Below are 286,129 nucleotides of genomic sequence, written 5' to 3' on the forward strand. Positions count from 1 at the left end.
TTTTCCTTGATAGTGTTTTGAATTTTATACCATTGGCTAAATTACCAGTAATATCAAAAGAACTGTTGTACCCCCATGGGGAGCTTGATAATGTCCTTCAATAAAATAATAATTCAGGAGTCTATAAGAGTCCAAAACGTTAAGTGCATGGCCACTAACTGAAAAATTGGATGTAACCTATGGTGCTTCCAAAGAAAGGCCAACAGCACAGTTACTGACAAGCAGTGTAGTGTAATTCTACTCTGAACCACCTGGAGTTCCCATGAGTCAAAATTATTCATCATCAACTGGTTGATACAACTGGTTCTACAACCCTATGTTTTAAATGGTTATAACACTCTATCGATGATTTAAAATATTAATTAATTCTTTGTGGTGTACACAGAACACAAAATATGTTCCACAGTATATTGTCAAGGGGATGACTAGTCATGGTAAAAAGGAAATAAATGCATTGCCACATTATTACATTTATAAGACAATTATTCCAGAGACTTAGCCTGCTGTTCCAGTTTACCGTCAGGAAATGTAACGGGATGTGCAATGGGCAGCTAAGGATCAGAGAACTAGGCGTCCTTGAAATAGCATTACTTCTGAGAGGCAGTTTGGATCTTGGCTTTTCACAGAACAACCATGATATTAGTGTTTTTCTCCTATTATTTTTTTCCTGTGGAAAATGTTCAGTGTTTTAGTGGTATGAATAATTCATTGTTGTTGTTTAGTGCCTTTGGACTCGTAGCAACTCTATGAACAATAGGAAGGTAAACAAACCAACAAACCAAAGGACTAGAGACAGGCCTGCTTATCCTGAGCATTTTTGTTATATTTGAACACCCTCCTGCAGCCACTATGCGTTCCAACTTGTTGAAGTTCTTACTCTTCTTGCTGATCCATTTATCCCCCTTCACATATTCCAGTCACAGGAGGTACTCGAGCAATTTGATATTCTTTGAAATCCCCTTTCCTGTGCCTTCTTCCTCTCATTTACAGCCATAGTTGTATGAGCCGAAGGTCGACTGATAGTCTCCATCATCCTGAGCTAATTCCATGATTTCCTGGAATTTGTTTCTACTCCTTCGTTAATGCCTTCCATGAAGAGTTGTGCAACCCGAATAAGGGCATACCGAGTGGTTTCAAATCAAGGAAGGCTTGTTCCCTCTAGCCCCAGGCAGCAAGCAATCCGAGAGGTCGGGTTATGTGAAGAAGAATGTGGAGTCAGATGGGAGGAAGTCATAGTAACAGGCTGCACTATGCAGATGGCCAGCCTTGCTTGCTGGAAATGAGGGAAATTGAAGCACTTACTGATGAAGATCAAAGATTGCGATCATTAGCATGGATTACAATTCCATGTAGAGAAGACCAATCATGTGACAGACACCTAATATCATTTGGAGGACAGCACTTGCAGTAACTTCCTAAAGTGTCACTCCCAAATGATAGATACAGAGATAGATGATGGATAGATAAATGAATAGATGATAGATCGATAGATGATAGACCAATAGATAGATAGATAGAGATAGATAGATGACTAGATAGATAGAGGATAGATAGATAGATAGATAGATAGATAGATAGATAGATAGATAGATAGATGGTAGATAGATCAATAGATAGATGATAGATACATAGATAGATAGATAGATAGATAGATAGATAGATAGATAGATAGATAGATAGATAGATAGATAGATAGATAGATAGATAGATAGATGCTACACCACCAAGGCCCCTCTGAAGAGTCACTAGGTGGCACAGATGCCTACGTGCTGCAAGCTAAAGGTTGGAATCGGAACCCACCTATGCGTACATCAGAAAATAGTCCCGGTGACTGAGCTCTGCTTTTGAACGACCACAGTCTTGAAAGTCCCCCTGCCTTGGTTGTCTAGTATTGCTATTACAGAAATTATACCAGTGGATGTTCCATTAAGGATGTCGCACGCCATCTGATCACATCATGATGGGTCATTACACAACTTCCAAACCACCGAGAAGCAGAGTCCAGCCAAGTTGATGCGTAGTTTGCGCAAACACAATTCAGTCCACGAATTGTACTCTATACCCATAAGGTCATGGTGAGTCAGAATTGCCTGGATGGCGATTGAATACACAGTTGCTGCCTGAGCAATGTTGCATGAGTAGTGAAAAATGTTAAATGTGGATTATTTATAACTGTCACTGGTAAATTTTTACATGGGCACATGATCTAGTTTAGAATTATTACTGTTTAGAATTTTTTAATGTTTATATTTTTTAATGCTTCCTAGAATTTTACATTTCAGTGTTGCATTTTCAAACAGGTTAATAACATACTTATTCCTGATACATTGCATGTGACCTCCTTCCATTTTTCATCTTCCCCCTGGAAGCTTTAAGGGACTTCTCTATGTGTCTAGACTTATAAGGTCTCAGAATCACATGCTCTGTTTTAGAGCTTTTTGAAGTTAGTGCGAAGAAATCTAAGTTTTTCACATCTAAAAGAGATTCTGATCATTTATCTGATTCTTTAATTCTGTCTATTGAGCTTTCTGAATGACCTGTTATTCATATTTGGGTTCTCAGGCTGATCTCACAGTTCCTTTCACTTTTTCTCTGATGTTATCTCTGTGGGCCTTACTGCTTACATTCTCATTTGTACCCGCCAATGTTCCTATTGGATTTTCCATGTACACTACCATATTTTAACATTTCCAACAGCACTGTTTGGTCTTTCGATATTCCATTTTCATAGTATTCTTTGTATATAATGATATATCTTTCATCTCATTGGGGACATTATATAAGTTTTCGTCTCTTTTAATTGTTTTGTTTTTACTTCTAGTTTACTGTTTATAATTTTTGTTTGTTTGAGTCTGTATTTCAAATGAGATACTTTTCTCAGAAATGAGTTAAGACCATACTGCTTTTCTATTCCTAATTAGGCACTATAATGCTATGGGAGATTATTTTCTTCAACAATGGATCTTATTGGTTAGGGGGACTTAAAATAGATTCTTATTTTTTTCCTGTCTTTCTCTTTTCATCTGCCAACCCACCTTGAATGGAAGAAATGCTGCACCATAGCTGTTTTTAAGAAAGGATGATCTGCCCGGGCCAGGTGTCTGGAGAAATTCATCTCCATCTGATGAGCATCCTGGAATTGCAGTTGCGTCTGCTCTCTGGAGGGGATGTCTTCTGAATTATGCTGCTCATTGGAAAAGCTTTAGAAGTTTTTGAGGCCATGGCCCACCGTTACTTCTTGGTGTGGTTCATCATTGTATTGGATTTGTTGAAGAAGAAGATCAGATGGCTTCAGTCATGAGGAGCTTCCCATAGGCCTTCTCAGTGAACCTAGCAATTTTATCCCAGAGAGTGCTGAACAGGCTATCAATGAAGAAGGTGTAGTAGCTCTCAGCAACTATGTTACCTTGGCCAGGAAGACCTTGTACCTGCCCTCCAATGGGTACAATTCAAGAGACACAGGGTCTTGATGTAAACCTTTTTCTGGATGGCCTTGGAAGACATCTGTTCCAATTCCTGTGACACTCCACTATCTGGTTCTGGAACAGCAGGAAGAGGACATTAGGTCCCAGGAGTTATAACACTTTGTTTTTGCTGGGTAGAAAATCTATCTCAAGAAGAGGTGCTTACAATAGGATTTTACTAGGTCACTGTTCTGTGGATCACATGGGGTCTGAACCAGTTATCTTTCAGGGTTAGCTCACACTTCTCTATGAGGTAAAAGTAGTTGAAAGCCTGTTACTATCCTGGAAAGTTTTTACTATCCAGGAAGTGTTTATTCTGGAAATTTTCACAATAATGTCTTTAAACATTGCTAAGCTATAAATTTTACTATTTTATCTCATTTCTATAATGGAATCCATTAATCCCAATTTTTTGGTGGTGTGAAAAATATTTATCTCCCTTAATAAGAGCATAGTAAAAAGTTTGGTTTTCCTAGGTGCATATAGTTTTCTGTATACCACCAGCCTGGTAGGCCAGAGAGTCAACAGAGAACTAGTTTCCTACTACTATGTGCTTAATAACCACTGGCTTACATAGCAGAAATTCATTGTCTGGTCATTTTGAAGTCAAAAGCCCAAAAGAGGCCTAAATAAGCAAAATTAAGGGGTCCCGAGACTGTAGCATTTCTGGAGGCTCTAGATAAAACTCCATTTCTATGACTTTTACAATTTCTAAAGGCCTATCACTTTCCTTTAACTCATAGCTTTTCTAAGTCAAAGTCATTCATCCAGCAGCATTCTGAAAACTTCCACTCACCCTTTGACCTGTTTCCCTTGTCACCTCTCCTGTATGACCTCCTGAATCTCTCCTATAAAAGTCCTGTAATTACATGGGATCAGCCCAGATAATCCAAGCTAAACCCCTATCCAGGTATCTTTAACATAATCCCATCTGCAAAGCCTCTTTTGCCTGCAAATTAATCTAGTCAAAGTTTCCAGAGATAGTGATGTGTTTAGGAGGTCATTATGCTGTATATCAGATAAAATAGAACTGATTTTAGAAAGGGTAATGTTTCTAGAGATTCAACTGAAGTAGAACTCTAACTTACCTCTCTTGGGGATGCCCTGTAAAAACCCTATTCGTTTATAATATATACAAGGTGAAATGAATAAGTGTGGGAGGCCATCCACGAAATGCCAATGGGGACAATTAACCAAGAACCGAAGTAACCCCCAGAGCAGCTGCTGTCAATATGTGCTGGCACCACATGTGCCAAGTAGAACCGCACTCCATGGGGTTGTCAGGGCTATGGTCTTTCAGATGAAGATGACAAGGCTTTCAGTCCAAAGTGTCTTTATGTGGCTTCTAACAATCTTTAGTTAGTAGCCAAATCTTTAACCATGGTGTCATGCAGGAATTACATATCGCATATACTCGATTACAAGCCGACCCAAAATATCTGCCAAGGCACTGCATTTTACCACAAAAACTTCATTAAAAATGTGCTGAAAAACCAGGCTTATTCAAGAGTATATATGGTATATTTTATTTATTTTTATTATTTAAAAAATCATTTTATTGGGGGCTTATACAACTCATCACAATCCATCCATCCATCCATTGTGCCAAGCACTTTTGTACATTTGTTTCCCTCATCATTCTCAAAACATTTGCTTTCTACTTGAGACCTTGGTATCAATTCCTATTTTTTCCCCTCCCTACCCGCTCCCTCCTCCCTCATGAACCCTTGATAATTTATAAATTATATTTATTTTGTCATATCTTACACCATCCGATGTCTCCCTTCACCCACTCTTCTGCTGTCCATCCCCTAGGGAGGAGGCTATATGTAGATCCTTGTAATCAGTTCCCCCTTTCTACCCCACTTTCCCTCCACCCTCCAGTATCACCACTCTCACCACTGGTCCTGAAGGGATCATCTGTCCTGGATTCCATGTGTTTCTAGTTCCTATCTGTACGAGGGTACATCCTGTATTCTAGCCAGATTTGTAAGGTCAAATTGGGATCATGATAGCGGGCAGGGGGGAAGCATTGAAGAACTAGAGAGAATTAGATGTTTCATCATTACCACACTGTACCCTTAATGGCTCATCTTCTCCCCGCAGCTGTTCTATAAGGGGATCTCCAATTGCCCACAGATGGGCCCTGGGTCCCCACTGTGCACTCACCCTCATTCGCAATGCTATGATTTTTTTGGTCTTTGATGCCTGATACCTGATCTCTTTGATGCCTTGTGATAACACAGGCTTATGTGCTTCTTCCATGTGGGCTTTGTTGTTTCTCAGTTAGATGGTTGCTTCTTTATCCTCAAGCCTTTAAGGAACCCAGACTCTATCTTTTGATAGCCAGGCACCATCAGCTTTCTTCACCACATTTGCTATGCACCGGCTTTGTCTTCAGCGATCATCTCAGGATAGGTTGGTGTGCTTCTTCCATGCAGGTTTTGTTGTTTCTCAGCTAGATGGCCGCTTGTTTATCTTCAAGCCTTTAAGACCCCAGACACTATGTCTTTTGATAGCCGGGCACCTTCAACTTTCTTCACCACATTTGCTGTGTACCCATTGTCTTCAGTGATCCTGTCAGGAAGGTGAGCGTTTCAGACTGCCCAAATTGTTAGAAAAAAGTGTTCTTGTGTTGAGGGAGTACTTGAGTAGGGGCCCACTGTCCATCTGTTTCCTTAATACTAAACCTATAAATATATGTACATAGATCTATTCCCCCCTTATCATATATAAATATTTTTACATCTGTATATGCCTGTATTTAGATCTCTATAAATACCCTTTGACCCTAGTTCTTTCCTCTATTTCTTTGTACTTTCCTCTTGTCCCACTATCATGTTCAGCCTTCATTTGGGTTTCAGGAATTCCTCTTGGTTACATTTTCCTTGATCCAGCCCTGCCAGGCCTCCTACACCCTCCTTGGCACTGATTTTGGATCACTTGTTGTTCCCTTGTCCCTCGTATTTTTTATATTCTGTAACTTTTTCATCTTTTAAAAATGATTACTTTACAGGGTTGCTTAATATCAATATGCAAAAATACATAGGATAATTACTGTAATGTAGTGTCCACTGACTTTATTTAAGGGATTATAAAATTCTAATATAATTTTACCTATTCAGAGAGGGTAGTGACTCCATAGATATTATTATGAAAAAATGTATTGCATTTAGGAAATTTGTTACCCAGAACCTCTTATAAGGATTAAAGGTCAAGGAGGTCATTTTGAAGACTAAGATGGGCCTTCCCCAAGCTATGTTATATTTCCCATTGCCTCTTCTGTGTATGAAAGTTGAAAAATGAATAAGAAAAACAGATTAAGAATTGATGCACTTGAATTTTGGTTTTGGTGACATATATTAAAAGAACCATGGACTGCCAGAAGAACAAACAAATCTGTCATGGAAGAAGTACAACCAGAAGGCTCCTTAGAAGCAAAGATGATGAGTCTTCATTTCATGTTCTTTGAACATATTATCAGGAGAGACCAGTCCCTAGCAAAGGACAGCATGGTTGGTAAAGTAGAAGCTTAGTAAAAAGAGGTAAAACCTTGATGAGATGAATTGACACAGAACACGTGCTGCAGCAGTGGGGTCAGGCTCAGCAATGTTGGTTAGGATGACACAGAACTGGGCAAGGTATACAGGGCTGCTATGATTTGGAATTTAACAACAATAACTACTTAATAGGATCATTCTAATGATAACTATTAGGTGTAATTAAAATTTCCTATCAATTTGGAATAGTATAAAGATTAAAAATTTATTATTAACTTGAAAACTGAAAGTGAAAATACAAGATTGACACATAAGAGGTTCACTGTTTTTAGTGTTTTAATATGTTCATTAATATTAGTATTATTTTATTTATGCATAAGTAGTATATAACTCTTGTCTAAATCAAATATCTCAATAATTAAAGACTCATTAATTAATAAAGTAATTTTAAAATTATACAATATAAACCTCTAAAGCTTGAGAAGCATAAAATCTAATTCCAGGTAGCCTAACAATATAAACTCAATATTGAGGCCTAAGATATAGCTTATCATATATGCTTGCCACATACTTTGACTAAGACAGGCAGGATTTTGTTTTGTTTCAAAATAACTTTGGAAGTTAAGAATGTGCATAGTTTTCCCCCATCAAACTAATTTATATGTAATATTTGTGTTCTGAAGAACTGACTTAGAGGCTCACATTTCAGGACTTCTTTGTAAGGAGGAAACTTGGCAAAAGTTCCTTGGGTAAAATCCTCACTGGTCTTATAGTTTGTAGTAACTGAACCAGCTCCCTTGCAATAATTTTCTCTAAATGCTTTCCTTTAAAAGAAGAAAAATATGTAACAATTTTACAAATGACTGTCTTCTCACCAAACTCACCTAATACCCCACAAACCCTATCTGTATGGGAATAAATGTTGACACAACTGATTTTTGTAAGCACTTATTGAATAAAATCAAGTTTTCATTAAATGCATTGACTTTCAAAACATCTAACTATTAAAGACGTGGAGGCCTGGCAATAACATGTACGTCCTCTGTTTAGTTTGCAACTAGTAAGTATACATAAAACTGTTTTGGTGGAGAAAGTATAACGTGCCAGAGCAATTGCTGATTTATAAAAGAAAATTTAGAGAATCATAAGCACTATATAGTTTTTTGTCTCTAATAGTCAAGAAAAATATTTTTCTAATAATGCTTGGACTAATGAGATTCAATAAAGGACTAAAATTAATAGTGAGTCATAGACCAGATATCAACTCATTCCTCAGGAGGGTTATCCATGATAACACAAGAGTGAGTACATTTGTGGTATGGACATTTTCTGTTCCCCAAATCATGAACTGGATGGATCAAATATAAAGACCACTGAGAAAAATTCAGTGTTCAAATTTTTTACATTTTTAGGTTTTGTGAATATCTGAGGGTTTAAACAATCCTTCTTCTCCCAAATTGAGGTATGGTATTTTCCCATCAGAAATTGATACTTTCTTGTAACAAGAACACCCCAGTAGCTCCATAATCCTTTATTAAGAACTAGATTTTGTTTATATGCTCTTGCTGCTAGATGTCATCAAGCCAGCTCCAACCCACTGTGACCCTGTGTGTAACAGAAGAAAACTCTGCACGGTCTTGCACCATCCTCACAGTTAATCCTATACTTGAGCCCATTGTTGCAGATTGTATCAATTCACCTCACTGTGGGCCTTTCTCTTTTTCACTGCCCCTACACTTTACCGATCATCATGTCCTTCCTCCAGGGCCTGGTCTGTCCTGACAACATGTCCAAAATATGCAAGTATAAATATTTGCCCTCCATGCCTCTAGGGAGCACTCTCTTCCTCCAAGACAGATTGGTTAGCGTTTAAGCAGTCCATGTTACTTTCAATATTCTCCTGCACAACAATTCAAATGAAACAATTCTTCAGTTTTCCTTATTAAGTGTTCCTCATTAATATGTATATGAAACAACACAGAATACCATGGTTTGGGTCAGGCCCACCTTAGTCTTCAAATAGCATTCTAGCTCTTGAATGCTCTAGAGAGGTCTTGTGTGGTTGATTTACCTAATGCAATATGTCTTTTGATCTCTTGCCTGATGCTTCCATGAGCATTGATTGTGGATAAAATCCTTAACAACTTCAACTTTTTCTCCATTTTTCATAATGCTACCTACTGGTACAGAGGTGAGGATTTCGGTCTTCCTTACTTATAATCTATACTGGAGGCTTCAATCCTTGCTATTTTCAGCAAGTACTTCAAGTCCTTCTCGTTTTCATCAAATAAGACTGTGTCATCTGACTATCGCAGGTTGTTTATAAGTCTTCCTCCAACAACCTGACCCATACTCCTCTTCATGTAATGCAGCTTCTCTTGTTTATTTGCTCAGCATACAGATTGAACAAGTATAGTGAGAGGGTACAACCCTGATGCACATCTTTCCTGATTTTAACCTATGCAACATTCCCTTGTTCTTTTCTAACAACTGCCTTTTGATCCACATACAAGTTTCCAATGAGCGCAATGAAATGTCCTGAAATTCCCATTCTTCGCAAAGTTATCCACAGTTTATTATGGCCCACACAGTCAAATGCCTTTGCGTAGTGAATGCAACATGAGTAAACATCTGTCTGGTAGTGTCAGCTTTGAGCCAACATCCATCTAACATCACCAATGATATCCCTTGTGCTACATCCTCTTCTGAATCTGAACTCCTGGAAGTCCCCTGTTAATGTGCTGCTGCAAAGCTTTACCTGAGTACAATATCAAGGATAAAGTTCTGTAGTTTGTAGGATCGTGTTGGGTCACCTTTCTTTGGCATGGCACAAATATCGATTTCTTGCAGTCAGTTGCCCACGTAGCTCTCTTCCAAAGTCCCAGGCATGGACAAGGGAGTGCTTCCAGTGCTTCTTCAACTTTCTGAAACATTCCAATGGGCATTCTACACATTCCTGGAGCCTTGTTTTTGGCTAATGCCTTCAATGTACTACGAACTTCTTCCTTCAACACGATTGGTTCTTGCTCAAATGCATCCTCCTGAAATGGTGGAATGCCCACCAGTTCTTTTTGATACAGCAACTTTTCTTTCTGTCTCTCTTGATGCTTTCTGAATCATTCTATATTTTGCCTATAGAATCTTTCTAAAGTTTCTATTCTTTCTATATGTTGTTGAAAATAAATTACAACTAAATAAACTTGAAGTAAAATTTAATGAAACAGCAAATAAATTAACAAATAGGAATCAATTAGGGACAATAAATCAATGTTCTTTTAGTTATGTCATTTCAGATATCAGTGTCTGCTTTCAGATTGGTGCAGATAGATAACAAGTTATGATAAATTAACTAGAAAATAGAAAGACTTAAGAATAAAAAATGAGGCCCAGCAATCCTTATACCTGGTATAAACCCTAAAGAAATAAAGAACAAAACAGGAGCAGATATATACATAGTCATGTATATATCACAGCACTGTTTAAAATATCAAGAATATGAAAACAACTTAAGTACCCATCAGTGGGAGCACTCGTAAACTCTGGTATGTATATATATATATATATATATATATATATATATATATATATATATATCTCAATAAGAATAAAGATGAAACAGCAAAACACATTATGACTTGCACGTATTTAGAAAACATTATGCTGAGTGAAGTTAGTCATATATATAAATATATGTAATATGAGACCACTGTTTTCAAAGAAAAAGCTGAGAAAAAGATTTTCATACTAAAAGAAGCAGATTTTGATGGTTGCCAGGGATGAGAGGGAAAAGAAGTGTAAGCAGACAGATGGTATCTTAGGCATAAGGGGAGATACTGTCCTACCAAAGGGAGAGGGAGGAAATAGGAATGGAGGGCAGGGCAAGCAATTAGAAGGCTAGATAAGTTGTTTCCATTATTAAACACAAAAATGACCTGAAATGTAAATTCCACCTAATTCATAAGTACATTTTTCATAAAGAATAGCAAGTGATAGAGTTTTAATATTCTTTCTTTGCTGCTATTGTTAGGTGTTATCAAGTCAATCCCAACATGCAGCGACCCTGTGTACAACAGGAGACATTTCCAGGTCCTCTGCCATCCTCACGAGTGTTCTTCTATTTGAGCTCATTGTTGCAGCCATTGTCCAGCCCTTCACATCCAGCGTCTTCCCCCTGTTTTGGCTGCCCCTCTACTTTCCCAAGCATGAGGTACTTCTCCAGAGACCTTTCTCTGCTAACTACATGTCCAAAGTACTTGAGATGAAGTCTCGCCATCCTTGTTTCTAAGGAGCATTCTGACTATGCATCTTCCAAGCCCGGTGTTTGCTTCTTCTTCCTTCCTTCCTTTCTTCCTTTCTTTCAAATTAATTAGGTTTTTAATTTGCAACTTTGGAAATGGGTATTCATTGCAGAACACAAAGACAAAACATAAGTCCTTCCATCATTATTTTCGTCCAACTTGTCAGGCTAGCCCAGAGCAGGTCAGATCTAGGACAGTTCCAGGCATATTGTAGTCTATATCCTCATCTAGTAACTGACTAGAAACTGGCTTCCCTGCTTCCAAAGTCTAGTTCAAGAGCATTCATGGCTTCCTCAAGTTTCAATATTCCTCATTCTTGACACTCCAATCTCTGGAGCATCCACTTGGCCTATAACGTGTACAAGTAGAAGCCATAGACTGCAACCTTGGTGAAGTTAGAGGACTCTAACTGTCACGCTGAGTCTCATCTGGCTCCTTTGCTTGAGGAATGGGGTTGGATATCCATTTGTGAAAAATATGGTTACCTGCAGCCATATCAGAACCTCAAACTCCTCAACATCTTTGAAGTGGGATATCTTTCTTTCTGGGCATGCTCCCATCTTGAGTTCTTTGAAAACAAACACAGTCTGGTGGAGAAAAGACCAAACTGCAGTTCATGGTTCTTTCAATATTCTTCCAGCACCACCATTCAAATGCATAGATTCTTCTTTGGTCTTCCTTAGTCAATGTCCAACTTGCATATGCATATGAAGTGAATGGAAACACAATGACTTGGTTCAGGAGCACCTCAGTCCTTGAAGGAAACTCCTTGCTTTTCTACACTCTAAGGAGTTCGTGAGCAGCAACTTCAGGAGCCCTGGTGGCATACTGGTTATGATGTGCTGCTAACTGCATGACCCACCAGCTGCTCCACAAGTCACAGTCTTAAAAACTCACAAGGGCAAGTTTCCCTTGCTCCCTAGGTTCATGATGAGTGGGCATCAACTTAAGGTCAGTGTGTTTGATTTTTTGGTTTTATGTAGCAGCTGCAATCCCTTATCTTCATTAGCAAGTACTTCAAGGCCTTCTCACTTTCAGTAAGGAAAGCTGTGCCATCTGCACTTCACAGGTTGTTAATAAACCCTCCTATCCTGATGCTGCGTTTGTCTTCATATCATGTGGTTCCACTGATTATTTGCTCATACATTTCCCCTAGTCCCTCTGTCTTGCCTTTCCAGATATACATTTTCCTAGTCCCTCTGTCTTGCCTTTATAGACCAGTAGTTCGCAAATTATGGTCCCTTGGTCAGTAGCATCATCCATATCTGGAAAACTGCTAAAAATTCAAATTCTCGGGTCTTAATGCAGAACATGCTCAGCATATTTTAAACTGAAAGAATTCAGGGGAAAAATCATGCTTTGAGTTGCAGCATTGAAATATTCTAGGACCAAAATATTGAATGACTCATGAAGTATTTTTTAAAAGGTCAAAATAATACACAGTCGCTGTACCCAAAAGAACTTGTCCACATTCTACCACTTCAGGAGATAGCAATGAGCAAGAAGCAAATGGTGCTGAAGGAAGAAGTTCAAGCTGCACTGAAACCATCAGCTCAGACAAGGTCCTAATAGTTAGAATACCAGTTGAAATATTGCAACGAGCTGATGAAAGCACTGCAAGTACTTATTTACATATGCCAGGAGATTTGGAAGACAGCTAACTGGATGAGACCCATATTTCTGCCAAGTGCAAAGAAAGGAAACCCAACAGAATCCTCATGTTATAGAATAATATCCTTGACATCACATGCAAGAAATTTTATTGAAGACCACCACACAGCAGTTGCAGTAGTCCATGGACAGGGAGCTGCCTCTGCTTCAGGCTGCATTCCGAAGAGGACACGGAACAAGGGATGTCATTGCGGACATCAGATGACTCTTGGCTCAATGCAAAGAATACAAGAAGGGTGTTTACTTGTGTTTATTGATGATGCCAAAGCATTTGACTGTGTGGAACATAGCAAAATGTGGATCACCTTGAGAAGAAGCAGAATTCTAGAACACTTTATGGTGCTCATGTGTAACTGGTCCATGGACCAAGAGGCAATCATTTGAACAGAACAAAATCATACTCCCTGGGTTAAAATCAGGAATGGTGTGATTCAGAGTTGTATCCTCTCAGCATACTTATCCAATGATAATGCTGAGCAGATAATCAGAGAAGGTGCATTAGATGAAGAAGAGTTTGGCATGAGGATTGAAGAAAGGCTATGAACGTGTTATATGTCGCAACACAGCCTTGTTTGCTGAAAAGAGAGGAGGACTTGCAGCACTTGCTGATGAGGATCAAGGCTTGTAGGCTTCAGGGCAGATTACAGCTAAACGTAAGGAAGATCCAAATCCCCTCACAACCAGACCAATAGGTAACATCATGATCAATGGAGCAAAGGTTGAAGTTGTCAAGGATTTTGTCTTGGTTGAATCCACCATCGATGCTCATGGAAGCATCAGTCAAGAGATCAAGAGACATGTCGGTTGCACCAGGTAAATCTGCTACTTAAGATCTCCTTAAAGTATTGAAGAGCTAGGATGGTATTTGAAGACTAAGGTGACCCTGCCCCAAACCATGATATTTTCAGTTGCGTCAAATCTGAAAAATGAATATGGAAGACCGAAGAAGAATTGATGCATTTGAATTGTTGCACTGTAGAATATTGACAGTACCATGACCTGCTAAAAGGATAAACCAATCTGTCTTGGAAAGAGAGAATGCCCCTTAGAGGCAGGGATGAAAAAATTTATTTTGACATATTTTGGACATGTAGTCAGGTGATACTGGTCCCTGGAGAAGGACATCATGTTTGGTAATGTGAAGCGACAGCGAAAAAGAGGAAGGCCGTCAAAGAGATGAATTAATACAATGGCTGATCATGGGAATAGTTGTGACGATGGTGCATGACCTGCAATGCTTCGTTCTGTTGTGCACTGAATTGCTATGGGTTGGAACCAACTCACTAGCATCTCTAAACAACAATGCAAACTTCATTAAAACTTTGTGGGTAAGGCCCATCAACTTGTGTTTTAAGAGGCCTTTTCCTCGTGTCTGTTATTCACTAAAGGTAGAGAGCCATTATCTTGGATAAGATCACATATTTTAAAAAGAGAATATTAATTCTATCAAATTATATGCGGAACACAACATTCATATGTTTGAGTTTCAAATTACAAACTTAACTGACTAGATATTTAACTAACATAAGTTAGTTATTTGTTTTCATCAGATGGTGATAGCAAAAGTTCACCTTCCTTAGGTTCATCTCATCTGTATGTTTGTTCAATTGCTTAATATAATTATTTTATTACATTTGCATACTTTGTCATATAAAGAATACAGAACAGAAAACTGCCAATGTTCAAAAACTACTTATTAAAACACAATGTTGGCCAATTTTACATAAGAGGAATAATACAGAAAACATTAATTATAGAAGACATTACAAATTCTTAATATAAATTGGATGATTATGGGATGTATTCTTAATGAATTTGTGTTTAATTGTGCAATAAATGGCAAAAAAAGATGAAATGCTGAAAACATATTGTGGCTTAAAAGAAAAATATAATTAGAGGCTGTGTAATATTTGGGGGTGCACTTGGTATGGAAACACTTTTATACTGAAAAATTATAGTTCTCCTATAGTTTTTGATACCAGTTTTAGTTGTGTGTGGACAAAGAGTAATCATTTTCAAACTCAAATTATTTCAAAGTCAAAATCAATCTAAAAAAACTTTTATGAAATTTATCCTAGTAACATCAAATATAGATCACCAGATCTAAACTTTATCTGAATAACGTCCTTTCTAATGATTACAAGGCTATTCTTTCATTATTGCCTTTGAATATTTCATTTAGCATGCCATTGATCGAGAACCAAAATTTAAAAATTTTAGAGACCTAGCACTAATATGTTTTCAGTAAGATATTATTTCTTATTTTAATATTATTTTAATATAGGGAAACCATCATAAAACTGTTAGAAAAATGTTAAGTCTCTGAAATAATGCAGACATAATTGCTTTAAAAATAAGAAAAATTGTTAAAATTAAATCACATACTTATGGTTAAATTATTTACATTTTAGAGATTTTATTATGTAAAATTCATATCATAAAACACAAAGAATTCTGGTTGAAATCAGTGAATAACAGTCAAGTTAATTGTCTTAAGTTCAATCAATGACAAAAAAATAATCTCATAATCAAGAAATGAACTGGTTTAACAAGAAAAACTTTGAGCTCAATTATTTAAGTCCTGTGTGGCAGAAATATTGCAAAAATGTCTATAATTATTTATAATTATTTACCTATTCCTACATCCATGCCCTTAGCAGTATGACCCAACAGAAATGAAGAGAGAAAGTCTATACCCCAATGTGGATTACTCTTGGAATTTAGTTACCGAATGCTGATGTAACAGAAACTTCACGAGTGTTTAAAAAACACAGACTTGACTGGAAAACACTCCTGAAGGTCAACAAACAGACCTTGAACTATTTACAGACTTTTCTTTTTGTCATTGTTTTTTTGTTTTATTTTGTCACTTTGTTTTGCTCGTTTTTGTGTGTGCATATTATTATTTCTGTGGGTCTATCTAGATAAGATTGGCTGGATAAACAATCTGGAGTAGAAAGCAATGGGACCAACGATTCTGGAGGGGACATGGAAGGGAGGGGAGGGAGGGGGAAGAAAATGGTGTTAACCAACCCAGGGACAAGGGAAAAACAAGTGATTCAAAATCTGTGGCAATACAGGAATAAGAGACCTGGAAGGGATTGATCAAGGGCAATGTAACCAAGGAATTACTGAAATCCAAATGAAGACTGAGCATGATATTGGGCAAGAGGAAAGGAAATTGAGGAAAGAACTATGAGGCAAAGGGCATCTATAGAGGTCTAAATACAGGCATATACATATGTAAATATATTTATATATATAATGATGGGGAAATAGATGGACATTGACCTCCACTCAAGTACTCCCTCAATGCAAGAACACTTTGTTCTATTAAACTGGCATTCCATGATGCTCACCTTCCCGACACGATAACTGAAGACAAATGGGTGCATAAGCACATGTGGTGAAGAAAGCTGATGGTACCCGGCTATCAAAAGATATAACATCTGGGATCTTAAAGGCTTGAAGGTAAACACATGGCTGTCTAGCTCAGAAGCAACAAAGCCCACATGGAAGAGCCACACCAGCCTGTGTGACCACGAGGTGTCGAAGGGGTCAGGTATCTGGCAGCAAAGAACAAAAAGTCAAATCATTGTGAATGAGGAGGAGTGCAGATTGGGGACCCAAGGCCCATCTGTACATCCCCTTATAGAAAGGTCGCAGGGATGAGATGAACCAGTGAGGGTGCTGTGTAGAAACGAAGCATACAACTTTCTGCTCTTAAATGCACTTCGCAACCCTCACCCTCCCCACCCACCCCCACTATCATGATCCTAATTCTACCTTACAAATCAGGCTAGACCAGAGGATGCACAGTAGTACAGATAGGAACTAGAAACACAGGAATCCAGGACAGATGATCCCTTCAGGATAGTGCTAAGAGTAACAATACTGGGAGGGTTGAGGGAATGTGGGGGTAGAAAGGGGGAACCAATTACAAGGCTCTACATGTAACCTCCTCCCTGGGGGATGGACAAAAGAAAAGTGGGTGAAGGGAGATTTCAGACAGTGTAAGACATGACAAATAATAATAATTTATAAATTATAAAGGGTTTGTGAGGGAGGGGGAGCGGGGAGGGAGGGGAAAATGAGGAGCTAATACCAAGGAATCAGTGGAAAGCGAATGTTTTGAGAATGATCAGGGAAACAAATGTGCCCATGTGCTTGACAGAATGGATGTGTGTATGGATTATGGTAAGAGTTGCACGACTCCCTAATAAAGCGATTTTAAAAAGGGGGACGGGAAGTCAAAATAAGAAAAGCCTGGTTTTGCTATGAACTATATTGGGTCAACATGAGTTGGAATGACTAGCAACTCTTTTGGATTTTGCTTTTGCTACTTATTTGAAGTTATCTCTAAATAGTTTTTATTTTCTCTTTTCTTTTTGAATATAAGAAATAAACAATTTTAATTATTCACTACTTTCCACCCATGGGTCTTCTCTCAGCCAAATGTGTAGGAAAAACCATAAAAGATGCCAGTATGTTTATTTTTAAGGTATGCTTTTCAGCTAGTCTTGCTGTTTAAGTGACTTAATTACCAATTGCTGGGGCAGGAAAGTGTTTCTGTATGTCAAACTGGCTGACAAAGTGGGGAATCTAGGATGTTCAGGACATCTTGTGGAAATCACAGGAGCCCGGTGGCACAGAGGGTTACAAGATGGGCTGTGAGCCACATGTCAGCAGTTGTAACCCCCAGCAGCTCCACGGGAGAATGATAGGCTTTCTTGCTCTCATAAAGATTTACAACCTCTGAAATCCACAGGGTAAGTGGTACTCCCACTAATAAGGTCGCTATGAGTTGGAATCCCTGGATGGTAGTGAGGTTTTTTGGTTTGGTTAAAGTCAATAGAAGATAAGAGTCAAAATCATTCAACACACTTTTCTTTACACCTGGAAACCGCAGCAGCACGGGATAATTGTCCCATCCATTTCCAGCAGAAAGAATGGACCTTTTTGTAATGTGTATTGGAGCACATCTAGTGTAGGAGATAAAGCTCGACTTTCACCGAGGATTCACAGTAACTCGCAAATCCTTAAGAAAGCATTTTCAACTTTCTCTTGCCAAGAGGGTGGTGGCTTTGAAGCCTGACTTTGAGATTAGCATTCCAGTGCTTAGTTCACAGCGCTATGAAGGTTCATGATAATTAAAATCAAATGTTTTATTGCCAACATTTGATTTTCATTATCATGCTGTATTTATAGTTTTGCCATATTAAAACAGTTTGGATATTCCTAATTTTATCAAGCCACTAAGACTGTTAAAAATGAGTTTAGTGGAAGATGGCTTAATTTTGTCATGCTGTGCCATTCATAATGATTAATATTTCTATTTTCTGTTCTTACAAACTGTTCCATTTTTAATCTTGCCTAGCGTATTAGCTAGAATTCATGTCTTAATCCTTGACTTTTGGAATGAATTACTCCATTTTACTATTGTCATTTGTAATAACTTTCCCTTATTCCTTAAAGATAATGGAAAAAGTGTAGTGCTTTGTTTCTTATTATTTATAGAAAACAGACATATCTTTTTCTGGGCAATGAGCCCTTTCCAACATCTTAATGTACCTTGTATTTGATTTCTCCCTTAATCAACTTCTGTATCTCCTTAAATCCCAGAAATGAAAAATTTGGAATTAATTCTTAAATCTGAACTACAGCTTTGGAAGAAGCTATGCTGATTAATTGATAGAGAGCAAATGTAAATCATATTAAGAATTTCACTTTAATTTTGCATTAGTACCCTTGTGATACAGGGATGCCTCACAGGGGTGTCCTAGTATGGACTTAATAACATCAAATCCAATATTATTCCCACAGATTTTTGAAAAAGATCTTTTTCTTTTTGTATAAGTCATTTTATTGGGGGCTTGTGAAACTCTTATCACACCCATACATCCATCCATTATGTCAAGCACATTTGTACATTTGTTGCCATCATCATTCTCAAAATATTGTCTTTTCTCTTGAGCCCTTGGGATCAGCTCCTCACTTTTTCTCCTCCCTGCCCTACTCTCCCTCTTTCAAGAACCCTTCATAATTTAGAAATTATTATTTTTCCATGTCTTACACTCTCTGATGTCTACCTGAAGAAGATTTCCTTAAAATAGTATATTCAGTTTATTGACATGATGTTTGGTAACAAAGGTCAAAATTCATAGCATTTTTTTCCTGTTCGGTTAAATCCTCAATAGAGCTTACATGAAGTTTAACATCTTGCTGTAAACAATTCTTGAAATAAAACTAAAATGAAATGTGATAAAGCATAGGAGACCCATGTTTCATCACTAGTTGACAAGAACATTTCATTGCACCTAAAATAGTTTATTTTTATACATGACTTCATATTTAAGTTTATTTTTATTCAACTAATAGTATGTAATTTAAATGATAAACTAACAACTGACATTGCTAATGGGCTCTCAATATTCCTGATCGATTTTTAATGTCTAAATAGTACATAATAGAGTTGCCAGGGTTGTTTGAAGTTGTAAATTATTAACTTGCCAAAAAATAGTTTAATGCAAAATTCATCATCTAGGGATGCATGCTTTATGGACTAATTGTTGATAAACTATTTTTTTGTGTGCAAATATACAGGTAGTCCTGGGCTTATGGTGATTTTGAGTTATGACAAACCACACATTGCCATTTACTTTTTACGACATACAATGTTAGAAAATGTAATTTGCTGACATTATCATTCTCAGATGTTTACTTGCAGATGTTTAATTTTACGACTTACTCTCAATACACTGCAGGTCTGACCAGGCAATGGTTTGGTCTGTAAAGAACGTGGTGCTGGTATGAGAAATCATAAAGGATGAAGAGTTCTGTAATGTAAAACTCTAGTGACATAAGACAATTGAAGTCCACACATACCCCATAGCTCTGATGACTCCAACTTCATTGTATAACACTGACAGGGAGTTCCTTGTAGATAAAATTTATATCATGATTTTTAAAAATCATTTTACTAGGGGCTCATACAACTCTTATCACAGCCAACACATACATCCATCGTCTCGAGCACATTTGTACATCTGTTATAGGATGATCTTATCCAGAGCTTTATACCAGAAGAAACATCAGGGAGTAATTTGAAGCTGAGTTGTTTCTGTAGTTATAACACCTGCCCTGTTGATATGCAAAACAATATGACTAGCAAAGAAGTCATGCATTTAAAAATTCTAGTGCAAAATAAGATGAGGAAAGGTCTCGGCATTGATATAATGATGAAGATCAGTCAAGCCTTTAATAGTGGAAAGAAAATCCACAAAAGATTTATGTGTTTTGCATGTACACATAGATCTATAAGGTTATATGTAATATTTCCAACCATCAAAGGTAAATAATGATTAAACTTGCAAAATACTGATAATAAAACTCTCCCTCACTGTCATCGAGTAGATGCTGACTCTTAACAACCGTATAGGACAGAGTAGTGCTGTCCCGGTGGGTGTCTGAGACTGTAACTTTCTATGGGAGTAGAAAGTTTCGTCTTTCTCCCTCAGATGCACAATACAAGGCAATAATCATGAAAATCCAAGAAAGAAAATGAGATATTCACTTTAAGTCAGAACCAGCTTATGAGAGAGTCATTGAATTAGAATCCAGGCTGAAGTCAGGGATGACACATATGCATATTTCTAAACATGAGAAAATGTTGAAAATCTTTGAAAGTATGACCCTATGAAGTTCCTAAATTTTCATACTAATGCTTTTATTCACAGTCTTGACAGAAATCTTTTGAGCTATGTCATGTTTATGAACTTCTTGACATCCAAAGCAAAAGTTGCATATAGCCTCTCATTAACAGTTCCAGTGACTATCAAATGAGCAATATACTGGACAGTGTGGGTCATTTTGAATCCGATAATCATGTGCTTTACTGTGCCAGGCATGAAAAACTCATGAGGAATGGCAACATATTCATAATCAAAATGGACATTTCAAGATTTATCTTGAAGTACAAACTATGTGCCATGAGATAATGTGTGAGATAATGCGGGAGAAAATCCAGTCAATACAACTATTATTCAAATTTATGAACCAACAACTAAAAGCTAATGCTTCTATGACTGTAAATATTTATGGAGCAAGGGTTGGGGGGCGGAGGAGGGAGGGGAAAAAAAGAGGAGCTGATCCCAAGGGCTCAATGGAAAGTAAATTTCTAGAAAAGAATGATGGGATATATGCACAGATGTTGGATACAATTGATATGTGGTTTGTAACAAAAGTTGTAAGAGCCCCAATAAAATGATTAAAAAGGAACTTCAGATACACACTGGCAGAACTTATCAAAACTACTAGACAAGGCCATTGATGTAAGGTGTGACTAAGCAACATTGTCTACCTCAATGTAAAAACCCTACAGGTGGCAGACCCAGAGAGGACACATTTGATGTATTCCTGAAGCGTGACGGTGTATGCCAAAATATTAAGTTAGGACATAGACTGACTATAAAATGTGCTGTCCCTTTGATGAATAAACGTGTGAATTCGGCATCAAAAAAAAATATGGAGCAACCAGCCCAATCTTTCTCTATACTTTTGGCCTGTTACTAGGAGAGATCAGTCCTTTGAAAAGCACACCATGCTTGGTAAAGTCTAAGGTCTATGGAAAAGAGAAAAGCCCTGGGCCAGATGGATTGAGATAGTGTTTTGCAACCATGAGTTCAAAGACAACAGTCATTGTGAAGATGGCACCGGACTGGGCAGTGTGCCATTATATTGTACACAGGGTCTCTATGAGCTGGAACTGACGTAAGGGCACCTAACCACAGCAGCAACGCAGAGCGATCACATCTCTCTTGCTCCGCAATGTCTGGAATTCATTAGGGAAAATTTAGGGATGATGGTGGCCTTAACTAGGAACTCTGGTGGGGTCGTGGGGTGGGTTTGGGTGCTCCAGGAGAAAGATGAGGCTGTCTGCTCCATCAATATTTACAGTCAGAGAAACATTATATAAGGTTGTTAGGAATAGGCTTAAAATTTATGGTAGTAAGTTTAGGATTTTGGTGACCTCCAAGAGCTAGGTGAGACTAACATAGCTATTTCAAAATGGCATTTTAATCACATTGATGCTTGTGGGCTGAGTTTGTTGACTAGGGTATAGACCTGTGGCATAAATCTGTACAAGAGTAGAGAACTTCATCTTTCTCCGTGAGACCTATGCTTTTAATCAGCCCAGCTTGTAAGCAACCTCCGATTACTCTCTTCTGGTGTTCATGTCTTTGTGAATTGACTTCTTTGTGACTGTGAGCAGAGTCTGCATCTAACTGATAGAATATGGCAAAATCAATGATATGTCTTGCTTGTGACTAAATTGCATTACATGAGATTGACTAGGTTGACTGGGGCTAGAGATTTCTTTGCTGCCTTGATGGAGGAGTGGCTGCGTATTCAAGGTCCATGTGTCAGGGACCTGTGTGTGGCTTCTAGAAGTAAGATCAGTGTCCAGAATCTGGCAACAAAAAAAAAAAAGTTGAGAACTGTAGTTATACATTCCCAGAGAGACGAATTATACCAACAAAGTGAATGAAATTGTAAGCAGAATCTTGAAAAGTGAAAGAAGTGGTTGTCTAAGTTAGAAATTTGGCTTCAAGATTTTTTTTTACCTTAATAAATCTTAGGTTCCCTAGAGTTGGTTCAAACTCATAACTCCTAATTGAGTGGACCATTCTTTGGTCCTGCACCAGCCTCACAATCATCGTGACGTTTGAGCTAATTGCCGCAGCCCAGGATTGATGGTGGCAGTCATTTCATGAGGGTCTTCCTCTTTTGTGCTAACCTAATACTTTACCAATTATAATGGCCTTTCCCAGGGGTTGATGTCTTCTGATAATAAGTCCAGAGTCGATGAGGTGAAATCTCACCGTCCTCATCTGAGACCCCTTCTCCCTGTGCTTCTCCCAAACAGAGTCATCTGTTCCGGAAGCCCAGGGTGCTTTCACGACTCTTTGCTAACATCCTATTTCAAATGCCTCGATGTTTCTGTGAGCTTCCTTATTTTTCTTTATTATCCAGTTTTCCTGTGCATATGAACCAATTGAAAATACCTTTGGTTCAGGTACATTTCGGTCCTAAAAGTGAAATGTTTGCTTGTCAAAGCTTTAAGGGTCTTCTGCAACAGATTTGTCCAATGAAAGGTGTCATTTGATACTACTGCTTCCATAAGCATTGGTTATTGATCCAAGTAAAATGAAATCCTTAATCATTTCAATTTTACTGTTTGTCCTGATATTGCCTATTTGCCTAGAGGTGAGAATTAAATTTTTTTTACTGGAGGCTCATATACCTCTTGTTACAATCCAAAAGCACATTTGTACATTTATTGCCATCATCATTCTCAAAACATTTTCTTTCTACTAGAGCCCTTGGTAAAGTTTCCTCATTTTTCCCTCTGCTCCGGTCTTCTGGTTTAGCCTGATTTGTAAGGTAGAATTGGGATCATGATAGTGGGGCAGGGGAGCATGGGGTGTGTGGGGGATATGGGGGGCGGAGGAAGCATTAAAGAACTAGAACAGAGGTTCTCAACCTGTGGGTCATGACCCCTTTGGGGTCGAATGACCCTTTCACAGGGGTTGTCTAAGACCGATGGAAAACACATATTTCTGATGGTCTTAGGAATCGAGACACTGCTCTTCTGTCTCCAGGTGGGTGCGTCCACAGGCAGATAACACCCACATACAAGTAACTGGCATGAAGACTGTTACCCATGCTACACCATGCTTCAAGACAAAATTTCATTTATTTGTAATTAGAAATAAATATTTCACAGTATACAATTACATATTTTTGTAATTAATCACTATGCTTTAATTATGCTCAATTTCTAACAATGAAAATACATTTTGCATATCAGATATTTACATTATGATTCATAACAGTAGCAAAATTATAGTTATGTAGTAGCAATGAAAATAATTTTATGGTTGGGGGCTTCACCACAACATGAGGAACTGTATTAAAGTGTCACAGCATTAGGAAGTTTGAAAACCACTGAATTAGAGAAAAGTTGTATGTTTCATTGGTGCTATACTGCACCCTGACTGGCTCATCTCTTCCCTGTGACCCTTCTGTAAGGGGATGTTCAGTTACCTATGGATTGGCTTTGTCTCTCCACTCTACATTCCCCCTCATTCACAATGATATGATTTTTTTGTTTTTTGATGCCTTATACCTGATCCTATCACACCTCATGATCATACAGGCTGGTGTGCTTCTACCATGTGGGTTTTGTTGCTTCTCAGCTAGATGGTTGCTTGTTTATTTTCAAACCTTTAAGACCCCAGACTATATCTTTTGATAGCCATGCACCATCAGTTTTATTCACCACATTTGCTTATGCCCCCACATTGTCTTCATTGATCATGTCAGGAAGCTAAGCATCAAGGAATGCCAGGTTACTAGAACAAAGTGTTCTTGCATTGAGGGAGTACTTGAGTAGAGGCCCAATGTTCATCTGCTACCTTAATATTTAACATATAAATATATATAGAGATCTATTCCCCTATCATTATATATAAATACATTTACAGATATACATCCTGTATTGAGACCTCTCAACAATGATCTAATATCGAAGGTGAGGAGGGCATAGGAGGCCTGGTAGGGATTGATCAAGGGCAATGTAACTGAGAGGAATGACTGAAACCCAAATGAAGGCCACACATGATAGTGGGACAAGAGGAAAGTAAAAGGAAACAGAGGAGAGAATCAGGAAGCAAATGGGCATTTATAGACTAATCTTGTTTTCTTTACATTGAATTATCATCCATAATTATGATTGTCGTCTTTGACTTTCAGAAGCAAGTGCTTCAAGTCCTCTTTGTCTCAGAAACCATGGTTATGTCATCTTCTTATTATAGTTTTTAATGTCTTTCTTCAATCCTCATGCTATGTTTTTTCCCCCCAAATTCCTTGTCATAGATTAATGAGTGGTTTCACTAATCACTGATCATACTGCATCAGCTTGTTGAAATATTTGAACAAATTCTTTTGGACACAGTGGTTCTTCGCATTCCTTCCATTTTAATTTTTTAAATGCTTCATGCATTGTTCAATAATGTGTCCTTAGGGTCCTTTAGTATTTCGACTCAAGATTTGAAATTTTTTTATTAGTCTTTCATCTTGAGATGCACTAAAGGTGCTTTCTACTTGGCCTTCCAACTCTAAGTTGGTCATTTCATTATAATACTCTATCTTTGCCAGCTTCCGTTTGACATGTGTGTTAAACTCTCTTGCTTAGCTAATTTTTTCATTCACTTTTGCTCCTATTCTATTTTCAAGAATAAGTTTCTAAGTCTCTTCTGAGATCCACTTTTATCTTTTCTTTCTTCCTGTCTTTAAAAACGACCTTTAGCCTTTCTTCCCCATGTTTTTAGTGTCATCCCAGAACTTGCCGGGTCATCTGTCATGAGTGTTTACTACCTCAAAGCTGAGCTTGAGCAAGTTCAGGGGAGAAGTGCTCAAGGTTTTATTTTAGTTCTTATCAACTTATTTTAATTTTATTCATCTTCATCCAGAACTTGGTGAAGATGTCCATGAGCAATTGGTTGTCTGACTGTTAGCGCTGGCCCTTTCTTTGGCTACTGTTATTGAGCTTCTCCATCATCATTCCACAGACATGGACAGTTTAATGCCTACATATTCCATCTGGTGAGGGCCATGTGTATAACCATCATTTATGTTGTTATGTATGTGTATTTTCTGTGAGGAGACATTGATCTTTCAAACATGTAGCACATGATCTTCAGCATTGTTTCAATTAGCAATGATCAATGTGTTTTGACAGCATGCTTGATCAATTTCTGAAGAAATCGGTAAAATTATTCAATTTGTTCATCACTAGCATTAGAGGTTGATGCCTGAATTTTAGTAATAGTTGTATTAACAGGACATCTTTATAAGAAATGTCTTTGTTTCAATATTTACAAAATGACAAGTTTACTGCCCTAAAAACGCTAATGGAGGACATTCTACTTTAAAATATGTGGGGTTTCCATGAAAATACAAAATAATGTACCTTCTTACCCAGCAAAACTTCCAGATGAGAATACAGCTCAATTAACACCGTGACTGAGTCCATGAAGACAGACCCTGAATCGACATTGCAAGGACCCATAGCCACAATTCCCCACAAACCGGAGCACAGAAACATCAGTGCAGGTTACTGTAACGGTTACACTACTGTCGATGTCTTAAACAGGGATTTTGAAAAGGCCAACCATCTAGTATGTGATTGCAAATGTCTATGTGTAGTGTGGCTTTGTCCATATAGAGCATGATTACATAATTTTGTGATCAGAATTGAGACCCTCTAAAATTAGAAAGTAATGTCAACCATAATAAACATTTTCAAATAATCATTCCTATCAGTAACTAGTTATGTTTACATACACATTAAATAATTGTTATCAGAAAATATTTAACAGAAAATCACACACATCTACATATATTAGAGTACATAATTATTAAAATTATCTGTATAACTTAACTATGTTGTTCATGAACCTCATCCATTATGGTCTTCTTTTTTTTTAATTAAATACCTTTTATTCCCTAATAGCATGTAACTGATAGTTACTACAAAATGTGTGTGTGAATACTTTTTCAATATGGTCTTGTTTTGAACATTTTATACAACATTGTGAACACTTTTTTTTCAAAATTACTATTTACCTGCTTCTATGTTTGTTTGTCAATTCAGGCCCTAAGCTATGAGTCAGGAGGAGCCTTCAGCTTAACATCTGACCCACAGAACTCAGACTGAACATGCCTGCTTCTAAAATCATGTGGGCCATTTCCTTGGTAATAAATTTCTCTCTCCCACCATAAATGCATCATCTGTTTTGTTTCTCTAGAGAACCCAGCCCAGCACAGTAGTTGCGTTGCATCTGGAAAAGATCAAACAAAGAGAGAGACCTGTTGTCTTCAGTCTTAGAGAATTCAGCAGGTCTAAAACTGAGACCTCCACTCTCTGAGCAAGTCGGGCACATTGCAAGACAAGAGGCTAGGGCAGAGTCTGGAGGTCAACCTACCATGTTTCAGCTTATTTTAATGTGACTATTAAACAAAATTTAGTTTAATCAAGAAACTCAAGATATGCTCACCATTACTGCACATCAGGTCAAATCTGAAAGAAGATTTGAATCAGGCAAGCAGATATGTCGTTCCACCAACACAGATGATGTGAAAAGGTGCAAAGGAATGATTGGAAATTTTGGCCACAAATCTAAGTGACAAGTTCTAGGTGGCATTTAAAACCACTGGATTCAAAACCACTCTCAATTTTAGGATACAATGCTGACTCTCTACTCTCAATCATCTTAGTACGTGTTTCAAGTTGTAAAATAGAACAAGCACATTTTCCTTCCATGTTAGAACAAGATATATCTCTCAAGTTAATGCATTCATCCTACTAAAATGATAGATACTATGGTATGTGGCAGTAATTTACCCACATTATGAAGGATAGTATACAAAATGAGAAGGACATATCTTTTGACATCAAATTGCTTGGATGTATCATTTATTAGGAGTCCTATAGGCCCTGTGAGTTAGGTGGTGAAGTGTTATCTACAAAATTAGCAGTTCACACCTGGCAGCCACCCCTAAGGACAAAGATGAGGCTGTCTGCTCTGGTAACATTTACAGTCTCAGAGACTTGATACCAGTGTATTTCATTGACAAGCTCTGCAATTCTTTCAAGTTATTTAATATCTATGTTTTTATTATTTATATGCAAAGAGAAGATATAGATGGTACTCATCTAAGATAGTTGTTATGAGGGTTAAATAAGTTAACATGAAAAAATTAAAACAACAATTCCTGGCACTCAGAACTGAATCAATAAATGTAAATTAAGCACATATTACTATTAATTAAATCAAATTTTCAAAAAGGGCAAGAGGGAATAAAACATGGATTGCAAATTATATAAATTATAAAAATTAACTGTTTGATTGGGTTAAAAATGTTTACTAGGTCATATTTCATTTAATAATTTATAGACAATCCAAAATAGTATTATAGAAAAAGAGAGAAATTACATCTCTTGATGATAAAATGCTTCTAAATGGAAGAAGTTTTCATAGGTTATACTGCCTTGTCATTTTTATTTAATTATTTTTCATGATAATATTTACTTTACCACAAAAAGCTAAGATAAAGATGTGGCAAAAAATGTCTTAGTTGATATTTTTGGCTCTTGGACGATAAGAGCATATTTTTAAATGTCTCAATTGTATGTAAAAAGGATATACTATAAATATTTATAGTTTTATTATGAAATAATGACTCATTTAAATAGAGATAATTTTAGTACTTTAAGGATGATTCTAATTGATGATAATAAAATATGTAAGCAACTTTGTTATTAATCAATGTTGTGTACTCATGAATATTGCTTTGGTAAGAGAAGGTCTCACAATTCAACTTCTTTATAGGAACTTTAATTCTATTGCCTATGGATTTTGGCTTTTGATGGTATTTTATGAGTCAATGAACAAGACTATAGGACTAAAGAGATGCATGTATTTGAAATTTAGATATTTACACCTTGAAAAACTTCTTTAATAGTTAAAGTTAATTAAGTCAGAAAAATGAAGAAAAAGCACCAGTCCTCCATCCATGCATATGACATGTAGACTTATATTCATGAGTATGCCATATCAAAGAGAAAAACAAACAAATCATGACATAAAAAGATACAAGAAATACGAACATCGTAATCCCTTTGCCTTAGGCTGTAGTGATATGTGTGTAGGCTACTAGAATCAAGGGCAACTGTTCAAAACCAACACCAAGCTCCATGAGAGAAAGATGAGACTTTCTACTCTCACAAAGTTTGGTAGTCTCAGAAACTCCCAGGGGTGGTCCTCCTATCAGGGCACTCTGAATCAGATGGACTAAATGGCAGTGAGTTTGTTTGTTTACTTTTAGCTCTCAGTTATATATATATATATATATATATATATATATATATATATATATATATATATATATATATAAAATGAAAGTGTCTAAGTGGACTGGTTTTAGAAAAAGAGACTCCTATCACCACCAACATATATGATTACCTATGAGAAATCCCCTGCCAATTTTCTTTGAAGCCATAAAGCTGACTTAAACATTCCAGTAAGAACACAACATACCTGCTGAGATTTCTAAGATAGCACTGTGAATGTTGTTAGGCTTTACTTTTCCCAGGTTTCTTATCTCAGCTCCTCCCGATTAGTTCCACTAGATAATGTAGATAGTGCACAAGATACTGACCCAGGAGGCCAAGTTCAATCTCAGCTCTATGGAACCTCCCTTGAAAAAAGACTTTGTCTCTCTGAGCACAAGTTCTTTAAAAGATGGAGATAATACATCCACTTCATAAGCTTGTTATGAGAAGAAAACGATTGTATTTGAAGCACATATATTTAATATTTATTCTGGAAAGTTATAAGAAAAAATGAAAGAAAAGGGAGTTCACAATATACAAACTCAAACATTTCCTGCTTGTTTGAAAGAAACTGCTCAATGTTTCTTAGCCTAAGAGTCTCCATCTGTTAAACGGGGATGATGAATCCTTATATATGTACAATATGTTGTTGTTAGGTGTCATCAAGTCACTTCTGACCCATGATGATCATATGAACAACAGAACAAAACACTGCCTGGGCTTGCGCCATCTTCACAATCATTCCTAATCTTGAGCCCATAGTTTCAGCAACTGGGTCAATCCATCTCATTAAGAGCCTTCCTTGTTTCTGCTGCCCCTCTACTTTATCCAGCATCCACTGGTCTCTCCTGACAGCATGTCCAATGTCCGTGATATGAAGTCTTGCCATCTTTGCCTGTAAGAAGCATTCTGGCCATACTTCTTCTGAGACAGATTTGTGGTACCTGGAAACCTGAGTCATCTTAAGTACCATCCCCAGAAAACACATGGCACACTGTAAAAAGATGTAAAGCCATGTATGGAGTCCATGGATAGCCCAGATGGTTAAGCACTCAGATACCAATTGAATGGTTGATTTATGAAGTGACCCTTCTGAAAGGTCACAGCTATAAAAACACAGTGGAATGCAGTTATGTTCTGTAATAGAGGAAGCTTAATAAGTTAGCATTGACTCTACAGTAAGTAGTGGCTAAAGCTATCTACAAAGGTTTGAATGAGAAAACATTGATATCTTAAAAGTTATCTGAATAATTGATGCATTAGAATTATAGAAATAGTAAAGAATATTAAACGTACGATGAATTGCTAGAAGGACAAACGTGGGCAAACGTGGAAGAAGCACAGACAGAACGCTCCTTGAAAGCAAAGATCATGAGACTTTGTCTCCTATCCTTTGGGACATATTTCCAGGAGAAAACAGTCCCTGGAGGACATTGTTTTGGTAAAATGATTGATTCTTGGAAAAATGAAAGACTTGATGATATGAGCCCATCTAGGGACTGCAACAATGGGTTTGAACATAACAATGGTTGTGAGAATCCCCTAGGACCTGGCAGGGCTTCCTTCTGTTGAATGCAGTAACTAGGCTCAGAAGCAACTCAATGGCCCCTAGCAAAAACAGTAGCAGAAATTTCAGTAATCAAAAACTGGTATGCTCATCCCTCACCTTCCACATAGATGCATAGTGTTCTATATTTACTATTGGATGTTCTATGGATATTTGATGCATACACAAATTACATGCTATGCTACAATTTGAAAAACACATGAAATTACCATATATATTTGAATATAAGGCAACCTGAGTATAATTCGGGGTACCTACTTATTCCCTGGAAAACCAGGAAAATTGATTGACTCGAGTATAAGCCTAGGGTGGAAAATGCAGAAGCTATTGGTGAGTTTCAATAAGCAAAACAAATGAAAATAAAATTACTAAAAATTGAGACATCAGTGGGGTAATGTATTTAAATATTTATTTTAAATAAAAACATAAATAAAAGGACAACACGTCATTTAACATTAGTAAACCAGCACAGTAAGTGGAAAATAGGTTCAACAAAAACAATAAGGTATCAACAATGATACCTTAAGAGTACTATTCCCTGAGCTCAATCAGCAACCAAGCTAAAATGTAAAGAGGTAAAATCCTTCAAAACTGGATTCCTCATCATCCTGCGTATCCCAATGTAGAGCTTCAACTGATGTGAAATCATCATAGATGCTGTCCTCACTGAGATCGCCGTCATCACCATCACTGCTGTCATTTTCATACAAAGCGCAGTCTTCACTGCCATCCATAGCATTGCTAATACTACATTTCTGGAAGGCACATTGCACCCTCTCTTCTGGAATGTCTTCCCATGCATCTCGAACCCACTTTGCTATTAACTCTATGTCAGGCTTCATGAGATTTCCTCCTTTTGTTAGTCGGGCTTGACCAGATGACATCCATTCATGGCACATCCTTCACACATGATCTTTAAAAGGTTTATTCAAAGATACATCCAGAGGCTGCAGTACAGATGTAAGCCCACCTGGAATAATGGCTAAAGTAACTTTACTAGATTTTGCCAATTTTTTTTATGTCATCCGATAGGTGGGCTCTGAACTTATCCCAAATAAGTAACGATGGCTTTTTCTTTAAGGCTGCTCCTTCCAGCCATATTTTTGTTCTGTCTTCATCCATCCAGGCTTTAACATGTGCACACACAATTCTTGGTGGTAAATTGATCTTTTTAGGCAAGGTCTTTCTTTTAAAAATAATGAGAGGACACAGCTTAGTTCCATTAACCAAACATGATAGAATAACTGTAAAGTTTTTTTTTTTTCATTTCCTGTGGTTTTGAGAAAAATGTTTTTTTCTCCTAAACTTGCCACAGTTCTGTTGCTTGGAAGATAAAAAGTCATGGCAGTTTCATCCATATTCCCAATATCTGCCAGGTCATAATTATAAATCCTTTGTTTTATAATAAATGACTGGAATGACATAATTTTTTCTTCAAGGCTTTGTGGTAATTTCTGGGAAATCTTTGTTCTTTGTCTCAAACATAGTAGGCCAAATCTATTCATGAAGCGGGTACAATGCCTGGTGCTTTATATTTGTCATCCTTAGCTATTTGTAGAGCACATATGTGTATTTCCATGCGTGTTGCGCAGTAACCATTTTGACGACACTCCATAACCCATATATGCAATTCACTCTCTAGAGCCCCATAAAAAGATGTTAAACCACGACGAGCTTTTTTAGCTTTTGGAATCTGTTCCAAGTCACTTTATTTTCTGCCACTCCCTCACTTGCTTTTCGTCAACACAGAATTCCCTACTTGCAATACTGTTATTGCTCTCTTCTGCTCTTGACACAACCTTCATTTTGAAACCAGTCTCATATGACTGGCATTTTTGTTTTGGTTCAAGATATCCATTTCTAATAGGATAAAAAAACAAGACTTTGAAAAAGAACTTTCACGGAATGCACCCCTCTGCCCCTCTGACGTTTTAGCTGGGAGGAAGGGGGGGAGGGTAGTCCAAGCGGGCGGGGGATGCAGGATGTGAATTAACAGAGAGACCAGAGGGGAGAGATGGAGCACAGCCACAGACACATCCTTACCAATTTAGCTGTTAGTTTAAGTGAATCACTATGGGTGAATTGGAGCTGTCCATGTCATAGGAAGGCTCTGATGGGGTAGATGTGAGTAAACAAACTTTCAAAGCCCTGCAGTGTCAGCAGGACTTTGAATGAACAGTGGAGAAACAGCAATCACCTGTGAGATAACAAATACTCATCCCGTTACCTCGGTGGGGGGATGGTTGGGGGGGGCAGCGAGATGTTACACCTCGCTGGGGTACCACTGACCCATGTATAAGCCAAACCCAAGTTTTTCAGCACATTTTTTGTGCTGAAAAACTTGGCTTATACATGAGTATATACGGTATAACCCATTTTAAGAATCATTCCTATTCCATATATGGATCCTACATTCAATAATGTTGTAGCTAACACACATTTTTCTAATTTAATAGAATTTATTGCTGAATAGAAGAAATGGCTGAAAACTATTCCTTTATAGTTATAATATTTTTAAAAAATCATTTTATTGGGGGCTCGTATAACTCTTAATCCATACATCCATCCATTGTGTCAAGCACTTTTGTACATTTGTTTCCCTCAACATTCTCAAAACACTTGCTTTCTACTTGAGCCCTTTCCCCCTCCCTCCCCGCTCTCCCCTCCCCCCTGAACCCTTGATATTTGATAAATAATTATTATTTTGTCATATCTTACACCGTCCGATGTCTCTCTTCACCCACTTCTCCACTGTCCGTCCCCCAGGGAGGAGGTCTTATGGAGATCCTTGTAATCTGTGCCTTCATTCTCCCTCCACCCTCCCAGTATCACTACTCTCACTAATGGTTGTAAAGGGATCATCCGCCCTGGAGTCCCTGTGTTTCCAGTTCCTATCTGTACTAGTGTACATCCTCTGGTCTAGCCCGATTTGTAAGGTATAATTGGGATCATGATAGTGGGGGAGGGGGAGAAGGAAGCATTTAAGAACTAGAGGAAAGTTGTATGTTTCATCATTGCTACACTGCCCCCTGACTGGCTCGTCTCCTCCCCACAGCCCTTCTGCAAAGGAATACCCAATTGCCCATAGATGGGTCTTGGGTCCACACTCCAAACTCCCCCTCATTCACACTGCTATGATTATGGGGGGTCTTTCTTGATGTATATGTAAACACTATCTGATGTAGATCTGCACTTGTTTTTCTTGTGACATCATCATTAGAATGTGATTTTAAAATGTAAGAATGCATGTCTTATTTATATTTATTTCTCTATTTGTTACTGGGTTCTTTAAATAAATAAAATGGAGCAATGTTGCAAATGTATTCTTAACAATAGGCTGATTTGATTCAATAAAAGAATATTGATGCTATTATTATGTCTGATCAAGTTTGTTCCAACTCATAACAACTTCACGCATGTTAGCATGAAACATAGCCTGGTTCTATATCATTCTCACAAATCGGTTATGCTTAAGTCTATTGTTGCAACCTCTGTGTCAAACATCTCATAGAAGCCTTCCTTTCTTCCCTCTAATTTTCTAAGCATATTGCTCTTCTTTAAGAACTGGTCCCTCCATATCCGATCAGAGCACATGGAAGCAGATGAAGGGGGAGGAGGAGAGAGTGGAGCACAGCCTGTCCCACCAGGTCGTGAGGATGATGTCCCTGATTAGAGCAGCCAGTCCACAGAGAGGACAAATAGCTGGCCCCACTATGAGACATGATGCCCCTCACTGACCCATGGCGCTACAGGGGACAGCACTGGAGACACAGTGTGGGAATTGTGCCTGACCTGATCCCACCACACCGAGGCAAAGCACTGGAGGAGTGCAGCAGAAAAGCAAGGGAATGGAGCGGCAAGGTCCCCAGGGAATGCTGAAAGTGGACTTTGGGTCCAGGGCATGTGCCCCAACAGACTGGACTGGAAAACACTCCTAAAGGCCAACAAATTATCCTTGAACTAACTACAAGTTTTTCTTTCTTGATGTGTTTTGTTTTGTTCTTTGTCAGTGGTTTGTTGTTGTTCTGTTGTATATTGTTGCTTTATTTTCCTCTGTCTTGTTTTTGTGCAAGTTATTATCTCCACAGGTCTGTCTAAATAAGATAGGCTGGATGAACTATCTGGAGGGAAAACAACAGGACCGACAGTTCCAGGGGGACTTGGGATAGGGGGAGGTGAGGGGTAAGGAAGTGGTGTTAACAAACCCAGGGATAAAGGAACACTTGGGATCCAAATTGGTGGTGAGGTGGGAGTGGCAGGCCTGGTAGGAAATAATCAAGGGTAAGGTACTTAACGAAGAGGTGTGGCTGTAACCCAGGTGGGGACGGAGCTTGATAGTAGGGCAGGAGGAAAGTCAAAGGAAATAGAGGAAAGAGCTAGGAGGCAAAGGGCATTTATAGAGGTCTAGACAAAGACATGTGCATGCAAATATATATATGAGGATGGAGAAATAGATCCATGTGCCTATATTTATAGGTTTAGTATTAAGGTGGTGGAAGGACTTTGGGCCTCTATTCAAGCACTCCCTCAATCCATTAATACTTTCTTCTATTAAATTGGCACTCTACGATGCTCACCCTCCCAACAAAACCGCTAAAGTCCAAGCGGGTGAACAAGCAAATGTGGTGAAGAAAGATGACGGTGCCCGGCTATCAAAAGAGATAGTGTCTGGGGTCTTAAAGGCTTGAAGATAAACAAGTAGCCATCTAGCTCAGAAGCAACAAAGCCCACATGGAAGAACACACCAGCCTGTGTGATCACGTGGTTCTGAAGGGGTCAGTTATCAGGCATCAAAGTACAAAAAATCATATCATTGGGTCCACACCTCCATGATACGATTGCTGAGGACAAACGCGTGCATAAGCAAATGTGGCGAAGAAAGCTGATGGTGCCTGGCTATCAAAAGAGATAGTGTCTGGGGTCTTAAAGGCATGAAGGTGAACAAGTGGCCATCTAGCTCTGAAGCAACAAAGCCCGCATGGAAGAAGCACACCAGCCTGTGCAATCATGAGGTGTTGAAGGGATCAGGTATAAGGCGTCATCCAAAAAAAAAAAATTTACCATAGTGAATGAAGGGGGAAGTGCAGAGTGGAGACCCAAAGCCCATTTGTCGGCCACTGGAGATCCCCTCACTGAGGGGTCTAGAGGAGGAGATGAGTCAGACAGGGTACGACGTAGCACCGATGAAGAATACAGCTTTCCTCCAGTTCCTAAATGCTTCCTCCACCCCCACCCCCCAACTATCATGATCTGAATTCTACCTTGCAAGTCTGGATAGAGCAGAGGCTGTACACTGGTGCAGAAAGGAGCTGGAGGCACAGGGAATCCAGGGTGGATGATACCAGGGGTGTGAAGGGCGATACTGGGAGGGTAGAGGATGAGTGGGTTGGAAAGGGGGAACCGATTACAAGGATCTACATGTGGTCTCCTCCCTGGGGGATGGACAACAGAAAAGGGGGTGAAGGGAGATGCTGGATAGGGTAAGATATGACAAAATAATAATTTATAAATTATCAAGGACTCATGAAGGAGGGGGGAGTGGGGAGGGAGGGGGAAAAAGAGGACTTGATGCAAAGGGTTAAGTGGAGAGCAAATGCTTTGAAAATGATTAGGGCAAAGAATGTACAGCTGAGCTTTATACAATTGATGTCTATATATGTATGGATTTTGATAAGAGCTGTATAAGTCCCTAATAAAATGCTAAAAAAAAAAAAAAAAGAACTGGTCCCTCATGATAACAGTCCAGAGTCTGTGAGACAAAGTCTAGCTATTTACATTGCCAACAAAAATTCTGAATATACTTCTTCCAAGACCAGTTTATTCATTCTATTGGCAGTCCATGGTATTTTAACATTCTTCACCAACATCATGTTTAAACATATAAAGTTTTTTCTTGTTTTTCTTAGGTCAAGTGTACCTTAGACTTCAAAGTGACATCTTTACTCGTTATCACTTCTCAAAGATATTTTTCGCAGCACATATTCTGGATGCAATGCATTGATTCATACTTAACACCTCTTTCCATGACCATTGATTGCACCTCCAAGTAAAAATAAAACCTTTTGCCACTTGAGTCTGTTCTCCTTTTATCAGGATTTTGTATATTGGCCCACTTGTGAGGAATGTTTCATCCTTAGATTGCTATGTATGCAATTCAGAGTGAAGGTGGTATCCGTTGATTTTCTGGGGAAAGTGCTTTCAATCTTCTGTGCCTTTGGCAAGTGATGTTGTGTTTTCAGAATATTGTAGACTGATAATAATAAATGTCCCTCCAATCTTGGTTTTGAGTTCTTTTTCCCTTACTGCAGCTTCTTGGATTATTTGCTCAGTATATATACCTCATTTTCTATGAATATGTTCCCACATGAGCACAATGAAGTATTCTGGAATGTCCATTCTTCACAATGGTACCCAACATTCCTTGTGATTCAGTATTTTCCATAGTCAATAAAACACAGGTAAGCATCTTTACAAGAAGAAAGAAAGCTAAAGTTGGTGGAGTATTTACTACATACCAGGGAAAATTCTATGTGCTTTCTGAAAACAAAAACAAAGTGCCGGTGGCATTGATTCCATTGTAACTCACAGAGATGCAAGTGACAGGGGAGAATTGCCCCCCAAAAGACTGTGTTTCTTTATGGAAGCAGTTGCCACATCTTTATCCTTGGAGTTTTGAACCACTGACCTTTTGGTTAGCAGTAGAGCTCTTTACCTCTGTGATAGTCCTTGGTAGACAATGATACAGTCTGTGAGGAAGAATTAATATTATTTACCAATTAAGGCAAACTTTTTCTATAACATTTCAAAATATATCAACTGAATGGTAAAAATATTTTTCAGATAATAGTTTGAGTTTTCAGATTTAATGAAAACATATTTTTTCATGCAATGGAAATAGTTACTTATGAATAATAAAAGTTATGAACAATCCTTGTTTGTATTTTTTATTCTGAAAAAAGTGGACACAGATGGATATGCTTTGTATCCTTCTGGAGGAGTGAAAGAATAAATAGACTTCTACATCTGGAAACGTGGTCTTGGTCTTTGTTTGAATTTCTGTATTTAATGCCAGGTATTCATCATTTGGGGTGGAGTGTTATTTTGGTAAAATTGATCACAATGCTTATTCTCAAAAGAATGCTCTATTTGAGAACAATGCTGTAGTTAATGGACCTTTGATTTTAGTGGTCAGATGCCAAGAATGTTTCTAAATATTCTCTTATCCCTCTCATCAATTTAGACCAGCCAGACATAACATATGAGGGAAGTTATCTAAATTTCTCAGCAATAAATGTAAGATGATGAAAGGTTTGCTTCCCCTTAGGTATCATCCAGTCTTGGTAACTAAGTTGTTATCTTTCTTTATTTTTTATTTTTCATAGCTGGAGCATATTACTTCTGTGATACTTGCCAAAGTTCTATGGCATTATCATTTGAGGATCACCATATGTGTCTTTGATCCAGCCTAGTAGGTATCTTGGCTTCCTGACAGTTTGGCACATATTACTTATATGAAATATGATTTGCTTACCTGCTTATGATTCTATCCATGTTGCCATCATGTAGACCTTTCAATGTGTATCTTTGGTACCAAGGAGACCCATAATATATCAACCTGTTTTGATTGAACCCTCCCCTCCACGGGCCGAGTCACTGGAGGGGACTGCTATAATTAGTGAACCTAGCTTTGGATTGACTCGTCTCTAGAACAATAGATATTCCTCAGTCTGTTTGGGGAGTCTGTGTTTCTGACAGGGGAAATACACACCCTGAATTTATCATGGTTATGTTATACCGGAAAAAGATAAGGAGGGGTGTGTGACTGGGTTTAGAGAATATGTTTAGAAGTCTGGTGGATTAGTTAAGATATCAGAACTATACTGTAAGATTTAAGATTTTTAGGCTCTTTGAGTTAAATTAAGTGTTCTTAGATCAGGGTCTCTTGGCCCTACCTTTACTTTGCTAGATGGAATGAGAACTGTAAAATGCAGTGGAAAACGTGAAGCAAACACAATAATGAACAAAACACTTTCCTATCAGAATTCTGATAGAGTGATCAAGCTATTTTAAGATTTCCCTTTTTTCTTCTGCCTACCTATACAAGAATACGCCAAGAAGCTAAGCACCACCATAAGATACCCCCACGCTGCCCTGCCAAAAAAAGGGAATCTGACTTGAAAGCCAGGAGCTTAATTATTAATTGGTAAGGAGCATCTAAACCAAGGATCTGTGTAGACAGGGAACTAGCTGAGATACTGGCTGAACTGCTTTTGCATAAATAAAAGGTGAAAGAACTTCAGTAGGAATTGAGGGTGAGAAACTAAAGCCTGAAAGAAAAATGAAGCCAGTAATAAATGAAACTCAGAATGCACCAAGTGTGAATCTAGGAAAACTGGAAGTTCCAAAGAATAGAATGAAGATTGATATTCTAGGTGTTGATGAGCTGAGCTGGTGGGATTGGCCATTTTGAATCAGAAAATCATATGGTTTATAAGGGGGGAATAATATATTTGATGACATTCCATTTAATGAAAGGAATCCAATCAATTGTCAATAAGGACATTTCAAGATACATCTTAAAGTACAGTGTTATCTGGGATAGGATAATCTCTTTCTGCATACAAGGAAATGAAGTACAATTATTTTCATATTTATGCACCAACCTTTAAAATAAGTGAAGCAGAAATTGAAGAATTCTATGACTATCTTCTATCTGAAATTGTTCAAACATAAATTCAAATGTGTTGATGATTACTGGTGATAGGAATGCAGAAGAAGGAAGCAAAAAGGAAGAAACAGTAGTTTGAAAATATGGCCTTTATGATAGAAATGACACTGGAAATCACATGATAGAATTTTGCAAGTCTCCAGAAACTTAGTCATAGCAAATAGCGTTTTTTAACAACACAGAAAGAGACTGTATGTGTGGGTTTTTCCAGGTGTAGTGTATGTAAATAAAATTGAATACCTCTGTGGGAAGAGCCAACAGTGAAAATCAACATCAACAGGTAAAACCAGGTAGGGTGGACTGTGGAACAGACCATCAATTGTTCTTATGTTCAGGTTGAAGCTGAAAAAAATTAACACAAGTCCACGAGAGCCCCAAAACAACCATGATTACTTCTCATGTGAATTTTGAGAGAATCTCAAGGACAGACTTGATGCATTTGCAATAACAACATAAGATATGATGAACTCTGTGATGACTTCAAGATTCAAGATCATCATAAATGGAGAAAGCAAAAGACCATTGAAAAGACAGGAAAGAAAGAAAAAATCAAAGTGGATGTCCAAAGAGACTGAAACTCGCTCTTCATCATAGAATTGCTAAGACAGGTAAAAGGAATGATGAAGTTAAAATTGCTGAATAGAAAATTTCAAAGGTAGGCTTGAGAAGACAAAGTCAAATATTATAATTAGATGCGGAAAGACCTAGAGTTGGAAAACCAAAAGGGAAGAACACGCTCAGGGTATCTTAAATTAAGAGAACTCAAAAAATATATATAAGCTTCAAGTTGTAATAGTGAAAGATTCTATGGGTAAATTAGTGAGTGATGCGGTCAGCACCAAAGAAGACAGAAAAAGTACAGTCATTGTATCAAAAAGAACTTGTCAGCAGTAAGCCGCTTTAAGAGATAGCATATAAGCAAGGACCAATAGGGCTAAAGGAAGAAGTTCAAGTTGTGCTATAGGCATGAGTCCAAAAGTAGGTTGCAGAAATTGATGGAATATTGATTAAGGTGTTTCAGGAACCTGATGAAGCATTGAAAGCACTCAATAGTCTCTTCCAAGAGATTTGGAAGACAGCTACTTGTCCAATTGACTGGAAGAGATCCATATTTGTGCCCATTCCAAAGAAAGTTGACCCAACAGAATGCCCAAATTTTAGAGTAATATCATTATTGTCACTTGCCAATAAAATTTTGCTGAAAGTCATCCAATAAGAGTACATTCACAGGGAGCTACCAGAGGTTCAGGGCAGATTCAGAAGAGGCTGTTGTCAGGTGGATCTTAAAGAATACCAGAAAGATGCTTCCTTGTGCTTCATTGACAATACAGATGCATTCGATTGAGTGGATCATAGTGAAATATGGATAATTTTGAGAATGTGAATTCCAGAACACTTTTTCCCCAGAACACTTTATTGTGCGCATGTGGAACTTGTACATGGGTTAAGAGGCAGTTGCACAAGTAGAACAAGGGAATACTGCATGGTTCAAAATCAGGAAAGTTGTGCAACATGGTTGTGTACACAGAGCAAATAATCAGAGAAACTGGACAACATGAAGAAGAATGAAGCATCAGGATTAGGGGAAGGCTTATTAACAACCTGCGGTGTGCAGATGACACATCCTCATTTTCTGAAAGTAAGGAGGACTTGAAGTACTTGCTGATGAAAATCAAGGATTTTAGCCGTTAGCATGGATTATAAATTAATTAAAATACTCATACTGGACCAATAGGATATCCTCATAACTGGACCAATATCAGGATAAGTGGAGAAAAGACTGAAGTTGTCAAGGATTTTATATTGCTTGGATCCACAATCAATGTGCATGAAAACAGCAGTTAAGAGATCAAATGATATATTGCATTGGATAAATCTGCTGCACAAGACCTCTTTAGAGTATTTGAGGATTAAGATGGGCCAGACTGAAACCATGGAATTTTCGATTGCCTCATATACATGTGAAATTTGAAAATCGAACAGGGAAGACTGAGGAAGAATGGATGCGCTTGAGGTGTGGTGCTGGTGGAAAATGTTGAAAGGACCATGGGAGGACAAACAAATCTGTCTCGGAAGATGAATGGCCAGAGTGCTCCTTAGAGGCCAGGATGGCAAGACTTTGGACATGTTTGTTTTAAGGAGAGACAAGTCCCTGGAGGAAGACATCACGCTTAGTAAAGTATTGCGGCGCCGGCAAAGATGAACGATGCAAGGAGATGAACTGACGCAGAGAATGCGCCTGCTCAAAGTTTAGAACCACTGTGAGAGGGCGCAAATTTGGGCAGTGTTTCATTCGTTTATGCCACGACGACGTGGAACCAACTGGATGGCATGGGACAACAGTGTCATTTAAAATTAGCAGCAAATATTTCAATATTACAAAAAGTAGATTACTAAAGTCAACAAATTCATATACACAGTCTTTTGAGGACTTCTGATTTAGGGAACCATTATGCAGTAGATATTTTTTAATGTCTATTTTTCTCCATATCAGGATATCAACCTCTAAGTGGCTTACATTTGAAGCTATGTTTTCCACAACTTAAGACTTTGTTTCCATATTGTTGTCAAAATTATTGATGTTTTAATGATTGACTCCATTATTAAGGTTTCTGTGCAAATTGATTTTTGTTCCTGATGGATCCCTTTGACATCTTTCAAATGTTATATTTTCTGTTATATAATTGTGCTATAGTTTTCCCAATCATATATTATGTTGCATTTTGTCAATGATGGAAAGACAATAATAAGCTAGCCTTGTCAAAAGCAATACATAAGAGAGGTTTAGTTCTATGAGTTGGTTTTCATGTTTAGGGAAATAGGACCCGGAATTTTGGTGCCGTGAGACATTGTGATGGCAAGGCTTCACTTTGGCCGCTCAGAGCAGACACTCCAGAACAGCCCCCCTACTTTACAGCTTTGTGAGCACTATGATCTCATCTTCTTGCTCTGCCCAGTGACCGCTTGAAAGAATATGCATGTGACCTCTTCAAATTTGGGCCATTTTTCTTTAACCTTCATTTTGCTTAACTAGTGGAAGCTTCGCTCCACACAGGGGTAAGGGTGGTTTGTTTGTCATTTCTGGCTATGAAATGCCTTCCATCTAACACATTGTGTTTCTTTATTTGTTTTTTTTAATCATTTTATTGGGGGCTCACACAACTCTTATCACAAATGTTACAAAGTTGTCTTTGGATGCTGTCATCCATTATGCAACTGTGTGATAGTAACCCACTCCAGATTTACAATTGCTGTAGTAGCCAGAAGGGTCAACCGGTCAAGGACACCTGGCTGGGCCTCTGGGAGATCTTGAACAAGGTTATTCTTGGTGATTATGTATATTCAGGATACTAAAGGCATGCTGAGTTTTACAGTGGGACATAACAAGCGTGATAGGTCTGCTTTAAGATTCCTTTCCTAAAGCATGCCCTCTGAAGTTTCCTCTTAAGGACTTGTTTACCATTTGATGTGTGAACGACATAACCTTGAGGGGTTCCACCATTTTGTTCACTGCGTCTGTTTTATAGCTCAATTTCACTGCCGTCCCAATTTGCGTCAGGTACCTGCGACATCTTCCTGCAAATATACCCTCCTGTCTTTTCTTTAATTTTCCTATTTTACATGTATTTTAAATAGTTTCAACTAAATATATATTAAACATTTACATATATTTAATATTTATACATATTGTCATCAGTATAAACTCAACTGAGCTCACAGCTAGACACATTTACACTAAAGGTGTAGCTGTGAATGAAAAAACTCAACCACACATTACACACGTGCCCCCTTCTCTTGCATTAGACCCAGTTCCTTGCACACAGACGGCACCAGTAGGCAATGCAGATGCAGGCAGCTCTGTGTGCCTATGGGAGTGCGATTGGTTCTTCTCCACGGGTTCCCAGCATCCTGTGCAGGTGGCCCCGGTACTCTTCATCCTGCAGCGCGGCCGCCGCCCAGCTTCCCTCCCCGCCCCTTGGCGCCGCCGCAGTGCGCAGAGCTGGGCCGGTGCTCATCGCCCTCACCGGAGGCGCATTCGGTGGCTGCACAGTCCCCAGCGCTGTGCCCGCGCCGCAAGCCGCGCTGCCGCCGCAGCCCCAGGCCCTGCCATGGGGAATGTGCCCTCCGCGGTGAAACACTGCCTCAGCTACCAACAGCTGCTCCGAGAGCATCTCTGGATCGGGGATTCCGTGGCAGCGTCGCCCGACCCCGCGCAGGTACCAGCTTTTGGCTCCAGATGTCCCCGCCCTCTTGGCCACAGCTGCCAGCCAGCTTCTCCCCTATCGTCCTCTTGGTACCCTCTTTCCGTGCACCGCCCCTCTAGCCCCAGGGCTCTCCCTGCTGCAGTTGTGTCTGGTTAGGCCACACCTCTTAAAATTAGCTTTCCCATCCTCGTTTCTGTGAGTCCCACTGGCCTTTTGAGATAATGCGCAGCAAAATCCCCACAGATGGCCATGTGCAGGTCTCCTGTAGGAAATTGTGCCGTCTTCTTACTTATTCCTCACAACCAACACATCGGATTTGTGTCCTTGGGCAATCCGCCAAGGAAAGCCCCTTTATTCTCAGTTGCCGCCTAGTGCTGGGTATGCAAGACCAGTTTGTCAGGAGACAGAAAAATGAATGAAGCCAACAAGTATGGCGGCAGGAAGTTATCCAGCAGATCATTAATTCATCCCCGACGAGCTTATGTTTTAATAAATTGCTTGAATGGATTGTGAATAACAACAATTTCAAACAAAAATTTAGTACCACTTGATTCCTGAAAATTCGTACTAAGACAACAGACAACTTGGTGTCAGCCTCCTTAGACTCTCATACCAGCAAACAAAAGAGCCAGGCAAAGGAAAGGATCATTTCTGTGAAACAATTTCTTTTTCTTTTCAAAACACTTCAAATAAAAAAAAATAACTGATAATGTTTACATAAAAGTTAAACTATTAAAATGGAAATATAATATAAGAGATTGAATGCTACTTTATAATTACTGGTGCTACCTGTAAAATGTCTACTCTTGGGTAGTTTTGTTAACAAAACAGTAACCAGTATTACTTGTTATAGCATCTCAGTTCACTATGGCTGTAGCAGTGAATCCACCGTCCGATGTCAGATACTTATTTTCCTGTAGTTTTGCATTTTGTGTATTCTCAGTTCAGCATATCAGTGTATGCTATTGTAACCGCAGTTTTACAGATTGAAATTCAGCGTTTGATGATTTGAAAATGAATAGTTGGCTCCTCTTTACTTAGAAGATGGCCTCAGTCATCTTACTCAGAAACAGCCTGAATGTGTTAACAAGAGTAGAGGAGACAATAACCCCTGTCTTTTAACATGCCCGTGTCTTTCTATTTCATGTCTGTACACTAAATTTGAATTTTTCCATAATTTTTTAAGGTTCCTAACTTCTGTTTCCAATCTATCCTACACAATTGGGAATCCTTTATCTTTATTCCCTAAAACAGAGACTTTGTTGCTGGGTGAATATTAGTTTCTCTTTTGAGCCCTATGTTCTGATTTATGTATTTTGTGGACTTTGGGGCAGTGATTGAAGGTCGGCTGCTGGGGAGGATGTCTACCTTGTCCTTTTGAGGCATGTCCTTTTGAGTAGGCACTGCAAACTGAAATGACTAGGCTCGGTGATTAAGGAATGCAAGCTATAATATTTGGGGCCTTAATCAGGTCAGTGAAGACCTTTTGCTCCTTTTTGTTGAGAAAACAGAATCCCTCTTTTAAAATACTTTTAAAAAATCACTAACTGCTTGGACTGGGAATTCCCATGCATCCTTCAACCTAGCTTAAAATCTTTCCTTTAGTCCTATTTTTTCCCTTCAGAGTCAATGCCCAATTCTATGTGTTCTCACTGTGATTTATGCACAATTCTGATTTAATTCCTATTTTGTTTAACTGTCATAACTTGAGTTTTCATCATACTTGTCCTCTTCACAGCAGGAACACCTGTCACTTGACTGACCAGAGCTCCTTCTTTGACTGCTAACAATGCTTTCCTCCTGTCACGCCCGGTCTCCTTGGCAGGCTCAATGGCCTTTATCTGGCTGCTAAATCAGGTATACATGGCTGTTGATGCTCCTCCTAGGGCTTCTTATCCACACTCACAGTTTCAGTTATCATATATATATCAATGTCTTCCAGATTTATATTCCCATCTCTCCCCAAGCTCCAGTCCTCACATCCAGCTGTTCACTTGGCATCATCACTTGGATGTCTCAAAAGCAATTCAAAAAATTCAACATTTAAAAAATTGAATTCATATTCTCCATCCTGAATCCCTGGCCTTTCTCCAATATTTCCTACTACAGGGAACACATCCATTCATTTAATTATACAGGACACGGACCAAGAACTCCTTCCTTTAATTTTGCAATTTCAGCTCTTGAATTTCTCTCAAATTCCTCTATTCTTTGAACTTCATGTTACCACCAGCTTCAAAACGGGATGATCCCGCTATGAATTCCCGCTTGGACTGGTGCCCTCGTCTCCTTACTGCCCTCCCTGCATGCGTGCATTCTCCTCCTTCTTCAAGTCCCGGTCTATGAAACTAGCCAGAAGATGTTTTCTGCTTCAAACAGAAATAGCCTTCCATGGATCCTGTTACCCTTGAGAATGAACACAACCCGTATAGTTGCCGAAGGCCTAAATGATCTGCCCATTACGTCTCCGCAGCACCATCTCAAGTTATTCCATTGATTCTCACTGCTTCTCCCTAGTGGCTTTCTTTGAATTCTCCAGTACATCACGTTCCCTGTGGAAGTGTATGTTTCCCCTTCCCCTCACCTGCTAGGAAGAAGCCCTTCAGTTCATTTTATCTGATGCCTTCTTCAACGCAAATGATATCCCCTAAGAAAACTTTCCCACATTCTGAGGTAAGCAGCTCTTGCTGGACTTTCAATTGCAGAGCACATTATCCAATCTATATACAGTGAATTATATATTAATTTTTGTTTCATTTTAGTATTTCATACATTACCAGACTCTAAGCATAATAATATATATGTGCATGCACACACACATACACACACAATTTATCATAGAACTCTCAGAATCTAACAGAATGCCTAGATTGTTTCAGGTGGCCAGTTTATACTTGTTGAATGAATGTGTGGGCGCTTATATTGCTAGGCCTTAAGTATTTCATGGTTACGGATCATGATATCATTCTTAGAATTCTTCAGAACCAAAACAATGAGTGACACATGCAGGGCCATGGCCGAGACTTGTTAACTGGACCGTAGAGTGATGAGAATGAGGACTGGTGGTGACAGTTTGAGTTTAGTACTGAAAATGGAGAGACTGTTACTCTTGGTGAGTCCTTTCTTCATCTCATAAAACCCCCTTCCAATTGAGGGGGGAAGAGTTGAAAGGGGATTCTAGAAACGTGAAGAGACAGGATGCAAGTCAGCCAGTTGTTCACCATGAAACCTGACAAGCAGCATCGTGAGCAGCTGGTGATTTGGGATACTTTGATTGCAGGAGGGGTAGACACGATGTGCGGTGTTTTGAACGTCCCGTTGTATGCACTAGGAAATCAGAAGCCTAGCCCTTGTTCTGCCAACTTATTCTGTTACTTTTTGCAGGAAATGACCTTGGTCAACCTCACATTTTCAGTATGAACATTAGAGAAAACATTTCCCTGATAACTTATCGGTATGAAATTAAATGCATCCACAAAGGTTTGGAGCCTTACAAAACTTGGGGAACAGTTCTACTCCGATCTTTAGGGCCACTATAAGTTGGAATTGAATAGACGGCTTTAAAAACATTTGAACAGTTAATATTAATTCATATTTCAGCATCTCTGTTCTATTTTCTCTGTTATTCTTACTTCCTTTATCTCCATTTGTTCATCTGGTAATGTTTTTGTTCAACCAGGGAATGATTTCAATGTATGTACAAGTCAAGGTCTAGTGGTGATACCTTTTTTCACTTTTTCTTTGAAATTATTTTTGGTGTTCAGTGTTTAAATATATGTACATCATATGCAATAATGTGAATGAATATTGACTTCACACATGTATTCTGTATGATGAATTAAAAATGTAACAAAATACAAAACCACATACATCTCAAGAGATAAGTAGAAGCCAGAAAACAATGAAATCTGGTATTAGTATTATTTTGAATCCTTTGACAATAATGTATATCTTTTTTTAAAGATCATTTTATTGGGGGCTCTTATAGCTTTTATAATAATACAGGCATCAATTGTATTAAGCATATTTGTACATATGTTGCCATCATTATTTTCTAAGCATTTACATTCTATTTGAGTCCTTGGTATCAGCTCCTCTTTTTACCCTCCCTCCCCGACCCCCATCCTCATGACCCCTTGTTAAATTATACGCAATTATTATTTTCATATTTTACACTGACCACTGTCTCCCTTCCCCTGTGGTTTCTTCCCCCTCTTCTCCCCACTTTCCCTCTACCCTCTGATATCACTACTCCCATTTCTGTGCCTGAAGGGTTTATGTGACCTGGATTCTGTGTGTCCTGAGCTCCTATCTGCACCTGTGGACATGCTCCAACCTAGCCCCAGTGAAAACCCCTAAACAGAACCGGAGTCATGATAGTGGAGGGTGAGTGTGTTAGTTTGTGTACTTCAGAGAAAAAAATCCATAGATACTCATGTATAAGAGAGAGTTTTGTATAAAGGTTAAGTGCACATCAAGAAAAAAATCCCAACCAAGTGCTACCCAAGCCCACAAGTACAATATTAACCCTTTAACCCATATGTCTAACACCAATCCACAAAGTCCTCCTCCATCTCATAAAGCAGTCGCAATGATGCTGACTGCAGGAGTAAAGCTGAGTCAGTGAATGTATAAGCATCTCCATGCTGGCAGGGGTCTCCACATGGCTGCTCCAGCACCCAGGGCTGCATCACGGTAGGTCCATGTGGCTTTTCCTCAAGGATGTCTTCTTGCAGGAAGTGAGCCTTGCCAGTGAAAGGAGGGAGCTGGCTAAGGCAGCTGCACCCTGGTCCAACCATCAGAAAGCAAGAGACCCGAGAACTCAAAAGGCAAGGCTTACTGAGCCATTTATCCCTTTGCCTTTCAATTAATCCCACATGTGTTTATCAACCAGGTTGGCACAATAAACTAACTAGTTCAGTGAGGAAGCCTCAAGGAACCAGAGGAATATACTTCAAACTGGTTGACTCATCCCTTCCCTGTGACCCTTCTGTGAGGGTGTGTCATCAGTTACCAAAGTTAATTAAAATTTTATATATGGCAACTCCAATATTTAGATCTCTAATGGGTTATGTATCTTCTGATTTGTTAAGTCTAACAATATTTTGTTATATGTTAGATCTGTTATGAGAATGAGACTCACTGTATTTGAGTTGATATCAACTCATAATGACTCTTTAGGACAGGGTACAACTGAGTTTCCCTTTATTGGAGTAGAAAGCCTTGTCTTTCTCCCTAGGAGCAGCTGGTGGTTTTGAACTGTGCACATTTCAATGAGCAGTCCTATGTGTAACCTCTACGCTCCAAAGGCTGCTCTGAGAGCAATGATATCTATCATTTCAAGCTTAGAATTATAATATTCTTTTCCAGAAAATATATCATTGCTTCTGGAACAGTTTCAAAACCAGAGCAAATTTACTGCCAGTCGATTCTGATGCACAGTAACGCTATAGGACTGGGTGGAGTTGGTCCTATAGGTTTCTAAGACAGAAGCTGTTTACAGGAGTAGAAAATGTCATCTTTCTCCCGCGAGCAGTTGGTCTGTGGTTGGTCAACTGCTGGTCTGTGGTTATCAGTCCAAGTCTTAACCACAACACCATCAGCTGAAGTCCATTAGTGACTTAGGCTAATTTGAATCTGGGACAAATGTGAGAGCTCATTTTTTCTCCATTTTCATTCTTTTAGTTTATAACCCTTCATGGGTTCTAATTACATCTCTAGGTATTTTCCAGAGTCTGACTTTCTGGTTGTGACCTGAGTTCAAAATTTGTCCTCCTTAGATCAAACTTACTAATTATTCTCATAGCCTGTCACACGTTGGAGTGAAATTGGAAATTTTTCAGACACTTAATTCTATTCATCTGTGTTGGCCCCTGGATTCCACACTCTTTTCAGATCTCTAAGGCTATCAACCAGTGACTTTGTTGTTGTTAATGTTTTATCCAAATTGTATAGTTGTTTTCAGTGAGAGGTAAGTTCAGTGCATGCTCATCTGCCATTGTTGGGATAAAAATGCCAATTTTTAAATTTCATTAAAATAACATATACTAAGCATATTACAAAAAGTGCATCATCTGGTTACACCCTAAATAATGCACAAAGATTTATAGTATTAATTCAAATATCAAAGAAGGAATAAAAATGTTTGCTTAGTCCATTAAAGAGCATTGATTTTATGTAAAATCAAACTATTATATTAGTTTTATTATGAATTAGTAAAATCAAACTATTATGTTAGTTTTATTATGAATAAGTATTGTGAAAAATTAAGTGAGATACTTTTAAACATTATAAAAAGTATTATTATACCCGACTTTACAATCTGAATTTAGTTTAGGAAGGAGCCATATCTGACCTCTTCTGACTTCCCTTTTGCCAAGAGTCAGGGGTCACATACGCCTCTACTATTCATCCTTCATCACCTTGTTCTAACACCAACCTGTTCTCCCATGGGACTCGACCTTTGTGCTGGGTTTGAGAATTCATTGCAATGGCCGCATAAAGCTCAGGCACGACTCACAGTTTGGGGGTGGGGGGTATTAGAGAGTAAATGGGCCATCACAAGGCGGGAGTAGTAAGCAGTAAGGATGTAGGTGGAACCATTTATCCACAGAACACTTTTCCTCAGTCAGTAACTAACTCGCTCTTCAGTTCTTAGTCTCTTAGCCCTGTGATTCGTTGGTCTCTGCCTCCTTGGGTCTCCAGGAAGCCAGCCTACTGCCCTGCCTCACAGTCTCTTAGTCTCAGCATAGCACTTCTGTTCTGTGTCATGATCTCCAGGCCTCAGGGTCAGATGCCTCTGGTCTCTTCTTTTGCAGGTCCAAATAGAGATCTCCAATGGGTTCCACTTCCCATGGCTGTGGGACTTCTCTCTGCTTCTGAAATCACTCCTGTATGCAAATGAATGGCTTAGAGGAGTTTTGTTTAATCTTTCAGCATACCATGCCCCCAGGAAAACAAATTTTTTGACTTGATTCCCATGCTCTACTAAAGTTGAGTCATAATTGAACCTTAATTCTATTAAAACAGCAGAGAACTCTCTTTAAAATAGGATTATGGTCACAGGCCTACAATCTAGAAGGGCCATATTGACTACATAATTGACTATCTCTTAGTAAGTGTTGAATAAAATTTTCCAGATGAGTGAATCAATGAGTGATTAGATGTGTAACTCCTTTATGATATTTCATTTATACTGATATACATTTATTTCAGCTCTTTCCATCTTGTGGTTATAAAGCTAGTAAAGTATTTTTGTACTCTCAATCTTTTCTTTTGCTTTGATTTCTCTCATTTTCGGCTGTCCGCTCTTCACGCTTCATCTTAGAGCTCCGTAAGCCTTTATAGAAGTTTATTGTGTATTTTATGAGTTTATTAAAAACATATATTAAGTTATTTTATTAATTATTCTTTGAGATCTTACAGATATTATAACAACCCATAATTCAGTTAGATCAAGTACAAACGCTATGACCATCAGTTTAAAAATATTTTCTTTCTCCTTGAACTTTTTGATATCAGTTCCCATTTATCCCCTCCCTCTTCAACCCTACCCCCAGAAACCCTTATTATGATATTATATATACTAATTATTATTTTTGCTGTATTTTACACCATCCATTGTATCTGTTCACCTACAATTCTGTTATTTGTTCCCCTCAAAGGGAGTCATCGCTGCTGTCAGCTCCTCCTTCCCACTCTTCTTCCCACCTCTCTTCCCATTACCCTCAGAAAATCATTACTCCCATGACTGCTTCTGAAGTGGTATCTATCTTGGATCTCATGCATCAAATGATACTAACTAGACAAATGAACATATGAAGGTCTAACAAGATTATTGAGGTGAAACAAAAGCCATAATAGTAAGGGGAGGAAATATTAAAGAACTAGAGGATAGTTATATGTTTCATCAATACAATACACACCTTAGATTTATCATCCCTTTTATGTGGCCTTTCTGTGAGGGCCTACCCAATTACCTTACAGGTGGATTTTGGGTCTCCACTTTGTCCACACTCATCCACATCAATTTGATTGCTTGTTATTTAACTTCTGATACATATTTCTGTTGACACCTCATGATCACACAGGCTGGTGTACTTCTTTCATGTGGGCTTGTTGCTTCTCTGCTAGATGACCATGTATTTAACTTCAAGCCTTTAAGACCCCAGATGCTATATCTTTTGATAGCCGGGCACCATCAGCTTTCTTCACCACATTTTGTTGTGCACCCATTTTGTTTCCAGTGATTATGCCAGGAAGGTGAGTATCATACAGTGCCACATTATTAGAACAAACTGTTCTTGTACTGAGATAAGATTTAAGTAGAGTTCCAGGGTACATTTATTTCCTGGTTGTAGTTATATCTATATACATACATGGACAAATACACCCATCTTTATTTATATGTATTTATATCTATCTTTATACCTATATCCATATTTTTTACCTTCTTCTTCTTTCCACTTTTTCTTTTTACTCTCCTCCTGCCTCACTATCATGTTTACCAATCATTCAACTCTCCGTAATTCCTCTCAGATACATTTCAATTGATCAAACATGACCAGGAATGTAACACCCTTCTCACCACTAATTCTGTAACCCTTGCTATTGGCTCACTTCTCCCCACCTCCTCCTCTCCCATGCTCCACCCCCTGCCCCCAGAACCATTGGTCTCATCACTGTCTCCGTGGGATTGCTTAGCCTGACTCTCCTATATAGATAAGCACCAAAAGAAAAGGAGAGAGAGAGAGAGATACAAATAGTTCCAAGTTTACCTGGTATCCTGATCCAGAATAGATGTATCTCTCTGTTAAGTAGTGACCAGGACCTGTTGTGATCCATCAGTTCAATCGCCTTTTCTTTCGGAATTTCATATCCCAAGACCTACTTACCTAACAGCGTTTATAACCCTTTCGTCCTCCATTCATGTCTGAAAGGCATGCATCATACAAAACCCCATTGCTCTCCCTGCAGTCAGGTATGGAATGATCTAGTGCCCCGCTACTACCCTGTTACACCAATGTGCCCCCCTTGTGAATTACCAACAACCAATTCAGATGAGGTGCTAAGCACTGCCCCCAGAGTCAAAAATCTACAATCGGAATTCCACAGGGACTTTGTGGCTTTGCTCCCACTGCTGGTCGGTCTATTTGATTCCCTGTTGGTTTGCCCTCATGTGGGTGGGTCAGACCAACTGCCCCCCCCCCCCGATCTTCAGTGCCATCCTCTATAGCACTGTCATCTAGTGATATCATGTTTTGTACTGAGTCGGACCCTGCAGCCCACTCATTGAATGAGCTATGTCATCCTGGAGGATTGGCGCACCAGCATGAGGTCTATTCTCTCTCCCTTTCCTGTGGAGACAAAAACAATACCTCCCCTTGGATGGATTAGTGCCCTGGACCCCATTGCTGTCTATTCTCTTACCCCACCCCTCTGTATGTCTTAAAGGCATATGGGGGGAGGGGCACACATCTGTCAGCACAGGTGCTATCTGCATCTTTTATATATTTTTTATTGTTGATGTATGCATAATTGGGTTGGACTGACTCTTACCAGAGTATCTGGCTCTCAGCCTGGGAACTGTGCTTTATGTGCATTTTTCCCTACGCCCGTTCTGGTGGTTGAACTTACCTCAGTGGACTCATGTTGTACTTGTTCTTCTGTACTTTGTTAACTTCACTCACCCTAATATCCTCAAACCCTTTTCATGAGAAGAGGTGTGCACCTTTTCATCACTATTTTTTAGAGATGCACAGTACTCATTGTGTGTATATACCAGAGATTTTTACCAGAGATTTTTAATCCATTTGTCTATTTATGGAAATTTAGGCTGTTTCCAATTATTTGCGATTGTGAACTGAGCAGTGATGAACATTGGAGTGCAGATGTCTAGGCTTGGTATGTTTCTTATTTCTTCTGGGTATATGCCCAGTACCAGAATTGCTGGGTGATAAGGTAACACAATTTCCATATGTTTTGGGTATCGCCAAATTGTTTCCACTGTGACTGTATGTATCTACAAGACCACCAGCAATGAATGAGAGTTCCTATCTCACCACACCTCCTCCAACTGTTGTTCCTCTCTGTTTTTCTTCAATTGCTCTGTCTTTTTGGGTGTTAGGTGGTATTTCATAGTTGTTTTAATTTGGCTAATGATCAGGAACATTTTCTCATATATTTATTGGTCATTCAGGATTGCTCCCTTGTGAATCTTCTGTTTATAACTTTTTTCCATCTCCTCAGTGGGCTATTCATTTTTTTCTTCTTGTAAGCTTGCAGGATTCTATAGATTTTAGTAATAAGCCCTTTGATATGTCATTGCTAAATATATTTTCATTCTGTAGGATCTCTTATTAAACTCTTGATGAAGTCTTTCAATGTACACAAGTGTTTTATCTTTAATATGTCCCACTCATCTATTTTATCTTCCTCTAGGTATTTAGCCTTCCTTGTCACTGACAGACTATGTATACCCTGTACTAAGGTTCTTAGCTTTGTCCCAATTTCTCATTGTTCCTGATAGTTTGAGGTTTTCCTTCAAGGTCTGTGATCCACCTTGAATTCTTGTGTATGGGGTGAAATAAGGGTCTCAATTTTTCTGCAGGTCGATATCCATTTAAGCACCATTTGTTAAAAAGGGCAGCTTCTCATTTAATATTTTTGAGTCCTTATCAAAGATAATTTTTCTGGATGCTGCTGTTTTTATTTCTGGATTTTCTGTTCCTTTCCATTGGTCTATGTATCTATCATTATGTCAATCCCATGCTTTATTGGCAATGGTGGCTGTATAATTTGTTTTAAAGTCAGGTAATTCAAGCCCCCCACTTTATTCTTTTCTTGAGAGTATTTTAGCCAATTCTGGACTTCTTTCCTTTCCATATGAAGTTTTCCATTTCTTTGAAAAAAGGTGCTGATATTAGTATCGGGATTGCATTGAATTTATATAGTGCCTTCAGTGGGATTGACATCTTTACAATATTGAGTCTTCCAATCCACAAGCTGGAGATATTCTCCCAGTTGTGAAGGTCCCTTGTGGTTCCTTGTAATAATGTCCTGTACTTTTCCTCATACAGATCTTTTGTCTTTTAGGTTTAGTGTATCTCTAGATATTTCAATTTATGGTTGAATATTGTGAAGGTTACTACCTTCTTGATCTCTTTAACTCTAATCTCATTCATTGTATATAGCAATCCAACTGACTTCTGCTTGTTGATCGTGTATACTGCTACTCTACCATATTCCTCTATTACTACCTGGACTCCTACAGTGGAGCCTTTATATGATATATAAAATCATATCATCTGAAACAATGATAGTTACATTTCTCTCCCCAGATGAGTACCTTTGATATCCTACCATTGGCTTGTCATTATTTAGGACATCCAGGAAAATGCTGAATACAATTGGGGACCAGGGACATCGTTGTCTGGTCCCCTTTATCAGTGGGAATGATTTCATCTTTACTCTATTGATTGTACCTCTGGCTGTTGGTTTTTCATAGATAGCATTATTATATTGAGATAATTTCCTTCCAGTTCTATCTTTTTGAGTGTCTTAATTAGGAGTGGGTGTTGAATATTGTCAAATGTTTTTTCTGCATCTATTGATATTATCATTTGGTTCTTGTCCTTTTCCTTATCAAGGTAATGGATACTGTTGGTGGATTTTGAATGCTGAACCATTCCTGTATTCCCTGTATAAATCTCACTTAGTCATAATGAATTATTTGTTTTATATACTTATGTATTCTATTGGCCAAATATTTGTTAAGGATTTTTACATCAATGTTCATTAGAGATATTGGCTCATAGTTCTCTAATCTTATGGAACCCATTCTCGGTTTTACTATCACTATTATACTAGCTTCAAAATATGTTTTGGGCATTGACTGTCCTTTTCCATGATCTGGAAGAGCTTGTGTAGAATTAATGTTTTTCTTTCTTTAATGCTTGGGAGAATCCTCCCATGAAGCCATGTGGGCTGGACCAATTTTAGTTAGTAGTTCCTTGGTAACCATATCTATTTCTACTTTTGCTATGGGTCTGGTCAGGTCCTTGATGTCTATATGAGATAATCTGGGCAGGGTTTCTTTTTCTAGGTGTTTGTCCATGTGCTCCAACTGGTTGTATTCTTTGGAGTACAGACCTTTCTTGTTCTGTGTAATTAGTCTTTCATTTCATTAGGGCCAGTTGGAATTTCCCCTATTTCATCTCTCATCCTGGATATTGACATCTGCTCCTTCCTATCTTTTGTTAGATGTGCTAATGGTTTGTAGATTCTGTTAATACTTTCGAAGAACCAGCTTTTTACTGCATTGATTTTTCCCATTCGTTTTGTTTTCTCACTTATTTATCTCCACCAGGATTTTTATCATTCAACTCCTGAAGGTTTTCTGATGAGTCTCTCTTCTACTTCATATGTGCATTTATCACTATCAAACATCCACAGATAACTGCCTTTGCTATACCACATAGGTTTGGGTATGTTGTATTCTCTTTCTTATTAGTTTCTGGAAACTTGCTAGTTTGGACCAGTACTGACTCCTTTTAAAGATGAGAGTTGTTTAATTCCAAATATTTGCCCTTGTTTTATTTTTTTAATCTTTCTTTTGTTCATTCCCAGCTTATGGTGTAGTGGTCAAAGAAGGATGTCTGAGTGACCTTTATGTTTGAATTTACTCAAGCTTGACTTGTGCTCCAGCATGGGATTGATTTTCAAATATGTACCATATGCACTTAAAAAAGAATGTGATTTTTTTTGCAGTTGGGTGGAGAGCACTGAATGTGTCTATCATAGGAAGTGGTTAAAGGGAAAGGATTTTGAAATTAGGTGGGTTACCAATCAAATAAATCTCAATAGTTTGGTAGTAAATGTGAGTCTCATTGAGTAGTTTCAAACCCACCTGCTATCAAGTTAGTTCTGACTCCTCATGACCCTTGGTAGAGTTTCCAGGACTATAAATATTTCTGGGTGAAGACAGCCTCATTTCTGGTAGGCATTATGGCTAGTGGGTTTGATCCACTGACTTTGCTGTTAGCAACCCAACATCAGACAAACCATGGAATAATTACATTTTATGTTTCAAGTTTGGGATTTTAGGGTGTGGGGTATACTTTAATTTGGTGTCACTGTATATCCTTTCATATACAAAGCTTTAGGTATAGATAGCCTATTTATAGGCTGGCTCACAGAAAGTGAAACACCTGTCTTTTCATACGGATGGCAAGGGGTCCTGGTGATTTTTAAAGAGATGGAGCCATTTTATAGCCTCTTCCTACTTTAATCAATTAAAATATGTTATCTCAAAGGAGTTTCATGTTCAAAGGACTCTTATAGCAATAAGTCTACCATTATTGAGTTATCCATATGTAATAGGTAATGTTTAACTAATTAACATAGAACAACTCATTTCATGCTCACAACAACTGAGATGCAAAAAATTAAACATTTTTCAAAATATCACAAAGTCAACAGCTAGTGAATAGCAGAGATAGGATTTGAGCTCAGGTGTTTCTATTTCCACTGCCCACAATTTTCACCACTGCGCTAGTGTTTCTCAAAATGTTTACTGATTGCCCATGTTCACCACAGCATTGCTCACAATAGCAAGAAGATGGACACAATCTAAATGCCCATGTGTGGAAGGATGGAAAAATAAACTCTGGTTCATATACCCAGTGGAATACTACACAACATTAAAGAACACTGATAACATTGTGAAACAGCTCATGACATGGATGAGCTTGGAGGACATTATCCTGAGTGAAGTTAATCAACCACAAAAGAACAAATATTGTAATAAAAGGAAATGTTATAAAAGGAAAGCAAGATAATGTTTTTGTACCCACAGAAATGGACTTTGATGATTATCAGTGTTGCAAAGGACAGACAGGGAAGGGGAGGCCATGGATTATAGGGCAGACAGCTGTGAACGTGGGTGAAGGAGAGGAAAATGTTCTGCAAGTGAAAGAAAAGCAAAAAAAATCAGAGGGGGTAGGGCAAGCTATTGTGAGGTTTGAACTGCCATCTGATTCACTATATATATATATATAGTTAACTATATATATATATTAGCTGTAGTGATTGATAGAAATCACCTGAGGTGCTTATTGTATGTGCTGCAAATTCTGATTTAGTAGCTCCAAATGGGTGCCCAAATATTTTTGTTTTTATTTTGCATAAATTTGGAAAGCATTTGATGCTTCCTCCCCCAACTATCATGATCTCAGTTCTACCTTATAAATCTGGCTAAATCAGAGCATGGGCACAGGTACGGGTAAGGGCTCTTGACACAAAGAATCCACGACATATAAACCTCTCAGGAACAATAATGGGAGAATCAATACCATGAGGATAAGGGGGAAGATGAGGGAAAAAGGGAGAGTTGATCTCAATGATCAATGTATATTTTCTCCCATGGTGACAAGCAGCAGAAACATGAGTGAAGGGAGACAGCAGACAGTGTGAGGTGTGAAAATAATAATAATTTATAATTTATCAAGTGTTCATGAGGGTGGGAGGATTGGGGAAGAAGGAAAAAATGAGATGATCCCAAGGACTCAAGTGGAAACAAATGTTTTAAAAAGGATGATGGCAATATGTACAAATGTGCTTGACACAATGGATGTATGGGTTGTTATAAGAGCTGAAAGAGTCCCCAATAAAAATATTTTTAAAAAATTACAATCTAGAAAACCCTAAGGAGTATATCTACAACAATATCTGCAAATACGTCATAAATCATATAAATATAATCACTTCTCCAAATATGAATCGTAATTGCTTATCTGACAAAATTAGAGAAGCCCAGTGATGTGGTGGGTTACACATCATGTTGCTGACCATAAGGTCAGTTATTCAAAACCACAAGGCACTCCACAGGAGAAAGATGAGGCTTTCAACTCCCGTAAAGAATTGCAGTCTCAAAAACCCAAAGAGGAAAAAAAGTGGGAAGAAGGAGCCTTGTTTGGACAGCAGATTGTGCATTGAACTGCTAAACGCAAGGTCAGCAAGTAGAGTTCATTAGCAGTCCACAGGAGAAAGATGAGGCTTTCTGCCCATCATAAGCCAGGGAAATTTAAAGGGCCAGTTCTCCTCTGTCCTATAGAATCGCTGTGAGTCACAGTCGACTGGATGGCAGTGAGCCTTTTGAAGTTTGGAAAACATTGTGCTGCAGGTGACACTGCTCCCCTTCCATCCCTGTAGCTACTGTCCTTGGATTTGATGTCATATCATGCTTCCCCTACTCCTGTCTTTCTACAGGCCTGGCTGGCTGTGCCCAGCACATGAAAGACTCCTATGAGCTTCAAACTCTTTTCCATCTTCTTTGGGTTTAGGACTATTGCCCTGCCTGAAATAGAATTGCATTGAATACAAACGGAAAAACAACTTGGTTTCCAATAAATTTCCTGCTTCTTTCAATCTCTGATACTTTCTGTCCTTGGATTTCTGTTTGTTTCTGATTTCCTTGCTTTCTGTGATTCCAGCTGGCTTGTCCATCCTTCCCCGCCCCCTTCCCCCTTCAGTGTCCTTGTTTTTTCATCAGCTCTGAGCTCCTGCAAGACTTCTGGCTTCCTCTATGCCTATTCAGTCTGTGCTGCAGCTCTCCTGACCCTTCCCTGCTGGTCTGCTCCCTCCCACCCCCCAAGCTTAGCTTTCATTGTTGTTTCTCTTTTTCCCAAATCAATAAGAGGGCTAGACTCATGCAGACCCAAACCTTTATGCATCACTTTCATCTAGCAGATGGTCTTTCAGAGATAAAGCAAACTCATCTAATTGGAGGATATTATTTTAACAAAAATTCTGATTACGAAATCAGTGTCCTACTTGTGTAAAGCCAGAGGAGTAAAAGTCATCTCCCGGATTGTTCACTTTTCTCCTGCTTTTGTGTGTAGCTTTGACTCAAGTAGGACACACACATTGGCAGTGCAACTGAGCTAAGTTCACTTCTGGAAAAATTTTGTTTGGTCAAGATTATGCTTACGAAATTTAAGTGTCATTAGACAAGACTTGCCTTCTCTTTATTTCCTATACACCTGACTGCTTCTGATATGTAGGTCATTTATCCTTGCTTAAGGATATTTGATTTGTAGACAATTACATGAGGGTACTTTTCAGACACCCTCAGGACACTTTGGGATATTACCATTTTTATAGTTATTATTACATAAAGCCTAATCATAATCTCTCAGCAAGCAAAAAGTCATTTTATAATCACTGAATGAATATTTGCCATCTTCCCTTCTAAACTTAGGTATACATATTTATGTGAGCAATCCAAATTTATTCCTCGGTGGGCACATAGCATTAAAAATGATTTCTCCAGTTTCTACAATATCTATTTGCTGGTTTTCACTTTGTTTCTGGTAGGAATACTGTTAATCAAGTTCCTGAAACAGTATTTTGGAATCCGGCCTTCTATAAAAAGTATTGTATGAAAAGATAAACACCCTAAAATATATTTAGGGTTGTTGTTAGGTACTGTAGAATCTGTCCAGACTCATAGCAACTCTATGCCCAATAGAACAGACAAGACTGCTCTGTCTGTCCCGCTCCATGGGTTGGTATATGAGGCCCATTGTTGCAGCTGCTGTCAGTCCATCTTGTCTAGGGCCTTCCTCTCTTTTGCTGCCCCTCTCCTTTAGCAACCATGATGTTTTTTCCCAGGGCCTGGTCTCTCCTGATAACATATCCAATGTATGTGAGATGAAGTCTTTCCATCCTCACTTTTAAGGATCATTTTGGTTGTACTTTTTCCAAGACTAATATATTTGTTCTTTGTACAATCTATGGTACTTTTAATATTCTTCACTGGTGCCATAGTTGAAATGAATTGTTTTTTCTTTGATCTTCCTATTCAGTGTCCAACCATTTAAGTTTAGAGAGGTTTGAATTTTTAGTTATTCATTAAAGGGCACAGGACAAGGCCCTTAAATACTGGTTACTCTAAATGAAATGGCTTATTTTTTCTCTTATCTATATTTAAACTCTGATCTACCCTGGGTTCACAATCACAATAATATGCTGGAATAACAGTAGTTTAATAAGAAGTATACACCAATGTAGTTAGGGAAGAAGCCGCAATGTATGTAATCCAATGAAAACACAGGTCTGCATATGTGTTCTCATTTTGTGCTTAGGTGTTAATGACAAGTGGGATTTGAACTGGTTGAAGATACTTCTAGCAGAAAGAATATGGATAAAGATTTATGGGAAAAACTACTATCATGAATATAGATATATTCATATGTACATATGTGTATATGCATGTGTGTGAGTATACATTTCCAACTTATCTATCTGTCTTACAGGAAATAAAATATACAGATTAAAAGGTTCTATAATATTAATAAATATTAATTTTTTTCTAATTTGGTTTGATCACTTTCTTATACAAGTATAAAAAACTGCACATCTCTTATATCCTTTGCCTCTTAATGACCACACACTAATTCTCATCTTGGATTTATGAATTGAAGCAGAAAACAAAAACAGATTCACTGCCATCAAGTCCATTCTAAGTCCCAGGGACCCGTCAGACAGAGGGGGCTGCCCTATGGTTTTCCATGACTGTAAATCTTGAAGGGAGCTGAGAGTCTCCCCTCTCTCCCTCAGAGAAACTGGTGGTTTCAAACTCCTGGCCTTTTGGTTAGGAGCCCAAAGGCCTTACCAAGTATGGTTGAATAGATTGCAATGGCCGCTTCCTATGTAATATTTATACGGTTTTATTGAAATCTTCTCAATGAATGCAGTCTTGGTGGTCTAGAAGTTATGAGATGGGTTGCGATTCACAAGGCCAGCAGTTCAAAACCACCAGCCTCTCCCCGGGAGCAATCACCACCCTTTAAAGTATTGATTCTCGTGTAGGTTTTGAAATTTTCGAAGGCAGCCTCATGTTTCTTTCTTTTTATAATCAATCCTGAATATAAATCAACACTGATATAGAGAAACACTAAATTATTGAAGTTTTCAAGGATTTGCCTTGCTTAGGTCCACAATCAATTCTTATGAAAGCAGTAGTCAATAGAGGAAATGACATCCTGAATTGGGTAAATCCATGGCACAAAACTGCTTTAAAGTGTTGGAAAGCAAGGAGGTGACTTTTAGGACAAAGGTGTGCCTCACACAACCTGGAGTGTTTTCAGTTGCCTCCTGTGCATGTGAGAGTTGGACAATGAATAAGAAGGACCCAAGAAAATCAATGCCTTTGAACTGTGGTGTTCACAAAGACTATAAAAGTACCATGACTGCCAGAGATGGACAGATCTCTCTTGCAATAAATAAGTAGAGGCAGAATGCTCCTTAGAGGCGATGAGGGTGAGACTCTGTCCCATGTCCTTTGGACACGCTATCAGGAAAGACCGTCCTGCTAGGGAAGGACAGCACGCCTGGCTCAGTGGAGGGGCACTCACAAAGAGGAAGGACCTCACAGAGCTGGACGGACAGAGGGGCTGCAGCGATGGGCTCCAACACAACAGGAGGAGGATGAGGCCTTGGGGTGCTCCATTCTTTTGCACCTGGCATCCCTATGCATTGGCACGGACTGGCGGGCACCTAACAATGACAGTAACAGCGACAACACGCTTAGTACTTTTCTCTCTTATCTGTTATTTTTTTTATAGTTGAAAATATGTTGACCCCTCTTGGCACGGAGAGGAGCCAGAAGTGACTCCTGGGAGGTTAGGGGTGGGATCCTGGGTTGTTGTTCTATTGCCAAGAGCAGGAACTCACTGCTGAAGTCCTGGGCAGAACACACCAGCTTCCAGTCTACTTATTGACACCACTCAGATAGTTTTCTATTGGATTTCATAGATTCCCAGGTTCTACATAGACATTTGGCTTCATGTTGACTTTTTTTTTTAATCATATTATTAGTGGCACATTCATACAACTCTTATCATAATGAATACATACATAAATAGTGTAAGGCCCATCTGTACATTCATTGCCCACATCATTCTCAAAACATTTGCTCTCCACTTAAGCCCCTGGCATCAGCTCCTATTTAGGCCCCCTTCCCTCCCCGCTCCCCTCTCCTGCATGAACCCTTGATAATAAAAATAAAGAAAAGAAAATATGTCTGTTTTTAAATCCTGGTGATCATTTCAGGAAGTGTTCAAATCTAATCCCCCACCACCACCCTTTTTTCCTTTCTGACTACTGTTTGAAAAGTTAAAGAACGCTGAATTGAGCTTTCCATTCATTTACCTTGAGTTTCTGCTAAGTAAGTTCACTCAGTGTGCAAGATGGATCTTCACATGGCTCGGTTTTATGGGAGAAGGAGTAGAAACACTGAGGGGTGTCATGAGACCCACAGGCTTAGGCAGTTTCGCCGTTGCGGCATCTGAACTGTGATCTAGGATTGGGCTCGGTCTCCCACCGACAGTAAGTGCATCGATGGCACCGTGTGCTTGTCACTTTCCAAGTCATGCTCCCTTGGATTTGTGAAGTAGGAACACGCAGATGCAGGAAACTCCAAGCACATAAAGCCGCCTGTACTATACATTTCGCTCTATGAAATCAGCATTTTATAAAGTCTTTTTGGTGAGCTTTATTATAAGCAGTGGGGTCTAGGAAGCTTGGCAAAGAATGAGACCGGAAACCCCAAGGAGAGCATGTCTGTCCCACGTCTTCCCTTCTGGGTTTTCCTTCCAAATGTTTTCGGGTTTTGAAGGAAGTAGAGTGGCTCTCTGCCACCACTTTCATAATCTGTAACCCACTGGGTGTACAGAGTCCGGTATTCACTTTTTAATGTTTTTGGCTTAAAAAAAACAAAACTAAAAAACTAAATCTGTATTCACTTCACTGTGAAATAGTAGCTGATTATAGGTTACTTCTGAAGTCAAAATATGAGTCTTATTTTAGCTAGACACAATTTCTGCTTTTTGAGAATTTTGATTTAAGGGCCGAGAATTTCCTGATTTTGAAAATGTTACAGGGCTGCTCAAGCCTTCCATTTCACAGAGAGCTGTGAACCTGGTCAGAACGCAAAAGCTGAGGGTAATTTGTGGCCCCGCTTGCATAGCTTTTAGAACTGTTTTTAAAAGACTTGCAAGATCTGTGGAGAAACAGATGTAGTTATTCAGGGTTTCACCCATGAATGTCTGCTATCACTTAGTCCCTATTCCTTTATACAAATTTCAATATTTAATTTAATATTATTCTGCAGAATATATGCGCTAAGATGTCTTGAAATAAAAAGCAAACAAACAAAAACCCTTGAGCTAGAAGGAATAGAAAATAAGCTTGCACGTGATGGTCAGAACACTGGATCTTTCTGAGGGAGCTTTAATCTGTCTTTTAAATCTATTCGTTCTTTAAAGATTGTATGTAGATGTTGACCAATTGTTTTGAAATGTATAATTATTTTTTAAAATGTTTAATCAGAGAAGCATTATTTTGTTATGGTGTTAAGAACGACTTCAAAAAGTTTGTGGAAATCGTCAATTATCTTTCAGTTCCATCCCCGCCCCACCCCCCTTGAGCTTTTTGAAGCTCCTTTGTGTTATTTTGCTACAACTACTATATTCTTGTAACTTGTTTAGTGCATGGAAAAAATAAAGACTGTATCCAATACAAAAGACCAAATAGCTCTATCTCTTAATGGAATTATATGAATAGGTCTTTAGGAGTGGCTATAACAATGATTATTATAGTAATATCAACTACAGATTTCAGGGGGTGGCATTCCATTGACTGTATTAAATGTCACAGGATGACTTACTATTTGCGTTTACATAATAATAGAACTTCCCTTCATGAGGCTTGGCCATCTTTCCATGTCTTCTTAGTGTTTCTGAACATTTTCGTCAAGGCCCTGGATGGTGAGGTGGCCCTGAGTTTCCCTGTGGCTGCTGCAGTAGCACATCCGATCTTCTTTGTACCCTGTGCTAGCAAGCCACAGAGGGCCAAGGGTGGCTTCATTTCATGGGAGCACAAGGCTCTCAGGACTTCACAGCCTCCAAATATCTCATACCACGTCGGCTCTTCTTTTTAAGGCAAGAGAATCTCAGGCGCTTTGTCTCAGCTTGGTGGGAAATGAAAATGAAATAACATCCTTTAAAACATTCGGATCAACTCTTACAGAGCTAGTTTTGGTAATGTCATGTGTAATTACTGGTAATATTTGATGTAATTTAATGACTCAAAATATATGTGTGTTAGGCCAGATTGATTTGAGAAACGAAATCCAGTGACACTCATCTATGGACAAGAAGGAGGTTTATATTTTAATATCAAGAAGTACTTATCTATCAAGAAGGCATTCCAGTCCAGTCCAGCTCTAGTCCTTAAGTCTGAGAATAATTATATTTTGTCTTTGGGATGTGTGTTAGCTTTCCTGTTTGGGGTTTAACATATCTCCCCTCCCCCAGCACATATCAAAAGCTGTTGAAAACACTAATTTATGATTCATTAACTATCAGCCTAAACAAGCATACAAACAATGTCCAAATCTTTGAGTGTCTTCCAAGTATTTATAAATAGTATTAATTATTATGAACACAAGCATTTATTGGCCTTGAACATTCTGAATAAATTTTAAGTGATTTACAACATGTACATGCATGTTTACCTACATTTGAAATGGTGCCTTCTTTATCCCTTATCTCTGTAAGTGCATGATTGTCTTTATGCATGTCTATGGATAGGAATATATGTACACTTATTTTAATCGTTGCTTTGGGTGCCATCAATTTAGCTGTGACTCAGAGCAGCCTGTACAACAGATCAAAATTCTGCATCTCCCCACCATTGTCGTTATGCTTGATCACCTGCTGCAGCTATTGTTGGAGGCTTTTTTTGGACCTTCAACTTTATGAAGCATGACGTCCCTTCCTAGGGACTAGTTTCCCTGGACAGATGATATGTCCAAAGAAAGGAGGCTTCATCTTGGCATCCTTGCCTGTAAGGGACATTCTGACTGAGCTTTCTCCAAGGTAGCTGTGTATATATTTGGGAAATCCACAGTACTTTCAATTTTCTTTGTCAAGACTAAAACTCAATACATCAAATTCCTCCTGTCTTCCAGATTCAGTGTCCAGCTATCATACGCACCTGAGGCAGCTGAAATTACCATGACTTGGATCATGCACACCTTAGCCTTCAATGTGACATATTTGCTCTGTGACACTTTTAAGAGGTCTTGAGACCTAGTGACACTGTCAGGGTAAATGTTAGGTTACTAACAGCAAAGTTAGTGGTTCAAACTAACCAGTTGCTCCTAGGGACAAAGGAGAAGCCCTTTATTCCTGTAAAGATTTGGGTAACATCTAGGACAGCCGAGAGCTGAAATTCACTCAAGGGCAGTTAGCTTATGCAGCAGATTTGCCCAGTGCACTATATCATTTGCTCTCTTACTCCTTCGTTAATATATATATATATACACATACACACGTTTATATATATAAACATATATATAGACATACACACATTTATATATAATATATAAAGTATATATACTTTAATATATTTTATACTTTATATATATATATATCTTCTTTAAGGCTGCTTGTAGATCCAAGTAAAATGGAATTCTTGACAACTTCAATCTTTCTTCAGTTTATTATGTTGTTTTCACTTGGTCCAGTGGTGAGGATTTTGCTTTCCTTTGCCTTTAACTATAACCCATACTGAAGACGGTAGTCCTTGATTTTCAGCAGTAAGTGTTTCAAGTCCTCTTTGCTTTTAGAAAGCAAAGTTGCATCATACGAGCTTTCATGTTTGGGGTTTAGTATATCTCCCCTCCCCCAGCATATATAAATAGCTGCTTAAAACACTCTTTTATCTTGCATATTGTTCATTATTTTTCTCCAATCCTATGTTCTGCACTTCTTCATTTAGTTCATTTTCTCAAATTATTTTATCGTCATACAGATTGAATAAATATGGAAGAAAGAACAACAATTCTGACACACACCTTTTGTGGTTTTAATCCATGAAGTATCACCTTGTTATACCTCTTGGGTTTATATATATGTTCCACCTGAGCACAATGAGATATTCTTGATTCCCATTTTTGAAATAATAGTTGGAATAAAATAATAGTTGTGTTTTGCATAGTTGATAACCTTTATCTAGTCAATAAATTACAAGTGTGCCAATATCCATCTGACGTCAGAAATGGTGTCTTTCATTTCTTGTCCTCTTTCTATTGTGGGCTGAGTTTCTGGCTGCTCCCTGCTGATGTACCGCTGCAACCATTTTTTAATTACGTGATAAAATTTTAGGTTTAGCTCGTAGTAATGATATGATCAATCATTTCCACATGCTTTTGAGCCACCTTCCTTTGAAATAGGCACAAGAATATGCTTCTTTCATTTCGGGGGCTAGACAGTTGTCTTCCAAATGTTCAGGCATAGTTTTTGAAATATTTCCATTGCTATCTTATCAATTCTTGTTTTTTCCTAATGCCTTCAGTGTAGCCTGGACTTTTCCCTTCGGTTCTATTGGTTCTTGATCATATGATCTCTTTTTCTTTGTTAATTCAACATTTATTTCATACGAAGTATATTCCACAGACTGGACTTTTCTCTATGTGCTGAGGACAAATTGGCAAACAAGAACATTTATTGAGCGATTATTTTTGGTGCAGAAACTATATATTTCTTTCATCTTCTTTTGATGCCTCCTACGTCAGTCAATATTTTCACATAGGACCTTTCAATATTGTATCTTGAGGCTTGAATTATATTCAATAATATTGGTTTAATGTTTTTAGGAGCCCCTAGATGCTACTAAGTGTTAAACATTTTACTACTAGCCAATATGTTGATGTTTGAACCCACAATAAGACACTTCGGGAGGCAGGTCTTGTGATCTGCCTCTTATTCTCACATGGGATCACCCTAAATTGTACTCGACTGGATGACAACAAGAATAGCAATAAGTTGTGGTACGTCTTACATCAATGCACCATTTTCAATGTTAGAAATTTGAGAAGAGATTATTAGTTAACCAAAGTACACAGAGACATCATCACATGAAGTAATTGAGCATATTTGGGTATAAAAGTGAAATAATCAGAACTGAGGGAACTACTAAAAAATGGAGTTGTTGAGAATAGAGCAACCTGTTTAATCCACTGGACACACTTTCACTGATTCTGTTGTAGCTGTCCTGCTTGCTCAGTACTTGATTGCTTAGTATGTTCTTTGTGCACATTGAGTGTTTTTGTTGGCATTGTGAGATCGGCATTGGACTATTATCCACAAGGTCGACAGTTCTAACCCACTGGTACTCTCTTGGAGAAAGATGAGACTATATGTGTGTATAAAGTTTCGAATCTCAGAAACTCTCGATAGAGTTGATATGAGGCAGATGGACTCATATCTTGATAACTTGATAACAGATTTTTATTTGGGATGGGGACCTCAATATATTATTGAATTAAAGTTTCAAATCACTGTTTTAAGGTGAATTTGGGAAGCAAGCCCTCCCAAGAGAGAATTCGTCAAATCTTGATTAATTTGCTGAGGGATGAGCTGAAGCCGGCGCCCTACAGTGGCAGAAGATGTACAGGAGCTTAGCAAATCCTGAGGCCATTCCTGGACAACCCCCAGGCATTCCTTCAAACTATGCAGTATTAAAATAGTGTGCCTGTGTGTTTGTGTCCTTCAGTATACTTTATGTAGGTATTCCTAGTATTTGTAGTTCAGTATCAAGAAATATGTTTAAAGAATGATAAATTAACAGAGAATTCAGGGCTGTGATTTACAAATGTGTATATTGTTAGTTTAGTGTATACTTAGAAGATCTATTTATAATGGTCCAAGTGAAGGAAGATAGAACTTTTAATTTAAAAATAAAGTAGTATGTGAATGGAAGCTATTAGAACATTTTATTTAATGGACAGAACTGTATAAAATTGAAGTTTTCATTTCCTTATTTTTCTGTATCTACTTAGCCTTATATTTATAGTGATTTTATCCTGGCTATAATTGATATCCATGGACTTTTATTTAAGTGTAAGCATATTGAGTATTTAAAAGTTGACTGGTTAGAGATCACCAACTCAACTTAAAGAATCTGGAGTCTGTCCCAGGAATCTATATTTTAACAAGAACTAGAGAATATTTTTATGTAAAATAAAGATTCATAATGACTTATCTAAAGGGATAGCCCATGACTAACAGCTTCTATAGTCTATGTGGAAAACAGCCAAATGAGGTGGTTTGGAATTCATCTCACTCTAATATTGTAATGGCCTTAGTTTATAATTTATGACTAGGAACCTAAAATAGGTGAAATTGTGGAACAAATAAGATCAAAGGATTTCAAGTGATTTTTTGAAGATAAGAGGGCTTAATTATAGTCAAAATTATTAATTGCATGAGAATCTTCTAGGTATAGATCATTTTGATAAACATTATATGCTTTAATTTTAGAATATGATATTTGTTTTATATTAGTTTAGTGACCAAATTTGATAATGCTAAAAAAGTGAAGCTGATACCAAGGGCTCCAGTAGAAAGAAAATGATGATAGCAACAAATATACAAATGTACTGGATACAATTGATGTATGGATTGTTATAAGATCTGTAAGAGTCCCCAATAAAATTATTAATAAAAAATAAATTAAATAAATCAGGAACAATTTGATAATGTTGCTAAAATTAATTACTTTTATGAAGAATAAAATTACATTTATGCACCAGTCTGGTGGATTTTGGTAGAGACTGACTTTTCAAGTAGAGATTGAGTTCACTTAGCTAGGAGGCACAAAGCCTAATTAGTCATAGCCTATAACTTGTTTGTTGACCATTTCTCTGAGGAGAAGTTGAAACTTCACCATCAGGGTTCATTTTTTCAATAGAAATTAAAATAAAGAACATTGATTTATTGCCCAAAATGGCTGCTAAAACTTGCATCCAACTTTAGTGGAGCTGTGCAAATTTCCCCCCTTTGTTTTGCTGTTTCAGTCTGCAGATGTTAGCTGTTTTGTGGGGAAATAAATGGTGTTAGCTGTGGGCTTTCTTGGAAAGAAGGAGCTTAAAAGCTTTGGAGTGCTGGAATCCCAGTCTGCACAGCCCACTGAACAGGATAGGATGTTAGGGGGCGCCCGTGGGGAGTCATTCAACAGCAGCATCTGGAAGGAAACAACAAGTGACCGGAGGGGTCACTGTGCAGACAAATGATTAAGAGGCGATTGAATGGAGGTGTTAGGATGTGAGGGAGCGCAGGAAGCACCAGAGGTGTGTATCTAATACGGAATGGCGGGGCTGTGGAAAAGACTTAACAGAAGGAACCAGAGATCACAGCTGAATTTATAACAAACAAATTGGAATTTGGACAGAACGGCTTTTGTGTATCACATGAAACAGAATCTGAGATTCACATAATACAGAACATACTGGGAAGTAATTTTTGGAACAGTATCGGACAGTTGATGATGTCTAGTTATCCAGAGCCACTAGAAATCATTCGTAGTGTTGGGAAGACAGCCCTCTGTGACACCTTTATAGTCTCACTCTGATTATATTGGCTGTACTTCAAAGTCCTAAAAGAATTCTCAGTTTTTGGAAACAGAAATCCAAGTCTTTGATCAAGTGAATGTTTTAGCAATTCTATACAAAACATTCATAATGCAGAAACAATTCTGCTTGAAAAATTACCTTTAGCAAAAATTTATTCATCCTCTTTTTCAGTGAACATCTATGACTTTGTGTGTATTCATTCGCCCACTGACAATATCCCACCTCTGGCTTGTAAAGAATTATAAGATTTAAGTAAATAAATAAACACAACCTTGTGCTTTGTTTATATAATATGGCATGAGGACCAGTTTATTTTCCCCAAAGCACTCAAGTGCATCCTAAAAAAAAAGAAAAAAGATGTGTACTGGAGCGTGCATGTTTTACCTCTTGGTGTCAGGTGTTTGGGAATTGACCAAAGGTAGATATCACAGAGAAAAGTTAGACAGCATTAGAGAAGCTACTGCCCTTTCTGTGTGTCTTCGTAACCTTGTCAGTAGCAATTTAAAAGTGCTTTTTTCTTTATGCATGGATACTCCAAAAACATACATCTCATTATCCCCATGTGTAAGAATGGGATTTGATTGTAGGATAGCCATTTCCCACCAGTGGTCTGTCAGTGTGTTGTACTGTGACGACTTAAGTGTGATTGTATTACTGGAAGCTGTGCCACCATTGTTTCAAATACCAGTGGGGCCACTCATGTTGAACAGGTTTTACCTTAGCTTCCAGACTAAAACTAAGAAGAAAGATTCAGAGCTCTCTTGTGAAAATTAGCCATTGAAAACCTTAGGGATTAAAAATAGAACACCGTCTAACTCACTTGCTTCGGGCACATTCTCAGAGGAGATTAGTCACTGGAGAAAGGCGTCATGGTTGATGAAGTAGAGGGAGAAACTGAGTGAATTAGACTGACACGGTAGCTACTGCAATGGACTGTAGCATGCAATCAACAGTGAGAATAGTGCAAGACCAAACTGTTTCATTCTGCTGCATTCAAAGTCACCCTGAAGAGCAATTGAATCCATGGACGCTATGACCATCTGTCTGTCCATTCAATCCATCCATCCATCCATCCATCCATCGTTTGGATCTCCAGTTACATTCTCACCTAATCTCAGGGGATATATGCAATCATTTTCCCCCCAGAAAGTGACACATTTTTGTTTACATTCAATTGAAGGGTGTCAGGAGGCTAAGGCCTACCATGTATGTATATTTGTCTCTGATGTATAGATTTAACTTTCCTCAACATGTCTAGGTTTCTATTTTTCTTAATAATAAGACACTGTAAAATTAAGTGGGCATATTAAGGGGCAAAGAAATTGGAAAAAGCTAAACAGAAATCTATGTCAGTTATATTTCCTCTCCAGTAAACTGTGTGCTAGCTTCTCCTCTTCTCCAGCCTTCATCGATAGCTACCCAGGTCTTTTACCCGGCTGTCTCCTTAGCAGGGTCATTTCATTAGCTGGTTCAGAGAGGCCGAAATGTAAGGGGTTCCAGACTGCTCATTCTTTGTTTAAGGGCTGGTTCCATCAATAAATGAACAGTGTGGAAATGCCTACTTTCCCAAAAGTTTCTCTGCACTGTCTCTGGGTGAAAGGGTCATTTATTACAGCCAATATCATAGTTCTAATAGAATTTAAACCAGCCCAGCTACATTTTGATATCCTATGGGAAGAAGCAGCAGTTTGGAGACTTTGGAATAAGATACACACAGTGCCAAAAAAGATGCAAAGAGCCGCACTGAAAGGAACAGGACCGAAAAATAATTCACATTTGGAAGGGGCCCTGGTGACGCTGTCTGGGCAGGTTGGCAGTTTGAAGCCAACAACCTCTCCCCGTGGGAAAAAACGGTGGCAGTCTGCTTCTGTAAAGGTTTACAGCCTTGGAAATCCCTCGATGCAGCTCGACCTGCCTTGGAAATCCCTTGATGCAGCTCGACCTGCCCGACAGGAGGGTATAAGTTGCAATAGGTTTGGAATTTGTTTATCTTTTTCATGTTTGCCCACTAGTAGGCAGTCGTTTGTTTGGTTTTGCATGTTTAGGGTAGAGTTTAACCCTTTATCAGCTTTTCAGTGAAATGAAAATCTCAAGTACTAGGGCTGCCGATCTACTGGGATTCTGAGTTCTTAGAGGCAAGCTGCTTGCCGTCAGGTGCAGTGTCAGCTTACCACGGTTGGCAACATCCGATAGTCGATAAAACAAAACGCTGTCTGGTCCAGTACCATTTTCATGGTTCCTGTAGGTCAGCCCACTGGGTCGCCCTCGTGCCCCTCTGTCTTGTGGAGGATCTCCCTCTTTCACACTATCCACTAGTTTGTCAAGCATGATCAACTAAGGATTGGTCCCCAGTTCACATTTCCAAAACATGTGAGAGGAAGGCTCGCCTCCTTTCTTTATAAGGAACATTTTCCTAGTCCTTCTTCCAAGAGGGATTTGTTTGCTCTTTTGACAGTGCATTGAAATTCTCCACCAAGCCGAACCATCATTCAAAGACATCGGTTCTTCATATGTGCTCCCATGCCTCCTCATATACATGAAGAAATTGAAAACATGATGGCTTGGGATAGGCACACCTTAATCGTCAAGGTGACAGCTTTGTCTTTTAATATTTTAACAGTTTAAAGATAATTATTGTGGCAGATCCACCCCATGTAATACACTATTTGTTGCCCTGATTACTATTTTCTTGGTGCTTGGTCCAAATTCAAACAGATCTGTTACTAATTCACCTCTTTCCTGTTTATCCTGATATATCTTATCGGTCTAGTTCTGAGAAATACGATTTTCTTTACAGGAAGGTGTATTCTCTCTTCAGGCCTGTACTATTTGATCTTAGTCAATATGTACTTTGTCTTCTTCACTTTTAGCAAACAAAGTTGTATCTCCTGCATGGTGTAGGCTGATGATAAGTCCTTTAATTCTGATTCCACATTCTTCTTCAAATAGCCCAGGTTTTTGGAATATTTACTTAGTGTAGGTTAGATGAAGTATGATGGAAGGATAGAATTTTAATGCATACTTTTCCTGATTTTAAAACACACAGTATCCGCTAATGTTCTAGCGTGATGGTTGTATATTTGTATATATATATATATCCCACAAAATAATTAAATCTTCTATAATTTCAATTCTTTGCAATGACAGCCATAATTTTTCATGATCCAATAACCGGTTATTTTTGCATGATCAGTAAAATTTTTACAATTTCTGATCCCGGCCAAGAATCATCTGGTTCAGTCGTGATATCCCTGGTTCCATGACCTTTGAACCAGCTAGAATTTCTGATGACTGTTGGTGTAACGTGGCAGATGTTTTAAATTGCCTTCAGAAAATGTAGTATGTGTTGTGGGGAGCCAGCCCCCCACCACTAATCATGGGTTCAGTAAGCACAATTGTAAGGTTGAGATATGTAAATATTACATTAAAGTCATCGAGATCATAAGTGATAGAAGAGACCTTACAATAATGCAGTCAGACACATTACCTTGCAGCATTGCTCACCTCAGCCCCGCTTGGTGGTCCACGTGGAGAGAGGGGGAAGGAAAGGAGGGCAAGGGAACAAGGGAATGAGGATGGGAGAGGAGAGGGGGAAGAGAGGTGAGGTAGAGCCAGAGGAGGAGGGGGCGAGAGAGGAAGGGAGATCGCTATTGCTAATCCAGGCCTATATACCTTTTGGGGGGCATGCAAGCCCACTAATTACAGGTAGACCTGGCGCACAGGAATGGGTCTCACTATAGGTTATACAGAAATGAGAGGGGGTGGTCTAGGGACATACAGGCAATAGGAAGAAGAGGGATTGGGGAAGATGGGCGGATCCTAGATTTAGGATGGCAGCTTAATTTTGACTGTTCTCTGGATCTCCATAGGAACCATTAGCAATAGGGTGTAAACCCCACCAAGCTAATGGTTGCAAGCTTCATGGAGAAATAGTCCATTGTCCCCAGCAGCAGGGAGCAGGTCCACCCCTGTGGTGGGGCAAGACAGCAGTCTGGCAGCAATTGCCTTCAGGGAGGATGCCTGTAAGCATCTGACATCCCCCACAAGAAAATAATTTACTTATGTATTCTATTAATGATGTTCCTTTTCTTGAAGCTTGATCAGTACTCTGTCAGTTCCTAGAGTCTTGTGTTTGCCAATGATGTAATGCAGCTCGGACCTCTGCCTTCGATACCAGTGGTTCCTGATCATGCAGTCACTCCCGAAATAGGTGCATATTGACCAGTTAATTTTGGTACAATGATACTGTGTGTTCCTTGAATCTTCTTTGATTCTTCCTGCATGGTTCAAATTTTGGTCCATAGAAACCTATGTTTCAACTTGAAACTTGACTTTTTTCAAATTTGATTTTGCAGTTGTTTTATATGGATGTAGCCCTGGTGGTATAATGGTTATATATTGGGCTGCTAACTGCAAGGTCAGTAGTTCAAAACCACCAGCCACTCCAGGGGAGAAAGACAGGGTTTTCTACTCCCATAAAGAGTTACAGTCTTGGAATAGAGGTATTTCTACCCTGTCCTTCAGGATTGCCATGAGTCAGCATCCCCTCAATGGCAGTGAGTTTGGTTTTTGTTTTGTTTTGGCTTGGGAGATGCTGAAGCTTACTGCTTTTCTGTTTTCTATGTTGAGGTATTTCCATATTTCATTACAATACTTCACCTGGTCTTCCCAAGTCACTCTGAAATAGGTTGTTAAGCTCTAAGACATTGTTGGTTCTTCTTTTGACTTTAATTTTTCAGAAATCAGTTTCAGAGCCCCTCCTGGCATCAATTTTTGTTTTTTAAATTATGTTTTACTTCTTTAACATATGATATCTTTGACATCATCCCACAATTTTTCTTATTTTTCCTCATTAGTGTTAAATGCATCAAATCTACTCTTCAGTGGTTTCCAAATTCAAATGAGAAATACCTAAGATTGTATTTTCCCTCTTATGGAATGTTTAAATTTTCTTCAGCTTCAACTTCAACTTGCACAGGAGGAATTGATAGCTTGTTCCATCGTCAGAGCCTGACCTTTTATTGACCAAAAATATTGGTCTTCTTCATTATCTCTTTCCACAGAGGTAACCCGTTTGACTCCTGTGTATTCTGTATGGCAAGGTGTACTTGTGTAGTCACCAATTATGGTATTGGAAAAAAAGTATTTTAAAAAATAAGTCATTGGTTATGTAATATTGTATCATGTGATCTCTGAGGTTGTTTTCACCACCAGTGCCATATTTTTCCTTTGCTGCATCGATTACTTTATTTCCAACTCTCACATTCTAATCACCAGTAACTACCAATGCATCTTGATTGCAGGCTTGATCAAATACGTATTGTAGAGATTAGTAAAAATCCTATCATTTCCTCATCCTTGGCATTAGTGGTGCATGAACACATTTGAATAATAATATAATAATATTAACTAACCTTCCTTGTTGGTATACGAGGGTGTACCCCTCCCACACCCTCCCCCCACAAAAACACAGGAAAAAGCTCCACTAGATATGGCTTTTGTAGTATGTCCTCCTCCCGCCCCCCCCCCCCCCCAACCAGGAGCACATTTAGCAACTCAGACTCTGAATTAGTGCACCCAGTGTTGTCACCTGGAAAGATTCTCTTTGGTCACAGTGAATTTTTTTTGTTTTGTTTTTTGTAAAAGCAGTTTCTCTTGAACCTTGTTTTTTGTGATGGCTATTTAAAAAGAACAGCATGTGGCTGTGAAATATTGTTTCTTCCTCTGGAAAAATTCCGGAGAAATTGTTGTGATTTTGAACACGGCTTACAAGGACAGTGCTATGAGAAAAACTCAAGTGTCTGAGCGCTTTTTTCGTTTGAAAAGGGTGAACTGTCGATTGATGACAAATCTCATTCTGGACATCCCTCAACTTCCCGTGGATGAAAATGTCTACTCATAGTGTATTTGGAGTTAGTTTCACCAGGTCAGACTGTCAATCAAACTTTCTATTTAGATGTTCTGAAAAGAATGCATGACAGCGTGTGACCAAAACAACCTGATTTGTGGCAGACGGGGGACTGGTTGTGCCAACATGACAATGCACCTGTTCAGGCAGCCACCTCAGTGTGCCAGTTTTGGGCAAAAACAGCATGCCTCTCTTGTCCACACACATCACTCACCTGACCTCACTTCGTGGGACTTGTTTTTGTTTTTATGAATAGAGAAACATGAAAGGACAGCAAGTTGACGACCTAGAAGAGGTGAAGAGGAAAATGGGGGAGGTGCTGTCAGCCATCCAAACGGATGAGTTTAAGTAATGTTTTCAAGCATGGACTCGCTAATTTGACAAATTCATCAAGTGTAATGGAGAGTACTTTGAAGGAGATAAGGCTGTTTTGTTAAAAAATATCAAATACAGAGCTTTGGGGGAAAATATGCAATTTTTGGGGGGCTACCCCCTCATATGGATATTATCTTATTGCTACCAGCAATTTACTTTAGGATAGATCTTTAAATGCTCAATCTGTCATCCCTGCAAAGTAGATGTTACTATTAGTGTCTGATTTAAAATGACTAATACAAATCCATTTCAGCTAATAAGTATCAAGCTCTATGTGTTCAATTTCATTTCATTTCAACTTCAAATTTTATAAGATTTACACTTCATGCTTTCCACATTTTGATTGCTAATAGTTGTGTGTAGCTGTTTATTCTGATTCTGAGTCATGCCACATCAACGAATGAGGTCCCAAAGCACCTAACGAAAACAACAGAGCTTTACTCGATCCGCATCAGTAAGGTGGACTCTAGTCTGAGGAAGCAACACTGCCCCATTGTGTTTTGAGTAATTTCCAACCCCAGGGTCTCACATCTTACACACTGTCTGACAATGCATCTCTCTCTCCTCCTTGGAAGGTTTTCAGTGGTGACTTTTTCATAAGTATCCCATCTCTTCCATCCTCTAATCTGCCTTCATTTGGAAGTTCTGCTGAATGCTGTCCTCTGTAAGTTATTCTGCTGTTCTTTGGCATCGCTATCGGCATCTCAGCCATCTGCAAGTCATCACAATACTACAAACTTGCAGATGAGTGGCAGTCTTAGATTTCTATCATCGTTTATTTGTGACTATCTGCATCGTCTTACTTATATGGTAGTACTCTGAGAACAGTAACCGTAGTCAGAGAGAGCAACCTAATTCTGTCCCTCTGAAAACTTAAAGGCAAAGGGCAGGCCTCAGAATATGAGCCTGTATTCTTTCAAATGAAGTTTATATAGATCATCTAAGTCACATGAACATATAATTCCGACTGCATATTAGGGCACTCTGATGAAAGGGGGGAATATTACCAATTACTCTAGGACAACAGGCTTGAGCAGAAGAGGATGTGTGATCGTTTTACTACCGCTTGCTTAATTCTATGGAAATGACCACCTATTCCTGTGTGCATTAAAACTGTCCAGTCTCCTGTGCCCAAATGTGTTCAGATGATTTTTATCACCTGTCACTCTTAGTATAATTTTCTACTTCAATCACTTTGACAATATAAGTTTGCTTTGTCGTTTTAAATAGACTGGGAAAGTACTAAGTTCTTCAGTTAGGTTCTAACTGAATCTAGAGTAAGGTGGAAGTATTTTAGATCCTCTTCTATTGACCAAACTTTTTTATAAGTACTCTGTCGCTGGATTACTTAGATTTAGGAGAGACAGTTGCAGAATGAATGACGCCCAGTCTTCAAGCATATGAAGCACTTTTAAGTACCATATAAGTACCAACTGCACTTGATTCAGGAAACATAATTTATTTAGTATCTCCTAATCCTATATGGAGAACATTTAATCAAGGTTAGATTTAGATTTATATGAAATTAACAAATTCCTGTGTGATGTGATTGAAGAAGGATCAGAAATTCTAAGGCCCTAAAATACCCTCCATCCACCTGCTCACATTCCCAACATTATAGATAATCCTGAGGTTCTAAAGAGGGTGTATCCCAAAGGAAATATACTACCTGGAAAGGATAATGTACTAAACCTAATAGCAACATCAGAAGCAGAATGGAAGCTTTAATTAGAATTGGAGGTGATAATGGCGACTCAGGAAAGATCTTTGTGTTAAAAGCTAAGACAGGAGAGGAATTATTCTAGAAGTCATTTAACAAATAGCTGGGGATCAGGTACTACCTGGCAAACTACCTTTAGGTTACCAGCCTTTGCACCACCAAACACCCATTCAAGGATGGTACAAAACCTATGGAGGAGATATCATTTGCACACATGAAGTTACCACGAATTAGAATCACCTCTACTGCAATTAATCATCTACAAGACAAATAAACAAAACACCAAGCACATTTTTTTCTAGACTTCATAAAAAAGTAGTTGTTCAGTTGTTCGTTTAACCTTACACCAGTTGAAGCTTTCTGTTGACATGAAGTTTCTCATGCAGGTTTTGAAGGCTTTTCTTAGACTATTATTATGAATAATTATTACTGATGTTCTTCAGATTATGAAGAGTTTGCGTGTTTCATGAATTTGATTTTAAAGCCACAACATGAATGTGAATGTCATTAATTATGTGACCAGCTAATGGGAGATTAATAAAGAGCACTCCTTGGCGAAGTAGAAGGGCACTGAAGCAGAGGAAGTCCACCAACAAGAGGGACGGACACAGTGGCTACAACAGTGGGCTCAGCACAGGAACAATGGTGGGGACGGTGCAGGACCAGGCAGGGCTTTGCTCTGTTGTGCGGAGGGTCGCTGTAGGTCAGAACCAACTCAATGGCACCCAACAACAACAATAATAGGAACACTGATGAAAGGATAACCATCGTAGTTGTTCTACATGTGTAGACTACTCTGCATGTTGTACTACATATGCTAGACTCAGGTCTAGGGGTTGGGATAAAGAAGTGAACCAAAGTGTAGCCCCTCAGGGAACTGATAGTCTAATGGGAAGAGAGGAGCAAGAGATAAATCTATATCTATGTCTCTCTATCTGTATCAATTTATAGAAATCACAAGTAAGTTGTTGTTGAGTGCTAGAAGAATAAACAAGACCCATTATGGTATAGAATAGAGACAACATTTTGTTTAGTTTTTTAAAATGTGTAATTTATACAGGTGTTTAGGGAAATATTTCTTAGGTAACATTGAAGCAGAGATCTGAAGGAAGTAAGGGAGCAAGCCATTGAGATATCTGAGAGAATCTTGCATCTGACCAAAGCCCAAACCAAATCCACTGTCTTCAAACCGTGACTGAATAGGACAGAGTACAACCACTCTATACTGGTTTCAACACTGTAAATCTGGGTGGAAGCAGACTCCTTCATCTTTTTCCCATTGGGCATTTGGCAAGTGATTTTTCATTAACAACCCAGCACTTTAGCCACTGTACCGCCAGGGCTGTGCACTCCAGCAGAGGGCAGTGCACTATCGTGAGGTCCAAGTCTGCCTGCCATCCAAGAATCAAACTAAAACCAAACTCGTTGCCATTAAATGGATTTTGATGGACAGCAACCCTACCAGACAAAGTAGAACTGACCTCGTGATTTTCTGAGACTGCAACTGTGCTGTTGTTAGGTGCCAGTTATGAGTTGGTTGTAACACATAACCATCCTATATACAATAGACAAAAACACTGCTGGTTCCACACCTTCTGCATCCTTGTTCTTATGTTCCAGCCCATTGTTGCTATTATTGTGTGAAGCCACAAGATGAATTGCATCTTGTGGAGGACCTTCCTTTAATTCTATGCCTCCCTACTTGACCGAGCATGATTTCCTTCTCCAGGGACTGGTCTTTCCTGACAACAGGAGGCCTGCTGGCATAATGGGCTATGCACTGAGCTGCGAGCTAGAAGGTCAGTGGTTCTAGCCCAATCCATATTCCTTGGGAGAAAGATGAGACTGACTACTCCCATAACATATTTAAAGTCTTGGAAGATCCACAGGGCAGTTCTGTCCTTTTATGCAGGGCCACTGCTATGAAATGTAACTTCTTACAGGAATAGAAAGCTTCAACGTTCTTTGGTGGAGCAGCTGGTAACTTTGAACTGCTGACCTTGTGCTTAGCAGTCTAATGCATAAAGACACACACAAATAAGAAGTAAGTCAGAGTGCTGGAGTGGAAGATACCAGGGCAGGAGAGAATGCTAAAGAAAGGTAACAACAAGTGCAATGTCTTAGAGGTCTTTGAAACCTATTACAAAGACTCCTGGCTTTTCAATAAGGGGAAGGAAAATCATGCTGGCTTTTCAGTTGAGAAGAAATGGGATCTGTCTTAAGTTCTGAATCGCACTACTCTGGAGTGGATGGTGGCGTGAGTGAAACCAGAAATCCAGTTACAGACCTACTGAGAAACTCCAGGCAAGAGATGATTATTTTGAAGCTCAATTAGAATTGATTTAGAGTGCATGAGAAAGAAAAGGGTCGGAGATGAGTCTACATGTAGGTTTGAGCAGTTCTAAAGAGAAACATGCCATTTATGAGATGGAGAAACTTGAGATGATGAAGACACTTGACAAAGGATAGATTTTCAGAGCTGAACACCATGATCACTTTTAGACACGAACACCATTAAAACCCCCAAACCAAACCCACTGACGTCAAGTAGATCCTGACTCATAACCACCCTGTAGGAAGGGGTGGGACATCCCCTTTGGGTTCCTGAGGTTGTAAATATTGACAGGAGCAGAAAGTAGAGTGGGGTGATGATTGTCACCTGCTGACTTGGGGGTTAGCAGCCCAAGACTTCATGCGCTATGCCACCTGGCTCCTTCGTATCACTGTTAGAGCTGAGCAAATGTGGCTCATGCCTGTGCTCTGTCTCTTTAGGAGAAGCGTGCTTTTGTATAACTTTCTCAAAGTCCTAAGCTCTCTTCTCTGGCTTGGATTATTATCTGTATATTCCCTTGCCCTGCTAGTTGTAATGTCCTAAATAATGTGGTTTCTAGGGGGAATTCTGATAGATTTCGAAGGGCATAACTTCTCCATTCCATAACCCAAAGTGGCAATTCAGCCCTTAGTGTACCCCCAAATTATGACAAAATGAGTATTAGGGCTATTTAAACTCTATTTGAACAAGTCTCTTTTGCTCAAGGGTGGGATGGGTCAATTCAAACTTTATACTGATATGTTGATATCTAAGCATCCATCTGCCGCTTGATATTCCCCCCAAAGTTCACTCCTTTCTTCCTTCCTCTTTTTCTTCCTAACTTCGTCCTTTCTACCCTTCTTCTCTATCTCCCTTTACTTTTCATCTCCTATATCCAAAGACTGCTAAAGAAACCCTTTGGGTTGAGAGAAGAAATTAAAATTTAACTTTGAAGGGGTTATAAGATTTATTTGATACCCTTACCTCTGAGCATATGATGCCAATCAGAATTATTAATGTAGTTCATTTGCCTTTTAAATCAGTATTTTTCCATGAAAACATTTTCCAGCCAGTAAATAGCTGTGACTCCCGTGTTCATTTATAGCATTATTCTGCCAGGGTTTGAATATGAGCTCTCATTTATCCTCATGTTGAAGTGAGTACCCCTCTGTTGCCTCTCAAAGGTCCACACGGAGGTTGACATTGCCAAGTGGAACAGGATGGGTGGAGTTGACAGTGTCAGCACTGGAGGTGGATAAAATTGTTGGCAGGCACCAGAATGGGATAATGTCCACAACGTGTTTGGAGCTCTTTGCTGGAAGACTTTGAATAATTTCCATGTATTATTTTGATTGTGGCAAGATCTCTATAAGGTAATCCACTCTGCAATCAACAATGATTCCTTTCATTGCAAATTTTAAGCAAGTACGCATCGTCTAACCTGATATATGATAAATGTTTCCAGCGGTTTGAGATGACAGGGTACAAAATACGAGATAAAACGTTTCACATCTCCAGCTTAACTTTAATGAGAACAAATTATTAGCACTGAATCAGGATTAACTCTTTACCAAGTGACCAGTCTTTCATTTCCCTTCTCGTTTAATCTTTACCACAAACTTATGAGGCAAGTCCCATCGTTATTCCTACTTTGAATGGCGGAGGGTGAGGAATTGTAATTAAAGATTACATCACATGTGCCTATGAGGTCGTGGTAGATCCAGGTTGTGGGTTTCCTGGATTTTTCACCACTGTGCTAGAAAGCATACTCCCAAGCAGTTCCTTAAATAAATAGCAGTAGATTCCATAGGTGGTAACTTAGATCATCATGATATATAGTTGACATATTATTGCAGGATCCTCTTAATGGGGATCTGGTTTCTCTGTTAGACATTTTTGTTTTCTCTGCAAACATGCTCAGAGCTATACACCCCGGGAAGGGATCACAACTCATGTTGGGCAGATTGCCTCAACTGACACGATCAACTATATCTTTGATTTATTTTGTTATATACAGCACAGTGTCTCAACCTCGATATTGCTAACTTATTAGGGTATATCCTAGACAGGGTCCTCCAGAAACACGAAAGCAGGGAATCTCAGATGTGCACATACATTGAGAGATTCGTCTTCCCGAAATGTTTCATAAGTTGTAGAAGGAGGACACGTTCCAGTTTCATCACAGATGTTGGAGTTGAGGCTTCTCCCTCTTCATGCAGCCACAGGGGTGAATAGACTCAGATAAACATGTTAGGGGACAGGCTTCTGGCTTCACAGGTGGATGGATCCAAGGTTGGCAGGTAAGACATGGGATGCTGATGACTCACAGAATCAGGAGACAAAATGACAGGCCTCTTGCTCAATCCACAAAATTCCATGTCAGACGCAGGATCCAGAGCCAACAAACATCAAACAAGTTTTCTCCAGCTGTCTTTCAATTGAGTGGCTCTTCTTGTTGTGACTGTGATTATATTACAAGAGATTTCCTCATTGGGGATAGGTATATCTTAACTGCCTAAGCACTGAAGATCCAGAAGCAGCCAAATGGACACACAAACTTACCTGTCACAGGAGGGATGAGTCTTTTACTTATTTTAATTTTTGTGGTGCGTGTTCCATGTATTATAATGTGCCCAGCAGTCCTGTTTCTCTCCAGCAATTATAACAAACAAAATTCTCTTTAGGCATTATCAAATGTCCCCTGAAAAGCAAAATTGTCTCTGATTGAGAACCACTGGCACAGATTGAGTCACTGTCTTATTGGTTGCCTGATTCTATTATCCCCAAAGTGCCCTCGTACATCATGGCTTTCTATGGATCCTGCCAACCGGGCAACTTTTCTGACTTTTTCGCCTATTTTACTCACTAATCATACTTATCTTGCTTGTGATGGTTAACCATCACAATTTGGCCTCGTGTTTTCTGGGATGACCCAGTCATTTGCTATTGCTACCATGGCACCTAGTATCTGTTACCATCATCCCTGACCTGACTCACACCCTCAAACCCCTCACCAAAAACAAAAACAAAACCTTATGAACTTCAATTTCTTTCTAACATTTCTTAGTGTCGGGGTAAATATCTTATCCTTTATCTAGCAGTTTCAAAATTCAATCACATTCATGCTCTACTAAGGCCTACATCCAACAGTACTTATGGGCCAGATCAGGATTTCTTTTCACATTTAGTCTCTTTTCTTCATGTACAGCACCGGTTTATGCTAGGAATTGATCCTCATTAGTGATTTGATGGCAAGGGGAAGGAATGAGAAAATACAAATAGAAGTGTGCTGTGTGGCAAGGGGAGAGTGCACATGTTTTTAATACTGGGGGTAGCAGAAGCATTCGCCTTTGCTGATGTGTGATTGTGTGACACTTCTGCCATCCCACAGGATCAGGAGAATCTGGAGTTTAAGATTTTCTCATTTGTTGACCCAGCTACATTCATCCCAGGAGCTCTGGTGGTCTAGTTGGTTATGACTTGGGCTGCCAAAACAAGGGCCACAGTGCGAAACCACCAGCTGCTTAAGAGGCGTTCTACTCCCATAGAGAGTTACAGTCTGGGAAACCAAGAGGGACCGCAGGTTCTCCCCTGTCCCACAGTGTCGGCATCAGCTCGATGGCAGTGAGTTCTTGTAATTGCTTTTATATACATCTCAAGTAGGATCCTACTTCTTCCCCTAAATTACTCTGACCTTGGTACACCACGTTTGCTTGAGTGGAGAATGAAACTTCTGTAGCATACTATTCATCCACAAGTATGAGTTTAATCTTCCGTCATTTCTGCCTTCTGGCTGAAGGAGCTGAAAGTCCCTTTATAAGATGTCAAAGAGGCTCTGTTGTTTTCATATTCTTGTATTGTTAATTAATCAACTTAAACTTCTCATTGTCTTTCTCAAATGTTTAGATGGATGTGTAAAGATCCCAAAGAATGCCCAGCTCCATTATTCTTATAATGAGAACTTCATTGACACCTGGACAAAATCTGAGATAGCGCACCCACCAAGATATTTGTTTCCAGGGAATGCTTTAACCATCGCATTGCCACGGGTTACCAGGGGCCACTAGCGAAGCCCCTACTCCCAAGGAGGAGTGCTTACAGTTAAACAGACAGTGATGTAGTAGCCGGGTCCCATTATTGATACCATTTGCTCTGTCTCCTTTCTAGCACTGATTTTCCTCTGTCTGACTCTCTAGCAACCGCTTTCTGAGCCTACTGTTTGATTACAGGAGCCTCTTGCCCTTGGTGAAATGCCCTTGAGGGAATGAAGGAAGCCGGAGTAGGCAGATCAAGAGGGTGAGCTATGGTGGAGTCATAACCAGGGTTATGTTTTCATCCAGATCCGGAGCTACAAAGACCCTGATGGTGTGCACTACCTTGACACCCAACAGGGGTAGATCCTTGCGCCTCAACGTCAATCATTCATTGGGTGCTCACAGAGGTGTTTGTGAGGTGGGGTATGCAATTTGGCATAGGGCATTTTATTTTTTAATGGAAGGCAACTCCTGAAAAGACTAAATGAAATGCGATCAGCTCCCAGAACTCCAGCTTCTAGGACAGTGGTTCTCAACCTTCCTAATGCCATAATCCTTTGATACAGTTCCTCATGTGGTGGTGACTCCCAACCCTAAAGTTATGCTTGTTGCTCCTTCATAACTGTAATTTTGCTACTGTTAGGAATCGGGTGACCTCTGTGAAAGGGTCGTTCGACGCCCCAAAGGGTCGTAACCCACATGTTGAGGACCGCTGTTCTAGGAATTCTCAGTCCTGAAAAGGATCTGATTAGTGCCTGACAATGCCTTCCTTAGTGGTGTCAACCATTAACCACAGAAATCAAATAATTCAAATGTCTAACTTCTTACACTTATGAGCCCTTTCTTTTTTCTTTTGTTTTCCATTGGCTGAGGGCACAGAATGCCACTCATTTTATTTTACTGAATGAAGAATCAGCACCAATGGGTCAAAGATTCAGGAGGCACACATGGCTTTTCATATTCTTCTTCAGCACCGTAATATTCAAATCCATCAATTCTTCTTCAGCTTTCCTAACCCAGTGTCCAATTTAACATGCACGCAAAGCAATGGAAAATACAATGGCAAAAAAGAAAAAGAAGAAGAAAGAAAATACAATGGCTTTGGTCAGGCACACCCTCGTCCTCAATGTAACCTCCCTGCTTTTACTTTAGTATATTATCATTATTTTTTATTTTATTATATTATTATGTTTTTCAAGATCATTTTATTGGGGGCTCTTACAATTCTGGTTACAATCCACACATCATTTGTACTTATATTCCATCTTTCTTTTCTAGACATTTACTTTCCATTGAGCCCCTTGGATCAGCTCCTCTTCCCCTGCCCCAACCCTCGTGACTGCTTATAACCCCTTTCAACCCCCAAAATTTACAACATGGGGAAGCACTTCTAGAAGGACCTCAAATGAATTCTGTGTTTGAATTTAAATTAATTTTTGGATGTTTTGGGGTCAGAAACCTTTCACTGTTGATCATTTTTTTTCATAACCTCAACATATCAGTTACACATCCCTGTATGGGGTCATGGCCTACAATTTAAGAAAGTTTTCATATGCTAGTTTCAATGGGTTCTAGAGAAGGCCGAATAGTCTTCAATTACTTAATGAAATATTTCAAAAAGCTGTAAACTCTCCCCATATCTCTGGTGTGATTTCCAATCTGTCAATGTTATAAATCACCCTCAAGTAATTTTTGTCAATGAGCATCAAATTGTAACTAACTTTTTAGAATGATGAGTCTGAAGTTTAAGCCAATAACATGTCATATTTCCTCAATCAAAGTGCTACTCTTAACAGTTTCGGAATCGTAATACTGCAACTCAAAAAACAAAACAAAACTACTTCCCTCAATAAAAAACAAACAAGCTCAGGGCCAATGAGTTAATTCAGACTCAGAATGGCCCTGTAGGACCGAGTAAACTGCCCCGGTGGGTTTCTGAAAGTTTCTGTTTTTATAGGAGGGGAGAGCTTGATATTTCTCCTGAGACGCTACTTTTGTCACCTTGGACTTAGTAGCTCAACTCACACGGCCACGCCACGAGGTGTCCTGCTTGTATCACTAAATACAAATGAGGGTCATGTCGTACTTGTGTTTTCTAACATAAACCAGTATTTTCCGAAAGGTATCACTTCAGAAAATATTTCTATATGATAGATCCTATTTTGACACCGTTTATTTTAAGATGGACTCTTCAACGTCTTATATACTTGCAATTTCAAAAGATAAAACAGTCATAGAAGACAATAAAAGAAATGTTGGCAAGCTCACTGAGGAAAAAAAATCTTCCAGAATTAAAATATCTTCACTGAGACATTCCCTTTAAAATTTCCAATTAACATATTCCAAAATCTCCATCTTATCATGTAATACATCAATAATAACACGACAGGGAAACTTGTGAGAGGTGGATGTCAACAAGGCCCTAATTGACCTGGGTCTCACAAGCTTTCTGCACTGACAGAGTGCAGTTAACACCTTCCTTTTACTCTCTGCTTATTGCAAAAGTTTTGAGTGTTTCGTCTGTGACGAGTTTCCACCTTACACTGATTCTGGTTTTAGCAGATTTTCGGTAGTAATGAAAAATAGATTATGTTGGCAAATTTCTCATCTTTTATTTTGTTGTTGAACTTCCATAAAAGCTAGAGTAATTTAGTTTATTTATCGAAGCCAAATACAATAAATAAAGGCTGCCATTGAAAGCAGGACAACTGAAAGTGTAGGGCTACATCTTCTAACACTAGGGTTTTTTAATTCCTTCCAGTTAATTTCATACATTTATTAGACTGTATTTGAATTCCTGTATTAACAATGACTATTCCTAATGATTTGTTCTGATTGTTTCTTTAGCTTGTTTTCCCCTCTATAATTTTAATGCATAAACTCTTCATAAAATACATTTTAATTTTTCTTTAGTTTAACTTTCATATCCCATTTTATTCATATCTCAATGTAGTTTTATATTTAAAAAGAATTAACTGATGGATATTAATTATATATGTGTGTATTTATTTCTCAAACCCCTTTTTAAAATGTTATTTACTCCCTGGGAATTGAACTTACCTAGTGCAGATGTTAAGAGCGTGCTTTTTTTTTTTTTTTAATAAATCATTATATTTTGGGCTCTTGCTGCTCTTATAACAATCCACACAGCAATTGTATGAAACACATTTGTACATATGTTGCCATCATTATTTTCACAATATTTCCCTTCTGTTTGAGCCCTTGGTATCAGCTCCTCTTTTCTCCCTCCCTCCCCCACCCTTCACCCACATGGACACCTGATAAATGACAAATTATTATTATTTTCATATCTTACACTGCCCACTGTCTCCCTTTGCCCACGTTACTGTTGTTCACCCCCCGGGAAGGGGGGAATTATCCGCCAGTCATTGTAGTCAGTTCCCTGTCTTCCCTCTTCTCCCTGCACCTTCGTCTTTCCCTGATGGTATTGCTACTCCTATTGCTGCTCCTGAGGGCTTTATCTGTCCTGCATTCCGGGTGTCGAGAGCTCTTATCTGTACCAGGATACATGCTCCTGTCTAGCAGGATGTGTAGGGTAGAACTGGGGTCATGATCATGGTGGTGGAGGTGGGGCAGGAAGTAGCATGAAAGCACTAGAGGAATGTCATGTGTTCCGTCGGCGCTGTGCTGCACCCTGTCTGTCTTGTTCTTTCCCTGTGACCCTTCTGTGAGGGAACGTCCAATTATCTATAGATAGGCTTTGGGTCTCCACTTCGACCCCTATCATTTATATTGATATATTTGTTTGTTTGGGAGTCTTCTGATGCCTTATACCTTATCCTGTCTACACCTTGTGATCACACAGGCTGGTGTGCTTCTTCCGTGTGGGCTTTGTTGTTTCTCTGCTAGATGGCCACTTGTTTAATTTCAAGCCTGTAAAATTCCAAAGCTATATCTTTTAATAGCTAGGCATCATCAGATTTCTTCACCGCTGTGTTAGACAGTGTTCTCTAGAGAAACAAAACCAGAACACTAATAATTATATATATATATTTATGCTGATAGATATATAAGATAAGAAATAGTTAATTAAATTATAAAGCAGTGCAAATGGTTCAGCGCAACTCACTCTTGTGAGACACTTATGAGACACTGGCAGTCCTTCAAGTCTTGAGGGCCACCAGGTAGCAATTCAGGGTATCCGGCCACAGGCAACAAACAGCAACGCAGGTCACCAACAGTCAGCCAGATGACAGGGTCCGACAGTCCCCCCTCAAGAGATGTAAATTCCAATGATGTGGTGAAGCAAGTCTTGAAGGAACCTCAAATTACAGTGACACAGTTCATGAGTTAGGTGTCCCACAGGTAGTGCAGCTTTCAAATTGAGGCACAGAACAAGCAAGGCAGCCACACACTGGCCCGATGATCAAAGAGCAAGAGACCCGAGAACTAGAAAGGTGACGCTCACCAAACCATTTATCTCTCTGTCCTTCAATTAACCCCACATATGTATATCAGCCAGGCTGGCACAATAAAATTTAAATATATCAACCACATTTGTGTATGCACCCATTTGACTTCAGTGATCCTGTTGGGAAGGTGAGCATCACAGAATGCTGGGTTATCAGAACAAAGTGTTCTTGCATTGAGGGAGGACTTTAGTAGGCCCCCAATGCCTGTTGGCTACCTTAATACTTACCATTTAAATATATCTACATAGACTTATATCCTTATTGTTATGTATTAATGTATTTACAAATATGCATGCCTATATTTATACCTCTATAAATATATTTTGCCTCCTAGTTCTTTCCTCTATTTGTTTTTACTTTCTTCCTGTCCCACTTTCATGTTCGACCTTCATTCGACTCTCAGTACTTTCTCTAGACTGAATTGCACGTATTCAAACCCCATCAGGCATTCTATGCCCTCCTCACCATTAATTGTAGGTCTCTTATTATTCCCTTGTCCCTGGGTTTGTTGCCTACCCCTTTCCTTTATCCCACCTCCTCCTCTGGCATGTCCCCCCAGAGCCATCGGCCACTTTGTTTTCTCCTCAAGATCAGTTACCCTGCCTATCCTGTATGGATGGACATGAGGGAAAATGAAGGAGAGGTAAAAGAAAGAAAAAAAAAGTGGGGGGAGGGGGAGAAGAGAAAGGAAATAAAACAAAACAAAACCCAACCCTATAAATACTTCCAGGTCTGTCTGCTGACACTTCTGAATGTCTGCTCTGGTGAAGTACCGAGCCCTGCTTACTGATTCCAAAGTTTATTTTCAAGATGCCTCGAGTACTTCACTATTTTGCTCTCCTTGCTGTTCTGCTGCACTCCCTTCGTGTTTTGCTTCATTTTGTGTGTGGGGTGGGGGGTGGGGTGGGTCAGACAGGACATAATTTCCACTCTGTCTCCAGTGCTGTCCCCCTTAGCCCTGTGAGTCAGTGAGGGGGCATCATGTCTCCTGGTGGGGTCAGCCCCACAGTCCTCTCTGTGCCTTAGCTGCTCTGAACAGGAATGTCGTCCTTGAAGCTTGGTGGGCCAGGTTGGAGCCTACTTTTGCTTGCTCTCTTTCCTTTTACTTTACTCCTGTGTGATCTGGGCAAACCCGCCCTTCTCCTCGGGATGTATCTTCAGTGCTGTCCTCTGTAGTGCATTCTTCTGGAGAGGGGTTGATGTAGCTCATACTGGAGCTGGCCCCACAGACCTTTCTGTTTATGAACTATTTCATGCTGGTATGTTGCCCTTGAGGTCTAGTCCTTTCTTGCTATCCTTTGGAGACATGAAAAATACCCTCCCCTGTATGTTAGTGGCCTTCCCCCCCAATATCCATGTTCTCACCACCACCCGCCTCCCCTGCTTTCCTCTTCTTTTTAGCTGGCTACCATATGCATCCCTGGGTTGGGCCCATCCCTGCTGGAGTGCCTGAACCTCACTCCAGGAATTTATGCACTTGATAGCTTATCCCCTGCACCCCTTGTGCTTTTAAGCTTACCTCAGTGGACTCGTGTTGTACTTGTCCTTTTATACTTGACTTACTTCGCTTTTGCTAATTTCATCCTACTCTTCCCATGTGTAGATGTGCTTCATCCATTCTTCACTGCTTTTTAGAGATGCACAGTACTCCACTGTATGTATATACCACTTTTTAAATTCATTCATCAGTTGATGGAAATTTAGGCTGTTTCCAATTTTTTGAGATTATGAACTTTGCTGCAATAAACGTTGGAGCACAGCTGTGTGGTTGTGGACAGTTTCTTGCTTCTTCTGGGTCTATGCCCAGTAGGGGGATTTCTGGGTCATATGGCAGCTCAATTTCCATTTGTTTTAGGTATCATCATATCGATTTCCATAGTGGCTACACATACCTACAGGACCACCAGCGGTGGATTAGAGTTCCTATCTCACCACATCCCCTCCAAAACTTGTTGCTTTATGATTTTTTTTCTTGAATTGGGCTATTTTTCAGGGTGGTAGGTTGTATCTCATAGTTGTTTTAACTTGCATTTCCCTTATAGCTAATGATCAGGAAAATGTTTTCATGTTTGTTGGCCATCTGGATTTCTATGCTTATAAAACTTCTGTTCAGGTCTTTTGCCCATCTTCTCAATGGGTTATTTGTTTTTGTTTTTTTTAGCATTTTATTAGGGGCTCATAAAACTCTTATCACAATCCATACATATACATACATCAATTGTATAAAGCACATCTGTACATCCCTTTCCCTAATCATTTTCAAAGCATTTGCTCTCCACTTAAGTCCTGTGCATCAGGTCCTCTTTTTTTTCCCCCTCCCTCCCCTCTGCCCCTTCCCTCATGAGCCCTTGATAATTTATAGGTTATTATTTTGTCATATCTTGCCCTATCTGGCATCACCCTTCACCCCCTTCTCTGTTGTCTGTCCCCCAGGGACACGGTCACATGTAGATCCTTGTAATCAGTTCCCCCTTTCCAAACCACTCACCCTCTACTCTCCCACTATCGCCCATCACCCCATGGTTCTGAAGGTATCATCCACCCTGGATTCCCTGTGCCTCCAGCTCTTAGATGCACCAGTGTACATCCTCTGCTCTATCCAGACTTACAAGGTAGAATTCGGATCATGGTAGTGGGGGGGAGGAAGCATCCAGGATCTGGGGGAAAGCTGTATTCTTCATCGGTGCTACATCGCACCCGGACTGACCCATCTCCTCCCCTAGACCCCTCTGTGAGAGGGTCTCCAGTGGCTGACAAATGGGTTTTGGGTCTCCACTCTGCACTTCCCCCTTCATTCACTATGGTAAGATTTTTTTTTTATGATGCCTTATCTCTGATCCCTTTGGCACCTCGGGATCGCACAGGCTGGTGTACTTCTTCCATGTGGGCTTTGTTGCTTCTGAGCAAGATGGCCTCTTGTTCACCTTCAAGCCTTTAAGACACCAGACACTATCTCTTTTGATAGCCGGGCACCATCATCTTTCTTCACCACATTTATTTGTTCACCCGCTTTGGCTTCAGCAGTTGTGTCAGGAGGGTGAGCATCATAGAATGCCAATTTAATAGAAGAAAGTATTCATGCATTGAGGGAGTGCTTGAGTAGAGGCCCAAGGTCCTTCCGTCACCTTAATACTAAACCTATAAATATGGACACATAGATCTATTTCCCCATCCTCATATATATATATATATATTTGCATGTACCTGTCTTTGTCTAGACCTCTATAAATGCCCTTTGCCTCCTAGCTCTTTCCTCTATTTCCCTTGACTTTCCTCACCACCTAGGTTATAGCTATACCTCTTCTTTACGTAACCTTACCCTTGATCATTCCCTACCAGGCCTGCCACTACCCCGTCACCACCAATTTGGATCCCATGTTGTTCCCTTGTCCCTGGGTTTGTCAACACCACTTCCTTACCCCCCCTACCTCCCCCTATCCCAAGTCCCCCCAGAACTGTCAGTCCCGTTGTTTTTCCTCCAGTTAGTTCATCAAGCCTGTCTTATTTAGACAGACCTGTGGAGATAATATCATGCACAAAAACAAGACAGAGGAAAACAAAGCAACAGTATACAACCAGACAACAAAACAGCAACACCAAACCAATGACAAGGAACAAAACACATCAAGAAAGAAAACCTTGTAGTTAGTTCAAGGATCGTTTTTTGGCCTTTAGGAGTGTTTTCCAGTCCAGTCTGTTGGGGCACCACACCCTGACCCCAAAGTCCACTTTCAGCATTCCCTGGGGACCTTATTATAAGCTAGCAGAGTATTGTAGATTTTAGTAATGAGGTCTTTGTCTGATGTGTCATTGCTAAAGATGTTTTCCCAGACCGTGAGTTCCTTATTACTCTCTTGGTGAAATCTTTTGATGTACGCAGGTGTTTTATGTTCACTACATCCCTCTTGTCTATTTGTGACTCCTCTGTGTTTGTGTCCTTCCCTATTTCCTATATATTTTCTGAGCCAAAGTTCTTAGGTTGGTCCCAATTCCCTCACTGATGGCCCTAACGGTTTGGGGTTTTACCTCAAGGTCTGTGATACACCTTGAATTTATTCTTGTGCACGGAGTGGGGTAAGAATCTTGCTTCAATTTTCTGCAGGTAGACATTCATCTTTTCTAGCATGACTTATTGAAGAGAGCATGTGCTTTCCATTTGATATTTTGGGGGCCTTTATCAAAGCTCAGTTGTCTGAATGCTGATGGTTTCATTTCTCGGTTTTCATTTCTTTTCCACTGGTCTGGATATCTATCATTATACCAATACCATGCTGTGTGGACCATTGTGGCTGTATAGTAGGAGTCAAAGTCAGGTAAAGCAAACCCTCTGACTTTGTCCTTTTTGAGACACTCTCTACTAATTGTGGGCTTCTTCCCTCTCCGTGTGAAGTTGGTAGTCAATTTTTCCCATTCTTTGAAGAAGGACATTGGTATTTGTATCGGGATAGTATTAAACTTGTATAATGCCTTGGGAAGGACTGACATCTTAACTGTATGAAGTCTTCTGATCCATGAGTATGGGATAGTCTTCCATTTTGGGGGGTCACTCTTGGTTTCTTATAATAGTCTTCTGTAGTTCTCCTCGTACAAATCATTTGGGGTTTTTAGTTAGGTATGTCCCTAGATATTTCACTTTGTACTTGGCTATTCTGAAGGGTATACTACCTTTTTGATCTCCTCTTCTGTGGACTCATCCAATATATGTAGTACTTCAAAATACTTCGGTTTTTTGATCTTGTATCCTGCCACTCTGCCATATTTCTCTATCACTTCTAGTACTCATCTTGTGGAACTGTTGGGGTTTTCCATATATAAAATCATATCTTCTACTATAATGATAATTTCTTTCCCCGCCAGATAAATAACGTTGATGTTTTTCCTTTGCCTTATATTGTTATCTTGGACCTCCAGTTAAATAGATGTGAGGACAAGGGGCATCATTTGTCCCCTTTTTCAGTGGGGTTGTTTTCATTTTTACCCCATTGGCTACCACATCGGCTGTTGGATTTCCATATATAGCTTGTACTTTATTGAGGGATTTTTCCTTCCATTACTATCTTCTTGAGTGTTTTAACAGTAATTGATGCTGGATGTTGTAGAATGTTTTTCCTGCGTCTATTGAAATTATCTGTGGTTTTCATTCTCTTTCTTATCAATGAGCCAAATAATGCGGATGGACTTTCAGATGTTGAACCATCTCTGCATCCCTTGAATAAATCCTACTTGGTCATGGTGAATTATTCCTTTTATAAACTTTTGAATTCTATTGGACAATCTTTTGTAAAGGATTTTTGCATTGATGTTCATTAGACATATCAGTTTATAGTTCTCAATACTTGTGGGATCCTTGCCTCCATTAGGTATCAGTATTATGCTAGCTTCATAGAAAGAGTGTGGGAGTTTGCCATCTTTTGCTATGTTCTGAAGGAGTTTGTGTAGCATTGATTTGTGTCAGATCTCCCCTAAATGCTTCACAGAATTCTCCTGTGATGCCATCTGGCCTGGAGAATTTTTTAGCTGGTGTTTCCTTGATAAACTTGTGTATTTCTTTCATTGCTCTGGGTCTGTTGAGTTGCTTGACATCCATCTGAAATAGTCTAGATAGAGATTGTATTTCCATGTATTTGTCTATGTCTTCCAAGTTGTTGAATTCATTGGATTACAGGCCTTCACAGTATTGTATATTTAGCCTTTTAATTTCATTAGGGTCCATTGTAATTTCCCCAGTTTCATCCTGACTACTGATATTTGTCCCCCCCCCCCCCCCTTTGGTTAGGTTTGCCAGCAGTCTATCAATTCTGTTAGTCCTTACAAAGAACCAACTCTTTGCTGCATAGATTTTTTGCATTCTTTTCTTATTGTCCCACTTGTTTATTTCTGCCTTCATTTTTATTATTAGTTATTTTCTTTTGCTATTCTTAACATTTTCCTGTTGACTCTGTTCTAATTGCTGGAGGTTTTGTGTCAGCATATCAATTATAAATCTCTCCTTTTTCATGTGTGCATTTATCATTATCAAACTTCCTCAGATAACTGAAGTTGCTTTATCTCAAAGGCTTTGGTACATGGTATTCTCATTCTAGTTGGTTTCTAGAAATTTTCTGGTTTCATGTCTGATCTGCGTCAATACCCATTCATTTTGCAGTAGAGAGCTATTCATCCTACAATTGTTTGCCTTTGTCTTATTAATCCTCCTTTTGTTGATTTTCAGCCCTATGACATAGTGGTCCAAGAGGGAAGTGTATGTGAACTCTATGTGCTTGAATTTAGATAGGCTTGACTTGTGTCTCAGCATATGGTCTATCTTTGAATATGTGACAGGTGTACTTTAAAAAATGTGAATATTTTTGCATTTGAGTGGAAAGTTCTGAAAATGTCTATCAGGTCAAGTTGCCTAATTGTCGAGGTTAGTTCTGTAGCTTCTTTATTGAAGTTCTTTCCCTGTGGTCTATCTTTCTCTGAAAGCATTGTATTAAAGTCACTTACTATTATTGTTGAGCCTGTGATATTTTTCATCTTTTAGAGTGGGTGATTGATGAAATTCACAGGTCTCTCATTGGGTGCACAAATGTTTATTTTGCTCGCTGGTTCTTGGTCTACTGATGCTTTGAGCATTATAAAATGCCCTCCTTATCTCTTGTTATGGCTTGCACTTTGAGTTCGATTTTGTCAGAGATAGGATTGCAACCCCGCTTTTTTTTTAATTGCCATTTGCTTGGTATATATTTTTTCCAGCCTTAGATTCTCAGCCTATTTCTGTCTTCAAGGTTGAGATGTGTAGCTTGTAACCAGCAGATTTCTTTTAAGCAGTAGAGCGATCGGTTGTGTTTTTGAAGCCAGTCAGGTAGTTTCTGTCTTTTAATGGGTGAATTCAGTCAATTGATTTTCAGAGTTCTAACATCCATCAGTGGGCTATATGATGGCATCGGTACTTTTTGTGTTGGGTATTTTCCTACCTCCTTTCTTATCGGTGCATTGTGCGAATAAGCGTGTGGTTCATTCTAGCCTTCTTTTCACCATTGAGGTCATGGGGGCTGTTTTCAATGTGTTGACCTCTGGGTGGTGGTCACGTCACCTATTTGTGGTTGGTGGGTGTTCCTCTGACTACATTGTGTCAGAAAAGTTTTTTGTAGAGCTGGGTTTCTTTTAGCATATTCTTTGAGTTTCCCCTTGTCTGGGAAGACTCTTACAGAGTCGTCTCCCTTGATAGATAATTTGGCTGGATAGAGTATACTTGGGTTTGCATTGTTTTCATTCAACTTTCAGAAAATGTTACTCCACATTTTCTTCTTCATGGGGTCTACTGATAAGTCTGAGCCTATTCTTATTTGGGTGCCTTTATAAGTCACTGCATTCCCCCTCCCCCCCCCCAACCGAGCTGCTTTCATGGTTTTCTCCTTTTCCTCAAAGTTGGATAGTTTAATTATTATAGGTCTTGGCAAATTCTTACTTGGGTTCAGTCTAGCTGATGTCCTCTCTACCTCCTGGATGGTTGCCTGATTCTCATTCACTAAGTTGGGGGGTTTTTCCACTAGGAATTCCCTTGCTATTTTTGCTGTTCACTTCATTGTTGGGTCTTCTTATGGTAGCCAAATTACTCTAATGTTGTTCATTTTTGTAGCACCCAGCATTGTTCTCAGGTGTTCTTTGATTATATTGTTTCACTGTCTTTCCCATTTGTTGGAGTCTGCTGGTTATCCTCAAGGTCACTGATACAATTCTCAGCTTGTTCCAACTGTTGTTGAAGCCTGTTAACTTATTTGCTCTTGTTATCTCTTTCCCTTGCATTTCCCTTTGATGCATGGCCTTTATCTCCTCTCTCATCCCATTATTTTTCTATAATGCTTCCCTCATGTCTTCTAGGGTTCCAAATAGCATTCTGGACATTTCTTTCTGGGGTAGCTCAACTTCTGCTTGTTCTATGCACATTGCTAGATTCAAGCCTTCCTCTGACAATGTGTTGTGTTTCTCCTGTTTTTTCATTGAAGTTATTGTAGGTAATTTCAGTTTGCCTGTAGTTTTGGAGGAACTTGACACCATTTTCCAGGGATTCAAAGAGCCCTAAATCTCACTTTTTGGGACTGGTAGGAATCCTCTGTGGGCTGCCTAAAGCCATCTGTTGGTGGGTTGGGCTACTTCTTTATCTCATTAGGGTTTTACTCACCTTAGACAGCTGGGATTCACTCTTTAGAGGTCAGATCTGATGGACTTCTCAGAGCACAAAAGCCAGGAGGTTGCAGGCAACAGTGTAGCACTGTGTGGCGGGGTGCCAGACTACGGTGGGGGAAGCCTCACTGCCATCGCAGGGAGTGCCAAAAGAAGGCAGAGGAAGCCCCATCGGCGCTGGTGGAGGTGCCAAGTTACCACGGGAAAGTCGGGTTGCTGCAGTGGAATTACTGGGAAAATGCGAGGATTGGCCTGTTGCCATAGGAGGGGATGCTGGGCGATAGTAGGAAAAGCCCCACTGGCACAGGGTGTGGGCGGTTAACATTGGTGGGGCAATTGACAGAGCTGTAGGTGGGGACATCTCGTGGGTACAGGAAAAATCATGCCGCTATAGGTGGGGATGACACGTGGGTGCAGGAAAGTCCACGAAGAAGGCTGCCTTTGTTGTGGTTGGTGGACGTGCAGTGGGGCCGAAGACACAGTTGCCATAGGTGGTGGAGGATGTCAGGCAATAGTATAGAAAGACCCCGCAGCTGCAGGAGACCAAACTTACTACAGGCAGACTGCAGTCCGGCCATTGGGACCCTGGGTGGGTGGTGGTAGGGACCCGAGCTCAGTGGTGGGTTCATACCCATCTGGGGAGATGGGAGCCTTGGGAGGAGGGGGCAGCTCACAGTGGAGAGTGTCACAGGCAGACAATCACTGTGTAGTCCAGCCTGTACTGTGGGGGACCTAGTCGGGCAGCTGGCCAGCTCCTGGCACAGGGATCAGGTTAGTGGGGAGATTAGCGGGTGGCGACCAAACGGTGTCCAAAGTAGCTTGGCCAACATATGCCGGTGGATCCTTGGGCCCAGGTCTCAGATTCCTGGGGTGGCCAACATATGCCGGTGGATCCTTGGGCCCAGGTCTCAGATTCCTGGGGTGGCCAACATATGCCGGTGGATCCTTGGGCCCAAGTCTCAGATCCCTGGGGCTCTGAAGCAGTGCTAGATGTGCGGGAAGGTCACTTCCCAGACTGAGGAAGTACTCTGGGTTGTCATGGGGGTCTGTCTTTTCACTTACCAGAATCCCCTCACTCATCTTCCTGGACCCTAGGTTCACAGATCGCCATGTGGGCTGCTCACCTGGGTGCCATATTGCTAGAGTCCTATTTATTTTTTAATAAAAAACTTGTCTGTATTTGTATAAAGATTGGACTAAATTGAACGCTGAATTCCAAAAATTCATCTCAGGATCCCAGTACAATTATGTGGTAGTTACATAATCTGGTGCCAATTTGAGGATTGAGAGTAGGGGTAGAGTCTAGCCATCAATCAGGATTTAGCCAATGAGGTCCCTGTGTGGGCGTGGTCTTCTCCTGAGGATTCTGGGAACTCCGGTGTTTTCTCATTGGAGGCTAGACACACACACACTCTCTCTCTCTCTGTCCTTACTCCCTGGGAGATGCTCTACTGACAAGACACATGGCACTACACTGATAATGCCCTGGGAACTGGAGGAGCCATGTAGAGACCTCTACCAGTGCTGAGATGCTTACAGTGCCACTGGATCCATAAGACTTCCCACCCACTGCCCTGTGCTCTTCCTGCATTTGGTGTTATTGCATGTATTTTGTGAGTCTGAAGAGGACTCAATAGATTGGCTTCAAACATATGGGCTAATCTAGGGCTTATGGTCTTGATCTGCAATGGGCTGGGATATTTTCTCAACATTCAAGTGCTTTTGTATACAAAGCTCTTTCATATATACACATGAGTATCTATGAATTTGTTTCTCTAGTCTACCTGGGCTAACACAAGTTATTTCTTCATTCACATTTTTTAAATAAATGAATTTTACATTGTGAATCCAATCATTTAAACTACCCAACACTTCTTTTCCCCCCATATTCCACCTGGGAACATGGATCATCTTACAGGAAGGACTCAAATAGCAGTTGTGTAGATTCAGCCTTTCATCCTAGGGAGACATCTAGTGAAAGATACTTCACTTGAGGTCCAAGGTTCCCAATGGGTATTCTTCTGTATCAGTGAAAATGCTTTATGTATTTCTGTGTGTATTGGCATATGAGAAAACTTAAGGATATGAGAAATAATAGGTAGCAGTTAATAGTGGTAGAGGGTTTACCACTACCATGAAATGAAGAATGTACATATTTTGGATAAGTTGATAAAAATGGATTCTGTTGAAGAAATTGACATGTAATGTCCCTTTAAAAAGACCAGTATGCACAATAAAAAAATCATAGTTTCTTCATTCAGACTTCTAATTTGTGCAGTGGGAGCATTTGATTTGGCCCTGGTAGCCCTTTACCTTGGGTCCACTGGCAATCGAACAGGATATTTCAATCTCCATAAAGACTTTATTTACATATATCTTTACTCTTTATGAAATTAAGTAAGTGGAACATGTAAAAAATCTATCTAGAAATGTCTAATGTGAATGGTGTCAGTTTCCTAGGGAAAAAGCAATACAAGCAGTATTTGTAGGGGTAGTAAAGTGGAAAGGGATTAAGGGACCATGTCTATACCATCAAAACAGATCTATTGACCTCAAGTTGATTCCCACTGATGGCAGTCTATAGGACAGGGTAGAACTTCCCATGTGGTATTTAAGAGTGTAAAACATTACGGAAACAAAATTCCACATTTTTTTCCAAAGGTGCCACTGCTGGGAGCAAACCCAGACCTTTTGGTAAGTAGCCAAGTACTTTGACCACTTCACCACAAATTCTTCTATCAGCATCAGGGGGAATGATTTTATATATGTGTATCTTGTTTCATTCTGACATATGGTGCATACTTTGTGCATACAAAAATAACTATCAAAAATGCCTCAGGCAATTCTGAATAAGATAGAAAACCACCTCTTATCTGTCAGATTGTCATAGTGTGGTGGCTTGTGTGTTGCTGTGATATTAAAAGCGATACCACTATTATTTCAAATACTAGCAGACTCACTCAAACGGAACAGGTTTCAGCTGAGCTTCTAGACCAGCAGTTGTCAACCTGTGGGTTGCAAAACTTTGGGGATTCGAAGGACCCTTTCACAGGGGTTGCCCAATTCATAACAGTAGCAAAATTATAGTTATGAAGTAGCAACAAAAATAATTTTATGGTTGGGGGGGTTACCCCAACATGAGGAACTGTATTACAAGGTCACGGCATTAGAAAGGTTGAGAACCACTGTTCTAGACCAAGAACGGACTATAAAGGCTGTTCAATTTGGAGGAACTAGCCAATGAAAACCCTATGGATATTATCAAAGCATTGTCATTTAATGAAAACCTAATGAATAGAGGAAGAGCATTGTCGGAGATATTGCCAGAATATGAGTCACTCAGGTCAAAACTCAAATAAAACTAAGGAAGAGCTGCGTTCTTCAAATAGATTCGGCCCTACTGACACAGGTGGGGTAAAGCCTTTGGGCCCTCCATTTGTGACAGGACACAACTTAGAAAGAGAAGAAATAGCTTAAAACTCCCAAATTTGGAAGTCATTACAAATGAAATGGAATACATCAATATTCCAGGCATTACTGAGCTGAAATGGATGGATAGCTATTGGCTATTCTGAATCATAAAATCATATGGTTGATCTTGTGTACAAAGACACAGTCATGAGGAGTGGCATTTCATTCATGTAAAAAGAACATTTCAAGGTATATCTTGAAGTACAATGCTTATAGGATTAGTACAATGCTTATCTGTATACAAAGAAACCCAAGCAACGGAACCACTATGGAAATTTATACATCAACCTCCAAAACTAGTGATGTAGGACATCTTCAGTCTGAAATCGATCAAACATGCAATGAAGATGCCTTGATATTAATGGCATTAAGAAAATAAAAGAGTAAGAAACAGCAGTTAGAAAATATGGTCTTACTAATAGAAATGAGCTGGAAATCCCAAGGCCAATGACATTTTCATCACAAATACCTTTTTCAAATACACATAACTTGACTGTACACATGGACTTTCCAATGGAATACACATAAATCAAATGGACTCTATCTGTCAAAAGATATCATGGAGAAGCCCAAACCAAGCAAGAGGCCAACCATGGAAGAGATCATCAATTTTTCATATGTAATTTCCAGTTGAAATATAAGAAAACGAAAATAAGTTCATGGGAGCCAAATTACAAATAGAGTTTATCCCACCTGAATTTCAAAAACATCTTAAGAACAGATTTGATTCATTAAATACTAATAGCAAAAGCCTATTGAGCTGTAGGATTAACATGAATAATATCACACATGAAGTAAGTAAAAGATTATAAAATGAAAGAAAAGATCAAAGTAGATCTGACTCATAGAAAAGTTGTTGAAACTTGCCCTTAATCATAAAATCATTATAAATGGAAGAAAGATGAAGTCCAAGAACTGAAAAGAAAATTTTGAAGAGCAGATAAAAAGACAAAGTAAAATATTAAAATGAAACATGCAAAGACAGAGCTAGCAAAGCAAAAGGGAAGAAAATGCTCAGCATGCCTTAAACTTAAAGAGTTAAAGTAATAATAATAATCCTTGAGATACAAGATCAAAAGTTTTTATGGTCAAAATATGATATAGGAAGTATCAAAAGAAGAATACAGAATCACTGTTCAGAAAAAAAAGTCAACATTTCACTATTTCAAATGGTAGCATATGAGGAAGAACCAAAATTTCAAGCCACATTCAAGGCATAAACTAAAAAGAAGTCTCCAGGAATCGATGGACTAGCACTTGAAATATTTCAACAAGCTGATGAAACACTGGACTCACTTATCTATGCCATGTAATTTGGATGACAACTACTTGGCCAACTGATGGGAAGAGATCCATATTTGTACCCATTCCAAAGAAAGGTGACTCAACAGAATGCTCAAATGATAGAACAATATCATTAATAACACATGCAAGTAAAATTTTGCTGAAGGTCATTCAGGGTCCTGCCAGAGTTTTAGGCCAGTTTCAGAAAGGACATGGAATAAGGGACCTTTGCTGATGTCAGAGGGATCTTGGCTGAAAGCAGAGAAACCAAGAAAGATGTTTACTTTTGCAATATTGACTGTGCAAAGGCATTTGACTGTGTGAATACAACAAACTATGGATAATCTTAGGACGGGTGGGAATTTCAGAAAACATAATTGTTCTCAGACAGAGCATCTACGGGGATCACAAAGCAGTTGTGTGAACAGAACAAGGGAATGGTCAATGGTTTAAAATCAGGATGGTATTTGTCAGAGTTGTATCTTCTACCATGCTTACCCAAACTGTTTGCTGAACAAATAATTTGAGAAGCTGGATTATACAAAAGATGATTTTGGTATCAGTATGTGACTCATAGCAACTTTTTAAGGGCAGGATTTCTAAGACTGTAACTCTTTATGGAATTAGAAAGATTTGTTTTTCTTCCTAAATCATATGTGGAAGAAGACTTACTAGTAGATAACGCCATCTTGCTTGCTGAAAGTGAGGAGGACTTGAAATACTTGCTGATGAAGATCAAAGATTGTAGCCTTCTAATGTGGATTACAAATTCACATAAAACAAATATCCTTCAAACTGGACTGATGACTAGTGAGTTAGTTTATCGTGCCCACCTGGCTGATAAACACATGTTGGGTTAATTGACGGGCAGAGGGATAAACGGCTCAGTGAGCCTCGCCTTTCTAGTTCCCAGGTCTCTTGTTTCTATGGTCTGATGAGGGTGCAGCTGCCTTAGGCAGTTCCCTGCTTTAGCTGGCAAGGATCACTTCCTGCAAGACATTCCTGAGGAGAAGCCACACAGACCTACCCCAATGCAGCCCTGGATGCTGGCGCAGCCATGTGGAGAGCCCTGCCAGCGCTGAGATCCTTGCACATTATTTCTTGTTTTTGGCTTTCCCCCTGAAGTTGCGTCATGATGTGTGTTTTGTGAGATGCAGGAGGATTTTGTGGATTGGTGTCGGACATATGGGTTAATGTTGGACTTGTGAGCTTGGGCAGCACTGGGTTGGGATATTTTTTTGATGCACACTTAACCTTTATATAAAACTCTCTCTTATACATGAGTTTCTGTGGATTTGTTTCTCTAAAGTGCCCAATCACCTCATGTGTATGTGGAAGTTGGACATTGACTAAGGAAGACTGAAGGAAAATTTATGCATTTGAGTTATGGTGTTAACAAAGAATATTCAAAGTAGCATGGACTGCAAAACAAACAAACAAAAACAAAACCCCCCAAACATATCTGTCTTGGAAGAAACACAGCCAGAATGCTCCTTAAATGTAAGGATGGCAAGACTTTGGCCATATTAACTGAAGATACTTTCCTTGAAGAAGCACATCATCCTCAATATAGATGGATTGATACAGGGGCTGCAACAATGGGCTCAAATGTAAGAGAAATTGTGCAGATGGCGCAGCAGGGGGCTGAGTCTCAGTCTGCTGTTCTAAGAGTGAGGTTGCCGTTCTGTGAGTAGATGGCCGCTAACAGCTACAACAAGATTGGAAAATGAGCAAAGTAGATCATTTATATCTGGCATAAAGCATATTTTTTCAACCCCAAATTGTGATAAATTTAATCTAGCCCTAAAGGATAAAACCAAACTTCCTGCCATGGAGTTGATGCCTCCTCATAGCCACCCGATAGGGCACATTAGAATTTCCCCATGAGTTTCTGACACCATTAACTCTTAGTAGGAGTAGAAAGCCTCATCTTTCTCCCTGGCAGCCCAACAAGTAACCACTATGGCACCAAGGTTCCTTGTCTCAACGAATACCAGAATATAATTCAAGAAACTTAGCTAAGTAGTCTTAGAAAGCAATTTTACTTTTCTTTCATTTCTACTGACCTTACAGCATAGGTTCATAGAAAAGTACTTCTGAATAAACAAGAAATAATTGCAAGATAGTATTGCTTTTATTGCTCTTGGAAAGTGAACCATTAGAAATTTGATGCCAACTGTGTATATATACTTTGTCACAAAACAAAGCTTTTTTAACTCTGACTCTGAATAATACATTGTTTGTTTTTCGTTAGTATCATATTGTACCCCTGTTAAACAGTATACACTGAGCTTAGCAGAATAGGTCTTTTAAGGCTCTGAAAGTAACTGCAGACTCTGGACCTCTCATTTCTGACGATGATCTATCTACCTTTCTCGCTCTCCTCCTTTTCAAGTGATTCCTTTGAATTCAGAAGTCACTCATGAGCTCTGAAATACTCAATAAATAAGAAAGGAGACTTTTCCATCCCCAGCAATGTGGCAGATCCCTGGACCACTAGTTTGTAAGCTTCTTAGAGTAAGGAAGTTTTGTTTATTTGATTCATTGTCCTATACTTAGTATATATAATAATACTGGTTAAGATGTTTGCTGAATGAAAGGTGACTGTCTTCACCTGTCCCATCCCGCGGGACATCAACAACGTGGACCTGAAAGAGGGACTGGGAATGAAGATGGACAAGGGCGCGAGAAATGAAGGCAAGACAGGAATCTGATCAAGCCTCATTTATTGAGTTGAGAGCAGAGGTTTAAATAGCCAGCGAGGGGCAGGCACCATTACGTCACATGTAAAATAAGGTACAGCTGAGGTAGCCAATAGTCGTGCATCTCTAAATAAGGAAGAAATGGTGGGCAACTGATCAAACAGGTAAGTATGCTAATGAAGCATTCCTGGTGAGCCTGGGGGGAGATGCCATCAGGCATGTATTGACCAATGAGCATAGCAGCTGCTAGTGAAAGAGCACCAATCCTAGCAAGGGTCCAGGCAGCCACCTCTGGCGGGAATTGAGACAAAGGGCAGTAAAACCTCATGGTAGTTTGTATGGCAGGAAACTGAGAGTAAATCCATGGCTTAAATCCAGGGTAGGGAGACACGCAGTTCCCTACATGTACCCCTTCTTTACCAAGACAATTACAGGCAAGAGTATGATTTTAATATGGAGTATCCCTTCGGGGGCTGCACCTAGCTTAGGTTGTCGGGCTACTGACTCATCCTTACCTGTCATTGGTCTCAAGGAATGCGCATTTTTCAAAAGCAAACCTTCCTGGCTTAGGTTGGTATGAGCCATGCCCAATCGTACCCGTCATTGGCTGTCCAGCCCAGTGCACAAGGGAAGGGGGTCTTATCACTCGGATGAGTCCGAGAGTGGGCCACCCTTGTCCATCATCTCTAGCCGAGGATAATGCACCTGGATAGGTTTAGCCTGGATTGCCTCAATTTGTTGTTTTACAAACGCCATGAGTTTGTTGAACAATACAGGGCCCAGAGAAATAATGATCAGAATTACAATGAAAGGTCCAACCAAGGGAACAACTGTATGCTTAGTGAAAGTACAATTGCTGCAGTAATAGAAGTAGCAACTAAACAATATAGTTAAAAATACTTGCTATAAGCAAACCTACAAAACGCTTAGGTCTGGTTAATGCTCTCTCAATTTCTTCTAATATCTGTAACCATTTTTTTAAATACCAAGGCTCAGTAATATTCACTGTTAACATAATAAAAGAAGATTGATGCAAAATAGCAATGACAATATCTTCAGGGGTGTAGGCAAAACAATTAGATGAATTACAATTATTACAAAACATGTCAAACTTATAATCATCATGATCTATAATAATATTCCCTGCCAAAAGTACATAAGACGATGTTACACAGGCAGTAACGTTCCTTTGCGGTTTGGAAGAAGTGTCCATAAGCTTCACATTTCCAAAGTAGTCTCTATTTTCCATTTGGCAATATTTTTTTTATTATTGTCCTGGTTGCTGGACCAATCGTTGATATAGCTCTCTTTTGTGATGTTATACTGGATGGGCTTGTCCATGAGATACGATCTCCACAATATGGTCTTATTATTCTTTTGAGTCTCTAGTCCACAAAAAGAAGAAGACTGCGGAGTGGTTGAGATTACATTTCCTTCACCTTGTACAGGGAAGGCGTGAGTCATAAACCCACACTGTGATTTCCAGACTTTCCAGACAACAGTATGTTAGAGTGGTGGATCAGGAGCATAAGCCTAGTACTGCTCACTGTGTGAAGTTTCCAGAAGCACTTGCAGGCAAATTACCATCTGCATAGTTTGCAAACTGCACCAACTTCTCTGGCAGTCACCTTGCTCCATCAGCATCCTTAGGGAAAAAATACAAACATGCCCTCGCCCCCAAATTAGGAGGGGAGCTGGCTCTTGCCATTAAGTGGATCTTTCCATTTTTACATATGCTTTGTCTTTATATTTGGCAATCTTTTTTCAAAGGCAGTCAGCAGCAGACTGACCATGTAATTCCAAATTCCAAAATGTTAAAATAAAGTATGATTAATTAAATTGTGAGGAGTAGAAGGGTATATCTCCCCCCTTTTTATTTTATCTAAATGTCGCTTAATAATCCCATTAGCAGGTTCCACAATACATTGGCCTTGAGGATTATAAGAGATTCCAGTTATGTGTTTAGTTCGAAAAGTGACACAAAATTGAGTAAGTGATTCACTAATATAAGCAGATCCATTATCTCTCTTTAAGCATTTAGGTACACCAATTACAGCAAAACAACGTAACATGTGTTGAATAACTAAAGACGTTTTTTCACCAATCATAGGAGTGGCCACAATAAATCCAGAGAAAGTGTCCACCATAACATACAAATATCTCGATTTACCAAATGAAGGAATGTGAGTAACATCCATTTGCCAAAGATGTCCCAGGAGCAGTCCTCTGGGATTGGCACCTGAATGAGAAACTGGTGAATGGAGAACACAATGTGGACAAGTTTTTGCTATGTCCCTTGCTGCTTCTTTAGATATGTTAAATTGATGTTTTAAAGCTTGGCTATTTTGGTGATGTAGTTGATTGGAACGCTGGGTTAAAGTAATTTGACCTTCAGATAAACTGGCAAATGCTGCTGCAGCTTGAGTTGCACAATCAGCTAAATTGTCGCCTTCAGCCAAAGCCCCTCGTAGGGAAGAATGAGCTCTGATATGTGTCGCAAAGTAAGGATACTTGCGGTTCCAAATTAATTGTTGCAATTCACCAAATAAAGCCAAAATAGGTTCATTTTGTGATTGAATACAAGCAACAGTTTCTAAATTATTTAATACAAAAACAACTTATAGGCTGTCTGAATAATTGTTAGTGCAGATTGAGCTGGAAATTCTTTTATCCATTGTATGTAGCTGCAGTTCCATTAGAGGAACCATCAGTAATTACTGTAAGGGTATGAGCTAAGGGTTTATTTTTACAAATACTTGGGAAAATAAATAAATGTTTTTTAGAAAATTGTAACAATTTATCTGGAGGATAAATATTTTTCACCAATCCATAAAACTCAGCAAATACTAATTCGCATGAATCACAACTGTCCCATAACCAAGTAGTTTGGAGTCTGTCATAAGGTATGACTATAGAATTAGGGTCTTTTCCAAAATATTTAACAGACTCGGATTTAGCTTTCATCACTAATTCAGCTTATTTTAAAAATAAGGTTTTAGAACTCTTTTTCCTGAAGAAACTAAATATACCCCAAATAATGGTCTTTTCTGCCATAACACACCAGATGTAAAAGTACCAAGGTTTACCATAATTAATGTACTTAATTTGTTGTTCTTGAGTACATAAATTTACTAAATTTAAGATTTGTTCTGCTAAAGGGGAAATTTCCCGAGTCAAATTTGGATCAGGATCTCCTTTTAAAATATCAACAACAACAACAAAAAAGGCTAAAGCTCTCTAGTACTTATTTTTAAATATGGTCTAAGCCAATTAATATCTCCTAATAATTTTTGAAAATCATTTAAAGTTTGTAAGTGATCTTTTCTTATTTCTGTCTTCTGGGGTTTAACAAAACCTTTCTGTAAAATATGTCCTAAATATTTGTAAGGTTCAATAACTTGTACTTTTTCTTCTGCTATAACTAAAGCCTATTTAATGCTTCTCATAATAAGTCAAAAATAAAGAGAACCACCTTTTGGTCCCTATGAGTTATTAAAATATCATCCATGTAGTGAATGATAAACACTGATATTTCAGAAGTTCTTACTGACTTTATAGCTGTAGTTACAAACTTTTGACATAAGGTGACACTATTAGACATTCCCTGACGTAAGACTCTTCACTGATAACACTCCATAGGTTCTTTAAAATTAACACTAGGAACACTAAAAGCACATCTATTATAATCTTTGGAATCCAAGGGAATGGTATAAAAAATCTTTTAAATCTAAAATGATTTTATATGCATTGGCTGAAATAGCAGAGGGGCAAGGGAGCCCAGGCTGCAGGGCTTTCATAAATTCCAAAGTATTATTAACCTTCCTTTACTGTTGTCCTTGCAAAGCAACTGCTATAGCAAGCCGAGTAAAGAAAGGTTTAATGTTTAAACATAGTTTGATATAATCAGACAAGTTGCCCTTGTTTCTTAAAGGTTTCAGTATTAGCTAGCAGGCAGTATTTGCATTTTTAAAAAACCAACTGTTTAATTTTTTAATAAAATTCCTGATTTGAATTAGACGAAGGGACAAAAAATTAGCACATACTTGAAGGTTACATATTCTACAAATGATGGCAATATTTTTCTTGAGAGAGTAGTATCATTGGTATAATTATTTTTTAAATATTCAAAAAAGACTCAACTTTAAGCAGTAATAAACATGAGCAAAAGTGATTTTATCCTTAAAATAAACATTCAGAAAAACCTCTTTGTACATACAAAGTGAAAGAGTATGTAATACTTATACACACACACAAACATACACGTGCATGTGCGCACACACAAACATTGTTCACACAAACTTTATTCACACAAAACAGCTTATATCTGCTGTATTTTGAAAACTCTCAAGAAACTCTGAATTTCACAACAAGTAGTCTTTTCCTGACAAACACGTTTGAGCCAGCTATTACCAGTCTTCTGCCCAAAACACATTCTCTCCTATCCTGGCTTCTACTAACTTCCTAGTATAAGGAGCCACAGAACCATATTGAGAACACTCAGATTTTAAATCTTTTATCGTTTTGAATGGAATGGGGGGAACATTCGCCTGTGCTTGAGCATCTGTCCTCTAACTGGATAACATCCTGGAATTCCTAAATCTACTCCCTGTTATGTTGCTAATGAATCTTGCTCCCAGGCTACAGCCTTTCCCATAGTTTCATCCCAGCAGGACTTCTGAGTTTCTGGCACCAGGTTTCAAAGTCCTAGATCCTTATCATGATAATGTATTGATGTGCCCTCTAACTGCTTCTGCCCGCTTTAAAGCCCTCAGTGGCTTCACTTTCCAGCGGCTTCAGCAGGAGAGGGAACTTTTCTGAGCTACAAAATCTGAAAACTTCTCTAATCTTTAGTAACTTATTTTGTTCCTTTAGCTTATAACATATTTTGAAACTTATTTACATACATACATTTATTAGAAATCTGTCCCATAATTTATTACTTCCAACTTTTCACCACTCTTTTTTTTAATTTATAAATATTCACGGCCGTGCTTCTCAGTGGTGTCTGTTATGGGATTCTGTTTTTAATCACAACTTTTAACCTTTACTCCCCGTGCCTTAAAAGCATCACGTAATTGTCCTACAAATAATTGATGCTGACTAATTTCTTGACTATCATCAGAAAAAAACTCACCCGGTTATTCGTCGTTGCAGGTTACAATGATGGTGTGGTGGGCTTGATAAGTTGATCGGCTGATCCTTTATGACTTGTCTGCGTCCTCAGAGGGGACCCTCATGTTCAAGCTGCTTGAACAAAGAGCACCTCAAAGCTTCCAAGCGACAAAGGCATGGGGGGATGTTGCAGAGTATCACTGCAAATCGGCGCTTTTGGAGTCAAGCGGGCTCAGCGGGCACTGGCAAGAGCCTGCGCGCTTGTGGCGCACCTAGAGCCGGCGGGCGCACCGGCGCATGGCGTGAGCCGGTGGGCTTGCTGCGCAGCGGGCTCACGGCTGCGCAGCCCGCGCTTTATGGCCCACGCTTTACGGCAGTGTTGGGCTCGCGCCTAGTGTTTGATGACTGTGGGCCCCGCCCCGTGCTCCATGACTGCGAGCCCTGCTCTCGGCGACTGTGCTAGCAGCTCTGCAAATGCTAACAGCTCAACGCGACTTAGCAGCTCAGCAATAAAAGTGCCAGCTCAGAGGGTCAGCTCAGCGATAGTGCCAGCTCAGTGTCAGCAGCTCAGAGCGTCAGCTCAGTTGCGGCGCTGCGTTAGCATTGGGGCGCCAGTGGCACTGTTTTGTTTCAGCGTTTCAGCTCAGTGATACAGCTCAGAAATACGTGCAGATGCCAGCATCGCAGGAGCTGAAGCTTCTTCTAGTTCTCACGGCACGTTGGGGCGCCAAAATGTCCCGTCCCATGGGACATCAACAACGTGGATACCTGAAAGAGGGACTGGGAATGAAGATGGGCTAGGGCGCGAGAAATGGAGGCAAGACAGGAATCTGATCAAGCCTCATTTATTGAGCTGAGAGCAGAGGCTTAAATAGCCAGCAAAGGGCAGGCACCATTACATCACATGTAAAATAAGGTACAGCTGAGGTAACCAATAGTCGTGCATCTCTAAATAAGGAAGAAATGGTGGGCAACTGATCAAACAGGTAAGTATGCTAATGAAGCATTCCTGGTGAGCCTGGGGGGGATGCCATCAGGCATGTATTGACCAATGAGCATAGCAGCTGCTAGTGAAAGAGCACCAATCCTAGCAAGGGTCCAGGCAGCCACCCTCTGGCTGGAATTGAGACAAAGGGCAGTAAAACCTCATGGCAGTTTGTATGGCAGGAAACTGAGAGTAAACCCATGGCTTAAATCCAGGGTAGGGAGACATGCAGTTCCCTACATTCACCCTATGGTTGACATGCACATGTATGTCATTAGAGACCACCTCAGTTCTAGTTTTCCTCCTGTTTTAGCCACTCAGACCATCCTTTAGACTGGAGGAGTATAGAATCGGAAGAAAATTCCAGTCTGTGACCATTCACTCACCTGTGTGTGTGTGTGTGTGTGTGTGTGTGTGTTGGTTTTCGCAGAAGCATATCCCATGTAGTTGCACGCCCCATCCCACCACATAAAATCAATAATAATATTGCATGGACCCCCCCATAAATGTAGCTATATTTGACTTTTTCCCATTCATTCATCATCCCTTCCTTTATAACTTCCTTTTTCACCTCTCTCCCTGTCCTTGTCCCTAACTATGGTCTCTTTGTAGTCTTGAATATGATCTTTTGTTGTGAAATTCACTTTCTTTGTTTTTTCTTTTTACTTGTAATAATAGTATCATTAAATATTTATAGTTATAAGATTGACTAACTTTACTAGTCATCATGTTCTCTGTTTTTCCCCCAAGTGTTGTGGTGTTTAAATTAGTCATCATTATTTTTATTCATACAATATTCCATTGTATGAATATACTAGTTTGCTTATTCATCCCTCTAAAATTGAGGTTTTTTATTATTTCTATGTTTTTGCTACTATGGACATTGCTGCAATATATATATATAATCTTTATATATAATATATATAAATATATTATAATAATTATATATTGTAGTATATTATCAATATATTATATAGCTGCTATATATATATAATCTTTATACACATACATTTAGCATATATACCCAGTAAAGGGATTTTAGGATCAAAAGGTAGTTGTAACTGCATTTGTCTAAAGAAATGCCATCTAGATTCCCATATTGGTTGTACTGTTTTACAGTCCTGCCAGATCTTGTGTTTATACTCTTGATCACTGTTACTAGAGTGAATAATAAAGCTCTTGGTATCTCATTAGGGGTCTCATGTTTTCTGCCAGAACCCTTGACACTATTAGCATTCTTTTGATAGAAAATCTCAGCCCTGCCTTCACAGTGTTGAAACTTGTGTCGATGCCGATGAGCTGATGGATGCAGACACAGCTTTCTGAAAGCAGGGGCATGAGTGCTCCCGGGGCTTTGGAGAGAAATCAAGGGAATTAGTAACAAATGTGATGACCAGTTTTTGCAGTCACATAGGCAACTAATACACCGCCCTCTATTTTATGGCCTGTTAATAATGAGCATCTGGAAGACCATTGAAGACTGAGTGCTCAGAAGTAGCTCAAAGTTAGCAGCTTGAGGGTGGTGCTGACTTCACTCAGGTAGGAAACGTTCCTTGGTCACCTAGTGGTCAGTGTCAAGCCCCCCTCCTCCCCTATTGTAACAGCGATTTGAGATGAGTCCTGTGAGAGCAGAAGACGTGGCCACCTCTTTTCAACAATACTGAGAATGTAGAAGAAAAACTAAAGTGCTCATCATTGTGGCGAAATATCAATTGAATCCTAAGAACGTTGATGGGGTTACTTTGAAGTGGGATAGTGTAATGCTTACTATGGAAGAATAACATACTTCGGCCTTCTTATATTTGAACCATGTCAGGTCAATCTTAGATCCAATTGGAAATTATAGTAAAAGGTTTTAACATTTTGTTGCCATTGGTTCTTCCCTCCCCCCCCCCAAAGTTTATATGGTGTTTATATATAGTTTATATATAGTGTTACCACACGTACGAAAAGCCACGTCCTTTCTAACTACTTTACCTCCATCTGTCCATGTCCAGTTCATGGCACTGAACTCTTGAAATTGATGCTGGTGATATTTAATGCCGTTTTAACAGTTTTTTTGTTTTGTTTTTTGGTTTTTTGTACATTTTATTAGGGGCTCATACAACTCTTATCACAATCCATACAGATACATACAGCAATTGTATAAAGCACATCCATACATTCTTTGCCCTAATCATTTTCAAAGCATTTTCTCTCCATTTAAGCCCTTTGCATCAGGTCCTCTTCCCCCACTCCCAACCATTCCCATTAGTTCTTTTGATTGAACCATCTAGAGCCCACACGGATGAATTAAAACTACCAATCATACTTCTATCATTCCAAATTGACCATTATTTTGTCCTGAATCCATTATCATAATGCAAATGAAAACAGATCCATACCATTGACTAGGTACCAATGAAGCAACCCTTTTGCACACAAGGGCAATGTAAACACTACACAAGGTGTGCTCAGTTAGTTGGATCCAGGATCTTAGGGTAGGGAATTGGTGGGTCAATACCCCAGGTTAGCCTATCTATGCTGTTGAAAGTAGCCTTAGTTAAATGATGTTTATGGGATACATTCAGCATCTTTTGCTCCAACCTTTCTTTGTTAGATTGATCAGAGTGGCAAATAGAATGGCTTAGCCATGGGGGATTTTTTAGCAGCTGCATTGGAAACAAATGAAGGGTGGGTATTCCTAGGAAATAATTCTCTGGATTATTTACATTGATTTACAAGTTTTGGAAGCAACTAATTGCCTTTATTGTAGGCTATCATTTTAAAGAACTTTTGTTTGGGAAACAGATGTGAATGATAGAAGTATTATCTCCTGAAAGTCAAGGGAAATAAAGGAAAGAGCTGGCAGGCAAAGGGCATTTATAGAGGTCTAGATAAAGACATGTATATATGCAAATATATTTATGTCTGAGGATGGGGAAATAGATCTATGTGCATATATTTACACGTTTGTATTAAGGTAGCAGAAGGATATTAGACCTCCACTCAAGTACTCCCTCAATGCAAGAATACTTTCTTCTATTAAATTGGCATTCTATGATGCTCACCTTCCCGACACAACCACTGAAGGCAAAGTAGATGAATAAGCAAATGTGGGGAAGAAAGCTGATGGTGCCCAGGTATCAAAAGATATAGCATCTGGGGTCTTAAAGGTTTGAAGATAAACAAGCGTCTATCTAGCTCAGAAGCAGCAAACCCCACATAGAAGAAGCACATCACCCTGTGCGATCACAAAGGGATCAAGTATCAGGCATCATCAGGACAAAAAAACTTACCATAGTGAATGAGAAGGGGAGTACGAGTGAAGTCCCAAAGCCCATTTGTAGGCCACTGGACTTCCCTTCCAGAAGGGTCTCAGGGAGGAGACGAGCCAGTCAGGGTGTGAAGTAGCAACGATTAAAAATACAACGTTCCTCTAGTTCCTAAATGCTTTCTCCCCTCCACTATCATGATCCCAATTCTACCTTGCAAGTCTGACTAGACCAGAAGATGCACACTGGTACAGAGAGGAACTGGAAACACAGGGAATCCAGGGCGGATGATCCCCTCAGGACCCGTGATGTGAGTGGCGATACTGGGAGCATAGAGGGAGGGTGGGTTGGAAATGGGGAACTGATTACAAGGATCTACATGTGACCTCCTCCCTGGGGGATGGACAGTAGAAAAGTGGGTGAAGTGAGATGTCGGACAGTGCAAGATATGACAAAATAATAATTTATAAATTTATCAAGGGTTCATGAGGTAGTGGGGAGCAGGGAGGGAGGGGAAAAATGAGGAGCTGATGCCAGGGGCTTAGGTGGAGGGCAAATGTTTTGAGAATGATGAGGGCAACGAATGTACAAGTGTGCTTTACATAATTTATGTATGTATAGATTGTGATAAGAGTTGTATTAGCCCCTAATAAATGATTTTAAAAAAGTATCTCCTCCTGGAGCAAATTATAGATTTCCTTACAGTCTTGGGGGTCGAAATAAAGTCTCCCTTATCATCTGAAGTCAAAAGTGGCTCATTATCAAAACCCAAATTGGGAGAATCCACTATTTAGAAGGGGGTGGAAGACAGTTGGAGCCCAAGATTCATTTGTGGAATCACATAGGAAATAAGCTTCCAGAGAAGAGAACGCCCCATCCTGAATGAGTGAATGGAGGAAAGTAGACCCTAGGCAGAGTGCTTGGGAGAGAGGAGTACAGAAGATCAAAGGCATGCATCTGACCTGAACAGTTAAAACTTTGTCAGTAGATTCGTTCCCCCATCCTCCCTAGGATGCAGGCTGGACCTGGGCTGGTTTCCAAATTTTTCTGTATTTTTGGTTTTGATTGTTTTCTTTGGTTTCTGTTTTGTTCATATTAAGGTGTATCACAGAGGTGTATGTCAATGGAGGTCACCCTTTTGAAGCTGTGTTATATGCTATTGTGTGTTTTGGTATATGAAACCTAGGATCGATGAACCTAGAGAGATAGCACGTAGCATAAGGGGTTTGGGAGGATGGGAATTCAGAGATGAGGTGGAGTAAAAGGGAGACACTGTCAAGGAGTTCAAGTAGAAAAAGAATGGTTGGAAACTGATTGTGGTAGCAATTGTACATTCTACTTGGCATGATTGAAATTGGGAATGGTATGCTCTATGTAATAAATCCTAATTAAAATAAAAAGTAAAGGGGGCAGCATACGTATCGTTAAGTATCATCAAAATCATGACTGGCTCCAGAATGAAGAGTTGTTGTGCAGTGTCAATGCCCTGCGTGCAGCAGAAGGAAGTCCTGCGCATTCATTTGCCATCCTCACAATTGTTGCCATACTTTATTTCATTATGGCAGCCATGGTCTTTAACCCCTGTTGAGGGACTTATTTATTTAGTTGTCTGTTTATTGTGATCCTTTAGTATGATGTATTTTCTGTATGGACAGGTCCCTTTCTTAACATGTCCAAAGTGTACGAGATGCAGTTCTTGCCATTCTTGCTTTTAAGGAGTATTCCAACTGTACTTCCTCCAAGACAGATTTGTACAGACTTCTGGCACTCCATTGTACATTGCACCTTCTTTGCCAATACTGTAATTCAAATGTGAAATTCATCCTTAGTTTTCTTTATTTATTGGCTAGCCTTTTCACGCACATGAGGCATGACTTGGGTCACGTCTAGGCAAAGGGTAGATGCCTTAGTGTCCTTTCTAAGAGATGAAGATTCTCTGAGTGTACGGTCCTTTCTCTTATACTGCAACTTCCTTTGGGACCTGTGGCTGGGAAAGGGAAACCGTTTCTTATACTTGGGCTTCTGCTAATGCTATGGATGATACCCCCTTCTTTATCTCTGACCCAGACAGGAGTCTTGTGTTTCCTACTGGGCTGTATGGCAGGCTTATGTGTTACCTTCTAAGTAGAGTACAGCTGTAGACCCTTCACTGTGCTTAACAATTATTATTTATAAAATATAAACTTCTAACGAGGATATTTGAATTTTTGGTTAGCAACCCCATGCATAATCGTGGTGGCATAGTGGGGATATGTTGGCTTGATAACCACGAGTTTGTAGGTCAAAAGCACCAGCCTCTCCGCAAGAGAAAGATGAGGCTTTCTACTCTTCCAGAGTTTAGTTTCAGAAACCCATTAGGGAAGTTCTACCTTATCCTACAGGGTTTCTGTGAGTCAGAATCAACTTGATGGCAATAAGAATCTTAATAATGTCTAAAAGTGTTGAAATTTATTTCTTGATCCTGTAAAGTCTGACCTGATTGCATCTCATTGACAGGCAATTCTTTTTTTTTTTTTAATTTTAACAATTTATTGGGGCTCATACAATTCTTTTCACAGTTCATATATATACATACATCAATTGTATAAAGCACATCTGTACAGTCTTTGCCCTAATCATTTTTTTCTCTTTTCTTCTTTTACATTTTATTAGGGACTCATACAACTCTTACCACAATCCATACATATACATACATCAATTGTATAAAGCACAGCATTCTTATTCAAGCTATGACTCAGAGGTGAAGGATTTTTCCAGTTTTTGTCTTTATCATCTTTATCATTTTATTTTCAGTTATGCCATTCTCATCTTTGTCAAGATGGCTGAAGGGAAGATTCCCATTCATTTTGCATTTGCTGCAACTTGTTCAAACAATTCCTAAAGAAGGTGAAAATGGACTACGTCCATGCCCATGGCTATCTATGTCAGGAAACAGTGGAATCAAGATGATGGATGACTTTCCATACAGATGGAAACATTTTTCGAACTAACAGAAACATCATGTAATCAGACATGGAAATGAGGAAAACATAATTTGTCTAAACCATCCTATGTATGAAGGACAATGATGATAGGAGAGGAAAGGTCAGTTCCTGAAGTTCTTTGCCCTGCGGCTGACAGTTCTCTCTGACTGTGACATATTCAGGGCTCTCAGGGAGAATATCTTGGAAGGTCTCACTGTGGATTTGTTATGCTTATGTGACCTTTAGTTGGATCTTCCCATTAGGCTTTGTTTATGGTAACATAAAACTCTATAATTAAGTCAACACAGACACTGTAATGCCCAAGAAGAGACTACAGTTCCCAAGGCAGGCCTCTCACATCACACACATCCAAGTATTAGTTTCACATTGATTTTGTATTTGCATATTTGCTTAATTACTTATTTTGTTCTTTTCCCCCTTTTGAAGTATCTTACTGTTATACTGAATGCATTTTAACTTTCTACTGATTTCTGAGGGGTTTTACCTATGTATAGCTAGAAAGACAAAATGTTAGCATTACATCCAGGCATAAGTGTAAACTAATACCTTGTGAACACATATTCTGGGTTGACTTAATGTTCACAGTTGCTGGCATTTTAAAATTTCTTCACATTTGCCTGTTAATTACACCATATTCAACAAACTGATGTAAAGGACAATCCTAAGTTCTTAATTATACTCAGCCTGTTGTTATCACCTTCATGTTTCTTTTAGGTAAACATTGCTACTAAACAAACAAGTGCTCTTCATTATGTGTCAAGGTAATTGCAGTTGAAAATGCAGTTTCAAAAAATAATCATTGATAATGTGACCCGATGTCCTAAGACAGTGCAGGTTTAATTTTATTTGTTCCCTGAAAATGAACCGGCCAAAAGAAGAAAAAGGAGGGACCTTCTCTCCTCTACTCCACTTTCCTCCAATATCACCCCAGTTCTTTTGCCTCATTGAACTTATGACCATTCTGTAAATAAGGCATTAAACCATGACTCCCACACAAACTGAGCCTGATGCTAAGGTTCACATCTCTCCTTGTGATTCCCTAAGGAAACTACCTCCGTCACAGTATGCTCAGAAGCTATAGTAACGACAGCTATTTTTCTTATTGGTTAATCTTAGCTTATTGATTTGCACAGAGTTATAGTTGTGGAGGTGACATGAAAACACCATAAAAAGGGCAATCTTGGTTTTCTTACTTTAGTTAACACAGAGAGCTCAAAAAGCCAGATAAGGACATTCTCAAAAAGAGCCAATAAGCTGCAGCTGCTTCTACTTCTTCTTCTTATCTTTGCCATAGACACAAACTAGGTCTTACATCCCAAACAACCACCTTACCAGTGCATATCCATGCAGATTAAAAATGACAAATTGAGAAAACATGAATTAACTAAGTAAAAAACTTATTATAGAGCCTACTCTGACCAATTATAGTGACCTCACAAGACAGAGTAGAACTCCATAAGCTTTCTAATGCAACATATATTTATGGAAGAAGGTCTGTCATGTCTTTTTCCCAGGGAAGTGTTAGTGGGTTCAAAACACCCTCAGGTTGGCCAGTGGTTGAACACCTAAACCACTGATCTACCTAGTGATTTGGCCTAAATTCATTCTCCCTGAAGATGTATGATACAAAATATCAGATCCTGCAGATTTGGATTGATATCACCAAGTATTCATTTGAAGAACTTAATGAATGTGACACCCACATGTTCCTTGACTTGAAATGTTCAAGGGATTATATTGGTCTGAGATGTATAGTAGGTTACACTTAGGCTTGCTAATTGTGTCGTCAGGAATTGGAGATGAGGATTTCTGAACCCATTACGATTCACAGTTTGGAAATTCTAGGGGCTGTTCTAGCCTGCCCTATGTGGTCACTATGAGTTGGAAATGACTGGTTAACAGGGAGCTTTGTTTTGGGAAACTTGGAAAGATTGCCTTACTTCCGACTTTTAACTGCAGTTTAGAAAGGCCGTTCTTATTGCCCAGACTTTGAACTAGTGGCATCAAAACATAACATGTCACTAGGAGCCAGTTGAGTTACACTAGTTCCAGAATACATATGTCCTCTGTGACCCCAAATAGGATTCATTGTCACATTGAGCTTGGGCTAGTCTTTCCCAAGAGAATATTAAGGATGGAATTCTCCGGGACGCACCCTTAAGGAAGTAGCATTTAGATAGTAGATGTGCTATTGACACAAAGAACCAAATATATCACACATTTTGGGCTAGTTTCAACTTTCTGAGCACAAGCCAGATCCCAAATCTATACTCTTTAGGTTCACAACATACAGGATAGCAAATTGTATGACTGGAGTTGATAAATATCTATTCATACAAAGAACATTAATAAGTTCAAATAATGCTAATTATATCATTGCATATATATTTGCCCAGTAGATTTTCTCTTTAGATGATGGGTAAACCTTTTACTCCAGATTTATATTTAAATATTTAACTTTTTGAATTTTAATTACATCTAGACTATTACACAATGGCAAGGCAAAAAAATGGCTTTCTCCTGCTAATAATACAAACTTGGTATGTGCTTTGTATTCTTGTATTGGGTTTCTTACTGTTTTAATTTTCAGAGGCGTGAATGTAATGAAACAACGTGGATTTGTTTAGAACAGAAACCAGTGTTGCGATCTAAAAATGGTCTGTTTTCTCTCTCTTGGGTTTTCCATTTCAGGCATCACCCCTACTTTCTGGCCTGCCTGAGGATGTGAAAATAGTGGAAGTTGGGCCCAGGGACGGATTACAGAATGAAAAGGTAGTTGGGTGCTAATTGTGTGTGTGTGTGTGTGTGTGTGTGTATATATTCTAAGTCTAAATATTAATATTTCTTAAAATTTGTAAGGTTTAAGAGATGGGGTTCATGTTATATTATTTTGTGTACTTTCAATTGCTGTATGAATTTATAAATCATCAAGTAGCATTGGATTTCAGTTAGAAGTTAACTTTCTGATTTGCTTCAGTAGGTCCTATAGAATTTACTTAGAAAATCATTTTTCAAATGTTTTCATAGGTTATAGTTCCAACAGATGTAAAAATTGAATTCATCAATCAACTTTCCCAAACTGGCTTGTCTGTGATAGAAGTGACCAGCTTTGTGTCTTCCAGATGGGTGCCCCAGGTATGCAAATACATCGTTCCCTAGTTACAGCCTTAAGTCAACTCTGACAAGAATTATTTAGTACTCTGTATTATTTGCTATGCTCATTTTCTTCCTCCATATTACTCCTTGTGCTGAGATGTGGATTAAGGAAAAATATTTTGATAGAAATATTTTAATTAATATTTTAAATTAAGGTCTTGCAATTTGTTTAGAACTCCATGCTGAACTTCAGTGCGTGTGCTGTGGTTGTCAGGTGCTGTCCGGTTGGTTCTGACAAAATAAAGCAGCAACCAACCCTGCACCATCCTCCCTCTTGTTCCATGTGAATCCACTGTGACAGCCTATGTGTCAATCCATCTCATCAAGAGTCTTCCTTTTGTTCACTGCCTTTTTACACCGTACTTTGTGAGTTGCAGTGTTCAGTTTTATGGACAATAAGCCTCTTAAATAACACTTTATGGACATGTCCTCTGTTTACCATTTCATTGACTTTGCAAATGATCTTTATGTCCCCAGGCAAGTTGCTCTTCTAAAAAGAATTCTTGAAGATCTGATAATTCTCTATGGAATTTTATATTAAACCAAACCTATTGCTACTGAGTTGGTTCCAAATTACAGGGACATTATGCAGGTTTCCAAAAACTGTAAATCTTTATAGGAGCAGGCAGTCTTCTCTTTGTCCCCAAAGTGGCTGGTTTATTTGAACTGCTGATCTTGTGACTATAAAGCCAGTGCTTATCTGACAGCACCACCAGGACTGTTGTTAGAGCCACATATTACTGAGAAATAGTGATATTCATTCTCTTTATTTATATGATTTTGCCTTTATGTATATGCTGCATTAATACATGTGATAATGTGTTAGTATTCATGTAGACAATGCACAAAGCTCATTTAGAAATTTTTTTTACCCTGAAGATGACAGAGTCTCCGTATCATCCAGAGTTAGCAGGCAGGTGGGAACACTCATCACTTCTGAGCCTTTGAAATATAATTGACAATTAAAAAAGAAACCTCACTGCCATGGAGTAATGCTGACCCATAGCTACCCCTATGGGTAATTGAAACTGTAACTGTTGATGAGAGTAGAAAGTTCAGTTTTTTTCCCTGAGGATCTGCTGCAGGAGAAAGACTAGGCTTTCTACTCCCATAAACAGCTACAGTCTCAGCAACCTATGAGTCAGCATTGACTTGATGGCAGTAAGAGTTGAGTAGAGAATTCTATTCATTGATATGGACAAGAGACTCTTACTTTTGTTATCTATGCAGTCTTAGTGAATGAAGGCACTGGAGGCACAATTGTTAGACTTCAGGCTGCTAATCAAAGGTTAGTGGTTCAAGACTACTGATCTGTCAGCAGAGGAAAGATGGACGTGATAGTTGATTTCTAAAATAATTACAGCATTGAGCATCCTATGGGACAGTGGATGTTGTCCTAAGGGCCACTATGATTGAGAATGGGCTTAATGACAATGGCTTTCAATGAAAGTCAAAGATATTTTCCTTGTGAAGCTATAGCTTGATGAGAGTTGACATACTTGCTTGAAATTGTCATATTATGCCACCGATTAATATTTTATAGATTTCTATTAATTTTAAGGATGAGTCAGAGACCATTCTATTCCTCTTTGAGAATAAGTAGTAGGGGCATGGTCAATTGTTTGATTACATCATCAACTGATGTAAGGCAATCTAATCTAAGATCAATGAGATAGGATATACATAGTGAAATTTAAAGGATGGGATTGAAAAGTTTTTAAGGTCCAACCAACTTCTTACCCAGCTGGCTGGGAAGCAAAGATGGACAAAACAAAATGGAAGGCAGTCGTCTGTGAGCAGGAAGAAGGAAATGCCCCCCTGGCCTCAAGTTAAGTGGATGCATGTGATAGGACCATAAAATTATATGATTTATTCTCTGCTTGGTCCTGAATTGAACTCAGGACTTAACCCATTGAGATTTAATGAATTCTTCCTAAACTCAAAGGATTACCAAATAAATGACTTAATTCACTGACAGGCCTCCGGAGGAAGGCTGGGTTTAGGTGGAAGTGCCTTTAGAACTGCATTCCTGGTCCACAGTGCCCCTGGGGCTGAAGCAAGTGACTCAATCTCTCTGAAACTTGGAAATCCCAGTAGTGATGCCCGAGGCACGGGCGGGTGGAGGTAGAAGGCATGTGAATGGGTCCCTGTGTGTGAATGCCCAGAGTTTGAGCACCTGGCCCTGAACCACCGTTCAATGGTGTTATTGAAGTGAATGCTTGACTGACAGGCAGACTGGCCTACTAATCCTGAGCTCCACACAACTGAACTTTCTTCTCTTCGATAAACCATATTTTCCCTAAGATGAAAGTCTGTGTTCAGTTGGATCAGGCCCAATCTGAATAAGTAAAGATGCATTGTCCTGTAACTCCTAAGCTATATGTGACGGGTTTCAGCTTTCCTGCTAATCCATGTACCTGTCCAAAAAATAAAAATCGTTTAGGTAAATTGCATATGTGACGAAAAACAGTGTGTCTGGATCAAAGATAACAAGGGACTCATCTTGCAAAGTTCTTCCCGTCATTTCCCTCACAATTTATCTCGGTGTTTTTCAAAGGACACTGGAGAAGAGACTCCTGGCTTTGCAGTTCACTTTCCCATCATCTGATGGGTGTTTTCGACATCAACCAGCTTGCCTGCATCGAGCATTTTTAAAAAACTGTTGTAGCTGGAGGGTATGCCATCTTCTAAGTTTAATGATTTCATTGTTTTTAGGCTAACAACATGGGCCGTCAGTCAGCAAGAAAGTACAGAATGATACATTTTTCTCTAAAAGTAATAAATCATTCTCACTCATTTTAGGAGGAAATCCTATGACGTCTATTTATCTATGATAAATGTGAAACAAGTCTGAACAAAACACTGAATTTGCCGTTAACCAATTTTAATGCAATATACGTATATATGCATATATATACACACATATATATTAAAGTAACTTCTACTTCTTGAGAAAAACTGTGTGCTTGTAAAGTGATATTGTTTTCAAACTTTGAATCATCCTCTTATTATTTTTTCCCAACCATAGGTCATGGGAATCATCTTCTGGTTTATGTTTAGATTGCTGCTTATTCGCTTATATCTTTTTTTAAAGCATTTTCAAGCTTTTTTACAGCTTCCCTCCTGCTGTTTTGTTTGGCAGGGACTCTCTAACGAAAACAGCTCAAAGAGCAATTCCACGGTAGCAGGGTGCCATATAAAACAGTATCCCATACCTATAATCTAAAGGGCCAGAAATGATAAAATGCTTGCCACTAGAAATTACTTGTTCTTTACAACTTATCTGGAAAAAGCTTTCCTTACACTGATGTGTAATGTAAGAACATCTGGAATGAGTCCAAGAGCCCTTCACTTAGACGAAAGGATCAACCCACAGAGAGAAAGAAAACATATTTATGAAAATAGACAAGCTTAGTGCAACTTTGAAATATGATTTTTAATATTAAGCTTTTTAAACTATTATGCATATGCAAAGAAGGTATTTAAAAAATGAAATAGAGTTTTATATTCATCCTTAAGGTAGCCATATGGTGTTTTACCATTTTCACCAATGTAAGTGATTAAAATGAATATTATTTATTTTAAAGCAAGAATTCATTATGCATACATAATATATGCTTCTTTGTGTCATATACCCAGTCCCTGATTTACGTGTTTGCTCTCTAATAACCCTTTTATTGTTCAAATGGTTATTTATAAGTCAAACTAACACTTAAATACTAAAGTAAGTAAAACAGGATTCCCACTAGAGTTCCAGGTCTCACACGCACAGGTTTATTCTAAACAGAGTATGTTTAAGTATGTCTCTGTTGGCTGCAAACAAGCTCTCTCAGTAATACATCTGTTTTGGTGTCATTAGGATGTCTTTTTTAAAAAGTCCTGTCAAAACAGTGGTTTCCAGGGGGATCTGTTGGGTGTGTTAAATGCAAGGAGGAGAGAGGTCAGCTCACAGTGTTACACGGAAAACAAAACCAACCCACAACTCACTGCCTTGAGTCCATTCTGAATCACAACCACCCTATCAGAACTGTCCCGCTGTCCCATGGGGCTTCTGAGACTTTAAAACCTGTAAGGGATCAGGCGTTCTAAGATGTCTCCTGAGGAACCACTGGAGGGTTTTCAACCATTGACCTTGCAGTTAGCAGTACATTGTGCCCCAATGTGCTTTCTTGGAATTCAAAAGGTATACCCCCCCCAAAAAAAAAGTTAATAATGTAACCAGTTTCACTGACGTACCATTCCAATGTCATGCATTTTGGTGGTTCATTCACATTCATAAGAGTTGTGCGACCATCACCACTATCACTTCCAAGATATGATTTCTTCCTTGTACTCATTGTTGATAACTCTCCACTTTCCTCCCATTTCTCCCGCCATGTCCCTTTGAATCGACGAATCTAGTTGTTGTCTCTGTAGACTTACCTGTCCTGGGTTTCATGAACAAAAAACACATCAAATTCAAAACAAAGCTCAAACAAAAAGCCCAACAATGACAAAAAGAAAGAGAAACTTCAATAGAAGACAAAGTCGAAAATACTGAAAACTAGAACAATGAAACATTGCATGACAAGGAAGCTCAAATGACAAGCTACAGCAGATTTTAACTTCACTGCCAGTGCGGTAATCCAGCATGCAACATAGTCTATCTGGTAACAAGGCCCCTTCCACTCCGGCCTGGTCCATAATCAGAACGGATTCACCTGAGACAGTCTACATGGGGAACCCTGGCAATGAGGAGTTTGGGGCATTCATTTTCTGGGTGTTCCAGATTTATTGAATCACATAGTCCTTTGTGCTTCTTCCTTTGGACTTTGCTGATGCTTCATTTAGATAACTTTTTGTTTTAACAGAAGCATAAGGAGTAAACTTTATAGAATTTTTTGAAGAAAACAGACACTTCTGGGGCCTTAAAATGAAGAAATTTTAAGAAAATTGAAAACTGCATTAGTGAGAGCAAGACAGGAAACTCATGTTGCTGAATTGTTTTCCATCTCAGCAATGCACTTGCTCACATTTCAAGAGTATACACTGAAAATATTGCTGGGAACCTTACCCCGTTCAGCCTATTGCTCTATTCCTGCCCTGGGAGTTTGATTTCTCCCCCTCATCCCCCAAGCTCAGTATTTAAAAGGAATGCTGTTTGAGTCCCTTAAGGACGCGAAGACATCTGATTTGACAAGTCTTCAGGGAAAGGTTAGAGATGGAAACACCAGCTTCACACGCTTATAGACCTAGATAGCAATAGCTTCACAGTGTGATATTTTTGTTTCATGAAAGTTTCTATGATTGAATAGCAATGCTTTGTTGACTTGCCTAAACAAGGTGGAATATGTGACCCTACCCTAGCATTAGTCGGGGGTGAAATAAAATTAGTTTCTACTGGTAATGGAAACACACTTACTGGATTGAAGTTTAAAATGCATATGTTGATAAGACATAGGAGACACTTCAGAGTACTGCCCTAGTTTCTCATCGTGTTTCTACTTTTTTTTAATGGGAATAGATTTGTCTGGAAGGGCTAAGGAAATAGGTGCTTTAGTGGAGGTGTTAGTAGAGAGAGCAAGAAAAAAGAGAGAGTGAGCGAGCAAGAGAGATATGGAGAGAATCCCTAAATTATCTTAAGAGTCCAATGTACCTGAAAGGGACAACTGAATGTCCAGAGAGTATTTTAAGAGCAAGGCTTGTCCATCTATCATTCTCCAGGGGAGTTGGGATCTATCTATCATCTTCCCAAAGAAAATCCCCATTTAATTAATCAGGACTAAAGTTACTATCTCTTGGGGGCTCCAGGAAGTCCTTTACACAGATAGTTGGGGGAGGGACACCCAATTTAACACAAATTGTTTCCTAAAGTGACTGATTGAGATGTTCATTTCTATGTTTACCACTCTAAGATGCTGGTTTGAAGGCCACAGCCCAATTGTGAACTGTTAGTTACATCTCAGTAACTGGTCTACTCGGTACATTTAGACTTCTGCATCTGTTTTCGTATAGTGAGTATAATGAAGGTTGATTTTCATTAACTATCACAATCAACTCCAGAAGCTAGCCATTTCACCTCATCTAGAATATTAAGTAATGCAATTTCTGTTTTTCCTTTTCATCTGAATTGGTAATCCAGGGTCAACTCTTCTGGAAAGACTTGTTCTTACAGTGTTTAGGGATCCATTGCATTTAGTATTGGGTTCTTAAATGCACTAGACTTGTTTTGTTTCCAATTTACTTGGAAATACTGTTATTACTTGTCAAACAATAATGACTGCTTCTTCATTTGGTCTCAGAGAAGGAAGACACCATACTTTCCAGTAAATGACCTAAGGAGGTTAGTGAAAGTTAATGGGGATAAATGTTTGCTGTAAGATCTACACCACATTCATAAAACATGCTGGCTCAGCAAGAAGGTTCAATACCAATTTACAGTGTTTTCCACCTTACTTAATGACACGGACAATACACCCTTAAGGTTGATCCATTACATTTCATCGTTGTTTTCATTGACTATGCAGCTTGTGAGGCACCCTGGTGGTGGAGTGGGTCATGAGTTTGTATGCTAGCTTTGAAGCTAGCCACGCCACAGGAGAAAGACAGGCCTTTCTACTCCCATGAAGTGTTCAGTCTTATTAAATCCAAGACAGATAAACCTGCCAAAAATAGGAACAGGAGCATTGGTTCCCTGAGGGTGTGGGAAGGGGTAGCGGGGAAGAGAGGGAAGGAGGCACTGTTAGCAGTGATGTCTGTATAAAGCCCCTCGAGGAGAACGAATAACAGGATTGTAGGTGATGGATATATTTCCTGGAATAATAATAATAATTATAAACTATAATAATGATTCCTGGGGAACAGTGTGAGGGGAGTGATAAAGGGGAGCTGATCTCAAAGAGTTCAAGAAGAAAGAAAATTATTTGAAAGTGATGATGATTTCGATTGTACAATTATGCTTGATCTAATTGAATTGTGGATGGCTATAATATCTGTTAGAAATCCCAATAAAATGATTTAAAAAAAAAAAAGGTGTTCCCATCTCAGAAACCCACAGAGCCAGTCCCAGCCTGTCCTGTAGGGTTGCTAGGAGTCATAACTGACTTCATAACACTGAGTGCTGCAGTTTGTGACAAGTATTTTGACATTTTTATATGTTTATGTGAATGTGTGTATACTGTGTATTCACATATGATCAATGACTCCCATCCCTGATTTCCTACCAAACAATTCCAAAATGTAGTAGTTTTAAACTACAGCCGTATTGATTTTCTCTTAGGGTTTTTGTGAATTAACAATGTAGGAATGCCTTCACTGGACACTGGCTTGAGTTATCTCAGGCATTAGTCAGATGGTAAGGCGCCCTCGTGGCGCGTGGTTAACTCATTGGCCCGCTGACTACAAGGTCTGCTGGTTAACACCAGCAGCAGCTCTGCCGAAGAAAGATGGTGCTTTCTCCGCCAGTGAAGAGTACAGTCTCAGACACTCCCAGGAGTGGTTCTAGCCTGTCCTATAGGGGCACTATGGGTTGGCATCGACTTAGTGGTAGTTTTTATGATTATTATTTTGGGAATCAGAAGGCAGCAATGGCCTGGCTGGCCACCTCTCACTCGCTAGCGAGCTCAGAGCCCCTTCTGACCTCTACGTGAACTAGTTCAGCATTCTCCGGGCATGACGACACTGGGCGTTAACTGGGTGAGGACCTTAAGATAGTGGCAAAAGTGGCATAACTTTTATGACCAAAGCTCATACATTTTATAGCATTTCTTTGCCATACTATATACATTGAGGCCGTGTCAATCATTAAGGCCCTATTTTATAAGTTCTCAGATGTGTGTTTAGAAAAACAGTATGCTAACTAATTTTATTGTATGGTTTACTTTATTGATATGCAAAGAACAAATGCAGTTAATAATCCAGTTCTCTATATTCTCAATCCCGAAACTTTAAATATATTTATAGGGACTTCAAAACGTTTGGAGAAAACTCCATTCTATTTGAACATCATCATTCGTTTTGAATATCATTTTTCCACAAACTTTTTGAAGCTCCTTCATATACTTGTCTGTTCATAGACACGTGCATTAACACACACACACACACACACACACACACACACATACACACACACATCTCGCCATGGTTAGTAGTGATTGCCTTCCTCTCCCCCTCTCCTTTGAAATTGGTTGTTTCTTAAATTAGATTCAAGCTAAATCTATTTGAGGAGTGACAGACTGCCGGGATCAATAGGGACAGCAGTCTCTGCAGTGCCCATCCTAGTTTCCTCAGCCCCACTAGTGCTTAGGGCAGGGCTAGGACCATGTCAGGAGAGTAAACGGTAGGCATTTACCTTCATCATGCTTGCCCACCATCCTGTGGCCTTGGGGCCCTTTAAACGCTCTCCATTTCAATGGAAATATTCACATCTATTCTGATACAGCACCAGGCAGGGAATTTGATTTCTAGTTATCCAAGTGTTGCTTATAGTACAGTGGGTATCTTCACAGATCATGGTGATTTAAACTCCTGCATTTCTCTGACCGGTCTTTGTCCTGCCAGATTCCAGGACCCCGTAACTTGCTTCTTATAACCACGTCTCACCTGTAATGGAAACAGTTTTATTCTGTTAGGCCTATTTAGAAAAATGTAGGCCAGATTAGGATTAAGGCCTGAGCGTGCCGCTCTCCTGTCTGAAGACATGGCTGAAAAGAGCAGGGAAGGGCCAGAAAATAAAGCTTAAAAATGAGAGTTTCCAGTTTCCCCAGATTTCTGTCTAATCTGTTTGAGAATGGGGAGCACTCGTGGCCTCAGGAAGCACTGCCTTCTCTGCAGAATGTCACCTTTCCTCGGAGTCCCCAAGCTGTGCCTTCCCTGACAGGCCCGCTCAGCAGCCTTCCCACTTCTGGACTGACACCTTTCCCAGAGCCCGTGGCCCTCCCTTGGCATGCCTGGCCTGCGCTGAGATCCCGTTCAATGTGGACATTGTTTAGGGGAAGTCTGCTTTCTCTCAGTAACTCTATTCTTTGTAGCACAGTGTCAGTGTACTTCAGAAATGCAAAGCAGCAATTCTATGATTTCTTTTGTTTCATTTTTTGTCAGCCTTATCTTAAATGGCTATCCAAAACGTTTCTCTAAACTTGAAGTTTAAGTTTTCTCATTTTAAATGACAATATTCACATATGTTCTGAGTACTAAACTAGGTGGGAAGGAGCCCAGGTGGTGTAGTGGCTACATGCTGGGCTGAGATCTGCATGGTCACCAGTTCTAAACCACCTGCAGCTCCGTGGGAGAAAGCCTGGGCTTTCTACTCCCAGAATCAGTTACAGTCTCGGAAACCCACAGGGGGCTCACTGCGAGTCAGCATCCATTCAATGGTAATGACAGAGACGAGGCAGTGCATTTGATTTATATTTTATACAAGTGTTTTATCCTGGAGTGGGTAGTAACTATTGTATATTTACAAATAACTGATTTATATTCCACATACCTCTGATAAAATGGAGTGATAGGTGCCTCATCGTTTTCCATATTCACCAGCAGTGATCAACTCCAAATGTGGCGTTTCAAAATTGTTCAGGTGTGTTGTCACTAAATAATTGCACCATTGCTCTGGTTCCCCTTGGAAAAGCTAACTGCCTAAAGCATTTTCGCAATTGTTTCTTTTCTATATTCCTATGTATCCATGCTCAGGTAGTTTGTTACCATCGCTAAGGCAAGATTGTGTTTGAACTAGAATTTACTATTTTTGTTTGTAATTCTTTTCTCAAAAATTTAAATGCTTATGTCTTACTCAGCAAAGAACATTGGAATATGAAAATTAATATTATTATTATGGTTAGAATGGTAGGCACTCTTTTTATTCTGTTTGATCTTATTATAAGATTATGCCCTGCAATAAATCTGGAAAGGACTTGAGTTTCTAACATTGTACATTTTTATTTTATTTATCTTTAAAAGATCATTTTATTGGCGGCTCTTATAACTCTTAATTAGTACAATCCATACATCAATTGTATCAGGAATATTTGAACATATGTTACCATCATTCTTTTCTAGACATTTACTTTCTATTGAACCCTTGGTATCAGCTCCTCTTTTATTTCCTACTCCCCCACCCCCGCCTCGTGACTCCTTGATAGATTATAAATTATAAATATTTTCATTTCTCACACTGACCACTGTCTCCTTTCCCCCATGGTTTCTGTTGTTCTTCCCCCTGGAGGGGTGTGTGTGGTTATTGCGATTGGTTCCCCCTTCCTCCCTTCCTCTCTCTACCTTCCCTCCACTCATTCCTGTTCCTGGATTCTGTGTGTAGTGAGTTCTTGTCTTTTATCTGTACCTGTGTGTCTAACATTGTACATTTTACTAAGTATTTAACAGCCACCTGTTTTGTAACTAAGATGTAATTTTATTACTATGGCCAGTGAAAAATCAATTACATGTGACCTACTCCATGGGGGACGGACAACAGAAAACTGGGTGAAGCGAGACATCGGACAGGGAAAGATATGACAAAATAATAATCTATAAATTATCAAGGGCTCATGATGGAAGGGGGAGCCAGGAGGGAGGACTTGATGCCAAGGGCTTAAGTGGAGAGCAAATGCTTTGAAAATGATGAGGGCAATGAATGTATAAATGTGCTTTACACAATTAATGTATTATGGATTGTGAAAATGAACCCCTTATAAAACATTTTAAAAAAAGAAAAATCAAAAACAAAATTTTAATAGCTCTAACACCATGTATATTTTTAAAGCCAAGGCATAATTTGATGTTTTGAGGTTTGCTTTCTTTCTTTTTTTCTCTCCATTTCAAAATGATAATTGCCTTCAAATATTTAATGTTCTGCCTAATAGGAGGATGAAAAAGATCAATTACATTTTAGCTAATAAATGGATATTTTGTTATTCTTAGATTTATAAGGTTACCAAAACAAAGATATCACAAAATATTTTACTCAATTTTATTGACTTTGTTCATAAAAATTTCTGAAGTTTTCTTATGAAAGACATCTTCAAAAGTCATCTTGGTTATATTAAAATTACTCTTTTGGAATTGATTAAAATGATCTAAAATTCAGTTTTGGCAAACCACCTGTGTGCATTGAGAATGGAAATATTTGTGTATCATTGTGTGAAAACAAAAAAGCCCATTTATCTCAGAAAGAAAACTTGAGTTTTAATTTTTAATGGTCCTTTACACATTGTTCTGGCCCCTTTGTGTGACGAACATTGTTAAAGTCTTCTTTTCAGGTCAACTCATTCCGTGGATCTGATCCCTGAAGGAAGCGATCCAAACCCTCAGGATGTGCTCTCTAGGCTAGCTCTTGCATCCATGTGTGACACACAGGGAGCCCCTCGGCAGAGGAGATACTGCCCCGTGCCCCTAACATGTAGCCTGTTCAGGCGCATATCACCAGCTTGGACTTGGACAGTACATAACCATTCCACTGCCAGTGAAAGTTCGGTCTTGCTGCTGTGGAAGAATCACAGTATTTTAAAGCGAGGCTTAACATTGAAAGCATTGAGATATCGAAAATGGAATGGTTTACTCACCAGTTTGGGTGTTAAAATAGCACTTGGTTTTAAGAATCTTATAGATTCTTATAGACTGAACACTGGAAATTAAACAATATGCTAGGTATATTTTAAATAAAATATGATTTTAAAAACACATTTTATTGTGAGTAAAGAATTGTGCTTCCTAATATTTAATTAAGAATAAAAGAAAGAAACTTTCTTTATTTTTAGGGGCATATGTATTGACCTAAAATTGCCTTGTTAAATTGCTGGGAAGTTCTTGAAGTAATGAGTAGAGAATCAAAAAGACTAAGCTGAATGTAAAAGTAACATTATAGTCCAAAAGCACATTCAAGTACATATACATCTTTTATCTTAAAAGCTATACCCAAGTGAAATTGTATAAATATATCCAAGGGGACTTCAAGTTTGTGGCAATACAGAAGGGATGAAAACACAATGTGATTTTCCACTAATCCTTTGAAGACTCTTCTGTATATATTTATTTGTATATGTATTTTTTATATGAATTATATTTGATAAAATTAAAAGGTATATATATGTATATATATTATTTAGCTTATGCCTTAAGTAGAAGGGTTATTTATAAAGCAGTTCATTTTATCTTACTCTTTGAATTAAATCCAAATTAACATATCTTGAATATACAGTTTTATGAATCAGACTAATTAGAGTTGAATGTGTATTTTGAATATTAGAATGTTAGCTAGCATCTATAGATTTCCAATATTTGGAGTTATTCATATGTAGCACATTGTTTTTAAAGAATGAAATTAATTTTAGAAATATCTAGGACAATTTTCAGAATTGTGATTGTAAAAATTTCTGGGCTATATCTATAATTAGCTCCTTTTTGATACTGAATTTGCCTTCTAAGCTGCATATTTAAGATTGTACTCTTTATAATAACATGTAGAAGCGAAGTCAGGACAGTGACTTTACAGTGCTCATACTACATAGAATATTCCTGTCCTGCTATACTATGGAACGTGTGATACATTCTAACACTATTCTTAGGTGATATGATTGTATCTTGCACTGAACTCTAATTATTGTCTATAGGAAGATATGCAATTCTTTGTAACCCAGAAATAATCACTCCCCCACCCCCATGTTTGTGAGGTTACAGGTTTCCTGTTTGTTGGCGACTTCATTTTATTTGTTGTTTAAATTTCCTTTTGTGGTGGTGTAGAGGGATCTGTGGGACCTGGCTCTCACTCACGTATATGGTCTGGAGAAATATTTCCATCTCTGTAGATCTTATTAAATTAGAAGGGCAGCGAAAAAGAAGAAGACCATCTATGAGATGGATTGACACCCTAAGTAGTTGCAACAATGGACTCAAACAAGTGACCAGGTAAAGCATCAGCTGTCAGCAGGTTCTGTTTTTTTTCTGCTGTCTCTAGGGTTGGAACCTACCCAACGGCCCCTATCAATAATAACACAACCTCACCTTGAATTCTTTCCACTCATTCATTCATACACTCGTCCCTCTTATATATTTGTACCTCTATTAAAAATTGCACTTAGTTGCTAATGATAATTATAATATGTCTATAAAAAGATAATTATATGGTTAGGATGAATATGACTTAAAAACTGAAAAAATGAAATGCATATAGTGTCATTTCAGAATGGATTTTCTGTTCTATATTACTTTTAATACAATATAGCCCAGTAGCTAAAATATGTGAAGCAATGTGCCTTCAGACACTTGGGCCAATCTTTTAAACTCTTTCCTCTGTATTCTTCCAAGACAGAACTCTTTGAATGCAGTTGATGGTCTAATTATTTTACTTTAGCCGTGCAAGCTAATCCTGTGATGACTTTGCTTAGTGCAGTAACATGACCCCTTTGCCACATCTTTCTGCCAATGCTCTGAGTTTCTTTCTCTCAAACTACACAGGCATGCTCAGTGGGCAGCGCTGGCTCCTACCAGGCACTGTAAGAGGGCAGGGCAGATGCACCCCCACTCTGGATACAATGGGTCTGACTTTATAGTATTTTAAAAATAACGTCTGCCTCCATGCATGGGAAATAATGATGTAGACAGTATTCATATCAAACACAAAGACGTGATACACGAGAAGCTGCACAGTTGAGTGGCAAGACAATTATACTGCGAGCTTTGAGACGTCTTGCTTTGAGACGACATTACTTTGGAGTAATGTTGGGAACAGGATTGTTTTAACATAGAGAGGCTAGAAGGATGGCCACACAAAGCCCTGACCTGAACACAAAATAACTAAAGCATATGTGTTCTGTTTATCTTAGGAAACCAGGAAATGTTATTGAGTAAAATGACATTGATTTCTGTCTGGAGCATTGGTCTCCCAGCTCATAATTTACAAGTCTATTTGGGTCGGATGTAATTTAACACCGAATGTTTGTAGACCTTAGTGGTGTGTGACCAAAATGCCGCACACACAATTTGCCTACATTCACAACTGATACAGACCTTCTGTTACATCCTTGGGTCAGTCTTGAGAAAAACGGACATTCCATCCTGTAGAGGGCAGTGCAGAGGTCCTCAGAACACAAAGGTAAGGTTAAATAAGGAAAGTACAGGAAATTCTCTATCAAACCACATTCATTTGAAGACTTCTGGACTTTTTAGAAGTTTTGTGAGTCTGGTGTTAGACCATGTTAGCAGAGGCAGCCAGCCAAGACAGGGTATGGGTGGGTAGAAAACACAACAAAACAAAACACAAAAAGCAAAACACAAAAGATAGAAAGAAAACACCCCCAAAACTGGATGCTCAATTTTCCAGAGATTTCCTGTGTTTATTATTGTAAAACTGTGATTTATTATTGTAAAACTGTCTTACTTTTTCAAGCCGAGCAAGATTTCCTCTGTGCCTCTGAGGCGAAGCTACGTGGGTTTGTGTAGAGGGCGTTTGAGTGCCGCCGGCTGTGGCACTGAGTCTGCAGGGCTGTTCATGCGTGGGCAGCGCAGGGTTGGCAGGAGGGCACTGTGCTCCTGGCTTCTCATTCTTAGCCTTACAAACACATTACCTTTACATATAGGTGAGGCTCAAATTGAGCTTTGAGTTCTAGGGTCTGAAAGCTCATTATTTACATTTTTATAGTCATCGATAACATGTGTGGGAGAGGCTGGGCATTCTCTCCGCATCTTTCCTACTGCACTCGTATGTAAAGACTAAAGCCATGAGCCTGTGATAGCCAGCAAAGATAGTGGGCACACCACATCGGAAATTGTCCACTTATTTTGAAGGAAATCCAAAAGTGTATGGAAAAACGGAATTAAAAGCTAATGGAATTTTTCCACGGACTTTTTGAAGCCCCCCCATGGTAGGAATTTTGTCCTGGATGGTGGTGTTGATGGTGGAATAAATGGAAACAAATGATCTTCCAAAAATATACATTAAAAAATAGACAAGCCATACTAAAGACCAGGGGCAAAAAGAGAGTTATAGGTCCACACATTTACATTTGTTTCCCGGCCAAATGCAGTCTGTTTAGCAGGGGGAATGGTGGCTCAGTGCTCGGCTGCTGTCTGAAAGGATGACAGTGTAGATCCACCCCAACATGTCTTGGGGGGGTTTGCGGGGGGAAGCCAGGCAGTCATCCATGTTTTGTAGAGCCGCAAGCCACCAGAAACCACAGGTGCAGTTCCACTCGGAACCAGAGGGAGTCGCTGTGAGTCTGTATCAGTGGAATGGAAACGGTGGTGGTAGTGGTAGCAAGCAAAGATCTTATGAACATAGATATTCCAAAATTATGAACATACCAAATAAGGCATGGGGAATCAGTCTCCTTTGTTTGTTGGTAGTGTTTTGAGAGAAGTAAGAAAAGGTCCCTACGGACAGCTTGAATCTGTACTTCACCAAGACCTTGGACGCTTCTAGGAGCTAGAGCTCTCAGCAAGATTGGCATTTTCCCAATGTTATTCTTCTATTTGTGGCACGCTATTTTTTAACATGGAGCAAGCCTTGCGTGGAACTTAAATTTCCGCCACAGAAAAGAAAACAAACGTAAAACATTTGCTTCTCTTAGTGCTGTGGGAGGGGCCCATTGTGTTCCCATGGCTACGTGCTTAGTACAATTTATCACGGCGACTCCGTCTTTCTTAAAGAGCTTCCCTTTAAAACGGCAATCACTTCAGGCCCACAAAACCCGAAATCTACTCAAAAAAAAGAGAAGATGAAACTTCCTTGATTGAAGCAGAGATGGGAGCCTAAAAGGCATTGCTTGGTTTTCCTCAAGGCCAGGCAGCAGCCTTGGTGCTGAAATCCACGTGACGTCCAACCTTCCTGCAGCGGCTGCTGCTGCTTCTGAGATGAACTTGTTTGTCACTAAAGACTCCAAATCCATTTTAAATATTACCTGCCCTTACCCTCCTTTTAAGCCACCTGAACCACTATATATGTATATATATGTATATGTGTGTATATATATATATATATATATATATATATATATATATATATATATATATATATATAGAGAGAGAGAGAGAGAGAGAGAGAGAGAGAGAGAGAGAGAGAGAGAGAGATTGATTATATATACTATATATGTAGTTTTTCAAGGAGCATACGATACATACAGCCCATCTCAAGAAATTAAATCAACACTCTCCTACAACATCCTGTGATGCCCAGCCTTGTTGATTTTTACCATCGTTGGGGAAACTCGGACAACTACAGGCTTCTGCATCCTATAGTATAACAGAATTAAAATCTTTGCCTATAGATCTGAAAAAAGCTGTATAAAAAAGATAGCCCAAATGGCCCTGATGATGAACCCCAATTGGGAAACACTGAGTTTGGTAATGAAATGCTCTCAGAGGGCTCAGCCTGAAGATGAATGCTCTGTTCTTTCTAGGGACTCTGCCCTTCAAACACCCGATCTTTAGCAATGACTAAAGGTAAAAGGTATGTACCTGTTCCTCATTCCACAACTATCTCATGTTTGAATTTACGGGATTAGTAAAAGGTCTGCTGACTAGTGTATTGTGTTGGACAACTAACAGTAATGAATGCTGAAGTGTGAGGTAATAACACTGGCTGTAATGGGTAAGGGTATGTGTCTACTTGCCTGCGCCATGATTCCCAGGGTTTCGGTAGTTCTGCAATGATACACTTGGACAGTTATGCAATGACATTATGATCTGAGATGGCCATCCTCCATTTTCACATAGTGCTGACTTTGCTTAGAGATCTGGTTTGGGGGACCTACCTGTGTTGATAAGTGCAGGGCGAAGGTACATGGCATGTTCAGTAAGGAAGTATTATAGTCAAATAGCCTTAGGTCCCTCCAAGATGTCCCATTTACTAGCTGTATGATCTTCGTTGTAAGTATCTTGCAATGTGGTTCCTTTCCAAAGGAAACCATCTCTCACTCTTTGGTGATGAAAGAAGCCCGTGACAAACTCAGCATATGTAAATGTAACACAGAGCCCAGCACAAGGTACATGCTCTCACTGTTATCAGCCTTGTTGATAACAATAAAATATTAGGCAAGTTAATTGAGAAAAAAATCATGAATCAAAGTGAATTGAATTTAATATATTTTCTAATGAGAACTAAGGATTGAAAAGGAAGAACCAATTCAACCTAATTCAGCCCTCCTAAATGCCCTCCTATGCTATATCTTCATGAAGTAATTATTTAGCCAGCGTGAGTGACTTGTAAATCAACATACTACACACAGTTTGATAAGAGCAGCGATCAATACACATTCAGCGAGCTAGAGAAGCGCAGGGAAACTTAAATCAGGCTGGTGGTGGAGGCCATGCTATAAGAGGACTGTGTTTGGAATTGAATACTGAAGGAGGGAATGAATTAGCCAGATGAACAAGGAAGGGGAGGTTTCAGACGCAGAACGATGGATGCAAAGGAGCAGAGAAACAACACAGCGTGTTGCACTATTGCAAACATTTCCTTGTAGCTAGAGGTAACACTTCTAGAAATAGGCTCAGTTTAGAGAGAAATAAAAGTTTGGGGCTCTTACCACATTCCAGAGCTTAGGTGCACAGAGTTGAAGAATGGCTCATCTTTATATTAGGCTGCCTGTCCTTGGATAAATGCTCATAGGTGTCCGATCTAAGCTGTTTCTAATTTTCTAATGTTGAGGGTGCTGTAACCTTGTTACGTCATTCTGGACAGTCATGCTGCTCATAATAAAGTATGAAAACGCTTATTCCCACGGGTATATGTGGAATGAAAGAGAAATCCATTCCCAAACTCATTTTGTACTCCTAAATCACACTGTAGAAAATGCATAAAAACACCCAAAGAGCTTATTGAATATGCATATTTCTAGTTACTAGTATCCAAAATTTTGATTAATTGAGTCTACTGTGGATTAGATAAATCATGCATATTGTAAATCATCCTAGGTTATTCTGAGCCAGGCAGTACTCAGACCACAGATTTTGGGGGAGCACATTCCTAAGCATACTGAAGACTACCGATACCTCTTTGTGGGGATGAGTGTTTGAAATTTGTCAGGCTTGATGCTTGGTAGCCTGTGTTCTACATAGACCTTAACCAGCAAACGGAACGTCCTTTATATGTTCAATTAGATGTAATCACAGTAAAAGTTGACACAGAAGGATCCAGACTGGGCAATGACTTGCATATTTGAAGATAATCTGAAAACAGGTAAAAAGCAATGCAGATCTTCCATTGTACTTCAAATACAACATTAAAGAGGGTCCTGTTTCTGTCGTCTCCCAATGCCTCATACCACTCATCCACTTCAGAGCCTTTCATTCTCTAAATACCACTTTCCTTCATTTTCCGTGCTTCTGAAATCCTTTATCTAGTCAAAATGAATGCCCAGTGTGGACCATCAGAGACAAAATGAAAGCTCTATGCTGACGTATGCAGAGCTTTCTCTGAATGAGAGGAGATTCCTGGAAAGTGGGGATGCCCTGGGGTGCCCTCAAATACGATGCCAAAACTCTTACTAAGTTGATATTTGTATAGTTCTATGAAAGATATCAATGATAATCGTGCTACTGAAACCCTCAGTCTATTTTAGCATGTTCGTCTTTCCTGATTTTGATGGCTGTACTTCCTGCTTGATGCTTTTGGAAGTGCTGACAAGTGTGGCTTTGTTTCCCTTGTGTTAAACTGGGTGGTCAAGAGGAACAACTCAAATGACACATATCTGTATCAGAAAGAGCATTCTTTTTTTATTACACCCCAAATTTTAAAAATCATTTTATTAGGGGCTCATACAACTCTTATCACAATACATCAATTGTGTAAAGCAAATTTGTACTTTCATTGCCCTCATCATTCTCAAAACATTTGCTCTCCACCTAAGCCCCTGGAATCAGCTCCTCATTTTTCCCCTTCCTCCCTGCTCCCCCATCCCTCATGAACCCTTGATTATTTATAAATTATTATTTTGTCATATCTTTCTCTGTCCAACGTCCCCCTTCACCCACTTTTCTGTTGTCTGTCCCCCAGGGAGGAGGTCACATGTAGATCCCTGTAATCGGTTCCCCCTTTCCAACCCACTCTCCCTCTATGCTCCCAGTATCGCCACTCATACTTCGGGTCCTGAAGGGATCATCTACCCTGGGTTCCCTGTGTTTCCAGTTCCTATCTGTACCAGTGTACATCCTCTGGTCTAGCCAAAGATGCAAGGTAGGATTCGGCTCATGATAGTGGGGGGAGGGGGGCAGAAGGAAGCATTTAGGAACTAGAAGAAAGTTGTATTTTTCATGGTTGCTACATCACACCCTTACTGGCTCATCTCCTCGCCTAAGACCCCTCTGCAAGGGTATGTCCAGTGGCCTACAAATGGGCTTTGGGTCTCTACTCTGCACTCCCTTGCCCCCCCCCCCCATATTCGCATGTTGTTATCTCGGCAGGTCTGTCTATATAAGATAGGCTGGATGAACAATCTGGAGGAGAAAAAAACAGAACTGACAGTTCCGGGGGTACATGGAAGATGGGGAGGTGGGGGAGAAACGAAGTGGTGTTAACAAACCCAGGGACAAAGGAACAACAAGTGAACCAATTAGGTGGAGGAGGGTGTGGGAGGCATGGTAGGGCGTGATCAAGGGTAATGTAACAAAGAGGAATTGCTGAAACCCTGGTGGGAACTGAGCATGAGAGTGGGACAGGAGGAAAGTCAAGAGAAATAGAGGAAAGAGCTGGGAGACAGAGGGCATCTACAAAGGTCTAGATAAAGACATGTACATACGCAACTATATATATGAGGTGGGGAAATAGATCTATGTGCCTCTATAGGTTTAGTATTAAGGTAGCAGAAGGACATTGGGACTCTACTCAACTCCCTCAATGCAAAAATACGTTCTTCTATTAAATTGGCACTCTATGATGCTCACCTTCCTGACACAACCACTGAAGACAAAACGGGTGAATAAGCAAATGTGGTGAAGAAAGCTGATGGTGCCCAGCTATCAAAAGATATAGCATCTGGGGTCTTAAAAGCTTGAAGGTAAGCAAGCAGCCATCTAGCTCAGAAGCAACAAAGCCCACATGGAAGAAGCACACCAGCCTGTGTGATCACGAGGTGCCAAAGGGATCAGTTATCAGGCATCAAAGAACAAAAAATCATATCATTTTGTGCTCACCTCCATGATGCGATCACTGAAGACAAATGGGTGCCTAAGTAAATGTGGTGAAGAAGGCTGATGGTCCCCAGATATCAAAAGATACAGCATCTAGGGTCTTAAAGGCTTGAAGGTAAACAAGCAGCCATCTAGCTGAGAAGCAACAAAGCCCACATGGAAGAAGCACACCAGCCTGTACAATCACGAGGTGTCAAAGGGATCAGGTATCAGGCATCATCAGAACAGAAAGAGCATTCTATCAAGAATTATGGATCATGAAGACATCCCGGCCTAGTCCAACTGAAATCTATAAATCAGAAACTAATCCATAAATCTTTCTTCAGCCTCACATGCTGGTGACACAGGAAGGTGCAATGGGAAGCAGGAGGATCACAGGTGGAATCACAGGGATCCAATGTTGGTGGGAACCTGGCAGGCCACCCTTCCAGCAAGCAGGAAGGCAGGGGTGGGGCGGGGGGAGGAGAAAGAGAGAGAGAGAGAGAGAGAGAGAGAGAGAGAGAGAGAGAGAGAGAGAGAGAGAGATCTCAGAGTTCCACACTTTTATACAAAAGGTCACACTTCCAAGCCAAGCTACCACCTGACTGATAGTTTGAATCCACCCTTAGCCATTCGAATCTAGTTGACATGAAATCATCTAACTACCACATCATCTATCAAGAGCACACCACCCAAACCTGGGAACTAAAGAATAGGAAATTTGCCAATGAGTAAAACGAGTTATAGTTCATCTTCCTCTTCAAGGGATGCATCTCTGATAAGTGCCAAGTATTGTCTACTCTCTGACATCTTTGGATCCTGAGCATAATTGGCTACCATTTTGGTACTCAGTCCAACGAATAACTGCTGGGATCAAACTGGTTTGTTTTGACAGGTTAGCATGATCTCCTTCAGGCTGAGAACGACTAGAGGGCATGTGTCCAAATAAAAGTAAATCTCAGTTTCTGAGTGTTTTTAATGTTTAGGATCTCCTTTAAGAAGAAGGGGCCCTGATGGTGTAGTGGTTACGCATTGAGCTGTAATTTTAAAGATTTGGAGTTCGATACCACCAGCAGCTCTGTGGGAGAAAGACTGGGCTCTCTACTCCCATAGACAGATAGTCTCAGAAACCCACAGGTTGCTAAGCGTCAGAATTGACTCTATGGCAGTGAGTTTGGTTAGTGTGGGTCTTTAAGAAAAAGAAAAATATTATACCAAATAGGAAAATAAATAATAATTCATGAGACTAATAAATTGTTGAAAGTCAACAAATATCAAATGTATAACAAAATTTGGGGAACGATACATTTAACAATGTAAATATCTTGAGTTTACTTTGGAATACTTTTCCTCACTGTACTTTATGACTGCTTAGTTAGCATACCTGTCTGCATGTATTTCACACACAGCCAGGCTGTGTTTCAAACTTCCAGATAGCCGTATACATTTTAGGAATAGGAGACCTTCCTCCACTGGAATATTCTGTTTCACAGGTGCTACATTTAGTGGTTATCTAGCTGGACATAAAAGACACTTACCCAGCATTCAAAATGAAAACCTAATGACAAAAGTAAATGTTATAAAGCTTCTTAGTAGCAGGGAAACATTCCACATGGCAACATCCAACTCTCTCTGTAGAGTGGCCAGCTTATTGTCTCTCTATTTTCAGTGTCCGCTAATCTCTTCAGGGTATAGGATATTCTCAGTGAAGAAATTCAGGGTTCAATGTTTTAAATTTGCTCCATATTCTTTTGGAAAATAGTGAGGTTCCTCTGAATATCTAGGGCACCATCCCTTATAAGAGTGTAAATCTGCCAGGATAGCAAAAATGAGTAATCCTCTAATTGGTCCACGGGTTCTTGAAACTATTAGGTGGATTTTCAAGTCACTATTTGCATGGTAAATCAACTACCCCTTGCAAGATCATAGCCCAGCCAACTCTTTTGTGGCGGTTACAATTGCATAACTAGTAAGGCCATATGAAAGTAATCCATTGCACCAAAGTGAATTACTAGGAAACACATGGCCAATTACTCATAGAAAAACTCAAGGTCTGAATATTTTAGATCTTAGTATCCACAGTGACATAATGCCAGGTATGAAAAATGAATATTCATTGAAATGAAGAAATACTAGATCAAAAAACAAATCAATATATAGCAAAATCACTGAAAATTTGAGAAAAAGATACTATTGAACAATTTAATGGAGTTTATTTTATAATACATTTCTGGGAAGCCTATTAACTGCTTGTTTCTTCTATAAGCCAACATGTGTTCTATAAAGACATATACGTATGAGTCAGTCTTTTCTCTAGCACTGATAAAATGTTTTAATTATAATTTAGAAAAGTGAATATCCATTTAGTTATAGATGATTGATAGATCCAATTTAATAGCCGTCAATGTGTGACTGATAAACAGTGCTGTGTCCTTTTCACCATAGAATTTTGATACATTCTAATTATCTGTGATTTTCATTAGAAAGAAAGACAAAATTAAGGCACATGAATCTAAGTTGCATATTAAATATATTCTTAGTGTGAGACCACTGTTTTAATTTTCTGTGATGGGGTTCCCTCCAAAACCAGAATTGCTCTGGGTAGAGTGGAACTTTCCGAGTAAGCATTTTTCCTGCTAGGCAAGCATTAAGCAACTTATTCTGAGTTAGTGCACCCTGTGGCATTGCCTGGGAAGGTTCTCTCTGGTCACCGTGAATGTTTTCATAACAGCAGTTTTGCTCAAACCCCATACATATATATGTATGTGTATACTTCCCATTAACCAATATAATATTTTAGGATAGAAATTGCTTGTATTTCTTTTATCACTTAAAATAACTATGGAGCAAGTCACTAACATTTTAAAATAGATCAATATTCAAATTTTAAAAATATAAAAATACATTTCCAAATTCTAATTATATTTAAATATTTTGATAAATTACATAATCCTAACTGTAAATATATTTTCTTCATTGAAATGAATAAATAATCAAAACTTTTAGTTTTGATCCTTCTATCAGTTGAAAATCCTACTTTTAAAAAATTGTGGTGTTTATTGTCAATTATCCTGGTTTATTAGTGAGTTTAAGAAAAACTATTTTCTCCTACTTTGTGTATTATGCTTTATCATTGTTTCTTACTGCATTCCCTTACAAATTTACTGTAAAATTCAAATAAACTTAGATAAAATGGATGGAGACAAGGAATGTAAAGCCTCTAGTTATATTTGAGCCACAACCTTGTCTGAAGAAAATATTCAAATTGTGCACACACATATACACAAGGAGACTTTCAAAAGTTCATGGAAAATTTCCATTTTCTTTCCATTTTACTTTTTTATGAACTTTTGGAAAACTCTTTGTATATGTAACAGGAAACATTATAGTGTCTAGAAAATGATAAAATATTATCTGAGAAAATATTCTGCAAGCTGAAAAATATTTGAATATTTAAATGTATGTCACTATGATCATGGTAGAAAATGAAATCTCAGTATGATATGTTTATTCATTCTAATGCATGCGACCCTTCCCATACATTTTAAATTCTTGCATAATGTTGCAAAAATATTGTGGTTATTGGAATCCATATCAAAATGTGAATTCCTGAGAAATTGATTACCCATGGGCTGTCCTGTTTTGGTGGCTGATGGACACAGGTATCACTATTTCAAACTGTAGCCAGATGGTGAAAAAATATGTTATCAACCAAATCATGGGGTTTTTTATCATCTTAAATGAAAAGTCACAGTAAAATCTCAAAAATATGGTAAATCAAACCATATGTAGAAAGCTTTTGTTAAAATACCAAAACAAAGAATTGTAAAGGAGTAGTCCCAGTATAGTTTGAATAATAAACTGAATACATTGAAATAACACCAATATTGAAGTATAACAAACTCTGCCAAGAGAAAAAAATTAAGGAAGAATTATATCTTTAATTGAAATCTGATCTATTCATCGTAATCAAATCATATCTAATCTGGGTTTCATAAAGTTCTTTATTGTCCAAACTATGCAGAATAATATTATTATCTATTTGGTCTCATTATAATGTAGCTAATTTTTAAAAGTAACACTATTGATTAATACATTTATCATAATTTTCTAAGAGTATGCTCTATGATTATCCATATTTACAATCTAGGAATTTAGTTACTATGTTCTCTGTTCATTTTCTAGGTCTACTGATTGAATTATCTCTTGAGCAAAATAACGTGCTTTATTATATACATGTCTTCATATTGATTCAATATATTAAGTTATATGTAGAATAAAATAATTGATCACAGCCCCATATGTCATGTGTTTGTTATAGGTTAACTGTTCTCTTTGCCTTCTCAGCTCTTTATGGTGTACATTCCCAGAAATCACAGAAGCAGTTCTATCCTATCCTACCAAGCCCCAATATAGTTGCTCTCTCAACCTTTATCCTGAGTTTATACTGAGTGAATCCTACTTTATCCAAATCCGTATATTGGTAAAAGAAGTGCTGCTTTTCATTTCTATTAATATGCCAAATGTATTAGTCTGGGTACTGGAGAGAAACAAATCCACAGAAACTCATGTATAAGAGAGGGTTTTATATAAAGGGTAAGTGCTCATCAAGTAAATATCCCAACCCCGTGCTGCCCAAGCTCACAAGTCCAACCTTAACCCATTTAACCCATATGTCCAACATCAATACACAAAGTCCTCCTCCATCTCACAAAACACACACTATGATGCCAACTACAGGGGGAAAGCCGAGTTAGTGAATGTGTAAGCATCTCAGCGCTGGCAGGGGTCTCCACATGGCTGTTCCAGCACCAGGACTACATCAGGGTAGGTCCATGTGGCTTCTCCTCAGGGATGTCTTGCAGGAAGTGAGCCTTGTCTGTTGAAGCAGGGAACTGGCTAAGGCAGCTGCATCCTAGTCTGACCATCACAAAGCAAGAGACCCGAGAACTAGAAAGGCGAGACTCACAGAGCCATTATCCCTCCGCTCTTCAATTAACCCCACATGTGTTTATCAGCCAGGTTGGCACAATAACTAACTCACCAAATAAAAGTGTCTAAAATTTAAACATCTATTTAAGAAAGACTCAAAATGTTTGTAGAAAATTCCATCATCTTACAATTTCATTTGCTCCTGAACTTTTGGTTTTGTTCCTAGTTAGACTTAAACATTAATATTATTGTTTAAGATTTTTCTCTATTAAGAGAGTGTTGTTTTAGGTTTCACTACAATGTTCTAAGATGCTCGATTACTTTGGTTATTTTTATGCTTGAAATTAGGATTGGGTGACTTAATTTGCCGGTTGTAATTTGTGTGTCCATATGTGCTTGTGCATATGGGTTTGTGTGTAAGCTGGAGAGAGATTTCAGCCTGCCAGAAAAATTACATAAGTCAACATGTTAGAAGACAAGAGTGTAACTTGCATCACCCATAAAAGTAAAGCTAAGTGCTGTGGTTAACTCAATTAACATTGCACGTGTGGACATGTTAAATATTTCCATAAGGATCCCATGAAATAGTGGGGATTACATTTTTGCATAAAATCTATTATTCTTGTACTACTAGACACTCCTTCCTACTGGAAGAGTGATTTTTGGTGGAAGGGTGATTTTTGGTGGACTTTTGAGTGTTATTTCTATACCGTTCTCTTTCACAAACTGGATTCTCACAATTGCCTAAACTATTTTCATTCTTCTTAGAGTACATTTTGCATAGCCCAGATTAATCTTCATAAAATATTTAGCCAAATCGTCTGCTAATTCAACATCCATTTCCCATGACTTTCCATTGTCTTCAAGATTTAGACCAACCTGAATCTAACTCAAAGACTCTATCACTCTTCACTTATAGCCTGATTCTTCTTAATTCACCAATAAATTTCCAGATAATGTATTAGTACTTTTTCAACTGTGTCTCCTTTCTTTCAAAGCCTACCCATTTTTCAAGGTCCCAGTTTTTATGATTGGATAATGAATGACCTCATAGCTTCTCACACTTAAAGTCTTCAAGTTGATTCCAAATCACAGGGGCCCTACAAAGGCAGAATAGGACTATCCCCTTGGGGTCTGAGGCTGTACATTTTTATGGGAGCCCTTAGAGCTCAGTGGTGTAAATAACCACTTGTTATGCTCATAGAGTCTTTGGTCAGAAATGTGAACAGTTCACAAGAGGACGGTGTGTGTATGATCCGTAATATTTGGGACCTTGGCTGTGTTGCTTGAATTCGGAAGGCTAAAGTCATCTGAATGTAGCCCTGACGGCACAAAGATGAAGCACGCAGATGCTACCCCACAAGCTGTCACCTCAAACCCACCAGGCAATCCATTCCCCCAGACATGAAGGCACAGCAAAGCAGATGGTGCTTCTACTCTGTCCGCGGGATCCCTGTTGGTAGGAACGGAACCAGTGGCATGGAACAACAGCGATACAGGCTGTTATAGGCCACGTCAACCCTTCTATAGTCTGGCGTTTTATAGACTATGCTCTCACTGAAGAACAATGCACCATTTGTTTCTTATTTATTGACCTGGTCAGTTTTGAAAGACCGTTCCAGGAAAGGTGACATTACGTGAAATGGAGTCTGAGCTCATCAGATCACAAACTGAAATAGATCTCATCACCAGCGAACTGCCCAACTGCATCATTGATGAACAGCTGAATCTTATTTTGTTTGTTTTTAATTAAAAGATAATTTTAGTGAGGGCTCTTACAGTTCTTAAAACACTCCATACATCAGTTTTATCAAGCATATGTGTATATATTTTGCCAACATCATTTTCTAGATATTTACTTTCTATTGAACCCTTGATATCAGCTCCTCTTTTTTCCCTCCCTCCCACTCTCCACCCTTGTGACCCCTTAATAAATCATAAATTATTTTTATTTTCATATCTTATACCAACTGCTGGCTCCCTTTCCCCACAGTTTCTGTTGTTTATCCCCCTGGAGGAGGGGTGGGGGTGGTTATATGTTGATTGCGATCAGTTCCCCTTTCCTCTCCTCCCTCCCCTCCCCTTCTGGTATCACTACTTACATTCCTGTTCCTGGATGCCAAGTGTCTTGAGCTCTTATCTCTTACCTGTACCTCTGCAGATGCTCCCGTCTAGCGCAGTGAAAGGCAGGACTGGGGTCATGATAGTTCGGGGTGAGGAAGTCTCAAGGAACCAGCGGAGTACTGTGTTTCATGGGTGCATCATGTTTTAAACAACTCCCAAACTCCTGCTTCGCACCTTCACACTCGTCACCACCACTTATGTGCACATTTGAGGATTTTGTTTCGGTGTATTCTTTTCCCATGCTTATGTGTACATTTCTTAATTATTATTTCTGTCTTTACAATGTCTGCCATACTTTATTGTTTATAAATACATAATAGTTTCATGTGTATGCCATTAAAAATTGTTCTATGTGACTTGATTAGGAATTTTCAGTTTAAGAGGCTGATTTCTAGACTTTCTGGGAATCTGGTAAACTTCATATTTTAATTCCTAGTTTTACTTTGGATTCTTATAAATAGATGGTCAAAATAAAGACGACAGGTAGTTTGCATATTTTGGTGCTTGTTCATGTGCATTATGAGACTAGATGGCAAGGGCTCCTGTGGTAGCTGTATCGAAAGCTAAATATTCTAAAAATTTGTACTTGACATATAGCATGCTAAAATCTCAGACTTGTTAAATCATTAAGTGGAAGAATGTAATATGTATTTTTCTAAGAATTATAAATTTTCATATACTCAAAATTATTGGTAGCCTAATTTAGATATAGCAATTTTATGTGGAAATAAAATAGTATATTGACTTTTGAACTTTTGCTGATTTCAGAAATATTCAAGGCTTGGGTCACAAAATGAGGATAAGAGAATGAATATTTGTCAATTAAAATAATATTGTTTTAATCTTCCTTCTTTCTAGAATTCCTTGTTTAATTACATCCTGTTATATGTATAAATTAAATTCAAATCTAATTATGGTATTTCTATGACAGTGAGTCAATGGCCCCTAACATTGACACTGAGAATTACTTTTCCTTCTGCTATATTGGTATAGTTTTATTGCAAACATTAATTTATAGAATGAAAGTGTGCATTTAATTTAGCATAAATGGAAATTAAAAATAATTATTGATAGTTACATATTTATATGTAAACAGCTTATGTATATCTATTATGCATTTAAGATGGCAGATCACACTGAAGTGATGAGAGGCATTCGTCAATATCCAGGAGTTCGGTACCCTGTCCTGACTCCTAATCTTCAGGGTTTTCACCGTGCTGTAAGTCTGTATGAGTTTTTTCTAAAATATATATTCCTCTGACTATTTTGAGAATATGCAAAAAGTTACAAAAGTGCTGTATGTAGCTCATTTGTTGTCCCACACAACTCCTATGCTAATATGCTATCATAGACATGGGGATACATCACCCTGTGCCCCAAACTTGGGGACAAATATATTTCACATAAATGCCTTATCCAGTTTATATTGTCCAGGATTCAAAACTTAAAAATAATTATTTCTGTTGATAAAATTCTTTAGAATGTGTGCTTCCCTGATAATTCTGGAATGCTGATGGTAAATCAAACCCCTTTCAATAGGATGCTATAATTATTATCACTGAGCTGGATAATTATTTCTGTCAACTTTTTCCCTGTTAATTTTTGTCTTGTTATTTTCTCCTTCTTTGTGAGGCTAATCACTGGTATTGTATCCAATGCAATATTTTCCAATTTTTCTCCTGGCATATTTCTTTCCAATATAATGCGTACACACCTTTACAAAAGGAATCCGTGCAATTTTGAGAACACGCTTGTCTCATGCTTGTATAGTTTTACTATAGTTGTTCAATGAAAGGTATTTCTGGTATTGATGGATTTCACTTTTCCACTTCTGGATATGAAACTGGGTTTCAAATAGTTGAATCTTGTGGGAGCTAGATGGTATATATTACTTCTTAATAAGTCTTATGAAAATTCTTTCCAGTTTTTTTCTTTTGTTCAACTTTATATCATTTTTTATTGCTTCAGAAAGAATGTTAATATTAAAAGATGTTAATCTTTCATTCATTTCATTCCCAACAAAGTAGAGAATATTTCCACCTTTGGAAAGATCCTGGCTGAGAAAGCACCTTCAGAATAAGTTAGAAGGATAAGATATGAAATAGAACAAAGGTTGTCTTGGGATCAGAGAAGCGTGTGCTCTGAACATGGCACCAAAACTTTTGTTTAGCTATGTGACATGGGACCACATATTTAGTCTCTTATAGTCACTAAAATGTGCATAATAATGTATGGTTTACAAGATCGTCAGTTTGAAATAATACAGTAGTATCGGCACATAGCAGCTGTTGAATAATTTAGCTTTTTGTTGTTTTAGTGATTGAAATTTAATTTGAACAGAGGAGCAAAACGCAATATTTCTAACTGTTCAAGGGAAGATAATAGAATAACTTTTTTTACCTTTAGTTAATTACGAAGAAGGACAACAGAGAGAGGATGGAACCTTGGCAGAGTAGTGGAGACAAATTAACAGGAACAGAAGGTCCTAATCTGCATCTGGAAAACTAAGAAGGGTGACCGTGGAGAAGCTCGTGGGAAGGAGTATAGAAGGCAAGGGGAACAAAAGAGAATGTGGATCAGGTTTATATTGGGAATCTAAAGACAGACAGTGGTGTTATAGAGAGACTCACAGGAGCATGGCTCCAGCAACCAAGCTATGGCACGACATAAGTTGGGCTGAGACACAGAAAACATTGGACAAAAGCTGAATGAAAACTGGGAGAAACTTTTGTTGAGTGGTGAGAGTGGAAAAAAAGGCAGGAAAAATTCACAATCCTCTGTTTCAATAACTGCTTAGAAAATAATGCTTTTCATAAAATTTAAGAGGTTTTATTGGGTATTTCCCATAATTAGGATAAAAGTATTTATGAAGTGAGCGTGCAATTTAGGAAAGGCAAAATGAAACTGGAACAGCATCAATGGATTTTCCATGCCTGATAGATGTATGAGGATTGAAATTTGTGGAATCATTCTGTTATGGTAAAACATTTTACAATTCAAAAGGCTGCATGTGGGGGGATGCAAGGAACCTCACTGTAAATCCTACAGCAAATGATAAAGAATTCAAATATTATTTATGTTTTAAAACAATGATTTGTTTTTCAATTCTATTTTTCCAGGTTGCTGCAGGAGCCACAGAGATAGCCGTGTTTGGTGCTGCATCTGAATCCTTTAGTAAGAGGAATATTAACTGTTCCATCGAAGAAAGCATGGAGAAGTTTGAGGAGGTCGTCAAGTCTGCAAAGCATATGGGTCTCCCAGCACGAGGGTACCTCAGACATCCAACACATGATTTCTATTTTTTTTACAGATATTGTTAAAAATTGATTGCTAAATAGTGACACAGTCTTTCTCCAGTAACAATGAGACAAGACCGCACGGGTTTGCTGGGCTCAAACATAACCGTTGTGAGGCTGGCATAGACTGGCATGAGGCTGGCATGTTTCCTGTTGCTGTCCATAGAGTCACTATGAGTTGAACTGACTCATGGGCGGCAAACCACAACCATCTTTTTTGATCAGGGCCATTTGCATTTTCACATCCTATTAATCAATTAATGATTGTTAGAGTGTCTCGGACTTGTCCCATGCACAATGTAGTTGAGGTAAGAGAAGTTAGAATGCAGCATTGACATTATTAACTATTTCATTAACTCCCAAGGATCCAAATGCAGTTTCTTTTTATCTCAGCCTTACTGTAAGCCTATGGGAGCTTTCCGTTGAATGTTGCCTGTCATCGTTTTCAAGGTTTTTTATTTATTATTTTTAAGAAGGGTAACTTTTTATTCCATGAATATTTCATGCAGATTCTCAACAGACAATATAACACATGAAAGTGTGCTCTTGATTTGCATGGGATGTTAGACCGATCGATTCTCCCCAACCCTGACCCATAGAACTGTAGAGAACACTGAGGAGAAATCCATCCAAATGCTCTGGAAGAGATATGAAAATTGCTGTGCGTGTCTTCACCCTGTCTATTTGTGTTACACTATTTGCGTAAGCGCAGGTGTGTTTGCGATGCCCGGCCCGGCCTCTTGTCCAAATTGCACTGCGCTGGTCTGAACTGTCACTTCTTTAGCGTAGAACGCTCACATTGCAGGACATGGCAGAAAACAAGTCGATTGGCTCCTAATCCACACACCCAGTAGTCCCCCGACACCAGAGTAGAAAGGGGACGTCAGCCTGGGGGCCTGCAGGTGGCGATCTTGTGATTCTGCTTCCCAGCTCATTCTTTTGGGCTTTTCTGGGGGTGCTTCGGTTGCGGTTGCGCTTTGTTGTCAAATTGGCTTCAACTGATTGGACACCTTGTGCAACAAAACAAAACGCGCCGGGCCCGGGGCCATTTTCACAACTGTTGTTATGATCGAGCCCCCTGTGGCAACCGCTGGGAATTTGAGTACCGTCTAACCTTCCAGTAGTGCTTGTGTGTTGGTCCGCTAGCAGCGAGGACGCGGTTCAGTCCACTAGCCACTCCGTAGGAGACAGACAAGGCGCTCTACTTCCGTAAAGCAGTCGGGTCTCGGAAACCCATGTCCTGTCAGGTCACTATGAGTCACAATCAATTGACCAGCAGTGAGTTCCATTTGGATTTCTAATGTCAGAGTTCCGTCTTCTAAAACAGTGTTGGGCCTTATTCTGCTGTGGTCTATGGGGGTGTTCATTGATTGGTCCTTGGAGAAAATCACCAGGCCTTTTTTCCTAGTGTGCTTTAGGCTAGAAGCTCCAATGCAAGTTGTCCACTATGGTGACCTGATGCAGGTTTCTAGCTTCCATAGCACATCATAGCACATATAAACTTTCACCGGAGGTGAGAGTCGTAGGAGGCAATCACATGAAAATCAATGAAAAGTCAGAGTAGTGGTGAGTAGAAGTGGAAAAACATTGATGGTTCTTATCAGCATTGAGAGACATGAAGGAGTTTCAAAATCTGCAATGGAAGGAATCCCACGATCTTTTAATTCTAATTTTTCCATGAATTTTGAGACACTCCTTGTGTAGAGGGAGGGTGAAGACAGAAATCCCACTTTGGTTTTTGCCTGCCTGCAGTACTATTGGTCACAGCACCCTTGAATGATTTGGTGTCAGGAAACCATTTTATCTTATTATAAAATATGAAGATGTGATAAACATCCTTTGTCTTTTTAATAAGTTAAAATGCAGAATGTTAATAAGAGAAGGTTGAGTACTGGAAATAAAGCTAGAAGCAGTTGGTCATTGTTTTGGTTAAGGCAAGCAAAGTTCAGAGGGACTGAACAAAATGCATCGGTTGCTTAGAAAGGCACACAGGTGCGATTTTGAGAATGAGCATTAGGATAGGCTTGAAATGGGTTGACTAGAGGATGTGCAGAGTCAGAGCTAGACATATGAAGCTGACTTTTTACGATTTTAAAATTCCATATGGCGTTTTCCTCTGCTTTTAGTTACTTTCTAACATGATTTTAACAAAAGATGCATCTCACATAAAGAACTTTCAAGAATATAAAAACCAAAACAGTGTGTTCTCAAAGACAGAAAAAAGAGGATTTTCAATTAGTACGCAACATGTCTAGTACATAAAAAAGGCAGCTCACTGCCAGTGAGTCCTTGCCAACTCATAACACCTCTATAATACACACCGCCTCTCAAAAACGAACGATGCACTTCAGGTTTCCAAATCCCAGCTATTTGAAGGAGAATTGTCCTTTAAAAGACAGGGGAAATGGAAATATATTTTAACACAAGTTTCCATGTGGGCTGTAGATTTTTAAGCAATTCTCACCGACATATTGAGGAGCTAAGTAAGTGTCCTGAGCACCTGACCCTTCAAATCAGACAGTGTTTGCTTTGGGGGTTTGTTTCCCTGCTCCAAGACAGACCTAAAGATCAATCAGAGGAAGGCAGCTTTGATCATCTTTTTGTGGTTAAGTACCTTTGAGTTTTGGCACTCAAGAGAGACTGTGAACCTGCAGAACGCCCCCCAGAAGGTTTGCCCCTTTCTCTCAATGCCAGGCTTTCGTGGACGCAAATTGGCAGCCCTTTCTTCTGCGCAGCCAGCGGGGTAGATGCCGTAGTGTCCGAGCACCTTTCCCTTGTGCCACCACGCTCTCTTAACGCAGCCCTCTCTATGAAGCAGAGGAGTGGATTGAGCACATCCAATTAACCGAACTGTTTTCTTTTCCACCAAGTCTTCCTCATGGTGATCTAACGTGTTTAGGTCTGTGCTCTTTGGGCTTTCAACGGTGGCATTTTGGGGAGTAGGTCACTAGACCTTTCTTCCTAGGTGGTCTGAGAGTGGACTCAAACCTCCAACCTATAGGCCCGCAGTTCCGCCTATTAACAGTTTGTACCTTTCCACTCAAACATTCTCATTAGAGTTAATTAGAAATTCTAAATTCCTCTTTAAGATCTATGGCTGAGCCCATCATTGTAATGATAGGACACAATTTCTAGGCATGTCACCTGTTAAAAAGCCAGATGTGGGTCAGCAGGTTGTCATGTCTAAGTACATAGCGGACAAGACGTCACCCATAGGAAAACCAAATCTTCAAAGTACAGTGGGGTCCTTAAGTTATACTGTGTGCACTTGTCATTTTTAAGTTTATCTTTGCTGCTGATTTTATTTACTTGGAGTACATTTCCCAATTTTCTGAAGTATGATTCCATATATATGAATTTATCACATTTGAAAACTATTCTTGTCCTCTCGTACAATCTTACAGAGGTTTCACTTCATTTTTATTTTACTAGCAATTTAGATTTTAGGTTCTCATTATTATAAGTCATAGACTTTGGGTGCTTGTATCAGAAAAAGTCCATGCTCAATTACTGGGAACCGCAGCAGATGCCTCGTCATGGCTTACTATGGCAACAGCTGCATCAACATATACTTTATCATCATCCAGCAAATTTATGTTGTCAGCTGTAAGATTTAAAGGCCGTAAGGCATTATCGTTTATACCTTATGCCCACTAAAATCATTATAAAATGTAAACATTCATATCATCTAAATAGTTGCTTTTATTACACCATAAAAATTATGATTTGCTTCCTCCCTCTTATCCAGTGTAGACATGCAGGCACACAGTCACATACACATACCCACATGCATGTGTATTTTTGTATTTACTCTGTACTTTTACATAACATCTGGGACACATTCTGGAAAGATACTATGCCAAATCAATGACATAAAATGCAGAGTCAGCTAACTATTCCTGTTTATACACTGTATGTGAATGAGTAATGCAATGTCTACATTTTGGACTTAGTTACTTAAAATGCACATCACATGACCTTTGGGGGGGAAATCTAGGTTATTTTTTATAACATCTCTATATTAGAACAGTTAAGAAGACGAAGAAAAATAAAAAGCATATGATAAATCTAAGTATTCCCTATTCTGTTATCAATGCCCTTTTGGTTTAAAAGAAATTCTTCTTGGATTTTTGAGAATTTTTCAGAATTTAAATGCTTTCAGATAGGCAGTAGTTCTCTATTGTGTCAAATAATAAATCCAGGCTATAAAGGCTATCTGAGTATCAACTTCTCTATCATGAAGTCACATGAATCACATACCCACTTTTTTGTGTGGTGATTAATTTTAGATAAAAGCTCTCACTAAGATTTTGTTAAGAAACTTATACATGGTAAGGCATCATGCAAAAAAAAAAGATATAAGTGTGTGTATGTATGTGTATATATGTGTATATGTATATATGTATGTATATATGTATATATATATCATATTAAATGAAGGGGGAAGTGCAGAGTGGAGACCCAAGGCCCAAGTGTCGACCAACGGAGATCCCCTCATAGAGGGGTTTAGGAGAGGAGATGGGTTAATTAGGGTGTGAGGTAGTATCGATGAAGAACACAGCTTTCCTCCGGATCCTGGATGCTTCCTCCCCCCAACTACCATGATCCGAATTCTACCTTGCAGGGCTGGATAGGACAGAGGCTGTACACTGGTGCATATGAGGGTTGGAGGTACAGGGAATCCAGGGTGGATGATACCTTCAGGACCAAGGTGTGAGGGACGATGCTGGGAGAGTGGAGGGCGAGTGGGTTGGAAAGGGGGAACTGATTACAAGGATCCACATGTGACCTCTTCCCTGGGAGAGGGACAGCAGAGAAGGGGGGAAGGGAGACTCCGGATAGGGCAAGATATGACAAAACAACGATGTATAAATTACCAAGGGCATATGAGGGAGGGGGGAATGGGGAGGGAGAGGGAAAAAAAAAAGAGGACCTGATGCAAGGGGCTTAAGTGGAGAGCAAATGCCTTGAGAATGATTGGGGCAGGGAATGTATGGATGTGCTTTATACAGTTGATGTATGTATATGTGTGGATTGTGGTAAGAGTTGTATGAGTCCCTAATAAAATATAAAAGAAAAAAAGAGAAAAAAATGATTAGGGCAAAGACTGTACAGATGTGCTTTATACAATTGATGTATGTATATATATGAACTGTGAAAAGAATTGTATGAGCCCCAATAAATTGTTAAAATTAAAAATAAATAAATAAATAAATAAAAAAAAAAAAAAAAAAAAAGAAACTTATACATGGATAGTAAAAATTTATAAAATTAAGAGGTATAAACCATGAAAACCTAGTTAGAAAACATTAAGGGTTTTGGTTCACATTTAAATAAATTTTCACTATATATATTTTATAAAAATGAATAACTAATTTTGGAGGCTAATTATGCATCAAATGATACTAGGGTTAAAAGTTTAAACCTTGACATAATTAAGCAAAAGTAACTTCCATGATTTATACTTGCTGACCTTGTGAATTTATAATATTCAGTTACAAATAAATATCTAACAATAAAACTCCCAGAAAAAAGGAGTAAAGATGCAAAGTAACTAGAATCCCAAATAAAAGGTACATTCACATGAAACTCATTTGAGAAGCATGGGTTACTGTCAGAATCAGAGAGACAGATAAATGAAGTCTACGATTATGTTTCACTTTACTCATAACTTTTGAAATAAAGTTTGATGAATATTTATTTATATTTAGGGGATTTTAGAGGTCAGAGAGAAAATGTTTTCATAGAGATGTTTTCATAGAGAAAAACATTAACATTCCCATTTTACCCACTTCTTTATTTACTAACACTCTCACCATTTGCTTTTTTCTTATTTAAAACCAGTGAAAATCTAACGTGGCTTCAAATTCTTCCAAGAACATTGTCTCATATATTCATGAACATTTTCTTTGAATAAAGGCTCTAAACATCTAAAAGAAAAGAAAACTCAACTCGGTGCCACCTAGTGGATTCTGACTCATAGGTGCCCTTTAGGAAGAGGTAGAGCTCCGGCAAGGTTTCACACCTGTACCTTTTTACAAGCGTAGAAAACCTCTTTTCCTCCTGGTTTGAGGAGTTCATCCAGTGCGTAATGACTTTGGGTCTGGCATCTTCATCGTTTTAAGTCTTTACAATGGCAGTCTTCTTCACTGCCATGAAGTAAGGGCACCTTCGTCCCCTCCTAATGGTCATCTTTCCCTTGAGAAATGATTTTCCCTTGGAGACAAGATTTACAATGCAACCTATTTATTCAACCTGCTTGGTAAGTTAATCAACTATCTTGGTCACGTTGCGCTTATTTATTGCTTGTGAACGTCATGCAAATTGCCGTCATTGATGCTGCTTCCTTTAGAAAATAGGGGGCTAATTAAGAGAGGTAGAAACACCTCCTAATTTAGGCTTCTGATTGTTAATACACAGTGGTTAGCAGGTGGTGTTTCTTATGTTGGAAATATCAAGTGATTTATTTTGATTACCTGTCCCTATGGAATCTATTTGCAGATATGGGACCATCTTCTTATAAATAGGTAACTTCCTAAGCACCTTTCTGAGTCATATTATTAAACTGAGGCATGTACATTAGCCTCGGAGAGCAATTCAAGTCATCATTTACCAAAATGTGGTACATAATACTCTAAAACTGAGACATCTGTTAAAGCTATTTTCTTTCCATATGGTTTGTTTGGGGGTCATACTTTTTAAACCTCACATATTATTCTAGCAATGCTATGTGCCAGAATAGCATACACCCCAAATGGTTAATATGTGTCAGTGATGTGTAGTCATCTAAATAGCATTCACGTAAGAGCTTTGAGGGAGGGAATGTGTTTTGTCAATTCCCGAGAAATTAGCAAGAAGACTGCTTTAAGATGGAGCGTTTCCCTGCTCTGGCCTCCCGTGGCAGGTCAATAGTATTATTTTAATTTATAGATGGAATTTCAATACATTTAAAGTGTTCCTATTTGTGAATTCAGGACAGCATTTGCTTGAAAAGTATATGATCTTTGTACATCTAGACATTTATAATAATGATTTTTCTTATAGCACATCTTTTACACACTTCCAGAGTAAAACAAGCATTGCATGGCAAAGGATGGACGGGGGGGAAATAGTTCAGAAATCCTGAAGTAGTGTGTGAAATTATGTTTTAACTGACTTGATTTTTTCCATGATACTTCAATGTATAGAATACTGAGTTTTGGATACTCATAAATGACATCAGCATTGCATCAAAAATGAATTCAAAAAAAGATGTAAGCATTGAGATAGCCGGGCTTTCAGCTTTACCTTAAATCATAGCTACCCAGAACTTCTCGAAGTGTTATTCCACATGTCCAGTGATATTAGATTCAAATAAAGGCACCGTGGTGAGAGAGGAGAGCGCACATTTGGAAAGTTTCAGACATGGACTAAACAAGACTGAGCAGGTACTCTAAATATAAAACTTCTTCGAGCTAGGCCAGGAGGAAAGCCACGTTAGGCCAGTTTTCCAAAATTACTTGTGTGTTAGTGAAGTGAATGGCAATGGAAGTGGCTATATGTGACCTCCTTTGGCCTCTCTATTGCCAGGAGTCAGGGGTCAAATAAGCCTCCTTGGCCCCTCCTCTTTCACTTACAGGTGCCAGGAATTTAAATCAATCCATAACAGCATGTTTCAAAAACAGATCAATAGAAATGAGACATAGGTAAAGATAATTTGAAAACCTATCTGTAACCTGTCTCCATCTAGGTTGATGCTTCTCCCTGTATCCCATCTGGCATTTGGAGTGGATGTCTCAGGTTGACAGTGATACTGTATTAGAAAGTTTGGATCACAGATTTAGTGATTTTGTTTTTGGACCAGTTCAGTAATTTATTTGTGTTCCAAAAAAAAATTTTATTTGTGTTCTGTAAACTTTTAATTTTCTGATGCTCAGGCTTCTCATTTGTAACATACATTCATTGTACAGATAAGAGGTGAAGGTCTAGCATGACACGTTAATAAATATTTTATGTGCTACCTTCTCCTAGGAGGGTCTGCTAAAGAGGGCTATGAAATTTCCATTCCAAAAGCCCTAGTCTATTCTAACCTGAGTAGAAAGCTTAATATTTAATATTTTCAGTAACCAAGCAGATTGATCAGATGACAACTCCAGTGATAAGGTGTGCTTTAGATAAACCTGCAGAGCAGATGTCTAATGCACATCAAGGATCATTTGGAATGAAGTTTCTAACTTTGTTTTGCACAAATTATTTGCAACGTTTTCTATCTGACAAATTTTCTTATAACATTTCGAGCTACAGTAATTTTTTATCACCCCACAAACATGTGTAGCTTTTATAAAAATACTACCCTGTAAAACCAGGTATCTCTCTCCTACATGAAATTATTTTCTATATTTGGGCACTATCTGTATATAGCTCACAACTTTAATAGACAGTAAAGTAATAGACTTCTGAGGAATGAAAGCAGGTGGGCAATCTAGAGTCAAGGGAGAAGCCGAGTAGAACTGCACTTAGCGATTAAAATAAAAGTTTTTGGTTTTGTATCACTCAAAGTGATAAGTGCAATCCAGAATTTCAAAAATTATTTTTCATTATCTTAGTAATAAGTGTCTGCTATCTCGTGTTGCTTACAGGTTTATATACTCAGCAGAAGTACACGTGGGGGTGGGAGTTTATACACAGCAGGATGACATCCTGGAAATCCAGTCTATGATTTCTCACAGGAGAATCTTCCCAGCTTCTTCCCCCACCTGCTTACTAGACCCATGGAGGGAACGGCTGTTTGGTGGGAGTTACATGGTGCAATTAAACTTCACCCATACACGATAATCTGTTCTCCATCTCTGGCCTGTATCTTATTTATCCATCTGTGTCCTGGGGACTCTGGCAAGATGCTTCCAGTAGGCATTGGCTTCCTAGTAATCTTACTAATTTTGCAAGAGAGATTGGGGAAAACTGTGATGGAATAATAGTGGTAATTTAGACCTTGACATGTTAGGGTGTGTTTTTTCCTCCCTGATTCTATTTTTACTAGGTACGATTGACAATATTTAAGTTGTTAGTATTTTTTTGTTGTTTTGCAAAAGATTGATAAATGGCTTCAAAGAACAGAGGTAAAAATGAAGCAGTCTGCAGATCTCTGTATGGTTTCTTGTCGCATGGCCCTTTTCTTTGACCTCTGGGACAGCACGGGGTTTCTACAAAGCATAAATAGGAGAGGTCTAAAGATAGGTTTCTGTAGTAAAAAGAAGTGTACTTTGATTACTTGAGATTTTCTGCAATTGTGCAGTGGAGAAGGGGGATCCAAGTGGTGGGTGGTTCAAGTGTTAAAGATGCTTGGATGCTAAAAGAGTATAACATTTAGAGTCGCCACCCAGAGGTACCACAGAAGAAATGTCTGGCAAGCTCCTTCTGAAAAATCAGTCACCAGAAATGATATGGGACATTAATCTATTCTAATACCAAACATAGGGTCATTATGATTCAGTATCCTCTTGAGAGCAATTGGCTAGTTCGATGGGTGTTTCACAACTTAGAAAACTTTAAAACCAATTTATTCCAAAGACATTGAGAAGCCAAGAAGGAATTTTCAAGTGGAAAGGATGTTATCAAATCAGAGTTCTTATAGAGACCATTTTGACCTAAATTGGAGCATGATGTGAGATTAGAATTAGCATGCAAGCTGGTAACAGGCATCTGACACTGTCACATGGAGAGAACTCTGTACATTCGACTGTACATGTACTGGCAGACAGTGCATGCCACAGAGACTACAGGCAGAGAATCAGCCAACCTGGGCTGCTCAATAGCATCTCGTAGTCACCTTCAAGTGTTTTATCAGGATTGACTCTGGAATAATGCTAGCATCCAAAAAGACAAACACAGGGGAAACAGGTTTGCCCCAGAAAAAAGATGAGCACTATTGTGAACATATAGGATAAACTACCTTGAGAATGTGTGTGCCAAGGAACGGAATTGTAATGTCCGTGAAGAGGTTAGACATTTATCCTGTAGCTCAGTAATGAGGGAGACCAATAAGGGACTAGCTGCCTATTACAAGCACACAAATACAACAATTTAAAATATATGCATAGCTAAGCTCAGGAAAGACATCTCCGGAGGCCACTTTAAAAAGAGTGGTCAGAAAAAGAGTAAATCCAGAGTGGCACAGGGGTTCTCTCACCCAGATCGATTCCCTAGTGGCCTGGACATGGGATTTTACTGTCCACACGGGAAGAGGTACATGCTCGGGTAAGGCATGGGCTGGGAACCAACTATTTCCTGAAGTCTGAAATACCTTCCTGCCAAGGTAAGGTCGTTGGATCTGGTCCAAGCATAGTTCTGGGTTGTGGATTTATGACGCACAAGTATTGTGCAAATCCAAGAGGAGAAGTTAAGGAGAAATTTGTCAAAAAAATTGGTAAACCCCCAGCACCAGGACAAAAGGAAGTTAGATCACCTTTCTCGAAGCATTTAAATAATCCGGGACGCTCCTAGAATTTCTACAGAAACTAAAACCACCATGTAAAAGAACACATAGTATAAATTCTAAACCACATTTGAAGAAAAACTACCTTAAAAGATAAACTGCAAAAAAATAAAAAACCTTACTTCCCCAAAACAGTTTTGACTTATTTTTAACACATTATTGTGAGTTATATGAAGGTTTCTGAAGCAGATCAGTTTTCTATTTAACAATTCATACACATTTTGTTTCATGCCATTAAGTGAAACTCACACAACGTAACATCACATACTGCCTTTACTTTATTTCCTTCTTGCCTAACGCTATTGAAATGTGTCTGTGGGTGAATGCTCTGCCCTTTTTTATGGTAAATGATTGATTGTTCTAAGGTGTATGTCCATCCTTGGTGTTATGGTTTCCGTTATAGGAAATTGGACCAGAGAGGTAAATTCATTTCCAGACCTTAAGGGTGGATAACAGCTTTAATCTCAGGAGTCCCATCTTCCTCTATTTGAACAGTAAGCCTGGTCCTTTTGTATGATTTTGAGCTTTTTCCATTTCTCCCTCATTTCACTTAGTTTTATGAATTTCAGAGCAATACCCAAACAACTTTAGCCCAACAAATCTGACAAATAAATTACAAAATTAGTACTTAAAATGTTTTGGAAGACAAAAGACCATAATAAAAGAGTGAGCCTTGTATAAAAGATTGGGGATTCTAAAGCATGTTTGGAGGCATAAGAATATATTAATTAGAACGAACAGTTATCAATACATTGTTTAATATATTATTTAAGAGAGGAAGTATTGGAGGGGTTACAAGAATGCAAATGATTAAGTACCAGAACATTTGAAAGTGAGATTAAAAGAGAACGCCGATGGGGATTTCCAGAGGGAATTTCGGCTTTCCAAGGAGAAATGCATGAATGCTGGAATGCCGTCTAATGAGTCCTGAGATACCTCATGGTAAAACGTAGAGTATTGAAGTTAAACCTTACTAAACACAAATAGATGCAACCTATAATTAGACTAACAGCAACATATGCGTCAGCAACAACTTGACTTAAAGACAGTAATTAGCATGTCCCGAAAGGCTGAGACAAAATCACTAATAACCCACCATTGTCTACCTTGCCAAACAGTCATTCACAACTAAATGGGAGAGAAAACCGTTTACTAACAAAATAGTTTGCAAAATTGACTCTTTTTATTAGCAACTACTAAAGGATGGAGTTTGCTAAAGAGAACAAAGAACTTTGAGCCAGAAGTAAAGAGTTAGTGGCGTGCAAAAAGAAATCAAGAGATTGGGGAGGGAATTAAAAATAATTTAGCCTAAGTTTGTAAAAAACTTAACTAACAGCCAATCTAAGATGAATACAAATATTGTGAATATAAGTTAGTTGATTCCTGAGGTTACTTATTATTAGGTATGTGTAATGTCACGTTTTACACAGACAATGGAATTTAAATTTTTCTTATTACTATTGATGATTGATGTAGTTTCTGATCTGGGACATACTCTAATCATACAGGGTTTTGGTGGTGTTGTTATTGTTTAAGTTTTCATGTGATTCTGCACAGTGAAAATGGAGAACTATTATAATAGATTGTTAAAAAACGGAAAAAGTTGAGAAGACTGATTTTTGCCACTTGTCAAAGTGCCGGTGTCACCTTTCCAATGAAAATGTAGATCTTTCATTCACAAGAACGGGATCAGTACTTTTAAGCCAGAGGCTTCTTCTATAAGGGCCAGATAGATAGTCAATATGTTAGGTTGTACAGACCAGATGATATCTGCTAAACTACTCATCTCTGTCATTATAGATCTGCAGCTTCCAATAGGCAATATGTAAGCAAAGGCTCAGGCTGTATTCCACGTGTTCCAATAAAGCCCAATTTACAAAAGCAGGTGATGGGCTGGATTTGCCTACCCGCCTTAGTTTGCCTATCTGTCCTTGATGGCCCTAAAGTAAAGTTACTAGTGCCATTGATTCACTTTCAACCCAGAGCAACTCTATAGAGGTTTTCTGAGATTGGAAATATGTCCAGGAGCAGGGAGACTCAATTTTCACCTTTGCAGTGGCTGAAGGGCTAGCATCACCAGCCGGGTGGTCGGCAGCTCAGACCCTCGTCCACAGCACGTCAGGCCTCCTGAGAGGACAGGGAGGGAAACTTGTTTGAAGAGCATCACATATGTTTAAAGAAAGTAGATCCTTGAAGAACGAGTCCACATGAGACTGTAGAATATAATATGAAGATGAAAAGTAAAATAATATAATGACCTAAGAGGCCACAGATCCAGAGTACAAACTCGATTAACTGAAAATTCAAGAGTGAAGCTCATCACAATAGGGAGTAGCTACGTCAAGAAAGCAGTTGAAAAGCAGAAGAGGTCCTTTTACTCTCAGGTTGAGTTTTGTTTTCACATTTAGAGAATCATGAATGGGTGGCTGGGAATTTCTATTTATTCTCATCTACTTTATGCTCATGACAAATATATTTGATCAGTATTAGAAATACGTTCCCTTTCCTATTCTTACTCAAGTGATAGAATAGCACAAACACTTTTCTTTTCTTTTCATTGCTAGATTAAATTGACATAGGTTATCCTAAAGACAAATGCCATTGTAAAATGAACCACAAAGTAAGCTTAGAATAATAGGAAAAGCAGGTGATATGGATTATTTTATTCGGCATAAACATAAAATATTTCTTGAATTTGTTCTTGTTACTTAGGCCCTATAATACTATACTTTTAAAGAGTTTGCCTGATTTACAGAATTGCATATTGCTTTTGATCTGAAAGTAGAAGTTTTATTCTTCTGAAATTAGTTTACCTTCTAGAAGCAATTGATATATAAACATATTTTATTCTAAATTCTTTTATGAACTTCATAATGTACTTCAAAATCCATTGCATCTTAGAATCATGGAACTTGCTCATATCTTCCCTCCCATTCTGCTTTATCTTGCTTCTGGCAACCACTTCCCGAGTCCAACGGTGATTGTTTCTGGGAAACAGATTTGCTCTTGTCGCGACCTTATCTGTGAATTGAGTCCCCCCGAAATTAAATGAAGTCTCAAATCTCAAACTCCTTGGCACGGCGTTCAAGGGCCTTGAGAGCTGAAGTCTTTGTGTGCTGGCCCACGGAGCTGGACGCTGGCCTTGTTCCTCGCCACTCCTGGCTTCCTCGAGTGGACTGCCTCTTTCTGACAACGTCAGAGCCATGATGCATTATTTTAATACAAGTATTGCAAAATCTCTGAGGAAAGTTTCATAAAATTGGATTGGTGTTGAGCTGACGATAGCTAAAACAGGTTTTTCCTAAAGCTTAATAATTTAAGATGGCAATGGATCATTGTTTTTGCTGAAAAGCCTTGACTCTTTACATTGGTGCGAATTGCTGAAGAAGCTTATAGAATATCTTTATTTGGAGCCTTTTGAATACAGACTGGACACTTGTCTGTCTGGGATGACTTAGATAAACCCAGGAGAGAGAGAAGATGAACTCAGAGGTTGTGGCCAGTTCTAAGAGATTTTTTGGCTTTTTTTTGAGCGGGGGAGCCTGGGGCTGTGGGTAGGTGATTAATAATTGTACCCAAATGAAGCCAAAATGTCCAGATGGGAGAAGAGAGAGAGACTCACTTGCTTATCTCTATGTCCTCTCGAAGTCGTTCCAAAGACCCGGATGCTCAGTGATTGGATGGATATGATTGGTTGAATACCTTATACGTTCCACTGTTGTTTGCCATGTTGCTGTAGTATAAGTGAAGCGATCACGATGCCACAATGGTGAAAATTCTTGGCTGCAACCGAAAAGTTGGTACGTCCAGCCCGCTGGCCTCGCTCCCACTGCAGAAAGAGATGGCGCTCTGCTTCCAGGAAGTGTACGAGCTCGGTGACCCTCCGGGGCGGGTCTCTGCCTTCCTGCAGCGTTGCTATCAGTCAAAATCAATGCAAAGGCAACGCGTTAGCATAGCCAGGCTCATAATTTAAAAACGCCTACTATCTTATTCTTACGTCCCTTCACATGAAGAGGTCAACATTTAATTTGAGCGATAATAAAATATGGGATCAATTAAAAATAATTTAGGCCTCTAGGAGGATGAAAACAAGAGTGAAAAATAGCATAAAAAGAGCACATGCTTGATGATCTTGAAGCTATTTGCTCATCTAAAATAAGGATGGAATTAAGAATGACCTATCCAGTGGATGCATATTGATGCGTGTGTATGTTTTGAATTTAGATATGTGTCATGTGCCCTGGGCTGTCCCTACGAAGGAAACATTACACCGCAAAAAGTGACGGAAGTAAGTATTTCAGGGCTTTCCAGCTCATGGAGAAATGATGTTCGGTATTTTTTAAAGTGGGTTGGTTTCCTCACCTTTATTGCATCATTTTAACAAAGACTAAGGGAGACTATCCTGAAAGCGATGAGTGAGAGCTAATGCTTTCATTTTAAAGGGTGCCCCAAATTAAATCAGAGTTGAGTCTTAATGTTTGGGTACTAAAAATCAGACTGAGAAAACATCAATTGTTGTTTGGCTTTGTTTATTCTTTTAATGTGGAAAGAACCTAAATTGTTGGAATATTGTGTATGAACAGGCAAACTTTATTTTGGTTGTTTATGTAACATATCCTCATTTTTTTTCCCCTGCAAAATACCACACTGATACTAGAAGACATGCTGATTCAGGGTTTTTGTTACCTTGGAATGGATGGTGCTTCTAGGGTCTATGTTCCCCGAAAAGTAGTATAGCAATAGAGGATCGTTGCCAAGTCCTCCTTACAGAGGTGCTAGCATTCATTTTCTATTCTCATTGATTAATTAATAGTAATGAACACAGATACGAAGTGTGTTAATTTACACTTCCTCTTGAAAAGGTGGTTGAATGTATTAATATAGTATTGATGGTGCTGAAGCAGAAAGATGACGCCATTAGAAATCAACATTTAGGAAAGATGAAGTTTACCATGGTCCTTGTCATTGCTCTTTTGAAATGCATTGCACCATTTGAAAATGAGGGATAGTTCATGCTTATTCGTCAATTAAGACTCTTATCTGCAGTGAAATAATAATGCTTATATTTTATAGTTCTTTACATTCAGGAGCCCCTTCTAAGAGGCTGTCTTTAATTTCTATTTAGAATTACATATTCTTTTCTTTAAAAACACTTGTTTTGTAAAACAGTAAAAAGAATAAATATATGTAACATGATCAACAACAATAAAAAAAAACACTTCCCAAATTGTGTTAGTTCTGGCTGTCCAGAATTTGGATCCATCTCTACCTGTACAACAGAACACGTGCTTTCCTTATGCCTCCTGCCATCCTTAGAGAAGTCACACCCCTCCAAGATCTGTTCCCCCCCAGGATGTCTGAGGTGCTACTGAAGAGAGTCATGTGGCAGGCAGATTGTAAGCATTCTATGTTCATGATCCCCATGGGTCTTCTCTGCTATTCTACTCTATTTTATGCTCAGCTCCTACTCACTGAAATGAGCAACTACCACTTGGTTCACCTTGTTCAAACCTCTACTCCTTTAATTTTCTCTCCTTTATGTATACCTGCTCCATCGGAACAGAATTCGTTCTTTTGGCCCTTGAACATGTTTTCATCCAATGGGAAAATGTTTTCATTTAGGAGATACTGAGACAGTTAACTGGTACCATCTTCCATTCCCTAAACAACTCCATCAAAGAGCTGCTACCGTGCTGGTTTCCATTGTTCTCATGTGCCACCAGCGCTTTCTCACACCCCAAGAGGATTTCTAGGGCATTCACGCCATTGAAATCCATCTTCATAAGATGACAAGTCATCACTTGTGTCAAAAATGACACAACGAAGATCATGTCCAGTCCTTATCTTGTTTGGATTCTTAGCAGATGGAGGGACTGATGACCACTTCCTCCTAAGAGTTAGTACCTAGCTGAAACCCTGGGTCTATCATTTGTATCCACTTGACCTCACACATATGATTTCTTCCCATGCACTGTGTTGCTCATCAGTTTTTCTCCACGACCATTAAATATACAAATTAATAGGCACTTATGTGTGTAAGAAAGAGCTTTATATACAAGAGCAAGTGACTTTTGAGAAAACATCCCAGGTAAGTCCAGATCAAGACCATAAGTCTGATATTAGTCCATATGTCTGATACCAAGCTATAAATTCCTCTGCAGACTCATGCAACACATGCGATGATGCCAAATGCAGGATGATCTCAGGCTAGTGGGTGGAAAGTTATGTGGATCCAGTGGCAGTGTAAACATCGCAGAGCTGGCAGGGGTCTCCACTTGGCTCCTCCAACTCCAGAGCTCTAGTGTAGCTCCATGTGTCTTCTCAACAGAAATGTTTCACAGGGAGTGAGCATGTGTCCTGCCTCCAGAGAGCTATTTATCTCCTTAGGGGTTCCAAATGAGGTCATCAAGCTGTGACCTGATGGACAGGCTAAACTCCACCCCTTCACTCTTAATACTCAAATTGGCCACAGATTATGTAATTATCACACCTGCACTACCTCATCATTTCTGAGTATTCTGCATTCATATTTTGATATTGCACATAAAGGAGCCCCATAAATCATAAATGTGATTATAGTACCACCACCTCCTCTTCTATAAGAATTTCCCATTACTCTCATGATAAAATCTTTAATTAAAATATTAACCTTGGTTTGTGAGATTCTTCAAAGTCTGCCATGTGTTTATTTACCTTTATATCTCTCTCTGTCTTCACTGTCCCCTTTAAAATTTTTATCTATTTATCTATTTATCCCTCCCCCCCAATTACACTATCCTTTGCATCTGATGAATTTTTTAATTCCTGGACATTGTTTGTATTTTATTCTTTAATTGTTTTTTATATTTCAATACATACACATAACCCTTTGCATTTGATATTTCACCTGGCACATTTTTCTCACATCCTTCTGTATCACATTCTTTGCCCTTAGTTGTCCTTTAGGCCTTTCCCACATGATAGATCTAGGTAGATTTCCTTTGTTTGTTTGTTTTTTTTTGCTCTTATAATCCTATTTCTTTCTGTAAAAATTTTTGGTTTATTCTGACACATTCTTGCGTAGGACTGACTAAAGAATATTCCCCTTTAGCACCTGACTTGTGATGGTATGAACATCGCCATGATTTGTTCCCCCATTGCCCAGCCCAGTGCCTGGCATAAAACAGGCTAAAAAATACAGTATGATAAACTGATAAGTGAATAACAGTGTTCTAACCTGTGCTGTTATACATTCTTACTTAATGCTCACAAAAAGCAAATGCCATTATTAATATCATAGTTATTTTCCAAGGTTATTTTGGTTGATGGAATTAAAGCTTAGAAATATGTTAAATGTGAGTATTGTGTCAGACATATTAGGCAATGAGACATGGATAGAAAAGTTGATCTTCAGCCCACTGTCACATAGCTCGCATGACTGTAAATAAAATTTAAAGCTAGAGCCCATGTCATGGTCAGTGTATCATACTGTATCATACTGCCTTCACACAAGGTCACAAGCCTCTTTGAAAGTAATGCTAATAACTGAACGTTAACGGACCCTAAAATGTGTCTAGCGTAACTTCAGCTAGCTATGAGTTTGAAAAAATTAGGCTGAGACCTGCAAGCATAAGGTTGACACCCTTGACCCCTAACCTGGTCCTTCAATAGATACTGTTTATAAAGCAAATCTGCCGTGTTTCTTTTGGAGTAAGTCTTGACAAAGTAAGCCTCCCATGATTGAGATTGTAGTTGCTAATTTTATATTGAATAGATATAGAAAATGGGCATGAATGGCCCAAAGAAATCTCAATATTGTGAAAAGTTAACCACAGTAATGTCATTTAAAATTGCATATAATGGTTAGGATTTAACGTGGAAGGAAAAAAAAGTGTGTTTTCCACATATGGAAGTTTTATGCATCTGATATTATTTGTCAACATTACCTCTAGATGATGTTGGCTGAGAACTGACAGCTCTTGAGTCTGTTCATTCCCACTGTTTTACCAGCACCCCACCTTTCTCAACAGGTGTCTAAGAGACTCTATGGCATGGGCTGCTATGAGATCTCCCTGGGAGACACAATCGGAGTGGGAACTCCGGGAAACATGAGAAGAATGTTGGACAGTGTCATGAAAGAAATCCCGTCGGGTGCTCTTGCTGTTCATTGTCATGACACGTATGGACAAGCCTTAGCAAATATCCTCACAGCACTTCAGGTATCTTCCATTCTGTGTGTGTTTCTGATTATTAATATCCCATCGTAGAATAAGAATGTTTATGGGATGTTACAAAAGTGATGCATAAAGAGTACCTGTCATATGACAGGCAGTTTGGAAATATTTGTAGCAGGCATGTTTGTTAGGGCACCATGGTCTCTTATTACTGTTCATTTGATATGAAAATATCTCTAAACTTGTTACTTTTAGAGTATTAACACCATCAAAGCTACGTTTACTTGGCTCAACGTCCATATGCTCTAAACCACGAAGCTTGAGAGACTGAAATATGATAACACTTTGAAGAATGCAGAGCACAAAGATAGTATGGGGTTCCATCATAACCATGTAACTAATTCTCCTTTTGATAATTTGCCATTCTATGAGGAGAAGATACAGAACTGAAATGTAGAATCTTTTGGTCCAGATGTTTTCCGAATGTTGGCAAGTTGACCTAGCCTCTGTTTCTGATCAGGGTGTGTTCCATTTAAGTTTGTAACCTTAAAAGGTGTAGAAAGTTGGTAGGTTAATAATTACTTATTGAATCTTAATGACTACCATTAGTTTATATATTTATAAAAATAGAGTTCTTTTTCCTTTTTTATATTTATAAGAATTCAACTTTATATGTTTAAGAATAGAACTCAACGCATTTTAAAAGGATTATTTTAAAGTTAATGTTAGATTTTCAAACTCATCCACAAAGATTTGACAACTAAAGATAAGACTTTATGAACACATTTTGCTAGGACAGAGAATCAATATGTAAAGCTTAACACTACAGTCCTAATGCGTACAACTACTTGGCAGATGTTTAAAAAGATGTCAAGAGCAAGCACCACAAGGGTTTTATTTTGACTTTATAACATATGTGCACAAATCCTTATTTATCCTCTGGAAGCAGACAAGAAGCATTGTATTGAATCAAAGAAAATGAGCAAACATTCTCTCGTGGTCTTTTGAATGTGGGTAGTTGTACAGTTTTTCTTTACCAAGTATTCTAGTTTCTAAAACAATAGAGAACAAGGCAGCACTCCTGAAGTTTATGTTCTAAGTTTTAAAAGTCTACTTTTTAACATGATTTCAGGAAACATTTATAGAACAAATTGGCTGTGCATTCATCCATGCACATTTGTTTCATGTCACTTTTCTTGCTTCTGTCCTGTTTACCATTATTGTTCTTCTTTCATATCAATTTCTGGCTTCTGAACTTTATTTTGTTCATAAGCTGGCCTTCTGGTCTCCGATGGGCATTGTTCTAATGAGTGTGTACCTCACTGGTCTTATGGTTTTCTCTTTGGACCTGTCTATTGTCTGACTGCAGGTTAAGTGACGGGGAGAGTAAATAAGGGCCACCTTAGTCTGCAGACATTCTGTGCTCATCAGCCCTGTGAACCTGGCATTTATATAATTGTGACCTGGAGTTCGGTTCAATTTTCCCCGTCTGATCGGTCGAGGGCCCTGTCCTGTAGCTCCTTTCAGCAACCTTAACTCACATGCAATATTCAGATGACACCCCCTTGCTTATTGGAATTCAGGAGGACTTGAAGCACTTGCTGATGAAGATCAAGGTTGTAGCCTTCAGAACGGATTGAAACTCCATGTAGACAAAACCACAACATAGATAAGATCATAATCAATAAACAAATTGCAGTTGTCATGGATTTCATCTTGCCCAGATCCACAATCAATGCTTATGGAAGCAGCAGTTAAGGAATCAAACTATGTATCGTTTTGGAAAAATCTGCGGCGTAAGACCTCTTTCTTAAGTATTGGAGAGCAAGGAGATCCCTTTGAGGACAAAGCAGCACTGGCCCGAGCCATGGCATTTTCAGTCACTTCATATGCATGTGAAAATTGGAAGTTGAATATGGAAGACTGGAGTACAGATGCCTTTGGATTGTATTTCTGGTGAAGAATACAGAAGTGCCCTGGACCGCTAGAAGAACAAACAAACCTGTCTTGGAAGAAGTACAGCCAGAACGTCCTGTGAAGAAGTGAGGACAGCAAGATGTCATCTCTGAGACTTAGGACGTCCTATCTCAAAAGACCTGGCACTGGAAAAGGCCATTACACTTGGTAAAGAGCAAAAGGAGGTCCACAAAGAGGAGCCAGGGTAGCGCAGTGGATCCAACCAGGAGCTCACCGTAAGCTCACACGTAGGCGGTGGCGTAAGGCTCAGCCCCACTTCTTTCAGGTGTCCATGGGCTGCTAGGAGTCGGAGCTGACTAGACAGCTCCTAACAGCAGCATGAACAACTTCTTCAGTAGTATGGAGAAAGTTCCTGAATACCTGGTGTTTTCTCTCTCTCCTTTCTGTGTGAATATATCTCCTATATCGTATCAATCGAGGAGTGTAATATTTTAGCATAGTGTATTTTTATTTTGCAATGCTAGTCAATTTACTTTGTGATCATGGACTGTCTGTATACAGTTTGGAAACGCAGAACTTCTGCTCTAGGGTGCTCTCTGGCTGCGTCTTGAAAGTGCCCATGTGTAAACCCTGAGGTAATGCTGAAAATCAGATCCAAAGAACAAGAGGCACTAACTCCACTAACTGTCTGTGTGGGCAGCTGGGGGCGGGGGTGGGTGGGGGCGGGGTGGGAGATGGAAAATGCTTCAAGCAGATGAAACAATATTTTGGCAAAGGGAGTTTGGGGGAAAGAAGGACCATATTATAGGAACTGACAAATGACTACATTATCATGTATTGAGGGAGGAATAGATAATCTACTTGTTGGCAGAGTCCATGGCAGGCAGCAGGAAATCGGTCTGTAAACCTCTGTATGTGGGGTTTCTGGGTGCACAAAAGACTGGGGTTTCCTGCGTGGATGCGGGAGGGGAGGGTTGAGACTGCCGTGGTATATTCTTCAGCTTTGTGCTGTACTCCCCAGAGCTGACTTTCTTAACCACAATGTCAAAGGTGGATATGCGTTTAAAAGGGGCTGAATCATAAATAAGACGACAGAAGGCCAGAGAGGCTAATGTAAACGAGCTATTGTAGAAGAGCTCCGGAAACATGGACGGGCCAGGAAACGAAAACCAGGGCCGGGATGTGGAGCTGTCCATCTTCTCTGCTGCCCACGGCCGCGCACTTGATTCACGGAGACCTCAATCCATGGTCGACGGAAAACAGAAACACAGCTAGTGGTCCCTTGAAAACTCTGCGCAGCACCGTGAGAATCCTTAATGGTTGCAGCACGTTGAGATGGAGAAATAGAACTAGGCACAGGGAAGGGATTTCCAAAGCTGAGGGAGCCCACAAGTGTCCTCCTCTCGTCCTGGACCCCTCATCCCCACAGCGGGGCGACAGCACACCCAGGTTTCACTCTAGTGGAGGAGAAAACGTGTCCTGGAAAAAAGCTGACTGGGTTTCAACAGACAGGAAATCAGAGAAAATGCAGCTTCATTATGAACATGGCTAACCTTGGCGTCAGGAAACGGTGGTCATACTTCATTACTTAAAATAGAACCTTTGAAGTGCCTTCTAATAAAATTGATGGTGGACATGGAGTGGATAGCGTTTGCTTTAATTTGGGGGTGGGGAAATAGTTTACAATGCTCCAAATTGGAAGTGAATATTAAAGCAGGGAGACATGTAATAAATGGAAACTTGGCTACAAAGATGGGAAACAAACGAGAGTTATAAATGGAACGACCCTTATTCCGTCTGGAAATCACATACTAATCGTGTAGTAGAAAAATCTTTCCTGGGCTCCCAGGCTTTATTGTATTCTTTTATTACTTAAACATATGACTTGTAGGATTGTAGAAGGTGTGTGGGAGGCAAATTTCATAATAATCAGTTATTGTTGACTAGAGAAATTTTTTCTAGACTATAGACTTTATTGCAGAGTATTTAGAACCACAGAAAAGTGAAAGAAAATGAAAATGAGGTGACAAAATGAACAAAATTCTAGTATTGGGAACAAACTTACATGGTTCCATATACTTGTCTTATTATTTTTTAAATGTGAAAATTGAGCTTCAGTCTCCTGTATATTCCCAAGTGCCTAAAACACCAGTTAACAAAATGCTTAATGTACTTACTGTCCAGCAACTATTCAATTTCTATTTTTCTCTGCAAGAATGATTCGAATTTTTATAAAAGAGGAAAAAACAGAATAAACAAATAAAATACAATATCACAAATAACACTCACCTGGACTTGGTATCATAGAGACAGAACAGGCAATATTTAGCCTGAAGAACTATATGCCTTTTGTTCCCCCTTAAACCTAGGACACTTTTTTGATAATATGCCTTTCCTCATAATGTTTTCCATATGTTCATTATTTCCTTGAAGGAAGACAAAGTTGTTTTCCTAATTTTAACATCAAAAACATTTTAGTTTCATATGGATTCTAAATCCTGTTTAAATACCTAAAATAGTCTATCTTTCTTCATGCATTTTGTTCTGAAGATCTCAAAATTGTTTCCAAAAATCGCTAATAATCAGATGAGCCTGTTTATCACAATGTGAAAAATGAAAATGAACTTGTTGATGCCTGCCTCCCTGGATTTTGTAAACGTGGCGTGAAATACCAAGTATCTAGAACAATGCGCCAATAATGTCCTTGATTAATCCTGACCGCTGATTAGTGCCAAATGTATTGCAATCAATTAGAGTCCAAGTCCAGGGAGCTTGGAAGACAGAGTAGGACTAGTCGTGTAGGTTTCAGAGACTTCAGAATGTTAAAGGAACAGACGGCCCAGGTTTTCTCCCTCAGAGCAATAGGTGGGTTTGAACTGTTGACCCATCGGTAGTTCAGTGCCTAAGCCACAGTGCCTCTAGATCCTTGGATGTGCTGTTCAGTCATTGTTGGACTTGTCACTGAAAGGTCTAGTGGTCGAATACACCAGTCCCAGACAGTGCGATCAATTCCGGTAAAGAGGTGTTGTTGTTCTTGTTGTTAGGTGCCCGCTAGACAGTTCTAACGCATAGTAAACCTGTGCACCAGAGTAAACCCCTGCCTCGTCCGACGCTCTCCTCACTTTTGTTCCAGTGCTGCATCCCATTGTTGCAGCCACTGTTGTCAAGCCATCATGTTAAGGATTTTCCTCTTTGTCACTTCTCTGAAATTTTATGAGGCAGGGTGTCCTTCCCCAGGGCTGATTTCTTCTAACAGCATGTCCATAGTACGTAAGACGGAGTTTCGCCATCCTTGCCTCTAAGAATACTCGGGCTGTCCTTCTTCCCAGACAAATTCACCTGTCCCCTGGGTAGCCCTGTGTTGATCCAGCTGCAGACTCGAGAAACAAATCCATAGAAACTCATATGTGTGTAAGAGCGAGTTTTATATAACGGGTAATCGGACATTAAGGAAGCATCCCACCAGACAGTGTAAGATATGACAAAATAGTAGTAATTTATAAATTATCAAGGGTTCATGATGGATGTGGGAGCGGCAAGGGAGGAGGAAAATGAGGAACTAATACCAAAGGCTCAAATAGAAAGCAAATTGACAATGATGATGGCAACAAATGAACAAATGTGCTTGACATAATGGATGTATGTTTGTATCGTGAGCATGAGCCCCCAAGAAAATGATTAAATTAAAAAAAAAAGAGAAATCATCCCAAGCCAGTCCAGTCCAAGCCCATAAGTCCAATATTAGCCCATATGTCTGATACCAATCTATAAAGTTCTCGTCAAACAAATGAAACACATACAATGATGCCAAATGCAGGATGAACGCAGGCCAGTGGGTAGAAAGTCTTTGGATCAGTAAGCATCTCAGACCTGGCAGAGGTCTTTTTGTGGCTTCTCTGGCCCCAGAGGTCTGGTTGCATCAGAGTAGGCTTCTCTATGGGGATGTCTTACAGGAAGTCAGCAGAGAGACAGAAGTGTCTCTTGCCTCCAAGGAGAAAATCAGATTTCCCAGAATCCTTAGGGGAAGGCTGTGCCCACACAGAAACCTCATTGGCTATGACCCAATTAATAGTCCAGACTCCAGTCCTTCACTCATAATCTCTCAAATTGACAAATGATTATATAACTACCACACCCATTATATTTTCTTTTTTTTTTAATCGTTTTATTAGGGGCTCATACAACTCTTATCGCCATCAATTGTATAAAGCACATTTGTACATTCATTGCTTTCATCATTCTTAAAACATTTACTCTCCACTTAAGCCTCTGGCATCAGGTCCTCATTTTTTCTCCTCTCTTCCCCCTCCCTACTCCCTCATGAACCCTTAATAATTTATAAATTATTATTTTGTCATGTCTTGTGCTGTCCGACGTCTCCCTTCACCCAATTTTCTGTTGTCCATCTCCCAGGGAGGAGGACACATGTAGATCCTTATAATCGATTCCCCCTTTCCAAACCACCCTCCCTCTACCCTCCCAGTATTGCCACTCATACCACTGGTCCTGAAGGGATCGCCTGTTCTGATTCCCTATGTTTCCAGTTCCTATCTGTACCAGTGTACATCCTTTGGTCTAGCCAGACTTGCAAGGTAGAACTGGGATCATGATAGTGGGGAAGGAGGAAGCATTAAGGAACTAGAGGAAAGTTGTATTTTTAATTGTTCCTACATAACACTCTGACTGGATCGTCTCCTCCCTGAGTCACCTCTTCAAGGGGATCTCCAGTGGCCTATAAATGGGCTTTGGGTCTCCACTCCCCCGCCCCCTCATTCACTATGGTATTTTTTTTGTTCTGATGATGCCTGATACCTGATCCCTTTGACACCTCGTGATCACACAGGCTGGTGTGCTTCTTCCATGTGGGATTTGTTGCTTCTGAGCTAGATGGCCGCTTGTTTACCTTCAAGCCTTTAAGACCCCAGACGCTATCTCTTTTGATAGCTGGGCATCATCAGCTTTCTTCGCCAGATTTGCTTATGCACCCGTTTTTCTTCAGCGGTTGTGTTGGGAAGATTAGCATTATAGAATGCCAATTTGATAGAAGAAAATATTCTTGCATTGAGGGAGTACTTGAGTGGAGGCCAAATGTCCTTCTGCTACCTTAATAGTAAACCTATAAATATATGCACATAGATCTATTTCCTCATCTTCATATATAAATATATTTGCATATGTACATGTCTTTATCTAGACCTCTATAAATGCCTTTTGCCTCATATCTCTTACCTCTATTTCCCTTGACTTTCCACCTGCCCCACTATCATGCTCAGTCCCCACCAGGGTTTCAGCAATTCCTCTTGATTACACTAACCTTGATCATGCACTACAAGGCCTCCCACAACAACCTCATCACCAATTTGGATCCCTTGTTGTTCCCTTGTCCCTGGGTTTGTTAACACCATTACATTTCCCCACACCTGCCCCTCTCCCATTTCCCCCGAGAACTGTCAGTCCCGCTGTTTTCTCCTCCAGATTGTTCACCCAGCCTATCTTATTTAAACAGACCTACATAGATAATAACATGCACAAAAACAAGACAGAGCAAAACCAAGCAACAGTATACAACAAAAACATATCAATGATAAAAACAAAAAAACAAAACAAGAAAGAATAGCTTGTAGTTAGTTCAAGGATTCTTTGTTGGCCTTTAGGAATGTTTTCCAGTCCAGTCTGTTGGGGCACCACACCCAGGCCCCAAAGTCCATCTTCAGCATTCCCTGGGGACCTCATCGCTCCATTCCCTTGCTGTTCTGTAGCACGCTCTTAGTGTTTTGCCTTGGTGTGGTGGGATCACATCAGATGCAAGGCCCAAACTGTGTCTCTTGTGTTTTCCTTGTGGGGCCATGAGTCAGTGAGGGGTGTCATGTCTCATAGTGAGGCTGTCCATGTGGTCCTGTCTGTGGACTGGCTGCTCTATTGGGAACAACGTCCTCACAGCCTGGTGGGCCAGGATGTGCTCCACTCTCTCCTCCTCACCCTTCATCTGCTTCCATGTGCTCCAATCAGATATACCCCTCTCCCAGAGCTGTAGATTCAATGTTGTCCTTTGAAATAAATTCTTCTGGGGGGAGGGGCAGGTGTCCACTTAGTAGTTGGGATTGTGGCCGGCTCCCTAGATCTCTCCACTGGTTCCCTCCTCCACACCAGCATGTCGCATTAACATTTTGAAGCACTGGGTTGAAATCTGGTCTCTTTTTACCTGTGGAGATATCAACAATACCCTCTCTTTGGGTGGGTTAGTGCCCTGTGCCCGCACTACCCATTTCTTTATTATTATTATTTTTTCCTTTCTCCACCTCCTTTATAGTTGTCTGCCATGTGTATCCCTGTATTTGATCTGGTCCCTGCCATGTTGCCTGGTTCTCACCCCAGGAATGTTTGTATATAGTAACTTTTTTCCTATGCCCTTTTGAATTTTTTCTTAAAAGCTTACCTCAGCGGGCTCGTGTTGTACTTGTCCTTTTCTGCTTGGCTTTTTTCACTTGGCACGATTTCCTCCAGTTCTTCCCATGCAGCGATGTGCTTCATACGCCCATCACTGCTTTTTAGCGATGCGTAGTACTCCATTGTATGTATATACCACAGCTTTTTAATCCAATTGTCAATTGAATTTGGGTTATATCCAACTCCTTGCAATTGTGAACTGTGCCACAATGAACATTGGAGCACAGATGTCTGGCCTTGGTTTGTTTCATGCCTCTTCTGGATATATGCCCAGTAGGGGATTGCTGGGTTGCTTGGTAACTCAATTTCCATCTGTTTTAGATATCACCAAACCAATTTCCATAGTGGCTGTACATATTTACAGGTCCACCAGCAGTGGATGAGTTCCTATCTCACCACAGCCCCTCCAACATCTGTTGCTTTCTGATTTTTTGAATTGGGCTACCTTTGAGGGTGTTAGGTGATACGTCGTTGCTTTTTAAATTGCATTTCTCTTATGGCTAAAGAGCAGGAACATTTTCTCATATGTTTGTTGGCCATTCAGATTTCCGCCCCTGTGAAACTTCTGTTCAGGTCCTTTGCTCACCTTCTCATTGGGCAATTAGGTTTTTTTTTTCTTTTTGGAAAGTAAGAGAGCATTGTAGATTTTAGTAATAAGGCCTTTATCTGATGTGTCATTGCTAAAGATGTTTACCCAGTGTGTGGACTGTCTTATTACTCTCTTGGTGAATTCTTTCGATGTACACGGGTGTTTTATATTCAGTATATCCCACTTGTCATTTTTTACCACATCTGTGTTTGTGTCCTTCCCTATTCCCTGTGGCAAAGTTCTCAAATTGTTCCTAATTCCCTCATTGATGGCCCTAATAGTTTGGGGTTTAACTTCAAGGTCTGTGATGCACCTTGAGTTTATTTTAGTGCATGGGGTGAGATAAGGTTCTTGCTTCATTTTTCTGCAGGTACATATTCATTTTTTCCAGCACCAATTGTTAAAGAGGACATCTGCTTCCCATTTGATATTTTGGGGGCCCTTATCAAAGATCAGTTGTCTGTATGCTGATGATTTTATTTCTGGGTTTTCAGTTCTTTTCCATTGGTATGAATATCCATCATTGTAACAATACAATGTGATTTTGACAACTATGGCTGCATAGTATGTGCTAAAGACAGGTAAAGCAAGCCCTCCCACTCTGTCCTTGATCTTGAGGAGTTGTCTACTAATTCTGAGCTTCTTCCATCTCCATATAAAGTTGGTAATCAGTTTTTCCATTTCTTTGAAGAAAGATGAGGGTAATTGTAATCAGGATTGCATTAAAAGTATATAGTACCTTTGGCAGAACTGACATCTTGACTATCTTGAATCTTCCAATCCATGAACATGGGATAGTCTTCCATTTGTTGAGGTTACTCTTGGTTTCTTGTATTAGTGTTCTGTAGTTTTCCCCAAATAGATATTTTGTTATTTCCGTCAGGTATATCCCTAGATATTTCTATTTGTGTTTGGCTATTGTGAAGGTTACCACCTTTTTGATCTCCTCTTCTGTGGTTTTATCTGATGTGTATAACAGTCTAATATTCTTCTGTCCATTGATCTTGTATCCTGCCACTCTGCCAAACTCCCCTATTGCTTCTAGTACTCCCCTTGTGGAAATTTTGGGATTTTCCATATATAAAATCATATCATCTGCAAATAACGCTAGTTTAACCTCTTCCTTCCCTAGATGAATACCTTTGATGTCTTTTCTTTGCCTTATGCTGTGCTAAAACCTCCAGCGCAATATTAAATAAGAGTGGGTACAAGGGACATCTTTGTCTGGTGTTCTTTCTCGGTTGGATTGTGTTAGTCTTTTCTCCATTGACTACCACGTTGATTGTTGGTGTTTCATATATAGCATGTATTGTATTGAGAAATTTTCCTTCCAGTCCTATCTTCTCAAGTGTCTTAAACAGGAATTGGTGTTGGATGTTGTCGAATGCTTTTTCTGCACCTATCGATATTATCATGTAGTTCTTATACTTTTTCATGTCAATGTGATGAATAATACTAATGGTCTTTCGTATGTTGAACCTTCCCTGCATCCCTGGTATGAATCCCACTTGGTCATGGTGAATTATTTGTTTTATATATATACTTTTGTATTCTGTTTGCTAGTATTTTGTTAAGGATTTTTGCATTGATGTTCATTAGGGATATTAATCTGTAGTTCTCGATTCTTTGGGGATCCTTGCCCGGTTTTGGTATCAGTGTTATACCAGCTTCATAGAAGAAGTTCGGGAGTTTTCCGTCTTTTTCTATGTTCTGGAAGAGTTTGTGTAGGATTGGTGTTAGTTCTCCCCTAAATGCTTGGTAGAATTCTCCAGTGAAGCCTTCTGGTCCAGGGGATTTTTTGTTGGTAATCCCTTGATAACCATGTCTATTTCTTCTATTGCTATGGGACTGTTGAGATTCTTGATGTCCATCGAGGATAGTCTAGGGATGGATTGCACTTCCAAGAATTTGTCTATGTCTTCCAAGTTGTTGAATTCATTGGAGTACAATCCTTCGTAGTACTGTGTAATTATCCTTTTGACTTCATTAGAGTCTATTGTAATGACCACTCTTTCATTCCTTATTCTTGTATTGAAATTTATTCCCTCCTTTCTTTGGTTAGGGTTGCCAGTGGTCTGTCAATTCTGTTTATCCTTTCAAAGAGCCAATTTTTAGCAGCATTCATTATTCCATAGTTTTCTTATTTTCCTCTCCTGAATCTCAGCCCTCATTTTTATAATTTCTTTTCTTTTTCTATTAGCAGGATTGTCCTGCTGTCTCTGCTCTTGTTGTAAATATTGTGCCAGCATATCAGTCATGAGTGTCTCCTCCTTTCATCAGTGTCTCTGCCTTTGTTGTTTCCCATAAGCTTTGGTATGTTGTATGCTCATTCTCGTTGGTTTCTAGAAATTTCCTAATTTCATCTCTGATCTGTGCCAGGACGCACTCCTTTTCAGTAGAGAGTTACTCATCCTCCAATTATTTGCTCTTGTTTCCTTCATCTTCCTTTTGTTGATTTCCAGCCTTATGGCACAGTGGTCAGAGCGAGAGGTCTGTATGATATCAATGTGCATAAACTTAAGTAGATGTGCCTTATGCCCCAGCATGTGTGCTATCTTCAAATAGGTGCCATGTGAGCTAGAGAAGAATGTGAAATTTTTGTATTTAAATGAAAAGCTCTGTAAATATCTATCAGGTAAAATTGTATAATTGTAGTGTTTAGATCTCTAGTCTCCTCGTTGAGTTTCTTTCCCTGTGATCAATCTTTCTCAGAGAGTGATATGTTGAAGTCACCCACTATAATTGTTGAGGCTGTGAGTTCTTCTTTCATCTTTTGGAGTGTTTGTTTGATTTATTCAGCAGGTCTCTCATTCGGGGAATATAGGCTTACAATGCTTAATGATTCTTTGTCTACTATTCCCTTGAGCATTATATAGTGTCCCTCCTTATCTCTTTTTATGGTTTGCACTTTGAGGTCAATTTTATCTGAGATTAGGATTGGAACCCCTGCTCTTTTTGAATTGTTGTTTGCTTGGTATGACTTTTTCCAGCCTTTGATTCTCAGCCTATTTTCATCTGTATGTATCTTGAGATGTATCTCCTGTAGGCAGCATATTGATAGGTTGTGTTTTATAAGCCAGTCTGCTAGTCTCAGTCTTTTATGACTGAGTTCAGACCTTTGAATTCAGAATTATTATCGCCATCTGTGGACTCTGTGATGTCATGTTATACCTTTTATGTTGGGTGATTTCCTACTTTCCTTCCTCATTAGTGTGTTGTTCGTGTATGTGTGTATCATTCTTGACTTCTTTCCATGCTTAAGCCAATGTTATCTCAGGGTCTGTTTTCTTTGTTGTCCCCTGGGTGAGGTTGCTCTATGTGATGGTCTCTTATTTATGCTTGGTGAGTGTTGTTCTTCTGCCTATATTGAGTCGGCAAGGATCTTTTATAAGGCTAGTTTTCTTCTAATGTATTCTTTGAGTTTTTCCTTGTCTTGGAAGACTCTTACTTTAACATCTTTCTTGATCAATAATTTGGCTGGGTAGGGTATTCTTGGGTTTGCATTGTTTTCCTTCAATTTTTGGAATATGTTACTCTACTCCATCCTCTTCTTCACAGTTTCTTCTCATAGATCTGACCATATTCTTATTTGGGAACCTTTATATGTGATTGCTTGTTTTTCCCTAGCTGCTTTCATGATTTTCTCCTTTTTCTCAAGGTTAGATTGTTTAACTGTTATGTGCCTTGGTGACTTCTTCTTGGGAATCAATCTAGCTGGTGTTCTTTCAGCCTCCTTAATGGTTGCCTGGTTTTCGTTCATTAACCTGGGTAAGTTTTCCACCAAGAAATCTCTCATTATAGTTGCAGATGACTTCTTTGTTGTGTCTTCCACCTGTAAGCCAATAATTCTAATGTTGTTCCACTTCATAGCATCGGAAATAGCTCTTGGGTTTGCTTCAGCTTCTCTGATTATCTTATTAGGTTTTTGTTCGCATTTGTTAAAGTCTGCTTGGCTGTCCTCCAATTCACTGATGCAGTTCTCTGATTCCTCCAGGTGCTTTTTCAAGGTTCTTGTTTCTGCTACTGGTTTTTGTTACTCCTTCCTAAGCTCCTGTGTTTCCCTTTGGTTTATGGCCTTTATCTCCACTCTCACTTCATCATTTTTCTCTATTGTTTCCCTTGTATCCTGTATGACTCCAAGCAGCATTCTGAAAATTTCTTTCTGTGGCAGCTCAATGTCTGCCTCTTCTATGCATGTCATTATGTTCAGGCCATCTTCTGGCATTGCCTTTTGTTTCTCCCATTTTTTCGTTGAGGTCGTTGGGGCTGATGGCTGTTTGTGTTGCATTGTTTTAGAGGAGCCAGATGCCATTTTACCGGGAGTTGAAGAGCATTGGCTCTCTCTGGGAGATTTGTAGGAATCTTCTTCGAACGTTCTACAGATAACTTCACTATGGAATTAACCTACCACTTTAACCTCCTGTGGCTTCACTATCAGGGGAGTTCCCCAGAAGGCTGGTGGGTTGTTTGCTTTGGTGTTGTGGAGGTTAGGCAGAGGTTCCCGCAGCAGCTTGGGATGTTGACAAGTGTTGGCCTAGCTTCCTTAGGCCCTCAGACACACAGGCAGGAATTCCACGGTAAGAAGTTGGACAGAGTATTCCCTGGTGGAGGTCAGGAGGGCTTTCCCCAGCATCTGGATAGCTACCCAGGGTAGAATTCACACAGCTGGGTGTGGCACAGGCATAAATGCCCTAGGCTAAGGGGAGTGGTATGGAGGTCAGCAGTGGAGTGTGAGAGAACAGGAAAGAGACAAAGAGGAGGAAAAATCATTAAAAAGTAAGCCTACTGAGACTGTGGGGGGATATAATGAAAGAGGGAAACAAAAGCAATAGTGTAGCTGAGTCCTGATCCCTACCCATGGAGCTGCAAAGGTTTAGTCCCTGCCCGGAGGGTGGCAGCAAGCTGTGGCTGTGTTGAGAAAAAGCCCCTGTGCTGCCCTCCAAGATTGTAGGGTGATAGAGAGAAGAGATGGAAACAAAAACAACAATGTAACTAAACCACGATCCTTGCCCGTGTTCCAGCAGAACTGGCACAACTAGAGATCCAAACCTAAGGCTTTAGTCAATCTATACCAGCAAGTGCTTCAAGGCCCCCTCACTATCAGCAGGTATGCTTATGCCATCTGCATATGGCAAGCTGTTTATAAGCCTTCCTATAATCTTGACACTGTAATCTTTATGTAGTCCAGCTTATGTGATGATTTGCTCAGCCTACAGATTGAATAGGGTTGGTTTTTCGGATATAAGCCTACTGCACATCTTTCTGATTTTAAACCACACATTACTCCCTGATTATTTTGCACAGCTGTTTCTTGACCCATATTATTCATGAGAACACTTAAGTCGTCTGGAATTCAGATTTATACAAAGACTATCAATAGTTATTATAATACACAATAGATTGTCTTTCCATAGTCAATAAAATGCAAGTAGACACCTTTCTGATAGTCTCTGCTTTAGTTAAGATCCATGTGACATCAGCAACACTATCCCTTATTCTATGTAATGAGAGTGGGGACGCATTTTGAGATTGCAGCCAATGCCTCCGAACAATTTGTGTAAAAATCATTAATTGGGAAACTAATTTGTTCTATGAATTTTCACTGACAATTCAAAAACACATTCAAAAAATTAAAAAAAACAACAACATGTCTACAGGCCTTTCTTCCTAGTTTCCTTGAACTTCCCATAGAATCTATCCATTATAGGTGAGCCTGGTGATAGTTGGCAAACTAACAGTATAGCTTCCAAAATAATAGTGATACAGATAGGTGGCAGAGTAACAGATGGGTAGCGGAGTAGACTTTTAGTTAACATACGTTTTCTTTTATTCTGATTTTGACACAAAGTAACAAATTAGATTTTGTCTTCAGAGTAAACATAATTTTCATCCACTCCCCTATATCCATAGGTGTGTAATAGGTAGTTGAGGAAAGTTGCTTCTAATTGTGATGATTTGATCCTACTAGACTGACATCCACACTTTGCTAATTAGTCACAAGTTAACTCATATTTTCATGTGTGAATTTTGCTGGCTGGCCATGAGTTAACTCATGTGTATACTTATATTAGTTAATGCATTTGCTAATCTTGGAAGCAATATATATTTTCATAGGTTCATTCTAGATCATAGTCTTAGATTAGACTAAGCGTCTGCAAGTACATCTGTGCTAGAGAAGCTGTATCATTCCAAGGTTTATGTCTTATTTCAGCCATCCTTACTTTGCCTCAATGATAGCTATATCTTTGTACTAAATGGTTTGATCAGTATTCCTAGAGATGTGAAGTGCAATACTTCAAAAATGATGTTTCAAGGCAGTGAAGAATTCTCAACGAATTAAGTGCAGACTGATTGTCTGAGTTACTTTAGAATATATAATAGTCAGCTAGAAGATCATTCTTCATCAGAAGATAGTAATGGGTGTGAAAGTAGACCATCATGAAAGCAAAAAAAAAATCCAAAACATATAACATTTTCCAACAGTGGACATGATCGTAAAGATGAATGTGTAAGGTCTCTCTCTCCGGGCTAAATTCCAACCTCGGTCCTTGGCTCCACACGAGAAAGAATTCACGCCGGAGCCTGGCTCGTGAGCCAAGTGAATTTAATGAGAGTTAAAAGAAGCTTCAGGTTTTACGCGGCACCCATAGGATTCTTTTGACCATGCGGCCTGGCAGAGACTGCTAAGGGTCACGCAAGGATCTCTCTCCCAAGTTTTCCTCCGAAAGAGCAGACCAGACTAGCTAAGAAAAGACAAGCCCCTCTCCCTCTCGGCTCCTGCCTTTTCAAGGATTCCCGGGGGAGGCGTGGTGAACGACCCCAGGTCGATCACATTGGCTGAATTGCAATCACCAGCCCAGGTGGGCTGTTCCAGGTTTAATGCCCATCCATGCTAACCGGCGGGAAAATCCAGCTTTGTCCTATGCTGGCTCTCCTGGACATGCATCAATGGACTTCCCAATCCCTAGGCTAAGCTACCTAACAAATGTACAGAGCTTGAGTGTTACCAACCGTGGAGAATTATGTAACTGTACAACAAGGAGATCCAAACAGTGGAAGTGCAGTAACCAATTTACTTTTTGATAATGGTTTCTGTGATTTAATTGCTTTGGAAGCCAGCTTATACCATCACCAAATGGAAACAAGTCACAAACCCTTTGCTAAAGCTTCTCAATGGAGGAAAGTTATTTTCCTGAAAGCCAGGGATATTAAAAAAATTCTTGGTTTACGTAAACTAATGGAATCAAAAAGGCAGAATGGAAAGATTACTGGTCAGCTGATCTTTTCCTTAATTTACCAGCATGCCTTCAAACTATAGAATGAGCTTCTAGAAAATTCTTGCAATCTCCATTTTCATCTGAATATATAAGCAGCAATATTTGTTGTCCGGTGCTGCCAAGTGAGTTCCAGCTCACAGCAACACTGTGGACAACAAAATGAAATTATACCCAGTCCTGCCCCAGGCTACCATTGATCATAAATTTCAGCCCATTGTTGCAGTCATTGTGTTGACTCATCTTGTTGAAAGCCTTCCTCTTTTTCACATCTTTTCTACTTTATCAGATCCCTTGTGGTGTAATGATTATGCATTGGCTGCTTACTGAAAGGTCAGCAGTTCAAAAACACCAGCCAGCTCTGCTAGAGAAAAAAGAAACTTTCTACTCCCACAAAGAGTTACAGTCTTGGAAACTCACAGGGCGCAGTTCTACTCTGTCCTACAGTGTCGCAAGGAGTCAGAATTGACTCGATGGCTGAGTTTGGTTTGGTTTTCTACTTTGCCAAGCATGATGCCTTTCTCCAAGACTAGTTTCTCCCGAATAAAGGACCCCATTACATCGCTCTACATCTAATGACTTCACAATATCAAACCCCTTTTGGATCACTTCATTCCAGAATTTAAGTCTTTATATATCCCCAGGCAGCACTTTATCACAAGATGAATCAGTGATACCATGGAGAATGCATACAGCTTCAGAGAATATGATACTACAAAATAATAAAAGTAATTGGATTTTAGTGAGGATGCTTTATTCAGGGAAAGGCAAAAAGTCACAAAGCCCTAAATTATCTGTTTTATGCTCTTTTCTTGGTTCTCGGCATCATATTTATCAAGATATTTACTGCAACAGCATGCCTACTGCTGAGATATGATTGAAAAACAAAACTATATTCTATGGTACTGTAAATATGGACAGAGACTTTCCAAAATTACTCATAGAAAAATCAAAGAACCTTCAAAGAAGAGAAATGGTGTTTGTGCAAGAAAAATTCATTAATCTCGTTATATGGAAAAACAGAGGCCAGTGCATGTGATCTCAACTATTCATGGTCCACACATGGCATAACAAGCCTACATGCATAGTGGGGTATAGCAGGTATAGGGAAGGAGTCAATCAAACATATCAATATTTGGTGAACAGCTGTGTCATACACCAAAATACAAAATGGTATAAAATAGCCTTCTATTTAATCACTTGGGCCTTATTCAATGGTGTTAAATTTGGCTGCAAATGTAATTTTCAACCAAAAAAAGGAAATAGAAACATTGTCTATAAGAAAACTGGATAATGGATAACTATTAATAGAAATGAATGAAGCACAACAACCTGACAGCACCTTTAGGATCTCCAGAAGAGTTCTGTGTAAAGGTTCACATTTGAGTTTTTCAGGAAAAGTAGATTCTGTTTTAGAAATAATAGTAAGTAGTGAGAGGGAAAAAAATCCCATGTAGGTATGTAAAGTATGCTCTTTCAAAGGAAAGCACAGCACACTCAATATGGTTACAAAATTTGGGTACTTTTGCACGGTAAATGCCACACAGTATACAATACCCCTTGAAATATTGGTTATATATAAATGTTTCATTTCAATGCCTGATATATAAATAAAGTATACTGAATTGTATGTATAGATTTCATCTTCTATTCAATTGAGAAAATAGCCAGCGACATGGGATAGTTGTAGCCTAAAATAGCTGGTGAGCAAAGCTGAAAAGCAAATATTTGCAAAAGTTCCCACTGTAATGTGGGAAGCATTCTGTTTTCCTATAATGTCTGATGCTTAGAATATAAACGTGGGGACTCACTAATGGAAACACTTTGTCCATTATCAACTAGGCAAATAAGGGGTGGGGGTGAGGGGTTGTGGATGCATTGTCTGAATATCTTTATTATTATTATTCATTCTTGTCTTTTTATCATCAGTTTTCCTGCTATGTCAGCTCTTTTAATATAAAGTTGACTATAGGTAAAAGCAAGCAAAGACTGACTTAAAGTTAATTCTGACTCACAGACACCCAATGTAGAGCTTTTGAGGATGTTAAATCCCTCATTTTCTACCGAGGGATGACTGGTGGCTATGCCTTGCCCACCTTGTGATTTTCAGTCCAACCCAATACCACCATCACAGCCCCTTATTTATGGTCTGTCTTACTGCCTTTGAGTCAAGGTCAACTCCTAGTGACTCCATAGGACAGGGTAGAACTGCCCATGTGAGTTTTCGAGATGGTAACTCTTTATGGGAGTGGAAATACCCTCTCCCTCCGGCAGATAGGCTGATTGTTTCAAACTGCTGGCCTTGCAATTAGCAGCTCAATGCGTTACCACCAGTCTACCGAGGCTCTTAGGAAATTATATGTATTGCTTGAAGTCTCCACTAGCTTGCACTACAGAATCTCCAAAGCGCTAAACAGAATAGCTTTCTCGGGACACAGATACCGAGTAGAGCAGAGCTATACCACAGGGCACCAGTAAATAGAAGAAATGTGGGAAAGATCCATGCAACTGAGAGAGTGGAAACTGGAAGTCATAATGCCTAGGGAATTTTCACTTCCAGGAGGTTGAGCGTTGCATATTAGCTTCATTTCTTGAGATGCCTCACTATTTTATTTTTCACTCAAAACTTGCAAAAAAAAATCTCACCCTAAGGCATTGACTTTCACATTACTGTTATACATCTTTAAGTACCCATTTTCCCAGAGAGAAGGCTAATATATTAGAGTACACGTTGATTCCTTTAAAAGAAATATTCTGCATCATTTCAAATAATGATATCGTTCATCCAAACATTCTTTGTTCTTCTTAGCAACTCCAACGTAATTTGTGTGACCATTTTAATTCTCCACCAGATGTCTGTCAGTTGGTTTTACTGTGGTGGCTTTTGTGTGACTGTGGTGCTGGATACTAGCAGATTCCACCGACGTCAATGAGTTTCAACAGTGCTCCCAGCCCAAGAGCAGATTATTAAGAAGCAATAGGCTATTTACTTCAGAGGAATTAGCCACTGAAAACCCTATGGACATCATCAAAACATTGTCAGTTAATGAATAGCAACAGAATATTGTAAGAGATAGTGCCAGAAGGTGAGGCTCTCGGTTTGGATGGCAGTCAAAATGTGATTGAGGAAGAGCTGCCTTCTCAGAGTAGAACACATCAACTTTTTCACTCAGAGATGGCTGGTGGTTTCAAACTGCTGACCACTATGCCAGCAGGGCTACCGAGTAGCTGAGGCAATATCATGAGCTGAGGGGAAAATGATGAAGTTAGAAAGCTGAACAGAAATTTCAACAGCAACTCAAGAAGACAAAGTGAAATATTGTAAGGAAATGTGAAAATATCTCAAGTTAGAAGACCCAAAAGAAGAACATGTTCAGCATTTATTAAATTGAAATAACTGAAGAAAAAATCAAGTCTTTAATGACAATATTGAGAGATTCTATGGGAAATACTGAATGATGCAGGAAGCTTCAAAAAGAGAAAGGAAAGAATACACAAGAGCCAGGGTACCAAAAAGAATTAGTACACATTCAACCCTCTCAGGAGGTAGCATATGATCAAAAATCAATGGTACTGATAGCAGACCAAACTGCATTGAAAACACTGGCCTAAAACAGTGTCCAGAATTGATGGGCTACTAGTTGAAATGTTTCAGCAAGCTGATAAAGCACAGGAAACATGCAGTCCCCTATGCCAAGAAATTTGGAAGGCAAATACTTGGCCAACTGATTGGAAGAGATCCATATTTGTGTCCATTCCAAGAAATTGTGACTCAGTGGAATGGACAATGTACAAAACAATGTCACTAATATCACATGCAAATACAACTTTTGCTGTTTATCATTCCACAATGGTTCAGGCTGGATTCAGAAGAGAACATGGAACAAGGGATATCATTGTTGATGTCAAATGGGTCTTGGCTCAGAGCAGAGAGCACCAGAAATATGTTTACTGTGTTTCATTGACTAGGCAAAGGCATTCAACTGTGTGGACTGTAGTAAACCATAGATAACCTTGAGAAGAATGGAAATTCCAGAACATGACATTGTGATCATTTAGAATTTATATATCTATCAAGAGGCAATTATGTGACCAGAACAAGGGAACTTGGCTAAGTTTAAAATCAGGAAAGGTGTGCATCAGGGTTGTAACATCCCACCATATTTGTTCAAACTATATTGTGGGAAAATGATCATGGAAAATGGATTATATGAAGGAGAATCAAGAATCAAAATTAAAGGAAGGTTTATTAACAACCTGTGAGAACCAGATAACAGAGCCTCCTTGATGAACTAGGACTTGAGGCAATTGCTGGTGAAAGTCAAGGATTTCATTCCCTAGTATGGATTACAACTCAATGTAAAGAAAGCAAGGATCCTCACAACTGGACTGCACTAATTAGTAATGTCATGCTGCCTGGGGAAAAGATTGAAGTTATCAAGGGTGGGTTTTGCTTGGACCCACAAGCAATGCTCAAGAAAGCAGCAGTCAGGAAAATGAAGGAGGGATCACCTTGCTTGAGGATGCTACCCAAGACCTCTTCAAAGTGATGAAAGGCAAAGATGTTACTTTGAGTATGAAGGTAAACTTGACCCAAGCCAGTGTATTTTAATGCATAATTCATAATGCAAATGAAAGTTTGACATTGCATAAGACAGGTAGAATAAATATCAATGCATTTGAACTGTGGTGTTGGTGAAGAATATTTTAAGACCCATTGACCACCAATAGAATAAACATCTCTACGAAGAACAACAGCCAGAACGCTGTTTTAGAGTATGAATGGAACGACTTTGTTGTGAGTGTTTTGGACATGTTATCAGGAGAGACCAGTTCTTTGAGGAGGACAGCCTATTTATCAAAGTAGAGGGCCAATGAAGAAGAGAAAGGCCTTCAACAAGGTGTGTTGACACAGTGGCTGCAACAACGGACTCAAATATAAGAACAACTGTTGGGATGATGCAGGCCGGGGTGGTATATTGTTCTGTTGTACATAAAGTAGCTATGAGTGGGAGCCAATTCAAAGCTACCTACCAACAACATTTTCACTCTGGAAGCTAGAGTCATCGCTATGTCTTTGTTTTCAAACACAGGTAAAACCCACTGCAACCACCAAGTCGATGGTGACTCATTGTGACCCTGGAAGACAGTAGACCTTTCCCTTGGGTTTTTGTGGCTGTCTATCTCTTTGGGAGTAGGAAGCCTCATTTTTGTCCATTGAAGTGGCTTGTGGGTTTGAGGAGCTGATTGAGCAGTCTAACACATAACCCATACAGCCACTACCGGTTTATCACATAGCGAGTCTCTTCCCCTTTGATTCTTTTCTTTGTTCACAATAATGTATATTTATAATCCAGAGGAAAGACTTTGTTCATTTTTGCTTTTTGAAAAACATAGCAGTCTTTTTCTGTAAAGATTGAAAACCCTGGGAACATTATGAGGCAGTTCTAGTCTGCTCTATAAGAGCGCTATGACTTCGCTCAATAGCAACGGGTTTGCTTTGTGTTTGTATTTATTAAACTTTTCACAAACTACCCTTGTTTATTTTTACATATTTTGACCAATAGAACTTTCAATAATTATCTCAAATCCCATCTCCCAAAACATCGATTATATTAAATACCTAGATTCATTTAGAAATTATTGACTTTCAGTCAATATTACATCTTTCCATCCAAGAAATATAGTATAGATTCCTACTGCTACAGGTTGTTTATATATATATGGTCATTTTTTTCTTTATTGAACATTAAATTTCAATTACTTTGGTTGGGAATAAGTGTAATGAATTGTAATGAATTCCTTATAATGAATTGCTTCTTTCCTGTTTCCTATTGATTACTATTCCTCCATTCACAAATCATGACTCTCTCCAAAGCTTATTTTCTTATTAAACAGGAATATGTCTTCAAATTTCTCAACACATTCTTATATTTATTTATTTTTAAAACATTACATTTATTTATATTACATATATGAATGCATTGAGAGATTTCTTGGAGAAAACTTTTCATCACAGGGTACAGAAAATATTTTTATGACATTGATTTCCCAAGTTAGAAAAAAGTTGAGGTTTGAAGAGGATGCTTTGAGAATTACACTCCCTTAACTTTGATCTCACAGTAACTACAGATAACTAAATAAAGCTCACATTTCTTAGTAAAACTGTATTCAGTTCAGTAAACATTCTTAAAGGAAACATTTGTTTCAGTAACCAAAACTTACTGTTTTCAGCTGAATGTCCAATTAAAAGAATACTGTTTCCATTTGGAAAGGAAAGAAAATGTTATTTATTTTTCTATATAGACATTTTGGATCCCTTCCTCTTAAAAATACACAAGATTTTGCCATAACAGGCTTTATAGTCAATGGCATCAGTACTCAATTCAGCTGTCAGGAGACCTTCAGTGTGTTTTGAGAGTTTAAAAGTTTATCCTCAGTTCAATTCACTAGGAAGAAAGGAAACACACATACTTCTCACTTATAGACTCTCCTGATGCCTGATATTTCATATGTACAATAGTAAAAAGCCTACTCTGCCAACTATTCTGTGAATGGATGAATGCCCCCACCAGCCTGCATGCGTGCACTGTCAACAGGACATCCATGTAGAACACAGAGGGGACGTGAGCTGCTTCTTCCTTTCCCTGTGCTTTACCCTGGTTTGGAATCTATGAGGTGAAGATCTTTTAGGTCTCACCTGGTTCTAAACCTGCATTCTGCGCCAGGCTCGCTCCTGTGGAACACAGGACTCTTCACCCTGTGCTTGCCTCCTCTGTAGGTTCTGTCTGTTTCTCCGTAGGAGAAAGGTGGGGTGGGGGAAGCCGCGTTTACTTCTTTGGAGCTGCCTTGGGTGACGCCTCTCACACTGGCCTCAAACAGGCTGGGAGCTGTGAAACTGAGGACTCCATCCAGCACCTATGAGCGCTGATGTAGATTTAGATGCTGGTGAGCAGAAAAGGAGGGTCCATGAGTGACTTCGCAAGGACTGAGGACTGAAGCTGGGCTTGGAGAAGAGGCCAGGGCTAGAAATCACAGTACTCTGCTTCACTCTGATGTTGCACAATGGCCTGGTCTTGGGGACTTAACTTTTAAACAAAATTGTCTCTTATTCATGATTGCCTGGTTTAAAAAAATAAATAAAAGCAAAGAATAATCACCACATTGTTCTCCCACTGGGAAGCTGGATAGGTTTGAGCCATCAATCATTTTTATTAAGTAGCTAAATGCTTAACCATCGGATTGGTGAATGCTTACCATCAGAGGACCATCAGAGTACAAGGATTCCTAGGATATGTGACACCTTGTTAATTCAAAGTAATTTTGATTAAGAAAAAACAAATGTGTTTGTCAAGTGGTGTTGATACTTGCTGATACGGTTATTTAAAATGACAGAATTTTACTGTAGGGTTGGTGAATAAGAAGTTTTATTCCTGCCTGAAATTAGAAGTAAATAAGTTAATGTATGGTACAAGTGTTAAGCTGTGTATGAATATTGAAGAAGTAGAAATAAAAGCACTAATCCTTTAAATTGTTTAAATGATTATTGAGTTTAAAAAGATGGAAGAAATAATAAAAAGAGCAGAGGAAGAAAACGTTGTCTTGGCATTAAGCACTAAATGTCTGGTTGACAGAGTATTATGAAATATCTTTTGGGTTTTTAAAAAATATCTTAAGACAAATGTTTTTACTCATCTTTTCACTATCATTACACAAAGTTAGATACAGACACAACTACTATGAACTGATGCTTATATTGCTAAATTGTGAGAATTTACATGAGTCCTGATTTGCTGTGGATTTTTCATAAAGTGATAACTTGCCTACCTAATCGAGTTTACAGTTTTGCCTTGAAAAACTAGGTTGGAAGTATGAATCAGGTATTGCTAAACTCACCAAGACAGACAACTTCCCCATAGAGTTTCCTACGTTGTAACCTTTTTTTTATGAACTTAAAAAAAATCATTTTATTAGGGCCTCATACAATTGTTTTCACATTCCGTACATACATCATTTGTGTCTAGCACATTCGTACATATGTTGCCATCATCATTCTCAAAACACCTGCTTTCTACTTGAGTCCTTGATATCAGCTCCTCATTTTCCCCCTCCCTTCCCATTGCCCCCTTCCCCTTAACCCTTGATAATTTATAAATTATTATTATTTCATCATATCTTTTTTTAAACATTTTATTAGGGGCTCATACAACTCTTATCACAGTCCATACATATACATATATCAATTGTATAAAGCACATCTGTACATTCTTTGCCCCAATCATTTTGGGTTTTTTTCTCCTCTTTTCTTTTTTTACATTTTATTAGGGACTCATACAACTCTTATCACAATCCATACATATACATACATCAATTGTATAAAGCACATCCATACATTCCATGCCCCAATCATTCTCAAAGCATTTGCTCTCCACTTAAGCCCTTTGCATCAGGTCCTCTTTTTTTTCCCTCTCCCTCCCCGCTCCCCCCTCCCTCATGTGCCCTTGGTAATTTATACATTGTTATTTTGTCATATCTTGCCCTATCCGAGTCTCCCTTCCCCCCCTTCTCTGCCATTCCTCTCCCAGGGAGGAGGTCACTTGTGGATCCTTGTAATCAGTTCCCCATTTCCGACCCACTCACCCTCCACTCTCTCAGCATTGCCCCTCACACCCTTGGTCCTGAAGATATCATCCACCCTGGATTCCCTGTGCCTCCAGCCCTCATATGTACCAGTGTACAACCTCTGCCCTATCCAGCCCTGCAAGGTAGAACTCGGATCATGGTAGTTAGGGGGAGGAAGCATCCAGGATCTGGGGGAAAGCTGTGTTTTTCATCGGTACTGCCTCACACCCTGACTGACCCATCTCCTCTCCTAAACCCCTCTATGAGGGGATCTCCATTGGCAGACACTTGGGCCTTGGGTCTCCACTCTGCACTTCCCCCTTCATTCAATATGGTATATATATATATATATATATATATATATATATATATATATATATATATATATATACATATACACACATATATCTATTTTTTTTTTGCACAATGCCTTATACCTGGTCCCTTTGGCACCTCGTGATCTTGCACTGGCTGGTGTGCTTCTTCCATGTGGGCTTTATTGCTTCTGAGCTAGATGGCCGCTTGTTCACCTTCAAGCCTTTAAGACCCCAGACATCTTTTGATAGCCGGGCACCATCAGCTTTCTTCACCACATTTGCTTATGCACCCATTTGTCTTCAGCGATCCTATCGTGGAGGTGTGCAGCCAATGATATGATTTTTTGTTCTTTGATGCCTCGTAACTCATCCCTTCGGGACCACTCGATCACACAGGCTGGTGTGTTCTTCCATGTGGACTTTGTTGCTTCTGAGCTAGATGGCCACTTGTTTATCTTCACGCCTTTAAGACCCCAGTCACTATCTCTTTTGATAGCCAGGCACCACTAGCTTTCATCACCACATTTACTTGTTCACCCACTTTGGCCTCAGCAGTTGTGTCGGGAGAGTGAGCATCATAGAGTTCCAATTTAATAAAAGAAAGTATTCATGTATTGAGGGAGTGTTTGAGTAGAGGCCCAGTTGTAATCTTATAGAAGCAAATTGCCAGAACCTTCTTCCTCTGGGCAACTGGATAGGTTTGCACCACCAGTCTCTTTTATTAAGTGGTTGAATGTTTAACCATTGAGACATCAAAGTACCTGAGATGCAAGGGATAACTTTAGGACATGCCCTTTCTGATTCATACATTCCAGAAATGCCCTAACATCTGTATCCAGGTGGTGCTTAAGGTTAATACACTTGGCTGCTAAGTGAAAGTTTGAAGGTTGGAGTTGATACAAAGTGTCTTGTCACAAAGGTCTAACATTCTACTTCTGAAAAAATTGCCCACTTAAAAATCAATAAAGCACAGTCCTACTCATACATAAGAAGTAAGCATGAGTTGTATTGATGTGAAGGCAACTGGTTTAATATTCAACTCAAATCCTGTATCCACTCACTTGCCTCACCCTTATAAACTTTTGATCATGGGTGTAAGGAGTGGTAAATTGGCAACCAGAAATCTGGGTTCCTTAGAAATCGAGACTCCAAAGACAGGACTAGCAACTCTAGTCCACCACTTGTCTGTCATTTTATCATACTGCAGTGGCTTGTGTGTTGCTCTATTACCAGTATTATTTCAAGTGCCAGCTGGGTCACCCAAAGTGAATGGTTTCAACAGAATTTCCAGACTAAGAACAGACAATGAAGAAGGACTTGGTTCCCCACTTTGGAAGAAGTAGCCATTGAAAACATCATGCATGTCTTCCAAACATTGTCCGAGACTGAAGGCCAAATGAGTAGAAGAAGAAAATTGTGGTAGATGGTTCTGGAGAATGAGTCTCTCAGGTCCAAGAGCATTTGAAATGTGAGACTGAGGAGGAGCTGATTTCGCTGACTGGTGTTGACCGTGGTGACCTGAGTCAGGTATGGCCTATGGGGGTAGAACTTTTGGGATCTTCATGTGCAGATGACTCAATGTAGGGGGAAGCAGCTGCAGAAATCTGCTAAGGATTGTAACTTGTAATGTGAAAAGTATGAATCTAGAGAATTTGTAGTATTAAGAAATGGAAGACCTGAAGATTGATATCCTAGGACCAAAATGGACTGATATTGAGCTAAATGGAGGGATCGACTGACACTGGCTATTTTTAATCAGAAAATCATAATTGACTATACTGGGAATAACACAATCCAGTGAAATTGTGTGGCAATCATTGTCAAAAAAGGAGATTGAAAACTCTATCATGAAGCTCAGTGTTGTTTGTGATAGGATCATTTCTATCCAGTGTCAAGGAAATACAATCAGTACAACTACTATTCAAATTTTTCATCAACCACAATAGCTAGTGATGAATAAATGGAAGAATTCTACCAATGACTCTATTCTGAAACTTATCAAACATGCAGTAAATATACATGGCTAATTATTGATAATTGGAATGCAAACATTGGAAACCAAGAGGAAGGAACAGTAGGTAGAAAACAGGGTCTTGGTAGAAACAGAAAATAGAAGTGAAGCTGGGTGTCACATGATAGAGTTTTACAAAACCAAAGACTTGTTCATAGCCAATACCTTCTTTGACCAACATAATAAGTTACTATGCACATGGACATCCCTGGATGGAATACACAAATATCAATTTGACTACATCTGTTGGAAGTCACAATAGAGACGTGAAATGCCAGCAGCTAAAAGCAGACCATGGACTTACTATGTAACAGATCATCAATTGCTCCTATGTAAATTCAGGATAAAGTTGTAGAACATTAGTCCACAACAGCCAAAATACAGCCTAAGTCTATTGTACCTGAATTTCAAGAACATCTTAAGAACAGATTTGATGCATTGAACACCAATGAAAGAAGACCCGTTGAGCTGTGGAAGGACATCAGGACCTTCATGAAGAAAGCAAAAGGTCATTACAAAGAGAAGAAAGAAAATATCAAAGTATGTGTCAGAAGAGACTCTGAAAATCATTCTTAATCAGAGAGTAGCTAAAGCAAATGGAAGAAATGAAGTCAAAGAGCTGAATAGAAAATTTCAAAGGACAGCTTGAAAAGACAGTCAAAGACTATAATGAAATGTATAAAGACCGAGAAGTAGAAAATCCAAAGGGAAGAACACATATCTGAAACTTAAAGAACTCAAGAAAAAAAAAAAAAGAACAAGTCTTGAGAGACACTCCTGAAAGATGCTATGGGCAAAATATTGAATGATCCAAGAAGCTTCAAGAGAAACTGTAAGGATACATTGAGTCACTGGACCCAAAATAGCTAGTCTTCATTCTAGCATTTCAGGAGGTAACATGTGAGTAAGAACTAATGGTGCTGAAGGAAGAAGTTCAGTTGTTTGGCCTGTGCTACCCAAAGCCATGCTCCAGGGGTTTGTGGAATAGCAAGAGAAATGTTTCAGCAAACTGATGGCACGCCGAAAGCACTCACTCACCTATGCCAGGAAATTTGGAAGACAACTACTTGACCAACTCACTAGAAGACACCCATATTTTTATCTATTCCAGTGTATGCCCAAACTAGTGAACAATGTAATTGATGTCACATGCAAGCAACATTGTGCTGAAGCTCACTTAACAACAGCTGAAGCAGTACATTGACAAGGGGCTTCCAGAAGTAAAGGCCGGGTTCAGAAGAGGAGGTGGAATAATTGATCATTGCTGATGTCAGATGGATTTTGGCTAACAGCAGAAAATATCAGAAAGATTTTTCCTTGTGTTTCTTTATCGATGCAAAGGCATTCGACTGTGTGGATCATAATAAACTATGGAGAGGCTTGAGAAGAATGGGAATTCCAGAACTCTTCATTGTGCTCATGAAGAACCTGTACACGGGCTAAGAGGCAGTTGTGAGAACAGAACACAGGACTAATGCAGGCTTTATAATCAGGGAAAGTGTGCACCGGGCTTACACCCTCTCAACAAACGTCTTCAATCTCTCTGCTGAACAAATAATCAGAGAAGCTTGGCTAGATGAAGAACTTAGCCCCCAGATTGGAGAGAGCTCATTAACAACCTGTGATATACAGATTGACACAATCTTGCTCACCGAAAGTGAGGAAGATTTCTTTTAAAAAATTACTTTGTGTGTGTGTGTTTAAAGAATTCACTTTAAAAACATGGAAAGTAAACATTGCAAAAATAGAGAAACCACTTCATAGTAGGTTACATAGGAAAGGAAACGCATATTACCTACTAAATTGGTTAACCTTGTTAGATGAATATGCACCTGCATTAATCCCTGGCAGAAAAAGCCTCTAGACTCTCTGTGTAAAAATGGGTTTTGCACTTTTTTTCATTTTTGCATTGAGCCTTTTTACCAATGAAAATGATCAAGCAGACAATTGGTAATTTTTAATATGTGATACCCTTTTATGCCTCCTATACTGGCAAATATTTTAAACACAGGCAATATCAGTGTTGGATTTTCAGAATTCTCACATACTTCTCTTGAGGACATAAATAAACAAGAACTTTGTAACAAATTAATTTGGCTCTATCAGAATTTTTTTTAGTATTTACATGCCATATGATCCAACTATCCTTTTAAAATATTATACCCAGAAAATACTTCTAAGTGTGTAGCAGAAGACATCACCAAACAGTTTGTATAAGGATTAATAATAATAATAAAACTAAGAGAATTCAAATATTGATCTCAAATTAATAAAGTGCAGCAAATTCACTCAATAAAGTATTATACAACCATTAAAAATAATGATCTAGAACAATGTACAGAGTTGTTGAGCTGCAAAACCTAATGGTTGAGAAAAGCAAATTATTAAAGGATTCATATATCAATATTTCACTTATACAAAGTTCAAAACCAGTCAAATATAACAATCCTATTCTATTGTAATTCTATAACGAAAACTAAAAGTTTGGTTTGCAGAATTTCCTGTGTGGCCAGGGTGCATGCAGTTAAAGAGAGCTTGACAAGAAATTTTTTTAAAATAATAAAGAGAATGAAAAAATATCATTTTATCCAAATTTATTCTTTTGGCCTTTATGTATTGGCTCAAAGCAAACCATATATTAAAATAAAATTAAGAAAACATTGTGTTAAATCTAAAGGTATTTTAGAAAATGTCCATCTTATGTCTTTTAGTTCATGATCTATTGAGAACCCTGTGGCAAGACCTATTAGGTAAATCACTGAGTCTTGTTTACACAACAAAAAATGTGACTGGTAAAATGTTTTCTATTAATGTTATTGAAACTAGAGACCGGAAATGTACAGTGGAAATAAGACCTTTTACTTTTCTTGGGCCAACACAAACAGCAATTAGAGTTCCAAGTGAGAAAAGTTGTAAGAAATACTGCTGGGCTTCAGTAGTTCAACCGAGTCAGCAGTTTTGTGTAATTGTGCGCTTGGACCCAAAAAACTTTACAGTCTCTTGCAAGGAATGGTCCTTAGACATTAAACCGACCCCTGATAAAACAACCCTGGGGTCCTGAGACGGCTGTTCTGCCAATTTCATTTCACTGTGGGATCCAGTGACATCTGGTTCAGCTGCGGAAGCTGGAAAACCTCTTTAAAATTCTCTTGACAGTAGAAATGGACATGTGGAAAACATTCTAATCTGTTAATCTTTGGTGCTCCTGAAAAAGGGACATTTGGCTTTATACTTTGTAGTGATAAATACAAAATGTCCACATCTAGGTGTAAAAAACGTAATGACATTAAAATAAAGAGGAGAATCTTTATTTCCCAAATGTGCCCAAATATGAATATGCACCTGCATCCATCCCATGACAGAAGAAGCTCCCTGGATTCTTAGTTGTACCTCTGAGTTGTGCTTCTTCCCCCTTGCATTGACTCCACGTTACCAGTGAAACTTAGCAAACGGTAGCAAGAAATGTTCTCTCTGCTTCATCCTCTTCGCTCTGCCTGCTGCTATTTTCTCTCTGTCTCTACTAACTAATTAGCCCTTCACCTGTGCCTTCCATGTGTGCTATAGTATTAGACATTTCCAGTCACTAAGGCCGTACCTAACTAAGGGAATAACAAATATCTGAGGCCATACAAAACTAAGGACATAACAGATAACTAGGACATAACAAATAACTAAAGATATTACCCTATATACTCGAGGATAAGCCGAGTTTTCCAGCACATGTTTAATGCAGTTTTTGTGGTAAAATTAGGTGCCTCGGCTGATATTAGGATCGGCTTATGCGCAAGTGCATACGGTAATAAAAATGTATATAACTCCTTTGGTTTATATATACAGATCTAGTTTTGTTACTGCATGTCATTTACAGTTATCCCATAAATGTATTATGATTTGGATACGTATGCATTAAATAGAAATCTTACTTCTCATGTTGTGGCCTATTGAAAAAGAAAGAGGAAGGGAAGAGGATGGAACATGTTCTAGAACAACTAATTATAGAAGCTGACTTCCAATGCTTCATTAGCTTACTGAAATCTTTTAACTGGCATTCAGCAAATTCCTGGAGCCTTGTCTTTGGCTACTGCTTTCAGCGCAGCTTGGACTTCTTCCTTCAGCACTAATTATTTGTGGGATGCTGGCTCTGTATACACTTCCAATCTTCTTTTGATGTTTCCTGCATTGGTCTATATTTTCATATAAAATCATTCAATATTGTCACTTGAGGCTTGAATTTTTTCTTGGGTTCTTTCGGTGTAAGATATGCTGAGTGTGTTCTTCCGATTTTGTCTTCCTAATGCTAGGTCTTTGTACATATCATTCTAATGGTTTATTTTCTCTTCTGGAACTTCCCTTTGAGATTTTATTTTCAGCTCTTTGAAATGTCTTCTATTTGCCTTAGCTACTTTACAATTAAAAGCAAGTTTCAAAATCACTTCTGACACCACTTTGATCTTTTCTTTGTTTCTTTGTTTCTTTCTCTTTTTAATGACCTTTGTCTTTCTTCCTGAATGCTGTTTTCGTTATCTGTCAGGTCTTCCCTCCTTGTTCCATGAGTCAATTTGGTTAAGATGTTCTCCAATTTCAGGCGGGATAGACGCAGGTTGTGATTTGGCTCTCCTGCACTGGTTTTAAGTTTCTACGCTTTCAATCTGAACTTACATGTGGCACCACTGATGCTCTGTTCCACACTCAGCTCTTGGCCTGGTGTTGGCTGCTGATACTGAGCAATTTTATTTCTGTGCGTTCATTCTGGAAAAAGTGCATATGTGTAGTTGCCATTTGTGTTGTTGAAAAAAGGTGTTTGCAATGAAGTCGGTCTTGCAAAATTCTATCATATCATCCCTGGCCCATTTTGTATCACAAAGGTCATATGTCCCAACTACTGGTCCTTCCTCTCTGTTTCCAACTTTTGCACTTGATTTGCCAATACTTGTCAATGCACCTTGAGTGCATGTGTGATCAATCAGGCTGAAGATGTTGGTAGAATTCTTCACTATCTGCATCCCTAGCTTTTGTGGTTGGTGCATACATTTAAATAATAGTTTTATTGATAGATAGATATAATCCTATCCCATACAGCATCGTATGTCAAAGTGAACCATGACACTCACCATGAATGCACAATGGGTGCACTGCTACTCCTCTGCACTGTCATTCCTGACATTGTAAACCATATGCTGTTTTGATCCAAAATAGATAATACCCATCCATTTCAGCTCACAAATGCCAAGGATATAGATATTAATGCATTCCGCTTCATTGTGGGCAAGTTTTCATTTTCCTAGATCCATCCTTCATACATTCCACATTCCAATTATTCATATATTTTTTCCAACTATTTCTTTTCACCGGAAGTTGTGCCCCTCAGCAAATGAAGATCCCCAAGACTGCAGTCCCGCCGCCTCCCTCCTTTCCTGGCACATGGTCTCCTCTCACTTTGAGAAAGCAGCTCCTCCTCAGGCAACTTGCAAGGGCCTTCGTGCTTGAGTGACCCATCCTCTGGCACTATCTCCAGCCACGCCCTGCTTCTATTCATTCGACTTTCAGTTTCTGACAGTGTTTGGAAACTGCACAAATGATATAAAGTGACAACTTCCTCCAAAGTGGGCTTCTTATTGCTCTTTTGTAGTCTGGAAACTGTTGAAACCTGTTCACTTTGAGGGACCCTGTTGGCATTTGGAATACCAGTGACATACCTTCCAGCTTCACAGCAACACACAAGTCAATACAGTAAGACAAACTGATAGGCAAGTGTTCGAATAGTGCTGTGAGGGCCGTGTAATTGGTTTCAACTCATAGCACACCGTGTGTAACAGAGCACAACACTACCCTGTCACACACCACTTCTTTATCTTTGCTATATTTGAGCCTATTGCTGCTGTCACTTGTTTAATCCATCTTTTATGGATCTTCCATTTTTCTTCTGGCCATCTAACTTTACTAATATGTCTCAATTATATGAGACAAATTCTTACATTAAGGAACATTCTGGATTTAATTTTTCCCCGGCATATTTAGTCATGCTCTGGCAGCCCATATTCTGTTCAACATTCCTCAACCACACCATAATTCAAAGGCATCCGCTCAGTAGTCTTCCATATTCAATGTCTAGCTTTCACAAGCTTATGAGGTAAATGAAAATACCATACTTTGTTCAGGTGCACAGTAGTTCTCACGGTGACATCTTCATGTTCAACACTATAATAATAATAAGGTCTTTTGCAATGTATTTGCACCCTGCGATATTTGATTTCTTGACTGCTACTTCTAGGGGAAATGATTGTGGATAGAAATAAAATTAAATCCTTAAAAAGCCGATCTTTTAATTTGACTTTTATCATGATGTTTCTGATTGGCCCAGCTGTGAGTATTTTTGTTTTCTTCATGTGGAAGTGTTGTGCATAGTGAATCCTGTCTTCTTTGATCCCTACCTTTCAGTACTTCAAGTTTTCTTTCCTTTCAGCAAGCAAGGTTATGTAATCTTCCTGTTGCAGCTTGGTAATGAGTCTTCCTCCCAACCTGATGGCTAATTCTTCTTCATATAATCTAGCTTTTCACAATATTTGCTGTGCATACAATTCAATAACTATGTTATGACTTTGTGTTTATTTTCACAAACAACTGTTTCTTGGTCAATGTGCAGGTTCCAAATTAACACAATGAGGTGTTACATTCTTAGGAACCTTATCCATAATTTCTTAACATCCCTCCAACTGAATGCCTTTACATAGCCAATAAAATGCAGGTAAATATAGTCTGGTATTTTCTGTTTTCAGCTAAGAGCCAGCTAACCTCAGCAGTGATACCCTTCCTTCCACATCCACATCCACATCTTTAGATGTCCACATCTTTAGACTGCAGCTTAAATCTGTGGCAGTTCCCTACCAATATAATGCCACAATAACTTTTAAATTATGTTCAGCTAAATTTTACTTGTATGTGATATTAATAAGATTATTTGACAGTTTCTGCATTCTGTTGGATCACCATCTTTGGAATGGAGAGAAAAAGGCATCTTTTCTGGTCAGTTGGCTAAGTGTGACTTGTCCTATGAGTTCATAATCTCCCTCTGTATGTACTTATGTATATCCGTGAGATGGGATCCGGTCAATTCTACAAATCAAAGATCATTAAACCTAAAATTCTTTGTTAGACATAAGTCCTTAAGGTCTTCTTAAACTTGGACTCACGTGTCCCTGAAATCAAGTCATCAGGATGGAATCCAAACCACCTTGAGTGTCCCTCAACCTGCCACTGCAGTCTCAAGTCTCCTCATTTCCTTTCCGCCAGAGCCAGGCTCGGGAGACTTTCCAGAGGCTGTTCTGTGTGGTAGCCTGAGAACCCTCTCTTAGTTTCCTACTGCTTCTTTAAAAGAAATACCACAAATGATCGACCTTAGAGAAGAGAATTTATCATCTCATAGTGCATGAAGCTAGAGGTCTGCATTTAGGGCATCATGACAGGGGGAGGTTCTCTCTGTCAGTCCTGGGAGAAGTTTCTGTCTCAGTTTCGCTGGCCTTGTTGCTGGGTTCCTGTGCCATCTTCCCAGGGCACCGACCTCCCCTTGTACATATGTATACGGGTCTCTTTGGTTAGTATGCTTTAACATATATAATTCAGAAGTAATTGAGTTTAGAATACACCTGATACTTCATTAACATAATAAAGAAAACCTTACTTCTAAATGGGAATATATCCATGTAAATAGGGCTTAGGAACCCTCCACATATTTTGGGAATATAACAGCCTTTCTGCTTCCGGACAAACCTTTGTTTGTCTCTTAAGTCACTTGTTAAAAATTCATCCTGAACAGGTGCTTCTGGAGTGTGCTTGATAGGTGGTAGCGTAATATTCCCTTCCGTTAATAATAGAAGTATGGAATAGAGATTAAATCAGACAGAGGTTAAACCTCACATCAGACAGACGTGAAAACATAGGTAGGCTACATGCAAATACAAAAATATAACCGAAACAAATAAAAAACTGAAATATAAATAAAGGTTATTTTTGACAATGCAAATCTTAAACTGACAGACAAGAATTGTGAAAGCATGATGTAGTTATATTTATCTTGGGAATGTTAAGCTGATTCAATGTCAGGTTGCTACAATTAGAATATTTAATACCAATAAATACTAGAGATTAGAGGAGGCAATCACAGTGCGCTTCTTCATAAATGTAGATATAAAGAAACACTAATAAAATTAAATACTCTTTAATGATAAAAAAACCTTTTAAAAGCAAAAATAGAGGAGAACTCCTCAAGCTCATAAAATGTATTAATGAAAATCCAATGATAAATATAATACTTAATAATGAATGTTTAGAAAGATCCACACATAAAAGGTGCTTATTTTACAGGAGTTAAATATCTTGTATGTGGCTTTAGTCAATTAAATAAACATTAAAAATATTAATAAATAATTTGGAATAAAAAATACAACTTTTCATACGATTACCTATGATAACATAATATATTCAGTTTCATTTTACATGCTTCTATTGTTCACTGCTTATGTTTATATTGTTTCTTGATTGGTTGCTAATCTACTTTAAATTTATGAACTTCCAATTATAGTAGGTTTTGGTTATTTTAAAAATATAATTCAGGTTGTTATTTAGGTACGCTGAAAGATCCAAAGCATTTATTGTAGGGATATTTTCTTAAACTAAAAAGAAAATAATTGAATTATCAAAAATGTTATCAGCAGTAGGATAAGGCCTTTGCTTCTCTGTTCTTTTCATTTGAAATCTATACTTGCAACCCGGCGTTCCCATGTTTGACTGAAATAATCTTTCTAGATCTCTTTAAACAAGCAAGCATATTCATAAAAGTCTAATGTCACTGCAACACTTAACCACATTTTAAGAGATATGATGCATTATCAGTTTAAGAAAATTAAATTATCTAATAATTTAGTAATTAATATTATCCATCATTGTTCCTAAAGGTCACACTTTAATGCTAGATCATTGTATCAGAGCTTTATTCCAATCTAACATTTAAATTGTAGTTTTATCAAATTGTATCCATAAATAATGAAGGCTGGAGCAAACTGAAATCCAAATAAAATAATAGATTGCAATGTAAAGCTTTTCACAGTTTCAGATTTCCACCTGGATTGTATTCTCTCATTTTTATGATCCTGCTAATGTAGAGTATTGGCCTGCAGGTGAGATTCAAAACATCCAGAAGAACATAGAAGTAACTTATTCTGAAAGTCTCTCGGGAACACAAGGGTACAGGGTTAGGAAAGGAACAGCTCAACCCTAACCAGAACAAAGGACAAAGCGTGATCACGTTCAGCAAGGAGTCCATCTGAAGAGGTGAAAAGAGTCAGAAAAAACAAAAAGTAGATATCATGTGTGTGGTATTAGGAAATCTACAGTTGCAACAGTGTTTCATACCAAAATGCCGATGTGTTATTGTTATATTTTGGAACATTTACATGAAAATATATTTTATTATCTTATAGGATCTCTTTGAAATTTTCAACTCTAGGAGCATAACTCTTCTATAATATTCTTTTTAATAGAGATTTCAAAAGTAATGAAACTACTGTATAAGCACAGATAATGAGAAAATTATGAATTATTTAATCTCCCTTATGAATTTATCTCTCTTCCCATGCAAGATTGTATGGACTCTACATGTTCCAAACTAAATATTATTTCTGTATGCACTTTTGCCACACATATTGTTCCAGTTAGCAAGTTATTCTTGAGATCTTCTATGAACAATTTCCCTTGCCATAAACAGTGTTTCCCATGGTGAGGGAGTTAGTGTTGTGTCTGTGCACCCCGCAGATCTGCGTGCTCTTATTGGCAGAAATGTAGAGCAACCACATGGGAAAATCATATATTTGAGTCATGATTACCCTACAGGAAGACTGCACCACCCATTGAGCAGTAGATGTTCCAAAGGATCCTTCGATCATTTGTGTCAGATTCTTCAAGCCCTGGTAAGTATGGCTGGCATTTATGCTGGTCCTTTGTATCCTCAGTTTTAGATCAATTGAAAGCATTCTGAGATCTAAATGGCACCCACAAAATCCTGGGTGTCACTATGGACTAGGCACTGGCCTGCTAACTTTACTGCTTCAAACTCACTATCAGCTTCTCAAGGATATGATCCTGTCTGCTTCAGTCAAGATTCAGTGTCATAAACCATGTATAGATGTATAGGGTTGTTATGAGTCAGCATTGACTTGAGAGAGGGTTTGGTTGTTGTTGGATTGGCTCAATATGGGTGATTCTATTGTGAAACTTAAATCTCTTGATGAAACTGAAATCATGTAATCATTATTCCAGATACACTCTGTGGTAGTTACATAATCTTGTGTCAATTTGAGAGGATTATGAGTGAAAGTATGGAGTCTGTCCTGTCAATCAAAATATAACCAAGGAGGACTCTGTGTGGGCATGGCCTTCTCAGAAGAATTCTGGGAACTCCTGTCTCTTTCTCCTTGGAGGTGGGAGACAGTTCTTTCTCTCTGCTCACTCCCTTGAAGATTCTCTACTGACAAGACACATGGAGCTATGCCCTCGGATCTGGACATACCACAAGGACCAACCCTGATACAATGAGACCTCAAGAGACAGAGAAGCCATGTAGAGACCCTTGCTAGCATTGAGATGCTTACAACACCACTGGATCCAGAGGACTTCCAACCTGGCCTGTGATCCTCCTGCATTCAGCATCATTGCATGTGTTTTGTGAGTCTGAAGAGGACTTTATAGATTGGTATCAGACAGATGGGCTAATCTTGGACTTATGGACTTGATCTGGACTGGGCTAGGACATTTTCTCTATATTCAGTTGCTCTTGTATATAAAGATCTTTCTTATATTTGTCTCCAGGAATTTGCTTCTTTTGTCAACCCAGCCTGACACAGTCTTTAAGGGTAGGGATGTGGGGCAGAGAGAAATGTTCTGGAGTTCACTGAGGGAGATGAAAGTTAGGATGAGGGATGCATGAAATAGGGAACAAAAACAAAGATTTAAGAGGGACGTCTACATGGTCAGTATAAGAAGGGAGGAAATGATTTTGCATGCAGCTGAAACAAATACAGAAAGTCTTTTCAAAAGGTAAAGTCACAAAAGAACAGATTTCCTCATTTGAAATGAAAAGAAATTTGTGCTTCAAAAATGTAAGCATAATGAAGCTATATAATCTCCCCTCTCACATAAAATCTTTCTCTCACATTTTTCAAGCTATCTCAAAGGCTCCATAATCACATGCATATATGGCAGGTCTAATGGATCAAGTCTTTACTCTTGATCTTCTGTATCTGACAGGGTGGCATTCATAGGAGCACAATTACATGTGCCTTCTGCCATATTAGTGAAGAGTCAGTGTGGATCATTTTATTTCTTTATGACATTATTTAACCAACTTCCCTTGCTGATAATAAGAAGTAATGTTTCCATTAGTAATGTGCATCTGGGTAGTTATGCATTGCTAGATTATTTGGAGCAGCTCAAGTCACTCATGTTGTGGTCATCCCCCAACCATAAAATTTTTTTCGTTGCTACTTCATAACTGTAATTTTGTTACTGTTGTGAATTGGGTGACCCTGTGAAAGGGTCGTTCAATCTCCAAAGGGTTTGTGACCCACAGGTTGAGAACTGCTGCCTTCGAGTGCATAAAGCCCCCAAAACTATTACCATTAATTTGATTCTAATTCACAGTGACTGTGGGGGTCAGCCCACAAAGGAATGAGTCCTAGGGTGCAGTTGTGTATTTGCAGGGTAAAGTAAAGAAACATCAGACAAAGCCTGCCAGGGCTCACCTCTTCCATTGAGACTGGCACCAGAGAGAGGGAAGATGAATTCTCTCACAAGCCATGTCTTACCACATACGTGTCAGGAAGGGGTCATACTACAGGCATACACATAACAGGAAAAAGAAGCATACCTGTGATAAAAAGGCACCTATGTAATAAGATAGGCAGATTCTAGAGTTAAGGTGGAGGCTTAACCTTGGCCTTTCTGAGCTGGCTTTACCTGAAATGTCCCTGAGCTCTTCTCCCGGGGAACAATTGCCACAATGTAAATTCTGATACTTACCCTCTATAAGGTTTATGTGATTGTAAAACTTGATGGGAGGAGACACGCGCATCTTTCTCTCAAGGAGGGTTTTCACTGCCCACTTTGAGGTAACTAGCCAAGCACTTAGCAGAGAGAGAATGGAAGTCCTTCACCCTCGAGCGTCTGCTTAGAGCCATACAGCCAATCTCTTTTACAGTAGTGCATCCCTTACTCGTTGGCTCCACCCAGGGACTCTACATGGATGGAGAGTTCAGGAATACGAACAGAGTTCTCCACTCTTTGGATAAAAATGAAATTAAGTGAATTCGGATACACGAGGTGTCCAAAGGATCAGGTATAAAGCACCATCAGAACAAAAACAGCTTACCATAGTGAATGAGGTGGGGAGTGCAGAGTGGAGACCCAAAGCCATTTGTCGGCCACTGGAGATCCCCTTTCAGAGGGGTCTAGGGGAGGAGACGAGCCAGTCAAGGTGTGATGTAGCACCAATGAAAAGTACAAGTTTCCTCTAGTTCCTAAATGCTTCCCTACCCCCTGCCCCCCTCACTATCATGATCTGAATTCTACCTTGCAAGTCTGGCTAGACCAGAGGATATACACTGGTACAGATAGGAACTAGAAACACAGGAAATTCTTTGAGGACCAGTGGTGTGAGTGGTGATATTGGAAGAGTAGAGTGAGAGTGGGTGGGAAAGAGGGAACCGATTACAAGGAGCTATATGGGACCTCCTCCCTGGGGGACAGAGCAACAGAAAAGTGGGTGAAGGGAGATGTCGGATAGGGCAAGATATGACAAAATAATAATTTATACATTATCAAGCATACATGAGGAAGGGGGCAGTGGCTAGGGAGGGGGAAAATGAACTGATGCCAAGGGCTTTAGTGGAGAGAAAATGTTTTGATAATGATGAAGGCAATGAATGTACAGATGTGATTTACACAATTGATGTATGTATGGATTGTGATAAGAGTTGTATGAGCCCCTAATAAAATGATTTAAAAATACAATTAAGTGAATTTGGATATTTCTTTTAGAAAATTGTTCTGCCCATAGATGATATCAACATAAACAATTTTGAATTTGTAGGTGTACATGTACATTTTTTTAGCAAGAGGAGATAAAAATCTCTCAGGATCTGTGAGGTCTGTATTGACATATTACACTCTCGGGCACTATGTCATAATTTACTCTGCAGAGACTTGATCATTTTCCCCTTCCACAAATTGTTACTCTGGTCAATTACATTGTTGACATTATGATGACTGGATCTTGTAAGGAAGACCTATCAATGAATCTAGACTTGGTACTGTATCTGTAAGCAAGAGTGTGGGAAACTGACCAGACAAAAATTCAAGCACCTTCCACTTCCTAGACAATTTTAGGTATCCTGTGGTGTGGAGCATGCAAGATAGCCCTAGTACTGTGTAGGAGTGGTTCTTACATCTGGCCCCTCCAGCAACTGAAAAGGAGGCCCAAGGGCTGGTGAGCAGCTTTGGCTTTTAGAGGCAGCACATTCCTCATTTGGGTGTGCTTTTATTTTTCTTTATTTTTAAGAGCTTTCGTGGCACTGTATCCACATAGCATGAGTGTGCTTTTTGTAGATACCTTTGAGTGGCTCTGACTCGTAGGAAGGCTACATACAAGAGAACAAAACACTACCTGCTCCTACTTCAGCGTCAAAAACAGTTTGATCCAGTTGTTACAGCCACTCTGTCCACCCATCTTCTCAAGGGGCATTCTTTTTTTTTTTTTTTTTTTTGCCCTGCTGCCCGCCAGTTTTGTTGAGCATTATGTCCCTTTCCAGGGATGAATATCTCATGACAACATGCACAAAGTATGTGAGATAAAGCCTCATTATGCTTGCCTCTAAGGAGCATTCTGGCTGTACTTCTAAGACATTTCATATTCTTAGGACAGTCCATGAGACTTTCAATAATCTTTGCCATCATAACTGAAATGTATTGGTTCTTCTTCAGTCTTTTTATTTGATGTCCAGCTTTCACACATATAAGACAAATGGACACAACATGGCTTGAGGTCAGACATAACTGAGTCCTCAAAGTCACACTCTTGTTTTTCAAGCCTTTCAAGTGGGCTTTGCAGCAGATGTATCAAAAGCCGTGTGTCATTTCCTCCTTGACTGCTGCTGCCATGAGCATTGATTGTGGACCCAAAGAAGGCAAAAATCCTTGAGAACTTCAACTTTTCTTCTCTGTTTATCATCATGTTACCTACCGGTCCAGTTGTAAGAATTTGGATTTTCTTTCCATATACAAAGGCTGCACGCCTTGATCTTCCTCAGCCAATGCTCCCAGTCCTCACTTGCAGCAAAGTTGTGTCATCTGCATGTCACAGGTTGTTGATGAACTTCCCTCCAATCGTTATGCTTCATTCTTTTTAATGTACTCCAGTTTTTCCGATCATTTGTTCAGAACACAGGTTGAAGAAGTATGAGAGAACACAACCTTGTGGCACACCCTCCCTGCGGTATTCTCTTGTTCTGTTCCCACAACTGTCTCTTGATCCATGTTCAAGGTCTGCATGAAAAAACTGAAGCGTTCTGTAATTCCCATTCTTCTCAAAATGTCCATAATTTGTTATGATCTAACAGCCTAATTCTTTTGCATAGTTAATGAAATGCAAGTAAATATCTTTCCAGTATCCTCTGCTTTGGGCCATGATTCATCCTTAATGATATGACTTGTTCCAAGTCCTCTTCTGAATCTAGCTTGAATCTCTGGAAGCTCCCTGTCAATGCACTGCTGCCACCATTGTTGGAAGATCTTCAGCAAAATTTTACTTGCATATCAATGTTACGGTTCTATAATTTGGGCATTTTGTTGGATCACATTTGTTTGGACTTGGTACAAAACATAGATCTCTTCTAGTCAGTTGGCCAAGAGCTGTCTCCAAATGTCCTGGCTTATCTGAACAAATAAGTGCTTCCGTGTGTCATCAGCGTTTTGACACATTTCAACAGTTATTCCGTGAATTCCTGAAAGTTTGTTTTCAGTCCGTGTCCACAGTTCAGCTTGGACTTCTTCCTTCAATGCCATGGTTCTTGAGGATAGGCCACCTCTTGAAAAGGTTAAATTTCAACTAGTTCTTTTGGGTACAGTCACGCTGTGTATTCTTTCATCTTCTTTCGATGCTGCCTACCTTGTTCGATGTTTCGTTCATATAATCTTCCAGTGCTGTAGCTCAAGGCTTGAAATGTTTCCTCAGTTCTTTCCGTTTTAGATATACTGAGAACGTCCTTTTCTCTTTCAATTTCTAACTGTAGGTTAGAAACTGTCCATTTCATTATAATATATTACTCTCTATCTTTTCAAGCTGCACTTTGAAATTTTCCATTCAGCTCTTTGACTTCATTATTTCTTCCATTCGCTTTAAGTTAATACACAATTAAGAGCAATTTTCAGAGTTACTCTGACATCCACTTTGATTTTTTCCTTCCTTTCTTGTCTTTTTAATGAGCTTTTATGTTCTTCTTGTATGATGTTCTTGATTTCACCCTACAGTTCATCAGGTCTTCTGTGATTAGTGTTAATACATCACATCTGTTCTTGAGATGTTCTCAGAATTCAGGTGGGAAATACTCATGGTTCTATTTTGGCTTTTGTGAAACTCTTAACTATTTCTTCAACTTCAATCTGAACTTCCCCATGAGCAGTTGATTGTTTGTTCCACAGTTAGCTCCTATACTCATTTTAACGCTGATATTGAGCTACCCCATCACCTCTTTCCAAAGATATAGTCAATCTGATGTCTTTGTAACCCATATAAAGGTTCATGTGTATAGAGGTTGCCTATTGTGTTGCTGAGAAAAAGGGCATTTTGATTTACTATTGTGGCCTATTTATCAAGTGACTAAAGAAATAGCTAAACTTGGGTGGCACTAGGACAAGAGAAATATCTGTAACAGGTCCAGGCCACCGTGCAAACTGCTCTATGACGGCAGCCACATGATCCAGACATCCATTTGGTGCTTGAAGCTCCAGTGGCGGATGGCAGGTGGATGTGCAGCTGAGAGTCTTTGGCTCCCACAAGTGAATAATAGCATGAGCCCTTAGGATTGGGGAGTAAAGCTCTGCCATCATCCACAGACAATTGCTGTGCTTTGGAGAAACAACTTTTTACATGCTGCTGCATCCGAGTAAAGACTGACCACTTCGCCGTGAACCGCCAAGTCACCATGCAGCCTGAGCTACCCATTGTGAATTGCATTTTGTCTGATACACAAGATCATAAAGTTGTATGTGCACAGAGCACTCCAATCGTACATGGAAGTGGCATATAGTACTGAGTGCCACAGAGACAACACTGAGTCCTTGATATGGAATCATGGAAAAAGTAGACTTTTTTCCTTACTGGAACAAACATTCACTCTGGATAGGAATTTCCCTTCCCTGCCCACAGTGCTTCTGCCAAAACTACCATCTGTGGTCTTAGAGGAGGCCTTGACTACTGGCATGGTATCCTATATAGTATGGCCTCCGATCAAGAGACTCCTTTCACAACAAATGCACTATGTTCTTACTATATCCTCCATTATAGTGAAGCAGGTCGTTTTAAATTCCTGTATCACTAGTTCTACTTCTCTAAAGAACCAGCCTGACACAGAATTATAATGTGGAGGAGCTATTCTTTTGTTTGATTATTTTCATTTTTGTCCTGAGAAACATTCACCTCTATGACACAATGAACTTGTTCATCACTTTATGTGCCTTCAATCTACCAACATTTATAAATGACCTGTCTACCACATGCAAGACTCTCTGCCATTAAAATATTTGGTGGATGTAAGTATTAGTTCTTTGAAGGGTATTTTATTAAAATTTTATAGAAAGCTCTTAAATATCTCTCATTTCATTTATAATTAGGAGAGAAATGAACTCTTTTTCCTTTTTTAGAGTCATTTTATAGACTAAAAGTTAGAACTTCAATAGAGCTAATTTAATTCCTTACTTTCCAAACATCTTACTGTGCTCTAATATGATCTTTCCAACATCAAATATGCAATTAAAGAAAGCTAAAACCAAAGCAAATTCACCACGGTTATGTTTGTTCCATTAGACTTTTTCCTGTTTTAGGTAAGTTTTAAAAGTGGCAAGTGACAAGGGACCAAAATCTGGTTAAATTTAAACTTCAATGCTCTATGTATTTTACTAAGGAGCCCTGATGAGCTGCCGATGAAAAGGTTCTAAGCCACCAGCCATGGCCGCCAGCCAGCTCTCTTGTACCGAGAAAGATGAAGTTGTCGTCTGTGCAATTTTGAAGTCTCTAACCCCCAAAGATGCAGTTCTACTCTGTCAGGTGGTGTCACAATTGTCAAAATTGACCCCATAACACTGGGTTTTTAGTACATATTTAGGTAGTCATTTGCTGCAAGTTAAATGAAGGGACGGATGCTGGATGTCAATACCAGATGGCAAATAGCAATTTTATATTAATTGAAATAAATAACCACAATTATATACAAAAAGTAGTATATATGTGCATATTCATATGTTGTGTACATTTTTGGATCCCTGCTATCCTTACAGAGATTTGCTGCATGGGAGAGTTTTGCACACACACATGCAGATATTATACAGGCAAATGTGCGTTTGTTATCTGGCTCACAAATCTGGATAGAAATCCATTCTGGGCATGTGAGGTGATATGAGTAGTTGATCCAAGACTAGCTACTGGTCTGAAATACTTAGAAAAGGCAGGCATGCTTCGTCAGATAGGGAAAGATATGATAAAATAATAATTTATAAATTATCAAGGGTTCATGAGGGAGGGGCTAGCAGGGAGAGGGGGAAAATGAGGACCTGATGCAAAGGGCTTAAGTGGAGAGCAAATGCTTTGAAAATGATGGGGGCAATGAATGTACAGATATGCTTTACACAATTGATATATGTTTGGATTGTGATAAGAGTTGTATGAGCCCCTAATAAAATGATTTAAATAGAAATTTGCAACTGCAATAAAAAGAGGAGTACTACAGGTGTCCCATAGACATTAGATGTGAAGAAGATTCTCTGAAAGTAAGAATTCTAAATTCAGAAGTTTATATGTAAAATATCCTGACTATACACACAAAACCATAAGGATTTTGATATATAGATGATTATATATATGTATATCTATATAGTGTATTATACATATAAAGCCTACCTAAGCAGTAATTATTTTTAGTAGCTAGCACTATTATAAGGTTGTATCTTATGTGTGTATTGATCCCCAACAGTGACTTGTACACAGAAGCCACTCGACAAGTGTGTGTTAGTATATGGTGTAATAGGTGTTGTTTCTGGTTCTTAAAAAAAAAATCTCTTTCTATAGAGTATTCCTACTCTGAAAGGCCATGCTCAAATTCTATCTATCCCAAGACAATTACCTTCTTTCCTCCACCCAAGAATAATTTTATTTTTAACACACACACATAGCCTCTGAGAAGCCTGATGCACTTTCAAATAAGTGCCAGGCTGTCAGTGGGAAAGTCTGTGGTTCAAACTCACCAGCCGCTCCATGAAAGATGAAGCTGTCTGAGTCCATCATGATGTCCCACCTCAGAAATCCTGAACAAGGTCACTGGAAATCGGAATCCACTGCTGGCAGTGGATGTTTAGTTGTGTAGTAATTTCAACTAGATCATAAGTCTTTTGAACAAGGAGTTTTTTCTGAAATGTCTTGGTATCCTGTCTTTTGTGTAATGAATAATCAGTAAGTACCTGATCATTTGTTAATATAAAATTTAGGCCCCTCATAACAACCATAATTTCATAGTAAATTTTAAGAAGAGGCCATGCTGAAATATGAAGACTTTGTTAAATAAATAGACATTTTTTGAACTCACATTGTTCTATCATGTAATCAAAGAGAAGAGAGTTTGGTACTAGTAGACACATTTTAATTTGTGGGAAATCATAAAAATAACCGTAGCGTGTTAAGGGTTTTAGATGAACTTTAGCTCATATCATGCACCTAAGAAGTTGTACCTGTGCATGCGAATCATTGTGGCCTATCAAAACACAAAGCATGTTGTGATATAAAAGAAGATGCCATGCATAATGATGCTTTCTATTCTACTTTATATTATTGGGGGGAATGAAGGATTGGGAATCTAAACTGATGCCCTAAAGGTACCCTAAAAAGCACAAGTCTGAAGACCAGGAGCCCTGGTAGTGGTGGCACTTTGGGCTGGAACCCCCAAGGTCCACAGTTGGAAACGGCCAGCTGCTCTGCAGGAGAAAGGGGGGCTGCTCCTCCTGTAAACAGTTAGAGCCCCGGAAGCGCACATGGGAAGTTCTCCTCTGTCTATAGAGAGTCCCTGTGAGTCAGCATCAACTGGATGCCAGTGAGCTTGTCTCCACACACTTGCCTGTCACGTGTCTGATACTGGGCTCTTTATTGTTCTTTAAACACAATAAGCATCCTCCTTTCTCAAAGCACTTCTTCGGAACTTGTCACTTGCTTTCCTCTATGATTATCTTTCTACCTAATTGTGACATCTGATACTCACTCCATCTCTTTGATTCCAACTCCCGCAATTGCATAGACGTCTTCAGTGGCTTTCAGGAATCTTTACAGAAGCATCCAGCCTCATCTCTCATTTGCAGAACAGCTGGTGGGGCAGTTTGAACCACTGGTCTTGCAGTTATCTGTTTGACACTCATCCCTTACCGCCAACAGAGCTCCACAGTGATGTATACAGTGCTCAACCAAGTATCCCTATGAGTGCTAAAGAGTGACCAATGAGTGCCATGGTATTCTAAACTGGAAAACGAATGAGGAAAGCTAACAATTGATTTAATTTTGATGTTGGGGAAGAATACTCAATGTACCATGGACTGTACTTCAGACATCTGTCTTGAAGGAAGTACAGCCAGCATGCTCCGTAGAATTGAGAATGGCATGACTTCAGCACGTGTTCGTGTGAAATAATTTCAGGCAAGTCCAGTCTCTGACGAAGGACATAATAATCGGTAGAAGGTCACGAGTAAAGAGAAAGCTCCTCAAAGAGATAGTCTGTCCCGCAACTACAATGATGGGCTCAAAACACTGCAATAATTGTGAGGATGGCAGAGAACGGGCCAGTGTTTCCTCTGTTGTGGGAAGGGCTGCTGGAGTCAGAAACGACTTGATGGCAGGTGGCAATGGCAATAACCTTCTCTGTGGATGCACGCCTGGCACTCAGACTAATGTAGGGTTTAAATAAACAACTCCTCAATGATAGAATGGATAGTTGCCACCACTGAGCAGTAAATACTGCTTTAGGCGTCCAAAAAAAACCAAAAAAACAGTGAATCTTATCCTGGTAGTAAACTTTAAGTGGACTAATCTACTTGTTCAGAAGGTATCTATTGAAGATAGCTAGACAGCTAGATATAGATATAGATAAATAGTTTGATCTAAACAAAAGGGAATCTCTCTTCCTCTAAGAAACTATTCCTTCACAAGCTCAATCATATTTTTCTTTTGATGGTCTAAACCATACACATAAACACACACAAATGTACATACCAACGCATAGCTTACATAAAATGATGTGATTTAGGAGCGTCTCAAAAACTCACCTTCATCGAGTTGATTCTGACTCAAACTGACCCTACAGGACAGAATAGAACTGTCCCTATGAGTTTCTGAGACTAACTTTCTATGGGAAAAGAACACCTCGTCTTTCATCTGTGGAACAGCTGATGATTTTGAAATGCTGACCTTGTGGTTAACAGCTTAATATATAACCCACCACACCACTACACTGAGCATGGCACATATGAAACAAAAATAAAACCAACACACAGAAAAAAGAAATGGTGAGAGAAAGAGAGAATGAGAGCAAGCGTCAGAGAGAGAAGAGAGTTAAGAGTGTTGGAGTCCCTGCTAACGGTTTTTACAAGATTAGCCTCACTGAACTCATTCTGAAGCTCAATTAAGTGAACCAATAAACCCACTTCCCTACCCCCCTTTTTTTGTTTATCTCAAACAATTGAACTCAATTGAACTACCTGATGACTACAAAATGCAATATAGTGAATTTGATGAAAACTTTCTCCAGAAGAGTTTTTAAGATAAGTGACTGTGGTGAAGGGCCATTCTTTACCAGGTTTTACTTTATTGTTAAATGACTAGGTAATTAAATGTTCAGAGAATAACTTTAAAATGGAATGGATGAAAGGTATTTCTGTAGGACTCTGAGTTCATGGGATCCAAGTACAGGCTTTTCAGAAGGACTAAACTGGGAGGAGGATAGAATTAAAGTTCCTAGGTGAGTACTTACAATGCTTCCCTTACATTGCATCTCCAAATATCTCTTGTGTCAATACGATTTGGACAAGTTCTAGACAAAAGACAATACAAAATGTAACTTATTGAATAAGGTGCTGGGACATTCACAGTCCAAGCTATAACGGGAGACATAGAACAAATAAAATAAAGGAACTGGTTATACAGGTGATAAAGCAAGGCGAAAAGGTAATATTCAGCAATGAGGCAATCAGAGATTAGTAGGACTTGAGTTCCAGCTAGTCAAAACAGGAACCAGGTGTATCAGACCATTTAAGGGATACTCAATCTCAGGCAATATCCCAGCGCTCTCACCAGCATGAGAGTGAATGCATTGTGAAAAATTGCACTCGTAAGGAAACAGCACTGAAGAACAGCAACAGAGGGGACATTACTGCAGTGGCAGCGGACCACCTAGGCTGGAGGGGCAAAAGAGAAGCAACAGTGTTACTGGAGGTCAGGATTTAGAATTAATCAGGGAGATTTAGACCATAGTAGGCTCTGTTGTAGACACTACGCAGACGGGAAACATCGTTACTTCTTTCCACTATTGGTACCTTCTATTGGCAGAACCTTGCAAAACCCACTGATGGCCACTTGGGTAATATAGCCTGCAGACATCAGCTGTCAGTGGTAAATAGCAAAGAAGAGAACTGAGAAGCGTGGTTTGTATTTTTTTCCCAGATAATTTTATTGTTTCAATCCAGTTTCATGCATGATTAATATTTTGGTGTATTTTCCTATACATGCCATTCATGACTATGTTTCCACTAAAAGGTATTCAGCCAGTGAGGTAAATAGCACTCATATGTTACTACAATCTAATTACCTCATCTTATTACCTAATGTGATTCTTAACTGTGGATGGCATTGGGTTTTTCGTGCTTGAAAGTATGAAGGGATAAAAGCTCCTGAAATATGTTACAGATTGCATTGAGGCTTTTGGAAGTCTAGTGTTATTTGACAGCTTTGCCATAATACCAATCTTCAACAAGTATATTTGTTTTAAAATTATGTTTTATGTGTCTTTTTCTTGGCCGTTACACTGGGTGCCCTTGTTGTCTACCATCTGGACGTTTATATGCATATGGTTTGCCCAGGAAGCCACTGTGTCCTTGCTTAGGATTTGCCTCTCAACTCTTCCAGTGCCAAGGAATGCACCAACCCCAACAATGGCCCTGCTCCAAATTACACTAGCAGAAATGCTCCATATTTTCCTTTGACTTTGGCTATGTTTAGAACATTAGGACAGAATTATGTTTGACTGAGCAGATTACATTCAATATGCATTTGTAGGAAGCCTGAGGATTGGATGGAATTCTACTGGCCATCAAGTCCCGATGGTTTCAATAAAAGCAGGAATTTCTTCTACAGTCTCTGGGTTGTCTTTGAATACTTTGGGTAGAAGAGAGGCCATTATGTTGAGAGCCAACCCATTTAAGTTTGGGAAGCAGTAAAGGAGCTAGAGAGTTATCCTTCATAATCAACCCAAATCTTCTTTCGTTTTCCTCTGTAATCAGCTGAAATGTCTACTTTTCGAGACCACATAATTCTCTTGCCCTATGTCACTACAACTATCAAGTACCTCCAACTTAGTTCCAAGATCAAATCCCACAGCTGTCTCAACCAATTCGATGAGGCTCTCTTGATAGGTTGGCTTGAACCAAACCTGATCCACTTCCTTTATACTTAACTGCAATGATACCTCCTTCTGCTTGCCTAACTTCTTTGAATAACTGGGTTCAACTCAACTCTTTCTGGTGGCAGAAAAACCCGCTCAAGTTTCATGTGTATTTAACCTTCTCTTCTTTTGACAAGATCTAGACAAAAGACAGTTCTGTACTCACCGGTGAGGAAATATTAACATTGTTACCAGAAATAACTTGTGTACTATTTTGATCAATGATGGCTACAGCGTGCACAAGGTCTTTGCTAAATGTCATTAATAGTTGAACTTTAGCTATCTGGATTGAACCACGAAGAGGCTGTTGTGAGTTGTCATTAAATGGTATCTTTCTTTTAATCTTATGCGTATCAGAAAAATGATCGATGGACCCTGTTCCAGCTTCATGATACTAATGCAAGGAAGCAATATTGTGAGCTAGTTTGTATTTATGTTGCTCCTGCAAGGGGCCATTGAGTCATTGCGAGCACTCTCTGTACAAAAGAGCAAAATAATGCCTGCTCTTGGGTCGGCCTCACGCTGGTTGTTAATGTCGGAGCAGCCACAGTGTAAGTCAATTTCTTGAAGGTCTTTCTTGTTTTGACTGCCGTTCTACCAAACTCAACGTCCTTCTCCAGGGTCTGGCCTCTCCTTGGAACGTGTTCAAAATATATCATTAAGCTCTCACTCCCATAGAGTTGATCCTGACTCATAGCGGCCCGATAGGGGAGGATAGAACTGCCCCTGTGTGTTTCCAAGACTGTAATTATTTACACGAGTAGAAAACCTCATCTTTTTCCTGAGGAGAGGCCAGTGGTTTTGAACTGCTTACCTTGCGGTTGGCAGCCAAATGTGTAACCACCATGTAACCATGGTATATAATAGTGTATACTATATGAATGTAGATATATGTCAATGTGCAGTTTAATGAGTCCTGCAGTTTAAATGCTTCCAAACATCTATTAAGAATAAATGGCTGAATACATTTGTAAGTTGTCCCAGACACGTTTCATTTATAGGTGTCTAAAACATCTCCTTGCCATTTTTCCTTTCAGTATGAGTGAGAGTTTGAAAGGGGATGAAGGGGTTGAAGGGAGTGGAAGCATCTTCCTGGCATTGGTGGAGGAGAAGCGGTCCCCTGGTATGACAACATCCAGAGCATTCCCTTGGGCTTTCAGGCATGCAGTTCTTCAACCGTTCCGTCTCCTACCTGTGTTAGGTATCAAGCCATGGCAGACAGTCGATGGCTCAAACTCCCAGACACTTCCAGGTCAAGATCCCAGACCCTTCCCGTCCACTAGCTCTAGCACACTCGCAGGCCTTCGTGGGGATGTGGGAAACAGACGCTTCCTGTTCCAGCAGGAAACCTCCTATTTATAAGGATGCTAAGTCAGCTGTCACTGTCTTTTCCACCTTGACATCCCAACTCATTATGGAGCCTGGTAATCCCCCCTGTCTACATTTTATAAGCCAGATCTAGGCCCCTCTGCTTATCTGTAATTTCTATCACCCGTTGCACTCAATTTCACCCCTGGTACTCAGCAAAGGGGCAGCAGCTAGCCTTGGGCGATTTTCAGGGACCCAGAAAGCCCAAACACTTGTTATTATTTAGTTGTTATTTTATTGCCCAATGGAGAACAATTCTTCAGGTTACACACATATTAACCATAAATGTGAGTATTATTTGGTCCATGAAATCAATCAGACATAAATAAGAAATGGCTATGGCATACAAGAAAAGATGAAAATGAATTAAATGTGGGCAAAGGGAGACAGTGTGTGGTGTGAGATATGAAAATAATAATAGTTTGAAATGTATTGGGGGTCCATGAGGGTGGGGGAGGGAGGTAGAAAAGAGGAGCTGACGCCAAGGGCTCAAACAAAAAGAAAAAATTTTGAAAATGATTATAGCAACAGATGTACAAATGTGCTTGATACAATTGATGAACAGATTGTTTTAAGAGCTGTAATAAAATGAACCCCCAATAAAATGATTTATTAAAATTTAAAAAAATGAATTAAATTTAGCTCTGAACCAACTAGGCCAGTTTAAGAATATCGTGTGTTAAATATCAACTTTTTCTATGTGCCGGAATCAATTTGATGGCAGTGAGGTTATTTTGTTTGTTTGTTTTGTTTGCATTGGATAGAGATATATAAGGAGACAACTTTGTAAAAGCCTTTCATTCCCTCGGATTCTTCTTTCCTTCAAGCTAAGGGATCATCCTCCATGTACTGTTGTTAAGCTTCCTTCAGGGCAGTCGCCTCAGGCAACCACGGGCATAACGGGTTGTTGTTACCTTGAGTTAAAACACAAAGTCAGCAGGGAAGGAAGCTGGACCCCTGGAAGAACCGAGATGCTGTCAGAATTTCAGGTGGTGTTTCTCAGACTCGGCTGTGCTCCGTTTCCTCTCTCAATGCACACCACATTTCTGCATGTCTCATTGCGCCTGGGAAAAAGATCTATTGTGCGTCCTGTGCCCCCCATCTCATCTCACAGCAGGATGGGTCTGTTTTTTCTCTGTTCACCTTCTGGGGACGATGTTATAATTGACCCAATATAGCTATCATCAGCGGCAGTTAGGACTAAAATGACCACACAAACATACAGTGTCGAAAATCTTTATGACAAGTCTCTTCCCAGAGAAGAAGTTTTTAGAAGAACACGGAAAAGGTAATGACCCCCAAAGGGATGAATTAAGGTACTGAAAATATAATGTTTCCTGGCCCTACTCATCTTTGCATATAGCATAGTATTGTTGGAAGGTAGATTACATTAAAGATGCATTGCAACAAAAATAACACTGGTAAACTTTGGACAACAAAGAAACAACTTAAATAGAAGGTCTACATATTAAGCCAATGGACACTATGGAATCATACAGAGAGAATAAATCAAGTTAGCAAAAGAAAAAAGTAGAAGAGAAAACAGAAAACAAAGAACAGATGGAACAAATAGAAAGCGGCTAGAAAAATGTTAGATTTTAGCCTAACCCCTTGAGAAGGTAAGTCAGTTCTAACAGGCTGTCCTTCCACGACAGGGCACCAACAGTGAGCGAGCATTCAAACACGTGACTGTTTCGTTGCCACTTACCATTCCAATGCACAGGTTTTCCAGTGTGTATATTTCTTGCAAGTGGTCATTCAGGAACCCTAGATTCTCTCATTTGGTGATGAGCCATTCCTGGTGGCACTGTCAGGTTAGCATTGAACTGCCAACAGTAAGGTTGGTGGTTCAAACCCATCAGCTCCTCTACAGGAGACTGTTGACAGTACCCGCTATTTTAAAGACATACAGGCCCTGAAACCCTGTGTGAATTCACAATGAGTTGGAATCAACTTGATGGTAGTAGCCTTGTTCTTTGAGTTTTGGAAGGCCCTGTTATTATCTTCATTTGACTGTTTAAAGGAGAAACACTTGTAGAAATGTCCTAAGCCCTTTACTCACAGCCACTGGTCAACATACATCACATAGTAAATGCAACCAGATGGCCACCACCAAGAAAACGATCTAACCCAGAGTTGTGGAAGCAGAAGAAACATTTATCATGAGGAGCTCGCCCTCTCTGCTTCAGCTAGGGAGTTAAAACATGACCGATTTTCACACTGTATCATCCATAATGGTCATCTTCGAGTTCGAAACAATGCATAATAATTATGTTGTACAAGAAACATCTATCGGATATTTGCAGAGACTGGAAACTTGCATCTTTAAGTCAGGCTTCAGGCAATTCCGACACTCAGAATATTTTTCCAAGAAACACTGCGTGGGCAGGGAAGAACCAGCCACACGGATAACCGAAGCAACATGCATTGATGCATAAGACGCTTCAAAAGGAGTCCTGGCAGTGTGCTGGGTTATGAGTTCGGCTTTTCACCAACATCTCAGGAGTGTGAATCCCAAAGTTTGTGGAAGAAAGATGAGGCTTTCTGCTCCCGTGAAGACTTACAGCCCCTGAAACACAAGTGCTACTCTGCTCTGTAGGGTGGATAGGAGACGGAAGCATATATTAAGTGCACACCTGGCACAATTTCTGTTGTATTTTTGCTGTTGGTGACAGTGGAAAGATACTGTCCCGGTGACCAGTAACTTCAGTAATCCGGCAAGAATTACTAGACGCACTAAACACCAGGCCTCACTTATTAAGTAAAATGATATGCTCCTTAAAACTTGACCTGCTGGTTTGATAATTTTGTACTAATAGATTATACATAATGAGTGGCTACTGAAAAAGTGAGGTGATCAGAGTAATAACCACTACTGAATAGGAAAAATGTGAATGATTCTGGTTGGAATAATTTATAGAAATTTAATTAACTCTAATAAATTAGAGCCCAAATAGTCCAGGAATACACTAGGGATATTGTGCTGACAGAAGTAATGAAGGTTAATGAAAAAAGGGTGTATATTTACTAATATGATACAGTTTTCCTACTTGCATATTGGTATACATTTGTTATAGAACACTGGAAAACACAGCCATTCTAATGAACTCTACCACTCCCCCGATGTGGCTCCTTTTGTCTTATATTTTATTTTAATAAATTTTCCATTAATTATTCCATGAAAATATTTAGTTCTTTCATAGTAGTCTGCTTTGTGTGGCTTATAAACTATTTCCTTCTTGTTCGATACTTAGTTTTGAAATATTTTATATTGTTACAAATAATATTTCCAAAATGTCCATACTTGAACATGAATGTACAGTATCATTCTGGGCTATTTCCTTGGCCTAACTCCCTAGATAGAAAACTTTCGGACAAATATAACTTACCTTATCAACTATCTCAATAGTGTTGCAAAATTTTCTACCAATTTTTCAGAAATTTACAAAGATCTTACCTGAAAAGAGAGTCTAGGTTCTTCCTCTGTTTTACACTAAGCTAATATGTATGCATCGCTTTACTACTAACTTGACTTCTCTAAGCCTCAAATTCTCCACCACTGCAGTGTGCATGTGCTACTAATCTTTTTGCAATACTGCTGTGAGCCATGATCTGGGAAGTATGTGGCACAGTGATTTTTGCTGTTGTTGTTGGTTCCTGAGTCTATTCTGATTTGTGGAGATGCAACGTGCCCAGAGTATGGCTGTCCTTGATGGTATTCATGGCTGCGGAGGCCTATTACAAGGCTTGTTTCCTGAGGTGCTTATGCGTGAATTTGAACCACCAACCTTTCAACTCATAGGCAAGCTTATTCAACAAAGGTTAGCTATTGACTTTCATCAGGCTTAGCAAAATTGAGAATGTCTTTATCTGTTTTGTCATTTTCTTATGTTCTTCTATGTAGACACTCCAATTTCTGTCTCAATTTAAATGGTATGAGAGTATAAATATAATTTATCGCATTCACTGAGTGAAGGCAACAGGGAGTAGTAAATGTAGGGAAACATAATCAAAGACCATAGTGTTATATAAAAGCATTAATAATTGCAATATCTTAGCCATTCCCTAGCCAAGTAACACATTTGTATGCTGATCATTAAATGCATTCCTATGCTATGCATTTCAATTTCTTGTATATTGCCTAAATATGCATAATCTGTGGCTGAGATAGTTGCTATTACGCTCACAATGCACAAAGAGGGCAAATATGCTTCTCTCTCACATCTACCAGCAGTCAATTCACAGTGGCTACTAAAAGTGCTGGTTGAGAAACATCTTAAGGCAATATCTAGGCTTAGTTGAAAGAGTGTTCTGATCTGTTAATGATGCCCGACTTGCCACTGAACAGGGAGTAGAATCTCATTTGTGAGTAATTGCCATCTCTGTTGTTGCAAATATTGACTAAAAGGAACAAATCGAGAAGAAATATTTTGGGGAAATTAGCATATTCAAATATGTTTATCCTACAAGTACATTTGTTTCCCCTCTGCACATGTAATTTAAATACCAAAATAAATACCACTACCAGAGATTTTTTTTAATTAAATAAAATATTGTTATAGGTTTTTTAAAGAAAAATTTTTATTAAATAAATAAAGCAGTCGTTTTTAAACTTAGAAAAATTCCATGTGTTCCTTAGGAATATAGTAACTTCAATATTGAACATTTACATTTCACTTGCTATCTTGCAATCATCAATAGCTAGCAGATAGCAAATTTTGAAAAATGACTTTTTCATTCATCTTGTACATGTTTCTCACTTTCATTTGGGGAATAAGAATTTACAGTACAAAAATAAAAGGTGAAATGATACTCCTATTTGGTAGCTCAGCTTAGTGGCGTAAATAATCTAGCTATCCACGCACCACATAGGAATAATAGTTTTTGGAATTCATCTAAAAGGAAAACCATTAAAGAAAAATCGTCCCACTCCTGAGGGTGTGGGGAGCGACCCTTCTCCTGGACACGGTCATCCAATTGCCTATTTGAAGAGCTCAAGTGGCTGTCCCAACCTCACCGCCTTTATCACGGCCTGGCCCACGGGGCTGGTTGAGAGCTGTGATCAGGATTTTGTGGAAGGCAGGGGTCAAGGACCCTTAATCACGTGAGTCCTGACTTTGCTTTATTTCCAGGAAGCTTTCGTTCTCTGAGCACTGGAGAAAATTCATTCTCCTTCCAACTTAGCAAGCAACTTCCCAGGGACAAATGCAGTCCGGTCGGTGTAATTTCCCATGCTTGTGTGTTAGGCTGCTGCCTTCACGGTTAGCGATTTGGAACCACCAGCTGCTCCATGAGAGAAAGCCCAGGCTTTCGAATCCAGCACAGAGCTTCGGTCTTGACACCACTGGGTGTTCCTACCCCGTCCGACAGGGTCTTGCCCAGTTGCAATCAACTCCAGGGGCAGTGATCTTGGAGTTTGGGAAGCTCTGTGAGAACAGCACTTTGCCTGTGGCATATAAAATGTGCGTAATAAACATTTTAATGCCCAAAGAGGAGTAAATAAAAATACACTGAGTAAATCAAACCATGGTTTCATGATTCATGAACCATGGTTTTGACTTTAGCTTACTTAGCTTCTTTACTTTAAAAGCGTAAGAAATATTTATTTGAATAATAAAACTGTGTGTGCTATTTTCTTCCGTAGGCACTGAGTTGTATTGTGAACCCTGGTTCTACTTACTGGATTTTGGTGCTACATTGCCACCTTGTGTTTACTCATATAAATATGCTGATCTTTTTAAAACATTGCAGTGGGTTTGTACTATGTGGGTTAATAAGGAAGCCTGGTATGGTTGTCGGAACTCTGGTGGTAGTTATGCATTTGCTAACTGCAAGGTCTGCAGTTCAAAACCACCAGTCATTCCATAAGAGAAAAAAAAAAGAGTTAGAGTCTCAAAAACCCACTGGGGCCAGTTCTACCGTGTCCTACAGGGTCATGGTGAGTAGGAATTGACACAATGGCAGTGGGTTTGGTTTTTGTTGGTGTTGCGGTGAGCTAGGAATTCAACTGCTAACCACAAGATTGGTGGTTCAAACCCAGTAATTGTTCCATTGGAGAGAGATGTGACCATTTGCTCCCTTAAACATTTACAGTCCCTCAAACATATAAAGTGTCATGATTAATTGGAGTCGATTTAATGGCGGTGGGTTTTTTGCTTGGGTGTAACTCACTCTTTAGTACACACACATACAGACACACAAATACAAGGAATCTAAAAGTAGAGCTTGTATTTGGAGAGGAGAGGTAGAAAGTATGGTAGCTACATAATCTGATGTCAATTTGGGACTTGAGAGGATAAAGAGTTAAGGGGTGGGGTCTTGTCTGTCAATCAGGTCATATCCAATGAGGCCTCTGTGTGGACATGGCCTTCCCTTGAAGGCTCCTTGGAACTCCTGGATTTCCTCCTTAGAGGTGGGAGACAGACTCTCTCTCTCTTGGCTCACTTCCTTGGAGAGACTCTACTGACAACACTCACCCCTGAGAAGCACTCTACTGACAAATCATATGGCACTACAGTGATTGACCCCATGCCCTGGGAAATGGAGAAGCTACATGGAGACCCCTGCCAGCACTGAGATGCTTACAATGCCACCGGATCCAAAGACTTTCTACCCACTGGCCTGTGATCATCCTGCACTAGGCATCATTGCATGTGGGGCAGGGCAGGAGGAAGGTAAAAGGAAACAGAGGAAGGACCTAGGAAGCAAAGCAATGGATAGAGGTATAAAGATAGCAGTGTATATATATACATATATTAATCCACAAAAATACAGGTGTTGGCCTATGTACATATATTTATATGGCAATACACTGAGGTAGTGGATGTATTTCGGGCCTCTGGTCATACCCTCCCTCAATACAAGAATATTTTGTTCTAAAAAATTGGCTGTCTGAGAGTTTCACCCTTCTAACACAATCACTGAAGACGAATGAGTGCATAAGCAAATGTGGGGAAGAAGGCAGATGGTGCCAGTTATTAAAAGATATCACATCTGGGGTCTTAAAGGCTTGAAGTTAAACAGGCCACCATTCAGCAGAGAAGCAACAAGCTCACATGGAAGAAGCACACCACTGGTGCGATCGTGAGGAGTCATTGGGACCGGGTAATATGCATCAGCAGCCACATAACAAACAAACAAACAGAAACATATTGTTGAGAATGAGGGGGGTTGGAGCAGAGATCCAAAACCTATCTGTAGACATTGGAACAAATCGCCCCCAGAGGGGCCACAGGGAAGGGATGAATCAACCAGGGTGCAGTAAACATCAATGAAACATACAATATCCCTCTGGTTCCTTGAGGCTTCCTCACCCCCCACTACCATGACCCCGGTGCTGCTTCTCACTTCAGACTAGACCGGAACACGTACACAGGTATAGATAAGAGATGGGAACTCCTGACACACGGAATCCAGGAACAGGAGTGGTAATAGTGATATCAGAAGGGTAGGGGTCAGGGGGTGAGAGGAAGGGTGAAAGGGGGAACAAGTCCAGTGATCTACACATAACCATACACCCCTCTCCAGGGGGCAGAACAACAGAAAACATGGGGGAAGGGAGACAGCAGTCGGTGTGACAGATGAAACTAAAAGCAATTTATAATCTATCAGGGGATTATGGGGATGGGGGGAGGAGCTGATACCAAGGCTTCAATAGAAAGTAAATGTCTAGAAAAGAATGAAGGCGACATATGTACAAATTCACCTGATGCAAGCCAGGTATGTATGGGTTGTAACAAGAGTTGTAAGAGTCCCCAATAATATGATCTTTTAATAATTTTTTAAAATACTTAAAGCCTTGTGAATAGCAGCCTGTGCATAGATCAAGAAGAATTCATTCAAACAGAAATGGAACATTTTTCTGTTTTTAAATTAAGAAAAGTGTGCCTCAGGGTCTGTCTTTTCATCATACTTTCTGATCTGAATGCTGAAGATGATAGACGAAATGAAGAAGAAAGAGGCATCAAGATTTGAGAATGTCACTTGCTTATGAAAGACCAAGGACCCAAACCTCCAGTATGCATTACAACTCAGTATAAAGACAAACAGAAATCCTCACAAATGGACCAGGAGATAACATTGTGATAAACGGAGAAAGAATTAAAGTTGTCTAGGATTTCATCTTCCTTGGAAGCACAAATATTTATGGAAACAGCAGTCAGGAAATCGAGTGACATTGCATCGGGCAAAGCTGCTGCACAAGACACTCTCAAAGGGGTCAAGAGCAAGGATATCGCTTCAAGAACTAGGGTGTTAGGTATTTTACCTCAGTCACCTCATATGCATATAAAAGTTGAAAACTGAATAGGAAACAAGGAGAAGAATCAGTGCATTTGAATTATGGTGCCGGGGAAGAATATTAAAAATACCACGGATGATCAGAAGAACTGGTATGTATGTTGAGATAGTTAAGGTTTATGTGGGATTAACTGAAGGGCAGAAAGTTAAATGGCTTGGTGAATGCTTCTAGTTCTTGGGTCTCTTGCTTTCTGATGGTTGGACCAGGGTGCAGCTGCCTTAGCCAGTTCCCTGCTTCAGCTGGCAAGGCTCACATCCTGCAAGACATCCCTGAGGAGAAGCTGCATGGACCTACCCCGATGCAGTCCTGGATGCTGGAACAGCGTGTGGAGACCCCTGCCAGCACTGAGATGCTTATACATTCACTGACTCAGCTTTCCTCCTGCAGTTGGCATCATTGTGTCTGTTTTGTGAGATGGAGGAGGACTTTGTAGATTGTTGTCAGACATATGGGCTAATGTTGGACTTGTGGGATTGGACAGCACTGGGTTGGGATGCTTTCTTAATGTACACTTACCCTTTCTATTAAAAGAACTCTCTCATTTACATATGAGTTTCTGTGGATTTGTTTCCCTAGTTTACCCAGACTACCACTCATGTCTTGAAAAAAGTATACCCGAATGCTTCTTGGAATAGAGATGGAAAGACTTCATCGTACTTAATTTATACATGCTATCAGTAGATGTTTGTCCCTGGAAAGGGGGATCATGCTTGATATGATGGTTAGATTTTCTGTCAGCTAGGTGGGCCAGGATTTTCTCATGAAAGGATCGAATCTGGTGTGGTCAGTTCCATGATGGGATTTTCTTTGCAGCAGCCAAGCAGTTGGGAGAATAGATGGTCCCAGCCTTGGTACAGCTGAGGGAGGGTTTATACTGGGCATGTCCTTTCCTAAGTATGAAGAAGCTAGACGACTTCCACTGCTGTATTTGGATCCTACACCTGGTTCATCCAACTCCTGTCATATTGCCTGCCAATCCCAGGAGCTGTCACATGCTGATTTTCATTCAACCATCTCACATTAATTCACCTTGACATCCACCAGCCTGTGATCATGGACTTCATCTTCCTGCTTCCTGTTCATCAGCTCCTGCAGCTACAGGACTCGGGAGAAGCTTTCCGTTGACATGTGACTTGAACTGAACTCTCCTTGCTCATTGCTACAACTGTCTGAGCCAGTCCTTGTTGTAAATCTCTTTCTAGATGCACACACATATGACTTTGGTTTTGCTTCTTGTGAGAAACCAGCCTATTACACATGGTAAAATGGAAGAGCGTCCAATACAAGGAAGACAGTCGTGGAAATAGATTGACTCAGTGACAGCAATGGTAGCTTTGAGTGGAATAACCATTGTGAGGATTGCACAAAATCAAGCAGTCTTGTGCATACGGTCACCATTAATCAGACTCAGCTTGATGTCACCTAGCAACAAGAGCAACATGTATCATAAAGAACTAAGGGGAAGAAGAATGATCCTAGTTCATTCTTAGGATCCCTGGAAATGTCGTGATTATGTATTGTCTGTAATCCATGGGGTCGGCAGTTCAAAACCACCAGCAGCTCCACAGGAAAAAGACTTAGCTTTCTACTCCAGTAAACAGTTATGATCTCAGAGGTCCCCAAGCGGTGGGGGTGTCACCATAAGCCAGCGTGGACTCGATGGCAGTGAGAGTCAGTGGTTTGCTCCCAATTTTCATCTTTCTTTTTAATGGAAGGAAGAAGTAGATGTGATGAAACATTTATTCAAATAATTTGTAAGGCTACAACTTGAAACTTGTGAAATAACTTGTTTAGAAAGTTAAATTTAGTATATGCCTGCATTATCAATTTAGTAGAATTCTTTCTGGATAACTGCAATTTAGTAGAGAAGAGAATTTAGAATATTTTACAAAATGAGAACTATTGAAGAAGTACTATGTTGGATTATTTTTCATTTCTAAAAGAGGATCCGTAAAAGAATTTATTATTTAATATTTTTCTTCACATGCAAATTCTACTTGAATAAACTCTCTCTTAATTTGCCTACATCTTGGGTGGTGAAAGCAGCTAATGCATTTGAATGCTAATTGAAAAGTTGGAGGTTGGGGGTTCGAGGCTCTTGTGAAGAGAGATTTCCTATGGAGCACAGTGTTACTCGGACACACAAAGGAGGGTCCTGATCCCTAATCAACTCCATAGCAATGACTTGGTCTATTCCTCAGATTTGCTTAGATATTAAACCCACGTGTTCTGTGGAAATGTTCATAGTAGTTCTGTAGGATAGAGAACTGTTCCTCTGAGTTTGGACTTTGACTAGTTCTGGGAGGAGAAAGTCTTATCTGTCTTGCTCAGAGTGGACTAATGGTTTTGAATTGCTGATCTTGTTAATGCTGCAGCATGTTACCCACCCTGCCAATGAGGGCTCCGAGAGAGGCTCTGAGTCAGAATGAACCTAATCGCAGTGAGATATGATGTGGAAACAGAGTTTAGTGAAGGAGAATCCTTGCTGAAGCTACTCTCTCCTAGGAAATAAGGAAAGGCCACTTTTCCAGCTAGCCTTTTACCTAGACTACGTCTATTTTTCCCAGATTATGTCTGCATATTAGCTCTTTAGTTTTGAAACCTAGACAAATTCATTAGTTGCAAAATGATGTTAACTAAGAAATTCAGAGTATTGGGTTTATGTATTCTTATTCTGAAATATTTGTTGCAAATCTACTGCATACATTATCAACTTAAAAATGAGCTAAACACAAAGCCCAATGAACCCTTTTATATAGTATATCATCTATATCATGTATTGTTGTTTGATTTTTAGAAAATGAGAAGTTGACTGTGTATATTATAATATTCTCTAACCCATTTATTTCCTTTACCAAAGATTCACATTTTTTATTATTCTCTTTTATAGGTACATCATAATCCAGAAACAACCAAAAATCATTTAGAGTAGCTTTATTATGCTCCACTTTGAAATATTTGGGTTGCTATCAAACATTTATCCTTGAAAATATGTGCTTTGTTGTGTATAGGTAGGGGTGTTTTTGTGTGTATGGCATACAACACACATACACTCTATATTCACCCATCTGTATTTCTTAATTTTTCCTTATGGTATTATGGAGCCATGATGACTCTGTGGATTATGCATTGGGCTGCTAACAGGACGTCAATGGTTCAAACCCCACCATCTGCTCTAAGGGGGGAAAAAAGAGTCTGTGTTCCTGTAATGATTTACAGTCTCAGAAATCCTGCTTAGCATCACTGTGAATAGGAACCAACTCAACAACTATGTTTTTTAATTGTTTATGTAGGATGCATGAAATATTCTTAGGGGTAAAATATTGCTAAGAAATTATTAAATTGATGCATAATTGTAATTTAAGATTAACTAGTAATTAATTGCTTACCTAGGGGAAAATTTAATGTATGCTTCTATATATTTACTGTGCTTGCTTGTTTAACATTAACTGCCACAACACTGCTCTTTCTGTCCTTTGAAATAGAATTTCCTGGGAGAAATGTAGGACAAGCATTGGAATGCTAACAGAGAGGCTGGCAGTGCAAACCCACCAGCCTGGAGGGAGAAAGAATTGTTTCTTTAAAGACTTACAGTCTCATTAATGCAAAGGGTATCCATTAGTTGTAATCAATTCCATGACTGTTTTTATTTTGTCTTGTTTTATACACATACACAAAAATCCACAAATCGTTACCCGAATGAATTGGCAGAAACTGATAGTACTCATAAAGAGCCTTGTTTAAGATAGGCCATGTTGCTAACATTCTGGAAGTTCTCCTTATGTCCATTCTCATTCACATCAGAAAAATAACGATTATTCTAATCTCTAGCAATATTGATTGTCTACTTTATTGCTTTATGTAAAATGGACCTAGATGGTTGTACATTTTTGAGTCTGAAAGCTTTTACACTATCTTTTTTTAGGCAAGCTGTCCAGTGTTGACGATGTAGTTTTCCGGTTGCTCTGTATAATTTTATTGCTAACACTGTTTAAATGACAGTTAAATGACTGTAAGTGTAAATATCACAGTGTAAGGTACCAGTGTTACACTTTTCTCTCACAATCGTTAATTTGACATGATCGTGGCTGCGTTTTCCTGCCGCAGTCATTAATTATGGTTGGTCAATACTGACGCTGGCTGTTTGATCTTGTGAGGGGCAGTTGAGTCCATTCTGATGTACAGTGACCCTCTGCACAGCAGAGCAAACCCTGCCTGGCCTTGCACCGTCCCCACATTGTTTTTGTTTGAGCCCATTGTTGCAGCCACTGTGCCAAACCATCTTTTTGCTGCCCCTCCACTTTTTCAAGTATGATGTCCTTCTCCACGCTCTGGTCTCTTCTGACATGTCCAAAGTACACGAGACGATGTAGCTCCATCCTTGCCTCTAAAGAGCATTCTGAGTGTACTCCTTCCAGGACAGATTTGTGTGATCTTTTTGTAGACCATGGTACCTTCACTATCCCATCACCAGCACCGTAAATCAAATGTGTTTATTCTTTTTCAACCTGCCTTATTCATTGTCCAACTTTCACACGTATATAAGGTGATTGACCAATACCATGGCTTGAGTAAGGGATTGCTTAGTCTTTAAAGGAACCTCCTTGCTCGCCGGCACTTCAACGATGACTGGTGCAGCAGATTTACTCTGGCAATGCGTTGTTTCCTCTCCTGACTGGAGCTCTCATGAGCAATGATTGTGAATTCAGGCAAGACAAAATCTTGGACATCGATAATCTAGAGATTCTCTAAATTAATAGCTAACTTACATTCTGGATTGATTAAAAAACAAAAAATAGATGAGACATAAATGATCAAGCCTAGTGATACATAAGAATCCTCAGCGGGGCTTTTACAAAATGCCAATGTCAGGCTGCATAATAAAATTAGAATTTAATTGTTCTGCAAAGTAGCTTGAGAGTTCATCATTTTTAACAGGAACCCAAATAATTCTGGTAGTAGTCAGAGTGGAGATTCACTGCAATTTCTGCCTCCTCGGAGCTAATAAATGCCACTGAATAGATCTGTCTAATCCCATAGGTGGATGTCAAGGCAGATCCTCAGAAATGAGCCAATGTCTTCATATTTATCTTTTCTCTCTACTAGGCACGAACAGAAATTTCACAGCGGGAGCATAATTTCTTCCAATTACTGTTTTGATCCACCCCTAGCGGGCCAAAGCTTTAGCTAGCCAGTCCTTGGCACCTGAATATGATTGCATTTTTGAGATCATTATTTGAGAGAGATCGCAGTCATGGAAGCAAAGTCATAGAAACCACCTCAGGCTTAGAAAGATAATGAGGGGAATTTGAAGTTTATAAGCAATCTGTATTTTTAAACGTGTCCTTCAACCCAAGAACCCCAGATTATTTCAACAGTTTTGCTCTTGTGAGTCCCTTGCAATTTTCTTACAAGAGCAAATCTCAAAGAGTGGCTTGTACAGCCTCCCAGCCTGCCGACTGACCGATCGAGAAGCCAACTGAAAGAGAGCCGGATCACCCAACGTGGAACAATTTGAGCAACCAACCACATAAAGCAATAGTGGGTATTAAAAATAAATGATAAAATAAATAAGTGGGAGAGGATAAACACACTTTCCATACAGAATTCTAAATACTATCTCTAGATATTCCTACTCTCCTGAGTATGGCCTGTGCATGGTGACTTCCTTTCAAAAGTATGCCTGGACCCTTCCTAAGAGTGGGAGGATGGCGCCTGTAGAACTTTACAGCTGCAAAACCCGGCAAAAGCACCTCAGCCGGGTGATCAAGTTTAATAATAGCATGCATCCTTGATGAACCAAAGGCCAGACTCACTGCCATCAAGTCCATAGCAACTCATAGCGAAGCTAGAGGACAGGGTAGAACTGCCCCGGTGAGCTTCTGAGACTGTCACTGAGACTGTCACTGTAGCTCTAACAGGACTACCAAGTTCTGCCTTTCTCCCATGTCCTTGATTGATATGATTAAAATAACACTTTGCCACCCTGATCTTGTTCCCCCCCAACCTGTAATCCCCGTCTAATCGGGGAAAAGGCGTCAGATAAATTTTCAGTTTTCACAGTTCAGGAATACTATGGCCCTCTTCTTCAGCTAGTCTATGAATTTCCCAAGGACCTCCAGAATCTTTATCAGGTCCCGTTGTGGGTGTCTTTTATAATTTCTTCAGGATACACGACTCTGCTATGTTGATATTCCCAAGTATCTAATAGTTTATCAGCAGTCTGTTCCCAGAGGCCAGAGCATGAATTCTCTGGAGCCCCAGATATCCTTTGCCAGATAATGACCTTGTAAAATCATCTGACTCCTCTGCACTTGGGCTTCCTCATAGAGATTTGAGGATGATATCAGAGTCTGAATCCAGACCATGGCAGTAAAGTTGTACAATAAAGCGATTCACATGAATGTTTGGATTCTCAGAGAACACAGAGCTAATGTTTACATGTTACTTCGCCTATTAAAGTATAAAGCAACATAATGGAGGAGTTTGAAATACTATGAGAATGTCTAAAATGTGACATGGAGAAATGACATGAGACCATGTTGTTGGACAAACAGTACTGGTAGACTTGCTGGATGCAGGGTTATCCCAAATCTTCAATTTTAAAAAATGTATATACCATCTGCTCTACCCAATAAAACATGGATGCCTGTGAGACTCAGGGCCTTTATTAGTGGTGAGCATTTGCCTTTTCATTGTCTCTTCATGGATTACTTTGTATGCAAAGCAATGACTCAATAACAAGGGAATGAGTTGAATGATTGAATTGAGCTCTATTTCATAAACAGTAACTTTCAGTGCCACATGCACTAGTCTTCTGAGACACCTTGAATTTGAGCTGCAACGGGTGAGGCTGTCTCTTGTGGCTCATGTAGTACTTTTAGGCTAACTCTAGAGAATTGACCTGCAAGTGAATTTATATCGTGATTCACCATATGCAAGTTGTGCAGCTATCAAGGAATCGCACCATTTTATTTTGATCTAAGATTACTCCAATTCCTCTCTAAATTCCTCTTAAATTGAGCATATCTGTTGTCTTTTATACTGGTAGAAATTTTGCTAACATAAGACCCAATGGCTATTTACACTCAGGACAGGGACTCTGCCAGCTAGCATCTGGTGAGTAAGTAAATCTGTTTGGATAACAGGTTTAGATTGTGCTTTTATGCACTCTGGCACAGGTTAAGTAAAAATTCAACAATTTATGTGTCATGAATACACAAATCTTAGGTGTTTTGTTTTCCAGATGGGGATTAGCGTAGTGGACTCTGCGGTATCCGGATTAGGGGGTTGCCCGTATGCAAAAGGTGCTTCTGGGAATGTTGCCACTGAAGATTTGGTGTATATGCTTAATGGCCTGGGGCTCAACACAGTAAGTCACTTTCACGTATTTTAATACCCATTGTTCCTTGCAGCTCAATTTGGAATGCTTCAGAAAATGCGGGAAGCGTTTTTGAGGTTAAAGTTTCACTGTACGCTCTATGTTTGCTAGCATGCACTGTGGAATATGACAATGGACGCTATTGTGGGGCTTTATAGCATAACATCACTATACCTCAATTGCAAACAACACGGGCAGTTAACATCTTTACAGTGCCGCATGGCTTCCAAAGTGTTTCTCCATCTTATACCTGATTTAACGCCACGTACTAGACCTTCTGTCATTCCTGTGGTGCTTGTTGGTTTTTGCTGTGTTTTTATTTGCATGGACATTTAATTTGGAGGAGTCTGAAATCTGGATTTTTCTCACAGTGACAAGTAGGGCTTCTGGAAAAGATACAAAGACACAATTATCAGTGGAAGATGTTCACTTAATTAGCATATTAGCATGTGAGACATTTAAATGGCACCAATAATCTCTTTTTAATAACTACCTGAAAAGCCATAGGCTTTGTCACAACATCCAACATACTGGTGAACATAAATTGCTACTCTGTAGAGCAGATTACTGTTTAAGAGAGGAGGGGGGATAAAAAGACAAGCTATTCATAGATGGTGGTGGTTGTTGTTGTTATGTGCCTTCTTAGTCAATTCGGACCCATGGCAGGCCCACGTGACAGAGTATAACTGTCCCACAGAACTTTCTAGGCCATTTATATGCAGGGAAGCTGATCATTTGGCTTTTCGTTCATGGTTTATGTCACAAGTCTTTCAGTTAGTAGTCTGAGTTCTTCACCCAAGAACCACGGGGCTCTTCCACAGATGATTAGACATTCGGAATATTTTCCGTGATGTAAAAGCATCATCTAGACTCCAAAATTAAAAATGTCCCTGCCTACCTTTCCTGTCTCTCCTCTGGTCTCATTCTACTTGCGTTGATGGGTATCTGTCATTACACTTGCTCATAGTTCTGGGCCATTCTGTTCCTCACCTCAACCCTTTGCTGATGCTTTCCCCATTGCATGGAATGGCCTACCCACCATCCTTGACTTCACTTCCAATGGAAACATCACTAGCCTCAAAATATCTTCTATCATCTTCTTGATGACCTGCCAGTCCTAAGTGTAGTCAATGCCTCTCCCTGGTGTGTCCATGCTCACTAGGATCTCTGCCTGTGACTATATTATGATGGTTAAAGCTGTCTTGTTTATGTGCCTAACGTCCCCTGTCACCAGAAAGCAATTAGGATAACTTTTTCATATTTTCTGCCTGTTGGCCTCTGTGTGTGTGTGTGTGTGTGTGTGTGTGTTGTGTGCCATTGATTTGACTTAGAGTTGGAGTTATTCTGTATGGCAGAGAACAACTTTCCCACAGGATTTCTTGGGCTGGAGTACTTTATGGAGAAAATTCCTAGGTCTTTTCCCACCAAGAAGCTGGTGGATTCTGATTGCATAGAGTTGTTCAATGAATGTTTATTGAAAAAAAATTCACTTTCACTAAGCACCCAAAGCTATTGTCTATCCTCTCTAGTGATTAATATAAATGCTTTTATTTATGAAGTAACTTTGTGATTTTAAAAGTTCATGACCAGCATAGAAACTAAAGAGATACAAGTTTGTTTTTGAAGGTTTAGTTCATGAACTAAATTTGACTGTCCTAACCAAACCCTCTGCCATCAAGGCAGTTTCAACGCATAGCAACCCAATAGACAGATACAAACTTGCTGGGCTTCCCAGACTAACCCTTTATGAGAGCTGAGAACTTCGTCTTTCTGCTATGGAGCCATGGTGGGTTTCAGCCAGTGTCCTTGTGGTTAACAGTTTCATACTTAGTACCCTGATAGATTGGGATGCAAACGCAAGTTATCATGTTTGTTTCCTGAAGAATTTCACAATTCAAGGAGGCTTGTTACATTTAGTTGCAGCCACCATCCCACTAGGTACCCGAGCCAGGATTCTCTGGACTGTAGTGTCAGGGAAATTCTTTTGTCCTTTCAATTAGTACGAGCCACTGATTTAACTTTTTAAATGTTTTGGAAGGTAGACCCTATCTTATCGTCCTGACTGCGACTGCACCAACACAGGTCTTCCTTACTTATTTTTATTAGGCTTTCAGTCTTCAAACTGGTCTGTTGGCTTCCAGATTTGCCTTTAAATCCACTCCCCAAGCAGCCAACAGAGGGTTTCCTCTGTAATGCAAATTCTCACTTCCTGGAAAGCACAGGTGTGCCTTATCACAAAATCTGGTCTATTTGTCCTTCTCAGTTGTTTCTATCCATTATTTCCTAGATGTGCCATGATATTTCTTACCTATCTTTTACTCTCCTCTCTGTCTGCCATGCCCCTCTCATCTTAGTTCCTCTCAATGACGCATACACGCCACACGTAGGTCTCCTGACCCCTCCTTCTTTCCCTCCTCTGACAAGCTCCTCCCACTGTCTTCTTCACCCCGCGCTGACGGCCCCACATTTCTGCCCTCATGACCACCTGGGCACAGTGTCTGTCATTGGCTTTAACTACAGTACAAGCTTTTTTTTTAATTTATGGCTATGGGTTGTCTGCTGGACCATAAATTCTCTGAAAAGAGGGGCATAATCTACTTAACGTTCTAAAAATCTCAGATTCTATCATGGTACAGGAGACATCTTTAAGCAACTAATAACTGCTTTAAGGGCAAATGCAGTGTGAGATCATAAGGCTACCTATTCCTTAAATAACTTGTTAGGAAAAAATCCCAAACGAAATTATTCTTCAGTGTGCTTTTACAACTGTAGAGTTGTTAAAGATAAAACTCTTGGAAATTAAGAAAGGCACTGGAGATGGAGATCCTCCTAGGATGTCTTGCTAAGTGTTAATATCTGAAAGACACAGGTAACTTACGACTTTTACATTTTATGTATCATTTGGCTAAAGAATACTAAATCCAAATGTGTCTGACAAATACTTTATCTGAGGATATTTCAGTGACAAGATTAAATTTCACAAACCAACAGAAATGCTAGTACCCTAAGAAAAATTTTATAATAAAAAAGAAATTCTAAAGCTTAACAAGTATCAGTTCATAGAATATTATTTTTCCATTCTTTAATTAAAAGATGAAGTTAATGTCAAAGAAGTTCTTAGTACTTAGGTCTCTGAGTATCTCTAGAGAGAAGTCATTGGTATATTGAAATGCTTCTAATTTCTAATGTGATGTTTTTTGTTATGAGTATGTGTTTCAAAAAATAGATTAATGTAAGTTTTCAAGGTTATTTTTAAGCTAGAATGATGGAATCTGTTCAGGTTTTTGCAACAGTGTTCCTGGCCTGTACTGAGGAAGAGTCTAGCATTTTATAAAATGCTACGTGAGCAAATCTCTGCAGAACGCACAGAATACTCTACCGCCACTGGGGACAGTGTGGGTGCTGCATGGAGACTGAGGGGGTGCCATTCCATGATAGCAAGTTACACCAGGCCCAAAATATGGGGAGCATACTCTGAACTTGGCCTTCATATTCAATTTGAGCCATGTCATCCATGGATTTACATAAGCCTTTGCTGATCCTATTTATGCTTTCACATGGTACAACTACTCATGCAAACATGCTCCAGATGTGTACTAAATACTACTTCATTTACATATTTGCCCTACATCTACCTCCTTCAATATTATGTCAGAAATTGTGTTTCTGAACATGAAAAACGCATATACATTCACCTTTATGAGCTTGTTTAAATTGAGTTCTCAAGATTATTTCTTGGTATAGTAAAGAGTTTTTATTGGGTTGCTGTTTGCTTTTAAAAAAACTTTTCCCCCAAGCAGTTCTTATCTATATATCACTCCAAACTATTGTGTTCATGTTCCACTGCTGAAATCTTGCATATGATTGCTTGTCCAGGGTCCTTTTGAGTCTGAATCCGAGCCTGTTCGTGTAGGCAGCTCACAGTGAGTTGTGAACCTAGAGAGTGGCCTTTGCACCGGATGGAGGACACTGGAAAGGCCTGGTGGCATAGTGGGCGATGTGCTGCGCTGCTGGCTGCACGGTTAACAGCGGGAAGCCGCCAGCCGTCCAGGGGAGGAAGACGAGACTTTCTGTCCCATAAACACCTTCCCTCTCAGGGACCCACAGAGGCAGTTGACCGCCGTGTGCGTCAACTTCCATGTCATTGAATTTGGGTTTGATATTCAGGTGTCTGATAGTTTAACACAAGGGTAAGGTACATGATATGTTTTACTAGAGCAGAAGAATAGAAAAGATGCCACAACACACTTTAGGTATTGTCCAAAAGTCCATAATAGAAAACACGTGGGTTCGCACTTTTAAATGGCTAATGACTAATAAAAGGATTCTGTTTGTCTTCTTTCTCTCTACTCTCCCTTGCCTCCTGGTCTCCCTTCTTTCTCTCAACAGGGAGTGAATCTCTACAAAGTCATGGAAGCTGGTGACTTTATTTGCAAAGCTGTGAATAAAACCACAAACTCAAAAGTCGCACAAGCCTCCTTCCGTGCTTAATTTGAATGACTTTGTGACAAGGTTGAGAAGGTTCCTTTCAGCTACATATATTCATCTGAAAGTCATTACTGTCAACCTGCTTTGAAATGCGAAGTAATAGACAAGAGGGAAAAGAAGAAATGCTTTTTCAAAAAGAATATGGCTTGATGGGTTATGAAGGCAGAGTCGGCAGGTAAATTGCAAGACGGGGATGCGTAATAAAACTTGTAGACATGCTTTTGAATTTGAGAGAAAAAGAGTCTTCTCTTTTGCTCTTATAGAAATAACTTTTTAATTTAGTAGAAGTGAAAAATTGACTTCAGATTTCCCTGAGTATCAAATACCGTGTTAATACTTAATCAAGTTGGTTTAGTACCGTGTGCATACTGTGAGTCGCTTATGAGCCCCACATAGTGCGTAGTGTGTGGCCTCGGCAGTGTGCATATGCCTCCGGCTCTCAACTTTCCATTTGCAAAGTCAGTGAAGTTATAGACTGAGAGCCAAATCTCCGTCTGACCCTATGCCGTCTGTAGTGGTACAACTTTTATGTCTCCAGTATGACTAACATATGTTAACTATTTCAGTGACTTTATCTCGTTCCAAGGGGCTGTGGTCAATGGCGATCTGCCATATCCTGGGAGCACATGGCGACCTCCCGTGTTTGTTACACGCACTCCGTTCACCATGCTCTCACTCACATCACTTCAGTTGCCATAACGACTGGTGAAGTGTTACTCATGCAGTGAGAGCTATTAGATCTGGTCTGCATCCTGATCTCTCAACGGTCATAATGAAAACAGATTGATAGATGTTGCATGGTACTCTTTCATAATTCTCGGATCACTTCTAAATTGCCTCAGGAAATATCATTGTCAGCTTAGGAATAGTAAGATGGTTTTAAATTAATGAAATAAGTTATTTTCCATTGGTTCAGGGGACTTTAACCAGATCGCTTCGTTGTTGACCTTTTCCCATCTGTTTTGTAAGTCGGAGTAGCTGGAATGATATGTATTGTACTGGGAAAAATGACCAGAAATAGCAAAAATTGATGTATCAGAGATTGAGACAAAGAGCAAGGGGATTATATTGAGATAACCATTTATATAACCTATGCAAATCATGTGGGAAGAGTGTTATTACATGTGGGTCTATAATGCCAGTTCTATTATGTATGTAGATTTCTCCAACAATATTCGGTGATTTTTATCTTTGAATAAATTTGCATATAATTTGAAATATGAATGTACGCACTATGGATTTTCTGTTAGATATTCATTAATCTCATTGAAGAAAAAAGGAATTTAAGAAAACAAAGGAGGTGCTGATCACAACATACTTGACATTAAAGATAAACACGAATAAGGGAAGAGTCACAAGGGAACATAATAGGACTTGAGGATAACAAGCAAAATTCCCTTGGGGAAGGTCAACTCTGACTGGGAAGTCGTGGTGAAGCAGGAGAGGCAACAACACACTGGTCTTCTAGGTGCTTTCAGCCTGGAGTTCTTTGCATTGGGGGTAGTGTGGGGAAGGGTGGGCAGTGCTGGGTTCCAAAAAGTACAGGTTCCAGATCTGCCAACAGCCATCTTCCTGCACACCATTCTTCACTGAGTACCTGTCCCTAAATGTGGGGGCAATAAGAGGAAACTTACCCTAAGTGTACTTAACAGCACCTGCACCCCACATTTGAAGAGGTGGACTCTCCTAGGCCTCAGTTTTATGGAGTTTTTGGAGTTGTTGAGATTGAGATACTTGATAGAGCATCTCTTTGTTATGGATTGAATTATTCGTCCCAAAATTATGTGCCGGAATCCTGCCCACTCTACCTGGGGACGTAATTCCACTTGTGAGTAGGCTTCTCTTTGTTCTGGTATGGAGGCCCTATCCGTGCAGGGTGTGTCTTGAACTTGACCCCTTGTGAACTATACAAAGAGCAGACTCAGCACAAGCACAAAGGGAAAGGCACATGCCACCTGGAGCCCACCTGGAGCCCCGGGCTGTCTTGACTAGAGATGCTGAAACAAAGGGAGAATGACAGCATCTTCCCTAAATCGGTGTTTGGGATTGGGATTTCTAGTCTTCAGAATGGTGAGGAAGCACGTTTCTTGAAAGTCACATTGATGGTAAATACTTCTGTTCGAGCATCACCAGGTAAATAAGCTCCGTTGATACAGACTGCTCCGAGGAGAAGCGGAAAGGGACACGTTATTCTTACACAAAGACCATGGGCGCTGCACAGCAGCTAGCTGAAACGCCAGAGGCAGCCTAATGTGCACTTGCAGGACATCGAGCATCCAGCCTTGTTAGCCACAGACAGCTCGATTTGAGGTATTTAATATCGCTCACCCCACTCCCCCACCCCCCCACCCTTCCTAAAACAGTCTAAAGCTCTTTGTTAGGGTAAAGAAGGCTGCTTTTCTGGTTTTGAAAAGAACAAAAATGCTTGAATTCCATAGGCAGAATTTACCCAGCTACATTTCCAATTACCCAGGCAACCTTGGAATCACCGCAAGGCCCTCTCAAATAATCCTTGCACACTGTATTGATGCCAGGCTCAGCCTTTCCTGGTGAAAGGGTTTAGGAATGGCAAAGCAATCATGACTTTTATTGAAATACAAGTCAAAATAATCTTTTACAACATCTCACTTAAGTTAAGGAAAATATCCTTTCTGTGTTCCAAAATATGTAATATATTTTATTATATGTATGTGTTGCTGGATTACTAGAGCCTTCCACTTTTAAGAATTCTTCTGAAACCAAGAAATGCTCTAATTTCTAGTCATGAAGTTCTCAAAGCAAATAAATTGTTGCTGGCTACAGCTTCCCAGGAATATTCAGGATGCTTTATATAATGTCATTTATTCATGAGCCCTGAAACAATTCCCCTATCGCCTGCAGATATATAGTTCTTCATGTCCACATAAGCACAACTTTCACTCTACATCTGTGAACTGATGAACTCCAAATACAAGAGCTACAATCATCTATGAAGAAACTGCATTGAATAAATAAGCAATAATGTATTTAGGAAATAGGCAATAAATAGCATTCTTATCACAATGGTGAAGTAGAGATAAAACTAAAGAGTGGGAACCAGCAGCCAAGGTTCTCATGACAGGAATCGCAAGGCAAGTGGAGAATTGCTGGTAACACTGAGGGCCATTTACAAATCGTGCTTACGGACTAGAAGACGCAGGTTTGGGCTTGACTTGGGCTGACCTCAGGGCTAAACTGCCCACATCCTCACTGCTCAAACGCGGGCCAACAGTGACAGGAAGGCTGGGACGTTTTGAGAAATGTAGAATCATGGACGCTGCCCCAGCCCTACTGTATCAGAATCGGTGTATTTAACAAGATCCATCTGTCTCCCCCACCACAATTCAGTTGCACTTTAAGCATTGAGAAACACTTGACTATTTAACACGAGGTCTTAAATGTGTAATAGATGTCTGAAGCTCCACATGTTCAGTATTCCTTGCACCTCATTCCTCCCCTTATGTATTATCCTCCCACCCACTTGCATTCTTTCTGTGTCTGCTACAAGCCAGACTCAACGGAACTTCAAGTCTTTCCCTTAGTTGTTTTCTGTGCCATGATGCTCTTTCCCTGGCCTTGAGCATAATTGGCGTCTGCTTCTTCAGCTCTCAGGATAAATAGCACCTCCGGAGTCAGGCTTGTGGAACAAATCCATCTAAAGCAAATCTTTATTTACCGTTCCTTCTTTCAACTCACTTAGTTTTCACTTTCACTAGCGAACAGTTTACTTATTTTCTGGTTTATTTGGTTGATATTTTCTTTCTCTCCCACCTGAATAACTGTGAAAGTGATGGCTTTGTTATCCTTTCCACCCTTACCTCCTCCAGTCCCCGAGCGCAGTGCCGACCCGACGCAATGTCTAACAAAGATGACTTGAGATAAAGATAAAAACAGATTATGAGCCAAACAGACAATGTAAAGGTCATAGCACCTTCCACCCAGTTTTCTTCCATATATATTTTATTTCATAAGCCCTGAATGGGTATGGAGGGTTTATTTTCCCATAGTAGTTGTGAGTTGAGACATTTTTAAGGTTTTAATACTATTTGCTGAGAGGGTAAATTAAAGAAAGGATTCATGCATGTACCACAGAACTTGTTCAGGAAATGTCAGGAAAAATATTCTAAGAGGAACAGATATTATTTTTAAAAGGAATCAAACTTGGAAAGGCAGCAATATTAACAATAAAAATGCTTACAGCTGCTGATGTAATTGCTATGTTTTGTTAATAATAAATTTGTGTATTTCCTTTCTGTTTCTCTGTATCTCTCTTACACACATATAAACATCCACATACATATAATAGGGACCAAGACGGAGAGAGAGAGGGATAAAAAGATATAGTAGTAGGACAAACTCAGTGTCTTGATGATGAATTTTGAAACTTGTCTATTCTTCCTATCCAAGGCACCAGAAGCACATTGTCTATTCAGAAGTTCACTGTGATGATTTGCCAAGGAAAGCAAGTCTTTCATATCATCTGGAGTATAAATGAATAAGAGATATAAGACATTTCCCAATGACTAGTTATAAAGACCTTATCTGTTTGGGAATTCCTTAAAGTGATTTCAGGTCCCCATACCTAACACACAAATTTACTGTGTGATCTTAATCTAGACTGCACTTTAGGGGAGAAGAGGAGACATGAAAATACTGTTGAGTGGACTTTTCCCTCTAGAGATTCAAGTTTAAGGGTCCTGGAACAAGGCTTCATGTGTTAACATTAAAATGTATACCAGGAAACTCTCATCTGTAGGCACAATTGAGAATCTCAACTCCAGAGCAAAGGTTGATCCTGAAGTATGGTCCTAGTACCAGCAGCTCAGCATCAGCTTGAATTCATTAGAAATTTACATTTTCTGGCTCCAGCCAGTTCTACTCAATCATAGACTCTGGGTGGAGGCATATCAGGTTGTGATTTTAAAAGAGCCTCCCCACCTTCCTGAGGTGTCCTAAACTCTACTTCTTGGCCAATTGCCTTCCAATGCAATAATGCCTCACCTTTGGTATCAGCTGGGGACAAAAATGGACATGATTCAGTATAGTGTAAGCTACATATACGTGTCAAAAGGTCATTTCAAGCTAACACATGTGGCCCAGGGTTAGCATATCATTCCAAAGCCTGGTGTTAATGGGGCTTACAAGGGAGAAGACGAGCTTCAGAAACACATGGAGCACCGTTTGCCGCATTTCTCCTTTGGGAGGGGTCTCCAGCTCCAGGAAGGTACAAAGACCCTACGAACAGGTTCATCAGGATGTCTCCGAGAGATGTGAGCTCAAGACAAACTCTCACAGTGTGCGACATACACCTTCACTCAGGCTTACACCAAAGTGGAAACAAAGTGAGCATCGCACAGAGACAGCTATAAGCGGAGATTTACTCCTCTGCGTTCGTTGAGTGAGAGAGGAGATTCAATGAACTTCTATTTATCTATCGTCTGCCTTCTTTGGCAATGTCTGATCCTACATTCGGGTGTTGGATTGAAATTCGGCCTAGTGTTGAAATTTGACTCTACCACTCAATGACTATGCCATGTTGATCAATTTACCTAATATCATTAAACCTCCCTTCTTTAACCTGGAAAACTCAGATAATAACAACCGTATTTATACAGCTATTATAAGAGTTTCATGAAATAATGCAAATAAGGGTTGGCAAAGTGCCTGGCACTTAGAAAGTGGTACATACATGCTATTATATGCCGCCCCCCCCCCCGCCCCCATAAAATCCCTTTTCATGTCACTGCCATAGAGTGGACCTTCTCCATGACAAGTTCTTTGGCTTCAGGGATGTTTTTGTAAAAGACCTTCCTTTATCATGTTCCATTTTAAGAGTTTGTTTTCTTGAAGGGTCTGCTATAAGTCTAAGGCTTAACATCTTACCTTAGGGCTAGACTGACTTAATTTTGCTTCAGTTTTTGCTTTCCTTATTATTCTACATTCTGAACTAATTAACTCATATTGCCATAGTTCACTGTAGGACTTATGATACATTTAAAGAGTAAATCTGACTAAGGGGTACCATAAGAAGCATCATTCCATATTCTGCATCGCCTAAAGCCAGCTATTTCACAAACATTGGGAAATGCATCCAACTTTTCTGGCAGTAGGACAAATGAGCAATTGGATTTGGGTATCAATTGCCTCATCAGTTTCCAGTACTTTTTTGGCTAATGCTCTGGTTAGGCAGACTTCCATGTGCTTCTTGTTGTAGGCTTCAATTATGAAATGGTGTGCTTAGTTGAAGAAAACCAGTCTTGAACTCCGTGGGCATCATCTCTCCCCCAGGCTAATTTAACCAAAGCATCAATCTTATCTAACTTATGGAGAGGCTTGTGCCTACATAGAAGTGAATAGAAAATACTTAAGATCTGTCATCAACACAGTAGATCAACATGTTACAGGTACCAAGACCATTAACCTAAATTCTAAAGATTCTGAAGAGCTGCTTCTTTTTAAAATTGTTTTATTGGGGGCTCACACAATTTTTATCACAATCCGTACATCCATCCATTGTGTCAAGAACATATGTACATTGTTGCCATCATCATTCTCACAACATTTGTCTTCTACTTGAGCCATTAATATCTGCTGGTCATTTTCCTCCTCCCTCCCTCCCTACTCCCCCCACCTCATGAACCCTTCATCATTCATAAATTATTATTTTGTCATATATTACCCTGTCTGACATCTCCCCCTGCCCTCTTCTCTGCTGTTCCTCCCCCAGGGAGGAGGCTATACATAGATTCTCTCCACCCTCCAGGCATCGCCACTCTCATCAGTGGTCCTGAAGGAGACATCTGTCCTGGATTCCCTGTGTTTCCAGTTGCTATCTGTACCAGTGTACATCCTCTGCTCTAGCCAGATTTATAAGGTAGAATGGGATCATGAGAGTGGGGGGGAGGCATTTAAGAACTAGAGGAAAGTTATATATTTCATCATTGCTACCCTGCACCCTGCCTGGCTCATCTCCTCCCCACAACCCTTCAGTAAGGGGGTGTCCGGTTGGCTGCCAATGGTCTTTGAGTCTCCACTCTCACCCACATTTACAGTGATATGATGTTTTGTTCCTTGATGCTTGATACCTGATCCCTTCAACAGCTCGTGATCGCACAGGCTGGTGTGTTTCTTTCACGTGGGCTTTGTTGCTTCTGAACTAGATGGTCAATTGTTTATCTTCAAACCTTTAAGACCAAGACACTATATCTTTTGATAGCCTGGCACCATTAGCTTTCTTCACCACATTTGCTTATGCACACATTTGTCTTCAGCAATTGTATCAGGAAGGTGGGCACCCAGAGATATGATTTTTAGTTCTTTGATGTCTGATAACTGGTCCCTTCTACACTTCGTGGTCAGACAACTGGTGTGCCTCTTCCATGTGGGGTTTTGATGTTTCTCAAATAGATGGCTGCTTGTTTATCTTGAAGCCTTTAATACTCCAGACGCTATATCTTTAGATAGCTGGGCACCATCAGCTTTCTTCACAACATTTGCTTATACACACATTTTTCTTCAGCAATTGTGTTGGGCAGGTGTGCATCCTGGAATGAAAATTTAATAGAGCAACGTGGTCTTGCATTGAGTAAGTGCTTGAGTGGGGGTCCAATGTCCATCTACTGCTTTTATACTAAACCTATAAATATATGCACATAGATATGTTTCCCTACACTCATATAAATATATTTACATATGTACATTCCAGTCTTTAGACCTCTATAAATACCCTTTGTCACCTAATTCTTTCCTCTATTTCCTTTTACCTTCCTCTTGTCCAGGGGATGACACTGGAGACTCAGGGTTGGGACTGGCCCAGATTGACCCTGTGACACTGGGGCAAACCACTAAAAGTGTGTGGCAGAGCAACCATGGGAGCAGAGCAGGGAGCCCCTGAGGGAGTACAAAGGACAGACTCTGGGGCCAAAGCATGGTACCCCATCGGACCTGACTGAAGGACACGCCTAGAGATAAAAAATCAGACCTTGATCTATTTACAGGTTTTTCTTTCTCTGTAACATTTTTTTCTTTCAATTAATTTATTCTTCTAGGATAATTGGTTTCCTTTTTTGTTGTCATAGCTGTGTTCTCACTCATCGCCTATCTTGCTATGACTTGATTTTTGGTGCATATTATTATCTCTACAGATTTATCTAGATAAGATAGACTGGATGAATAGTCTGGAGGAGAAAACAACAGAATCAATGGTTCCGGAGGGGACATGGGAGAGGAGGGGGTGAGGAGGTGGTGCTGACCAACCCAGGGACAGGGTAGCAATAAATAATCCAAAATCAGTAGCAAGGACGGTGTGAGGGGCCTGGTAGGGATTCAGCAAGGACAAGGTAACTGAGAGAAATTACTGAAACCCAAATGAAGGCTGAGCCTGAGAGGGGAGAAGAGCTTCTTCTTAATGAGAAGTTGTTCACAGCAGCCACCATCGGTACAGGAATGCCAGTGTTTCAGATTGTTGGGCAAACCTTCCCAAGGTATTGTGAGAGGACCAGAGGAGGTGTAGTCTGCTCTTTCCAGATGTTTTATACAGGCAAAGCTGGATCAGCTGGGTAGTGGCTCTCAAACATCCAGCCTGGGGATGTGCGAAGGTTCGAGGGCTGATGAGGACCAATGGGCTACCGCTCTAGCTGATTCTTTGTTCTGAAAAACGTCTGCATTTCGGTGACAATCACATCTGAGTAGAGAGAAACACATTTGCGGATTTTCTTTTCAATAAAGTGTCGTATACTTTAGCTTTTCCCTACTCTGAAGGTCTTCACAGGTAGAACATGAAATGTTCAGATTTTAATTATAAAGAATAATGAATAAAGAAGAATATGTGGTCATAAATGTTAGAAACAGCATGTGTGTGCATGTATATGACAATATGCATATAGGACTATGTTCAACCCAGATACTGAAAGGCTCACCGTCAGCTCTGTCTACTGGGTGCATTATCTTACCACGGTCCCTGGAGTTCCTCCCTTGCATCCACTGCCATCTTAGCACAGTACATCGCTTAATGTACATGAATATCATTAGACATCCATTGGGCTTTCAGCTTCCGTAAACAATTTGGTCACTGTCATGGAGTCAATGCTGACTCATAGCGACCTCCCTGTGGGTGTCCCAGATGGCAACTGTTGACTGGAGGAGAAAGTCTTTCTGCCACAAAGCTGATGATGGTTTTGAACTGCAGCCCGTAAAAATCACCTCCCAACAAGCAAACTGCACCACGAGCTTCCTTTAACTAGTTAAAGCTCCCTGTTAGTCCCATGATTTAAGAGTAAGTATTTCTGACAAATGTATTGCAGTGGCCTGAATTACCTGATTATTATATATTTTCCCTCTACAAGCTCTTAGGACCCCTGGCAGCTTGGTAGGCAACCAAGATCTGCAGATTGAAACCGTCAGCCATGCAGGAGACAGATGATATTTATTTACTCCTTAACCAGTTAGTCTGGAAAACTCACAGGGGCAGTTCTATCCCAGTCCTACAGGGTCATTATGAGTGGACTTAGACTTAATGGCAGTGAGTTCTATTGTTGATTTGGTTTTAAAAGCTCTTATAAACCAAAAGTTCTTCTTAACAGATTTAATATACCTTTCTACTTTTCCTGTTATCCCTTTGACCCATCCCTCAAAATCTATGCTCAATGCTCTCTCAAGACCAATCATGTAAAGATCCCCTGCAAAAAAGGGACCATGATGGACACCCACCCACAAAAGGTCAGTGTGGCCAAAACACCGGGAGAAATGGAGGGATACAGATGTGTGGTCACAATTTGATGAGTAGACAGCTCATAAATTAAAATACAGGAAAGCTTTGGGTTACAAACAAGGTCCATTCTTGTGAATATTTAAGTCAAACTTGTAGGTAAATTGGAACAAGTGTAAAAAGTCCTAATTTTACCTGCCTAGTGAAAGAAGGAGTCCTGGTGATATAGTGGTTACCCATTGGGCTGCAGTCTGCAAGGTCAGCAGTTCAAATCCACCCATGGCTCCACAGGACAAAGACGGGACTTTCTTCCTGTAAAGACTTACAGTATAGGAAACTCACAGGGGCAGTTTTACCCTGCCCTATAGGGTTGCTAAGACTATCAAATTGATGCCAACTTTATACAAAATTAAAAGGCAGACAATGGTCATTAGTAACCCAAGGACCAAAGCATCCATCTGATAGATCCTTTGGAGTTAGTTTTCATTCTCACACCTTTTCTATGACCAAATATCCTGATGTATTTGTCTGATGAACAAAATGGAGACATTCTTCATTTCTTAAAATAAAGAAATCCGCCCCTCTCTCCCTCCCACAAAAGAAATAAATTATTTCTCACAAATGGTTCTGAAAGAAGACCCCAATACTTTAAACTAAACAATATGAAGGCTTAAAGATATTCCTCGATTCTTCTTGACTGACTGCTAAGGAGAATTTTAAATAGAGTCTTCCCTTTCGTGTTTTCTAATTATTTTGTTGCTCTTGTACTGGGGTGAAAGGGTAAGAGTAGTGAACCCCTTCACCATTATTGCTCCTATATGACCAGAGGCGAGGGATTGTAATAACTATTACCCATTGCCATCGAGTGAATTCCAATTCATAGCAACCCTATAGGAGAGCAGGCCTTCCCACACGGCTTCCACGGCCATCACCTTCACAGAGCAGACAGCCACATCTGACTTCCACAGAGTTCATTAAAACCACCCACCTTGTAATTAGAAGCTGAAGGCTTAACCACTGCACTGCTCCGAAGAGGAAGCAGTGGTTAATCAACATAACATTTCGCTATGCCGCTTGCTGGTGGGTGAGAAGTTGAATCCTAAAGATTGCAAAAGGGGAGATGTAGTTGAATAAAGGGTAAAAGCAACCTTGAAAGCAGACAGAAGGGAAGAAGGAGGACTGAAATATAAAACACAGGGAAGGAATGGGGTAAGTGGTGCTAGTTGCGGGATCTCTATCAATGGCATGAAACAAAATGTGCGTAAACTATTGGATGACACTTGTGTTACAAACATTCAACAGATATACAATACAATGGTATTTTAAAAAATAACCTAGTATCACAAAAAGATGAAAAACCAACAAAGAACTCCTACAAAAACCATTCTAATGCAATTTAGAGAAATGTTTAGTTAGTTTAGCATTGTGCATATCTTAACTTCTGAGATAGTTTGGATGGTAAATCATTTTAGAAAGAAAGTGAACTATGTAATTGGGAAGTTCCACAAACAATGATCTACATAGTCCTAAATTAATATTCTTCCAATTAAGCTATCACATGTTATGATCTCAATTTCTAGAAACATAATTTAGAGAAGTTATATCTTAAAATATTTTTATGAGCTTCAAAAAGCCCACACATGGCTCATGTCCAATTACTTATTTAATGTGATATAGGATTGTTAGAGGAATATTGGGTTTTGATCTAGACCTGTATCACAAGCTTTCAAATCGATATTCTTTGTAGACTCTTGTCAGTGTGAACCACAATGAGTATTTAGGATGGAATTAATAAGAGTTTTATTGATTCAAGGTGCTTTGCACCAGCTGTCAGACACAGAGCAGACTCCTTAGCCAGTCTCCACCCTGAATTTGTAAAGAATAGCATCCCTTGGGACAATTTTAATTGGAAGCACATTTTCCCCTCATGATGCAAAATCAGGGTCAAAACAGGTAACCTGAAAGATTGTTCCACCATATGGTATTCCCAGAAAATATATTCCCCAAATATCGTGATACACAAGGGGCGAAGATTACATAAGTCTTAAGATAAACTTCCCTTCAATGCAGTTTACCATAATTGAATGGTTGGCTTTCAAACGAGGGCAAAATGCAATTTAGATTCTGGTATACATTAGGAAAATGAAAGTTATGTTATGCACCTGTTTGAGGGTCTGTTACAGTTGTACTAAACTACATATGTGCTTCAAGATGTCCAAGGATGTCCATAATACACGAGCATATTCTGGAAATAAGAAAACTTAAGAGTTTTTACTGAAATAAAGTAAGTTCCCAGTACTGTTTACTTGTATTCATAAAAGACGTCCTTAGTAACATATTCTGTCTCAAAAATAGAATAAACACTTTAAAAGAAATACATCTTAATATAAAACACCTACATTAGTCTTTACTTAAAGGTATGCTTGAATTTATTTAATCTTACTGTATATTTTATTAAGTATTAAATAGAGTATTATTCAAATTTAAGGAATATACTCTGAATTGTTTTAAACTGTAAAAATTATCAACTTCAAGGTAAAAGTTTTCAATTATGATGAAAATGCTTCTCAATCTCCTTATTGTCTAAATATGCTGGCATGAACAGTAATCATTGAAATTAATAAATTTATATTTTACACTATATAGTTCAATTAGTCATTATATTAGCCTCTAAGTAATTGGGTTTGCATGTTGCTTTTAAGTCTAGTTAAGGATAACAAAGAGAGTGCAAATTGTATATGCTGGACAATCATTTGAGACATTCATAATTAATGCTAATTTTAAAAGTTATTGCAGAATTATTTATTTAATATAGGCAATCCCAACTTGACTTTCAACTCCATGAGTGTAGGGTCTTTTGTGTATCATATCCAGATCCAGCACAAGAATTGGAACATAACCAAACTCACTGTCACTGAGTTGGTTTTGACTCAAAGTGGTGCTATAGCACAGACTAGAACTGTCCCGGCAGCTTTCTGAGCCTGTGTATCTTCCTCCCTCAGAGCTGCAGGCGGTTTTGTACTATTGACCTTGAAGTTAGTAGTCCAATGTATAACCCACTAATGCACCAAGGCGTTTAGGTACATAAAAAACTGAATAGTAATGCTGTGTTATTCTATGCTCAGTGTGCCGAGGAAATCACTCTGGAGGATAACCGTGGGACAATAAGAGCACTCCAACGTGCACAATGAAGTGGCATCCAACAAATTCTAAAGCTGCCTCCTGAACAACCCAAGAATGGTTGAGAGTGGAAAAGGACTGGAATTCACGATTGGTTAAATTAGATATTGCTATTGTTAGTTCCCTTGAATGGTGTCCCACTCATAGTGACCACATTGAGCAGAATAAACATTGCCAGACCCCGTGTCATCTTGCCAATTGTTGGCAAGCTTTCTTGAGGATGCTGTGCATTTTGACTATCTTTCACATATATCAGGCAATGTTCTATTCTGAGAAATGGGTCTTAAATGACTAATGTTCGGAAGTATATGTGTAGGCCTTTCTTCCTGGTTTATATTAATCCAGAATCTCCTCTGAAACCGTTTTTCCCACGAGTGACTCTGCTATTATTTGAAATATGAATCATTGCTACCAGCATTATAGCAGGAGGAAAATTTCAACAAATTAACACATTCATTGTGGTAGATTAAATAGCATAACAGTGATTTGGTCTGCTGATTGCAGATTTATTTTCATGTGTGAAAGAATGGCATCTATAAAGAAACTCAGGCAATCCATAGGTTTCACCCTAATTCTCCCAAAGTGGATCATTTTATACACATATAACTTCATGCTCATCATTTTTATATTTTAAAATTTCTGGGTTTTAGCTCCTTCTGCCTTCTCAATTGAATCTTCACTTTATTGGTTTGCTGAACTCCTGACAAATATCTTTAGGCTTGAACTTCATTAGTTGCTAATGAGAAAAGGCCCATAGAGGCTGCTTTCACTCCTTGGCAGCTGGTTCAAGCAATTTAAGGTTGAAAGAAAACTCCGCACTATCAAATTGGATTTTGTTGACACTGATGCGGGAATGGAGAACATTAAGCTGATGGTAATACTTACATATTATTCTCCGACCTTTGCATCAGCAGGAGCTAAACAAATATATGCAACAGGAGTAGAGATCGGATTTAGAGGTAGAAAAATGGTATTCTAATGTGCAGGGACGTGACATATTTTAATCAGCTCTATGGTCCATGTCCCAATAACCCTTATCAAATGATTGAGTGGGAACATGAAACATGGCATGTGTACCTCAGTAGAGGAGATTGGTCAGTTTTAGTTAGCAGCCTCTGACTATAAGAATGAGCAGTCTTTGAGTCAGGAGCAAAGAGAAATGCCTGGGTCATGGGAAGATGAGCATGTTTTAAATCTCTGTCTGATGTGATGGAGGTCAAGACCACAGACACTAGAGACCTCAATGGGGGAGCTACCTACTTTAAGGTGACCAGATGTCCTGCTTTTGGTGGGACAGTCCCAATTTGTAACAATTTTCCCGCATCCCGCAGCATTTTAAGGAAGTCTGATTATTGGAAAGAACGCATGATAAGCTAGGGAACGACAAGAGAACGGGAGGGGAATATATGGTTTTTGACTGCCATGTGCCTATTTCACCTGGATATGAGTTTTTTTTAATTTTAACAATTTATTAGGGGCTCATACAATTCTTATCACAGTTCATACATATACATACATCAATTGTATAAAGCACATCTGTACATTCTTTGCCCCAATCATTTTTTCCCCTCTTTTCTTTTTTTACATTTTTTAGGGACTCATACAACTCTTATCACCATCCATACATATACATACATCAATTGTATAAAGCACATCCATACATTCCCTGCCCCAATCATTCTCAAGGCATTTGCTCTCCACTTAAGCCCCTTGCATCAGGTCCTCTTTTTTTCCCCCCTCCCTCCCCTTTCCCCCCTCCCTCATGTGCCCTTGGTAATTTATACCTCGTTATTTTGTCATATCTTGCCCTATCCGGAGTCTCCCTTCCCCCCTTCTCTGCTGTCCCTCTCCCAGGGAAGAGGGCACATGTGGATCCTTGTAATCAGTTCCCCCTTTCCAACCCACTCACCCTCCACTCTCTCAGCATCGTCCCTCACACCCTTGGTCCTGAAGGTATCACCCACCCTGGATTCCCTGTACCTCCAGCTCTCATATGCACCAGTGTACAGCCTCTGTCCTATCCAGGCCTGCAAGGTAGAATTCGGATCATGGTAGTTGGGGGGAGGAAGCATCCAGGATCTGGGGGAAAGCTGTGTTCTTCATCTGTACTACCTCGCACCCTAATTAACCCATCTCCTCTCCTAAACGCCTCTATGAGGGGATCTCCATTGGCCGACACTTGGGCCTTGGGTCTCCACTCTGCACTTCCCCCTTCATTTAATATGGTATATATATACATATACATATACACATATATACACATACATACACACACTTATATCGTGTTTTTTTTTGCATGATGCCTTATACCTGGTCCCTTGGCACCTCGTGATCACACTGGCTGGTGTGCTTCTTCCATGTGGGCTTTTTTGAGAAGTGCTTATCAAAGTTTGTATAGTTGATCAGTTGTCAGAATTCGACCACCATTGTTTGGACTTAATGAACAATGGCATTTTGGCATTGGCAAAGACGAAAACATTTTGTAACTGTCTCTCAGATAATACACATCGTACTGTGTGCTAGTGCTAGTTAAAGAAGTGATGTCAACAAATCAGTTATTCTGCTCATACTAATTTCTTTTGTTCATCTCCATAAGTTGCTTTCTGAAAAAATTCCTGTATTTGGGGGAAGATGCAGCAGTATTTAAATATCTTTTATGTTTCTGTGTCTCCAAGTGCTTTGATATATCATTCTTCCTGCCATGCAAAATTCATTTGATCATATTACTCAAAATTTCCCATATAGTAATATTTCTGAAAATGATATTTTTAATGAGGTATCATTATTAAAATATATATATATTGATAAGGAAATGGTTAAATCTTGGGCATCAGCAAAAATCACAATAGAGAACAAATGGTTAGAAATATTTCCTCCTTTTGAAACAAACCATGGTCCATACAATAATGCAGTAAAACTTGTGGAATATGCTCTGTCCTTACCAGGAAGTAATGCTGCGACAAAAGGCGTTTTTTCTACGGTGAATAAAATGTGGACATCAGAAAAATCACAATTAAGTGTTGAGACTTTGAAAGCCATTTTATGTGTGAAATATAATTTAACAAATTCTTGTGAAATATCTCATGACCTTTTAAACAATGACAGCAATCTACTAAAAAAAATCACTCAAATGAGATATATGCCAAAGAATAAAATAATAGTATACATAATGTTTAATGTATTATATTTGTAAACTGTACTTATGTTGAGATTTTAAAATATATATATTACAATACTATTTTTGCATTCTATGAAAATTTTTGTTGCTCCATAGAGACCGAATTTTTAATCAAGAACTACCCCCCTCCCTAATGGTGTCCACTTTACCAATGTTAAAACCTGGTCACCTTAACCTAATTCCACTTTATTGATATAATCGGTGATACAAATGATTATTGGAAAGTATGACGTGTGAGCTCGTAAGTCCACTCCCTTCACAATTAAATTGGAACTACTAAATGGTTTTTGGGATGCCTGCCAAGAAGGCTTTGAAAAGGTAAGCCCCACCCAGCTCCTTGAGTGATCAGGGTATTTGTATTCTAAAAGACTTGCTGAAAGAGCTGCTGGCAGACTGAAGAACACAAAGGAGTCATTTGGCTTTTTTGAATTTGGAATGTTTGCTCCTGAAGCTGGAAAAATCTGGAGTCATGAAGGAACACTCCTCTCTAGGACTGAACATTAAAGAAAGCCTGCAGGCAGCGCCCAATGCTTGCTAAGTGACGACCCAGCTCCACTCGTTGAGTGGAAGTGGGAGAAAAGCAATAATAGATGGGCTGAGTCTGGCCATTGACAGCTGTGGACCTAGTTCACTAGCGAAGGGATGGGAGCAGCTTGGCTCATCTGAAGTGTAGAATTTTGCATAACTTGAGCCTATGGTATACCCTAGCCCAAGGGGGCTATGGTTGTTGAGAATTTGTGAATGGACCCATGGTCAAAAGCCAAGGCAGCTTGCCAGAAGGCTCACAGTGAATTGACCAGAACCCAACCAGATGAAGATAAGACTTTTGAGCCTGTGATTTGGTGCATATTTCTGCTGACTTCATGGACAACCTATGCTGATTTGACTTTGCTTATGAATGCACACTTGCAAGCTTTCCATTGGAATGAAGATTCTTCACATCCAAGAACGTACTTATTTTTTCAGAGAACTGAGTTGATATAAATGGGCAGTATAGAAATAGGAAACCCAAAATTCAGGTGAAATAAAGGTAAGAAGTGGTTGACTTGCAAATTTTCATGGGTTGGGGAATATGTTAATGAAATTATAGGATTATGGTGTAGGTGTTCACAGACTTGCAATTACTAGGCATAGAATAGTTTTGTTCACATATAGACTATTATGTTTAAATGAGGCTGGCACATTTTGAGTCAGATACATTTTAGTTTTATCCTATTAGGCACAAATATTATACTATTGCTATTGTTTTAAAACTACGTATGGCTAAAGAGTTGTGTAAAGGCATCAAGTTGACAAGGGGTATTCTGTGGTAGCTACATAATTTCATTCCAACTTGAAGATATACAAAAGTGTAGGGGTGGTAATCAACCTGTTAGGTCACAGGTCTGAATGTGCCACCCTGTGGGCATGGCCTTCTTATAGGGCAGGCCTTGGAAGCATCCCTTTCTCTCTCTGCCTTTACCTTCCCTCTGGCTGACCTTGGTTGCTGCCAGAACCCTGGGGATGCATCCACCACCTTTGGATCCACAAAACATTGCACCCGCCAGCTTGTAATATTCTTGCATTCTGCATCATTGCACGTGGCTTATGCAACTGAAGAGGAACTTATAGTCTAGTATCTGACTTATAGACTTGCTTTGGACTGGGCTGGGAGTTTTCCTGATATATAATTACTTCGTGATATAAAGCTCTTTCTTACACATAGAAGAGAGTCTCTGGATTTGTTTCTCTAATCACCCCAGCCTAACACACTAGGCAAGCAGGTCAATAGACAGAATAGGAGAGCAGCATGAAGACTATGAAGACAGTGAGGCAGAGCAGCAGACTCATTTCCTATCCCACAGAGGACAACGGGCCATGTGGCTGAGATGCTGAAGACTGGAGAAGGGTTTGCCTGCTGGCTAAGGAGACGTATTGCTGTGGACCAACAAGCATGTCCTTGCATTCTGATCCTGAATTGTGTTAACCTATTAACTTCCCTAAATAAACCATCAAAATTGTGAGTGTTGTCCGAGTCTGGTGTGGTCATTACAATGACTTAACAAACTGAGCATAGTCCTAGAGTCAATGGAAGGAATGATTGGTATAGCACGAGGGTAAAAAGGATGGAGGGTATCCTCTAGTTCTGTCATATAACCTCCCACTGGTCTTATTTTGCCTTTTTAATCTTGTTAGACCTGCGTATGTTTATTTGCATAACTAAGATTGTTTGATGCATGAATTTCAAGATATATAAACACTTCAGAGATAGTAACTGGAGTAATGATTCCATGAGGGTATGGAAAGAGAGGGGTGAAGGTGGAGAGGGGGGATTTATAGCAGTGATGACTATATAACCCCACATGAGGAGAACAAATTACAGAACAGTAGGTGAGCAGACACATTAGATGGTGTGAGAACAAGCAGAAATAGAAATAATCATATATAATATAGGAACAAGGGCTCCTGCAGGCTAGGTTGGGGAAGGAGGGGACAAAGGGGAGCTGATATCAAAGGTTTCAAGAAGAAAGAATATGTTTGGAAAATGATGGTGGCAGCAATTGTACAATTGTGCTTGATCTAATTGAACTATGGATTGTTAAAATATCTATAAGAAGTCCCAATAAAATTGGAAAGAGAAAAAAAAGAATGGGGGATTTTGGTATTTCTGAACCCTGCCTCGTGGCAATAGAAAAACCAGAGGAGATCATGCATGCCACTCACATGCCATTTACTTCCAATCCCAAGTCAGTCCTTTATTATAACTTTAAACACATTTCTTCCTCTTGCTCATCTGTAAGCTAGGGGAATCCGTGCATTAGGACTCAGAGGACTTAAATAACTGTGACTTCTTTGAATAGGGTGCATTACTGTTGCTGAACAACCTCTATCAGCCGTACATGGACCACAATCACAATGTTCCATAGAAGTGAAGATGTCTGGACTTTGTCATACTTACTTTGGACATCTCATCAGGAAAGACACACAGCTCTAAAGGGATATCGGATTTTGTAAATTACAAGATCAGCAAAAATAAGTATTGCCTTCAGTGAAATCAATTAACACACTCGCTTCACCAATGGGTTCCAACATTGAAGCTAATGGAAATGACTCAGGCAGCCTTTCTTTTAATATACAAAAGGTCACAGTGAGTCAAAGCTTACTCGAGGGCAACATATTTATCTTGGATTTCTCTTGACAAAAAACATCTATCTTTAAATTGTGAATTTAGGCTGCCATGTGTCATTCATTCTTTGGCCAATGAAAAGGGAGGAGAAATTGCACATACTACATCTGAATGGAAGCTTTCAGACCCAAAACATATTCTTTCATAATTGCTCATTTCCCTCTGGTAAGAGTGCAGACAGGTGACTTGCTGAGTTATATGTTGGGCCACTAGCCTGTAAGAATGGAAGTTGGAAGCCACTTGCTGACCCAAGGAAGACTGATGAGCTATCTCCTTCCTTGAATTGTTGCAGAAACCTTACAAAGCAATTCTACATTCAAATCCATGTTCTATAGCATGGATTGGAGTTGGACTCCACTCAAGGATAGTGAGTGGGCAATATTGGAGAGGAAAGATGTGTTGTCCACTTGAGCCCCCAAGTGAAGATAACATTGCAAAACCAGAGTTTATCTGTTTGACTTGTAGTCTGAACAAGAAACCAATCTTGGTTATTGTAATCCACCGTCGCTTTTTTATTGTGACTGTAAACCATCCTATCCTGTTTGATAAAACTGTCATTAGTATTTATAATTATATTATAATGAAAGGTATACACATTATAAAAATTTTAAATTAAGTATTAAATTAAGGACATTTTGTAATGTTAGAGGATAAATTAATGTTAATGTTACATTAATGTAATATTAGATGTTAAATTCTGATTGTTCTAGCAGCCATATCATAAAGGGAAATATTTTGGTGCTAGATTCAGTTTCAATGATATGCAAATAAATCAGTTATTGAAGGAGTAATTTTTTTTCTAATTCAGAAATATAACTTTGTTCCAAGGAGCTATACAAAAGAACTTTATTCGATCAACAAATAGGTTCAATGTGGGATTCTAGGTCTTCTCCTCTGATTGATCTGTGTCAGTAACTGATAAACATGTTACAGTGATAATGACCTACCACCACCATGAGGTGACCTAGTCCACACAGGGCCTAAGCTGAACTGCACTGGTCTAGGAAATCGTGATCATACCAGTGATTTTGTATTTAGAATTTTTTTTCATACTATCTTCTCTTCTACCTGAATTAACAACAGTTATTTTCAACTGCCATCAATTCTGACTCATGGCGACCCCAGGTGGTTCAGAGTAGAACTGTACTCTATAAAGTTTCAATTTATCTGATCTTTTTGAAAAGGGGCTCTGTTGGTACTATGGACTATGTGGTCAATGGTTCAAACTTGCCAGTTGCTTCCTGGGAGGAAGATGAGGCTGTTCCCGTAGGATTTCCTGCCTTAGAAATTCTATGTAGGTTTTCTATGAGTTGGCAGCAACTCCCTGTCAGTGGGTTTATGGTTCATGATGTTGACCATCAAATATTTCTTTTGAGGTGGCTAGGGGTGTACTGTAACAACCAACCTTTGGGTTATTAGCCATATGTATACGTAGTTATAATAGAATAAGAGATAGAGGGAGGGGAGTCTCATTTTTATACCCTTTAGCTTTGCACTTAAGTTACCTTTCAGTTGACTACTGCATGTCTGTGTCTTAGTACACTCATTCCATCATAAGAAAAGTGGGTAGCCTTAAAACTGGAATTAAGAAAAACACATACATTTATTTTCTCCAAGTTACAGAGGCTAATAACTTAAACCACGGTCTTGACTGTGCCAATTCTTAATGTAAGATTTGTCCGATGACCTTCTTCTGTCAGCATTTCCTGGTATTTTGTACTTACAGACATTTTTTCATATTGTAGTATCTTCCCTCTCTTAGTGTCACGGTCTCTCTTCATATATATATATATATGAATATACATAGAGAGAGAGAGAAAGAGAGATTACTTTTAAGACCTAATTATATATATACATATATATATATCAGAAATGATTACTTTTAAGACCTAACTGACATTGGAATGATCTTGAAAGCATAACAAAACAAAATTCCTCGTTTCGAAAAGGGCCACATCCCCAGGTATTAGGGCCCAGACTTCAGTACATATCCTTGGTGAAAGTAATTCAATTCATAGTAGTGTGCAATTGAAAGAAATAATAGGAAACCTTAAATCGCCATTGTTTTTATTTTCTCATTTACCTTAAATCATGATTCTCTTCACTCTAAAACCAGTGAATCCACAGTATTTATTATGCCTGAGAAAGGTCTGATATAAGTCTAGAATAAAGCAGTCATTGTTCAGTTTGAATTTATATATACATATATATTCCAGAATGGAAAGAAATGAAAGTATTGAAATGCCAGACTTTCTTGAGAAGAACCATGTTTCCTAAATACAAAAATATTTTCTTGTACATACGTATTGAGTTAATGTTGATTGAGGTATTTCAACAAGTGTGTGAGATAGTCATTGACGTGTGTCCACGTGTGTGAGAAATGCTAGAGATATTCGTTTATTTATGCCAAGAAATTTGAGAGATAACTAACTACCTGTTGCTCCAGCTAGAAGAGATCCACACACGTGCCCCTTGTTAAGAAAAGTGATGCAATAGAATGTGGAACTTTGCAAATAATTTCACATGTAAGTGAAATTTCACTGAAGGCATTTAAAATTTTTTTCAGCACTACATTGACAAAGAACTGCCGGGAAAGCAAGCTATATTCAGAAGAGTACCTGGAAGGGGGGAGGGGTGTCATTATTAATATTAGAATCAGAAAGATGCTTACCTGTATTTCATTGATTAAGCAAAGGCATTTAATGTCTTGGTTATTATAAAGAATGGGTGGCCACCCGAAGGATGGGAATCCTGGAACACTTTGTTGTGCTCTTGCAGAATCCGATCAAGAGGTAATTTTTCAAACAGAACAGGGGAATATTGAAAGTCTTAAAAGCATGAGTAGTGTATTACATCAGGGTACATTTTCCACCATTAATATTAAGTCCGTATGCTGAACAAATAATCCAAGATGTGAGACAATGAAGAAATATAAAGCATCCGGAATGAAGGAATACTCATTGACACCTTGTGATATGCAAGTCACACCACTTGCTACCCAGAAGAACAGAATTCAAAGCACTTTCTGATGAAGTTCAATGACTACAGTATTCACTTTGGATTGCCTCTCACAATGAACAAAACAAAATTCTCACAACTAGACTAATACATTACCTCCTGATAGATAGAGAAAATATTGAAGTTGACAAAGATTTGATTTTTTGGCCAAAACCCATATAATCAGTGCCCAACTAAGCAGCAGTGAAGAAAATAAATGACAAGCTGTAGTGAGCAAGTCTACTGCACAGGGCATTTTTTTAAGTGTTAAAAGCAAACATGTAACTTTGAGGGCTACAATGTGCCAGACCCAGACCATGATACTTTCATTTGCTTCATACCGAAAAACAAAACAAAACTCACTGCCATAAGTCATGCCAACTCAGCAAGCCTATGAGACATTGGGCTGTAAACCATATGATCGGAATGTTGAAACCACCAGCCTCTCTGTGGAAGAAAGGCAAGGCTTTCCACTCCTATAAGACTGGAGATCCCCTCACAGAGGGGTCTAGAGGAGGAGATGAGTCAGTCAGGGTACGACGTAGCACCGATGAAGAATACAGCTTTCCTCCAGTTCCTAAATGCTTCCTCCCTCCATCCCCAACTACCACGATCTGAATTTTAACTTGCAAGTCTGGATAGAGCAGAAGTTGTACACTGGTATAGATAGGAGCTAGAGGCACAGGGAATCCAGGGTGGATGATACCTTCAAGACCAGGGCTGTGAGGGGCGATACTGGGAGGGTAGAGGGTGAGTGGGTTGGAAAGGGGGAACCTATTACAAGGATCTACATGTGACCTCCTCCCTGGAGACGGACAACAGAAAAGGGGGTGAAGGGAGACGCCGGACAGGGAAAGATATGACACAATAATAATTTATAAATTATCAAGGGCTCATGAAGGAGGGGGGAACGGGGAGGGAGGGGAAAAAATAGGACTTGATGCAAAGGCCTTAAGTGGAGAGCAAATGCTTTGAAAATGATGAGGGCAAAGCATGGACAGATGTGCTTTATACAATTGATGTATGTATATGTATGGATTGTGATAAGAGTTGTATGAGTCCCTAATAAAATTTTTAAAAAAAGAAAAAAAGAAGTTAGAGTCTTGGGAACTCACAGAGTTCTACCCTGCACAATAGAGTCACTAAGATTTGCTTCATACCCATGTGAAAGCTAGGCAGTAAATAAAGAAGGTGGTGGAAGAATTGCTACCTATAAATTCATGATGTTGTCAAAGAGTACAAAATTTGCATGGACTGCCAGAATAATGAACCAATCTGTCCTGGAGGACAGACAAGCAGAATGCTCCTTTGAGAAGATGATGGTGAGACTTTATCTTAGGTGTTTAGCCATGTTATCAAGAGGGACCAGTCCCTGGCTAAAGACATCATGGTTGATAAAGTCAAGGTTCAGGGAAAAAGAAGAAAATCCTAAATGAGATGAATTAACAGTGTGTGAAACAAAGGACTCAAGTAGTGTGAATACCCTAGCATTTCTCTCTATTGTGCTATGATTCAGACACCTCACCAGGACAGCTACATCCACAGGAAATCAGAAAAGTAATGTTTCTGTTAGAAAATACTAAAGTGTGAATGAAAATTCTATTTCATTAGTAGCATGCCCATAAATCCACAGTAGCATATCCATAAACCCAAATTTACAGAAACAAAGGTAAATGTTTTTGTAAATGAAGAATTTTTTAAAGATTATTTTATATTTTTCTTATGTGTTATATAGCTATAAAATATGCAGAAAATTTTTACTTAATTTCTTTCCCTCTTTATTTTGGTGTCGATTTAAATTATAAGCAAACATCAAGTAAATAATTAATCACAATCTCAAAATTAAATTTTGTATTTAGTCAGTCTTCATTAATTCACATTATTAGATTTTAAAGACCAAGTCTTTATGAAAAATCAGTATTGCACAAAAATAGTGATCACATGACGTAAAAGTAACTGCCAAATTACATCATCATGTAACAGCCAGACTCTTGAGAATCTAGGTCCAGCCATGTTGACAGACAACATTAGCCATCACAACCAGTGGCACACATGCCTTCTGCCTTAGTGTGCATTATTGCCAACTGCACTTGGAGAGCACGTTTTTATTACTGTCGTGAAAGCCAAACATTGGATAGAAAGTCAGTCAGTGAGGAGTAAGAGCATTTGTTTCATGTATTTTGGTACATTGTTATCAGATGCATTTTTACCTATAATTGTTATATCTTGCTAGATCCACCCATTTATTATCAAGCAATATCCTGTCTGTATACTTTGCACTAGATTTTGATTTAAAGTCTATTATATTGGAAGCAGTTCAACCACTCCTGCTCTTCTTTGTTTACTGGTTACATGGAATATTTTTCCCTCACCCTTGTCTGTGTGGGTGTGCTTCATTTTAAAATCAAGAACATGGAGCATGTTTTCTGCTATGGTGTTGTTTAAATCCATTCTACCACTCTCTGTCTTTTGCTTGGACTTTTATACATTTTACCTTAAGGTTATTGCCAAAAGATGTACCTATTTCACTCATGTAGATATTTGCTTGTCCCATGAGCTTTAGATGTTTCGTATTTTGATATCTCTCTTTCTGTGTGCCTTAATAACTTTCCTGTGTAAACTATGGATATGCAATGCTCTTACCTTTCTGTTTGGAGCCCTGCCTTGAGCAAAACTAACCTAAAGCAAAAACAAACAAAGAAAAAAGCCCCATCGAACCCATGGCCATCAAGTCCATTCTGACTCACAGTTACCCTATATGACAGAGTTTGTGGTTTCCCAAGGCTATAAATATTTTTTCTTCTTTTTTAATCATTTTATTGGGGCTCATACTACTCTTATCACAATCCATACATACATCCATTGTGTCAAACATATTTGTACATTTGTTGCCATCATCATTCTCAAAAGAGTTGCTTTCTGCTTGAGCCCTTGGTATCAGCTCCTCTTTTTCTCCCTCCCTCTTCATGTCACCTCCCTCATGAACCCTTGATAATTTATTATTTTGTCATGTGTTACACTGTCTGATGTTTCCCTTCACCCACTTTTCTGTTGTCCCTCCCCCAGGGAAGGGGTTATATGTAGATCCTTGTGATTAGTTCTCCCTTTCTACCCCACCTTCCCCTTCCCCTCCTAGTATCACTACTCTCATTATTGGTCCTGAGGGGGTTATCCATCCTGGATTCCTTGTGTTTCCAGTTCCAATCTGTACCAGTGGACACCCTCTGGTCTAGCCTGCTTTGTAAGGTAGAATTGGAATCATGATAGTGAGGTGGAGGAAGCATTTAAGAACTAGAGGAAAGTTGTATGTTTTATCATTGCTACACTACACCCTGACTGGTTCGTCTCCTCCCCACGACTCTTCTGTAAGGGGATGTCCAGTTGTCTACATATGGGCTTTGGGTCCCCATTCAGCACTCCTGCTCATTCACAATGATATGATTTTTGTTCTTTGATGCCTGATACCTGATCCCATCGACATCTCATGATCACACAGGCTGGTGTGGGTTTTGTTGCTTCTGAGCTAAATGGCTGCTTGTTTATCTTCAAACCTTTAATACCCCAGATGCTATGGGATCAGAAAGTCTCATCTTTCTTCCAAGGAGTTGCTGGTGGGTGTGATCTGCTGACCTTGCAGTCACCAGCCCAGCATGTAACCCATTATGTCATTAGGGCTACTGTTAGAATTTATATCATAGTGGAAAATTCCTAAACCTTCTGTTGCTTAGGAAATGCCTTGATTTCCCCATTATTTTTGAATAATAACTTTACTGAGTAAACTATTTTAGTTTGGCAATTGTTTTCGGTTAGTGTCCTGTAAATCATACTACTGCCTTCTGCCTTCAACAGTTTCTGCAGGGAAATCTGTACCGAGTCTTGTGAAAGATGCTCAGAATATAATATAGCACTCTCTTCTTATTGTTTGCAGCATTTACTCTTTGTTTTGGGGTTCAGGCATTCTGTGAAGATGTGGGCTGGAGCTGATTTTTTTCCTGTCTCCTCTACTAGGAGTTTGTGTAGCTTCCGACAAACATGTTCAGGTTTAGTTCTCGGTTGAGATGTAGAATTCTCTGATTTTTTTTCCCCTTGGAGAATCATGTCATAGGAATTCTTGGTGATTCCAATTCTAATAATATATTTCTTCTATAAATCCTATACTTCCTTTGTTTTGTCTTGTTTTGTTTTCTTTGTTCTTGTTTCTCTTGACTTCACAGTTTTACAGGACTAGATATCATCGCAGCTCCATTTCATTCCCCCATTAGTTTCCTCCTGTCTGGTCTCCCCTTTCCCCTCACCCCACTCCCAACCATACACCTTTTGCTTTCTTTAAATGTACTCACACTCTAAACGGAAAATTCTCAATTATTTGCATTAATAAGGCCTCCATATGAAATGCTTCCTCTTCATGTTTGGCTTTTGATGGGTGCTTCTCTTATGATGTAATGTGCTTTATTATTTTTTGCTCAACTTGGTTATTTTGCTATGCTTTTTCTTTTAACGTTAACACTATATTCTGTTATTTCATATTATTATTATTTTGTGCGTGTGAAATAATTTTACTAATTGGGCACTTCGATTGATAGTAGTTGAGATAGTTTATTGTGCCAACCTGGCCGATAAACACAAGTGGAATTAATTGAAGGGCAGAGAGATAAGTGGCTTGGTGAGCCTCAACCTTCTTGTCTCTTGCTCTTTAATCATCAGACTGGTGTGTAGCTGCCTTGCTTGTTCTGTGCCTCAATTTATAGGGCACACTAGCTGTGGGAAGCCTAGCCTGTGGACTGTGTCGCTGTAAGTTGAGGTCCCTTTAAGACCACATGAATGAAATTTACATCTCTGGAGCTGAGGACTGACAGTTGGTGACCTGGCTGAAGGGTGGTGACCTGCCTTGCTGTTGGCTGCCTGTGCTGGGATAGCCTAGCTCTTTCTTTCTCTACACAGGACTACCTGGCAGCTCTCAAGACTTGAAGGACTGCCAGTGTCTCACAACTCTCTCACGGGAGTGAGTCACACTGAGCCATTGGTACTGCTTTATAATTTAACTGTTCATTTCTTGTGTTATATATCTATATTTATAAATATATGTATATAAAATTATCAGCAACCTGGTTTTATCTCTCTAGAGAACCCTGTCTAACACAGTAGCCAAATGCCCAGCTGCCTACTGGGAGGCTGGGTCCCTGACTACTGATGTTCAATAACCACTGGCTCCATCACTCCTCGGTCTCAACTTAGTACTTGGGGAAGACACGGAGCAGCACACATTCATCAAGCCTCGCAGCCCTGGGAACCCTGGGGCAGCTCCACTCCACCCTACAGGGTCACCTGGAGTACTGCTGACGCATCCACAGTGGACTTTGTGCCTTCAGAGAACTGGTCAAGGTGTGTTTATTCTTGTTTTTTGTTGGTGTTATTTTTGTTTGTTTGTTCAATCCTTGTTCAGTTCTGGATGCTCAATCTCTGGAATTCGATATGTATGTATAGGTAAGTGGGAAGTTTAGCTGGTTGCAGTTTCTGATGTTAGCAAAACTCAACTTTCATGAGCGAAAGGTAAAAAGGGCTTTGTGTAGCTTCCTCTCACAGGTGCTCTCGCACCCAGGTTACTGCCATGGGCAGGATGCTAGCTGCTTCCATCTGTGTTGCCGTGGTCCAAAGTTTTATTCCTGCCCCGATGTTCTCGGTTTTAGGATCCATCCATCTTGCGCTTCAGTGACATTAAACAGCGCTCTCACACACTGTGATGGTTTTCCATTTACCTCAGTTTATCCAATCTCAGTCTTTGCTTGTTTTCTGCTTGTTTTATTTTGTTATTTAGCTTTTAATTGAATAATGAGTTAGTCATTGGTGATGTAAATGGGAGCATCCACTCACCTTGATAGCATTCTTTACCTCAAGAATGGCGTTTCTACTTCTGTTGCCTAGATTGTATCCCTAGTGACGAACTCATGAGCCCTGGTAGTATTGTGGTTACAATTCACATATAAACAGTTACAGTCTGGGAAAATCCCCCTGGGGTCCCTATGAATCAGCATTGACTTCTTGGCAACGAGGGTGACTAACTCAATGCTCCTTGTGGCAGAGTGGTTATGTGTTGAGCTGCTAACTTCAAGGTCAGCAGTTTGAAACCACCAGCCCCTCCTTGGGAGGAAGACGATGTTTTTACTCCGGTAAACAGTTACAGTGTCTGAAACCCCTGTGGGCAGTTCTACCCTGTCCTGCAAGGCTCCTGGGAGTCAGTCCACTCCAAGGCAGTGATTTCTGTTTGGAAGGGCTAACTCCTGGCCACTCTGCAGTACTCCTCTTCTGAGTGTGCCTCTGGGCAACTCTGAGCTCTTTACCACTTCTACACCTTCACTGATTTCGCCTGCTTATAGTTGAAAGGCTTCATCTTAGCAAGGTTTGGGGATTATTCTATTTCTTTGTAGCAAACAAGAGGTGGGCTATTGAGTATAACGCTAGCTATATTCACCCAGTATGCAAAGGAACCCAACATGAACTATTACCGGACAAAAGTATATTATATTGATAGATAATAGCCCTCGAATTAATTTTGAGAGAATATCTTGTACATCCATGTCTGCTGATTCAAGTACTCCAACAAGGAGGGCCAGCAATGGTTCTTGCATTGATACAAATGCACGCATATACACTGCTGTACATCCTAGCAAACAACCAAAGGAACCTATAGTCTCAGATGATATGCAAAGGAAGAAGACTCAAAGAAATACCCATTGCAATGAATTAAACCAAATTATTTTTAAATTACATACACTTGGCTACACTATTTCATATCAACTCGATGAATAGAATGAAGGGCAGGAGTTTAACTTGTCAATCAGGTCGCAGCCTGATTGTGCCTCTTGGTGGGCGTGACCTTCTCATGTGGATTCTGGGAACTTCATCTCTTCCTCCCTGGAGGCAGGACTCACTCTCTGTTTCACCTTCCTGTCGACAAGCCACATGGAGCTAACAGCTGCCAGAGCCCCGGAGATGCGTTCACTGCCACTGGGTCCACAGCACTGTCCACCCACTAGTCACTGCTCTGCATTTGGCATCATTGCCTGTGGTGTGTGAGTCTGAAGAGGAACCCATGGGGCAAGATCAGACTTAAGGGCTAACACCAAATTTATGGACTTGATCTGGACTAGGCTGGAATACTTTATTAATGCATAATTACTTATTGACATACAGTCTCTCTTACACATATACGAGTGTCTCTGGATTTGTTTCTCTAGTCTACCTGGATTACCACAACATTTGTGTACGTTTGTATCTTACATTTCACAGCCAACAATATTTATAACATTAGCTTTAAAATATGTTTGGCATAAACACAGACACAATCTAGCAAACATTAATCTAATGCTGACATGGGTAATCATTTAATATAGTGCTAACATAACAAATATCTCCAAAACACTGGAAATATTCATATTTATGTCAAACACAAAATTTTCATTTATGTATTAAATTAGTTTTGTTTTTATTGCCTTTTGAGAAGGTCATGGTGCTTAATATTCCTACATACACCAAACCAAACAACCAACAAACACAGACCCACAGGCATCGAGTCAATTCCAACCCTAAAGAGCAAAGCACAACTACCTACGGTTTCCAAGAATGTTAATCTTTCAGTGAGCAGGTAGTCTTAGCTTCCTCCCAAGGAGAGGCTGATGAATTTGAACTGCTGACCTTATAATTAGCAGGCCAATGAGGAATCACCAGAATTCCCATTCCATATATGGGACCTTTAAATTATGGAAAATGGAACTAAAGACAATAAAAATGTCCAGAACTTTTTGAAACACCATTAAACGTGCTAATAAATGAGGTATGTATAACATCAAGGGGATGTAAGGTTCAGTATTTATTTATCATGCTATATATATTTGAAAACAAAATGTGTTTTCAAATGTGTCTTCCAAGAATGGGACAAAGGTTACTTAATAGAAAATTAAATTAATATTTTATCATAATGCTAATGTGTAAATAAATATTCTGTACACAGGAATCGAACAATTCCTCCAGGAGAGACATGAAATGAATATTTAGAATGGACAATACACTCATATAAATATATTTTCTTTTTTATTTCCCTTCAAACTGACTTCTTTTTAAGAAACGGATTGATATTGTCATGACTAACAAAGCTAACATAACAGGAAGTGCTTCTATTGTTACATCAATTACATTTGTTTCTCTGATGATGGCAGATCAACCCCTGCACAAAGAAGTACAAGATGCATTTCTTAGATTCTGTGCATAATAACATTGTATTTATTGGGTTTCATCTCTGCAGGGGTAGTGCATTTCTTAGTGCTGTTCTACCAAAGTTTGTGTAACTCCCACCAAAGGGCCTCTTCCCGAGTCTGGGAAAGATGAGGGACAGACACTGACACGGGGGACCTGGGAGCAATTGTGGACAGGATTCGTGGCGGTTGCCATCTGCCTGGGTATAAAAGTAGCCCTCCCAGAAGCAGGAGGAGGGAATTTCACTACCTGCAAGAGCCTGAATTGGTGCAGTCCTCTGGACCTTGAGCTTCCTGCAGAGTGAATTTCCTTGATCCAGAACACAGCTGTGACACGGACCAGCGGCCGGCAGTCACCGAACCAGGGGCGGACCGCCTAGCCCACAGAGCAAGTGCAACGGACAGCTTCGGGACAGGACTCTGGCTTGGGGAGGAAGCAGGTCTGGGCACGCAGTCGGAGCTGAGGGCCTGGACCTGTGTTAAGGCTTACTGGAGGCGGGCGCCTTGGCACACAGCATTCAGAGAGCTGCGTGTTCCTAAACCATGGAGTTGGAGTTAGGTACCTTTACGTTGAGCCTAAAAGCAGGCAGTTTGGCCTTTGGCCACTCCTTAATAGCCCAGAAAGAACTTTGTAAGGTGTCCTGACGGAACAACTCTATCCCAAACATTTCTCGCCCTCATTGCTATCTTTGAATTTCCTGAAAAAACCCCTTAAGCAGGGATATCGTCTGGGAGTTCTGTGTGGTCACTGCAATGAATGGTGGGACCTAGGTGAACAAGCAGAGAGCCTGGTTTGAGACAGAACACAACCTCACTGCGCATTCGCTTGTCAGCACATAACAATGGGCCGGCTGCATGGCGGTAAATCTGGCCTTAACCTGAAGAAAGCAAACCGAAATGCACCTTCCACCTGAGCGTACCGTTATACACGTATCAGGCTCTCTGTGTCACCCCCACCCACCGGCCCTGTGCTGTCCATTAGGAGTGGCCCGACAAACACTGAGGATGCAGCATCATACGATGGAGTGAGGGTGTGCACATTCTTAAGTACTATTTCAAGGCAAACACTTTCAATGAGATCTACCATTTCCGTTTCCAGAGAGAAAGCGGCAATAACATTATATGGCAAACGATTGAAATTATTTGGTCTGCCTTCTATTTCTTTTTAATATCTTCGACCTGAAGAAAAAAATTACATTTCAAATAATTCTTAGCTTATTGATTTTTCAAATACTAATGTTTGTGTTAACATGCAAATTGAAATTTAATTTGATTTTATAAATTTTACTCTTATGAAATGTACTTATTTTAAGTTATTCATGTTCATTTGCTATTGTAGAACAAAATGTTAAATTAAAATAGATTTATAGCTAGGTAAAATAAAATGGCAACTAAGTAGAACACAAAAGTTAAAAAATGAAAAAATATTGTGGGCCGCAAAGACAACTCCAAAATTAACTTACTGTTTAAAATGTAATAAATCAGAACAGACCACCCTCTAGTATCCAGTGGGTACAATTCATTGAAGCCATTGAACTAGTATTTCTAATCTTGAAATTACTAATAGCAATGCTAAAGAATTTGTCCACAATTCGGTATCCATTCCTTGCTGTAGTAAAAATCAAAAACAAAATGATAATGTTTTAGAAATGGAAATTATTTTAGAAATGAAATTTTTGCATCTTTAGATCTCATTAATAAGAGAATTACAGATCTCTCTTGTCTTTGGTAATGACTTTTCCTCTAAGGATGCAAACTATTGCATCCAAAAATTTAAAACGCTAAGTGATTTTCAACATCACTGTATACCATTTGAAAATTCATTTCAAAATATTTGGGAAATGAACAAACACGATTCTGTAGCCATGATGTATTTCCATAGCAAAAATTTAAAAGCCCATATTAAAAATTAAGTGATTGACTATTGTATTCACCATCAATTGGCTTTCTGTATTGTAACAATTCAGTCCTAAATTAATTTTCTGTTTGCTCTTCATGTGTGTAGCAATTGGACTAACTCAAATATGACTGATAACTAGAAAGGCATGTAAGTTCACTGAGATTGTGTATAATCATACTGATTTAGCTTTTTATTGTGATCCAGATGAAAGTTCCCACAGCAGATGGGCCTTCCGGTCAACACCTTACACAGATTTTGATTCCTAACATTACTGACAATCCCCACAAACTACCAGAACTCCTCCCCTCTGCCCCTGGGTTTACCGCTCCCATTTGCCCGTCTTACCCATCCCTTCCTGCCTTCTATGGCTCTTCGCGAGGTACGGTGCTGCCCTCATGTTCTCTTGCACGGTTTGTTATTTAAAAGAGGACATTCTTCCTTGGTGTTATCATTCCTTTACAGGCCTGCTGTTGGCTGAGAAGGTAGCCATGAGAGCGAGTCCCATGTGTAAGGATGTCTAAGGGCCACCATTTTTCAGGAACTTGGTGTATCCATCAGTTTCTGTTTAACAGTAAGCCTGGTCTTTTTTTATATATAATTTTGAGTTTTGTTCCACATGTTCTCACTCTAACTTGGACTTGCTATTGGGCTCTCTTTCAGAGTGGTCAATAGGTCGTGGGCATCATAGAGTGCTTCTGGTCTTAGGGTCACAGACACTGAAGGGGGAGAGGGCATGATGGCACCTTCGATGGTTACTCAGAGGCTAGGAAACTCCAGTTACTACTCACTAAAGTAGGATATAGCACATTGTCTTCCTAACGATGTTATGCCAGTTGACCTTGATGTCTCCTAAAAGATGGCACTGAGTCCTTAGACTTAGTTTATGTTGACATATCTAAACCAATTACATGGTTTTGGCTTAACTCATGAACTGGAAACACACATTAAAGAATAATATCAGTACTTGGATTTCGTGTTATTACTGTCATTATTATAATACAGAATATTGACTGTGTTTCTTAGGAAGAACTGAAATGTATGTGTTCCCACAAAATGGAAATTTGGCAAGGGGATCATTCCTTGAACTTGCTGATCTAAATGGTCTATTTCTAGAAGGTCATGTCTCAAAATATAGTAACTCAGGAAAGGGAAATCCATTTGGTTGGATCAACAATTTTAAGTGAAATAAATATAGTTTGGTATTTCAGATTATCTATAGATACTACTCATATTTCTAGGATCAGCTAAGTATTTTTAAAAGATGTTTTAATATTTCCAACAAATAGAAAATCTGTCAAGCAACTTATTATGTTCACTAGTTTAAAAAGTCACATCGGTGAAGAAATTGCAAATAAAATACTTTGCTATTTATATGAAGTTTGCAAGATTGATATTTTGAAGTACAGAGGCCAGTCTTTTGACAAAGCTGCCAATATATCAGTGTTATAAAGACATTCAACAGAAAATTTTGGAATGTAATGAATTTGCATTTCCATAACATGTGCTTCACATTCACTTAATCTTGTAGGCTATAGAGTAGTAGATTTTTGTCCAAACTCAAGTTTTGTTTTCTTTTTACTCTTCATTTACTCTGAATATGTTTTACCATCTCTACACACTGAAAGGCAAAGAACACTGGTGCTGGTGTGAATTTGAAACTGGCTTCTCACTGCAAGACTGGCTGCCCAAGCCCACTCTTCAGTCTTCGGGAGAAGGATGAGGCTGTTTGCCCCCGTGCAGATAGTTAGTCTTGGAAATGCTACAATATATAGTCATTATGAGTCAAAATCAATTAGATGGCAATGGCTTTACTCACTGGTAAGCAGTTCTTAAAACATAGGTCAGCAATAAGAAAGTATTAAAAATCCTTATAAACAGATGTTGGGAGTTCATGCTGCACTGTGAAGTACAATTTTGAAATCAAATACTCAGATTTTAGATCATTTAAAAATATTTTGAAGACGATAGACATACGGAGATAGAAAAAGAGAAGCTAACATTTTAAAAATGCATTTATTTCTATCAATCTTTAACAAGATTTTGTGTCATTTACAAAAATATTTTGAAAATTATGAAAACATAGCAAAAATACTGTCAAATGTTTTCTAATGCAAAAACATTGGAAACAAGCAAGTAAATGATTTAAGTAAAAAGGAAGTATTGTGTGCCAGAGATCAGTTTTACAGACAAATATGACATAAAAAGGACAAACATATTATTTCCAAAAATGGCAGCTCTCTCAGAAATTACTTTTTCTTAAACAACATGAATATACCTCATGAAGAGCGCATGCAGGCATCCAGGAAAATGTAGCAAACCTATCCCAGTGACTTAAATGCAAAATTGAATGGAGAGGTGCAGCGATTTTATTCTTGCACGGAAAGTTACAGATGCAGGGAGGACAAAATCTACCCATGTGTTGTTTGGTATTGTTGTTATTAGGTGCCTGTGAGCTGGTTCCAACTCCTAGCGACCCCACGTGCAGTGGAATAAAACACTCCCCAGCCTGCCTTATCCTCACAACTGTGATCCTTGCGGTCACTATTGCAGTCACTGTGTCAGCCCCCTTCATAGAGCTCCCTTCTCTTTCTTTCACTCTCCTCTTTTCCCAGAGACCGGTCTCCTGCTGGTATGGATCATTCCATAATAGAAGGTAATCCACAATGCATATTTCCCAAAGTGGGAACTGACTTATGAATATTCCTAATGTTAATAATCACAAAATGCACAACACAATACTCAGTTTGTCCGCCGAAAGACTGAAACACACTCTGTAGACAACAGTAATTTAAGAAAGACTCCATTTGTTATCCTCATGATGTATGGGAGGACATACTGTTCACCAGTTTAATTCTAAGAAAACCATCAGAGAACTAGAAAGAATAATGAATCCAAAGAAGTACTTTAATTACAAAAACATGTAAAATATATCAAAACTATAGTAGTTTACTGTAATTTGTTTGCAGATTATTAAATTTACTTTCATGACTTCATTTGTTTACAATTATAGTATTCATTATGAAATAAATGTGAAAATTAAAGTATGAATCATAACAAAATGGTGAAATTCAAGCTTTTGTTATTGGAGATTTTACATTGATTTCAGAAACAGCTAAGTTCATCTACTCAGATATGGAACATTCTTTTTGTAGAATCTGCGGTATTTAGTAAAAATCTTAGTACCCGACATGCACTTAAATCTTATAGTCCAGTTCATCTCACCTCACTAAATGCGATACTCACTCTCTAGTTCAATTGCTCAAATTAGAGTTATATTTACAAAGACATTTACTTAGAGGTAAGGTAAACAAATACACAAATATAAACCTGTGCGTGTCTAACTCACGTTTCCCATTTGAATGCACGAGTAAACCGAGGAGGGCCACCATAGATGACCAGTGCTTGGGATCATCACAAGCTTTAATCTCGCCCCTGCATTTTGTAGACAAATTAGCACAATCATATGCCTTACATCTGACAACTTTACAATTTCTTTTAAGTTTTATGACATGGAGTATCTATATTTAAACCTGACAATCTTGACACACTAAAACCTTAAGCTGTTGTTTTTTTAAGGCAGAGTTTCATCTTTTTTTGAAAGCTAAGATTGTAGGCACCTTTCAGCATTATAACCCCCTGAGTATAGCTATATTTATTATAAATAATTTGCCTGCAGAGAGGGCTTTGGATACTCTAACCCCCCCTATCCTACATTCTAGGGTGCAAGCAGTGTGGTCTGAATAGACACTGAAGTCTCAAAGAGGCACTTAGGAAACAACTTGAGAAATTAAAGTGCCGTAAATCATTGCGGCCCAGATGGTATTCATCTCAAAGTGTTCCAGGGAGAGCACACTGTGAAACAGCAGACCAGCTAGACCAGGACGTGGACAAATAGCAATGTTTGTTCCAAAGGGCGCATGCTAATTTGGCCTTGCCTTTAAAGCAGCCAAGCCTTCTTTGGGGTCATCAAGCACCTGGGGTGTTATCCTGCAGTGTGGAGTGCTCACCATTGTGGCTGCCCCAGGAAATGCAAGAAAACAGTAGTTTACTCATTCACTGTAATGGTGCCTGGCGAGGAAAGTGATGCCTGTTTCAGTAACCCCCGAAGTTTGCTTCGCAGGACTCTCCCGTAAGTTAAAAGGAGGAAGAGATGTCTGCCACAACCGGAGAGGAACCACAGAGCCTTCCTTCTGCGCTACATTCTCCTCAGGAGGCTGTGCTGATTCACCGACTGTGGCCCAGCTGTTGCCACTCTGCTGGCCGCTAGCTCGCCGCAAGGAGGCCAGTGGGCTTTATGGAAAAGATTTTATGGAGGGAAAGTGGCTGACAGCTGAGACGGACTACCCTAGAGGGAAGTGCTTCAATGATCAACTTCCGAGGGCAGGTCAGTGACTTATGTTGCCTGGAGACCTAGTGACACTTCCCCACAATGCTTTTTGTTCTTTGTTCAAAAGCACATGGGAAGCTCAGGTGGTAAATAGGATTGCTCATCTGGGAAGGGAGGGATGTAAGGAGGATACTGGGATACTAGAAAACTCCAATTTTATGATGCAGCTAGGAGCTCACTTAGCAGTGCCAGATTCAATGGTTCCGGTTGACTCCCTGGTACCTCCCTGCTCTGTCAGAACAGAGAGTCCTAACAATCCCAAACTGAAATCATTTCAGTGCTACCAGTCAGCAAACCGTCAGGAAACAGGAGCCCCCCTCAAGGTAACATAATTGGAAGTTAGCCAACTTAGATGATGCTTAGAGAGCGTGATATGGAGAGTCTTTGTACAGGTGTGAGTGATTGTAGGACAAGGCAGTGAGGAGTGCAGTAATTTGGATTAGTAACAGTGGCTAGAGCCACTAATCCTGAAGGGAGAGGAGATGCTGAATGGAATCTAGAACGAGGAGTCATGCAGAAATGACCACACCGACCGAAACAGTGACTTTCTGCCAAGGGACATTGCCAACCCAACAAGCCTTTCAAGGAGGAAGACAAGAATAAACTATCGATCATGAAATATATTTCCTGACAGTGTTCACTATTAGCTGGACCTAATTGTAAGAAAAACAAACAAACAATCAAACAAGCAAACCCACAAGGGAAACTAGTTTCACACAGGCCAGCCTCCTGGGATTGTAGAGCTGGGTAAAGAGACACAAAAAGATCAGACATCATTAGCATGTTTTCATTCTTCATTCCATATCTAACCCCCCAAAAGACCCAGTTTTCTAAACTGCTGTTTTGTGCCATAGAGTTGGCTTCTACGCAGAGAAACTTCATGTGACAGGTTATGGCTGCCCCACAGGGATGTCTAGGTTATACTTTTTTTTCTGAAATGGATTACCAAGTCTTTTCCCCAAAGCTGCAAAGTGGTTTTGAACAGGATACTATTGGTTGGTGGTCTACCAGTTAACTCTTGTGCTATCCGGGCTCCTAGTTTAGTTTTCTAAAAAGTGCCATGATTCATCCAATCTCATACATAAGAAACCTATTGCTGTGAATATGGAACCCTGGTGCTGTAGTGGTTTGGGATTTGGCTGGGATCTGCAGGGTTGGCAGTTCAAAATCACCAGCAGCTCTACCGGAGAATGACTGGGTCTTCTATTCTTGTACACAGTGATAGTCTCAGAAACCCAGAAGGTGTCACTATGAGTCAGCATTGACTCAATGGCCGTGAGTTTGAGTTGTCTTGCTATGAACTTGACCATCTTTAACATTTTGTGAGTCTCTTTTGCCAAATCACTGCCTGTTTAACAAATAAAATATTTACCAAGTACATTGATTCTCTTTCAAAATGCTGCTTCTCTTCACATTACTATCCAGTCCGTTTATTTCCTGAAAGCACTAATCATTTTTGTAAATTATTTTGATTACATTTTAATATATCAAGTTCCAAGAGGACTTTGTTCTGAATTCTATCTCCAGTAATTATTACTGTGACTGTGACACAATATGTGCTCAGTACAAAAGTAACGAGCACACGAATTAACGCATGCTCTCATGACTTCTTACTTGAACATGGCAATGCATGTTTAAGCAGGCCACGTGACATGTCTTAGCTCTTCTATCCCGTTATTTACATTTTATAGCATTTGTCTAATTCATAAGCATTATTTCTACTTCTTTGATGATACTTAATAGCTTTTTAAATGTATTAAGTAATTGATTGAATGGCTAGTTGTTGAACAAATACTATATGCTGTGGAGGGGAAAACACAGGAGCTAAGAGCCATAGGCTAAGGACAAGCACTGAGTGGTATAAAAAGATGGCATTAACCATGAACCAGTGAAGAGAATGTTAGGAAAAGCTTGCCAAAAGTTGTAACATTCAGGTGACACCTGAAGTGTGAGTAGGGGTCAGCTAGGTGAAACAAGAGAGTTTTAAATGTTTGGGGCAAAAAGAATATAAATAAAATCTAGAGGTAAATTTAAATCTAGCCTCAGAGAAACTGAAGGAAAGAGAGTGATAACATATAAGGGTAACCACATGAGGGTATAGAGTGTGGATATGTATACACGTCATAACATGCACCGCATATACATCATATCTAAATCAGTTACATGAATTAGTTGTCTTTCTTAGATCCACAATCAATACCCATGGGAGCAGCAGTCAAGAGATGAAAAGCTGCATAAGACTTCTTCAGAGCATTGAAAAGCCAGGATGTTACTTTGAGGACTAAGGTGCACCTGACTCAAGCCATGGTATTTTCAATTGCCTCATATGCATGTTCAAGGGAGTCTAAAGAATTGATGTTATTGAATTGTGGTGCTGGTGTAGATTATCGAAAGTCTTTTAGTCTGCCGAAAGCACCAACAAATGTGCTTTCTTGGAAGAAGTATGACCAGAGTGCTCTGTGGAGGCAAAGGTTGCAGGACCTCACCTCACGTACTTTGGACCTGACAGGAGAGACCAGTGCTCCCTCCGGAAAGGACATCATGTTTGGTGAAGTGGAGGGTCAATGAAGGAGGGTAGGCCCTCAAGGAGGTGGATTGCCCACGTGGCTGCAAAGATGGGATCAACATTGGGAACAATTGCGAGGATGGTGCGGGCCTGGACCATATTGATTCTATTTTGCATAAGGTTGCTATGGGTGGAAACGGACTTGATGGCACCCATCAACAACAACAATTAATTAATTTCACCATTTTATGCAACCATCAGAAATATCTGCCTCTAAACATTTAAATGACTTTTAACAAATGCTTAGTGCTCCGCACATCTTCAGTAATTACTAGCTCCTTTCCCTGTTTCCTTGCCTGACAACCACTACCTATACATGTTCTCCATACATGTCCTTGTTCAGTATATTGTATGTAAATGGCTTGTGTAAAAACTCTCCTCTTGTCACTGACATATTTCACTCACTACATTGAAAACTTAATTTTCATGTTTCATCTACATTATATTATATATCATATATTAATTTTCCTTGATGGTAGAGTAATACTCATTGACTATAAGTACCATATTTTATTTATACATTAATAAACTGATGGACATATGAGGAGTTATTTTCACCATTTGACTTTTATAAATAGTCGATAAACATTAGGATATAAGGATGTGTTTTTGCTTCTGCTTTCAGTACTTTTCAGCATATTCCTAGCAGTAAAGTCACTGGACTCAGTGGTAATTCTTTTTCCAAGTGTTTGAGAAATCTACTAAATATTTTCTATAGCGACTGTACTATTTTATAGTCCTATCAGTGAAGGATAAATGTGTCGATCACTTCATATTCTTGCCAGCACCTATTGTTTTCTTCTTCTCTTTCTTTTGGTTATAACTGCAATCATTTTATTTGGAATGAGGTGGTATCACATTGTAGTTTGAATATGCATTTCCCTAAAGGGTAAAGAAGGAGTCCTGGTGGCACAGTGGGGTACTATTTGGTCACTATGGCTCAAAATGAATTCAATAAGATTTTATTTTTGGTTGAATGAATAGCTATGGAAATGGAACAACTCTGGGGAAATGCATATTCAATTCATTTGTCTATTGAAAAAAAACACATTTTTTGCGTTGGGTTATTAAGTGGTGGGATTCTTTATATTTTTGGCTACTAAACCCTTACCCAAAGAAATAATAATGCATTCAAATTATGCTGCTAGCATAGAATATTGAAAGCACAATGGGTTTCCCTAAAGATAAATTTATGAGTCTTGGAAGAAGTATAGCCGGAATGCTCTTTAGTGGCAAGGACAGGGATATTTTGTCTCATGTACTTTGGACATGTTAGGGCAGACCACTTTTGGGGGAAGGTCACAGTGCTTGGTATAGTAGAAGAACAGCAACAAAGAGAAAGGTCTTTAACAGGATGCCTTGCGACAGTGACTACATCAAGGAGCTCCAACATAAGAACGATTGTGAGGACGGTGCAAGGTCAGGCGGTGTTTCCTTCTGTTGCCCGTGGGTCACCGTGAGTCAGCACGAACTCCACGGTACCTACAGACTGACAGCGAACTCTTGTCAGCTGTATGATTCCCTCAGTTTCCTCTTGACCTTATTAGTTGTTTCTGATGTTGTTGACAAAGTTTTGTTTTTAATATTGGTCATCCCAGTTATATCCCTTATGGATATAGCTGCAAGAATTTTAGGAAAATCAAATACACAACAACATCAAAAGGGTTATATACTGGAATCAGGAGGGATTTATTATAGCAATGGAAAGAATTCAGCAATTTAAAATTAACCCATAAAATATACCATATTACTAGGACAATAATAAAGTAATATACCATATTAATAGGACAATAAAAAAGAACCACATGTTTATCTCAATCAATCCAGAGAAGGCATTTATCAAAATACAACAATATTTCCTGATATAAAATTCAACAGGCTAGGAAGTGAAAGTTAATTCCTCAATATTATAATAAGCATTTCTGAAAAACTAACATGAACTATCTTGCTCAATGGAAAAAGACTAATCAATTTCCCCTTCAAATTAGGAGCAGAAGAAGGATGCTGCTCTTGCACCTAATATTCAATAGGGGGCTGGAAGTTTTAGCCAAAGGAACTAAGCAAGAAAAAGAAATGAAAGCTATCCCAATTGAAATAAAAGGAGAAAATGGTTCATTTTTGCAGATGATGTGAGCCCATTAAAGAAAGAAGAAAATGACTAAAGCCAATATTCATATTCAGCAACATGAGAAGATAGAGGTAAACACACAAAATCCTGTTGGATTTTTCTACATTGGTAATGAAAATAAAATTGAGAAAACAATACAACTACAATATCACTTGAAGTAATTAGGTACCTCAGAATAACTTTTTATAATCATTTCATTGATTAATTTATACAACATTTATCACAACCGTACATCCATCGTCTCAAGCACATTTGTGCATATGTTGCCATCATCATTTTTCAATGCATTTTTCTTTGTACTTGAGACCTTGGTATCAGCTCCTCATTTTCCCCTCATCCTCCTCCCTCCCTTCCTCATGATCCCTTGATAATTTATAAATTATTATTTTTCATGTCCCGCACTCTCCAATGTGTTCCTTTACCCCCTTGTCTGTCGTCCATCCCCCTGGGAGGGGGTTATAGGTAGGTCATTGCGATCTGTTCCCCCTCTCTCCCCTCAGCTTCCCCTTCCCCTCCTGGTATGGCTAATTTCAATATTGGTCCTGAGGAGTTTATCTGTCCTAGATTCCCTGTGTTTCTAGCTCTTATCTCTACCCATGTACATGCTCTGTTCTAGCCAGATTTGTAACGTAGAATTCGGGTCATGATAGTGGATAGGCAGGAAGCATTAAAGACCCAGAGGAAAGCTATATGTTTCATCAGTGCTCTACTGCACCCTGACTAGCCCATCTTCTCCCCACAACCCTTCTGTAAAGGGATGTCCAATTGCTTACAAACAAACTTTGGAACGCCACTGTGCACTTTCCCGCCTCATTCACATTATGATTTTTTGTTCTGGGTCTTGTATGCCTGAGACCTGATCCCATCGGCACCTCATGATCACATGGGTTGGTGTGCTTCTACCATGTGGGCTTAATTGTTTCTTAGCTAGATGGCCACTTGTTCAAGCCTTGAAGACACCAGATGCTATATCTTTTGATAGCCAGGCACCATCAACTTTCTTCAGCACATTAGCTTATGCACCCACTTTGTCGTCATAGATCTTAATGGGAAGGTGAGCATCTCAGAGTGCTGGATTTTTAGAACAAAGTGTTCTTGTGTTGAGGGGGTAATTGAATCGAGGCCCAATGTCCACCTCTCATAATAAATTTAACTAGTTAAATGAAAGATTTATATTCAGAAAACTATAGATTACTGCTAAAAGAAGCTAAGGGAAAATGAAATAAATAAGACATTCTGTCCTCCGACCTTAGAAGTTTCATTATTGTTCAGGTGTCAATTTTTCCTAAAACAATCTTTGGAATCAAGGCAATACCTATATCAATTTCAATATCTGTCTTGGCAGAAATGGAAACACCCACCTTCAAGTGGAACTCAAATGATCTTGCAAAAGTAGAACAGAGTAGGGTCACTAACACCTCCCAATCTCAAAACATACTTGAAGGATATATACATCAAAATAGTCTGATACTGTTAATAATGACAGACTTGTTGACTAATGGAATATAAATGAGATGCTAAAATAAGCCTACACATCTATGGTTAATGGGGAAAGAATAGAGTTACTGTAATAAACATTGAGAAGCATTGGTGCTGGTGCAGTGTTTAAGCACTCAGCTGCTAAGAAGTGAAGCTTTTTACTTTTGATTTTTAGCCAGCAACTGTACAGGAAAAAAAATCTTAGAGGTAAGCTCCAGCAAATATCACAGCCTAGAAACGATATGGGTCAATTCTATTAAGTTTTACGGGGTTGCTGTAAGTTGAAATTGACTTGTTGGCACCCATCAACACCAATACATTGTTCAGGAAGAACTCATTTTCTGCGTGGAATAAAATAAATCTGGATCCAGACCTCTCACTGTATATGAAAATCAACTCAAAATAGATTAAAGACCTAAATGTAAGCAGTGTAGCCATAAAACTCTTCAAAGAAAACAAAACAATAATGACTCAAGACACAGCATCCATTAGCCATGGTTATAATGTCTTGTCTCTTATGATAATTAGGTTTTGTATCAAGTTCCTGGATCAGAGTCCTCAATGGTTTGACAAAGAAGGCCTAGAATTTTCACACAGTGTGACATAACATGATGTAATCCACTTCACCAGGAGATCTGTGAGCATCCAGTCAATTGTCAAAATATCAGATCACAGCCTGAAGCAAGTGAAAGGAAGTGTCCTCAGCGATAGAACTTAGTTCCGACCTGCGGAAAATTTTACTTCCTGTTTGCTGGGACTGGGTCCTGCCTTTGGCTCAGTGACCTCAGGTTCTTTGGACTTGAGCCAATGGCCTGTTGTATTGCTGGATGATTCGGGAACTCATCTGACCTACCATCTGACTTGCTGATATTAGATTTATGCACTTATGCAGCCACCAACTAAGCAGTGGTGTCCCCGAAGATCGTGGGTTCATCAGCCTTCAAAGCGACCCAAGTCAGAAGCAGGCTCCCACTTCAACATCTGAACCCCAAACTAGAAATCTTTCTACCTAGATTCAGACTAGCCTGTATCCACAACTGTGCCAGCAATTGGACTGATATAGTTTTTCTCTATATAGAGATATATGTGTCAATTGTTTTGCTTTTCTGGAGAATCCAGCCTAAGACAACTCCTTAACCTAGTGTTTAAGACTCTTTAGCATTCCTGTCCTGATGTTTGTAAGTGTTATGCCCTGCAAAATGTGGGTTCCCAGCTCTGTCGAGTTCCATACGATCTTAAAGCTCATTCTCCTTCTGCAATTCTGCAGAGAATGGACTAATTACATTTACTGAGCCAAGAGGGAGATTGATTTTAATAAGAGAAGTCTTTGATTTTGTATTTGTCCCTCTCTTCTTTATGAAAATAAACTTGACTTCTTTCCTCCGATTCTCTATGAGAAAGTTTGTGTTTTCCCAGTATCAGCAGATCTAAATGAATGGCAGCGGTTTAGAGGAAGCAATACACGCATACTTTTCACATAATTCTCCGGACAGCCACTTGAACTTACAGAACTCCTTGAAAGAATGAGACCAAGGACTCATGGATTGTTCTATCCTGCTTAAAGGAAGTCTGATGTCTGTGCCAATGAGTAAGCAGAATGAAAACATGACTCCAATTCAACTTAATGTAGGGATTCAGGCCGAAGCACAGCAAACAATAGATATGAGATACAATTTCCAAAAGTAATTTGAACTCTTATTATAACTATGGCACCTATTGTAACTGAGCCACTAATTCTGCCAATTAATGGAGCCTTCAGAATGCTCTCCTCAGTTTTTCAAACATATAATTCAACAGCTTCACTAGCTAATATAATATCATGATTTTTCCGAGCAATGACTACTATATCATTTTGAGCAGTTGGAAAGTGCATGTTTATTAAAATTTTAACTAAAATGATCTGTTACAGGTTGTCCTAATCATAATTGTATCTTGATGTCAAATCAGGCCAAATATAGAAAGTAACATGGAGAATGATACTGTTTTTATTGCAGACATCTATTATAATATATCATTCTTTAATTACATATTGATTTATGTACAGCCAGTCGAATTCACCAGCTTTACAATTTATGAAATAAAGACTTGGGGAAAAATAAAAATATTCAAATTATAAAAATCTAAAGATATTTTAATTTTTAAGACTAATCATCTAACCAAGTATATTTAGTAACTTAAAACCAGTAATAAATATTTAGTGCTATGAAATTATATAAGTAAACATCTCTCCCGTATTCTCAGCTTTCAACCTAGAGCCTCTGACATCAGTGGTAATGTCCCTCATGCCATTCCTCTCTTGAATCTGGCTTGAATTTCTAGCAGCTCTCTTGAAGTATTGGTGTAACCCTTGTTGAATTACATTCAGAAAAATTATAGTTGCATATGATATTATTCAATAATTTCTACATTCTGTCAGGTCACCTCTTTTTGAATGGGCTCCAAAATCTCTTCCAGTGAGCTACCTTTCAACGAACTCCCTCCCTTGGGATCTTTCTTTCAACTACCTTGGCTCCGGTGATGGAGTGTTTTCATTTCCTAATCAACTTGATGATCCATTCCAATTGCATTCTGTCAGTTAACGGAGCCTTGTTTTGCATTAATGCCTTCAGTGAAACTTGGACATGTTCCTAAGT

At 39.2% G+C, this 286,129-nt stretch overlaps 1 protein-coding gene across 3 annotated transcripts; it reads left to right on the top strand.

Annotated features, from left to right (window-relative positions):
• The first annotated feature begins 43,295 nt into the window (after positions 1-43,295).
• HMGCLL1 (3-hydroxy-3-methylglutaryl-CoA lyase like 1) lies at positions 43,296-240,545 on the top strand. 3 transcript variants are annotated; one of them, XM_075554054.1, is made up of 9 exons: positions 43,296-43,403; positions 119,301-119,381; positions 119,637-119,744; positions 148,021-148,116; positions 150,017-150,165; positions 164,892-164,955; positions 168,677-168,865; positions 235,920-236,045; positions 240,444-240,545. In XM_075554054.1, the coding sequence occupies exons 1-9, from the start codon at positions 43,296-43,298 to the stop codon at positions 240,543-240,545; spliced, it is 1,023 nt and encodes a 340-aa protein (XP_075410169.1). The 3 variants fall into 3 exon arrangements, with proteins under 3 accessions (XP_075410169.1, XP_075410170.1, XP_075410171.1); XM_075554055.1 differs by lacking the exon at positions 148,021-148,116; XM_075554056.1 differs by lacking the exons at positions 148,021-148,116; positions 150,017-150,165; positions 164,892-164,955.
• The last annotated feature ends 45,584 nt before the right edge of the window (positions 240,546-286,129 follow it).

The sequence above is a fragment of the Tenrec ecaudatus genome, chromosome 7 (assembly GCF_050624435.1).
Source record: "Tenrec ecaudatus isolate mTenEca1 chromosome 7, mTenEca1.hap1, whole genome shotgun sequence".
NCBI classification, from domain to species: Eukaryota; Metazoa; Chordata; class Mammalia; order Afrosoricida; family Tenrecidae; genus Tenrec; species Tenrec ecaudatus.

Excerpts from the sequence above, each read along its gene's own strand:
- HMGCLL1 (XM_075554054.1), top strand. The coding sequence starts at position 43,296 with ATGGGGAATGTGCCCTCCGCGGTGAAACACTGCCTCAGCTACCAACAG. Across the intron at positions 148,117-150,016 it reads TTCAGGGTTTTCACCGTGCT|GTTGCTGCAGGAGCCACAGA; the intron begins GTAAGTCTGTAT and ends CTATTTTTCCAG. Across the intron at positions 168,866-235,919 it reads ATATCCTCACAGCACTTCAG|ATGGGGATTAGCGTAGTGGA; the intron begins GTATCTTCCATT and ends TTTGTTTTCCAG.